General features: G+C 33.8%; 11 protein-coding genes and 1 long non-coding RNA gene across 21 annotated transcripts; 4 read left to right on the top strand and 8 right to left on the bottom strand.

The window, feature by feature from the left end:
• Positions 1 to 96,481: 96,481 nt before the first annotated feature.
• On the bottom strand, positions 96,482 to 97,636 carry LOC115446333 (papain). The gene is made up of 2 exons (XM_030172945.2): positions 97,259 to 97,636; positions 96,482 to 96,714 (listed from the first exon to the last, which is right to left on the bottom strand). The coding sequence occupies exons 1-2, from the start codon at positions 97,557 to 97,559 to the stop codon at positions 96,710 to 96,712; spliced, it is 306 nt and encodes a 101-aa protein (XP_030028805.1). The 5' UTR covers positions 97,560 to 97,636; the 3' UTR covers positions 96,482 to 96,709.
• A 2,454-nt stretch (positions 97,637 to 100,090) lies between these two features.
• LOC115446331 (sodium-independent sulfate anion transporter-like) lies at positions 100,091 to 153,983 on the bottom strand. Of its 2 annotated transcripts, none has more exons than XM_030172943.2 (12): positions 153,960 to 153,983; positions 136,299 to 136,477; positions 130,474 to 130,669; positions 129,790 to 130,010; positions 125,607 to 125,784; positions 124,057 to 124,221; positions 120,275 to 120,436; positions 115,983 to 116,123; positions 113,683 to 113,828; positions 112,538 to 112,846; positions 109,226 to 109,370; positions 100,091 to 101,979 (listed from the first exon to the last, which is right to left on the bottom strand). In XM_030172943.2, exons 2-12 carry the CDS (start codon positions 136,470 to 136,472, stop codon positions 101,927 to 101,929), a joined length of 1,890 nt encoding a protein of 629 aa, XP_030028803.1. In that variant the 5' UTR covers positions 136,473 to 136,477; positions 153,960 to 153,983; the 3' UTR covers positions 100,091 to 101,926. The 2 variants fall into 2 exon arrangements, with proteins under 2 accessions (XP_030028803.1, XP_030028802.1); XM_030172942.2 differs by lacking the exon at positions 153,960 to 153,983 and adding an exon at positions 144,392 to 144,663.
• A 1,873-nt stretch (positions 153,984 to 155,856) lies between these two features.
• LOC119189079 (serine/threonine-protein kinase ATR-like) lies at positions 155,857 to 158,103 on the bottom strand. Its single transcript, XM_037437839.1, has 2 exons — positions 157,826 to 158,103; positions 155,857 to 156,038 (listed from the first exon to the last, which is right to left on the bottom strand). Exons 1-2 carry the CDS (start codon positions 157,967 to 157,969, stop codon positions 155,910 to 155,912), a joined length of 273 nt encoding a protein of 90 aa, XP_037293736.1. The 5' UTR covers positions 157,970 to 158,103; the 3' UTR covers positions 155,857 to 155,909.
• Positions 158,104 to 160,257: 2,154 nt separating this feature from the next.
• LOC119189078 (serine/threonine-protein kinase ATR-like) lies at positions 160,258 to 178,547 on the bottom strand. The gene is given in 29 exon segments (XM_037437838.1): positions 160,258 to 160,411; positions 160,413 to 160,499; positions 161,155 to 161,338; positions 162,435 to 162,499; positions 162,870 to 163,026; positions 163,369 to 163,614; positions 163,772 to 164,009; positions 165,313 to 165,552; positions 165,833 to 165,989; positions 166,347 to 166,510; positions 166,841 to 166,970; positions 167,171 to 167,337; positions 167,494 to 167,604; positions 167,930 to 168,077; positions 168,335 to 168,561; positions 168,868 to 169,023; positions 169,366 to 169,505; positions 169,730 to 169,920; positions 170,126 to 170,229; positions 170,546 to 170,664; positions 170,861 to 171,045; positions 171,312 to 171,401; positions 171,563 to 171,699; positions 172,159 to 172,361; positions 172,472 to 173,939; positions 175,803 to 176,369; positions 176,452 to 177,874; positions 177,975 to 178,100; positions 178,242 to 178,547. Coding segments are annotated over 29 exon segments (7,491 nt in total). The 5' UTR covers positions 178,379 to 178,547; the 3' UTR covers positions 160,258 to 160,287.
• Positions 178,548 to 179,424: 877 nt separating this feature from the next.
• LOC115446323 (hepatocyte growth factor-regulated tyrosine kinase substrate) lies at positions 179,425 to 193,562 on the bottom strand. Of its 4 annotated transcripts, none has more exons than XM_030172932.2 (13): positions 193,378 to 193,562; positions 193,039 to 193,123; positions 191,509 to 191,612; positions 191,206 to 191,366; positions 188,716 to 188,831; positions 188,414 to 188,534; positions 187,733 to 187,840; positions 183,307 to 183,472; positions 182,985 to 183,166; positions 182,498 to 182,628; positions 182,279 to 182,405; positions 181,873 to 182,070; positions 179,425 to 181,703 (listed from the first exon to the last, which is right to left on the bottom strand). In XM_030172932.2, exons 1-13 carry the CDS (start codon positions 193,409 to 193,411, stop codon positions 180,285 to 180,287), a joined length of 2,952 nt encoding a protein of 983 aa, XP_030028792.1. In that variant the 5' UTR covers positions 193,412 to 193,562; the 3' UTR covers positions 179,425 to 180,284. The 4 variants fall into 4 exon arrangements, with proteins under 4 accessions (XP_030028792.1, XP_030028794.1, XP_030028795.1 ...); XM_030172933.1 differs by having other exon boundaries at positions 180,285 to 181,703; positions 183,319 to 183,472; positions 193,378 to 193,411; XM_030172934.2 differs by lacking the exons at positions 191,206 to 191,366; positions 191,509 to 191,612; positions 193,039 to 193,123; positions 193,378 to 193,562 and adding an exon at positions 188,904 to 189,030.
• Positions 184,414 to 185,931, bottom strand: LOC115446326 (targeting protein for Xklp2-like). The gene has a single exon (XM_030172937.2). It carries the CDS (start codon positions 185,831 to 185,833, stop codon positions 184,424 to 184,426), a length of 1,410 nt encoding a protein of 469 aa, XP_030028797.1. The 5' UTR covers positions 185,834 to 185,931; the 3' UTR covers positions 184,414 to 184,423.
• Positions 186,109 to 186,563, top strand: LOC115446328 (U6 snRNA-associated Sm-like protein LSm5). The gene has a single exon (XM_030172939.1). The coding sequence runs from the start codon at positions 186,230 to 186,232 to the stop codon at positions 186,518 to 186,520; it is 291 nt and encodes a 96-aa protein (XP_030028799.1). The 5' UTR covers positions 186,109 to 186,229; the 3' UTR covers positions 186,521 to 186,563.
• A 373-nt stretch (positions 193,563 to 193,935) lies between the features above and the next one.
• On the bottom strand, positions 193,936 to 195,853 carry LOC115446327 (G protein-activated inward rectifier potassium channel 2-like). Its single transcript, XM_030172938.2, has 2 exons — positions 195,627 to 195,853; positions 193,936 to 195,552 (listed from the first exon to the last, which is right to left on the bottom strand). The coding sequence occupies exons 1-2, from the start codon at positions 195,740 to 195,742 to the stop codon at positions 194,526 to 194,528; spliced, it is 1,143 nt and encodes a 380-aa protein (XP_030028798.2). The 5' UTR covers positions 195,743 to 195,853; the 3' UTR covers positions 193,936 to 194,525.
• Positions 195,854 to 196,676: 823 nt separating this feature from the next.
• On the top strand, positions 196,677 to 198,244 carry LOC115446329. Its single transcript, XR_003938906.2, has 2 exons — positions 196,677 to 197,502; positions 198,005 to 198,244. It is a non-coding gene; the product is annotated as an uncharacterized LOC115446329 (long non-coding RNA).
• A 2,144-nt stretch (positions 198,245 to 200,388) lies between these two features.
• On the top strand, positions 200,389 to 225,657 carry LOC115446324 (G protein-activated inward rectifier potassium channel 3-like). The gene is given in 6 exon segments (XM_037437782.1): positions 200,389 to 200,532; positions 208,318 to 208,731; positions 218,593 to 218,784; positions 218,786 to 218,980; positions 219,243 to 220,300; positions 224,740 to 225,657. Coding segments are annotated over 5 exon segments (1,836 nt in total). The 5' UTR covers positions 200,389 to 200,532; positions 208,318 to 208,444; the 3' UTR covers positions 224,844 to 225,657.
• A 4,240-nt stretch (positions 225,658 to 229,897) lies between these two features.
• LOC115446312 (G protein-activated inward rectifier potassium channel 3) lies at positions 229,898 to 273,912 on the bottom strand. 6 transcript variants are annotated; one of them, XM_030172912.2, is made up of 9 exons: positions 273,488 to 273,912; positions 257,965 to 258,499; positions 238,812 to 239,256; positions 237,722 to 237,901; positions 236,242 to 236,431; positions 234,447 to 234,571; positions 232,277 to 232,382; positions 231,547 to 231,925; positions 229,898 to 231,383 (listed from the first exon to the last, which is right to left on the bottom strand). In XM_030172912.2, the coding sequence occupies exons 2-9, from the start codon at positions 258,339 to 258,341 to the stop codon at positions 231,305 to 231,307; spliced, it is 1,881 nt and encodes a 626-aa protein (XP_030028772.1). In that variant the 5' UTR covers positions 258,342 to 258,499; positions 273,488 to 273,912; the 3' UTR covers positions 229,898 to 231,304. The 6 variants fall into 6 exon arrangements, with proteins under 6 accessions (XP_030028772.1, XP_030028773.1, XP_030028774.1 ...); XM_030172913.2 differs by lacking the exon at positions 237,722 to 237,901 and adding an exon at positions 237,322 to 237,501; XM_030172914.1 differs by lacking the exon at positions 237,722 to 237,901.
• Positions 273,913 to 283,806: 9,894 nt separating this feature from the next.
• On the top strand, positions 283,807 to 285,863 carry LOC115446314 (protein yellow-like). The gene has a single exon (XM_030172920.2). The coding sequence runs from the start codon at positions 283,892 to 283,894 to the stop codon at positions 285,236 to 285,238; it is 1,347 nt and encodes a 448-aa protein (XP_030028780.1). The 5' UTR covers positions 283,807 to 283,891; the 3' UTR covers positions 285,239 to 285,863.
• The last annotated feature ends 2,495 nt before the right edge of the window (positions 285,864 to 288,358 follow it).

Raw genomic sequence — 288,358 nt, 5'->3', positions numbered from 1 at the left:
GAGAGTTTTAAAAATTGCATTTGGCTCCATACCTACTTTGTGTAATGCTATCACAGCGATTCGGTTCTCTTTATCACCCCACACCATTTTAATATCGCAAAATATTTTACAATGTATTGGCGCCAAAATGAGAAAACACAATGAACAATCGTATAAAAATGACAGATTCGAAATTCAAATGTAATATTTTTTTATAATTAAGTGTAACAGTATTTATGGCCAGACTAAGTATAGTCAATGTGACATGGCGTTAGTAAATGAAACTACATACTTATCTTAATGCAAAAAACACCTTAAGTTACTTGAACTGTAGATGTAAAATAAAAATGTTTCGAAAAAAATAAACATCAATCGAAAGGAATATTAATTTTACGCAAAATTAATATTCCTTTCGATTGATGATTGATTAATACTTTCATTTAGAAATACACTCAGGCATACACTACATTCTCATTAAACTACAAAATGATAAAAAAAATGGAATAGCAAAACCAGGATTTTGATGAACATATTCATTTATTCTTAGATCTTAAATACCTTTTTTTTGAACCCTCAAAATTGTTCGCGCGTACTAAATTATATTCCATCGTATTTAGGTTACCAAATAATAATTATCTTAAATTATAGGTGAAATAATAAAGTTTAAAATGTCCATTGCATTCCTATTATTTAACTTTCCTCCAAAATCAGACATTTAACAAACCACCGAAAATTGTCGGCGCGTAAAATATAACATCCGTCTTGATGTTAATCAATCATAATTTCCATTTTTCCTCAGGAATTACTGGAATATTCAGCAATCAGTCAATTAGGCATCATATCTTCGACATTTTGGCCGCGCACGTAATTTCCTTAATGATCTCATAAAAAAATGCTTTATGATATCCATGGTGTGCTAGCAAAGCCCTTTTATAATTAATAAACCTTATCGCTCAACCCTGGATGTTCACGTATTCGTAAATTGAAAAGGAGTAAATCCGGAACTCTGTTTATAAACAAAGGACCTTTTGAGAAGTGTGTATCGCGGTCTTGTGGACTCGCACAGCTTTGAATTAGAAATATGAGTGAACATCGTGTGAATTGCGTATCTCTTAAGGGGATAACATATTTTGTTGTTCATTTAATAATTACATAGATTATTGATCACTAAAAGACGTAACAATTTTCTCTTATTGGAGTAACAATGTTTATTTTAATTAACTATTTATTGGATTTTTTACCATCACAAAATATCGTTAAATACACTAGTATTCATAATTTTATGTACAAAATATACTCATCAATCATAACATCAATATCAAATTAATTAAAATGAAATATATACTCATATTTCCAAGCCGAAAATAAATTCATCGCATTTAACATTTTAAAAATAATACTCAACCATGAGCGATTTCAGAAATTTTTCCAACACTAAATATTTTACACGTGAAATTTTAATTAAAACCCAACAAGCTCGGCAATGATTAATGCGGACTTAATAAAAAAGATTAAAGAAACCCTTTGCCGTCTGCGCGATTCATGATTTTGTTTTACACTAAACGAAATGCGTAATTAACTTTACTCGGAGCACACGCACACTCATTATGCAGGCAATTAAAATGAGCTTGGTGCAATTCAAACGAATAAACAGCGTGGAATTTTTCCACTAGAGGTAACACATTCGACAGGCGTGATTCAGACCCAAACTCCGAGCCGAATGGACATGCCGCTCTGTAATCTGTCCTGGCAAACCGTGCGCTGCATAAATTAGCCGTAGTTAAAAGCACCCTTTTAATGGGAAGGCCAAATGAATGGGCAACGTCGGTTGGCGCCGAATTTCGAACGGACTAAGGCGTGTTCACATATGAATTCACAATCGGCGGTGTGGTCAAGCGAAGGCACGCAGACACTAATCTGTGGTGATCGATAAGTCAATGCGTACTTGTTGGCTTTATGCAAGCGTAATGGTGGAACGCTAATTGTACCATCCGAGCCCTCTTTACCATAGAGAAACACATACTAATTACAACCTATATTCAGTGTGTTTCATAATATTTTATTTAAGAACTTTTAACGCTAAAATATTAGTATAATATGTATGCGGCCTAATAGTAGATGGCACAAACGTGTGTGCTGACCACAAGCATTTAAAATTGCGCTTTGCTTCGATGCGCCCTTGTTATCTACGTGAAACGGAATTAATCGATGTCCAGCGGACCAGACCAAGTATTTGTCGCTTTGTAATTACTTGAATTTTATTTTTCCCCCAAAATACTTTTAAATTCATCGGCCTCCAATTTACTGAGTTTAAACAAAATGACTGTTCCCTGTAACAATAAATCTCTTTATTTAAAAATATAGGTGATGGAAAAATAAATTACGAATATCGGATTAGTTCTGACGCTTTGTTTAATCTATTGAGTAATTAATTAATGGTATTAGGTTAGGTGATTATCAATAAGATCAGTTATTTATAATCGAATATCAGAATTCGGAAACTATTTCCATAAAAATATTACTGCGTAGGTGGAGTAGTACCTATTATGCAAGCGGAAGGAAACCACACTGAGGTTTTGGGTTCGAATCTCGGGTCGGGCAAAGTGATATTCGATTTTCTGTTCAGTTTAAGAACGGCGTATGGAAATGTGACCGATATTAGTTTGAATTTAAAACATCCTAGAAGTTGTTTAATTATCGTATCTTATTATGCTATAGTATCGTTTAATTAATATAAGCCCTGTAAATTACCGTCCTTACCTAGTATACAAAACTTAAAGTCTACTACAGGAAAGGTAAAATCTACTGCAAGTTTTAACTGAAATTTCGTAAGAAGCTTAATTTTACGCCGAATGCAGTTCTCGTTTATAAACGATTTTACTGTAATAGGTGATTTTCTCAATTATAATGTGTTAGAATATGAGTTAGCGTATTCTCTGCTACGCTTTATCGGTTTTACAGACTGAAATTCCGTCCGTTTCCTAATATAATAAGGATTAAAGTAGCTTGTTAGTATAGGGGCCGGGCTCACACATTTCTAGTAAATGTTATTTGACAGTGAGCGTATTAAACATCTAATGTAGGTAGTACTCATTTTATTACAATTCATTTAGAAGCATTGATTAGAGTGTGACTTTTGTATTCGGTCAGCTTATACATTTACGTCACGAGTAGCATATACTCATGATATGAAACAGGTTCTAGGTGATATTTTATATTATTAATATTATTTTGAAATTAACCCATGATATAATCGATATAACTAGTAAATATAGAATTAGTTTAATAGCAATAATATATTTAAGAAACATTAATTAAAAACTCCTTTGATTCGTCCTAAGAGCGTGAACGTTAGAAGGTTTTAACTCGACTCTTTAAATTAAATACACCTAAACCCCAGTGCTCATTAGTTTAGATATAGGACTGCGACTTTCCATCGGAATTTTGAAACCTGACCTAGTTTCGGACATGGTTTGATTAGTACTATGTAGCATTACTTCTACTTAATCATCATCTACCTGTACTCATTTCAATCCAATGCGGAGGCGGTACAAGATTCATTTTCATGTTTTTTAAAGGTAATATTTGCCTAAATTTTTACTTCTTAGCAAGCTTGCCGTTAAACTAGGGTTTTAAATTTTTATTTATTTATATATTTTTGGTACACCATAAGTGTTAAAAAACAAACTAACATGTATACATATGATGGAAATAGTTTGAACCTCGGTGGGACAATTGTTTGTTTATTACGAATTATTATATATAATAAAAAAGCGGCGATAGCCTAGTTGGGTGTGGAACGGACTGCCGAGACGAATGTCCGCAGGTTCAAATCCCAAGGGCACACACCTCTGACTTTTCTAAAAATCATGTGTGTATTCTTTGTGAATTTATCGTTCGCTTTAACGGTGAAGGGAAACATCGTGAGGAAACCTACACATCTGAGAAATTCTCTAAAAGAATTTCGAAGGTGTGTGAAGTCTACCAACCCGCACTAGGCCAGCGTGGTGGACTGTGGCCTAATCCCTCTCAGTAGTAGAGGAGGCCCGTGCTCAGCAGTGGGCAAGTATTATAATACAGGGCTGATATTATACGAAATTATAATAAATTATAAGATATATTAAATGAAGCATAATTATAATGTAAATAAGAAATATAAAAGACTCACAACTATTCAATTATGAGTCAATTCTTTGTAAGACATAGACCAGAATGTTACTCTATTGAAAATACAATATTCGCACAACAAACATAGTTTCCGTACTTTTAATTGCTGTTTAACACCAGTTGAAACAGAGTAATCGCCTCGCAAATATCATAGAAACATGTCATAATGAACGGAAAACCACAGTGTGCCGCGAATTGTTCATGAAAGGAATTTAGTTCCATTTATTATATCATTTTGATGTTTGTTCGACGGAATTGTCTTTATTAGCAGGGCTTCGGTGAAAAGACCACGTCAAAAGATTTTGATATGTTATCGACTCATACCTATTTCCATTTAAAGTTCCATCGCGTGTAAAATATTCAATTTACCAGAGTATATCAGTAGTAAATTACATAACGTATTAACGAAGGTAATATAGGTACTTGTGATGTAAGTATATATGTTTGTATGTTCGAAGGGATAACCAGACGTGTAGCTAATGCAGTCATGGTTCGCCGAGCTTTATTTCCGTCCCACTATGTGGAAAGGGGATTACAATAATTGCGACATAATTATCGTATAGAAAAAGTAACGCTTTGAAAATAATACGACAAAAGTTCATACATAATATATAAAATAAATAAAATATGTTCTTTTTTGTGTCCTTTGCCGGTCCTTAAGGGTTAGCCAGTCTAGTAGAATTTACGAGCCACTTTAGGTGATCTGACGTTACTAATGTAAGACTATTCACAGCAAAAGTTCTTTCTGACAGCGCTATGTAATATTTGATCTAAAGCTATAGAAACTAATAATTTAAACAGGTATTACAATTAAACAATATTGCACCTTACAATGCAAACTATATCTCTTGTTTTAGAACATCTAAAATACTCTGCAAAAAATATCACGTCTACCTTTACGGCGACAATAAACCGTTGTAAAAAGTAGACGCTCAATAAAAATTGTTTGGCACTTGAGGCTCTTATCCCCTTTCTACTGCTGATACAGCACATTACCACGGTACGTTAACATTTACGAGAGAGTGATCCCCGCTGTGATATAAGGACAGAATAATAAACCTCAGGTGTACAATGCTAATGCGGGAATCTTCGAGTGACGGAGCACGCGCCGCGATTACTGACGCGCGGTAAAGGCGCGTCCATGGGCTATATTGGACGGTAATGGCATCGCTTGTTATTTTAAACTACATTGTTCTATAAAAATCTTATTAATGCTGTATCTCTAAAGACCATAGACGTTAGGGATTAAAGACTATTAATGTGCAGTAATGGCGATGCTAATTTTAACTTGGAATGTTCTATAAAAATCTAGAAGGAACGCTCTATCATTGTATGATAAAGATGACAGGGTTTATAGATTCGATATTGGAGGCACTATTATTAGCGACGTCACAGTTTCTTCTACAAAATTAACATCGCACAAATTACCGTTTTTCAAAAATATGGTGACTTGTCTACCGAACAATGGATTTTAATAGATAATTTTTTCTGACCTTATACTTCATCACGATGATTAGATATACTATACCTATTACCTACCTAGGTATAGTTTTAAAAGGTACTATGCTTCACAGTGTGTTCGTAATGCCCGAATTATCATACTTTTATTTTAACATTACGTGTTAGAAAAAAAAAACAAAATAAATATATAAAAATTACGCATTTAGTTTATAGTACAATTTCCTTACCTTTGTTGTGTATGTCTATAATAGGCTTGCATATTTGTATTATTATATCTCATTTACTTGTGAGAAGATGTATAAACTGCTGGTGTACCCATAAATAAATCAATTTGTCGGCTTGCTGTGTCTTTTACACCATAAACTAGATTATTTTTAAATGAATCATCAAATAAAAGTAACAGTTGCATTAAAATACTTCACCCTACCTTTGAAACCGAGAAATATCAGAGACTGGCATCTTACGATCTTCATTGCAATATGAAACTCATTTCGAAAATATTAACGATGTATTGCAGGATTTCAAAAAGAAATTTTATACTTCAGCGAACGAAAAACCTTATACATTTTTACGAAAGACCTTACATTCAACCTTCATAACTCGTAGCGTAAATTTAACTATGAAATATTAAAGATTTTAATTACACCGGCCAAACTACTCCGAGCAAGTTTCCAAGGTTCCCAAATTACTCGCAGTAGGCTGTAATTAAACTTAACCTGACTGTATAGTGTTTTTTCTTGCTATTCAGCCTGTGTTTAATATTAAAAGGGAAACCAAACCCTTTATATTCGTTTGCACTCGCTCGGTCGCGAAACCCAGAGCCCTAAACTACTTCGTTTTAATGAGCACAGTAAATGCGATACGTTTCTTCATTTGCATGCCGTGTGAGATCCAAGTGGCATGCTCACGGACCGGCGATAACTCACAAGTCTTTTTGTACTTTTTTATGGTTATCTCCTTGGTTAACTCCTTTATCCGTTTCTTTTGTAGAAATTTACAGACTAGGTAAGATCATATTTTTATTAAAATTGTAATTTCAGTGTGCATCAAGAAATTCTTTTGTGTTATTCGCGTGACGTAATACAATAATATTGTTGTTAATTCGCAAATTAAACGGGTACTTTAGTGCGCTTACCATTTTTTTTTCTTCATAAAATAGAATAAAAGGGTTTTACTTTACTTCACACAATGACAAAAACTTTCTTTCTTCTTTCTTTCTTTTTCTTTTCTTTCTTCAGCCACTCTTGTGGCTGACTGTATCTACTTTCATTTACAAACAAAATAATGCTTGATCGTAATTTATAACAATTGCCTTTTCCATAGACAATTTAATATCAGACACCGTTCCTTTAATAAAAACAACAAACCTCGAAACAAGTGCTGCAAAATACCAGTGAGTTATCAAGCCTATTGTTCCGATTGGCCAATAATGGAAGTAATTTAGTTTCTCCCAGATACCGTTATTAAACGTTAAAGCCCGATGGTTTCGACGACCAAAAGCTTTTATAGAAACCGTTTTAGCAGCCGCTACGCACTTAATTTATACACAGTAAATTTATTATTGCAGATCGGAGCCAACGTAACCGCGGAAAGAGTTATTGCCATAAATAATGCTAAAAGAATCTGTAGTTGAACAAATATTTGTGTTTAATCTGACTATGGGTGTTAAATCAACAATATAAAATTGCAGAAAATATGGGAGCTGAGAATTATTAAACAGCACAGGGTTCAGATATAACGGTCTTATTTGGGAATGTAGGACATGTTCTCAAAATGAATCAAAAACAGTAGCCAGTTCATTTTTTTTTTTCAAAGTATTCTTATAAAAACACAAACTTATTTCTATTGGGTTTAAGCCAAGCGCATAAATATATTAATGGTTTTATTTAATTGTAAAAATCTTTTATGAATATATCATATTTCTTTGATCATGAAAGTTCTTTATAAATTCTCAGTTTATATACCAGTTTGTGGGACTTTTTAAATTCCATTTAGCCAGCCAGCTAGCCTAAAGAGGTTGACGTCACGCGGCGAGTGGTAAAAAATCTATGCGCAAAATCTTTCTGCAGCATATTGTATAAAAAATGTGTTACTAACTTCAGAGGGATAGCGGCAGGTAAAGAAAATACATATGCAGGATAACCGTTTGCAAACATAAAATAAATCTTGTGAGCTCAGTTTTTTCCTGATACACACATAAAGCATCAAGGCGATTAAAGTTTTTCCCGCTTAGTGAGTTCGACGATACTGAAGAGTTCACAAACAAATTTCCACTTTAGATCTAATGATAAAAAAAGTATGAAGAAGTAACTTCTAAGCGACTGAAAGTAAGCTACACTAGTTTCTAAGAAAACTTGCTGCAGCACTTATTAAAACCATTACACTTTCGTTTATAGTTTAAACATGAGAATTTTAAATACGTCTGCGTCACGTTGAAATAGCGCATTGTTAATACTAATTCCGTCAGTCTAGTTAACATACGGTAAAACACGATTCACATGGGCTTAAAGCGTCATGGCTTTGTTTTGTATGTTGACGTTTAATCTCCTCGTAGAATAACGTGGTTAGGAATGCACCAGACCATTTCTCCACGGGAAATAAATACGAGACGTGGAAAGTGTTCACTTTGTATAAATTGCAGTAGACGCTTGCCCGGCTCTTCACTTGTTATAAAGAACTGCGCTTCCTGCGACGCCGCTTCAAAAAATTCTAAATGTATTCAGAGATAATTGTGTGTAATTGCATTTGCTAACTTGCCGGTTCAAACTGCGCAAACAAAACGATCCACTCGTTGGTGTGTAAATACTGCTAAAAATTAAATAAATCTTGTTGGTGCTGATTTGGGTCATTAGTGTCTAGTTCTTTATTCATTGCGTTCGTGGAATTTATTATCACGGCATTTACGGTCACTGGATTTTTATTTTCCTTTGTTTTTATTACAGTGTTAAGCAATAATATAAGTGTTCTGTCCTTCAATTTACGCGAAAGTACTATTAAATAATCTGGAGTCAGAATGGTACTAAGTTACTAGTTTCGTGCCGTCCCTTAATTTGGAGGCTGGTTTTCGTCGCTTTGTCCTCTCAATTTAGAAGACCTGCTACAGACAAAAGAGAATAAATCTTTGTTAAATAATAAGTGTTTGATACTGTCCCACTGATGGGCACGGACCCTTTCTTCTTTGTTTATGTTCCAGGTTGGCATATCGAAAGAATAATTTCTGACACGACTAAATGGTTATAGCTTTATACTATTCACAAATTGACCCTAAAATTACCTATCCTACTTAGCACCTTATCAGCTCCCAATTTCGAACCTATAACATTGAACCTTAATCATGGTACGCTCGGTGTGTTAACCTCCTAAGCTAAGACACCGTAACGAGAACTGCCTCTTTGGCAGTAAAATTTCGCCTCGTTGTCATTTTTGCCTTCTTAAGACTTTTTCTTTTTATCCCTCGGATCTTTAAACACTGTTTTAAGACGCAATATGCGGGTCGGCGTATTGATTACTACCGCTTTAATTTCAGTTCGTATTTTCGATCACGCTTTAGTTGTGAACTTTGTTTTTAATCGAAATATAAAATGATCAAGAGTTTTGGGAACATAAATTTTTATCATTATCAGCTGCATAAGAATCAAGATATAAGTGGCAATAAATACCGTTCAGTAATCTAGTTTTCAAACATATATAGTCTTACTTGTAAAAAAATTTGCAAAGCTATGTTTAGTTACGTCTCGACTAATCTGCTCTTAAATTTTTAATCAGTGCTTAACTTTTTCTTACTCAAAAACTTGGACTACAAAAACAAAAACGATGTATAAATTACCAAGCAACACATAGCGAAATTTACATCAGAGCAAATTATAATTATTGAAATCCATTTTTGATAAAAATCACAGTACCCGCCTTTACAATAATATTTAACCTCAAAACACAACTATTTAAACAATTCTTAACCACTTCTTAAGGCTAAAACAAGTTTATAAGTAAGACTGACAGTGTATCAACGAGAATTTACCAATGAACCTCATAATTAATTGAATTGAAATGGAGAAAAATTTAAGATTTATTGATAGATAGCGGAGCTGCGTTTGGCAAAGATTAGTTACTAATTAATTATTTTAATTCCATAGTTCAACACAGGTTTCTACCGTATGATCTTTGATGCAAAATAGTTTCTCCATAGCTTCAGTCTGGTCACCATTGGCCTAACTAAAGTAATTAGCTTCTAATTACTATGCAGCTAATGGAAAGCTTGTTCCAATTAGTCAGCAGCCTGTTCACTAAAACATAGCACAACATCGTTATAATAACGTTACGTTACACTCAACAATGGCCCTAAAGTAATTTATTTTAGTAGTGATTTTCGTGTGAAAATTTCAAATATTTAAATTATTTTATTGAGAATATGATTGCGTGGATTAAAATTTTCATCATACATTCAAACTAAGTTATTCGTTTCGCGCCGTTCCCTAATTTGGGAGCTGGTTTTCATTGCTTTGTACTTTCAATTTAGCTGGTGCTACAGGCAAGACAGAATCAATATTTGTTAAATAATAATATAAGTGTTTGATACTGTCCCACTGATGGCCACGGACCCTTTCCCCTTTGTTTATGATGCAGGTTGGCATGTCGAAAGAATAATTTCTAATATAAATATATCTAAATATATACTCCGGAATTGAAAAACTTTTGATCTATATTTATGAAGCTGAAGAGTTTTTTTGCTTAAAGACGCTAATCTCAGAAATTACTAAATCGTTTTTGAATTTTTTTAACTGATAGGAAATTACATTACTCTTAAGTTGTATAGGTTACTTTTATTCTGGGCAAATATTTATCCTAGATAAACTTTTTGACGCGGGCGAACTCGCAGTTAAAAGCTAGTCAGAGATAAACCTACAAGATAATAGCAATTAATAGTTAAAGGAATATTATACATTTTATAGGCAATGAAAATTGTAATGATTCATGCTAATAAAAAAATAACAAGAGACAATCCTTAAAAATATTCTAAACAAATTAACGTCGTAATACAACATTATTAATAAGGATTTCGTAGATTAATATAGAAAAACGAATTAAAAGTGAGCGCAAAATTGGATCCAATTCTCGGTGTAAAAAGCGCTTAAAATGTTCCAGTGATTTATCAATATGAAAAAATTGATATGTGCAAAACGTTTTATTAAAGCGTGTTTTACATCGCCGCATATTTCTTTATAATACAAATGTTTTCATTTCACAAAGTACTCGGCGGTAATTTTTCCTTTGATATAGAGGAAGTGTATTTTTCTTTTATTTCTACACTTTTACGACTGCAAACGGTACAAACAATGACTTCTGAGATACAGAATGGTTTAAGAATTATTTTAAATAACGTTTCATCACTTTTTTGCAGTTTATATTCAAACGAAAATTATAAATTACGGTTTTAAATACTGACGGTAACAATTTAATTCTTTTATTTTTGGTAACTATCGACTTTGACTCACATACAAGGAATCAAACATACATATATTGTTGTAGGGTTTACGTTTAATGAATTGAATATGCTAGTTGCTACGTTGATTTAGTTGCAATCTGTACTTCGAAAGTGGTGAGATGCTGGATTGGATTGTGCTAACAAATTTTGTATGTTTGTTAATTTGTAAAGACAGCTGGGAATGAAATTTGTGTCTGATGTTGTTACATCTGAGACTGCCATTGTAACATAGACCACGTTACGACCGCCTTGCTAAGATCTCGGATTCAATCCCCGTATCTGATGAAGTGATATTAGGATTACTCTACTTCTTACTTACTTACCTGCTCAGGATTAACCTGCAGTCTGGTATTTATATCTGATATTTTATTAGCTACCTATGACATGAAACGGAATGCATACGGCGAAAATTGGTAGGTACTAATGGCACCTCTGCCTACCCCTTCGGAAAGCCACTCACTCTCTTTGATCGCTTCATGGGACGAAAATACGATGGTCGAAGCCTAAGTGCGATAGCTGTGTTCTATAAGTTGTAGCCACGTGTCGTTCTCAACCCCTCAGGGTGCCGACGAGAGCGTAAATTTATGTATTACTAACCACGTCATATGAGACGTGTATATTGTATTATTCGCTTAATGATTCCAAATGCGAATCTAGGTCAGTAACAAAATATTCCATATTAGAAATAGGTCTCGTCTGTATTAGGAATTATGATGAAATTCGATTTCGCATCAAACAAACTTTGAAGCAATATCAAAACATTAAATATATCTTGTTCAGGAATTTCTTCGCAAGCGTCTTTTCTGGAATGATTATTCAACAATCATCACGTATTTCTGCGATAAAGGACATGCCCGCTTTTTGTATGAGCGCTGTTTCTTTATTTCGAACAAATTCAACCAACCTCAAAGTTATTGGACAGTAATGTGGCATAAAAGTGGAGTTTGGAATCGTTAAAAGAATAATTTTGAACTCCTCCATTCAAAAGAAAAATAAGAACGAAATGTCGTGGCAGAGTAAATCACAAAAAAAACTACATTGATTCATTATAAGAGGTGGAATTGGTGACTACCTAGAATTATTTTGACATAATTATGCAGCTGTCAGTTATTGTCAATCGCGGATATAAAGGAAAAATTTTGACCATTTTACTTTTTTGGTGGATGCATTCCAATGTAGCAATATTTCGAAACCGTTCATTTAAATGTATTGTTGTAAATAAAACTACAAAAAACTCTCACAATATTTAAAAGTAAATGGTTTATTTCAAATTACCTATATAAATTTTCTTGTTTAAAATTTCTTTCCAATAAAAACCCGTTTTTGAACATGCCCTTTTCGGGAATAGACCATGATAATTTGAGTTAAAATCTTTGTACCACATTCAATGCAATTCGGTTTATGCGTAATTGGATAATATCAAGATTCTCAATATTTTACATTTACAATATTACTAAAATTTTTCTTCATAAACACACATCCCGTTCCTTTTGTTTCACCATATTCTCACACATATCTCTTAAACACAATCATCCCAATACACTTTAATTCCATAACAAGCTCTCCATAATCCGGATCGCAAAAAACTACGTTACATGATATTTAATATTTTCCGAACACTGTTTGCCGATATGGTTCAGCGTACGATTCAATATAGGGGCTGCTTCAGTAGGTAATCCTATAAACCAGGCAGGAAATGCTCGCTTTCAGGAACTTGATAATACTGTTATATTCTTCCGAGGCATCGCTGAGGAGTAACTGGCTCGTAATAGTTATTGCTAAAAGTCCGCTCAAAGGGTTAGTTGTACGCAAAACTTTTATCTTAGGATCGGAATTGATTTATAAACTATTTCAGAAGTTATTTCGCTTCCGTGATGTAGAAGACTAGAAATAGGTTAATAATTATGATAGCTTTATGTTTTTCACCGATCAAACGATTATTTACCATTATATTAAAAATTGAGCCTTATATATTAAAACTAAGTCCCCGCCGCGTTTTTATGTCTAACTGCAATAAACTCAAAAACTAAGAAATGGTTTTAAATTAAATTTAGTATGGAGATAGTTTGTGACTCTGGGAAGTACATACCTTATATCCAGGAAAATATATAGCGGGACTATTATCTCGGGCAAACTTGTTCTCGCGGCAGATGCCGCAATCAAAATCTAGTATCATAATATGAAATGGCTATAAAAACTAACCTGTGTCCTTTCCGGGCTCTCAAACTTTTTTCTCGAATTTATTTAAATCCGTTCGGTCGGTATTATGTTTATCGCATTCAGAATTACGCGGACGCGTCACATCTAAGATTCAAATTTCAGTCACTATACTTCAATATTTATAAATAATAGTATTCAACAAACTTTGATTCATTAAAATTTCCTGTAGCGTAAAGTTCAAGTTGCAATAATCGGATCAACCTCTGCACCGAACAGAAAATATTTAATTAACCGTATCTATTTTTGTGTTGTATGTTTTTATTTTTTGAGTAATGGAATTATCAAATGTAAGGAAAAAAAACTTAAAAATACTTTGAAGACTATTATTTACATACTACATACGTATTAGTCGTGTTTATACCTTTATTATAAGTTCTTTTGCGAAATAGAATTCACACTGCATCTTCTGTTAATCCGGGATATGCTCTATAAATCAGCATGTACCAAATTTAATTCAAATCCGTTTAACGCCCTGGTTGCACCTCTCCATACCCAATCGAGGATAAATGTGTGTATGCAATAAGAGTATCGTGTACACTCGAATATGGTGTATAGACGCGTATTCGTGATCTTGATTATACTCGGCAAGTAACTAAGGTAGGCGTAATAAGAAAGTAAAAAAATAAGATTTGTAACTACATTTTTGTCTATAAATACCATAAAATATTTAAAAGCCACAAAACTTAAAGTGAATGTTTTGATATGAACATACATGAACATTCCAGTATGAATACTTGAAACATGCAGGACGCAAAACAGATGCGGAAGCGTAACATCAAGTACCACTTTATTCCGTCTGCGTCTTTCGTATAGCGTTATTGGATAAAATACCACAATTTAATTTTTACACGGTACGACACGACACTGAGATCGCGGGTTCAAATCCCGATTCGACGAAGTATTGGATTTTTTTTGCTCAGTATAAGCTCGGTGTCTGGAATTTGTGTCCAATCTAACGATAGGCTCACCCCTATTGGAAGCAATGCACTGACGGAAAGTAGTTGCTCTGATTGCACGTCAGCTTACACCTTCGGGAATAAAGGTGTGATGATTAATTAACTTATTCCTAGACCGTCTTCCGATAAACGGCTCCCGACTTTAAGAACGCCTTTAATGGACATGAAATAATACCTATTTTTATCAATTTTTTTTTGACAGAAAATACATTGTTATTATTCAAACCCGGGACTTAAGAGATTGTGCCGCGCACGCAATACAATTTCGCAACCGAGTCATAAAAATAAAGCGGAAAAATCCAATACCTTGTCAACACTAAATTATCCGAGAGAAAATCTGTACCAAACGAACGTGTGTTATTACACCAATCAACGTAATCGAGTGTCGTGGGGAAGCGTCCTGGGTATAATAATTATCATGTGAAAGTCCGTTCCCGCGGGATCCAAGCGCGTCCCGGGATTAGTCGCGGGATTGCTCCGGGCACACGATAGATAGTGGCGCGGTTGTAAATTCATAGCTCCCCGAGGCGGTTCATTCTTTTTGTTGATTTCGACTCCACCCACAACATATACTGGCGAATTTCTATCTTTGTCGTAGAGCGTTTTTATGACATCATATACGATACAATCAATGATATTGTGCACACGGACATATAGGACTAATACACTACCGCGTGCTGTCAATCATATTAAAATATACATTAATGTTATAAACTGAAGAATTTGTGTGTTTGTTTGAACGTGATAATCTAAGGGACCACTAAACCGATTTTGATTTTTTTTCACTAATAGGAAGGAAAATTACTCTTGACTACTTTTTATCCCGGAAAAACTTTTTCAAGCGGATGGAGCCACAGGAAAAGCTAGTTCATTAATAAAAAAGACCCACTTCGGATCTGTAATCACCTATATAAATTGCTGAACAAATTCAAAATTTCCAATTGCCTATACAGTGTTGTGTTCTTACTAACATTGTTTTTTCTTCACAAAAATAAAATGAAAGAGATTTACTTTAGTTCACACTAAGATTTATTTTGCATTGAACGGACGATGTACAGATGTGTTGAATTTTAGAATTATTGAGCTACACACGTTTGAGCCTGACTACTTTCAATAATTTCCATAACCTAAAGTTACGTATTACTATATTAGGTGTAGTGTCAAAGCACTTGGGCTATGAAACATGGCTTCAATTCCGTATATATTTTTATTATTATGTGGTTTAATATTTATTGAGGCTTGCATCCTCAGCTAAAAATAGGGATAAAAATGCATGCAAATTTGGGCTTAATTAACTTTACTACTAATAATATTCCTACCACAATATTTTACATTAGATAAGATCTTTCATAGGCCGATAGCACTTTATTACACTCGCACTGCTCTGTATATTAGATCGTTATAAATTCAACCATCCGCTAGGGATTTTCTTATTGTAACACTACACAGAATATAGAATATTGGCTGATGTTAAGCCTAGGTACTTCCCTGAATGCCTGGGTGGCGTAGTTGTATTGCATGCGCGGTACGACCAATATCTGATGTCCAGTTTAATCTTGGGTTGCGCAAAATGTAATTTTGGTTTTGCTACTCACTATCAGCCCGGAATTTGGATTTTGTCTCCGATATGTCGAGAGCCGCGCCCTCTATCACATCATGGGACGGAACTTGGCGAAAAGTAGGTGACCTGGTTGCATATTGCTTTAGGGATAAGGAGTGATGTGTATTTGTTTTGGGTTAAATCTATAAGAGTGCAATATTAAAATCTACATCCATGTTATTTTTCTAATTTGTTGTTTGTTTTGAAGATACTCTGTGTAATAAACATAGCGTAGGAAGATCCATTAAATTACTATTATTTTCGTTTATAAAATATTTACTTGTTTATGACATATTATACTTGTCACTTAGGTGTCGAAGTTGCGACAAAATAGATTTAAATTTACTGCCTTTTATGAATATCGTAACTCAAGTTAATTTACCTCATTCAAGAAAAGTAAAAATCTAAAATTAAATAATTGATATACATAGATACCTATCTACCGTTTTTATTTCTCTATCGTACTTTCCTCTCAGTTGATAAGTCTTGTTGAAATTTGAAAAAGGAAACTAATAAATATTTCTTCCCCCAAAGATAGTATAGTCTGTGGTACGAAAGTCGCTCTGTACCCGTAGTTCATCGCACTATATTTGTTGAGACGCTTTTCCCACTCGAACACTCGTTTCCTTCAACGGTTATTGGTTCTTCAGCAGCTGCGGCCAACCCACTGCCACTTCAGCTTGCTCGCGATGAGCTACGTCCACTCACTAACAGTTATTCAAAAGTATATCTTGTGATTATACTCATTAGTGACAAATTTGCAGGTGGCATTAATAATAAATAAACTTGCATTTGTTGTAAAAAAAAATATATATATAAATATTTTGAATGAATAATAATTAAAAAAAAAAATTCAACATCAATTCGTGAAAAATGTTTATTAAGCATGGCTAAAAAATAATTGATTAAATGTTAAAACACATAAGTCTATCAAAAACCTACATAATATAATCAAGAGAGATGAAAAAGCCCTTTGTCTAATCATTTTATTACGAACTTCACTCACTCTACTAAACTTTGAAGGCAAAGGTTAATTTGCAGCGCAAAAAGTCCCTTTGATCTCTTTGAGGTCAACTTTCAAGCATTACGATTGCAAATTAAATTAATGATTGTACTTAATTGCGAAGAATTTTTATATAACTCCAACAAACATGACAATGAGGTTTCTATGCGCAGTTTTTTCCTTATTCCATTCCGAGAATTTTCTTCTCGACTCATTAGTTTATGGTGAACGTACAAAGTAGGAAATAAGTTTATTATTTATTATTCTTATTTTATTCGAATAATTAAGTATGATCGTACATTTTTATTCGAATATGGTACATATATTATTAAATGGTTATTCTATCAACTTCTAGTTGAAAGCAATAAAACACTAACACTTACTTTAAGAACAGTCACAATCGCATTCACAAATCGTTCAGTATGCTAAACGGGAAGAATACGATCCATCACATCCAAACACATCGAACTTGGACCGAAAATCTCATTGTAAGTCAAACTCGCATCCGCGCCGAGATCAAAATGAATGGTCAAAAACAACTACCGCGAGCGTTGATGTAAAATGATATACCACGAAGCCAGCTCTATCTCAATTGTGTTCCCGACTGACCAGACAAATTTATTGCCAAAATTTCACTCCACCCGAGCCGACTACTTCATCATAGCCTCTATTTACCATGGAACATTGAATGACTAGTAATTGTTCGTGCAATCGCTACCATAATCACGATGTGATCCGGGATGTTAATCACCGTGAATAATGTCCCAATGAGGACACGCAATCAATAATCCAGATCGATCTTCCTTACTCCAAATAGATAATGGTTTTCGAATCAAATTGTGCGTGCTTTTTGATTTAGATGATCGTTTGTTATCTATTATTGTGTGATGTTTCTGATTTATTAAACCGCAGTGATTCGTCAGTCGGTTGTAATAAATAAGAATTGATTATGTAATTTTTTTGCTTTTGTGTATTACAATCTTATAAATTATCAGTGTATATTTTGATTTATAGATTTTTATATATGAAAAGAACTATATATCTCTCCATTATGCCTTCACGGCTAACTGCTACGGCGCTTTTCAGTCTAAAACAAAAAATCTGGATATAATAGTATACGTACTCCAAATTAGAACACATCGAAAGTAAAATGTTTTTCGAATTTTATCACAGTTTTTTTGTTTATTTTTCCCAATGTTTCGGAGATTGCAGCCTTTTGGTACGGGGCGGACTGAGGTGCTCGTCCACTGAAAAGTTAATGTTTACCTACATTTTACGATTGGGAATACATTTATTGATTTTTTTATATTTCAATATAGTAGTCTGCACACTGATGCTTGGCGGCGAAAATAGAGAATACAGTATTTACTTAAACGGAGTGTCGCTTAAGAAAAACTAAGCACTTAATGTTTCTCTTTTATTCATCTACCAATCACTCATTACCATAAATATTTATTATGTTATTTTACATTCGTAGAATCTATTCAGCGAGGCGTACGGTAGGTCAATATTGAATTAACATTAGTCTAATAGTTTGACACTACACTAATTATAATTAATATTCCAGTAATATTACTTAATCAAACACTTTTAACCTAAAATATATTTCGGAAAGTATGGCACAACATATAGCGCGATATATAATGTAATTAAGGTCTTTACAGACTCCGTGTTTTTACGCGGTTTTGTGCACAAACAATCATTATTGACAGTTCCACCACCACGTTTCATTGCTATTGCAGCGCATCATCGGCGCGTAAAAAAAACTACAATATCTTTAAACGTTATAAATAAGACGATTTCGGCGCTATTTATATCGTTTATTCTATGGGTCATTAAGTCAGCAGCGTGCGGGAAAATCGGCCACAAAACGGACCGCGACGTCGGGCAATTTTGAACGTCGGCAGGAAACGGAAGTATCGGGGGGCCACGGTTTAAAACACCAATTACCGCTTGCACGAGGTCAACTCTCTTTGGAATATTATTTAAGCGCCAGATTACGTCACAATATAAATAGTATTAGCAACTGTCTTGTAACATTTTCTAGCAACTTAATAGAATAAGTAGAGTCAAGAATGTTTAATTTGTGGTCATTCAAAGAGACTTGGTATATATTTCGACGACATAACCGTACATCCGTCAAAGTTTAGGTATCTATATTTAGAAAAATATTTTAATTACGTTCTTATATTTGCCTCTGTCATTTTTATCTCAATTATATAATCAATTTCAGCTTAAAAGCACCAAATAAACAGCTTCTCGCAAACAATACGCACCTCGACGCCCCTACACCGACATTACACAAACGTGTCGACAGGGAAAACGTTCAAAATTTAATTCCCGCTATCTTTGCTCGAAATGGAGCAAAAGTAAGAGCAATATCTTATTCTCAAGTTCAACTAATCAGCTGAATCTTAATCACCTTTTAGATACTTTCAGCACTTCGGGCACAAAGTAAAGAAAAGATAAGTAAAAGCCCCTTTGCTTCCTTATTTAAGTACCTGCTCCAATCGGCGTCTACTGACATCTCCCAAGACATTATTAATTCCTCACTATCGGGCCTTTGATATTACGCCCACTTTGTTTCCAGATAGTTTGTTCTTTTGCGAAGTTGTGTCCAGAATTTGGGACGACCGCAGCCTTTACTATGTTGAAAAAATGTGGGAATGCTTTAGACATGCAGATATTATGTCAATTTTACATGAAAATATGGTTAATCTCATCTCATCTTGCAAGACTAGAGCGATATTCCGTATGACGCATAAATATATACATATATTATCATTGCAAATAAATATAAAACCGTCCATATATTGATCGACGAAGGAATAAAACCTTGATCCCTAAAAATTTAATTGAATGGTGAAATTTAATAATAAAGTATAGAATACATTAATGGACATCCTTTTTATAATCCGCCAACGAAATAAACAAAACATATTCATTACATAAGATAATAAAATTGTAACATCCCGATGTCTGTACATCATGGATATTAAAAAAAAAAAGCAATAGGAGCCAAAACAACAGTTTTTAGAATTTTTGTCTGTCTGCATTTTTGTACACGCATCACGCAAAAAACACTACATGGAATTAATGCAGTTTTTACCGATGTATTGCTAGAGCGCTAACTTAAAAAGTAGGTTCCATTTTATCCCAGGACTATATAAAGCGGGACTTTTATCCCGGATAATCTTTACCACACGTGCGGAATCGCGAGCAAATAAAATTTATAATTTACAATACGAAGAGCGGTAAACTGAATATTATAAATAAAACATACTTCTCTAAAATTATACGTAATTATATTATATGTGTTGAAAGGAGTGTTCGGATTTAGCACCAAGTCGATTTGTTACGTAATAATTATTATGTAGTGGAGATCATTAGTAAATACCTGGCTACGCTAATGACCAAATCAACCAAACAGGAGAGAACATTAATATAAGAGGTAATTAGTGTAACATACGGGTCTCAGAAATATGGAGCTAATAAACATCGTGGAGATTATTATGAGAAAAGGTGGACATGGTCCGGCTTTTCGTAGCATTTTGTGGCAAGATATTAAATATCTTTGGCTTATGTCTACAAAAAAATAATTTTGACAGATTTATTCATTTATAATTTTTGATCGATCAGCCTACGTAAATTACCAGATTGTTAGCGTCAGAAATAAACACCTTTTTAAAATTGTATATATTAATTCGAGGCCAATTTGAATATTTAAAAGTAGCATTCGATTGTAATAAATAGAGGTTGATGTATTTGGCTTGTTATTTTAAACAAAATATTCAACTCACCAAAACAATAGATCTGCAATATTGAACAAGCAATATAATACTATCTATAGATATTACGTTCGCAAATCTCTTGGGTAACAATTTGAAATCTACCTCAACGGGACGTAGCACATTCTCGTCCCTTATAATTGTCTAGGTGTTGTATAATTCACGAGTATTTGGTTTGGGTCTGATGCCGCACTAGTTCTATGTTCCCTGACAAGAGATTTCAAATAATTTCCTTGTGGTGTGTTTACTTTTACATTGTGTTAGTGTTTTCTGAAATATTCTAAAATATGATGTATTTTCATTCTAAAATTATTAGTTACATATTTGTACCGTTTTGTAAGCCTTGATTCTAAAAAAAAACAAATGGTTTTGGGTAAGCTTTGTAACCAGACTTATTGAAGTTTGCATAAAAATATATTTGCATAATATCATAAAATTCATATCATTAGAAAATAATTATAATGTGTACAATTATAATTCTATGCCATACACTATGATTCTTAGCAACAAATTGAAACATAACTAAACGAATGCTCATAAGTTATAACTTTGTAAGTATAAACACACGTATTCACATATTTCCCAATTTTCTATATCAAAATGAATCTTTGAACCAAATAATGAATGCAATGATACGAGGTTTCATATATTGTCGTTTCATATATGTATGCACGCATTTCGTGGGAACGTTTAATACTACAATAGCGAAAGTTAAATTATATTCTGTGAAGAACGTAGTTTGGTTGTATTTATGTATGTGCTTATTTAATCGTATTTAATGCACAAGTGTTTGTTTTTCCTAAATAAAATAAAAAAAAGTTTGTAAAAGAAATTAGATGTTTGTTAGAAGTAAACGCAGAAACAACCGAACAGATTTAGATAAAATTCGGCACACGGAGAGACCATTTCCTGGATTAACACTTGCTCTATATCCTGATAATTTGCCCCCGTGTGAAATAATGAAAATTACAAACAATTTCTTTTTCAATAGATGGCGCTGGTGTCGTAATGTGTTTTAGGACTTTTAGCGGGAAAGGCTTTTCAAGCATGCGAAGCCGCGTACAATACCTAGTAAATATTACCTATTAACCGATAGTGTATTTGCGTATTACATTAATAGTTCAAAAGGTAATTCGTACTCAGTCAAATGTAAAATTAATTACATTTAGCGTACGAAAAGGGTATATATTGACTATTACATGAAAACGCATTACCAAAACGTCTATAATTAAAACAAATAATATTTTTTTTTCCACTTTTTGACTCATAACTGTAATGTAATTGTTTGATACCGGATTATATGCATATACATATTTTGCCAATTTTTGTATTTTTTGGTATATAAAGCCTAAGATCATGAGATTTATTTATGAATATTTTCGCTTTATTATGCGAAATAATATTATTCTTTATTAGTAAAAAAAAAAAAAAAAAAAATTATTTGTTTCCTTTCATGACTTGATGTTACATATTTTTTCCATATTTAATGTATTAGCTCAATTTCATAGCAGAGAAATTAAATTAGGTTGTTTTCTTTATAGAGAACAAATTTGTTGGCCGATATTGGAATGTCCGTTATAGAGACACGATTATAATCCTCACACTGTGCGATGTATGTAAGGTCTGCAAAGTGCGAGTGCATTAGAGGCACTCTGACTCACTATCTCTTGCCATATAGAGTTCAACATACATACCTATTTATACTATAGTTTGTGAAGATTGTATAATTCAATATATATTTTATAATTCAAAGTTCTGCACGGTGTTGCTACTATTTATGGGGTGTCGTACAACTTACCCTCAGGGCGGCATATTCGTCTCATCATTCGTTGAAAAAAAGAAAAAAAAATACCATAAAACTATTTTACTTATTGAGTGTATGAAAAAAATATCTTTAGTCTTTGTGAGACATAAAGTAGAATCAATTTAATATAATTTTATTTTAATTTACATATATGTGAGCTACAAAGTCCATTAACCTTTGTTTTGATCACAATAAGTACAATTTTATTATAATATACATGTTTTGGAACAGCAAACTTTAATACCTTTTTTATAAATCCCTAAATAGTAATAAAGTGTAAACCAGAGACCAATAAACAATGTTCAAAGTACCGAATTTTGTAGCTAATTTACAAAGTGAAGTTATTACCTAAACTTGTTACATTAACCAATTTTTTGAATATAACAAATATTAATGCTGGAAGTCCCCAACAACCTCTAATTTGCATATATAGGCTCATAAGCAGACTAACACTAATGGAATGATATATGTACATGCAGCCTTAGAAGCAAAAGAAGTACTGAACAATTGATGACAAAAAAGAAAGCCCGGAGTTTCTTTCTGCCTTTCTTCTTCGGGTAGTCATCACTTAGGTAGCTAGTGAAAGACTGGTAGGTTAGCTAGGTTAGGGCTCATGTCCTCGCCGGTGAGGATCGCGACGCGTTACTCTTCTATTTCCCCCTACTTGCCAGCCCGAGCTGGTTACTTCGGTTTGTACCTAGTCTTTTGTATAAATTTTATCCCTAATTTAAAATGTCCATAGTTATATAAGTAATTTTATTAAGTTGTTTAGAAATAATAATTATTCTTATTCTTTATTTTGACGTATCATAAGTGCAACTTTGTTCGCCTACGTGATAAATAAAGTATTTTTTTTTTTTTTTTTTTTATCATTTGAAGTTTTATTAGGCCCTAATCACATGTATCGCACAGGGACGGTTCCGAGCAGCTATCTTAGTCCAACAAGATATCTCGGGCCTTCCCGTATGCACCGAAAAAGGCCATCGGTTTTGGTTGGTATGCCGGGGTAAGGTATACAGGGGTTAGGGACTCGGTCCAATGCTCACTCGAATGATGTTATACTCCCGAGTGTCGACATTGGGCCGTAAGACCGGCGAAACCAACATAACCATTCCACTCACCCTCCAAGTGGTGGTAGCGATAAGGCGTCTTTTCCCCGCGAAAAAAAAATCCTGGAATTCAAATCCTAGTTTTTATTTACACGATTAATTCGGGCTTACAGCAATAAAACCTAAGCGAAACCCTTTACGCAACATGCTAAAAATTGCGACGTTCCGATTGGACCGGTATACTACGCTTTCCTTTAAATCTATACAGTAATAAAATTTCCTCGACTGCCTCGGTGGCGTAGTTGTATTGCATGTCCGGTACAATAGCGCTCTGTGGTCCTGGGTTCGAATCCCGGGTCGGGCAAAGTGATATTTGGGTTTTTCTGCTCAGTATCAGCCCGGAGTCTGGAATTTGTGCCCGATATGGCGATAGGCTCGCCCCCTATCACATCATGGGACGGAACACACTTGGCGAAAAGTGGGTGCCCTAGTTGCGCCTCTGCATACCCCTTCGGGGATAAATGCGTGATGTTATGTATGTATGTATGTAATAAAATTTCCCTATTAAAATATGGAGATTTCTCTGCGAAACTCGGAATTGAATAACAAAAGAAATCTCTATGACGTTCAGATTATGACAGACTACGTTTCAATTCCTTTACCCATGTCAATGTCAGTTTCCAACGCCATTTGGCCGTTATTTGAATCCCTTTTTAATAAAAGTGATTAAATCAGAAACAATGATTGCATATGTCTCACAATAACACAACCCTTTTTTGTTTATGAACAATGTGAATTAATTAACTTGATATATTACTAGTTATGAATGTCATTTTGGTTTTATTAAAATAACCTTTTGTGTAATTATTTATTATTGTATAATCAATAGTCAATTATTTAATAATGTAGTTGTAAAATGTTGGTGCGTCAATAAGACCGGTAACATGAGAAAATAAATACCTGACTAATTAATGTATCATGGTATAATTCAATGAGTATTTGAGAATTTGTGAATTATGTGAAATCTCCTAACCCATACTAGGCCAGCATAATGGACTGTAGCTTGAACCATTTCGGTAGTTAAAAGGACTGTTATGCCCAACATGGATTAGTGTATAATTGAGAGGTGATATTAAACTTTATTATCACGTTTAAGTAACTGTAATACACATCTATAAAATCTGATTTTATCGCAATAAAAAACAGCCTAAACCCTGATACAGGTTTAAAGCTATGTTCCAAATTTAAATTAACTAATACTAAATTCACGTAAAACATGGTTTAACTAATCAATATTATCGCGATTAAGAGCTATTCAAGTATTTAACTTCAAACATTTAACACTACACTCGGATGGAAGCATTAATCAGTGGTTAATATCGCAGATTAATGACCGTACTGATGGTATGGTACTTGAATAAAGTATTGGGCAAATTGATGAGAAAGGTCCGAGTATATAGAGATTTCGCCCGGTTAATTGGGTACACTCACTCTATTTATGAATATGTCTTCGCGCAGACGCATCGGCAACTATAAATTACGGAGTAGTGTATGTTTCTCTGTGGACAGACTATGTCTGCGCACATTATAATCTCAATTGTTAACTGTACTGTTATAACATCCTACTCCATTTATTTCGCTGTTAATTAATATTACATTGGTTTTAACAAATTATTCTTTGTAACAATTACGATAATACGACAATATTGAAATCTTACTCTTAAACCGCCACGAATTCCGATATTTTATCAAAGTGACCATTTCCGCTCTCAATCTGCGGATTTCGTAGACATTTTCGATTCAGTTACTACCTTTATTTACACGCAATACAAAATATTCCAAAGAAACGCAGAACGGATCAAACAAAAGCTATTTGAATTTGAAAACCTCCAGGTATCCGGCGCACTCATACATAATATCGGAGCGCGGGCCATTCCTCACCGAGTTATTGTGTTAAAAGCCGAATACATTTTTCATAGAAAATAACACATATTTCACAATGAAATTCTTGTCGATCGAGCAGCCGCTTTGTCTTGCTTCTTTTCCTTTCATTTTTCCCGCTTGATTTGTGTTCTATGAGTGTTCCGTTGCACTCGGTCCGCCCGCCTCGAGGAATATTGGGTATCTGTCATAAGTCATAAGATTTCGCATACCGATTTTATAATGTCCCGCATATAGTTCGCATACGAAATGTGAATATTTTACTGCAACGAATTGTGTTACTGTCTAGAGTAAGATTGCTCGGTAAAATTGTGTTTGGTGTAGTAAGTACGTGTGTAATTCCTTTGTCAGAATTGTTTGTTTGGTGATACTTGGGTACAGGAACACACACGTCCCGTACGAAATGTTAGCACAAAAACACACCAGAGCGCTGTTTCTTTTCGCAATATATATTTCGCTTCTTTTCCGGAAGCGACTGGGAGTGAGGGAGTCAGCTTCAGAAATGTAATAATATCTTTAATATCGTCTCAGACCGGCAAGATGGATGTGTAAACATTCTCAGAGGGCCTAGGAATATTATCGCTCTTCAGGCTTTGAATAATCAGACGAATATCGGAGGGCGAGTAGGCCACCCATGATCTCAATGTATATTATGAGATCTTTTGTCGGATAAAATTAAATTTGTTTCCGCGAAATGATAACCGCATTCAATTAGGGAAAGTACCACCAAATATAATTTGCCAGTTGTAATATTATATCTACTTCCCACGGGCGCAATTTACAACATTGTAAGGAAATGTGACCCGTCACAGCTCAATTTTGTGTCTCATAATGTAATGCGAAGTATGCCAAAGAATATAATAAAGTAAATGGTAAACGGTAGGTGAGAGAGAACAATAAGATGAAGCACTCAGATGCTCGAGGAAAATACAGCGATAGAGTGGTAGGTACACTTAATAAATAAATAAATATTTACGATGTGCAGTGTACTTTAACTAAAATATGAAACGTGAAATGCTTTAAACCTACTTACACAATTTTTATTCATTGCTTTTGCACAATTTCGTTAAAAAGGAAAAATGGTAAACTATTACAATTTGGAATATTACATACATACTTAGTTATATGTGTTACATCCCATGATGTGATAGAGGGCGAGCCTATTACCTTTAAAGCCACAAATTCCAGATTTCAAGCTGATCTTGAACAGAAAACCTAATATCACTGTTCGACCCGGGATTCGAAACCAAGACCTCACTCAGATAGCCGCTGCAATGCAACTACACCATCAAAGCAGTAATTATCTGAAAATCATATTCCAAATAATTGAGCAAGATGATATTGTGTGCATATGTATACAAATAAATACAAACTGAGCAAAGCAAAGTCGAATAATGCGGCGATAGCCTAGTTGGGTGTGGAACGGACTGCCGAGACGAATGTCCGCAGGTTCAAATCCCAAGGGCACACACCTCTGACTTTTCTAAAAAATCACGTGTGTATTCTTTGTGAATTTATCGTTCGCTTTAACGGTGAAGGAAAACATCGTGAGGAAACCTGCCGTCCGAGAAGTTCTCTATAGGAATTTCGAAGGTGTGTGAAGTCTACCAATCCGCACTAGGCCAGCGTGGTGGACTAAGGCCTAATCCCTCTCAGTAGTAGAGGAGGCCCGTGCTCAGCAGTGGGCAAGTATATAATACAGGGCTGATATTATTATTATTATAAAGCAAAGTCAATCTGCGGCGTAATTTGGGAGAGGGGTATGCCCACCGGTGGGCTGCAATGGGCGAATGATGATGGTGATGATGATGATGGTGTCCAAAGTCACTGTTAAGGTGGAACTGTTACATCTACAACAAATACTGTTATTGAAAATAGAAAAAAATATATTACATGTTTCTTCTCAGAATGCTATGTAAATATTTTTATCATTTAACCGATTCAAGTGAAAAATATTTAACTTAACCGCAAAAAAAGTTATCACAAACAAGACAGATGTTCTTCATTTACTTATGTACGGTAGGTATATTTGTGTTTGAATTTAAGATTTTAGGCTGATTTAAAACGATTGCGAGTCTACCGTGTATGTACGATCTATATGGGAGAAGTCTTACTGGTCGAATTTTTCGTACTAGAAACTTATTTTCAGACACTACCATGATAGCATTCAAGTAATCAAATTAAATTTTGTTTACTAATTAAAATAAAATTCAAAAAACAATACGAATTCGCTCACGAAGCCTGGAATTTATAAAGCCGTAGCTTAACGAACCGGAACAGTCCGTTGCAAACGCAAACTGCCGTACTTATTAGCCTTGTATTCCGTTTGGACATAGTAAATACAACTCGCCGTCATGGCCTACACCTGGATGTGAACCTTACCTGCAACTTAGGTTGAGTATAAACTTTATGATTTTTTATTGTTAGCAGCTCTGCAACTGAACATAACCTCCGTTAATTAATATGTGTTTTATTTTTATAAAACTAAAACATACTGACCGTCTCGTTGGCGTAGATGTATTGCGGGCGCGGTACGATTTGTGCTCTGAGGTTTAGGGTGCAAATCCCGGGTCGGGCAGTAACATTAATATTTATAATTTTTTAAATGGAAAAAACTGTGTTGTTAAGGTACGTCTTTTTACTGATTAGGTGCAATATTTATTAAAACATTTTTTTAAAATGTATACTACGTCTTTTCTCTTTACAATGGTAGAGTGTCAGCATCTTAGTTAGTACTGTTTCACACCAAACAAACGTGAAATGTCAACTCACTTTTACTTCGCAATGTGACTGAGAGTTCCTATTCTGCATTCTTTTCCATTATGCCAGCATATCCACGATTTCTTTTTATCGTATTACTGGCCGTGGCAAGCTTATTGGCCTTATACTTAATATTAGTTGCTTATTTAGAAAACAGTAAAACAGTTTCACGACTAAAATAAGTAAGATATTACATAAAGCACATACATACACACACCCTTATCCCATAAGGGTAAGCAGAGACTATTAAGAGTCACGTGCTACACCACAACTCTTTCGTCGCTTCCACATTCATTGTTCTAATAAGTTTCGCCGGTAAAGGATTCTCCTAACCTTCTCTATATATAAATATAAGACAAAAGTCAAATAGAAATAAATCTAAACATTACTACACATCTCCATAATGTCATTAAGTCACAAAATCCAGCTGCGTCGTAAAACTTATTAAAATAATCGAGAATTATCCTCTTATCCAACTAAGGCAACATATGTGCTAAAATATTCACTACACATTGCACCAGTAATTCATTCATTAAACGAGCATACGTTACTCGCTGCTAAACCGGTAAATCCCTAAAACTGAAGTATTAAAGCGAGTGTGCAGGTTTCATTAGTGATACACTTTCAGCACTGGAATCAGAATCGCTTACGCTGAGACAATTGTGTAGCAATTTATCTACGCCGTAAGGTCGATGTAAATTCATTAAATATTTGGAATGTAGTGACTCTAAAATTGTTTTTTATGTGAACGTTTAGAAAGATGTTAGATGGAACATCAATGATCACTGATAAAAGTATAAAATGATTGTCAAAGAAGAAAAACAAATCTAATTTTGAAAATCCTACTTAAATTATATTATAGAGTGTTAACATCAATCATAGAAACAACCAAATATAAACCAAATGAAACAAGGAAATAACTGAACTAAAAATTATACATATCCGTAGACGTTTCCAATACGAAACGGCATAACGTAATCAATCTGATGAATATGTGCTGTACCTATCTTGAGGCACACACTCGTATTAAATTGCTGCAACTGCGCAAAGGAAAAGTCAATATTGAAAGTTCGTTCAAATTGGCATCACGGAGCGAGCTCCTTAGCTACCCGCGACGCGTGGTCAACGAACAAAAATTATACCGGTATATTGATTTATGTCAGGTCCTAAACGAAATTTACCAATGAATGGTGATAAACGTGTTATATTGGAAACTATTTACTTTTTATTAATCATGAATTGTATTACTTCAATTATTTTTTGATCTTGCATAAGTTCTGTTAACAAATTTAGCGTAATTAATATTTGATTGATAGCATAAAGATAATTTCACAGATAATTCATTCTTAAATTTAAAAAAAGTAAATTAAACCCAAAGGTAATGAAACAATATTAAATAATTATAAAAAAAAAACACTTCCAAACGCGATGGTAAGGAAAACAGGAATTTTCGTGGGTGTGTGAAGTCTACCAATCCGCACTAAGCCAACATGGTCGACTAAGGCCTAATCGCTCTCAGTAGTAGAGGAGGCCCGTGCCCAACAGTGGGACAGTATATAGTGGGACAGTACAGGGCTTATATTATTATATTTTACTTATATACTCCCAAAAAAAATTAAATTAACCAGATAGAGTGTCAAACAATCGCAAAGAAAACATAACACGCGTTCGATTTACACCAATTAAATTATTAATAAATCAATATTTATTTAGAAACCCTATAATAAATCTTTATTAATTAATTTCCAAATATCAACTAAACCAAAACAATAGTTTATTATATTATTATGAACTTGCAACAATAAGTCTGTAGGTTTTATTCGCGTACAACTTAATTAACCCTCACGTTCAAAGGTTAAAATCAAACAAAATTCTCTTACATTTTTTACTATTACGAAGAAAACTCTTCACAAGATAATTAATCCAAAAATTAAACTGTAATTTGTTGCAAATATTAGGAATCTAACGATATTGGGCCCTCAATATTCGATGGCAAAATTTGGATAGCCAATAGCCAAGGAATAAACAGTGAGTAGTCTTACCTCCAAAGTAAATCTCACCAGTTATCAACCCGCATTCAGCAAGCGTATTAGACTATGGTTTCCGAACGCCACCTAATAATTCGAAGTTAAGCTCAGATATTTGAAGAAGCGAAATACGATCACTAAAAGCCATATCTATAAAAATTATAAACCAAAGTCCCCTTTTCTGCCTGTCTGTCTGTACTCTGTATGTTATCGATTTTCTCAGAATTTATTGAATGGATTTTTATGATATTTGATATGGAAAAGTTATATAGGCTACTTTCTATCCCGGGATATATATAGCGGAGATGTTATTCCTAAAAACACCGTCACACGGCCCAAGCCGCGAGCATAAGCTAGTATAATATTAATGCATATAAATTCGAAAATGCGTTTAATAATAGAGGATGTCAACCAGAAACAAATCAGTTGCTCTGCACTTAAAATACAAAAAAAAATATTAAAATAATTTTCATAAGACACCAAATTCAAAAGCGATACGGCATAAGGAACTTTGAATACTTACCTGAGTACGAGTACATATAGGCGAGGTAACGAGTCGCGGACTCCTTTGATCTCGCCGCCATCCGCGTCTACTTTGCGTTTCTTTGAGAACTGATTGAGCGCAGTACTCTGTGTGCATACGAAAACGTCTGTGCCCCAACTCTTAAGGATTTACGACATTTTTGTATGAAAGAAACTGTTTGCGTTTCGGCGACTTCGCGGTGAGCGTACGTGTTTAGTGACCCGTATTACCTGTACAATACGTATGTAGGTTTGAATTTTCTCAAATTGCGTATCCATTTGTAGTCATAGCTTTGACTAGCATCGATCGACGTCCAATCCTCGACTTCAACCTAAATGCCCCTGTATTTAAAAGGGGTCTGCACTGCTTTGATAAAGCCGGACTATTAAAGTACAATGAATATTTATTGATTTATTAAATATCGTAATTCGTAAATACTAGAACTAAAAAAAAAAACAAAGCATTTTGAACATTATTTCAAGCCACCGCCACATAATTATGTTAGCCGCAGATTCAAAACTAAACTCATAACAAAACGCTTCGAACATTTCAATCCATGCTACACAACGCACCAAACTCACAAACGTCCCCTTACAATATCCACAATGACCGGTTAATTTCCAGTTATGTAATAAACGAGACACAAAACAGAGCCGGAACGTGGCCTCGATTCCCGTACAACTCCATTCTATACACTAAATTCATATTCGTATGTTGTTGGACGTGTATTACGACGACTATGCGGTTAACTAATATGCGTTTGTTTGGGTTTGTTTATGATTGTGTTAATTCGTCATTATTCGTAAGGGAGTACTGGAATTGACATGGATAGGACTACAGATATCACAGCTACCTTGATTGTGCAATGCGCTATAGTAAATTTGTCAATTCAAATGTATTTTCCGTGAGAAGATGACACTTACAGTTATATAGCTTACCCGGATGCTGCAAACAAAACTGCAGCATGCCTTTACAACTTAATTGGCAGTAATTATAATTATTCCTATTATGTTGACAAATGCTCTTCCAACAAGTAATTCAATGGTGTCGGGAGCAAACGTTCAGAGATCGTTTTGTTTAAAAACATAGTTTAGTGGTTTAGGCTTATTCTAGGCAAATTACATAAATTATTGCGCGGGAGAACAATGTGCCAAAAATATCAACTGAATGAAAAAAAAAAAAACAAATTGAGTATTTTTTTTTTAGTAGAGGCTTATTAGTCGCTCGATACTGTTAGATAACTGTCATGGGGGAAAACCCCTCAAAATCATAACTAAATCCAGAAAAATCCGGTAAAAACATCGAAAAAAATGCTCTCCTTTTAATTGAAAAATATTATTCCCTTTGATATTTTATTTATTAAAGGCAACACTACGCCATATATACGCGTTGTATGCGCCTGTTAGTATTTTATATGAAAAATTAATATAACGAACAGTCGATAAAATTCTAATAAATTCATTAATATTTTCCTTTTCCGCATCGAAAAGACAATCCGAATACGAATAGAATAATCAGTAGGTCAGGATTAAAACTTGGGTCACGGTTATATTGGCTACATTTTGATAGAATTTATTAAGGAGTTTCTATGGGGAGTCACAGGCTAAAAATATTCGATACTTTTTATCTTGGGGAAGAACTATTTATTATCTCGGTGTCGATATACTAGCTTTTATTTTTTACATCTTGAAGAGCTGTATTTACTATTAAATAGTGTTTTATAAGTTACAATTCCAATTTGTTGTAATGGGCCGTATCGTTTTTATGACAATTCTGCCAGTGTCATGTTTGAAAATCAGAAGACAACTTGTAAAACGCTCTTTTTACAGTAAACATTATATTAGCAAAATAATTACAGAATACAATTTTAGACATTCTTTTGACAACGTCCAGCCAGAGAGAATAATAATCGAATAGTCGCCGCGTGACATATCTTCTCTTCTGCCAGCCAGACCGCGGAGCCGAATATTTCCGGAAACGCCCGATGTCATCGGTTAGGATAACGCCACGTAACATCGGCCATCCTGCAAAGTGAATACCGTAAGGTATTCACAAAAATAAATTTGAGAAAGTAGAACTGAATTGGGTACCTATATTTTAAACAAATAGGGCCCAGCAACACAAATCAGAATGCTCATGTCTGCACACAGAATATGATCAGAATGCTCATGACTACAGACAGAATATGATCACAGACAATGAATGACAGAATATGTTCATGGTCACAGACAGAATATGATCAGAATGCTCATGGCTACAGAAAGAATATGATCAGAATGCTCATGACTACAGACAGAATATGATCAGAATGCTCATGGTTACAGACAGAATATGACCAGAATGGTCATGGCTACAGACAGAATATGATCAGAATGGTCATGGCTGCAGATAGAATATTATCAAAAGGCTCACGGCCACAGACAGATCAGATTAAATAAAATAAACAGTTACGCACGTTCGCATTGTCAGCCTGAAGTGTTGCGCCACCGATTTGACTTCACATGACTCCAGTCATTCCTGTCTCCAATGATTTAGTTTCTAAGAAAACACCCTCTCCAGTGAGCCAAGCAGCAGGCATAACGAAGTTTTTGTTATGAATGTCGTGAATCGTACTAATGTGCAGACATCAATTCCATATGCATTCCCAACATATTTACTTCAACAGACGTAGACGTTGCCATGGTAACTAAAAATCTGAGAATCTGGTAATTTTAATTTTGGCATTCAATGATTCATCACAGATTTATTCCGATAGTTCTCTTCACATTCGAATTCAATGTAACTTCAAATTATCATTTATCTTATCCCACTTCTGAATGTAAAACGCTCTTTTTACAGTAAACATTATATTAGCAAAATAATTACAGAATACAATTTTAGACATTCTTTTGACAACGTCCAGCCAGAGAGAATAATAATCGAATAGTCGCCGCGTGACATATCTTCTCTTCTGCCAGCCAGACCGCGGAGCCGAATATTTCCGGAAACGCCCGATGTCATCGGTTAGGATAACGCCACGTAACAAACTATTCATCTTCAATTCATCGTCTTTGGCCGGTGAAAATGAAAACAAAGATAACGTGTACAAATGAAACAAAAATGCTATAAATAAACCTTTAATAGGAATCATTTCTTGATTGAAAATACTTTAGATTAAAAAATATATATATAAATTCAATAAGCTCAAATAAAAAGAGAGAATGAACTAAACTTAACGATAATATAAGGAGTGACGCAGATTAGGACAATAAAAAAATAGATGAGCCACAGTTCCTTCCCCTTTTTTTTTTGGTTTCGCGGAGAAAGTCCCTTATTACTACCGCCCAGCCTTCGTGGGGGGCGACTGAGCGGTTATGCTGGGGTAACCGTGCCTTACGGCCCGGCGTTGAGCCGCCCGGATTTGATGACGACCTTCGGGCGACCGCCGGGCCGAGTCCCTAACCCGAGTACAACTAACCTATGCACGGCCTACCAGCTAAAACTCCGCGGTGGCCCTCTTCGGCGCATTAGGGACGACTGCGGGCTTCCTCTGACGGAAGTGTCTAAGTATTCGTCCGCAGCCGCCCCTGCGCGGTGCCGCCTTGCGGCCCGTCTCCTATGGCGGGGGGGGGGGGGCTCAGAAGCCCCCGCGCACCGAAGGACGCCCTCGGCGTCTACGGCAGCATGAAGCCAACTACACACTGCCGTCCATCCCGGGGGTCAACCGAAAAATGTGCAAGGATGCACAAAAATGCAGTAGGGCGGACAGACAGTTCCTTCCCCTGACTGATTTTATAAGTAAAAACTTTAAACTTGTTACTTATCTATCAAAAGGCTACCAGTTGGTAGTGTATTTTGGATAGAAACTAAATAGAACGACAAGGCTCATGATGAACGCGGGTGGCAGTTGAAGGAGGGCGGAAATAAATGGTGTACAGGGGCCTTATTCTCTATCCCGCACGTTATTTTGACAGTGCGTAACAAGCACGTAACACAACGCGTCATGTTTAGGACTATAGAAATTTGACTTACAGAATACCATTCCACGCACATTTCTCGAAGATAACATGACACGGCCGCGTTACGCGTTTACACTATCATACAGAATAAGGGCCCTGTAGTAAAAATAATGAAATACTATACGTGAAATGAAAAATACGGATAAATTCAGAGAATGTTTTTTTATCATTGAGCACTTGTTTTACACGAGTTGACATAAGACATTTATGTTTTTAATTTTTAAATTATATTCGAACAAGAGGTTCTACAACATATCCTCCCTTAATAAATTAAAAACATAAAATAACAAAATAGTAAAATACAGTTTCTTATAAAACTAATACATAACTATGTATTAACTCATATCCATGCCTTTCATGCATTTGATATGCTTTATTGGACCCAATGGCTTTGTCAACAAATCTGCAGGTAGCTCATCTGTAGGCATATACATTAATTCTACAACCTTGTCATTAACTTTTTCCCTAACAAAATGAAACTTTATATCAATGTGCTTAGTCCTATTGTGATGGACTGGATTCAATGCAAGTTTTTGCGCACTTTGACTATCAGAGAAAATAACAACATTTGGCGATTTACCAGTTACTTCAGTGACAAAACGTTTTATAAAACATGCCTCTTTAGTGGCTGAAGTTAAAGCCATGTATTCGGCTTCTGCCGAAGATAAAGCAATAGTAGGCTGCTTCCGTGATTCCCAAGATATTGGACCACATGCGAACTCGAAATAAAATCCAGTGTATGAACGTCGATCAACTGAACAATTTGCCCAATCTGCATCTGCATAAGTTTGTAGTTTAAAATCTTCCACTTTCCTATAAGTTATACCAACATCTTTAGTGGCACTTAAATAGCGAAGACACCGCTTAGCAGCACGCCAGTGACTCTGATCGTTGTTTGTATTAAATTGGCTCAAATAGCTTACTGTATAAGCTATATCTGGTCTCGTGTTAACAGCCAAAAACATGAGAGATCCAATTAGAGCTTGATATGAATCATTAGACTCACCTGTACCAGGTTCTAATTTCTTTAATGCAAGTGGTGTTGAAATACCTTTGCAATCTTCCATATCATATTTCTTCAACAACTTTTCTATATATGTTCTTTGATATAATTTTATAGAATTTTCTTGCGAACATATATTTATTCCCGTAAAGAAATTAATTATACCTAAATCTTTTGTTGTAAAATATTTTCCAAAATCACATTTGAACTTCTCAAACGTCACATTGTCTTTATAAATAACAACAATGTCATCTACATAAACTGCCAGTATTAAACAGTTTTTATTCGAAATCTTTTGGTAAAAACACAAGGTTCAGAAGGAGTTTGAATAAATCCAATAGCCAACAAAGTTTGTTTTAACTTTGTATTCCAGGCTCTTGGTGCCTGTTTCAGACCATACAAAGATTTTCTTAATAAACAGACTTTATTCTCATCACCTCTACGAACAAAACCTTCAGGTTGTGTCATATATACTTCCTCTTCCAAGTCACCATTTAAGAAGGCTGTGTCGACATCCATATGCCGAACTTTGTACCCTTCCTGCACTGCTAAAGCTAGTAGGGTTCGCAGTGATGAGTTGCGTATAACCGGTGAAAAGGTTTCATGGTAATCTACACCTTCTATTTGTGTGAATCCCTTGGCAACTAATCTAGCCTTGTACTTCACTACGTTACCATCAGCATCTCGTTTTAGCTTATAAACCCATTTACATGGAATGCAGGATTTATGACTTGGTTTATTTACCAAAATCCAAGTTTCCTTTTTTAATAAGGAATTATATTCTTCCTTCATTGAAGAGATCCAATTATCTTTATCGTCTCTAGATATTGCATCATGAAACGTTTTCGGATCATCATTCAGAATATCATCGACAAGAGCACTATATGAAAAATAATCTGGAGGCTTACGTTCTCGTTGAGGATATCTTGACTCAGACCCGCCATAAGGTTCATCATTAGTACCACTTGATGGCAATGAAGATGAATGATCTAAATCACCTGAGTTGTCATCAATATCATCAACAGCATCCACAAAGTCATTTTGCTCTTCCGGCAACAAAGATGGATTTGCATCAGATGATGAAATCTGCGATAACAAATTAATAACATTGGGATTAAAACTAAGGTTTAAATTATTTTCAGGCATCTCTTTCAGTCCTGTAAAATTATTTTCGAAAAATGTAACATCCCTTGACTTAATTAAACTTCGTGGCGTTTCCACGTTACGGAAATAATAACTTCTTGGATCATCTGAATATCCAACAAAGATGTGTTCCGTTGCTTTCATGTCTAACTTAGTTCTATGACATGACGGTACATGAACTAAACATCTACATCCAAAAACCTTTAAATGAGACAGGTCAGGTTTGCTCCCATACCACATTTCGAATGGTATTTTACCTTCAATTGCGCGATGAGGAGACCGGTTTTTTAAATAAACACTAGTTTCTACTGCATCCTGCCAATATGCCTTAGAAAGCGAACCATGTGACAGCAAAGCGCGAGCCTTTTCTATAATACTGCGATTACAACGTTCACTAACACCATTTTGTTGAGGGCTATATGGAACCGTTGTTTGGTGTTGGATTCCTTGAGAATCTAAGTAGACTGCCATCTCTTTATTGACATACTCAGTACCATTATCCGATCTCAGTATTTTAATTTTCGCACCAGTCTGTCTCTCAACAAGTGATTGAAATGTAAGAAACTTTGACATGACTTCTGTCTTAGAATTCATACAATAAACAAATATAAAACGCGTATAATCATCTACAAAAATAATAAAATATTTATTGCCTTTGAATGAAGTAGTTGACATCGGTCCACAAACATCTGTATGAACTAATTCCAGTGCTGATGTAGCTCTCTTATACTTCAGCCTCTTGAAGGGCTTCCTAGCTTGCTTACCTTCAATACAAGGTATACATGGTTCTTTGTCAACTTCTACGTACTTCACGCCGACAGCAAGACCCTTTCTGAGTAGGTCCATACCAATACGGCAGAGATGTCCAAGACGCTTATGCCAAAGCTGAAACTTTGAAAGCTCTGAATTAACAATGTACGCTATATTTTGTGGTAAACGAACAGAACAATCTAAATGAACCAGTCCACCACTATAAGAACCATGAAAAGCAGCATTATTTAAATAAGATACATCATCAGATTTATAAAAATTACAACCATTTTTATCAAAAATTACTAAAAAACCTTTTTCAACAACCTGCTTTACTGATAGCAAATTGCAGTTTAGGCGTGGAACATGCACGACGTCAGCTATTCTGCAGACTCCATTATTCGTATCAATAGATACATCACCAACGCCTATAGCTGCCAATTTCTCTCCATTTGCCACAGTAATTGTACCTCCATCTATAGGACGATAGTTGATAAACCAATCTGCACGGGGAGTCATATGAACTGTTGCACCTGAATCCACAATCCATCTGTTAAAGTCTTTACTTTCTAGTGCAGATAAAGACATTTCATTGATAACTTGCTTCGAATTCGTTACCCGTTCTTCCTCATTATTCACAACAAGACCCGTTTCACATTTTGCTTCCTTTTTATTATAAACAAACTTGGTTTATCCTTTTTAAGAGGACAGTTGGGAGACTTATGCCCTGGTTTTCTGCATTTATAGCATATTATACCCTTCTTATGCAATGAGCGCAGTGCTGGTACATCACGTTCAGTTTCTCTACTCATTTCGCTCAATAGTTTAGTTTTCACCATTTCGCTAGTGACTTCTATATTACTGTGCTCTAGAGCCATTATCAGGGGCTCATATCGTGATGTAAGACCACCTAGAATGATTGCAGCAAGCGAACTATCTTCAATTTTCTTACCGATATCAGCTAGATCCTGCGCGGTCGTTGTTATAGCTATTATATAGGATTCTAAATCTGCAAAATTTGATAAAGTATACCTATATAACTTCCGCTCTAGTGCTAACTTTCGGCCTAAGCTTTTATCTTCAAACGCTGTTTGCAAAGCATCCCACGCCATTTTCGCCGTCGTAGCTGTTCTGACATGCGTGATAGCACCACCGTCAACCGTTAGGCATATTTTTGAAAGAGCCTTTTGGTCATTACGGAAACGTACCTCGGGAGGCGTTTTATCATCGTCAGCATAGCCACTTACAGTACTCCACAACTCTTCATGCATCAACAACATTCTCATTTTAAATTTCCAAATTGCATATCCTTCACGATTTCTTAACATAGTAATTCCATTCAATATTCCTACAGGTCCTGCCATTATTATCTTCTTCTAAATAAGATAACTTCGTGCTGATAACGTTTTGTAGTAAAAATAATGAAATACTATACGTGAAATGAAAAATACGGATAAATTCAGAGAATGTTTTTTTATCATTGAGCACTTGTTTTACACGAGTTGACATAAGACATTTATGTTTTTAATTTTTAAATTATATTCGAACAAGAGGTTCTACAACAAAAACAAATACTAAAAATTGATATGTTTTATACTTTACAAAAAAGGGCAGCTTTATGTTTCTTACCAGATATAAAAAAGTATTCATTACAAGAATGGTATGTCTAGACTTTTAATGTTTTTTCTTTTTGATTAATGCTGTTAGAGCTCGTACTAAAAATAAAACATGTATTGGAATATTCAAATAAAAGTAAGGCTATGACTAAACTGGTGTAAGCAACATTTTGTATATCAATTATGACATTTCGCAAGATAAGTAGGTTCCGATTTTGGCCACGTTTTATATGACCCTTGTTGACCTATAAGTATACCTTGTAGGTATACCTACCAGAAACGTCGTAACTAGAAGCACACTATCTCGCATTACTCATATGTTATTCAACAAATTATTTCTATAAATTTCATTTATAGAATACCAATTACTATTCAGTTTCCAAATAGCTTTAAGTCGATAAAGTCTGATTTTATTTTCTTAAGGTTGAACATATAACGGATGCGAGAGCAGCTCTTTCAATAAACGTATATAGAACTAAGCGAATACGCCAATTTATACAAACCCTTGAACGAAGTCCCAAGCGAGTTGTTAGAAGTGGTTTGAACAACGGTAATATTTTACGTTTGACCATTTATGTGCCGTACAAAAACACTGGAGGAAAAGAAATTTCAAAATATTGCGTATAAAAGAAAACGAATATTTTTTGTCATACACCGCAATGTTGACTAATTATGATCCTGTTTCTTGGTTAACTTGTTTAAACTTTTATACGGAACGAATTTCAGCTAAGTAATAATAGCTGTATTGAACTTTATTTGGTTAATTTCCGTTGTAGAATCTTTTTTAAAACCTCGTTTTATTCCCGTGTCTACATAATAAATAGTACAAGAAACATGCAGTCTAAAGAACAAAGTAAATAAAAGAGTGAATGTGAGCTCCATGATCACTTCAATAAGGCTGATTTCTCATATAGTTTCCTATAAATCAATACAGATTATAAAAAGTAAAGACCTAAGAAATTGTTTTGCTCATTTCCTAATCAATGTCCAGTCTAACATTCGAAAGCCGAAAATTTACTTAACCTAACCCCATAACACCTTGCAAAATGACGGTCTTTATTTTAATTTATTAATAAAATATAATATAAATATTTTTGTGTTAAAGTCACATCTTAACGACTACTTCAGTGACTTAGTTGTATTGATTACACGGTACCTTTGTTGCTCGGTCACCCATGTTGAGTTTTTATTCTCAGTATTAGCTCGGAATCTGGAATTTGTAAAATGGTGACGGCACGCTACCTATTACATCATGGGACGGAATACGATGAAATGTGCTACACTTGTGCCTCTGGTTACACCTTCGGAGATAAATGCGTGTGTGTACCTGAAAATCGTATTCCTAGCAGAGTAAACCTTATGAAATAATTACTGCTTTACTTAAGACGCTTTCGTTAGCCAAACAAATGTCTAAATATGGAGAATTGAAGTAATGAGTTAAATAACATAATTAGTGAAATACACGATATTATAAGGCCATCTTTTGTTTTTTTTTTATTGGAACTACAGTTAACTTGCAGCATCTGCTTGTTGGTTCGTTTGACAAAATTTATTGCAATTATTTATTCCCAAAAGGCAACCCATAGTATTTTTTTTAAAAAGTAGAAATTCTTGAACCCATTTATATTGCGATCTCAATTTCTGATAGGAATTATGAATTTCCTAAAACCAGAAGACAATGTGTTACATAAACCAGGCATATTCAATTGCAGATAACATCAACGTAGTCTATCAAATCTGATAAAACGATAAGTTGACCACTTTGACAATGATAGAAACTCGACTGCCGCAAGATGCCAACGATCTCTATCAACTGTTTGCGAGGACAAAAGACGTAATATATAAAACTATGGCCACGACAGAAATATATGCCATTTGTTGTCGAACACTAGCTTTTATACATATTTTACCACAATTGGATGAACAGTTTTGGAACGTATAAGAGACAGATACATAAAGAAACATTTAATTTTAGTTATAATGTATCGGCGAGTGTAAATAGGAAGAAAGAAAAAGTGTAAAAACTCTTACATGGAATATATAATAAAATATTTATATAAAATAAATACAAGTCTTAAATATGGATTCATGGAAGCATTTTTAAAACCTACAGTTCCATTTTATTTCTTCAGGTTTTAAATCTCCTTTTTTATACAAAAGTTTTGCCTGTGTTAGGATTTATATTTATCTATATTAATGTATCTATATAAATACATGTTCTAAAAATGTTAATAGTATATACAAGACAAAAAATACTATTTCGCTTGTTACACATTTCCTTATCCCATCTCCCTCGGTCAACACGTAGTGTATGACATATTTTTTTATAACAAAGCTCCCCAACATCATGCGAACGTAATACAATTCTATACAGTAGTTCTACGTGATAACGTTACTAAGAAGATAACGTATCAAAAACATCTTGTTTCGTTGCTTCCTGTTTATTTACAACGTTAATACGTTTTCTTGATACCATTAATATTATTTACTGTGTTCCTGCATGTTTCCGTTGTCATGGTTTGAGGTTTAGTTAATTCTAGTTCCTTAATATTGACTTGGTGCACAATATTTTTAACAGATCAGTCTGTACCATTTGTTGGGACAGGAAACCCTTACAAGAATATAAATATTCAAACTCTGTACTACTTAACATGCTCACATAGATTATAACAGTAATCAAAGATCGAAATTTCCCAAAGCGAGTAATTGAATTCAAGACACGCTAAACCACGCGTAAATACCGTCACATGGTATCGGTAGAGCAATTATCACCGATCGATACAGTACCAGTATTATTTGCGTGGAAGCAAGCAAGCCAATCTAATTACCCTGTGATACTCTCACCTGTGTTGCTGTGTCGATTTGCCCAATTTTCCTGTTACCTTGCTTTCATGAACAAAGGATTAAGTGACAGACGAGTAACCACTTGCTCTTTGTCTAAGGATTTATGGATAAGAATATGGGTAATAAATATTGTTACTTATTTGTTTGTAGCAATATCGAATTATATAGTATTGTTTGAGGGGATCATATAAAAGCGAAATTAACGTTAAAAATAAAGAATAATATTATTATGATATTTAAATCGTGATTGCATTTATTGCTTCAATATTATAATTTAAGTTTTGATTCTACTCATATAACAATCAAAATAACATCAGGCTCATCTTTAGAATCATTTTACGAGGTTATAGTAACTCTGTTATGTTTATACATATTTGCTATACGTACATTATACAGCTTATTACCATTCATTAGAAACAAAACTTCAACTAATAAATCCCGGAACGTCACAACATCTTGCATACCAAGAAGTTCCAGCGCTGCAAAAACTTAATGAACTTACTGTTTCGATACGAACTTTATTGGAATATTGTTGAATAGTTATTGCGCGAATGTTTGCAAGTTTCGAATAGAATGTTCGTCCAATTAAAGTATTATTTATTAATAGTTGTATAATGGTTCAAAAGGAAGTCTTGCAATGTTTGTTATGAATAAAATTAGTCACGTTGTGTATAGAAATGTTTTCAGAATAATGTTATAAGTAATATCGAAACGATAGTTTCAATGTACCAAAGAAAAGAGGTTGAACATCGTCAAGATACATGATATATTATGAGAAAGTTCTCACCCGCAGTTCGCCAGCTTGAATCAACAGCTGTACAATACTTTGTCTATAACACTTTTGTTTTATAACCACGACGGGAGTTTAGGATCTCAAAATTGAGGCACAGAATTTAAAAGCGAACAAGTTATTTTTGCAGGAAATAAGATTAGAAATAAATAAAACGAAATATTTGAAACGAAACAATCATACAAAATGTACATTGAATTAAGTTATATACCATTCCAAAATTAGGGAATTGAATTTCTATGTTACTCCATTCAGGGTTATTTTTCAATCATTAGATAAAAGTTTTACGTTGGATAAAATACAACATGAATAAATTAAAAATGACAGTGTATGAATAAAGTAGCTCTATTGTTACACTTTTATATCAAGTTGGGTTATAATTTATGACATGGAGAACTTAACAAGCCTTAGGGACGATTTTTCGTTATTGGACTTGTAACTAGTAGTTTTCGTCAACCTTTTAAAATATATAAGGTAAACGACCGATAAAATTTATCTAAAGCTGGCGCCGCACTAAGGGTAACGTCGACCATTATTTCAATAAATAAGGCGCAAAATATCGCCTTAAATTAAAATCAAAACCCATATATCCATTGCCTAAAGACATGATATATACCGTTCACAAAGTATCGTAAAAATAATAGCTACATCCATTCTTCGTCCAAATTAACGCGACAATTAATCGCACTAGATTTTATTGTGGATCCGATACAACGTCTGTAAAATTAGCTCATAATTTACTTAATTGCAACCTAGTCATATTAGATAATAATTAATCTTTGCAATTAACACTGAAACTGTGATAATTTTTTTTAAATGTTTTTTCGATGTTTTCAAAATATAGAGCTACATTGTAGGTACTTGACACTGGCACAGAAAACTAAAGTAAATTGACAACTTTGTGTTTTCCTGTTTGTGTTTATACATTATTTTATACGTAACAAAAAATAATACGAAAAAGAAATTTTTTTTTAAAATCAGCATCCAAAAGTAGTTAAAAATTAAAGCTGTTATTATAAAATATTTTTGTAAGCAAAAGTGGGGACGTGGTGGGGTTTTCGCGCTATCTCATTGTCACGTATGTACATACGTAGCATTGCAGTCGGTGACGTCACAGTATGCTGTTACTATTATTTGACAGCTACCCTTTCCTCCAAATTTCAAAGCTGTTTATTTATTATTATACGGATATTGAAATGTCTTAAATTCTTTTTCCATTACATTTTAGATAAAACACATTATAGATTAATTTATTAAAAAAAAACAGTAGTCAACAACTCTATTCTTTTATGGCAATTGGCTTACCCTTGATTCTTATAGAACTTTGGATGTTTATGGTAAAAAAAGTTACTAAATATCACATAACAAATTTTCTGCGGCTATGTTTTAAAAAATATTACATAAAATCGAACCTATATAAACAGATGTTAATTAAAATGCTGAAAATATTGCTCATTGTTAATTAAAAAATACAATACTTTGCGATGAATAAAATGCTTTTCACTCATAAATAGTTTGAATTGATTGGATTTTAAAATAAATAGCATTAAAATCGCTTTTGAAATAAAAGTAACATTCGTATCAGGTCGAATATTTAACCGATACTTGGACATTTTTAATTGCTTTGCCATAACACCGTAACAAACTGCAATGATACTCGATAGGCGATTGCAAAATAAAAAAAAACTTTCACATTTTTTACTTTCGTCGTAAATTCGTTTTTAGAGCGAACCTAACTATTTTTAAAAACTAACCGATTTGGCAACGCATGTTCCCCGGCTCTGAAATACTGGCTTGCTGTATATTATCGTGTAACCGCAAACTAGTGACCGTGTTTGATTTTCTGCCAAATAAGGCGGATGTCACATTAACGGAAATATGATTTGAAGAGTAAAAAGTTTAAATTTGTTTAATTAGGTTTAAATATCAATTTTTTTTCTATAAGAGAACAAAACCCATATTTAGGCAATATAGAGAAGCTTACATCTGATCAAATCATGGGATGGAAATAAACGTAGGTAGCCATAAGTAGGCCAAATGCAATTTGCCCACCCATAGCGTGGTTTAGGCGTCAATAGTTGTATGTGTTACGGTAAATGTGATTATTACGTTTATTAGTAATAATTACAAGTAATTTAAAAGTTAACTGACTTTAACCACTGTCGACCTAATATTGATTTAAATTATAAAAATATACTTATTACTTTGTGGAATTATTTATAGCCGATAAAAGTGTCAAATTTCAAACTAATAATTTTAAATTAACTACTATTACCATAACGTATACAATTGCAAAGAACATATCGTTCATTGGCCAATTGGCTACAATGTAGGATTAGGCTGAAATTAAAATCATAATCATTCGCTTTAACAGTGAAACAAAACATCGTTTGAAAACCTACATACCTGGGAATTGTTCAAAATGCACTTGAAGTTATGTGAAGTTTGCTATCTCGCACTTGCCTCTCGGTGACAGAAGCCTGTGCTCGATAGTTTGTAGTATACAAAGCTGGTATTCTTACTATTATCACTGCACGATTGACACAAAATACAGAATATTCGCTACCTGTAGGTACTAGTACCTTAGAAGAAGCAAATAAGGCTAGATCATGTAATTTTCGAGCCCAATGTTAGCACACGCCGCCTGACAGATGCTAGTTGTACAAATCACTGGCCGAACTTTGAATGGCATGTTGGAATCTGTTTCATGTCCCACTTTGCTTTGTGATTGATTTACTGTGCCCGTATGGTATTGTCCCCATATATCTTGTTTGGATTTATAACAAACAATTTATGTATCAAATGGGATGTTTTTTGTCGTGAAGCTGACGTATTAGGATATATTTAGATTTTTCGTTTGGTGTAATTTGTGTTTTTAGTCTTAATTCTATTACTTTGTGTTATCGTGGTGATAGGAAGCTGATTTAAGCTCTGTGTTTATGCAGTTATAGGTGAGTGGAGACTAAATTGTCAAGTAAAAGGCCACAAGTTCGAGTCCCAATTATTAGACACGCGTTTTTATTATTTTAAAGTCAAGTTAGTTTATACTTACTTTAAATTATATTATATAATTTATGGAGACACAAGTAAGTTTACATTTTAAATTATATTTCTTGTTACATAGTTTATGGAGATACAAGAGCGAGACGACGATAAATACAATATACTTACTATATCTGAGATTTAAAAAAATATCTACTTTGTATTCCGATCAGCGCTTTAATAGTGCGAAATACGAAAAATTCAAATAAACAAGCCTATATAAATAATAAATGGTACGCAACACATTAAAATGAAATTATATAAGACATAAAATGGGATTATTTATTGTACTAACATGTTCTAGGTCGATTTCTTTGAATTTAACATCTGTTTTAAATGCTTTTAGTATTCAAGTGCGCAGCCTGACAGAGTTTTACGAATCCTACAAAGATTTACGACTAACGCGTGAAGTTCACAATTCACAATTCGCATATAAATTTATAAAAGTTAATACTCGTATACTGGTTTAATGCTTCGTTTTCGCTCGCAATTTTCCTTACATAAAAAATATATATATGGTATGTAATCTAAGGAAATGGGTACCAAACGCCACATAATTTAAGAAAGTGATGAAATACAAATAAGTATAATAAAGACAAGAATACATTAAACATGTATTAAATATCAAAACGAATTGATTTAATACTCGGGTATTCAACTCAAATTAATTTAAGGTCCTATTTGGATGGATGTTTAAAAAAGGTAATATCAAAATTAGGGACATCTATATTTATGGTAAAAAGCTAAAATTGTTAGTTATTGGAACGCGCTTATGTTTTAAACTGCTGTTCCGATTCTGAAAGTTAATACACTAGTATAAATATACATTGTTCCTAAGGTCATGGGCCAATTTGTGCTGCAACTATCTCTTTCCGTGGGCGCAGCCGCAAGCAACAACTAATTCCATGTCAGTCGGTTCTCATTTTACTTTTACTATCAAAGACTAATGTTGTTAAATTGATACTTGTTTATTCTCTTTATTTTAAAGGTTTGTTTACATTTTTAAAAAAATATATAAAAAAATGAATGACCTTTCGATGGCGAAGCTCAAGACCCAAGCCACCAATTCAAATTGATACTATTATTAGAAAAACATTGTACACAACTTTGCAAAACATCCATTCTTTCTAAAAGTAAATCGATAAGAAAAGGTTGGAAAGATTTCCGAAATTTGTTTTTAATGAGTTATCTGGGGAAACGTCGGCTAAAGTTGCTCTGAATCCTTTGAAAAGACGAAGTTACGCCTACCCGAAAGTTTAGGTCACGGTATGAATTCAGAGTTAATTAACTGTTACCAACCTGGGTGTTATATTAAGAAACATTTGATCACGTGGCCGCGAACGGATTTCAAATATGTTTTAGACTTACGTAGTAATCAAATTGTTGTTCTAATTTAAGCCATATATTATACATCAAAAACTTTTCTAAGGCTATGTGCAGACGCGGCCAACGTGTTAACGAGAAACTACACTCATATAAAACTGCCAGTATTTACTGATATTGCATAGAAAATAGAAATAATTTTGTCAAATTCACGGCCTATGCGGCGCCTAACAATGTAATAATGTTGCGCCAAGTATAATATTATACCTAGAGTATTGTTACCAATAATATATAATATAATTACCAATAATCAACCAAATAAGAACTCAAATTATAATGAATATTCTCTCAGCCGTGACTATGCTGGCTTATTAAGTACCTAAGTAGACTACTGATCTCAAAATTTGATTAATGGAAAAACTACTATGACGAGTTTGTATCGTATGCCGGCATCCAGGCGAGCGCAAGTTTTGTCACCAAAGTTTTAGTATTTAGCGCCAAATTTGTGTGCGAGTTGTGGACTTAAATAACAAACTTCATTACTAGGTGTAAACTATACAAAAGTGTTAAGAAAATAATACAAATAGTTGTATTCTTACAAATAATATATATTTCTATATGTATACTATTTCATAAAGCTGAAGAGTTTGTTTGTTTGAACTCGCTAATCTCAGTAACTACTGGTTCAAATTGAAAAATTCTTATAGTGTTCGATAGCCCATATATCGAGGAATACTATAGATCATATAATATCACGCTATAACCAATAGGAGTGGAGCATTAATGAAAAATGTTGCAAAAGCGAGGAAAATTAATTTCTTTTGAGAGCTTATGTTTAAATTAAAGTTACGCATCAATAATGTACGAAGGAATTGTTTCTCTTCAAAGTTCTGAAAAAATATATTATAAAACAAATTCCCCAGGCGCATCTGTCGGCTTGCCTGAACGTAATAAACAGAAAAACTACCTAACGTATTTGGATGAAATTTGGTATGGAGATAGGTATATATATACCGAGGACATGGGCATACTTTCTATCTCTGGAAAATATATAGCGGTACTTTTGTCCCGGAAAAAAAACCCTTGCCGAGACGCGAGCAATATCTAATATAAATTTCGTTTCTATCTGCAATACTGGGATAATAATAAAATACTCCACTTCTGCTATTGTCAGCTTGAAAGGAAAATGTCAAGTGATGTTTGTGTAGGCGAGAGTTGTGATGTAATAGAATGATGTCTAACATTACTCACATAAACATTAAAATTTAAAGATATTTTTGTTATTTGGTGTTAAAATAAGATCAATATATAACAGCGATAGCTTAGTTGGGAGTGGAACGGACTGATATTCGTCTCGGTTTAATATCCGTAGGTTCAAAACCCAACGACACGTACCTCTGACTTTTCTAAAAAAATTATGTGTGGATTCTTTGTGAATTTATCGTTCTGCTTTAAAGGTGAAGGAAAACAATACCGTTTATTTTATCGACTAAAGAAAACATCGTGAGGAAAACAGCAGACCTGAGAAATTGTCTATAAGAAATTCGAAGGTTTGTGCAATCTGCCAACCCACACTAGGCCAGTGTAGTGGAATAGGTAAGGCCTAAACCCTATCAGTAGTAGAGAAGGCACGACTCCAGCAGTACAGTATACATTACCTGGCTGATATTATTATTATATCATAATATTATAATATTATTTATTTATTTATTTATTGCACTTAATATACAAATGTATACAGGCGGACTTAATGCCATAGGCATTCTCTACCAGTCAACCTTAGGGTGGTGCAGAGATAATCAAGGTAGGTGTATCACGGTAATGTGACATTGAGAAAGAAGGTATGTATAAAATAATGTGATAATTATTGCTGATTTTTTTATCTAGAACCCAAATTAGAAGAACCTACTCGCATAATTGTAATCTCTGCAGCTGCCCATAGTCAATAGCAACACCTCTCATAAATAAGAATTATAAAATTTGTTTGTAAAAAAAATTAAAACTAATGTAGCTTCCTATTTGCGAAAAACTCAAAATCTGTTCAATGTTCCTGAGAACAGCGCGTTCAAAAAGAACAAACTAAAAACTCTTTGTCTTTATAAATTACTATAGATATGTATAATCATTTAAAAATGGATTTCCGCAAAGGGTAAGCATATTGAAATAAAAGTAATAACAAAACGTGGTCACCTACAAAACACGTGAGTAATCAATCAAGTTCTCCGCTTATCGATACCTGATACAAATACATCAATCACATATGTAAAGGATCGATCGACAAAAGTTTCTAAAAAGGTGTCTCTATCCCGCTCCAGCGACGCCCAGGTCTTAAGTGACATGACTTTGATAAATTATTTGCGATGAAATCGCTTCGCGGCAAAATTTGTAGTCTATCTATTATTCAAAACATCGTGATAGCTGCCACTTAAATTTATAATGACTGTTTAAACTGGCATATAATAATCAATGAACCTCTAGCGACTTAGGGAAGTATGTAATTTAAACAGAATTTCTAAAATTATGATCTAAGGCAACTGTTTCACAACTTCTGAGTAAATGCTACTCGTATCATAAATGTATAACCCGAACAAATACAAATCACATCTAATCTATGCTCCCAAATAAATCTTAATAAAATGAGTAGGTACTATCTACATTAGTTGCTTAATACTACAACTGGTAATTAAATCTACTTGAAACTTGTGGAACATGAACTAAATGCAACAGTTCCGTTTAAATACATGAAATAGTTGGTATCTATATTGTATAGGTTTTACTCGCGCCTGCACCTATGGGAAGAGTTTTTCGGGGATAAAATTTCTGCTTTATATTTACCCGGGATTAAAAATAGTCTATAGTACTCAGGAGATATGTAGCTTCCAATTACTAAAAAAATCAAAATCGGTTTAATAGTTCCTGAGATTGACGCGTTCAACAAACAAACTTTTATGCTTCATATATTACTATAGTTTCTGCCATAAATTCTGTAACTAATAAATCTTTATACAGATTATCCGATTATAATAGCTTCATAAACTTTTCATACAAATGAACAATTTTACGCTAAAGTATTAAATAGACTTGCTCGCTTTCAATTAATGAAACGAGGCATTTATGTAATTGAGAGTAATATTTAAGTAATTGGTCAGAAGTTGAGGCTTACAAAGTAACTTTAAGTTATTGAAAATAACGCTATATTGTCATATGATATTTTAAAAGATAATTTCATTAGAATTAAAACTTCGAGGAGGAGGAGGGCCTCGTAAACAATAATGAAACAGTAAAAAATAGTAAAATAACGAAAATATTCTGTTTTCAGTGCAATAAAAAATATAAAACCTTACGTCAACTTGCATCTTTAACATGCCTTTAGCTTTATTTCCAATAACAGGAAGTTCAGTCCGCAATAAAAGTAGCTGAGCATATTCAAAACTTTAAAACTCTTCTACACCTTAACTTTAATCTGAATAATTTTTTTCCTGAATAAAAATCAATAGTTGATATAGAGAGAAAAGCTTAAAGGTGATTTTAAATTTTGGATTTGTACAATGAACAGCTCCTTTCTTAAATGACTGTACATTGATAGAAGTTTGATAGAAAACGGCAATAGTCACCATGTTGTTTGGCATTTTAGGATGCAAATAGCGCCGTTTTATTTTAATCCACGCGTAATTTCACGTGTATTGAAAGGATTACAAAATAATAATGAGATTAATGGTTATACAATATAGTATGTGGTTGATTTATATTTTTATCCACGCAGTATAGAACAATATTACAGTACAGTGTATTGTATTGTAATTGTGCACTGTAGTGCAAAATTCTTGTTTCAATAATAAATTAATTATAATTATAATTTATTTGGTGATTTATTAAAACGTTAGTATTCTATTTTTAACTGTCCGCGTTCTTTTATATTGTATAACCACAAATAACATGTTTTTTTTACGTTCGATAGATTTTTGATGGAATAATATTTTGATAAATATATTAAAAAAGTATTCACCTATCCTAAAAAAAAAAATAAAAAAATAAAAATGCTTTATTCATCACGTAGGCGAATATGGTTGCACTTATGATAAGTCAAGGTACATGAGAACATTTAATTATTACTTAATTAGATTAGCTTATATAAAGACAATCTATATTGAAAATAAAATAAATGAAAAATATACTTAGTAAACAAAGAAGCCAGCTCGGGCTGGCAGGGAAGAAGAAATAAAATGATGTATATATGTATTTTTGAATAAGCAATAAGGGAGAAACGCGTCGCGATCCTCACCGGTGAGAACAATAAAAGCCCTAACCTAGCTAACCTACCAGCCTTTCACTAACTACCTAAGCGACCTATAATCGACTCCTAGTAGTAGCGTACGTAGACTGAGACGGGAAGACCCTTGGTCCGATTTCTCGGTCAGGCACTTTAGAAGGAGCCTATTTAACGTCACACGAGATTAGATTTTCAGATGGATTAAACGTCAAAAAGCTTATTCATAATAATGCAACTCCTCTATACAGCATATGGTAAAAATAATAGTGCACCACCCCAGACAGTAATAGGGAAACATCACGTGAAAATTTAGTTATAGTTCAGTAATTAATAAAATAATCATTTTTACTTATTGTAAACACAGCAACTCAATTATGAATAATAATTTAATCATATAAAATTGATATATATTTTACGAAGTAATGATTGTTGCATAAAATACCGTAATTACTTATTTCCAACGTTCAGTTTCCCGTATTTAAAACTTGTCGGTGCGCTCAGATGTATTGATGCAATATTCAGCCATACCACCTGTATCTCCCAATATAAATTTAATTTCACGCTAGTTTCCACTTCACAAAGCTAGCAAATGAGCTATGTAAGGTAACTAATATTTCGAATAATGTCTATATTAAACACAATTAGATTGTGATAGGCTCCATTAGAACTGATTATTGATAAAAAAAAAACATATAACTGCCTACTTATTAATGCATTTATTTGATATAGTTTGCCTTAATATATTTTTATCCGCGTGATTTTTATCTTCAAAGTTTAAAGGTTTCATTTTCGTTTAGGGACATATATATATTTAGTCATCGTCTGTATGTTATAGGGCTGATAGTTGCTTGTAGTTCTCGTTTATTTAAAGGCAGTGGAGTTATAATTTAGGGCTATAAGATATTGTGTTAGATTCTAATGTCGCGTAATAAACATCAGCATGGTTTTCACTTCGAATACTTAAATAATTTGCCCGAGATAAATTGTGTTCGATATGGTAATAAGCTCGCACTTTATTACATCATGCGACGAATAACTTGATACGTTTGATATAAGGGTCAAAATCAAACATTCAATTAGTGATCAAAATTTCAACCTTCTAGAATCATACAAGTTCATATGAATTGAAGTTGATTCCGGCGGCGGTTCCGCGGTGCATTTCCTTTCACCGCCAATAACCTGGAGGGAATTTCAATGAACCTGTGTCCTCACATACTTGAACCACTTAGCATAAATAGACCATAAATAAGTGCTTTTGTTGTCTATTTCGTATAATAAATAATTTCTTAAAGTAGGGCTCATAATTTTCGTTGAAGCAAAATCATTCAAAAATATTTTATATTACTTAAAAGTTCCCAATTCACACACAATCATTAGTTAAGTAAATAACTTAACATTATTATTTTTGAATAATATCATACCATGAAAAAAACATATAAAACTATTTTACTATTAGATAAATATGAATAAAAGATAAACAATTCTAATCAAAAATAAAAGCAGGACAAGTGCGAGTATAACTCACACACCGAGGGTTCCGTACAAACTAGCTTTTGTTTATTTTAATTTTTTCCTTTACATTTGGTGTATGGCATTACTTCTTTCTTAGATGGGCATCTAAGTATATATAAGTTCAAACTAGACAAACTTAACTTTACCGTTCGATCCTAAGACGCAGTTATAGCACGAACCGCAAATAATAAAATTGTAATAGTAAATATTTTTTTTTGTTCTTAAATTACATATTTACGGTTCCTTTACTTGTGCTATTAGATATTGCTTCTTGCCAAATTTTCTAATTCAAGGTCTACAAGCAAGCTATAAGTGTTGATTCCCGTTTGAAATTGCTAAAAATGCGACATAAACGCTCATATCTTTTGATCGCGTTGACTTATTCAAAACTAAGGCAATAAAATGATCCAATAAGGGTTTCTTTTGAATTACGGAAACCTAAAAATATTGTCATTTTCTAGAAACACATACTAAAATATCCCCATACTTTGTTAAAACTAAGTCGAACCTCTATTTCCGATTTCAATTAACGTTAAAAAGCAATTAAAAACGAGTTGAAACCGAATTGTTCCTAGGGGAAGTTATTAAAACGCTAGTTACCCAAGTCATTTGCAGCATCTTCCCCAACTTTAATTTACTTTAAGGCATCGACTTTAGGTTTTATAAAAGGGTTGTAGGTTGGTCACTGAGCGTCGACCAAGTTAAGTGCCGCTTTGTGCAACTACCGCGTGTAAACCACCCCAGCAAAGACTCGCCTGCATTTCATTTTTTCTTTCATTTTTATTTTCTCTAAAAGCTTTTACACAGGAGCTGCGCTTTAATTAAACCTTTTCGTTTTGGCGGAAACTTAAATAGATGTAGCCGATTGCTCGATACTATGGACGATATGTACACGTGTGTTTACTTTGAACTGGGTAGTGCTAAGTCGTTGGACTTAGATTCAGATCGATAGTGGGTTAAGCGAAAACCACAAAGCCATAAACTTCATAAAACAAAATACATATTATTTCTAACATATTATTTCTAAGGTATTGGAAGTACTTTATTTTAATTTTAAATAGCTTCACTAAAAAATGGAAAAAAGCTAAAATTTATAATAAAATTAAAAAATAATATTATAAAATAACTACTAAAAAACATTGCACGTGTTTGCATTAAAAAACAAAAAAAAAAACAAAACTATGGAGTGTGGGCTATTTTACGGACCGGTTTGTTATCGGTCATACTAGCTTACTACTTTAAATATTTAAAAAAAGGTTATTCTGCGATTGTTCACAGCTCTACAAAAAGGTCTTACGATACAAATGGTCGTGTTGACGTAAATACATTTTGTTAAAAACTCTAGTACTCCTGCTGTACTTTGTATATACGGAGTTCTCATAGTGTTGAGATTCAAACAAGAATGCTTCTTATCGGCTATTCACCCTCAAAACATTAATTTCAAACCTAATTGCAACTTTTGCATGGGCTGCAGTATCCTAATATCCAACCCAATCGTTTTACGAACCGAAAAGGTTATAAAGCAATTAACTTAATATCTACTAATTCCGGTTGCATGTAAAGGTGAGCCCGGAGGTCGATACAGGAAACTGCAAAATGACATCCGCACTCGACTGCAAAACTTCTGTATCTATTAAAATATGCAAATACTATTCCCATTAGAATTAAAATGGTAGAACTATTTAAGCTTTGTCTAGACTAGAGCGTGGACGGCTCGACTGGGCTGGTACCACTGTAGTTACCAACGTAATGTTAGTTGTTTGATTTTCTTTTGTTATTTCTGCATACCCACACTATAGTTTGCCTTCTTCTTATTTTTTTCCTTTAAGGTTTTGGGTTCAAATTCTAGTTCGGGCAGTGATATAAGATTGTTCTATTTACATCAGTATCGGTCCGGAGCCTGAAATTTGAGCTGGACATGGCGATAGATTTTTCCCCTATCACGTCAAGGGACGTAATACACATGGCGAAAAGAGGATGCGTAAGTTCCGCCTCTGCCTACTCCTTCGTGAATAAAAAGGTCTAAAAGTGTGTTGTATGATTTTTTTACAAAAAAAGTACTAACATCACTATACAGGTATGCATACCAACGCTTAGGTAGGCCTAATAATAGCATTATATTAAATTATATCGAAATTTATTCATTTCTTTCTATCTAAACACGGGGTAAGAACCCATAAATGTTTTTATTTCTAATAATATACCTACAATTACTTTACAAAGTATTCGCTTATCAACACTCAATATTTTCTTAAAAATCGTGGTTTAAAAATTATCATAAATTAGGTCTCTACCGTCTAGGATATTTTTATGGATTCGTCCGGCAAGTTATCTCCAGATCGTCTTCAGTCACCAATAGATAAGATGATAATGTTTTCGTGTACCTATCTGGAAGCCTTTACTTTATTCCAGTACAATGCAGTACTTTCTTATACCAACTTCTATCCAATGTTACTAATATTTACGGGCAATGTTATTAAGCAAGCGACATGCACATCCATTCAGATTTAACATAAAAAAGAATACGTCTAACCTTTTGTTCGCTGAGTTATTTAAAATATGATCCTTTGTAATATAATATAATTTTATACCTTGAAAATAATGAACATCTTTACTAGATATCGTGTAATACGTATTTTATTACTTTCAAGCAGATTGTAAGTGAAAGAACTTTTATGTTTAATACAACGGTTTAATTTAAATACCTGTTATAATAAAACGTACCTGAGACGGAGAATTATGAATTAATTTAAATATATGCATTTTAAACAAATGTAATTAATTAAATGCTGTCTACATGTGATTCGCTTTGTGTTCTTATGAGAATTTATATTATTACTGAAGCACTTTGTTTTGCTCAGTATGCCATTTAATTTGTTTTATTTTTAGTTCGAAAGCAACAAATAAATTGTTCTTTATTGTCGTCGTTTTAGATTTTCTTCGAGCTCTCATTCTAATTTTCCTGTTATGTAAATTACCGTTATTGTATTTTATTGCAAATAACTCCAATTTCCACTGGAATCCATTAACTTTATGTGAGAATTTTATCACCTTACTATCAAATATAATTCAGAACTATAATTAACGTCGTAAAATTTAATATTATATAGTAATTTCGTTCCGAAACTCCGGCGAACTGAGTTTATTACACGAGGTGTCATTACAAGTTTCTGAATAGCAATACTTTTTTACATTCTAAAAAAAATGTGGTAAAATTAAACCGTCGCGGCGGTGCGAGCTTTGTTTCGAGAGCTTTCTGTGAGATGGTTAAACGGCGAACCGTTTTAAAAGGAAGCAAATTTTCCCAAACTTGCCTGAATCTTATTGAAGCCAACGAGTCGCTCTCGCCAAAGTTAGCGTTTCGAAATCGAGTTAAGATCCATTAACTATTCGCGGTTTAATTTTCTCTGAGATGAGGTTTTAATTCCACTTTTACTTGAAAGTTCCTTTCTTGGAATTTCTCACAACTGGTGTGTTTATTAAAGATGAAAGGTGTATATTTATGATAGAAAAACGAATGGAAATTTGAGGTTAAACCCGTGTTTACACAGAATGAAGTAAATTACTCACGTCTTGTGTTTCATGTTTCGTGAATCCTTTCAACTCGCTTTATTATAAAATAATATTGAGGTTACTCGCTAAATGTACAAGGAAAATATTAGGACCGACTTTTTATAACTTACCGCCAAATATTAAATATAAATACCTATTGAAGTAAAAATGTGGTACTTTTTTAAAACTCGTTCAGGAATGAAGATAGCAGATTCAATCTACTAAGATTGTGACCTAAGAATGCTGTGATATAGAAAGGATCCTGTTTAAAAAATATTTTTTTTTTTTTTTCCTTAAATGTTATATTAATACTAAGAGAACTATTAAATCATAAACGGTGTATTATATAAGCTGCGAACTCGTACCATATCTCCTCCTGTAAACCCACACCTACACACACTCACGCCTTTTATTTCCGAAGGAGTAGGCAGAGGCGCAACTGGTACACACTCTCTCCGTCATATGTATCCCGTCCCATGATGATAAAGATGACCCACGGTGGGTCATCAGGCACTTTATACACTGCTTCTATTCCCATGAAGCAGCACAAAACTATACTTTCAATATGATTTTTTGATTATATTTTTTCACCCTTTAAAGCCCCACTAAAACCCTTAATCCCTTTTAATAGATTTATAATTAAGTTTTTGTTCTGAATTTTTAAGTTTCGTAACTTCTTTTCATATAAAAAAGAATCCATAAAAAAATAACTAACATTATATGATAAAAGTAAAAAAATATTAAATTATCTACCTATGTTTAATTTCTGTAATTGTATTATTATGCTCCTGTACATACTCAACATTTAAATATACGTAGAAAGAAAATTGGTAGGTACGTAACATCTGATTATATTTTCACTTTGTGATCATATTCGTAATCAAAAAAAAAACAAACGGTAACTAATGTAGAATAATAAATATTTTCAACACAGAAAATTATTTACATTTTATTTCAAAATAATTTCAATTTGTATTTTCTTTTTATATGTATAAAATATATCTACTTATTGCTGCTTTTTGACTGCGCCTGAATCAATGCACGTTCATTAAATAAATGTTGTTTATTTATATTTTAATACAGCTAACGGTTAGCCTCAGGACCGTCTATAAACAGTAGCAAATGCACCTGGACTTGAAATTCCACAAAAAAGGTGCATACGAATTTGTATTCAAGGTAAATAGTTTCACGTGCGCAGATCCTCGAGCATAAGCTGATCGCTAAAAATTAACACGTTTAAAGTACCGACAACAGTTGCCGGTGACAAACATTTTTACGTTTGCGCAACCTCTAACCGCCACTTGTTGTTTTGCATCGTTCGCAAACGTAACCGAATATTAAAAAGAACTCATAAAAACACGGTCGAATTAACGAATTGCAGTTGAAAACATAGCCGATACCGAAAACAAGTCGGAATAAAAGCAAACGTTAAATTTCGATCAAAATGTGTAAAGCACCAACTAACAAGCATGAAGTTGGCGTTCCGAATCATTTTGAAACGATCCACAAAACAGAATGGCATTAAATTTGTTGTGTACATAAATTGGCGTGTGTAATAACAGGGTCAACTGCAAATTTATGCAGATTGACTTCGTTTCATAGCTTTGCTGTGCGTTGCTATATATTTTGCTGCCGACGAGATAACAAAGGATTTATGTTTAAGACTACATTACGTCACGATGTGATGCTGTTTTCGCTGAGTTGGCACGGGCCTGAAGGCATGTTACGAAGAAACTCCTTTAGACATGCTTCAACTTATAAAACAAAACCGCAAAGTAAAGTTCAATATCTGGAAAATCTCCGACAACAAGGTTATTAATCTCTGTAATGATCGGAATTTTGCGAAATCTCGATGATACTCTTATGTATGGCTCAAAATCAATGATCATCAATCTCGATAATTGCTTCCAGTTAAGTAGCAATGGAAACAGACATAACATTTGAGCAGCAGCGACGGCCGAGAGGGCAGCTTCCCGAAAATTAATTTGTATATTCAGCCCATACACAGTGTGCACAAGTGTTCGATCCAAGTTAATTTGATTGTGTAAGGGAATTAATTTAATTGCGATTGTAACAATAATTTTTACGAGTGAGCTCGGGCGTTCGCATAAAATATTTTACAAAAACATTTTCCGTGATCAAACAACACGTCTCACGCATTTCCATCGCGTTATGTTTGTTCAATTTCAACAGTAATAATAACTCTTTTCGCCATGAATAATATGAAATTGTGAAAGAGGGGAAAAAACGGGCTGTGGATAATAAAATATCTGTGTCGCGTTAGCCGTCACGGCGTTCCTTTTCGGGTGAAAATTGTCTTGATGTTGGAACGTTTATTCCTATGTACAAAAGACAATTCTGCGGGTGCCGCGAGGGATTGCTGATATTTTAATCATCTCGCCATTATATACGGCCCTCTACTCCCACGGCTCTGTTAAGAATAATATCTTTTGCAACTCAAAACCTTGATAGACGAGCCTCTAAATTGACGTCACTTCCAAATTCCCAAAACGTGCCTCATTGTTATGAAATTTGGCAGTTTAATAATTATTTAGAGCCAGCGGTCCGTCTTGTTAAAACATCGTTATTTCTGTCAACAATAAATTTATGAGCTCACTATAATTAAGTTACTCCCTTGATATTTGTGTTAATTCTATTTAGTTTTATTATAATAAGCCACTGAAACCTTAAAAAACATATTAACTACAAAATATTTATCCCGGTTGATAGAGCCTAATATAGCCCGAAGAACTTCTTGCGTTTATTTTTTTAAGATATTTAAAACTTGCTTTTAGAATTACGTATTTATATTAACGTATTCAGGACTTTTGCGACGTAATATCTTACTATATTCAGCCCACATAGAAACACTGCAAATTATCAGAGGCAAGAATCTTTCGAGATGGCCATAACTTCATATATCGACGGAATATTTACGTGGCTTTGTAATAACGGTAATAAATCAAAAGCAAACGCCAATCGGTGTTAACAAAGGCAGTATTTCATTGTAAAATAATAGGTCGGATGCACATTCATTAACCGTGTAACTGCAGCGTACGTCCGCTCTCACCGCGTTAGGGCCTGTTCACACGAGTGTCACGTCTTACTAACGAGCCAACTCGGGGTCTTAACATCACGTCCATTGTCACTAGTTTATCATCGCGGCACTTGACTTATTTTTCGAATAAATAAATGGGGTCATAAGGGTTTTCGAACCGCAACATTGGAATGACAAAAAATGTTTTATTTAATAGCCAGCTTACTACACTTTAAGACTTTCCCTCTTAATTGCCACAGATTAAAAACAAACCTCATGCCTTCCTTCATAAAAACCCGAACACGATCCTTTCAGTAATCTAAATATTTAGGAAAGTTATACTTATCCTGTGACCTACTTACTCGTTAGCGTACGTTTAAAAAATCTCCCAAAAATCCACCAAAGATGACACTATACAAACATGGCTAAAGCGGCTTACATGTAATCCTTATGTTTACGTGACGTTAAGTAATACGCTGATGTAGTTAACCTTGTTTAAACACACCCTAACGTGTATTAGGATAATGGAATATTGGTGTTGAGCTCAAAGAATCTCTGGCTCTAAGCCAGGATATGGACAAATCGACGCCTTGTCTTTAATAACGTTTTACATTAAGCCAAGTTTTTGATAATCGGTTGGTACTTACCGTTTTACATTGTCTAAAACTGAATAGACCAACATTGGAACTGCATTGTTATCATCGGATTTGGGAGTATATTGGCAATGTGTATTCTCGTATCTCCTATTACATTCTGGATTGATGAAAATAATATTTTATTACACTGTAAAAAACTTTATTTCCTTCATTTTATTTCTCGAAATATTTATACTCTGCTCTACGTATTTGTGTGGCATTCCGGGATCAACCTGTGTATATTCTGTTCCAAAAGGCCGGTAAATTGTGTCGAATACCGAAGAGGTGATTACCCACCTCTTGTCCGTCGACATTCTATTGGACTGCACTCTACTCACTCAGGCGCAGTGGGGCCATTCTGATATGCACGTATAAAAACTATGTGAACCATTATGGAGTTTTGATTTTATTATCATTTTTTTAAATCAAATGAAAACTTCACAATAATATCTAACTAACAATTTATACGGCAACCTCGATAATTGCATATCGCCTGAATCGTCAAAAGGTAAAGGTGCCCGTTGCGTAAATCGTAAATATCAAAGGAACTATTTTATGTCCATAATATCATTCAACCTTTGGAAATACGTAATTTTAATATAGGAACCACATCAATGCATTTCCAAGAACGTACAGGATATAACTTATAAGGTAATAAGAATCAAGTCTCGAAGGATATGTTTCAAAGAGTAAAAGAACTAAATAAACCAGTCTTAATCAAAGGTAGCTTTCTACGTAGCGTTGCGTATAATGTACAGCGAATACGAGGAACGCTTCGGAAACAGTCAGCATACGACAGTAGTCCAAAAGCACAACCATATTTGTAGCAAATAAAACAAAAATATTTTTCATAAAATCGTCGTATTATAATAATTAATATCCTAGTTCTTTCAAAAATATAATTTTAAATTACTGTATATACCATGCGCTATATACAGTAATTTAAAATTGCTATTATTAAAACGACATTGATGTGTTTATAAAGTCAAAATCATAATGATGGATGTATTAACCTACCATTTTATAGATACATGTCGCTCTACATTATATATTATTACTGCATATTCTTACGAAAAGTCGACTATAAATTTTAATGGAATCGAGAATCAATAAATATAAATCCATTTAAACTTGATCGAATATGAGTTGATATATAACTTAGCTGAATCTTTTATAGTCGCATCAAACTTATTAGAACTTTAAAACATCGAGACATCATTAATACAAAGTCAAGAAACTAATAAAACAAATCGCGTAAGAAGTTTATAATACATTCGAACTCAATTCCAATGTACTTGCAGTTTGAGATTCGTGAGATATCGACATAATTAATGATCAAAGTTCGATAGCAAAAGTTTAAAATGAAAACAAAAGGGTAACAAAGCCTCCAGGTCCGCACTCTTTAGGGATGACATTCAATCGACACAGTAAACAGAACGCTCGGTCCTTTTCAAAACAAAAAGGCCAATGCTGAATATTTTATATCAGTTTTGAGTTACAGCCATCCCAAGGGGCGGCTATTGTCTCACATTTTGGGCCAACGTACGTATTTCCAAGCGTAATTATTTAATTCCAAATCTCCTAAAAGATCCCTTGGAACTACTTTGAAAGGTTTAACGTCGTTTTGGGAACGTGCATGGCCTCCATTAATTAACAACCCACGAAATAAAGCATACAAAACATAACATACTAAATATACAATTGAAAATTGCCCCATAACCAACGCACATTTTGTGTGGCTACGTAACTTCACATATGAAAACATCCCTACATCAAAGCAAGGTGCTATATGGTTACACGCATATCATAGTATACAATGTGTCACACACTTAATATTATGAAAGATTTTTTATGAAGCATGGTGTGAAAAGCTTTCATAGTTAACAATGAGTGGGACCTACGAGATATTTTAGATTATTAACTATCTACAATTCTCTTTAGTTGTTACCGTGTAAAATCCATAATATTTATTCCAAATTCTTAGTTGTTTATTTGTAAATAGCCGACCATATCTCTAGGCATATGAATAGCCGAGCAGTAGCGCGCGGGAGTGGAAAGCACGTTTACTCACAATTAGTATTGAGGTTTATTGTGCAGACTCGAAAAGGTGACCAGTGGCGGATTAGTGCAGTAAGCTATATTGTTTTCAATGGCCAGAGTTTAAAGTTTACAATCAGCAATGAACATGAGGTCGATTAGACATTATGATTTATATATTGTAATTTTGTATATAACAAAAAAACGTCCAATTTGCAGTCCAACTCCCAAATATATAATTAAGGTATGTTTTATGAAGACTTTCAAGTTTAACTTCTCGTTACTTTATCGAGTTTAGAATATTGAAACTAAATTGTAATAACACAAACAAGCCAACAAATACAATGAACAATCATCACAAATAACAAACTTTGAAATTAATTCAAGATCCAATTTTATTCCTGAGTAAACGCAATTTAAATTGTCTGCAATAGTAGGCTTCGTATTAGCAAATTTAATATTGAATTGGTAATTATATTATCTTGTAAATACAGCTCGTTTGTTATCTTTATTAAATAAGTTTTATTTTATCGTTATTCTTTTGATAGTCTTCAGTTACAACGGCACTTTTGAGAGATCATTTAAATATAACATGGCGACTTCTTTCTCTTTTCAGTTCGTACCAACACACTCACATTTCAGCACCTATGTTAGATGTCATATAACTAACTGAGCGAATTAAATTATGGTACCTACTTATAATTATAAAAAGTAGTAGTGCTATCCTATATATATCGTTGGTTATTACTAGGTCCTATGTAATTTTTTACTTTAATGTAAAATTAAAATTTAAAATTTGATCTTGCTTAAATTAGAAAAGACATATTATAATTTTCGTGCTTGAAAATTTCAGTGAAAAAAGCTTAGAATCATGTGATATTATATATAATTCAATTTGTACACCAAATATAACACAGAACCTTGCAATGGTGAGCCAGCGATATTTGCTTTTGGTAAGAATCTGTTCAACGGTAGTATCACTATCTCATAAGAAAACAATTGGAAATGATATTTTGCTACTGCGTTTTTTATTGTGTGTGTGAAGCATCCAACATATTTATATAATTTCTATGCATGTTATACGCCTAAACCCTCTCAGTAAAAGAAGAGGCCTGTCCTCCGCGATGAACGCTACAAGGTTGTTATTAAACAATATGATTGTATCCTATTTATATCATATGTATCTCGAAAAATTATAATTTTGTTAAATAAATGTAGTAAAATTCTCGTAAGCACATACAACATACTATACATAATTTATAATATACAAATTCTCTGTGGATGTCCATTCCACATTTGAATATACATACATACAATGAATTTAAAACATCGTTCTACACGTGTTTTATTTATATTGAAGCTTTTAATTAACTATTCAAGCAATTTAAATAGACATGAATACTTTTATTATCGTTGCAAGGCTTTACGTATTTTTCTTTTTTTTTTTCCATGTTAGTTTTGGTACAGTTTCGATGCCAAAAAAATCTTGCTCAATTACTGTATCCGTATTTACATCCATATCATCGCGCCATAATTTTCACGGACAGGCTGAGGTGCATCACACACAAATTTTGCGAGCTATTTTAGATTCTATAGAATAAAAGCATAGCTTATTGTCATTTACCAAGCACAACTCCAAATTCAGGCTGATTACATCACTGTAATATGTTGAATACCAAGATAAATTTCTACTCATGGTTGGTCCCTTAAACCCCGTCCATATTAATTTTGTCACACACTCTTATCACGGACTAGAACAGTGGAGCTGTATCCACACAGACGTCGGATATCCTGAGATAACCCGTACGCTCGTGTCGGATGCCGCTATCGTATCGTATACAATCAAGTAATGAGAAACCTTGTCTTATTTGTTTGTCTTGCTTAGTACGTTGGATTGGACGATTAGAACAGTATACTCCAAATATAATGTTCCGAAACATAACAACTTTGAAAGTCAGATTTATAAACTGGATTAATCCGGCTCACGCCAGAATGTAACTGAATCGCAAGATTTTTTAAAGTCAGATACTATATTCTTCAGAGAATATACCTTTAATAGCCAATAATCAATAAACTCTACCCTAATTTTGTCATTCGCTTTAGACACCCGCTGTAACGTTTGAAAAAAAGTAGGTTCCTATATTATTAATTCCAATTATAGGTTAACTACACAATATTTCGATATAAGGCTACATTTGCCCGCATATCCCTTCTTATACGAAAATATTTCTCCTTTATAAAAAGGACCTACGATACTAGAATCTTAATTTCGTTAGCAGTTCACGTCAATCTTCGTTATGAACAGTTACTACATAGAAATAACAATAGCCGACGAGTTAAGGCGGCATCCCGACCTCATATTCCCATATTTCCGACGATTGGGCTCCACTAAGCCCCCAAAGAACTACTAGATTTGGATATAAGCCCATTTTATAGCCCTGACAGCTATCCTTATCTTACCTTAGGAATTAAGTGAGAGCAACCTTCTAAACGTAATTGTTATGAATAGATATTTAGAGTTATGCGTGACAATTTAATGTTGAAATGAAATATAAATTAATAATTAGTTTACTTGTTCTTCTGTTCTTAATGACCGTTTGCTTATATTAATGTCCCTATTTGGTGTAAAATGGCTAGATTACTCTTCGAAAAGGTCTACTACCACCTGAAAATGAAAAATAAACATAGAGAGGCCGGGGATGGTGCTGATGATGATCACGTTGACTAACAGTCAATTTTCAAAAATTTCAGCCTACTCGAAACTGTTGTCATCTTGATAGATGCGAGAAACCGTGGCCTGTCTCCGAATCGCGAACGTCGTTCAGAGGAGAAATCTAGTTATCAAGAAATGCTATATGTAAGTTACTATATATCTCTTGATATTATTTGTAACTTAGCGTTATACTCGTTGTTATTTACTTTCAATTAATTGAAATTAAAAGTTTAGTTATTGATGTTTTTATTTGGTGAAAGTTTTTTTTATTCCGCTGTTTTGAGGTAGTACCATATGTGAGTAAAAGTGCTGGTAGATTAACTATGTATTGAGGGTAGTTGACTGTCCAATTAATCTACTTAAAAGTAGTGTAAACAATACTCAAATAGTAAAGTGAGTTTTTTATGCATATTTTATTAAAAACATATTGTTCAGAACAATGGTTTATTTCGAAAATAAAAAGAAATAGTACACCTTTTTACTGATGGTAGGATATTTGTATCCGCCCGGATAGAATAAAAATTGTAAAATTCGAAATTTATTAATTTTATTTTAAGGATATTTTGTAATTGTAAATAATTGTTGTTGTTTTTGTTTTTTTTTTTTAATAATATCTCTTTATTTAATACTCATCATTTGATAAGGTAAATTTATCCGAAAAGTCCACCAAACCTAGGCATGAGGTTGGTCGACTTAATTATTTCGTTTCACAAAATGGCCTCTAAACGCTATATCACTACATAGTATAAAACAAAGTCGCTTTCTCTGTCCCTACCTTTGTATGCTTAAATCTTTAAAACTACGCAACGGATTTTGATGCGGTTTTTTTTAATAGATAGAGTGATTCAAGAGGAAGGTTTATATGTATAATAACATCCATTAAATAGTGGAGAAATATTGCACCCGTGCGAAGCCGGGGCGGGTCGCTAGTCATAAATAAGAGCGAGTTTTTTGGCATTTCTTTCCTAAACTTTTTAGTATTACTATCGAACCTAAAGGTGTTTATGTCATTCTATACTAAAATAATAAAAATATAAGCGTTCAAACCAAAATTGAACAGACAATGCACTTTCGTATTGCGCACACACTTGTGTACTATAGTGCAGGAGGTATGCGTACCTGGCTGATCTCCGTTGAGATTGGCCGCCGTAACCCAAATTTACCAAGAAGGATTCATTCATTTGTATAGAAGATATAAAAATACGTTAGCCAAAAATAAAAATACCTAAACCATTTCTCTATTGAGCTGCGACTTAAAATTATTTATAGTCATCTCGTGTAGATATGAGTCAAATCTATATATAGACACCTGCAGACTCGTAGTTATATGGAACCCTGCCGTTAATTAGAGTACAATACAATCATGTTCACACCAACTAAACACATTGATTCGCTATCAGAACTTGTCGACACACCTACTCAAAGAACAAATGCATTGTTTTGGATCTTCCCTACCCATTTGTATTGTAAGCGAGTTTTCTTCTGATTTTGGTTGTGCTTTGTATTATTTAGCTGTTCTATTATTTTGACTCCGCGGCTTTAATGAAGAGGCGTTCCGTATTTTTTTTCTCACGATATTTCATATTGGGAGTGTGAATTTTAGTATTTTCAGTTCTTGAAAGTAATTTGAAAATATATTACACTCTAATAATCGATTCGTTTGTCGTGTTGGACGAACTCAGTTGCGATGTAATTTGTTATTCTACTAAAATCCAAAGTAATAATATTATTAATACGGTGTTCGTAATAGCTACATGCCTGAGTTAAAGTAAGCCATTCAATACAATAAAAATCGTAAGAGTACCACCTATTAACAAAAAATTGACACGGCTTTCAGTCTCACTTTCAGTTCGAAACGAAGGGAAAAACCATTGTATTTCTCTGATAATTCTTATTAAGCCGACCCTAGCCAAATTGGTTACAGAAATAACACATAATTTTATGTACAAATAAACCATAAACAAGAACACATCAGGAACCTATCACCGAAATTAATAAAGCTAATACAGAGGCACAAACGCTCAATAGCTAAGCTGTGGTTTTAATTCGGGGGTTAATTAAACACGACCTCCTCTGTATATCACCAGCATCGCTCTATAGTTATACGAAGCCTGCTTTAGAACATAGACAATACGTAAGATGAAGCTCAATAGGGTGCTCCGTGAATCAAGTGGAAAATAATAAATAATATAATAATATGTCAAGGATTTTTGATACGGTATGGTAAGCACTAGGTAGATTTTGGTATGTGTTTTGTACATTACTGTAAAATTCATACTTTGTACATTCGTTATATGTATGGCAAAATCCTTGGTGTTAAATAAAATGTTTTTAATTTTTTTCATTTTGAAGTTCATCGACTAACATAATTTTGATCCATAAATATCCATCATTATCTTGACTTAATAAGTAACTCTGTTATTATATATATTACTATTACCTTAATTTTAGTAACGTTTAACTGATTATTTTCGAAAGCCATTATATTTTATTCTCGTATAGATAGTACAATTTTAATGAATTCCGCACACCTCCAATTTTACAAAAATCTTAATTAACTCACGCCGTACGAAATATTGTACGTAATATGTTCACATTTTGAACACGCTGCGAGGAAACAATAGATGCAACGTTTAATATAAGAGCTTAAATGAATGTACAAATAAATAACCGAAATTAAATGAATACACTTGATTATATAGTTATACTAGTTCAAATAAGTGAATGGAAGCATGAGATAATAAGTCTTACTAGTAGCTAGACAAAAAACAAACATGGCCAATTTACCAACAAATATTTTTACTAATGTTATAGCTTAGCATTGTGCTGAAACAAGCGGACCATATATAATAAAGAAGACAATATGGAGCGAAGTTTTGCGACGCTATCCAGAGCACTTCACACGCTACATTAGGCCCACTCTCGGCAAATAAAGAATAGAAAAAAATATTTCCACCAGCAAATACGTACAGTCAACATTATACTTTGTGTCACATAACGAAAAGTTGGATCTAACTTCGCAATACACTTACGAAGCCTAAGTTCCCGCGTGACCTCAGTGTCGGGCTGTGGCCCGCCAAATAATGCAATGTGTGGAGCCTAGCATCGCTACCCTTCGGTGGCGGAAGTTCGTACCTAGCTTTAAAGTTAATTAAGTGTCTCACTCTAGACATTGCCATGTTTTGTAAAATATGCGCCGCCCGGGGCAGGATTGGCAGACTCTGTGTCTAGTAAGTGGTTGCATCTACGCTTCCAAGAACCATGTAATTGCGAAAAAAATCACATTAACGCTTTATGGTATTAAGTTGCCAAGTGCTGGCGTATTATGTTTGGTGATGGTAATTTTTGTAATTTATTTTATTGCGCAAAAGCCAGATGGTATGAAGTAAACAAAACTATTTTATTCTTTTAGCGCGTATTTCGCGTACATTCGTGCACGTAGTATTGGCATTGGATCAAGTGACGTAACTCATTTAGTTATAAGAGATGCGAAAAAATATAAATTGTGACATTTATGGAAAACATCTAAATCTTTTCGTTTTCCACTTTGAAAATATAAAACCTTAACCACGCCTCTGTATTTACTTGAGATTTTTCACATCAATCAACCTTAGTCGCTCAATCTTAGATAAACCCATTTATTAACTCGCTGACTGGCCCGTTAAGGGCTCAAAGCGAACACGAGCAAATAAAACATAAAAGCCAGCGAGTAAATGTGAAAAATCACAGACAAACCACACAAAAATCATTCAAGTTAACGGCGTACAACGATCTGCACTTCGCTCGCTCGTGACCTGTGACTCGTCCATTTTTCCCGCTTGCAACGACTAGGCCTCAGCAAAAACAAGCAAAAATGTGGAAACAGGGGAAGCGGAGTTCGCTCGCTCCACTGATATTGAAAACGATGCCGCCACTAGCTTATTTGTAATTGTTCACTTCGCATCACTGTTGTTGATGTGGGCTGGGTGAGCGATGGGCCGTGTGCGAGAACTCGCCTGTAATTTTTATTGCTTCATAAACCGATTCCACTATTGTTTTTGTTCGTTGTTTTGAAATGAACTCTAATCGCCGATGGACTGCATTCGAATGTGGTTTGGTTTTTACTTGTAAATGTGCGCTAGTAACGTGCAAGGATATTTATTACATAACAATATTAACTTAACTTTTGCCTAAATATGATAAGTATAATAATGATAATTAATGATTTAAGTACATTGTGGGCCATAATATCTACTAATAAAATAGCTTCGACTTTAAAAAAGGAAACACATCCCCAATAATTTAAATAAACATAAATAAAAACAATTCCATTGAAAGTGTTAAAGTGTATCCGCGACATCTTGATTATTTGTTAAACAATCTTGTTTATCTACAACATTTCAACCTGGGTTACCGTATTTAAACCAAAAATAAAGCCCGACCAATTTTTTTAAAATTTAATGTTATCTTCAAAATGGGCTATAACACTTTGCAATAGTAATCTCAAAAAATAAATGTAACAACATCTAATTACCATTATTAAATTGAATGTGTTGATATCAAATTCAAATTAAATAAAAAAGAACATTTAAATTTGACTCTATTTAATTTAAGTGTACTGGTAAAGCAATAGAATTTGTAATTTTATTTCTATTATTAAGATTTGGAATACATTAATACTTAACTTTGTATTATATTATTTTTAAATAACAAATATGTATGTCTAAAGGACCTCCAATCTTAGTGATCTCATGTCTAAGATTATTTCTTCGCTTAAAGGTAAAACGCTTCTTACTGATCATTTAACATTATAGAAATTTCAGCCAGTGATTATAATAATATTTGTTGTGGTTAATGACGTACTTGCTTTTTCATTGCCTTTCTGATGTTAAAGAAAACATTATGCAGTTAGCACATATTCTAATTAATATAAGAATAAAGAATAAAAATAAAAGTTTTAAAAACGTGCATTAATATGTGTCTGAATTATAAATTATAAACCTCCGATGAAAATAACAAAGAACCTTCATAAGGTTACCGTTTTATGTTACTATGAATAGAATTTTAATTTATAACACAACGCATAGTGCATTGACTTTCGATTACAATGAAAAGATGTGGGATTAATTATTTAATTTTAATGCATCACGGCTTAATAATAAACCGAAACTAATAGCAACATAATTTGAAATCATCGCTTGTTAAATATTATAATTAATCATTAATCATGAGAATTGTGTATTATTTTTAGGTAATTTGTACTGCCTCGTTACAAATTTTTAAAGTTAATGAAAATAAGACCGTTGTTACTTTGATTGGTGTCAAAATTTACGTTTTTTGGAATATCACATTTTGAATTTATTTTTAAATTCGACTATATCTATAAGTACTAATATATAAAGCTGAAGAGTTTGTTTGTTTGTTTAAACGCGGTAATCACAGGAACTACAAAAGCGATTTTGTTTTTTTTTCACTAATAGGAACCTATATTGCTCCGGAGTGCTATAGACTACTGTTAAACGTAAAACGGGATTTTTATCCCAGAATATGTTATTCACACGGGCAAAGCAATAGCTAGTACTTTTATTTATAGGTACATGGAAAAAGAAACGTACATTTTCATATCGATTACAATCTCAGTAGAAATAAATAAAAATATATTCACTAACTCAAATTTTTCCGACAACAATCCGCAGCTTTCTAGTCATAACAAAAATGTTTTTGCATAATTTCGCATTTTGCTTCCATTAAGACGAGTTCACGCTCACCGATTCAATAAAGTCCGTATTAAAAAAGTTAAAAGCCGTCCGTTTATATTTAAATTATGTTTGAAACTCCACGTCATTTCTTTGTGTTCTGAACTCGACGAATTAGTTTTATGTTCTTCGTTTTGTTTTATCAGGCTAAAGATAATTAGACGGTGGTTTCCATTGTATAGGTGACTCCTAGGGCAGACGTTTTTCTGATAAACGTGTAATCGACACATTTTATACTGTAATAAATTAACTAAAGATATTAATTTTCAAAATTTTACTAATTAACCAAAGAACTAAAGAGCTGATTGTCTGATCAAAAACATATAATAATAATAATAATATAGCCTTTATTTCCATGCCTTACAATATAAAAGTAAATAAAATAAAATGGTTATGATATTCAAGAAGACGTGGTCCCTTCACGGGTATAGGCCTCCTCCAACTGTCTCCATCCTTTCCTATCTATTGTCCTCTGAGTCCAATCTGTGCCGGCAGTTTTAAGTATCTCGTCAACCCAGCGGTCTTTGAGTTTTCCGGCCCTTCTAGTTCCGCTTGGGCCTGTCCATGTGGTTACGCGTTTTGTCCATCTGTTGTCTGTAGTCCGGGCAATGTGCCCTGCCCATTTCCATTTTAATCTCTTAGCGTGTTGTACTGCGTCTATTATTTTAGTTTTTCTCCTTAATCAAAAACTTAACTAACTTAAACTCTCGAGTCCATGAATAACAAACTCAACGTTTAAAGACAATATGAAAGTTGCAAGTATCAAACTGTGATTCAGAAATCGGTTTGCAGCAATACACTTCCAATACGGGTAATAGCATTTCTCCACTAGAACGTAGTATTATGACCATGTTAATGACTTCTAATCTCCTCCTGATAGGGAGCAGACAGTGGTATAAAAACTCCAGCACTAGATAAGGATTTATGTTGCAATAAACCGGCCGAGCTTGGACCGGCTCCAGCCGTGGAATCTATTTGCGCACATAAAAGGTAGCAAGCGCAGAATCCTCAATTGCACACGAAACTTCACACCCTGCCGACTCTAGATACGATGCAATTTTCACCTGCACTCAAACGAAAAATGTTATATTTCTTAACGTTGGATTTTGTTTAACATGCTACGAAACTGTTCGTTCTATGTTTTTTAGTGTGAAATTTTCTTACACCTGTGTACAGACACGTTAGTGTATGAGCTACTGCACGCGTTCACGTTATATAAAATATAATTATATTAGCCCTGTATTATATACTGTCCCAACTCCCACTGTTGGGCACGGGCCTCCTCTACTACTGAGAGAGATTAGGCCTCAGTCCACCACGCTGGCCTAGTGCAGATTGGTAGACTTCACACACCCTTGAAATCTCTATAGAGAACTTCTCGGATATGCAGGTTTCCTCACGATGTTTTCCTTTACCGTTATAACAAACGATATTTCACAAAGAAACGTGTGTATAATGTGTATAATATTTAGAAAAGTCAAAGATGTGTGCCCTTGGGTTTCGAACCTGCGGACATTCGTCTCGGAAGTCCGTTCACAACCAACTAGATTATCGTCGCTTTCACGTTATATATACACAAGAAAATATGTACCTACGCCTAGATCCCTAAACAACATGTGCCAATTTGTTGCGGTGTGTAACGTCCAGCGATAAGCCAACGGTTTGTAAATGGTTTAGTAAAATTAATTCAATGCAACAATATAGATAATACTAATCCGACAAACGTGTGGATTGATTTCGTAATCAAGATACTAACCCACTATATGTATATTTAATTTCTTTATCTTAAGTCTAAAGACAATGATTCAATATAGTTTATATGTGACAAGTTTCCAAAACCTCCTGAATACATCGCAATCTCGAGTAAGAATGGAAGTGTCTCAAAACATTTGTGTTAAAGTAACTATTTAATCTCATATCAATTTTGTTTGCCTAATAGACTTAATAAAATGTAAATGTAAATTAAACGACAAAATTAAATTTATCCGCTTTTTAAATACAAAACGAGGTGCTGAAAAGGCCGTTAAGCTCTTAATAAAGGTATTTATTTAAAGCGAACGGCCAGCCGCTATCATTTTGCATAAAATATAATTGGCTAGGTTTTGGGAGACATGATAAAAATATTTAAATAATGTAGGGTTCACCATGCTGGATATTTTCACGACCTTTCTTCTATAAACAATGCTGGCATACTGAGTTAAAACACATCATAAATAATAGTGATGGTTGCGTAATCACGTTGTATTGAATCTAATTAATTGAATCCCTGGAGCTGCGTAATTTATTACATGTGATTTATTTATTGTTACATATGTCATACATAATTTATGGTCGATTATATCTTCAGGCATTTATTACGGGGAAAGGCAGAGAGACATCAATTTAGATTAAACGGTAGCGGTATTTATGACGAGATAACGCAATTTGTATATTTATATATCATACTAGGTGTTGCTCGCGACTTCGACTACGTGAAAAGCGTTTTCGCTACAGAAGTCCCTAAACCACTATGTGATGGCAGCGCCGAATTCCCTAAAATACTACGTGAGCATGATCGCTAAAATATTAAACAGCATCATCTTTTTAAAAAATCCCATTAATTCCCATGGCAGAAATACTGGGATAAATAGTTGCATATGTTTTAATGAAGGACATGGTCTATTTATGTGCCTAATTTTATCCAAATGCATTTAGTTTTTTATGCGTACGTACAAACATCAAATCATTTTCACAAACTTACGCAATTGTCCGTAAGATAAGATATGCCAGTAGAATCTAGAGGACTTACTGCATTCACAAAAAAAATCCTAGACCGAATCCGTCCCAAAGAAGTCAGGTAAATGATTATTTATATTTTTAATCGGATACTGATGATTGATGTATGAACTTAGATAAATATTTAACAAAATTTTGAACTAATTGTATCAGATAGGAAATGTAGGTAACATCCGTTATTAATTGTCATTTTACGAAAAAGGTGTATGTCTCATGCGCAGATTAAACCAGTATGTTTAGAATGTAGCAAAAAAAAAACATGACACGACTTTGTGCAGTTTTATTGGCATTGGTTGAGAGACGTTCGCGTGACTGACGAACTGGTCTCTCGATTATTCACAAACATCAAAATTAAGCGACATCGACTTGCAATCGCATTTTTCGGGGACATTCTATGGACGTAGACTGATTTTATGTTCAGCACTGCTGCGACAAACAAACTGCGTTGATTTGGATTTATTTTCTACTAACTGATCCGAAAAACGTTGTTCTTTCCATGGTATTGTCATATTCTTTGCATTGTCCTGTCTTAACTATGAATTAGTCCATTGAAATGTTACATTTTTTAGGCCTTACCTTGCGTTTTTTAGAGGACCTAATTTTATTTTTTTTAAGTGTAGGGGGGGTCAGTGTAAAGCTAAAACCAAGTTTCTGGGGTCGCCACCCTTGTCCCACGGCCGCCATCTTGAAAATAGGGGTTGAAATGGTTTTTACGATGTATCTCTTAAACTATTTATCTGACAAAAAAAAATTATAAACATTTTTTGTCGCAAATTAAATTATCTACAACTTTGGTCCAGTAACATTTTGTCGTAGAACTATAAATAAAAAAGTTATAAGCGAAAATGTTAAGAAATTCAATGTTAAGCAATGTCCATTGCAACGTCATCAGAACGAGTGTTTATAAGATTCATTATACTTTTTTTTATACTCTCATTACGTACAACACAAACCCGCGGTTGTCGGCTTGTACGCGAATTACTTGGATCCTGTATCGCTTTGGCACAGATGAAGCAATTGTTCACAAAATCATTTTTTTTCGAACTGTTTCGGAAGTTGTTGTACATATTGCGTGTTATTGTTATTACGTGGATAATCGAACGGATAATGTTGTTCGTAGTCGCAGCAGCAACTCCAGTAGTTTATCGTCAGTTTCAGAAGCTCCAGAGCCAGACTTTGATTTTGTGAACAATTGTTCATCTGTGCCAAAGCGATTCAGGATCCAAGTAATTCGCGTACAAGCCGACAACCGCGGGTTTGTGTTGTACGTAATAAGAGTACAAAAAAAGTATTATGAACCTTATAAACACACGTTCTGATGACGTTGCAATGGACATTGCTTAACATTGAATTTCTTAACATTTTCGCTTATAACTTTTTTATTGACATGAGCAAAATTTAAAGTCAATTATTTTCATACGCGAATACGAAAATCCATAAAACTAAGAAATTCTTCTTACGACGGCTAATAAATTAATTCTAAATCATAAAATCAACTCATTATCACATATAAAATTAATAATCATAAAGCATGTTATATCAAACCATCGGTTTTATGTTTAAATATATTCATATTTAGAGTCTATTCAACCATTCAATGAGTGAAGGGTCTTATTTCCTAAGGCTTTCATCGCACGGCATTCAATTTTCCAAAGCTTACTGACTGCGGTAGTGATATCGCCGTTTAGATAAGCACCGTAGTATATACGTATATATTACTTACATTAGTAAGCATATCGAAAGGAATAGTCAATGTCATGGCATAGCACCAGTAAATCATAAATGTATTTCTGTCCCAGGATAACGATAGACCACGTATAATCCTGAAACAAATTAAATAGTTACAGTTTTCATTAAAATTACTTTTAATATACTAAAGTTAAATTGTAATTTCCTTTAATAGCTCAGTTAACGAGAGTTTTCGTTGCATTATAAATTGATGTTATTAATACAATTAAATGACTTACAAATTCACATAAAATTCTATCTGAAATATATCTGAGTATAAAACATTATCTGAATCATAGATGCCAATTAACTACGGCTCCATTCAAGTACTACGTATGCTCTAGCTTATAAAAAATTCTATTCAAAATCTTTAAAACATTTCCGTTCGTTGCAATAAAAATTAAATCCTTGGAATAGCCAACGTTCAATATACCAAGTAAAACATTTTCAAAGGTGGATTACCGCAGTAAGTTTCAACAGCAAGCAGTAATTCAGAGTTAGTGTCACATTATCGTTAGCATAATCAGGAAACAGCTGTGGCACCCCACTACCCACCTTTTTGAGGCTACGAAAACACCAGAATGAGAATTTAAAGTGTGCCGTAATGGATTTCTTTTCATTGGCCCCGAGTTTTACATAGAAACGCGGCTTAACAAATAGTAAAAAATCAACGTATTTTTAATAGAACTTGCAATTTTTCTTTGATTTGCTATTTTGCACTTAACATCGAAAATTACGTTTCTTCGTGGTTTTATAGTCGATATTTTACTCAGTAGAAAAATTGTACTTATGAAAAGACATAATTGCTAAGTTGCCTGGACATTCCACCACAATGCGACATAGTAGACTAAAATACTAGCTTATGCTCGCGGCTTCGCTCGCGTGATTAAGATTTCCGGGATTAAAGTAGCCCATGTACTTCCCAGAGACTTAACTATCTCTATACCAAATTTCATCGAAATCTGTTCGGTAGTTTTTGAGTTTATCGCGTTCAGATTGGCAGACAGATGTGGCGGGGGGGGACTTTGTTTTATAATATATTTCTTAGAACTTATTAAGAGGAACAATTCCGTCACACATATATTTTGCGTAACTTTAGTCGTATACCCAGCGTACGCAACGGAAGGTCTTAAAACGAACATTTTTTAATGATTCTTTGCTGCCATTGGTCGTACCGTGATTCTATATAACCTATAGTCTTCCTCGATAAATGGGCTGTCCAACAAATCATTTTTTCAACGCGAACTAGAAGTTCCTGAGATTAGCGCGTTCAAACAAAACTCTTCAGCTTTATATAATATAGTACAAGTACAGATATGATAAAAATATATTTCTGCGAATTAGAACATTGACAGACGGAGATTACTAAAGAAAATACACCTTTCCTTTTTCTGATACGGGCTCAGCAAAACGAACCTACTGCACTTGATGGTAAGTGGAATGGGGCCCAGTAGAATGTCAACTGACAAGATATGGTTACCCCTCACCACAGACTGATCCCAGCACGCGACACACTTACGCAGGCCACTATGGTGAGTTTTAACGCCTTGTGTACGTTGGTCACTATCCGGGCGGCTCTTAAATATATCCTACCACCAGCTACGCATGCTTTCGTTAAGCATTCATTTATATTCTAGTACTTATCAAACAAAATAGAACAGATTGGCGTGATATTTCACCAAAATTTGTAAAACTTTATAATATAGACGCCGCGCTGATACCTAACCTATTAATACATACATAATACATACATAACATCACGCATTTTATCCCCGAAGGGGTATGCAGAGGCGCAACTAGGGCACCCACTTTTCGCCAAGTATGTTCCGTCCCATGATGTGATAGGGGGCGAGCCTATCGCCATATCGGGCACAAATTCCAGACTCCGGGCTGATACTGAGCAGAAAAACCCAAATATCACTTTGCCCGACCAGGGATTCGAACCCAGGACCTCAGAGCGCTATTGTACCGGACGTGCAATACAACTACGCCACCGAGGCAGTTCAGCCTATTAATACAGCAATTGTTAAAATGTTTTAATCACGTTTTAATGTTTTAAACATTTTGACTTTGAGTTCCTTGGTTGACGTAGTTGTATTTGTACACGGTACGAGTACGATGACCACACTGAGGTCCTGGGTTCGAATTCCGAGTCGGGCCAAAACAAGTGTGACGGGTTTTTCCATCTTAAAAATGACTTAGTCGCAGCTCGGAGTCAAGATGTTTGCGGTGTGATACACCCTTGCCTTAGAAAGCACGTAAAGCCGTTGGTGCTGCGCCTAATCTCTCTCCGGTCACTTGTTCACTATATCTCCTGCTTACCTGGCTGATCTCCGTAATGAGATTGGCGGCTGTGGCCGTATTTCGGCTAGGAGGTTACAATGTCTTAAACATGTAATGAATACGTTAAATAAATAATTTAATATTTCATACTTTATACAAAAAGACTTACATTACTTAATCCTTTATGAACACAAAGATACTAAATATAAAAATCATTTCATTTCACAAAGTTTGATGACCAAACTTTCACAAAATTAAACACACGATAAGACCTCGTAAAACGTAATGATTCATACAATACAATATGCAGTAATTTTATTTACCATAATAAGAGATAAGCAAACTTCTGATACCATGGAAAGTTAACACTGCGAAAACAATTGTGGGGCGCATTAGATCTTAAAATCCAGACAGATACGGTATAATGTTGTTTTAAGCAAAAGTTAGACGTAACACGAAGACGAAAGCGAGAATAATGTCCGTTTTAAGGTATAATGGTGTACAGCACTTCGCTCTATGCTGTAATGACTGCCATTTCGTTATAAATGAAAACAAGTGGCTTAACCGAGACACGGCCTAATGATATTATTAAGGTTCCGCGGTGAGCGGGTGGCCGCAAGCCAAACGCGTCAGATAAAACATTTTATAACGTCGTTTAATTAAAATTCTCCCTGATGGCACACATCGGACACGGTTAATTCCATGTTCAAACTCATTTTGCGTTTTGGGATTGAGTTTTATTTTGAATTATTGAATTTGGCAATTTGAATCAAAATTTAAGTATATATTTTGTCTCTAGGTATTATTATGGAAAATAATTTAAATCCATTCAGAGACGAAAAATTTATCGAATTTGAATTGTCTTATAAAGGAAGAACATTCTACCATGAATCTAGCTATGCCTTTAACATGCTTGTAGAAGATATTTTTTTACCGCTTGACGCATTCAGAGCATCATTATTTAAAAAATATTTTTTATCTAAAATCCTTTCTTTTCATGCAGTATTATAATATAGTACCCAATATATTATAGTCACTTTATTACTAATTGTCAACCGCCATAAATTAGAGGCTTATCTAATAACACCATCGAACCAAACACACTGATATAAAGGGCAAGAGTCGATATCATTACACATAAATTTCACTTATCTCTAACATTCGGTACAATTTGCTCGCTCACCACGCTTACAAGGCGACTAAAACAAATAAACCCTTATTTTTTGCCACTGGCTTCCGACGAACGATGGAATAAACGAGGCTTAGGGAATCTACACCACATTTCGGAGAATAGTAACTAACTTGGCAATAAACTGCCACGATTGCGTTTTGACAACAAAGTTTGAGTCATGTTCTTTTGGTAAATAAATATTTTGTCATCAGACTGAATCCTTAAATTATTAAAAATTTGTACCTATGCCTTATTCAAATTTATTCCAAGATTTATAAATGTCTAGCTCCAATTATAAAAATAAACTAGGAACGAAATGGTAAATTTATATAATACGTACAAAATTCCAATTTAAATTGAGTATATAGTACAAACTTGATTTCTAGATCTGAAGTTTAACCTAGTTGCATACACTTCGGGCGATACTCAACGTCGGATGACACCAGTTTGAAATTTCATTAAAATCTTCCAAACAGTCGACGGATTAGTTAGGGAAGCACAGTGCAACTTAAAATAGATTTTATGGACTAATACTTTAGTATTTGTTTCCAATGAAATACAATACACTAACGCAATAAATTTATTTCAAACTTTTTACATTGTTTATTTGTTACTCAGTTACGTTCAAGACAGTTGTACCAATTAAAATGAAACTTTTTCCGCAAGCGTTGGATGAAGGAAAATCTCGATGAAAATTCAACTTAGGTTGTTACTTCTGGGAAACGCAGGCTATAATATTTCGAACTGTGCACTGCGGCATATTAAATACAAACTTAAAACTTTGGGAACTAATTATGAAAACAAAAAAATAACTTCATTAATTAATAACATCTCTTGAGTCAGCAATAACGTGTGTAAAACGTGTTTATATCTCTACATGTCGCTGCTTGAATTCAAATCTACCACAAATGAAAATTATACTTTTTTACAGGAGAGCTAATTAAAGAAAAAAAATCATTTTATCTAATTCTTTGTTATTTTATAAAAAATATAGTATGAATATTATATATACTTAGAAGCGTATTTTTAAGCTGCATTAAATGTTTTAAGTGGTTTTGTGATCTACTGAATGCAAGAGGAGATATAAGCATATAAGTTAGTTTTGAATATAAAAAAAATGTTTGAAATATACTAAATATGGGAGAAAACAACCACAAATCAAAAAATAATTATATTAATTATGCTTCTCTATAAAATGTTTAAGAAATACAATGAAAGTCACCATGCAATATAATAAAATAACTAAAATGCTATCTAAAACTTAAAAGCAATCTAAGTTTTCCTCAAATTAACAAATAAAAAACTTCGAAAGTGTTGTAAAATAATCAATAAATATTTTTTAAGTTCTATTCAAACTATGTAAACATAAAAGAAAATGTATAAAATTGGCCAAGCTAATTATCAAAAGTAACGAAAGATTTTTAAAACTTACCATAAGACAAAAACTTTACAAATAGCAAGAAAATATTTAAAACTTTTAAACAAAATTCTTTGCCATTATGCTGTAACTTTTAAATCAACAATATTATTATTAAAACGTTATCTTATTTGCCATAATAGTATATTAAATGCAATTAGGACATGAGATGACAGAACATGATGCATATGAGACCACAAAATCACAACAATTTGAAAATATAAATACATTAAAACATGTAAGTCTTTTCAATTTGCTTAACCTAGTATGTGAACACTCAATGCTCACTGTGTCTCTCTTAATTTAAATATCGTCCTCGCAGATTTGCAAGGAACGATTCATAGTATTTTCGAATAAAATTTCTATTAATAAAATGAAGCCAAAGGTTTTAAATCAACAAAACTATCACGCGTAAGTTCTTCAACTATATAAGGCGAAGCTTTAATTCTTGCAGTTTTAAATATCGTTACGTATTAATTAGGTACACAAATGGGCGATGATTTTAATGCTCGAATTATATATTTTTGGATAGTAGAATGAACTGCATCTCCTTCGTTTTGTGTGTGATCCTTAATCAAAAAGTTATGCGTAATACTTCATATATGAAATGATTTATTTGAACCCGTAAAATGATATACATTATTTAGATTCCGCCAATATTAACTCTTCCACCAGTTCGGAAAGTAGTTCTCACCAGAGAAGAACGGGTAAGAAACTCTGGTGTTGCTCTTTACAAAATCAGTTTAAGGTATAAACTACAGTACAGTATTTTACTGATTTTTAGAGCAATTCATTTAAAACAAGTAATATATATAATATAAACCAGAGGGTCCAGGTTCAAGAGATAATTATTGTAGTCTGTTTTGAACTGTTCTATTCTGAATCACTTAAAGCTAGCTTAAAGGTGTTTCCTATTTTGAAGAGAAATTTGAACTGGAACTGGTCGAACTCGTAAACTCAGAAGTGTCGCTATCATACTGATTTTGTAGAACAACTAAGTTTGGTTTTCTTTTTAATCGCTTATCATCAAGTACAAGCTGCGACCGTGCTGACTATCAGGAATACAATTACTCTCAAAAGACGCATTGAGGACAAATCTGGTTCTTCCAATATTGGCTAGTTTACGGTTGTTTTTCCTAGTCTTGAACATTTTCGCTTTTACTTCTGCTGTTATATTTTAACATTTTGAGTAATATATATTCTCTTCTACTCATTTTATAAAAAATAAAAACTATAAATTATGAAGTAATGGCGTATATACACCTGCCTCGCTCCTTTTGAATAATCATGTCGAGGTGACGGTTCAAAAAGTCCTAGCGTTTTCAAAAATATTAAATTCATAAAGTAGCATAAACAGAATAGCTAATAAACAGGAAATCAATTGCCTTAGGACGAAATTGATTTATTTAACATTAACACCTACTTAAAAGTAGTAATATAATACCTAAAAACATACCTAACATAATATTTTTATATTCACAATAATTATAATCCTTTGCACAAAAAAAATGCTAAAGTGATGTAATTCAAAACATGACTTTATCACTGAACCTATGTTTAAATATGTATTAATGTAAGAATATAAGCAAAACTAGTGTAAGTCTGAATAAGGCCCTTTTGGTTTGAAGTGATAATAATAGGAAGTAGTTATTATTCAAAATGAACTATTTTAAATAGCGTACTTTATATTAAATAACTTAATGCAAAATGAACACATTGTCTCATAAGGTTATTTGATTTAAAACATTAAAGTTTATTTAGCTATAGTTTTTGTGCAAAACAACCAGTTTTGAAATATGTTTCTTTTGATATAAAAATAGTGTCATACTTACGTGTATTCTTTATTCAAAACTAAAGTATTCCGATATATGATTGTTTTTTGTATAAAATTAATGCGTATCACAGATTAATTTTCGAGATATGGTACTTTTGCATAAAAGAAATGTGCTTTCAGTTCAGTTGTCGACGCGTAAATGGCAATATGGTGGTTTAGATCATATTTTGCGTGTTAAAAACGAAAATTCAAAACAAACGGTTGCGTTGTTTAGTACTTTAAAATGCAAAATTAGTGAGTGTCTTTTTTATATATTAAAATATGAAGGGTTACGGTTGTATTTTTGCAATAAAAACATTTTTGATTTTTTTTTATTTGTGGCACTTTTGAATTCAAGCAGCGATGTGTGAACGTAACAACACTTCTTCTCAGATCTATAACCGTCGTAAATAAACCCACAATAAGCTCTTCAAAAATAAAAATGTTCCAATAATTGTAATATAAAATCGTACATGTCTAATAACGTAATAAAGTGTTAATATATTATTGCAAACGACATTCACAAGTGTTACATTACTTGCGAAACGGCCTAATGTCTTGCTATTCATCTTTAATTCGTACACAAACGTAATCTTATTGTAATCAAAGAGATTGGGGACGGTAATACATTTTGCGGAGCGATCCTTGTACCTAATGGCGCCTGACAATTTCATTCTAGCATTACTCAGCTCTTTTATAAATATATTTAATCCCTTTCACTGATCGCTGATGAATTTCGTATAAATATTAGGGAAATTTAGATAATTCTACTCTTCATTTATTTATTTTTTTTTTTTTTTTGATTAGAATGAATTGATTTTTAAATTATTTCTTATGTTAACGCGAATGACATTGAAATAAAACTATTTTTCGGATTTTATCGTGTTTATTTATATTATGATTTTCTGCTGGCGTCTTGAAGTCTGCAGCCTTCATGGTCACGGGGGGACATTATACAATCTTTGTTTCTTATTGTAACTTTTACTTTTCAGACGACAAACACTTAGTCCCTCCGTAATTTCTAATTAAAAGTCCTTCTATTAAAGAATTTAACCACATCAATATCTCAAAACACAAATATTTTCCAATTAAAATATAACAATGGTTCTATCATTGCGAAGGCCCATGTCAAGTGATTAACTTAAGGGACATGAATAAGTTTGTATCGGCAACGTTCCTCGCGGGACAAGTTTCCCCTTACATAAATTATCGGCGAACAAGAAGCCCGCGAATTTATGAGCCCGCGTTCGCGATACGCAGTGTTTAGACTCGCATAATTCAATAATCCCTCCAGGATTGGCGACAATTGGTGAATATTATTTATATCAACTGATTTATGGGTTAGTTTATAAAAAAATATTTATGTATTTTACCGTAATCCATGGCCGTCTTGATTTTGTGCCTATACGTCTTTGTACCGTTGACGGTAGGTTGGTATCCATTAGTAGGTACAAGCTAGGCTAATACATTTCTGCAGTATTGTAATATTAAAAAAAATATATATAGATAGGCTTATAGTATTTATAAATTTTATATCTGTGGACATGTTCAATAAACTATCTTCGTAATTCAATTTATCCATTACTTTTGTATGTTATCTTGAAAAGTCACTAATAGTCTATTAATGATAGAAACGTATTTCAAATATAAAAGTTTATTCTTTACTAACAAATTTCTAAGTTCACCAATTCAATGCAAGTAACTAAATTGAACCTAAGTAAACTATTAAAACTTACTCTCCAAACTTGAATCAAGATTTATTGGTTCTTTCAGATCCGAAATTTACTTAAATCCAGATTTAAAGGGGTTTTAAGAAAATTGCCTACAATTATTGTATTACAATCTGCTGAATTGCGTTCGCTTTATTTTAGATTATCTTTGTGAGTGGAAAGATGTAATTTACGCATGATAAGCAAATGGCTCGTAATAATTACTCTAATTACTAATGGAGCCATAAATTTAATTACTTAAATTAATTTATCATCCATTTTATAACAGTTTCATATCCATTCCAAAATATACTTTGACATGTCGTAATTCACTATAATTCGAAGGCCTGTGCTATATCAAAATTTTGTCTAACGTAAGTTCCAAAAACCTACAACAATATTATACACTATTTGAGTACGTTTTTTTCTGTCTCTATTTAGTTATATAACTTATATAACATTACCTGACTCTAAATGACGTTGTAGCTAACTCTCATCTAAATGAAAATCAGATAGTATCTTTCCCGATTTTTCGGTACGTTCCAATAATAACGTTGCGACATCTTGCGCCAAATGGTCGAATTTGTTTTTTTTTTCGGTAAGATTAACCGTGGTACAGATAAATCTATTACTTTTAAGTGGTGTTTCGAGTATTGGACTTTTCAATGTAGGTATTTTGAATGGAATACTGAATACATATCTGCGTGTTGTAAGTATAAAGTAGCGTTAAGCATCATTCAATTAAACAAGATTTTTTTAGACATGGCATAGCGATGCATTGTGCCATAGATTCGACGTCAGCATCATCTGTTTAATACTAGATTACAAAATAAAATTATATCCTACAGGGTCATATTACCAGGATAAATAGTAGTCTATGTGTTAATTAAGAATATGGTCTATGCGTATGCCAAATTTAATCCAAATTCGTTAAGCTGTTACTGAGTTTACTTCTAACAAACATTCAAAAATGTTCACAAAGAAATGTTAATATGTTGTTTGATTTTAGTCAAGCCTAAGCAAGTCTTAGCGCTGCCATAAATCGTGTAGCCTGATGTAGATAGGTATACAATATAATCATTCACGTAGCTACGGATTTTCTCTAGAGGGGAAACTAGAGATAGCAAAAAAGGTCCCCGAATTCAAAAGGCCGATATCCAAAACGCGTGCACCACGCAAGGTGCCAGTAAGTGCAAGGCTTTTTAGAGGGTGGGTACCAATCATCTCTGCCCCTCCTAGCCCATGTACATAATATATAGTACAAATTGGTTATAATAAGCAGCAAGAATCGTAATGGTCGACCTAACGTGTTTTTGTTATCAATATCTTATTACCAACGCTAATGTGCGGAAAATATTGAGGTAAAGATAAGCAACGTACATAGCAAACCGCTACATACATAGTATGTATATACATAAGGTGGATTGCTCGATCCCTTGTCCCATCAATATAATTGTATTTCGCGTGACAAATATAGTATTCATAATTATCATCTCTTGATAGCATAAATCTAAATACGCATTATACGATTATTTTTTTTCTTTGGTAGTTTCAAATTAAGCACCTTAAGCAGTCAGTGTTAACTGTTTAATTGACAAACAGCAATTTCGGACACTTGTGGAATTTGGACTCGGGCAACGAGGGTTTCATACAAACTTGTAGGTCATTAATGGATCTAAGCAATAATACTTATTGAGTTTACGAAAGAAAAAATACTTATATAGTCCTTGTATCTAAATCTTATCGTTGAAATTTCATATTCTTATCGTAATGATTAGTTCTTTAGTAGTTAATAAAAATACAATACAAACTGCTCCCTTAGAATGGTACTTCATAAAAATATAATAGCAATATATTTTATTAAAAATGTGCATTCGTTAAGTCTAATATTTCTCCGCCGCCCCTATAGATATGTAAGTTTTGTTAAAAATAGTAATAAATAACAATTTTCCACGTCATAAATCGTGTGTAACAACAAGAAAACTGCAAATTTATGCAGATTCGGCACCGAAGCCGCGTGTCGCCAGCGAGCCACCGTCCCACAGACCGAGGCGTTGCGATAACACCATTGTATTCAATAGTACCACATTACGCATATTAAGCAAAGATTTTTCTGTAATAAAACATATGCGTAAAGTATGGCGACTGTATAAACATCTACCGTGAACAACTTACGTCAATCAACAAGATTAGATTGTAACTATGTAAAAGTAAAGCATAACAAATAAATGAATATTAAAATTCCCTTTTCACAAAATAAGAAATCAGTTTCCACTTAATCCAACGTTTTCAACTAAATATTCTTGAGTAAATTGAAATACCCACCTAAATAAGAATACTCTCAAGCCTTATTTACTTATAGAATCCTGATAGATTAAATTCCTTCGGGGTCTTCCCAAAGCGTTCGCCTTGATCGGAGAAAATTTGACTAATTTTACTAACAAGAGCGGTTGGCTAGCGCGCACCGTCTAATCCTGACATAGCTAAGGATACACTTTAGGAATCTTTATCGCATAAAGCGGGAATAAATGATGCTCTAACGTGATAGAATTCCTTAATTAAATTTGATTAAAATTATGAGCAATTTAATTAATAAATGGTTTAAAATCCAATGAACGATTTTTGTAGATAGAACAATTTTATTTTAAACAAATCTTTTTAGGGACAAAAATATTGTTAAATGAATATATCAAACGAGTAGTTTAATTTATAGTAGTTCTGCAGCTGCTGTATGTAATCCATACTGATTATTTTATTATAACAATATTGTATAGTTACAAAAGATAAGCTGCAAGAAGACTGCCAAGCAATATAGTTAAAAAGTATGCACTTACTTGCATTCACTCCTCGAAAGAAGTTATTAAACCGTCGTTCGCTGTTTCAGCTTGCACTTGCACTATGTAATAATATTTTATATACAATAATAGAGATACTTACTTCTTTATCCTATGTTGTAAGAACTAGGTTCTTAACAATAAACTATAACCTAATCTATAAGACGAATAAGCAATAATATTCTAACTTCATTTTCTAGGTACTTATGAATTTAAAATCTCTGAAATTATTGAAATAAAAATATTTTGCAGATTTTATCGCAGTTCTTGTATTTTAATTTTCTCCCGACGTTTCGAAGAATTTGCAGCCTTCGTGGTCACGTAGTGGACTGAGATGTTGGTCATCCGAAAATTCGAAGTTACAATATCTCCTACATTGAACAATTATATGTTTTTTTTTGACGGTCCGATCTACGCAGAATGAGCTCACAGTGTCTTTAACATTAACTTCTTGGACTTGACTAACATTCACGTAAACATAATCCTATCGTATTGTATGAGCCTATACTTAGTCTGGCCATAAATACTGTTACACTTAATTATAAAAAAATATTACATTTGAATTTCGAATCTGTCATTTTTATACGATTGTTCATTGTGTTTTCTCATTTTGGCGCCAATACATTGTAAAATATTTTGCGATATTAAAATGGTGTGGGGTGATAAAGAGAACCGAATCGCTGTGATAGCATTACACAAAGTAGGTATGGAGCCAAATGCAATTTTTAAAACTCTCCATACACTTGGTATTAGTAAAATGTTTGTGTACCGGGCTATTAATAGGTACAATGAGACCTCCTCTGTTTGTGACAGAAAAGATCTGGCCGTCCACGTAGTGTTCGTACGAAAAAGGTGGTCAAAGCAGTAAGGGAAAGAATTCGAAGAAATCCTGTCCGAAAGCAAAAGATTTTATCTCGGGAAATGAAGATAGCACCTAGAACCATGTCGCGTATTTTAAAAGATGACTTAGGACTTGCAGCCTATAAGAGACGCACTGGCCATTTCTTAACTGATAATTTAAAGAAGAATAGGGTGGTAAAATCGAAACAACTACTGAAGCGGTACGCAAAGGGAGGTCACAGAAAAATTTTGTTTACGGATGAGAAAATTTTTACAATTGAGCAACATTTTAACAAACAAAATGACCGTATTTATGCTCAAAGCTCTAAGGAAGCTTCCCAATTAGTCGACAGAGTGCAACGTGGACATTATCCGACTTCAGTGATGGTTTGGTGGGGTGTTAGCTATGAAGGAGTGACTGAGCCATATTTTTGTGAAAAGGTATCAAAACATCGGCACAAGTGTATCAAGATACCATTCTTGAGAAGGTAGTTAAGCCCCTTAACATCACCATGTTCAATAACCAAGTATGGTCCTTCCAGCAAGACTCGGCGCCGGGTCATAAAGCTCGGTCCACGCAGTCTTGGTTGGAATCGAACGTTTCGGACTTCATCAGAGCTGAAGACTGGCCGTCGTCTAGTCCCGATCTTAATCCGCTGGATTATGATTTGTGGTCAGTTTTAGAGAGTACAGCTTGCTCTAAACGCCATGATAATTTGGAGTCCCTAAAACAATCTATACGATTGGCAGTGAAGAATTTTCCCATGGAAAGAGTGCGTGCTTCTATTGATAACTGGCCTCATCGTTTAAAGGACTGTATTGCAGCCAATGGAGACCACTTCGAATAAGCTTTTTATATTTTTAATTGTTTTATATTTATGTATTAAACTGACACACTGTAAAAGTAATAAATGTTATTTGCAGTTAACAATTTTCTTTTTTCTTTATTACAATATTTATGGCAAGACTAGGTAATGTCCCAATGTTGGACAAATAATAAATTGTTGCCTCAGTGATGTTTTTTCCAATCAGTGTTTACCAGTATGTTTTCGTCAGCTTTGAAGCGTTGTGTGTTAATAAAAAAAAAATATCGTAAGGACTTTTTATCAGAGATATGAAAGCATTTTTTTAAACAAGCATCTAGGAAATTATAAGATTTTGCCAATCCATTTAGGGTCAAACTGATAGATAATAAATGAATCGCGTATGAACGATCATCCGCTGGAACCATTTGCACTTCATGAATATTAAAGCACTATTAGACCATATGGAAAAAAATCCATCGTTCGGAAAACGTAACCATTTATTCCTGGTAGCAGTACTTAAACACCATTTATTCATGTAAAAAGGTCTCAATCCAAACGTTCTGAAGGGGATTTTAATAAAAGCATTTCTAATAAAAGCGGTTTAATGCACGTCCGTTCGCCGTACTTCAAACACTATGGACAGATCATTGGCACAGCTCCAGAAAAGCTTTGCCTTAGGTGTCGGTTCAAGACTATGGACACAGTAAAAATGTATGAAATACTGAATTACCAATTTTTAATGGTATATTATCATAATCGTCCTTTTTATGTCAAATCTTTTTTTGGTGATAGAGGCAATCTTTGTATTATATCTACCAAAATAATTAGGTGGATCAATAAATGGTATCAATCATCATGACCAGGAACATATGATGTGGATCTAAACTTTGCCAGCGAACAATTGAAAAACATGTTAAATACAAATACAATGTACTTAGTCCTTGTTTTGATGAAGTATATGTCGTAGTTATATATAGTACATCAGCTTTAGCTCCCGTCTTCTCTACTAAAGTAAATCACAATTCAATATTATATTTCTTCGTAACATTTTCCGTCTACGGAAAGTTTAAAGAAAACGCTATAATTCGCTGCTTCCCATTCCGTATTCACAAACGCCATTCTGCTGATTCAAATTATTATTGAACCGCATCTCGAACAATGTTTGTACGTTACCGAATATTTGATTTTGAAAAATTCGTATTAGAATTTTGGATGCAAATACAATTTTATAGCGAAAGGAAAAATAACACTGTTGTAAATTTAAACTGTTTATATATTTTTTAATTTCTCCTATTACATCATGGGACGGAGTACGCACGGCGAAAAGTGGATGCACCAGTTGCGCCTCTGACTACCCCTTAGGCGATAAAATGCGTTTATGTGTAAATAATATTTTCATATGCGTCAAACAATGTATCAGATCCCGAAACTAATTGATTCTTGCAAATGGTACACATAGTACGAAATGCCAATCAATTTCCAACTAATCAATGGCCAATACTCTTGAAGTACGAAGGAAACAATACAGCTAGAACTAACAATAGATGCACAATAGCAATACATGTATGATAATGCTGTCGACCAAGGACCATAATATAAACAAAACATAATGCCAGTGTAATTTTTCATTATTCGACCTAAGTTAAATTTATAAATATTTTTCTGCTTTACATTTAGTTGTAATAAATGATTGTTATATTTCTTTCTTGCCCTGACAAATTTGCCTAAATTTTGAATAAATTATAGTTATGATGACTTCATTAAGCTACAGCAGGCAGTTAATACGATGCCTGTAGACCCTAGACAGTAACGGCCTACGGAATAGGAAATGGTAAACGGAACAACTGCCCAGGCCTCGCGCTTGCAAGTGGGACAAAAAAACTATACACTCCTTCGACAATTGGTAATAAGGCCTCGCCAAGATTTGCCGCCTAGAACCTCGCAGTAGTGAAGGCTGCTAAATGCTGAAGAGCATAGGCAACAAAGATAGCATACGGCGTGACTAACAAAGACACAAATATATTGAACATTTTAAATTTCTGCATATTATAAAACATAGTTGCCCGCCGCGGCTGTTTGTATGAACGCGATAAACTCAAAAACGAATGAACAGATTTCGATAAAATTTTGTATGTAGTTTGAGACCCAGGTAAGGACATTGTCCAATTTTTATCTCAGAAAAATATAAAGTTGGTCTTGGATCTCGGAAAAACTCTGTCACGCGGAAGAAGCCGTGAGCAAAAGCTAGTTAATTATGTTAGTAACTTGTACTCTATAAATTCAAGACTCATAATAATTAAACCCTGTGGCGTTGCGTGTTTATAACCTGGGTAATATTAGATGCCCTAAAGACTGCAATGCCTTTATAGAGGTTAACGATTTTATTCCGCAGCATGCTTCCAATGGCCACAAACAAACTAAACACAGACACAAACAGTTCTGTTTATAAAAAAAAATACTGCTCGTTGTATTATGTCTGAACAACTTCTATAAAATATTATATTAACATGAAAGAGAAGAAAAAGAGGTGTATACGATATTTCATTATAAAAACTAGCCAATAATGTTATCTAGCAAAATCCCAAGCAAAGGTATTTATTATCTTTTCCTAGATGTTTCGCTTGCCTGTTGTGAAGCGTTTACGCTTTGAAATAAATACAGCGAACTTTACAATTTATCTACATTTATTTGACGTCAAGTTATTTAAATGAAGGGTATGAAAAATTGTTTAGTTCAGAATTGACATATTACAATAAAAATATCAGCCGTGTTATATACTGTCCAACTCCTGGGCATGGGCCTCCTCTACTACTGAGAGGGATTAGGAGAATGTCCACCACGCTGGCCTAGTGCGGATTGGTAGACATTGACATTGAGATATTGAATTACTAACTAATATAATATGAATCATTTCTTTTCTACATATCTGCATTAAATACTGATCTAATAGCCATGAATCTATTTCTAAACTAAATCTTAGTAAATATAAACTTGTTACAGATTTCTTTTTAGAACATAATGTTTTTCTGCGACTAAATAACACGACAAATAAAATTCTTAGTTTCTCGTTTGAAAACCGGTGCCCACAAAACGAAGTAATAGATATTAAGGAGTAGAAGGGCTGTTTAGGCTTCCAAAAATCTTAGTTACCCTTAGCAATCACCATACGAACACAACAGCCAGTATTTCCCGTTGTTCTGTGAGACAATGGTAATAACCAGTTTAAGCCGATCCATGTGTCTACAGCGACGACTTTAAAAAGCGCGATGTTCTAAAAATATTCTCTATAGTATTCCAAATATCTATAAGGAAATATGGCGTTTATAGTCATACGAGCTACTCGTCTTATCCCTTAATTGTATAATAGAAATATTAAGCAACATAGATCTTTTAATTATCACTAATTATTCGTTGCCATGACAATCTCCCTTTAATCTGAAGCGTAGCCTGCCCGCTTATGCTATTAAAAGATTTTTTAATTTAGTTTAGGGTGGAATAATCTGAATTTTATCCTTTGAGGGATCTCAATTTTATCATTTAAATTGACGTCGCCTAGAGCGAGCGGGACTCTGCCAAAGGCAGTTGGCGTCAGACGCCAACAAGTACTTCCAGAAACTTCGATTAACGAGTTCCGAAGATTTAGTGGCAATGTAATCGCATAAGAATTACGTCTTCTGAAACTTTATCGCGTTTTTTCAAGAAATTTATAGCAAGAAGTAAATGCTCTATGTTCAATCTTTATTTTTGTTTAAGTCCATTCAGTATTTCCACTATTGGCTTGAAACAAGAGCGTGATGGTACGATATTACCAGACTTGATTGTTGAAGGGTAAACAGGTTTATCCTCGTCATATTCGATAAATCGCGCCTGTGGTGTAAGTTCAAAACTTATTTGCTCTACTACAATTCTCAGGATTCCTCAAGTGTTACACAAGACCGTAGCGATATTACTTTGTGTGACAAACTCCAATCTCCGAGGCTTGATCTTTGAAATTAGCTCGCTCTACTAATTATCATAAAGTTTTAACTACGGCCAACTTTTGGCAACACTATCAACGTTTTAGCTAGAATTTCTGGTAATGTTTGAATATTTAGTAAGGTTTTTTGGCTCGAGATGTGCATTACTGTTAATGTAAACATTGCAGCGGGACATAAATTGAATTCATATTTTTAATGAGTACTTATGATTGAATACCTTTATTTATAATCTGTGTTTTGTTCATGTTATTGAGCATAACTTGCACAATAATGTGAAATATCGTTTAATTATCCAGACAAATAAATAAAAGGTCTAGGTTATATAATATTCATGTAACGCAACCTAAATTATAAAATAAACTTTGTTTTATGAACATCTAGAGCTGGACAGCCTCTTTAAATCGGAAGCGTTGCATAATTTAACTTGCTTTCAAATAACTACTTTGTAAATAAATTTTTATTTCAACACAGTTTGTAAATAAGATAGTAACTTAGCCTTCAGAGCAAAGTGAACAGAGTGCTGGAAAATTATTTTTTTACGCTTAATGTAATTTAAAGATTCAAGAGAACTGTCAAAAGAAAAGTGCATAAGTACTTAGTTTATCGCCATGGCGTTTTCATTTTATATAATACTTAATATAAATACATATTCAGGTAATTTGCTTATCGAACATTGTATTTAAGCTACTTTAAGAAACTGTTTATTGCCATAATGATTTCTTATGTTTACGTGAATGTTAGACATTAAAATTAAACTATTTTTCGGATTTTATCGCGGTGTTAATGTTTTAGTTTTCTCCTGATGTTTCGAGGACTTTCGGTACTAGCACTTTTTAATGTTTATTGCCAACTAAAATTGGCAATAAATTACTAATTTTAATATAATGACTACCTATATATAAAAATAAAAGGGCGTAATATTTTCTCACTTAAATACCCCATTTCCACAGTAAAGGCTACACTAGCCCAGCATGAGTAGCAACTATAAACTTTGCGAAACCATTATTTCTTAGTCCCAGAACCGTCCAGCCCCATTTTGAAGTTAATTAAACGGCCTTCATCGGCGACATCCCTATTATTGCTTGAAACGTGTCGTATCGACTGGCCTCAACTTTATAACGTGAGCCAGGGAATATAGACTATTGAATTCAATAGGACCTAAGGCACACCTCTGCCGATGAAATATAAGATAATATTTTATCTGCGACTATTTTGCGCCTGCAGCTGTGCTCGAGTGGGCTTTATATCAGTGAGCATTTCTATGTCCGCCGTGGTGCCAATATCATTTCGTTTATGGTACTTAATGTTTATATTCGACAACTTACGTGTCTATATTTATTGTCACAATTTAATAATATACTTTAATACAATAATTTATGTGTGCTATCGTATTAATAGTAAATATTATATTTTGTTACCATGAACAATTAAATAGGATTGCATGATATTTTTATAATAAATAATGCAAATGTGCAAAATAAATCCATCATCACGCCCCCACAGTCCTCAAAAAAAATTAACAACTTCTATGATAACTGTATAAACGCCAATAATATTCAAAAAGTATACATACGCACTAGATATTCCAAATCAAACGAAAAAAGTGTTCCGTACGCAAAATGCACTCATACTTTTACGTTTTACGTCATTAGCTGTCGTGTGAAGGACATGTCTGAAAACCGGTATGAAAAAAGGCAGCGAGAAATTTACGCGTAATGTATGAAAAATTCGTCCCAATTGGGACAATTTCGGGCTTTTAGATTATGCGTGTTAGTGGCAGTTTTTAAACATCATTGATAAACGCTATAATAATATAAATATTCTCGATGTGTGAGTAATCGCGGAAAGATTTAAGCGCCTGAATACTAAAATAGCAAACGCTTCTAAAGTTTAATTGGAAACATAATATTAGTAAAATTACTAAATATATTTTTAGCCAAAACTATGGAAATACTTTAAGAAAATACCTACTACAAATTGTAACTATGTAGGAGTTTGTATGTAAATATAAGCACAGCCAGAATGATTAAAACTAGCAGCAAGTAATATTTTTAAAAGCATTAAACTTCTTTCAGGCGCAAATGCACCTTTATAAAATTTCGCACAAAAGGCACCATTGTTGTAAATTCGTATACAGTGAAAATATTAAATGAAAAATAATACAGTTTTAATATAATAAAAAGTACCTACTCGATAATAAATAAAAGCAGTTAAAAGATTAAATATTGATAAATATTATCGACGGCGTTTTAAAAGTATCTACCACGTATTATTCCAATTCAAGCAAAACAAACTTAAAATATAAATGCTGATTATAAATTTCGTTAAACTCTTTGTTTATCATCGTGTTGATCTGCTTTTGTTTATCAAATAAATTTTCTAAATAAAAACCTGACTTTAATAAATGCAAACGTTAGAATAACCTTGAACTGTGTTATAAATTATAAAAAGTCTAGCGTGTGCATAGGACACGAATGAGTTTAATAAGTTGCGCATCAAGCCATTTTCCATAACGTCTTTCCAGCTAGACTAGTGGTCGTAAACGCTGCGTCATCTTTCCTGAGCTTTTCAAAATAAGATAAACCTTTGGGAACTCACTGCGATTCGGAGAACAGTTTTACGAGGGTCCAACAAATCCTCGGAATGGTACCGTGGTGCTCAAACTTGCCAATTTCTGTCCCCCAACCCGCGTTTCAATTTGCCCCTTGTACAGTTTGTCGTCTGCTGTAAAACAGCATTTTGTTTTTCAATGATCAACCGTTGTTTTATTTTTATTGTTTTGGGTTTTTTCTCGATTTAGCTTTACTGGTTTGGATAATAAGGTCCTTTTTGTTATAAGAATTTAATTTAAGAACCATTATACATATTTACAAAAACACACTAATATTCAATATTGAGAACAGGAAGTAATGCAAATGTTATTTTATTATCTAAATGATATTGAAAAGAATATTTGAAAAGGTATTCTGTTCGGGTGTGCAATAATTACGTACTCTTTTTACTTTTAAGGGTCAAGCCCGATTTATTTTGTCGAATTATAACCTTATAACGCAGTAAATTGATATATGGAATATACTGCCGCATACAAAACACCCTCCAGTCAGTGCATGCATGTTTTTAATTTATTCCAATAAGTAGACTATAGTTAGACTAAAGTTAGTTAGTTAGGCTAAAGTTCTCGAGTGGAGACCAAGTACCGGCAAGCACAACATTGGACGTCCACGTGCAAGGTGGACGGCCGACTTGATGAAGGTCGCAGAAACACATTGGATGCAGGCCGCTTTCTACAAGTTCGTCTGGAAATCTTTCGGGGAGGCCTATGTTCAACAGTGGACTTTATGTGGCTGATGATGATGATGAAGTAGGCTATATGTAGATACTTACGACAAATTAATACACCACCCACTAGCCACATAATATAAATAACGATATTGGATAATAATGACGTACTTATATAGTTTTATTAGGGTTTCGTACGTAAAAAGGAACCCTCATAGGATCACCTTGTTGTCCATCTGTCTGTCAAAACTCTTTTATACGGGACTTTTTTAAATTAACGGGGAAATTAACGGTTTCTTGCAGCTGTTGCTCTATCAAACTTGTAAGTCATCGCGATCAAAATGTAACCTGAACGTTTATATCTCATATTTTCAGATTCCACAAGGGACTTGTGGACCACAGGACCTTTAGTGATTTTCCAGTTATCCTATAAATTAGGCGCAAGGCACAAATAAAGGCTGAAAACAGTAAATATCTACTTTTCTAGCAAAAAAATAGTGAATTTACTATAATAAATTTATTCTTTGTGGTTGGTGCCAAAGTCGGGTTTATGGAACGAACGGCAAAGTTCAATTTGCCAAGTTTGAATTTCTATACTTAGATACCTTACCTACAAGTTTTTACGGAACTCTTTATGACTGAGTCCAACTCCCACTTGTCCATTTTTGATAATATTGTATGGCAAAGTTAATGAAACAACATCAAATGTAATAAAAAATATTTATTTGGAATAAAATAAAAATAATAGCTTATTCACAAAGACAACACCTTACCTTTTAAATAATATGAATTAATTTCAAAATTAAACACTAAGTAAGTAATGTTTTTATTAAACTTACCTACATGTATGTTTACTAAATGAAACAGTAGGCAGTCAATAAAGAATAATTTTAAAATTCATCACGTATCAAAATATGATATGTTATGATAAACTAATGTTGTTAATTCGTAAAATGTAATTCTTGCAACAAAATATTTGTATTGTTGGAATAATATTTATTTCAAAGAGAATTTTGCGGGACATTTTTCTATAAAAGCATACAAATACGAGGTTTGTTTTTTTTTTATAAATATAACATTAAAACAATGTTGAATAATTATACATTTTACTTGTGAAAAATAGTCTTGGTCCAAATCAATGAACTTACAATCAAATTATATTGTATTCTTGTTATCTATTTGTAAAACAATTTATTATAAAAAAAAATTTAAAGCTAAGCTTATTCATAGGTACATATTTATGTCAAAGCCATTTGACCTTTGATAAGCACAATTAATATGCAGATTTAAACAATAAGTCACCACTGTGAGACACTTTCAATCTGAAAAGAAGAAAATACATTTTTAGTTAGTTATTTGGGAATAAAAATGTAAAATTTTGTAAAACAAGTAATGTATTCACATATACTGTGACTATCATAATTTATGGTGCATGAGTATTCGTATTTTGTTAGGTCAAGTATATTTAATTCCAGATAAATAGATGATAAACTCTGCTGTATTCAACAAAATATTAGTAGGTACTTTAAAAATATAATGACTACCGTGAAAAAAAAATCAATTTATTAATTGCAACATCACCCAAAAACAAATAAACCGTCGACGGATGAGTCTAATCCAATCTTCGTTTTATTTGCCTCTTCTATGAATAAACAAGAATGATTCATCGCTAAACCGCTCCAACTTCACGTCGCTAGTGTCGCTACGCCAATATCGACCTTGTTACCGCGCAAATGATGTCATGCCTTATCGCTACGGAATACTTACAAAACGAGTAATGAAAACAATAGCGTACATAGTACATACGCATTAAATAATAAATACAATATGGAATTTATAATATATTTAGTTGTTTACAAAACTTACGTTTTCTGACTCCCCCTCTCATCATTTTTTTCTCCTCGTCGGTGTAGTCTGCGAATTTATTAATGCCGTACGTCGCACTAGGATTACCTTCGTTCAACTTGTTTATCTCCTTCAAATTTGACACAAACGCTTCGTAATGAACTTGCTTGTCAGCATCATCTTTGTATTCTCTGTTGTGCTCTTTGATGAATTGTTCGAATAATTCTTGAGCATTTTCAGTATCGTAATGCTTGGCGTCAGGACGTGTTGCGGACGCCATTGCGATCACTACGAGTAGCGTTGCAATACTGACTGTATTCATGTTTGGCAGAGGACGCGTGACCAATCTCTTTGTGCGTTTTAAATGTATGCCGTCCACTGGACAACTGGATTGTTTATATATTAAGGTAGATGTTTTATCTGTCTCCTTACAAAGGTAAAGACTTGGTGACCGGTTATTGATTGTGATGTGGTCATTGCATCTCAATGTCGTTGCTTCGTATATCTTTATCGTATACCTTTGTATATATGTTATTATGTTATAATTACTTATCTAAGTAATCATAAATAATAAAGATACAGGGCGAATTTTTAAGATGAGGCAGCAATGATAGCTACCATAACCACTGTAGCTACTTAAAAAGCTTTCTTAGGATACTGTCCATGAATTTTGACATGTTACTTCTTATAATTTTATCTTACTAATATAATAAATGAGAATGTTTTTAAAAATATTTGGATGTTTGTTTGTTTGGATGTGTTTGTGTTTGAGGTAGTTTGTAACGATGTTTTTTTGCTTGTTTAAAGTAAACGCAGAAATCGGAGATCAGATTGGGATGAAATTTGACATACATAATACAAAAAGACCATAACCTAAATTAATATATTATAGACTACTTTTATTTCAGTAATTTGAATTTTACGTCTGATTTTTAAATAGATAGCGCTAAGGTCGTATTTCAGATGGCGGTATTGATTAGTGTAATGATATAGGGACTTTTCTAGCGGGAAAAGCTTTTCACTTAGCACGTCATTTATAATATTAGTAAGATCTACTGCTAGAAGGAAACATCTTATGCGGCGGCTAAGGCCGGCTTGGCGACTTGGCGTGGCGAGGCTCCTCACCGCGCTGAGTCTACGAACTCTAATGAAATTATAAAGATTATTTGGTTATACCACTATTATTTGATTCTACGATCCTATCATACATATTTTTATACAAAATAATATCAAAATTTATCAACTACCAGGCATCCCGCGACGGCTCAATTTTTATTTATGATAAGGAACCAACTAACATTTTTAATTATGAAGAATAATAATTTAAAGGCTTACATAATTTTACTAGGTATACATTATTCATAATTCAATTGCTGTGCGTCAGTCTCACAGGAACTTGAAAATGGCTCGACCGATTTATATTACTTTTTTTGCTTCGTTAGCTCCAATATTAGTGGGGTTTAGGAATAAAAGAAAACTAGTCAAAACACAAAGATACAACTATAAAATTGGTAATTTTTATAAAAATATCCACTTCAGATTACTTTCAATAGGTAGCATTCGCGTCAGACCTATAATTTAACATCTGCACAAATTTATATGTACGAATTTTAACGGTTTTTAATAAAACAGAAGTATAAATTTGTTTATTGTTTATTACGAGAACTAACAACCGTTTTAAATAATCTAAAATAAATTATTAGGTCTTTTAGACATGTTCACATGTCGAAGGAAAGAACATTTCTTTTTGTGTTTCTCCAAAACTCCTCGGGTATTTTGTACGGACACCTTATTTGTTACTGATTCCCTAAAAACAAAAGTTAAAAAATTATAGGAATATTTAACAAAGGAAATTTACTGATGACATTGTGCATAAGTAATAGTCAACCATCACGAATCAAATAATATAAAACAAATTTAAAATATATTGCACACTGCGCCCGGCTATTATTTATAGGAATAAAAATAATTATTATAATTCAATATATTATTTTCTATGAATAAATTATACGTACTCGCCACTCACTCGATAGAGCAAGACAAACTATATAAGCCTCTTCATTCTTATCATGGTATAATGATACTTTACGATTATTTTGTAGTAGAATTATCTACCATTATCATTTTAATTGTTCATAGTGTTACTTGTATATTATACATTTAGAATACATAATTAACGTAAAAACTTACCGGAGTTAACTGCTTTAATTCTTCTTCAGTCATATCAGCCAAGTTGTTAAGATCGTATACAGCATGGGGATTCAAACGATTACTCTCGTTAATAACTGTCAATGACTTTACAAAGGCATCGTAATGTATTAGCATGTCGTACGTATTTTTATACTCTTTCTGGTAATCTCGCATGTATTTAACAAATAATGCCGGTGCCTTATTAACATCGTAATAAGGTTTTTTATTATTATGTTTTTTTGAGTCTACTGCGGTTGCAACAACTGCGATTAGAACAATCAGTATAAAGATCTTCATATTTATAGTTAACCTTTCTGAATGCAATAAACGTTGCTGTTTTGATTATTTATACTACAATTTCCTATACCGTAACAAATTCAATTTTTTCATTTACCGTTGACTTCACGCTTGTGTTAACAGTAAACATTAATTTTATGGCATTAAGTATATAAGCTGATTGTGGTGTAGATTGGCCAAATTAATGTTATATTTGTAGATTTTTCTTAAACTAATATTTCTTTAGACACATGCTTTTTATATCATACTGCTGTATTATTAATGTCTATTTCACTATAAGAGTCTCGATTATCAACTTCTACAATATTATCTATCTTTCTATCATCATTAGTTTTAGGTTTGCTACAAATATGTAAGAAAAAAACCTTTTTAAATTTACAATTGACTTTATTCATACCATTGCATAATTCACATTTTCTTATTATGTACATGGAATTATTTATTTTCTATACAAACAACTGTTCATTTACCTCATGTGACATAAATAGCTATTTTTATAAACCTAATCATGTATAATAATATAATAAATAATACAATCTGATGGCAATTGTATCTTGCAATAAGAAATCTTAATCGAATAATCAAGATCAATTATTATTTTACTAGAATTTCGCCATTTTTTTCTCGCTCGGCATAGTGAGCACTGCACTTGGTGGTAAGTGGGGTGGAATCCAGATAGAGTACAATAAATACTCAAACTGGTTACAATTACTCAATAACACTCATTCGAGTAATTAATACGGTTAACAGCTATAATATTGTATATTTTAATGAGGTTATTACTTTGTGACTATTACCCTGGTGTAAGGGACTTTGAAACTAATTCAAAGATATTTGTAATTATTATGTTGGTAATAAAACAACGTTATTTAATTATCACAATCAAATTAATTTGTAACATATGAAACCTTAATACTATGGAATACGTTCTAATATATACATTAAGGACGGAATCTTTAACAAAAAAATAACCATATTCAAATACCACACAGACACTCATAATTCATACTATATCTTGCTTGAAACTATTTTTTTAATATTTTAATATTACCTTGCATAATTGAAGGGGTTTCCAAAACAGAATCTAATTATAATATATTATATTTTATTAAAAAACGTTTACTAAGTTTATATTCTTTGTTACTATTAACAAAACAAATTACCACATCAATCATAATATTTTGACTTAAAAACCGCTTTGTTTATACAGAATAATATAAACATGTAAACTATAAGGACTTGAGATAAACTCACACATGTCACGTAAAACAAATAACTAAGTCAGTAACGTTTCAATACATTTTGTCTAAAAAATAAAAATTGTAAATCGACGTGTTATTTTATTTATTTAGAAATGCAATGTATCGAAAGGAAATCAAATAAAAATGCATTAAAGCTGGTTGCGATATTGACTAAGTCCCCGTTGATGTGACAAACTTTAGTAAAACAGAGACCTCAGAGAACACTTACTTTGTATGTATTTTGATCGATATATGCAAATATTAGCACGCGGTTAACGCGCGTTGAAGCTATTCTATCTGAAAAGGGGCTTAGTTCAGTTTATATTTTTTTTGGCACAATATATAAAAATTAGCAACTCGCCATAGGCCACCGTGGTAGACTAAGGCCTTACCTTCTTAGTAGTAGTGGAAACCCATGCTCAGCAGTATATAGTACAGGGCTATTACATCTTGGGCTATTTCATTATACAAGTATTACATCTTGTTAATTACAATACTACTATATATAAAATGGAGTGCGATGGCGACGCAGACAGTGTTCGCATTCCTGCTGGTCCCAAAAATTACCGACAGATAATAACATAAATGTCTAGGAACACACGTTATTCTAACATCAATATAATAATAACAAAAACACAATTCAATATAGACGCCTTAACAATCATTAAATACCTAATTAAAATAATTATAATACCAAGTATTGCACATTTAATTCGAACTGATCACACATTATCAGAAATCTACAATACGTGTTCTTCTTACCTGTCCTTCATAATAGATGATTGGGCAAGTGGAATCAACTAATAACGGATTTTTAACAATTAATACGAATATATAGTAAAGATATATACAAAGCAATTACACAAACAGAGGTTTTATTCAGTTTTTTGTGTTTAATTAAGTTCACAATAAAAGACAGGCAAGAGAAAAACTAATTGTACGTTGCAACAATGGAAACTAATTAAAGTGGTGTATCATTAACATTACCCGCTTGTTGGTCTTCTATCACAGCACCTGTAACAATTACGGCAAATTGAAATGGAACGTCAGTACAGGCTCTTTGTTGCAGTCAATGTCAAAGCAACGCTCGCTCTGCACACCAATAATGGTGGATTTCGCAGTTTCAACTCATTAAATTAGATTGATGCCAGATATTGCACCCTTTATTACACGTTAGTTAGTGTTTCACTAATCACTTGTCAATTTCTTATTAATGATTAAAATTTGAGAGCAAAAGAATAATGGGCCTATATACTCATAAATGCCTTATGAGTAAATTGTACTCGTATAAATTTATAAGCCGACCAAATACAAAAGTCACAATGTTAAATATGATCCCAAATAAATAAAATAAACATAATATATTAGCTATTCGATACCTGTTAATTAAAATTTAATCGAAATTGTAAATTAATCGCCAATTAAAAATGTCTCTTAATAAGATCTTTTCATTAATCAAGGTTACTTCGAAACTATGCTCTCTATGCAAAATAATCCGCTAGTGCCAAAAATCACGATAGACAAGTCGTTTAACCTAAGCTGGCACGTTCACAATACTTAAGTCAATTACATTTTATTATACAGCAAGAAATATTTATACTATTTTAATCTAAGAGTTCGTTTTGCCGCTGTTAAAAAATTTTAACTGGCAAATAAAACTGATATTATGCCATAACAATTTAAATAGACGTCCTGTTTGTAACAAAAATGTGAATCTAGTTTTATAACAGAATACATGTTGAGGCGCTTTTAACTCTTAGGAAGATATTCTCTAAACTACTTAACTATAACAAATTACTTAACTTTAACTTCAACAAAACCACTACTTATATTATACGAAAACTGTGAGTCAACCATGGATTATTATCTATTGCAAACACGCCTTAAGAAGATTATAATTTCCTTACATAGTTATACTAACGGAAAGTTAAAACCAGTTACACTTACAGAATATTATTAGTAGTTTTAATCTTACAACATATGAAATGTTTATTGTTGGTAAATTTAATATCTAAAATTATGTTAGGATACGAAAACTTTAAAAAACAATCACAAATTATGTTCTATTAAATAACTGGATACATGAAGTTCAGAACTTTAGGTAAAACGATCGTGACTTTGAAACTACTAAATTGAAAAAATATTGTTCATCGTTATAAGTATAATACAAAAAATCTTATTTTATGTCAAAAGTCGTATATTTTTTATTTAATGTATAATGTGGATGAGTTACAAAGGTGCTTAGTTTCCAACTCTGCCAGTAACAGCGGCTATAACTTGTAGATAACCAACAGAATTATTGTGATTGCACATTAAGCCGCCCGCTGGCGACTCTCCAGTGATAAATAAATTCAATCGTGCCATCAATATGTCACAATTGGCTTCAAAATTAACAGAATCTGTATAGTAGTCGGAAAGATTATTGCCTATTACGTTTGCAAATATGCTTTTTGATATGACAAATAAATAGACGTATTATGTATTTTATGATTGACTAACAGTTATTGTATCAATTGTAATGTTGGTATTGAGTCATAATGACTACTATATAAAATTACATGATAACAAGAAGAGATTATAGGACAGCTGCCTTTGTTTTGCTTACACAAAATGACCACAATATAATAAATTAGTAATATTTTACCGACTTTAAAAAAATGAGGAGGTTCTCAATTCAACTGTATTTTTTTGTTTTTTTTTTGCACAACAACCATGAGCAACCAATATCAAATACACGTACATTTGAAAAGATAGCGAGGGAAACTACATTACATTTGTGATAATGCTACTGTATGATGCTTAATGCATACATAAAGCCGTTAGGCTCGCAGCCTACACTTGGGATTGAAATGGATCACGCTGAACTGTCACTGATCACCATAAGAGACGTTTACTCTCTCATATCTTCCAGATATACTCTTCGCAGATGTTAATGTAGCTCTTTGCGATAAAAGAGAACATAATAAAGTCATTATTATTTACTCAACAACATTTTAATCTAAAAGACTTTCTTTAATTAAAACAAACTAAATTGCTCAGATTAAAATAAATTTAATATCTCTGTTTTATAAAAATAACGTCATCAAGTCACTAGAGTTTTTTATTCAATATTTTACTGTTGTACAAGTTATGTTTTAAAGCGTAACAACCAGTAATAAATATATTTAAAGTATACATAAAATCCAATAAAACATTCATATACAATACAAAGAGCGCGAAGTTACTTTTCAAAATTGAAGGAGGATCATAAAAGTGAACCCCTCACAGAGATGAAACTAGATGAGTTCGAAATAAAACGTGGTGTAGGGCACCTGTAAATATTGTGAAATACTTGAATTAATATGTAAATCCACAAATCCACAAAAATGATATCCACAGCGTGAATATTTGTAACAGGCAATGAAAATTTAAAAGCATCTGGATTCCGGTCACCATGATTGTCCGTAAAATCGAAATCGGAGCAAAAGTAGATAATTAATTTCGAGTCGTCTTAAGTATAAGTTAGTATTATTATTCTATATAGGTAAACTAAAGAGACCATTACCTATGACGTTGCGTCATCATTGACGTCATAAACCAAAATAGGTGAACAAACGAATAAGGAAAATATAATGGTAATAAACAATATTTTCCTAGAATCCAAAGAACTGTATGGCTACCTACGTGATTTATCCACAACTCACTGAAATAATACACACACAACTAAAACACTTACTGTATATTAAAATAATGAAATTAACGGACCCGTGTAATCAATTATTTACAGATGAAAAAGTCTTAATAAGAACCTAACTTGATAAATTACACATTAAAAGGAAAACTATTCTTGATCTTAAATATTTCCAAACGATGTTTACATTAACGACACGTATCCGAACGCAATACCTAATTTATAATAGTGGATAACGTTTATAGACCATATCGAACATTTGCGTTCGCTGCATGCCAACTGAGTAATGTGTTTGAAATGTTTGCATAAGCGATTGGATATCATTGGAATAATTGAAATGTATTATCTAATGCTGATGAAATTTAAATTATTACTGAAATCGAACTCAATACTGCCGCATGGGGCCGAAAACAGGACTGCGTCAAATCTTGAGAGGAATTCAAAATTGATTGATCTTTGATTACATATGACATAATTGTTCAATTAAAAAATGCTGCTAATGTTAAATTAAGGTATATTTCTTACGACAGTATTTTAACAACTCTTTATACTTATTAAAAAAATCGGAAGAATTATAGGCGGGTTATTTGCTGTAATATCTATTTTTCAAATTATTTTAAAATGTTAACACCGAACAACAAAGCAATTTTGCCAAGGGCTAATAAGTAAGAACATTCTAATCTAACGTAGCATAATATGTTAAAACTCAGGGGTCACGTCCCATTATACTAATATGTTATGCTGGGTTGATTGTTGAAATTATACACTGATATATTTGGATTTTTATAAATGATTACTTAATTATTATATTTTATTGATTTATTTAATGTAATTGATTAATACTAAAACCAGTTCATATTTAAGAAGATTTTCAATTGAATTAAGTTGCTATTTTGATAATTATTTTTATTTATGATTTTAATTTATAACACCACTTTAATATTACAATAGGTCAGAACAGCAATAACTAATGGAGCGCTCGCAGCGGAGTATAAAAATGAATAAAATACGGTGAAATATTTTTAAGAACTCACTCAGGGCCATTATTCTGTATGATTTGGCTTACAGAATACCATTCCACACACATTTCTCGAAGATAACATGACACGGCCGCGTTACGCGTTTACACTATCATACAGAATAAGGGCCCAGTAGCCACTTTTAGAGATACACGTATTCAAACAAACTTGTCAGCTCTCAAATATTTGTATCTATAGAATTAAATTTATTTACTACATAGATTGTAACTCTTCTCGAGTCTAAGTACGTGGAAACAAACATTTTAACGTTACATTTAAGCTTTGAAAAGAAATATCGTATAATTACGATGCAGATTTAAATTAAACTCTCAAAAACGATGGCTTCATTACCATTTACTATTAGAAAACCTTTTAAACGGTATAATACGTTTAGACCAAACGATATTAAAATGCTCCTAGCTACTTTCTACATTTACTTTAATGTTACTAGTATACGTCATAAAATACTACGAGCTTAAATTTAAAATGTTTCTTATTAGATATTTCATATTTTAGTAATTCCTAATGTAAATATTTCAGATGAAAATTACAATCTATATATATAAAAATCAATTGCTGTTCGTTAGTCTCGCTAAAACTCGAGAACGGCTGAACCGATTTGGCTAATTTTGGTTTTGAATTATTTGTGGAAGTCCAGGGATGGATTAAACGGTGACGAACATAAATAATAAATAACGGAAAATACTAAAAACGACAATATAAGTTTTCAATACAAAATGTTCCTACCTGTCAAACACTTCATGTCTTTTTCTCTTTTTAGAAATAAAGAACTGTAACATATATATAGATGTATTCAGAAATAAGTCTGTTTCATAGTTGTATTATGAAGTCCGATTTCTTTGGTTTATTTTGTTCAAATACAAAACATTTCAGAAATAAATAGTGTAAAAGTGTCAGTGGGTTCTTAAAAATAGAAAATAAATAAATAAATTTCAAGACTATTATTAAAATCTATCATCAATTTGTCAGTGCGTGAGAACTTTATTTATCGTTATTGTCGCAAAATGCCACGGAGAAGATGACTTAGATAGTCGAAGTTAATCAAATGTACGACGAGCTACTTCACGTGCAAACCGTACTCTCGACTAGCGAGAGACAGATAATGATAACATACGTATTGTATGGCAAAATTGTGTTTCACAATAAATAACAATAATAAATGTATGTAGGTGATACGAAGTTCATCGGGTCATCTAGTCCTAAATAAATTTTAGTTATTCTTGCAGATTTTTAGACTGGTATAATTATACTTATCGTATAAATACTTGTTATTCATTACGGATAAATGTTATGCACAAAAATAAAACGAAATGATACGAAAAATATATCTATTACCTATGCCTTCAATTTTAATGTCAAAATTTGCAAGCACCATCTTATCTCTTTTTTACTGTTAACATTTTTGATTTCTCCATTATTTTTATGACGAATGACATCAATATCTATCCCAGCATTTCATATAAATATATCTGTGTTATTAATTAATCCATTCAATAACAAAACAAAATTGTATAACAAACATAATCGTCTAATTATTTTATTTTATTTTTAATAAATTAAGAAATAAAACACATAACAATCAAAAACTATAACTAATTATAAAATATACAAACAAAACTAGAACGTATTCCTAAAATTTGCGTCCTTATGCTAGTTAATTACTTACCCCCTTATTCATAAACGTTTTTTATCTAAGGACGAAGTAAAGCTGTGATAACAAGCCTGTTTCTCAGTGCCCAATAGCACTGAGAAATAGACATAGGGCTGTTGTGATTGGTTATTATTGTTGTATTTCAATATTAGCCAATCACAACGGCCCCACGTCTACGCACTGAGAAGACTGCCATGCCGTCAGCACTGAGAAAGAGACTTGTTATCACAGCCTTACTCGGTCGTTAGATAAAAAACGTCTATGAATAAGGGGGTAACCCCCGTATTCATAGACGTAAAGTATTAACGAATATATTAATTATTAGCCGACTATGTAACAGTAATGCAATTATGCTTGATGATTATATGTGATGTATATATTAACAATGACAATAACAAACTAGACATGTAATAGGATTCCTTGGTCTGGGTTTTGGAAACGTTTTATAATATGCGGTCCCTGTGACAAGGTTGTAGGTTGAATAAATATTTGTTGCTACGTACTCCTAATTATAACCAACATGTATAAGGATATACAAATTGTTAGAACTGGGTTCGATTTCTAGATTGCCCACTATGTCTTTTGCCTGCGACTCCGCCCGCTTTAAATCTTTCCGAGACGAATATTTTCTCGGAATAAAAGTAGCCTATAGCACTCATGAGTAATGTAGATTCCTTTTTTTAATTGGTTTAGTAATTCTTTAGATTAACGCGTTCATACAAACAAACTAGGCTAGGTGCTTTCTATCCAGGGAAAATATAAAGCGAGACTTTATCTCGAAAAACTCATTCACGCGGACCAAGCCGCGGGCAATAGCTAATATAAAAAATACTATTTAACATTTTGGATTATTATTTGTTGCAGCTGAATTTTTCGGTGTATAAAAACATTGTGCAGTTGGACAAATACTTTTTTTGTCACAGATATAAATGGATTTAAGCGTGTTTTCCGGAGCAATAAAGTAATACTTTTGGATTTATTGCGTGATAAATTAATAATTTATTTTGGAATAATTTGTGGGTTGGTACATTTTGCCATAACTGGGTCTAATTATAGATGTCAAATTCTGGTAACCACATTGATGAAAAGTACGCGCGTATTATTTACTATGCGGTAATGAATTAATGGATGTTGAAACGTTTAATTAATACGTAACTATCATTTATATTAATGCAAGTAAAATTGCGGAAATTAAAATAAATCTGTGTTAATCAGTCCTAGTCCAACGACCTGATCAGAGATTAGTAGATATTGTATCAGCAAGAAGTACACGATAATACTTCTTAGGTTATTTTGCAAACACTCAAATAATCTCTGCCTTTCATTTAACTTAATCTATAACCAATCTTTTAAAACAATTTTTAGTTTACCAATCTATACTATTATTCAATAATTGAGACCGTGAGAAAGCGGCGATAGCTTCCTTGGGAATGGAACGGATTACCGAGACGAAAGTCCCCAGGTTTAAATCCAAGACCACGCGCCTCTGACTTTTCTAATGTTATCTGAGCATTCTTTATGAATTATCGCTTGTTTTACGGTGAAGGAAAACATCGTGAGAAAACCTGCATACCTGAGAAGTTCTTCATAGTAATTTGGAAGGTACGGTAAATCTACCAACCCGCACTAGGCGAGTGTGGACTAAGGACTGAGCCCTCTCAGTAGTAGAGGAGGGCCGTGTAACAGTACAGTATATAATACAGGGCTAGTATTATTATTAGGTTCAGATTGTAAAATCAATTCTTTATTGGTACAAGACGATAAATTAATTAATATTTTATAGTTATAAATTCGCACTAAAGACCAGCAGATGATGAAGTTTTCACTGTAATTAATCATCCAGAAAACCAGAAAAGTCTGTCTAGATTACGTCATTAAAGGATTCTAATGAATACTAACCTGTCAGCAGTATTCTTAGCTGCTCACTGTCGCAGAATATTGGTTCCTGCAGGATATTCACAAGCTGCTCCTTGACTTTAGGCGACGCGTTGCACCACAACACTCTACCACCCTGTGACCATTCCTTCACCAACATTTTTACACTCTGAAAGAATAAATTAATAATACAAAATGTATTTTATTCGTGGTACATATTTACTTAGTCTGGCCATAAATACTGTTACACTTAATTATAAAAAAATATTACATTTGAATTTCGAATCTGTCATTTTTATACGATTGTTCATTGTGTTTTCTCATTTTGGCGCCAATACATTGTAAAATATTTTGCGATATTAAAATGGTGTGGGGTGATAAAGAGAACCGAATCGCTGTGATAGCATTACACAAAGTAGGTATGGAGCCAAATGCAATTTTTAAAACTCTCCATACACTTGGTATTAGTAAAATGTTTGTGTACCGGGCTATTAATAGGTACAATGAGACCTCCTCTGTTTGTGACAGAAAAAGATCTGGCCGTCCACGTAGTGTTCGTACGAAAAAGGTGGTCAAAGCAGTAAGGGAAAGAATTCGAAGAAATCCTGTCCGAAAGCAAAAGATTTTATCTCGGGAAATGAAGATAGCACCTAGAACCATGTCGCGTATTTTAAAAGATGACTTAGGACTTGCAGCCTATAAGAGACGCACTGGCCATTTCTTAACTGATAATTTAAAGAAGAATAGGGTGGTAAAATCGAAACAACTACTGAAGCGGTACGCAAAGGGAGGTCACAGAAAAATTTTGTTTACGGATGAGAAAATTTTTACAATTGAGCAACATTTTAACAAACAAAATGACCGTATTTATGCTCAAAGCTCTAAGGAAGCTTCCCAATTAGTCGACAGAGTGCAACGTGGACATTATCCGACTTCAGTGATGGTTTGGTGGGGTGTTAGCTATGAAGGAGTGACTGAGCCATATTTTTGTGAAAAAGGTATCAAAACATCGGCACAAGTGTATCAAGATACCATTCTTGAGAAGGTAGTTAAGCCCCTTAACATCACCATGTTCAATAACCAAGTATGGTCCTTCCAGCAAGACTCGGCGCCGGGTCATAAAGCTCGGTCCACGCAGTCTTGGTTGGAATCGAACGTTTCGGACTTCATCAGAGCTGAAGACTGGCCGTCGTCTAGTCCCGATCTTAATCCGCTGGATTATGATTTGTGGTCAGTTTTAGAGAGTACAGCTTGCTCTAAACGCCATGATAATTTGGAGTCCCTAAAACAATCTATACGATTGGCAGTGAAGAATTTTCCCATGGAGAGAGTGCGTGCTTCTATTGATAACTGGCCTCATCGTTTAAAGGACTGTATTGCAGCCAATGGAGACCACTTCGAATAAGCTTTTTATATTTTTAATTGTTTTATATTTATGTATTAAACTGACACACTGTAAAAGTAATAAATGTTATTTGCAGTTAACAATTTTCTTTTTTCTTTATTACAATATTTATGGCAAGACTAGGTATATATACGATAGTTCATGCTTGCATGTAACTAATAATAACCGTTAAAAAATTACTGATTAAACCTCAAGAAATGACGATTGTTTTATTACGACTATATTTGTGGGAGGTCAAAGGTCATATTAATAGGAACATGTCTTTTAAGTTTTTTTATTTATTAAAGGTTTCCCTTGATTTTTTAACCTGGCTTAGAACAGATAATAATACCAAATAGATGCCAAATTACGATAGAAAATTAGATCACAGTATATATTATAGAATGTAAATCAAACTACACTCTTTAAATAGGTCCCTCGACTAACCCTACATAGTGTATTTGCTTCCTAACGTAGGCAAATATCTACCTTATGAAGACAACGGAAAGGTGCAAATCCCTTAATGACAAAAGTTATATACATATACTGTCTTAATAATAAAAGTAAAATATATTTATTGAAATAAATAAATGAACACTCAAGTAATTTAACATTATCATCATGCGAAAATCTTTTATCCATAGATACTTCAAAACGATGTGACAAATTTTCGCACTATGTAAATAAATTGTATTAATGAGCTATTTAAGCAATTAATAAACAATAAATGTATTATTAATTAACTAAAAATATACGCCGACTACTTTTGATATATTTACAATGTTTTATAAGAAAATAAACGTTACGAACAAACTTCTTCAAAGTATTAAGGGATGAAAGTATCATTGTAAGAGGCAGGTGTACGTAGTAACAAACTTTTTCGGGTTAGATTTGCCAAGTATTGGATGTTCGTTTTTCGTACGTACTGAGGAGTTTTTGATTACTTTGTTTAAAATCACTTCGGAGGTATGCACATATTTTTAGTAAATAAATCTAAATTTGGGGCAAAATGCAACCTAATATTGGCATTATAGAAAAATTTAAAAATATATAAGTAGAAGCATCAATTCAAATAAAGACTCCGCAGTTGAAGAGATTGAATATTATTCCCATGTCCACTATCAAGATCGTCGAATTACACCAAGATTACTGGAAGGCTTATTAGCAAACATTGACACGCACTTCATCATCCTCGCGTACATTTATGGAAACCGACCTACAGACGCGTAATTGAATGAAAACAATTAGCGATGACCACGAAACCACGATGACGGCGGCAATGTCGAAATTAACAACAAAAATTAATTACAATGTAAATTACAATAACACGCTAGAAGTGCAGATGCGGTAGATATTTAAGCCGCCGTTGCGGTACAAACGTCAACATTGCATACGATTTGACGTTGCGGCTTGCGGCCAACTGAATATTAAATTGGAACTAATACCAGACTATACGTAGCTGTTGACAATGGTTTCGTTTGAATTAAAGCTTTGATGTTACGTGAATGTTTGTTAGTCGTTTAATATGTTGGGTTAGTTATACTTGTGTTAATGTAGAATATTGTAGCAAGGATTTTTTGTGTATATCAAAAGAACATGAACACGATTGAAATTATATTATGTAATGAGCATAATGGCAGACTATATTTTAATTCAAGAAATTCTCGTGTCAGCTGTAATTCATTTACAACATATATACACCACTAATCTAACAACATACTGTAAACGCACATATATTGTAAATTAATTACAAATCACTAAACCAAATGTCATGTATCAAAATATAGCTTACGACTATATAGTTGATGATATTCTTTTTACATACACAAAAAAAAATCCTTTGATAGTTATTCTAAATTAAGCCAAATATGAAGTACTCATAATCTTTCTTAATAAAATCTCACATAATGTACACGTTTAGGAAGTCATACAAGTAGATGAAAAACACTCACCTGCAAAAACGTATAGTCCAGCCTATACAAAGCGTCGCAGTGCATCACCAACACATTGCTGGATCTCACAACATTCACTCCCAGATTGTTACCATTGGCAACATTATCGCCGATTATCACCGCGTTACCATGGTTACCGTTTGGAGTTCCACCTTCTGGTATAATTGTTAACGTTTCCAAAGTAGCTGCTTGAAGCACTTTGTTATTAGGATTTTTTAAATCAGCTACTTTGGATCGAACCCTTTCAGCTCCAGCGAAATTGAAACTTCCCACAAGATTTATAGCGTAATGTGGTGGTAAGATGCCATCCTGCAAATAAATATTGAATATCTTTTTTATTAAATTCGTAATTTAATTTCGTGAAACTAGGAATCTACATTGGAATTTAAAATTGGCTGAAACTAATTAAGGACGCGACGATTTTCTTACATAATCAAACTAGACTCCATGTTCAAGATAAGTGAATTGTTGATTAAAATACGGACTTACATTATAAAATATTTATTTTCTTGTTAAGAATGAGAAAAACTCTATACATAAAAAGCAATTACTTCATAGTCAAATAGTTTTAAGCGACCAAAAAATTTTGATTAGCCTTTAGGCAATGTTTCATTCGTAATACTTATGTTACAAAAATATAATATTATGATACTACAGAAAGATTATGATACTCGTTGAAAGAAATAATTGCTGGTCTCCGATATAATCATGCGACATTCATCCAGTTGCGCGAACTTTATGATAGACTACAGATTAGTTTCATCTTGCTTAATTGGGATGAGATAAACAAATTGTTTGTTTATATGACGGCAACTTACGAGTATTATTCATTGTTATTAACTGTGTATGAATAATAGTATTGTACTATTTTTGCTGGCAAAATAACTTTTACTAAGTCTATGGAATTTTCTGAAAGGAAAATTATTTTCATCAGAAATTATTCATTGCGACCTTTTATACCATCTAAGACAACATTGAACCTGGTCTTCATTGTTTTATGACCGGTAAACCTAGGATAATTTAAATTCATTGCATGTATTTTATTAAACTAAAGATTCTGTAACTATAGCTTCACTATTTTTGTCATACATTTTTCTGCTATCATTAATATTAAAAATTCCTTCACCAATAACACGGATACTCACGTCAACGTATTTAATATCAAGCGGAGGCCTGGAATTGTAGTAGAGTAGCAGCAACATATCAATCCCCACACCGCATATTAACCCCACCTCGATGCTCAGCGCGAGGCAACACGCAAATGTACCGAGTAGGGGAATTAGATCCAACCCTGCGAATACGCCAAATATTAGATATCCTGATTTTGTAGCAAGATTTTCATGTATATATTCAATTTAGAATTAGTGTAATTGAAATTTTAACGATATCAAGCTTTAATTATTTACAAATATAACTTTACTGAAATGTCTGAAACCTCATCAACCCAATGGGTGCCTAATTGATTAATATAAATAAGTAAATCTCCTCTAATGTCAAGAAACGAAACAAACAGATTTCGTCCTTCTCACCGTAATTTACAAGACTAAAAGTTTCAATTCAGGAACCATTCTCCTCCAAAATTAGCACGTTAAAATTTTGATTACGTGCGGATAAATGACTGGTGACAACCCGACAGGATGTTTTGACGGCAGCACCCTAATAAACTGGAGATCACCTCCTTAACCGAAGCAATAACAATAACTTTCAGCATAGTTGTAAAGGTCGAGTCCAAATCCTATAGGAATAATTTGACGAGACGCCCCTACGTAACGGCGGTCGTCCGTGATGAAATAACTCATTACGTGATGAATTACTCATTATAATCTTTAGTGAGATTATAGAGGCAAGGTTAAGTACCAGCCTGAATATGAAATTGGTTTTGATGGAATAACATAGTAGGCAAATATTTGAGCGCCGCCTAAGCACCTTCTTATGTGGGAAATGTTCTGTGTATTGCGAGGTCACGGTGCTTGTGCGGAATTTATACATTTTTTAAATATTCAGCGGAATGGATTTAAATTCTCTAAAATTCAATGTACCCTATGATAATATATTATGTAATTTGTTATTAGTATTAATTTATAAATGTTATAGTGCACAACATTCATACCTATGTTAAAAAGCACTTAAAGAAAGTAGTAAATAAATAGGTAGTATAATGTTTGTATTTCTTACCGACTACCATAGTAGCGAATTAAAAAGTATATGAAGTTCTAAACGACATTACGTTTTAATAGAGTTTTCAGTACTCACGCAATCATGAAATACCCGTACACTGAATAAATAAATCCATTTGCCGCGAATATTTCTGAGGTTCGTAATTTAAAAAGTAATTTAAAAATAAATTAAATAAATTTTCCGGATTATATCGCATTTTTTATCAATTTTTACTCGACTCTTTCGAAGGCTGAAAATCCTTAAAAGCTAAAATTTAAGAATTGATGCGGTAAATTTGGAAGCCGACATCTCCGGAAATCTACCCTTATTTAAAGGTATTAAAAATTGTTCCAGACAAAACAATCTAATAATAAATCGCCTATCATATTGTACTGGTTCATTGCTGGCACGCTGCCTGTAAAGCTAAGTTTACACTAGCAAGAACTTTTAGATGCGTTTACACTAGCGGTACTATTTCAATAATTCTATTCTTCTATCGTTCTTTTATCAGCTTCAAAGCAGTAGTCCGCTCGACATAACTGTTTTAGTAAAAATCGCTTGGGGAAGATAACTTCTGTTTTCTTAGTAATCTAAATCCGGCTTACAGAGGTTTTCAACGAACCAACCTAATCTCAACCTTCAATCCGATTCCGAGAATGGACCAATCAAAATAGCTCATTTGTGAGCATGTAAAAAAACTTTGTTCTGATTGGTCCATTTTTGAGATAGATCGAAAAAAGCGATTGGGATAGTGGTAGGGGCCGTTCAAATATTACGTAATGGAATTTGGAGGGGAAGGGGGGGCCTGTAAAACGTTACGATGCGTTACAAGAGCGGGAGGGGGGTATCGTACAAAGCATTATGTAACATCGGTTTTTTTATTTTAAAACAAGAACAAAGGTATTTTAGCGACTTTCCGGTATTTTGCGTAACATAATTGTGAATATTAGAAAAAAAATGTCACTTTAGAGTTACATAACTTTTTGAGGAGGGGCGTACAGGAAAACGTTACATGGGAGGTGGGGAGGTAAAATATTTTCGAAAATTGTGTTACTTAATACTTGAACGACCCCTTATTGAAAATGGCGGTTAATGTTTGACGTATTTATTTTGTTTATAAGGGATTAAATCGACACAACTTATCCGTTGGAACTATGTATTGAATTTTTTTTTATTTATTTACTTCCAACAAAAACATAGTATGTTACAGATACCACTTACAATTTATATGCTCAGTTATAAAATGCACATATACCAAATTATGTAGTTAGTTTATTAATTAACTCACTGTTGGTGTGCCATAGTTTCTTGAGTATGTCGGTGTCGACCATGTGCAGCACGGCGCACACGATCACGGCGGCGAGCGCGGCGCGCGGGATGAAGTAGAAGTACGGCGTCAGCAGCGCCAGCGTCAGCAGCACTATCACACCTGGTCATGTTCGATAATACGTTACAACCGGTTATAACGACATTGAATACAACACCTAATATGGATTATGCTCCTCCCAACATCAAAAAACATAAGTGTGGCTATGTTTAAAAATTAAAGTCTCATATCGAAACACAAATACAAAGTGTTATAGAAACACAGTTAGTGGTGGGGGACAGACGTATCAAATAGCGTACCCGAAGCCCCCACCACCACCACTGACATAACCCTAATATAAACACGTACAGCGACAAATTTTAATAATTAAAAGTTCCCCGTATCGAATCATTTGTAAAGAAAAAAATGGATTATGGATACTATATCTGATTGCTATTATAAACGATACCCTTTTCGTAAATATATTTGGACTGTGCCATTAGTCGTTATAACCAATGTTATTATAACCTGTATTTTCTCCGAACTTTACATTTATAATATTAATAACAAAATCAGATCCAATTAAAATAAATAAGACCAGATCTAATAACAATTTGATATATGTAAAGGGCAAAATTTTTAATCAGATAAAATTTATTCGTTGGACAATATACATATTCGAAATTAGAGCTGTAGGTAAAAAAATAACTATTTATCCCACTTTTATATTCAGTCAGTATAATTTATGTGATGGATTTTTATACGACGATTGAATTTTGTTTTCCTAAATCTATATATATAAAAATGAATCCCTATTTCCCTTTGTCACGCCATCACGCGTGAACGGCTGGACCGATTTCACAATTTTATTTTTGGTTGTGTTAGTTATTGTCAGGAGAAGGTTCTTATGAAAGAAAAAATTCAAAAAATGGCGCGAAAAATTAGAAAACTTAACGAAAATGTTAATTTTATATAATTGTCAATTGTTTAAAATAACTGTCAGCGATTGACAGAATGCGCGCTGCAAATTTATAGTTAGGACGTGACTACGTCTGTCGGGTCAGCTAGTTAAATATAAAGTACCGAAAACTTTTAGAAATTATTTTGAATATCAAAAAATATATCGCTGCTTTGTTATTGACTTGACTTACCCCTTATATTATAACTTAGATATTACCTGTTTTGGTTATTTAAAATCCAATATTTGAAACAATACAATATTTTTACCGGAGCGAGGCAAACAATTTTCGAATAAGCCTCATCGATACGCACATTTTAAAATGAGCATCTTTTATAAAACAGCCAAACTGTAGTCACGGACGCGCAAGTTTCCTATTTCGTATAAAATTCTGAATATATAGGACAAGTCTGTGAGAAGTATACGAGTATATTTGAAATTGTAAAACCTCCACGGAAACTTAACTGTGGCGGTAAACTACGATGTAAACTTTTAGATTTATGAAGTTGGTACAACATAGCTGCCGCAGCGCACGTGGCAGCAATGATTTATACACTGGATTTACATTTGTCTTGGTACAAATTTTGCCTAGTTCTGTTAAAACTAATCTCGGGATTAAAACGCGCCGATTCCGAACGTCGCTAAAGAGGGCCCATAAATCAGGGCTGCCGTTCGTCTAGATTTAATTCGATCAAGTTTTAAACGGTCTCGAAAACGTCCGAGATATATCAAGCTGTCGAAACTTCAACATTATCATGATTGGACGGTAGATTTAGCTCGAAAACACTTTATGAATATTTTCTTGCAAAACGTGCTTCCAAGTTACAGACCCGCATTGTTAATATTGGATTTCCAAAAAGCTATTGAAATTCAATTGGACCGAGTAAATATTCATTGGAAAGATCTTTGAATAATGCAAATTCCAAACAGTTGAACTTTCCAAGCTGACGGAATGCGACACACGATCTTTATAACGCGCCCTTGAAAATAGGGTTGGCTGTTACTGTTTCCGAATGCAAATATATATTTTGTACTGACTTGTTTCATATGTTGCCGGCTACTCAATTTGTTTACCATAAAAAAAACAATTCATAATATAATTCCGTATTATATATTTAAGAATGTAAGCCTGTGTTAACTGTTGTTGAGCTAACAAGCCAGTTGACCGTAGCACTTGGTGCTGCATAATTTCTTCCACACAAAGAATAAACAGAAGTGAATTCATGCCTATATGAACTATTAGTAAGTTCGACGCAAACTGCTCTAACTAAATAAAATATGAATGGACAGTTTGCCCCATATCGAAGAGCCCGTAGCATCCCTAATTGAAGCCAATCTCACCTGCGTGGCGCAAGTAATCAATTCAGTAGATACGTTCAAGTTTTAATCACATTTTTATAGGGATCGGCTGTTGCCTAACTACTCCGAACTATTGGTAAAAGCTAGCTGGGTATTCATGGCTTGATACTACAGTCGAGTGCGCGCTAATTAGCACGTTATTTCATTAGACTTTAGACTCAGTATCTTTAATACATTCATTTATGATTTATGACATAGCGGATAAATAGAATTTATTAAAATGGTAACAAAATAGGCTATTTTAGCCAAAAGACTAAAGAATGAAAAAGTTGGAATATATTATTAAATGGACTTAGTAGTCTCGTTTTGAGTACTAATTTATTTTTTTCTAAACAAAAGTTCGATAAATAAAATGCGTCAAACATTTTGTTAAGAACTAAAAATACGGTAAAAGTAAGCCGGATAGGGGTAACTTGTATCAAATATTCAAATATTTTATGTTCAACGGGGCCAAAGTTTAAAACTATGTATTTGAATAAATAATCATCGGAAAGGTGTTTCGTATAACTCCTTGTAGAGACCAACAGAATAAGGAAACCGGAAAGTATGTACTTATAAATAATTTATAACTTTTATGTACATAAAATATAACCCCTACTATAGTAACAAATTTTATTGTCATAACTCGTGGTTCTATTCCTATGAGATTACGCAATGAAATTCGTTCGGAAACGTGACCGAATTCCTTTAGTTATTTTCGATAATGACTACAGAAAATAATTGTCTCATTTGTATTGTTTTGTCTCTACTTAGACTATTAGTAAAGATTTTCTCTTGTTCTAAAATGTCAATACGTCGCTCAAAATCAGATCAATTAATAATAAATTGTTCTAACAATGTCGTTCGAACAATACATTTACAAAGTGGTCGTTCACAATCAAACAATAACGGTTAACAAATTGGTACAAAGTAAACAACAAAGAAGTGGTAAGCGGGAACGGTACGGAAACGCGAGCGCTAACTCAATTAAATCAATTAATTGAAATATGAAGATGTTACAAACTTGTTCATTTTCAAGCATTCGGATTGCAAAGTTAAAACTATTTATCTATATTTTATAGCTTGGCAACTAGTAGTGTTTCTCTGTCTTCAAAGTTAGTACACCGATTATAATAAATAGGGCTTTAAAGTTCTAACTTCTGAAAAATGTTCAACGAACTATGTAATATTAAATAAAGCATCAAAAAAATTGCTAACCATAACGAATACTATACCAAGAAATAACTATGTTCCTAAAATACGTATCGTATTATATTTAGGTAATCCTTCGTAATGGTTTTGATGAATCAAAACGTATTCCGAAATAATTAATTTTCAGAGACCGATGGATTAGATCTGTTTAAACAATTAAATCAGGAGTTTAATATTAATATCGTTACTGAATCCAATTAATTCTATTGACTCGTGCGCTAATTCAATATAATTTTACTGCTTTACGTAGAAACTAGGTGCTCTATAATTATTTAATGGGTAATGAGCTTTCATTTTTACTATTAAACTATTGGTGTTCCATCCCCCAAAGGATGACAACGAACACGGGTGGCCAATCGCAAAAAAATCCAAAATCTTTTTTAAAAAGTATGTCACCCACTCTACAGTTGTCGCTTGTCTGATATTAACCTCCTCTTGGGTTATAGCCCCGGCCAAAGTTTTCTAAAAAACCTTGGTGAGCAAGCTTCGAAATCCAGGCCAAGATATCCAGTATAACGTACACTGCTATTAGACTAAGGAAGCTACAAAGCATAAGCGTGTTGAAACAAACTAACAAAACAGTTTCAGAATGTTGACAGAGACGCACACTCGTATTCATTGCACCGTGTGTAACATGACTTAAACTAAAAACTAAGTAAAACGAAACTTGCAACAATGTGTCACTGTAGCGGAACGCTTTTCGAGATAGTAATATCCAATCTTAAGATGGCACGTCAGCTCAATTTCTATGATCTAAAACACCCACCCGTGTAAAAGCCAGCTGCCGGTGTCCTCACTCCCGACGCTTCGCTTACAGCGCTGCGTGTGAACGAGCCGTTCACTGGGAACGAGCGGAAGAAAGCGCTGACTAGGTTGCAAGCGCCCAAAGCGATGATCTCCTGAGTCGCGTCCAACGTTTTCCCTCGAGCTGAAAATGTACGAGATATCAACTTTGTTACATCGAGGCTTGTTTTAATCGCCGCGACCGTTGTCTTCGAGCATATAATGGATTATTACAACTTATCTTCCAATTGTTACGATATTTTAGAACCATTATAAAATGTTGTTTAAAATAATAGTCGGTTTCGTGACATTTTTGGCACAGTAGCGTGTTTCGGTTGCTTGGATTTTGAGATAAATGGCAAATTGTACAATAACTGAATATATTCTGATATATTTCGTAATTTTTACGCTGTTAAATGTAAAATATGGATTTCCAAATCAGACAGCCTGGGATTTGATATATAACATAAAACTTGGCGTCGTAGGATATTATCGACGCATAGGTAAAGACACTGCGGAATCTATCCACATGGTTTATACAATGCAGGAATAATTAAGTTCACAAAGAGTTTCAATGGAGTAAGACTTTTCAGAGAGGAGTTTCAATTTTCTTGGTAGGACCTTACTATTATCTAATGAATAATACCTAGATGTTATGTTATTTTGTACACAGTCCTACTCAACACTACAACATTGTCCATATCCAAAATGCGCGGAGTCCGCAAGTACACACATACAACTCTCAAGGCACACAATAGTGATAGTTGCAGGAATGGCGTGGGAATGCGTCAACTAATATGTAGACTCCAACCACGAACTCTACACAAGCTGCTTCCGTGAACTTATGGGGTAAACTTAACATTTTAGTTGAGGCTTGTATAAAGCTTATTTTGGCTTATCAGTCATTAGTCTAATCATCTAAAATCTCTTTAAGACCTTAAGCAGTAAACTAGCAATGGTATTATTTTCCTTAGTAAGTAATTTAATTTAACTTTAACAAATAACGATGACTAAATACATTACATATACTCAAACTTGTTATGATGTAATTATCAATTTACCAAACGAAACACGACAAGGAACATTACAGAAATTACAAGACACAGCCTCAATAGTAAAGTTTATCCGTCACCACTAAACTCGTGTTTATTTTACGTCGAAAGTACTTAAAAGTTAGCAAGAACTCTTGAAAGCTTTCGCATACATATTCACGTAAGTGACATTAAATTGCGTACTCTGTTTATCGTTTCCAGGTAATATCAGTCGCGATATAACAAGTTAATATTTGGATTTAGATCCTATATCGATATTGTACCAATATAGTTCAAGTTCTAAGACTAAATGTAAATTTTGCATCTCTACAATAAAACTTGCTATTTTTACACATGGAACGTATTTTACACATGAGGTGACCGAATCATCATATTATAGAGTTTGAATGCTCTTTAAGGTATTGTAGAATATGGGTATCAATAATAATCTTAATTATAATGCGTGTAAATCATTTAATGTGAAAAACGCGTAAACTTAATAGTTTGCAATGAATTAAATTTCCAAATAAAATAAATATATGTCGACGGTTGAAAGGCTAATTGACTTAAGCCCCTTTTTTTTTGATAGAAATTTATCTATGTTAAAAAAAAATAAAAAGAGCTGATTTTAAATATGTATGAAACTTAATATCGCAAAAAATATCGCTTAAATCTCTTTTACCCGTCGATATATTTATTTTACTAATAACAAAATATCTTCATGTACTTATTAAGTACTAACATTACGTTTATATTTCTATTATATAAAGTTGTCGAATATTATTGCAACTACACCTTTATGCTCACCTAAGCATGTTACCTAAATCAAAATTTCTAACGTTAACTCGCAAAATTGACAATTATTCAAGTTGTACCTAGTTAGCAACGGTCTCTGAATAAGTCATTCCAACAGAATATTTATGACTAAGTCTTGAGCAAATGTTATATTTAAACTTTGATATCATGCATACATAAAGGACAAAGGGAATTAAGGTAAAAATATAAATGTTCTTTCTTATAAAAAATTTAGTATGTAAACAGTAATTTTTTGTCTTGGCACGGATAAAGGATTGTACGCGAGATGCTTTATTCTTAACAGAGACGTTGTATTATCCCAGTACTATGTCGATTTACTATACATGCTTTTGCAATAATAAAATATCTGGAGGTAGCTCTATCAATATTATGCTATCACAAATTTATCTAATATAATATTATAATAATATCAGCCCTGTATTACATACTGTCACACTGCTGGGCACGGGCCTCCTTTACTACTGAGAGAGATTAGCTAGCCTTTAGTCCACCGCGCTGGCCTAGTGCTGATTTGAAAACTTCACACACCTTCAATATTCCTATAAAGAACTTCTCAGGTATGCAGATTTCCTCACGATGATTCCCTTCACCGTTATAGCCAGCGATAATTCACAAAGAATACACACATAATATTCAGAAAATTCAGAAGTGTGTGCCCTTGCGTTTTGAACCTGCGGACATTCGACTCGGCAGTCCGTTCCACAACCAACTAGCTTATCGCCGCTTTTACAAATTAATCTACGTCATACAAAATATAAAATCAGTTTTAATGGCCACTTAAGATCTAAAGCCATCACGTTAGTTTGAAAACTAACACTACCCATACCGAACGAGTTACTGTACAAAAATCGTAAACTAAAATCGTAAATCGCATATATGGTATCATAAACTTCATTACAACATGGCGAATACCTGCATATAAAACGCGGATATATTTCTTACTGATTTATGTCGTGTTTGTACGAAGAAAATATATTATGGAGTAGTAATATTACACTTAAACAGATAACTTTTAATGTAAATAACAAAGTGAAAAGCATAATAATTATAATTATAAGGCAAGTTTTAAACGTATTTGGACATAATCGAAAATACTTTTATACAACAATAAATATGCAATAGATTGTTTAAAATAATAATAATAGATTCAAATTTACTAACAGCAATCACAAATTTAAACAATATTAAACAAAGTGAATAGTTTCAAAATGAAAAAGCAAAAGTAACTCAAAATATAGCGGAGGAGCCACTTGAAACACAGCAGCTTTGCACGAAATCTCGAAGGATTTTATTTAGGTTTACTGTTTTCGTCTAATGTAGATAGCGTGACACTGCGAGATTCTCGACCCAGACAGCTTACAGCTAATCTTAGCAAGTCCGAATGTATAACAGGGTCATAAAATAGGTGCCATATGAAATCTCCTAGTACTGGCAGATATAATTAAACAGATAGAAATTCAAACAGTACGTTAACTTAGTTACAAGAATATGAAACCACAATTAGTCATCAAACTTATAAACGTTAAAAATACTGATTTAATTTACCTAAGAACATTAAAAACCCCAAAGACGAGTGTATCCGCTATTAAGTTTTTTTAACTAACAATTGATTGGTTTTCTACTTTTAACACTGACAACCTTCTGCAATTTTTTTTTTCAAACAAATATCAATGTCATTGAATGCACATATCTTCTATGTTTTGGTAACCCTCTCTCGATACTAAACGTGTTCTTGCGAGAAGATTATAACAGAGTTATTGTTAAAACGAAGCCATGTATTATTTCTGGAATTTCAATTAACAACTATGTCCATAAAGTACATTTCAAATATCTCGATAGCAACTTACTTAGCGATGCTAATGAGAATTGTTGATAAAGTTAGCTCAAGACAAAAATCAAAACCAAATAAAGCACTCACCAAAAGCCTTAGCGATGGCGACGTTAGATATGATACCGACCAGCGGCACGACGAGCAGACCCGAGCCGAGATGGGAGAACATGTCGCCAGCGGTGTACGTAGTGTTGCCCACCACTGTGTGGAACGTCGGCACTTCGGGTGTTGGTAGGCCGGGTGTTATCTTACCTATGGGTTTGTTTTTATATTTTAATATCTCCTGTCGCGACTTCGACATAACTAGCAAATGTTCCCAGCGATGTATTGCGCAAGAACTTCTTGAGACGTTTACACTAGCGGCAATAACAAAATAATACCCAAGTGGTATTTTACTAGTCAGACGATTTCAGGCGCAGGCGATGGTATCGTCCACGGCCTCATGGTCCGACGGGTTCAATAAATACAAAGGAATCTATAAGTCTTCAAGAAATTGTTAATTGCTACTATTATATTACATAAATTTTTCAAACACAAAGAAAAGAACATCACATTTTTTAACGCCTCTAAAATAGTTGGTGCACGCACATTTTGCTAAGATTATTCATCCCGTGATATGGTATAGGTCATGTGTTTGCTCAAATCGATAAACAATTCAAAATTCGAACTCAGCAACTCATAGTTCACAACCCAAGTACACTAGTAAATCTATGTGACCCACAGCATAGCCTGCGGGATAGTCGTTTCCCGAAATAAAAATAAAACTAAATAATGGTTATGTGACGCAGGAGCAGTGTGGAAAGTGAAAGATATTGTACACAGTAATATGGTTCTAAGGTTAACCCATAAAAAATTACTATGTTAACTTTTTTATATACTTTATTGATAATATTTTCAATTCTAATATCTAGGTCCAGAGAAACTACATTTCTGCTGAATTTCTCATATCGAAACTAAGAATCATAAAAGATTTTCTTAGCTACTTTGTAGTAAATTAAAAATATTGTATATACTATGGTATAAAATGTATGTTATGCATGAAGTAAAAACACATTCATTGAACTGCTAATAGCATAAATAAATAAAGGATCCTCAAAGTTTTCCGATAAACATTCCACAGAATTTGTGGAATTTACAAAAGTCAATTTAACAAAGTGTTAATGTGTTTGGTAATCAATAAATTTTTGGAGGTTTTGCCTTATTGCTCAAATATCAACAATGGAGTGTCAACTGAAATTGTAAGCTCATTACCTAGATCTGATAACACAATGGGTTTTGCTTTAATTATTTGCGGAATTTGGGTTGTCGCAATATTGTTGACGTCAGACAGCCGACTGATCGCAAAAACTAAGCCAATTTATTTCTACAACATAATGGTACCTACGTACTTACAAATTAAGAAACGTATTACACACAGACATAAAAGCGGTATAAGAACCGAAAGATGATAATCTTATTTTTACAAAAATATTAAAAATGCGGTCACTGATTTTATATCTTAAAGATGCAAACGGCTCCCACATTTAGATCTTATCAGACATCGCTCTTTATGACGATGTCTTGCACTTGTTTCTGTTTATTTTTTAATAAGCCAAGAACCTTAAATAAGATAAGGGAATTCTTAAAGATTCACTCACCGGTTAATATAAGAGGATCTCCTTTATCTTCATGAACCATGAAAGCTAACACAGCGGCGAGAACAACAACGACAGCATTTCTAGAAACACCAGCGAACCACAAGAATCTTTGCAGAAATCTAGTGCTTCGGTGATTTTTTTCGTCACGCACCTCTTTGAATCTTATTTCTTTTAACGCCTGAAATATAAAATTTGCATTCAAGATTACAATTGACATTTATAAAGTTTTTGAGACTATTATATATTTTGTAATTTTTATGATTTAAACCTGTCAACTTGATAACTGTTTCAAAATAATATTGAACTAAATAGATAGATTAATTGATCTTTTGCTAGTGTATAAAGACTTACCCCCTTATTCTTAGACGTTATTTATCTAAGGACGGAGCATTGCTGTGCTAACAAGTCTGTTTCTCAGTGCTGAGGGCATGTCAACCTTCGCAGTGCCTAGACATAGGGCCGTTAAGCTGATAACCAAAGAGATAAACAAAGCTGAACAAACAGCAAGCTGTCGGATCAACAAAGCTGAGAAACAGACATGTTATCACAGCAATGCTCCGTCCTTAGATAAATAACGTCTATGAATAAGGGGGTTAGTATATAAAATCAAACGAGCTATTTGTAATAATATAGAGAAACTTTTATTGATATTGAAATCAATCAGGGAGCAGATTAAACACACATTATTATACACCTATGAAACTTGAAATAATGTATAGACATCTACAATTATTGAATTATAAGTACAACATAGTGGTAATTTTATAATTACATTATTGTCAATCGTTTATTGTAAGCCTTTCCCGGGCTTCGACTCTTTTACGAGCTGGTTTCTGAACTTGAGCGACAAATAGCGACGTTTAAAGTGAATTAAGAAAGTTTATACGAGTACTGGAACTGTCCTAAAAGACAAAGACGCTAGAATCGCTTCAGTACGAAGACCTTAAATGCAGATAATTGAAATAAAAGTAATCGTAATGTAAGATTGTAATTTAAAAGACAATTACTTTAAACGAATATTATATAAAAGATTATATTTTATCGTTGTTTGTGGAAGACAATTTGGGGATTTGCATTCGTCAGTTACATTTTGTAATATGTCTCTAAAAACTTTAAAACCCACAAAAAATTTGATAGCGGGCAAGTTTTTAAAGCACATCTACCTTAGTCAAAATTAGTAAGATTTCCTTAAAATTGAATGTTTGGAATTTCGTATGCACAGAAATTTCAACAACGTTACCATTGAAACATCTATCATCAATTGCAAAACGCTCTACGGTTGATCATAAAATATGATTTGGAGATATGAAAAATATGCATTACAATGTTGACAACCATATATGGAACATGATAGATTACGTTTCACGAGATCAGCTCAGGACTACAGTACTAATTCGTAACTCCAACTTGTTGGTACAGGATTATTACAACGTAATCTCTAACAGCTGTGAAAATTAGTTTCAAAGTAAACTTGGGTACATCGGTTGGAGTATGACTTAAGTAAATTAGGGGTTAATCGATGCCGGCGGTAGATTTTAACGAAGGTACTAACAACTAACAGTCAGCTTAGACTGAATAAATCATCGCTAGATGGAAATTTTACTCGTACTGTGTTGGTTTATTAGTAACTATTCAAAGACATTTAGCAACAGAATTAAATGTATTCCCAAGCTTATATTTAGTTATAACGGTAATTTAATTAGTGAACATTAATTAGATGTAAATCTTGACTTAGACGATCATAAGATTCTTGATTTAAGTGGTAATTTTTAGTTCAAAAAGGTTTATTTAGGAATAAACCTTTCATCTTCGCTCTGCTGTATCTCATAAATATTAAAAAAAATATATTATTTTGGACACCTGTAATTAATGTAAGAAATAAAATGGTCGATACTATCAATACTAATGACATCGTATTCCCGAACCCTTGTAACGTGACATAAAAGAAGTTATGTTTCCGATATATTTTTAACAAACCTAACACGTCGGCACCTGCGTACAAGGGACTCATTTACCCACAATTTTATGTGAACCTCGTATCCTTTGCTGACCCAATATTGTTTAACTCATAAATTTTTGATTTATTTATGTATAGTTTCCGGGGACGCGACGTATTAAACCTATATATAAGTAGGACGATAATAACTTCCGCGATTTTATTGTAGAGTACGTGAACTTCAATGTACAACTTAAAAAGGTGTATTCAATTTAAACGAAAATATCTTTGTTAGTGTCATTTATATGCACATAATAGGTATTCTTAGACCGTCCGCAGAAATCCATTTGACGATCAAATTGCGTTATCCAATTCGTCTTCTCGGTTCTTCTATTACACTACATTGTGCGATGTGTGGGCACGACAATCGAACCGTATTTACTTTGTAACGGAGTTTGCGAACTTGCGGGATGTTTGGACGCACCGTACAAGGACAGTGTCGCTTTGACACGAAATTAACAAATATACGGTCTAAGTAACTAGCTAGCTAACTTATCACTCACGGAGTAGATCAACAGTAATGTAATAAACATTAGATTTACGAAACTTATCAATGTCATTTGTATTGCAGGGTGGGTTATGTATTAGATTCGTTGATGTAATAACATAAACATATAAAAATAAATGCTGTTAAAAAATAGCAAGCTGTGGAAGTGCTAAAAAATATGTTAAAAAGTACAAGATCAAATTATATTCCAAAAAACAAAATAAAATTGTACACTGTTTTTTCACAAAAGCTTTTACGTTTTCGTTTTGTAGAACCATTATTTCATTAATCCAGCCTTTCAGGTGAAAAAAAAACCGAGGCGACGCAAATTCCTGATATTAAAATATTAGATGGACAAGAAATGTGGAACAATTATAATCGACATATCTATGATGATTAATTGTTACAAAAAAATTTACAACTTTAAAATATTTCATTATAAATAGCAGCGGTATTTCATTGTGAACTACAAATTTCTTATACATTAATCTTTTATTAAATCTAACATTTAGTAGTCATGATTGTTAATTTGATTAAAGGAGTAGTAACAATGTTTAAATGTACTAAACACCTAGAAATTATAATGTATTACACTGTACATTGAATAAAAACATAGTTACAATTAGAACACTACATTCTTCGTCACCTCAAAGAGAAATTATTTAAATACCGTTGAATGAAACCTTCCCTTTTCTTGCCCCGTTAATTGCTATCAACATGTCACGTCATTAGGGAAACAGCTCGGCGTAAAAAGTTAAAATGAATAGGATGTTTGAAATACAAGTGCTGAGTTTGGATTAAGTTGTGGAATTTAGATTTATCCGATCCTTAAAAGGACTAATGTAATAAGAAAAGTTTGTTTTATAATGGCATCTAGGGAACTCTTTAGAAAGACACTTCTTAATGATGTGATAGAGGATTTAGCAATGGAAATATCAATATCGTAAATAATAGCATTATGAATGAATTCATGTTATCCACTTATTTAAATGCCACAATAAAATTCGCCAATTGTTCAATACTAAAATATCTATTAACGGGAAAAAAATCCCTTGTGTGTGAAACAATATGATGGGCAATTATTTTTATTTCGCAGGCTTTCTGTGACTTTTGTCAGCTTTTGAATACCATATATTTTTGTATGCAGCGGCGGTTCAGTGATTTATGGTACGTTAAAATATACAAGAGAGCTATTTTATTCCCGACTGGGCATTTTTAAATGAAATATGTGTGTGGTTATTAGGTAAAATACATTAAAACTTTTATCTGCTGTTAAATATGTAAAAATGTTTGTCTCCTTAATTCTAGTTAGCATTGTAAAAGTATTTGTTTGAATTTATGCATGAAAATTACCACATTTATGTATCACAATCAATATAAATTTTATAACATACTCTTCTATTATTAGCACATAAGGCGCCATGTAATAATTGTCTGCTTTCCTGATAGCAAGTAAGGCGACATAAAAAATATTAAGGTACAGTCAGGGGCCCTGTACCATCTTCGGGGGCGAATCCACCTTTTTGTCCGTCTTATCCGTCCGATTTCCTCCATAGACGGAGTAACGCCCCCAGACTATTAATCTAAAACCTCAAAAAATTCCTAATTTTTAAACCTAAGTCCATAACATTCATAATTTTCCAACCTAACATAAACAAGACAGGCAAGTGCAAACTGAAAGTCAAATAAATACGCCTTACCTTCATACCCATTAGCACGATGCAACACGCCAGACTGAGCAGAGTGTCCTGCATCCTTGTTTCGCCGATATGCTCGAACAATCCTTTCCACGTGGATAGAAACGTTTCCGCACTGAATCGAAGCCCTAAAAGCCCTTTGATTTGCGACGACGCTATGGTGATCGCGGCGGCTGATGTAAAACCAGAGACTACGGGGAGCGATACAAAATCGACCAGAAAACCTGGAAATTAATCATTATAGTATTATTAATGATCATTTATAATACTAATATAAAGTTTGTAAAATTGTTCGTATGTTTGTTATAGAGAGGAGAAACATATGGACAGATTTAGATAAAATTTTGAACATAGATCATGTCCTGGATTAACATATTATAGACTACCTTTCATCCCTTTTTCCAGAAAGTACACTTCTACCCACAGGAGTACGACTTCAGTGAGTAAGACTTTTATACTGGAAAAGGTTTAACATGTGGGCGAAATAGCGAAAAAAATCAAGTTTTGAATAAACTATGATGTAATAAAGTGTTATGACGTAGAAAATTAATTGCAAATTTACCAAATACTAAGAACAAAATCCTTTAAATCTAAGTGAATATTTAAACATAATCATTTCTTATGAGGCTGTGGATATAGTTTCTATCAATAGATGTAGATGTATTATGGATTAGATAAAATACTAACCAAGTTGTGCAACCCCAGCAAACAACTGGACAATACCAGCGATGATACACAGCAGCACGGCGAAGTCTGGATTAGTACCGTTCGTATAGGTGAATGTTAGGAGTGACAGTAATGCTGTGGGACCGATGTTAATCTGAGGGCATGTCCCCATCACCCCGTACACGAATCCACCGACCAACGACGCATACAACCCGTACTGAAAATAGAAATAGGCATATGTGGCGTTGTTTTGTCTAAATATCACCTCGTAAATATATTTTTATAAGATGATGATGATCGCCGGATGGTAAGCGAAACGGCTGCTATGTTCAAAGATTTTCTAAATCTTTGAATTACAAAGTAAAAATTAAATATGCCTAGACCCGCTTAACTTGCTCTTTACCAAATTGTTATGCGACTTAATTAAACGTTATTTTCAAAAAATGTGGTTATTTTGGAGGAAATATTTCGCATGCATAGTCGATATTCGGGACTTTACATAACAATAAAAAAAACTTGATTGCAATGAAAAATAACGACCACTATGTTGATAGGTAACCACGTGTAGTGGCAAATAAAGTCAAGTGTCCCTGAGCCGCGGAGAGCCTCTTTTGCGGTGTTCAAACGGACAGCCGTGAGCCACTTCGGAAAATGAAGCTATGACTAACAATGTTGTTTAGCATTCGATATTGGACTACATTCTTTCATGTCGGTACGCTTCATTGGATACAAATAATGATACAATAGGTGCCCAATAAGTTTCTAAGTTTTATTATACATGCGAAACTTTGTGAAGATATTTGAATGTTTGGATTTTGTGAAGTAAACATAGAAACCGCTGAACGGATTTCTATGAAATTAGGGACACAGATAAACCATGACCTAGCTTAATATATTAGTGACTACTTTCATCCCGGCATTGTTCTATCACGCTAACGGAGCTGCGAGCAACTAGCATTTCATAGTTTACGCCCTAAGCCTTTTAAGCCCAATACAAGCTTTTGCTAACGGCTTCGTCCGCGTGAAAAGCATTTCCCCCCTGCAACAGTACCTATAACACTGTAGCGATTCATAGCGCCTCCGTACGACAGCGCCATATATAAAAAAAATGGATTAAAAATTCATTTATTACAATAAGTTACCGGGATAAAAGGTACCCTATATTAACATATAGACTACTCATCACAAACAAATTCCATCCAAATCCCTATAGCCGTTTCTATGTTCACTTCTAGTAAACATCCACATATTTATAAATTTAAAAATTTCGCATTAATATCTGTGAGAAGAAAGATATTACATGTATGAACAATATAAAAGTTTATTTTTATTACAATCAAATTCTCAAGTAGACAATTCACCCTGAAAATGTCACGGTCGTTCAATAACTTATATGCAACGAATGCAAATTATAGATCTTTTGCCTTTTTTTAATAAAAAGCCCGATTAACAAAATTTATGAAACAGGAAAAGTCAATGACCGTGTGGCACTAGCACTCTGAACGACGTCATTAGAGTATCATGACCAGTGAATGGATAAGTTTAATGTTACATATCATTTCTTGGTATGGAAGAGTTCGTAATATAATACTAACACACTGCTGGATATGGCCTTCCTCTCCTACTGACAAAGTTTAGTTCTTAATCCACTACCGACCCTGGTGTCAGTTAGCTGACTTAACATAACTTCGAAATTCTTGTAGGGAATGATTAGACATGTTTCCTCATAATGTTTTTCTGCGCGGTTAAAGTAAGTGATACAGATACTTGATATAAAAACCTACTTCGAAAAAAATGTGTGTGTCGTGAGTTTTGAACCTATGGCCTTTTTCTTGGCTATCCATTTCGTTACCAGCTAGGATAATGACACTTATCGTTAATAACATCGATGGCATATAAACATATAAATTATGTAAGTTTTACTCATTAGGATAACATAAATTAGCTAACATTTAGCACTAAATATTCGTTTAACTAAATTATTACTTAAGTGATTACGATGCGTCATTCGTTTTCTAAATTAAAATCTGTCTCGTCATTGTTTGTGAAATAATTAAATACAAGTTAAAAGATAATTAAATGGACGATGAAAAATTGTTACAGCTCGGTACAAGTTGAGTGTTGTTTAACCTTGAATTTATTTCGATGCATAAAAACACAAATCATGTGATCAGAGGCAATTTTTTAAGACTTATAAAAAAATAGAGTGATTATTACAATTTGGCACTTGTTTGGCACAATGGCCATTCTATACTTCGCAGTAATTGCATTTAGGATAAACTAATTTTCCTTAATGTCGGAGTTCGATTTCAAAATGTATTTTATTGTTTATAACATACGAATGAAATAAAGTTAAGTAAACGATAATAGTATCAGAGTTGTATTATAGACGCAACTTTATAAAAATAATATGGTTCATTTAAACACAAATATTACAGTCCAATTATACGTCTACAAGTATGTACTAAAATGGAGAGAACTTTTAAAGTCATCTGTGCAGTGCATACGAATTAAACATGCGTTAAGGACATGGAATGAACCTCAGTGAACCACTCAATGCACTAAAACGGAGCATTACATTTTATTTCGGATAACATTTAAAATGTATGCAGCTTTAATTAGGAGTAACGTCTCTCCTTTATTACCTTATTTATAAAAGTATTTCAATATTCGGGTCTTTTTTTATCTTTTTCATCTTTTCTTTATACAGTTATATTTGCATTATATTAAATTTGCAGATGATAAGTAAATTATCGAATGCTAAGTCCTCATCATCGATAATAAACAGTCACAATAACTGTACTAATCATAAGAGGACTGTCTACATCATCTTTCTACGAGCTGTGGAAAACTGACAGTTTTAAAGTTAGTAAATAGTGGTATCTACTATTCCAGTAGAGCCGTAACATTTATATTTGGCTTTGTAACTTTATAAATATAGCGTTTTTCTTCTACATTATTACACTAGTATTAATATTTTTTATGTACTACACATAATTTATTTATAATTCATATTCCTCACATAGCCGTCTACCTTTAAATTAACTATTTAATTCATCCTTAAGTATCGATCTCATATATATAAAACCATAAATAACTATTGTAAAAATTTAAACCAATATAATTTTTTATACGAAATTGTTTTCATTGTTAATCATTTATACTATATATAGATTTATATTTACGATACTTTATAGACGCTTAAATCGCCTTTAAATACCTGTCATTACAGAAAATTACAATCTTAATAATTATTAAAACAAACATAGTACGTAAACTCAATCATATGCACATGACAATCAATATTAATATTACCAGGACCAAATTTACCCAACATAAGTGAAAATTTTTGTTCCAAGAACGACCTGATAGTGTCCTATTAGTCTACCGCAGTCAAAATACATTATTTTACCGTCACATTCTCACGTAGTGTACGTAAACTCGTTCTGAATTCGCCAGCACGTTTAACTTACAATACTAGAGGGTGCAATACAAACTTGTTCTCTTCTGGTCATAAAGTAGACGGACATTTTATAGATAACTCGAATCATAGCGTAGAAGTTATTTCATGTATACATTCTGTTTCTGAGGAGGAAATTATTTTGATATGAAGTATGTTTCCTAAAGTAATATGTGGGTCTTTAATTTTAAATCACTCCTTAGCATATGAGAAAACAACAAATAATTATGATATTTTGACGCGTTTTAATTCTTAGAAGTTATTAATATATTCTGATATTATAAAATTTGCTTCTCGTTTGGTGAAACCTTCATCGATTTTTACGGTGTTTATATTTTTTACGCTATTTAAACTTCCACAAAATAGGTTAGAATATATACCAAATTCATTAATGTAAAAGACCCGATGCATCTATTCGGTTTGACTTATTCGATCACGTAGACACTAGAGCAGTTGACAATGTAAGGTCAGCTGCCAAGGCGTCCTTATGCGCGACGCCTTACACAATGTAATTATTGGCCATTATCAAGTACAAGGAAATGTTGGATGCAATTCGAATAACAAACTAAGTGAACTTGCAAATACGTACGGAAACAATAGTATAATAATAGTTATGCTAGTGAATAAGCCCCTCTAAGCCGAATTTCGGACTCGGCAGCCAATCTCAACAGAGAACAGCCAGGTACGAAGAGGATATTTTAATGTGCAAGTGTATGCGCAATACACAGATGTACTCCCTTATTACTTTACTCTTGTAGTCAGGTGAGACGGCAATCCGACATGACCGGAGAGAGATCAACGCAGGACCAACTTTACGTATTTTCCGAAGTACGGGGATATCACACCGCCAACTTCCTATCTCCGAACTGCCACTGAGTAATTTTTAAGATGGAAAACCCAGTCACAGTTATTGCTGGCGTGATCCGGGATTTGAACCAAGGACCTCAGCGCCATAGTCGTACTTGTAACGCGGACTCATTACAATTACGCCTCCTAGACAGTCATGCTAGCTAGTTATGCTAGTATTGAACAGCTGTTTAGTATAAATTAAATATATTTCAATGTTGCCCAATAAATTAAACCCCATGAAGTCGTTTTGATGGCGCTACTATACTGTAAGATAATAATATTAAAATATTAATATTATTATCTTACAGTATAGTAAGATAATAATATTAATTACGTATACTATTACGATTAATTTAAACATTTTATAATACTATTATGTTATAAAATGTTTAAATTAATCGTAATAGCTCTCTATGAGCTTTATAAAATAAATAAGTACGTTTCTTAAATTTATCTGTTAATTGTAGAATAATTTAATTGAATTTATTCTAACCCAATTGTTTAAAAATATCTATGAATACTATTTAACATACATTACAGCTTCGCATACATATTTAAATCCCGTATGTGGCACAATTTCAACGTTTTATAGTTAAAATTCTAAATAAAAATGCACATTTTCGACAGCAGGTACTGAAAAATTTACCAAATCCATTTACTTTAGTCTCGTTACAGGACGCTCTATTCACATTGCGAAAGCATTCAAGCCATATCCCAGCAAAGTACTGCACTGCGGTTTGAATGTTTTCGCTTATATTCACTGTTTGGGAAAAATAATACACAAAGATGTTCAGTGAATATCTATTTGATATTATGAAAGCATATTTGCAAAGTATTTAGCTTCTCATTAAAATGTTAGAGTTGGGTTAATATTTTCGTGGCAGAACGAGTCATAAATATTCAGGAAAGAAAATTTATTTTACTAGACGAAACATTTATAGCTATCGTTATTATAATGCCACATGTTTTAACATGAGCTAATTAGTTATGATTACTTGTTATTTACACAATCATTATATGTAGCTAGTTCTGCGACTAATTTCTCTAAATGTTTCAATATTGTTTCAGAATTCCTTTTCTTGATCCCTATGGAAAATTTTGAAGACTTTTTATCTTTTATCTTTAAATATAATCATAGGGTACATAACGTGCATGTTTATGTAAAAAAATATGTATTTTATCCCCGATAAATGTATATAATCCCATGAGATTAATGTCATCAGTCACGCTTAAGTGAAACTTAATTAAAAAATTACACTTGTGTGCCCTAGTCAATAACGATACAACGCGACGAGAATGTCACTTGTCTGATATAATACGGACCATTAAGTACATTGAGCACTGGTATTCTATTTTCATGATATAACCGCATAATCACACACAACATACTGAGACTTATTTGTTTATCTTTTTATTTAACACCAAAATCTTGTCAATTGATTCAACAAACACAATGTGTTTATGCTGTTTCGTAACGTTTACATTGCGTGTCCTGTATTATTTCGATCGTGTACCAAACTAATACCTAATACATTACCTGCGGTTCGAATCCGGCAAGCGACGCGTACGCTATTGACTGCGGTATCAGTGTAAGAGCCACCGTGATCCCGGCAATTAAGTCCCCGATTGCTGTCCTCAGGTCGTATGTCTTCGACCACTGCAGAATTGGGAACACCCTTCCCACTAACCGTAAGGGATCTGGGAGTTTCATTGTGTCTGAAAAGATAATGCGCTTATTATTTATAAAAAGATAAAATGACAAACTATATTTTTTTCTTTTTATATCCTATTCGTAACTCAAACTGGTAAGCTAAGGAAAAATGGTTTCTATTAAAATGTTATGAATCCTATCTATTCATTCATAATAATCAACTTATCCGTTGTATTATAATGCATCGTACCGTACGATCTGTGATTTTGCGAGACTTGCCATAATATAAAACAATGATCGTTTTCTTAAAAATCAGCAATTCCTCAGGTTTTGTGGGTGTTATGGGTGAAAGTGGTTACACATTTATAAATTCAAGACTTAATGACCAGAGTTATAGATACAATTTCAAAGGTTTAACAAGTACAGACGAAATGTGATGACCGCATTGTTATCCAAAATGGTAACGTCGAAATGTTTACCAACTCTCGCCAGCTATCGTGCTCTCGTATAAGTTATAACAAACTTGTTTGAATAATCGAAATTGGACAAGTGCAAATTATTTTAAAATTATTTCAATTATTATTTTTTTAGAACTGTTGTACTAACTGGCACTTTATTTCAAATATCCACCTTTTTATTTTAATTCTGAGTAAATTCGTTTAAAAATAATTGTGACTGTATTGTTAAATGACGAATAACATTAACTTAAATACTATATCAGACGTAAACAAAAAATGTAACTCTGTACCAACAAATTACCGTTATTACTTTGCTCATACATTTATTTACTCAGGTTTCCTTGACCTTAACAAAATTATTTCATAAAATATTTTCTGCAAATAAAATGCACGTAACCTTAACGTTTGCCATAGAATTTCCATAGAGAGATAAACCTTTTCATTATTTTCAATGCAGCGTTACAACATATTTAATAACTCATAAGAAATCTACGTAGGTATTATATTATGTAGATTGCTCTGTTTTATAAGAACGTTATGAAACAAAACGAAATCAATTAGCACTCCAGACTATAGCATCTGTACGCTTCACATGTAGTTTTTGAATCTTAAAGTAGGTATAAAACTTCTTTGTATAAGCAAATAATATTGAAATTAAGATTTACTATGTTAAACAAGCAATTTGCAACGTTTCGTTTTTGTCCAGAATAGACAATAATACTCATTTGTATGCATCGTGTCTTTGCAATGTTTTACATACAAAAAGATCACGTTTAGAACACCTAAAAATCATATTAATTATAATTCACGTCATCACGAAGTATTTAACATATGTTCTGTTTTGGAGTTCTTTTGTAACAGAGACTAACAAAAACACAAATGCAAGCCATTCATATAATATGTTAATATTACTATGTGCATTAGATATGTATGCAATCTGTATACATATCTAGTGTACATAGTATTTAATTATAATTTACATTAATTAAATGTTTTTTAACATCTATATAGCTTCAAAATGATGTACGTATGTAGAAAACAAATATATATTTTTTTGTTATATGTAGGTAATATTATATGATAACTATGTAATACAAATAAATAAAAGTAATCAAACCCTTCATAAGGTAACGGAACCCTTAAAGACTCACCTAATTTTAAAATCTTCCTATAATTATTTCATGCAAAATATCAAGGAAAACCTTTGATTAAACTGCAATATATCACTTCATATTATAAAATGTAATATTAACAGATCGTATAAAAATGTAGTATGTTTTTGCACTACAACACAAAAAATAAAAGAAACATGTATGGTAGAACTTATTAGCTACCAGATTTTCTTCGCTCACATTACTTTACTACATGATTATATATATATTTAAACGTTTTTAAGTTTTAATCACTTTCGATTGAATGACCCACTTGCACCTTTTGTTACACCATACATGATTACAACAAAAAATAATGTGTCATTGTAAAATGTTAATTTTTTTATTCTGACAGAACTAATATTTATTCAAATGTTTTAAAGTGTGTAATTATGTTAAACAATTGTGATTAAACAAAATACTAATCAATAAACACGTTATTTATACACACACTTTACTGTTAATTACTTAGAATATAATAATTTAAATAAGTTTAACTGACATCGTTTTTGAATTAGGAAACTCAGTAACATATTGTTATTGCGAAAGCTGCATTTTATCCAAAAAGGTTGAAAAGGGAAATCTAGTCCTTTCCTGAAAATTAATACAAAAATATAATATTATTTTTCACTAGATTTTAATTCTTTCTATTGTATTACCCAGAAGCATTGTTTTAAAAATGTATTGAAATAGTACCTACTATTTCAATACATTTTTTCTTTCTCGGAAAGATAAAATATGACCAAATACCCATTTCCTTTATTTATCAAAGTATTTTTTCTGAACCTCGTTATATTTTTACTCTTTATAATTCATTTTAGATTATGGTTATGGGGCAAAATATTTATGTATTTCGTTTTTATAAATTTTACTCCCTTGTTGACTGTATTTTTTTTTCACAATAGAAATTTTCTCTGTAAGCAATTATCATGCACCCATGAAACAAAATTTTCTGAGAGCGTAAACAGTAGTTATAATCACGTGGATTTAAACTCCATTCACTAAACTGCACATTTATCTTGTTTAGAGCAAACTTAGGTAATTCATAAAACACGTAGCACGCTGTCCAAATTATTGGAAAACACCTTAGTTTGATTTAATGGGTTGCCATTTAGCAACAACGAGGATTGTGTGCTTAGCATTCAAGTGGTGAGATTAGAAGTTTTAGCCACTGAAAATAACCCATCAAGGATTCAAATCCACTTATAGTGTAGTAGTTGCAATCCTTGGGCCTTATTGAAATCCTTTGTACTAGTTGTATTAATGGGCTCTTTAAAACAACTGATACGAAGGAATAAGCGGTTCATATTTAATTGTTGTGGATAATAACGTAATTACATATAACATACGACATCCGTTCGTCTGCTAAATGGAAGTAGCTCTTTGTATCCGAGTATTATAAAATAATGAATATTATAATACGAACATTATAAATGCGAAAATTTTAAATTTCTAGATGTAAGACGTTTGTTAGAAGTAAACACGGAAACAGCAAAAGGGATTAGTATACAATTTAGCACACCGCACACAGATAGGCCATATATTGGCTTAACATATTAGCTACTGTTTATCCCGTAAAAATATATAGTGTATAGTAGCAAATTCACTGTTCATTCTTGGTAAGTCTTTCAAATGGGTAGTGCCGATAACAACAGCACTCAATAAATTAGAAACTTTAGAAATAATATTAATGTAGTTCTTATTAAATAGTCTCCCACGTTTGCGTTCAGCAACATATTACTTATATATAAAAATGTAGGGGACATTTATCTTTCTTGGAACATGACATTATTCTGAGCTACATAAACAATTAACAATACCGATACCAGTTATTTAAGATAGTACGTTAATGCATATTAAAGTATAACCTTATGCTCGCAGTCAGGTTGACGAAGAATTGTTTCGAATAATAAAGCACGTATGAGTAACAGTAAAGTTAAAAATCACAACATATGCCTTTGATTTGGGATAGTGTAACAGTACTAATATCATATTATCATGATTCACATATAAATGAAAAAGGAAGATAAGTTTGCGTTATAAATAAATACTTAGTTACTACGTAAGGCCAAATCAATTATACCAATTGCAAAAAAATGATTCTCACTTCCTCATTGTTGATAGATTTAATGTCCATACTAAATTATTTTTTCATTTTTGAATTGTAATTTATTAAAAATGCAATATTTTATTCAAATAAAACTACTTTTCGTTTTTTTCGCGTTGAATTTATTTCATTTATCCCGACGTTAGGATACGCCTTCGCAATAATTTCCACTGCTGAAAATGAACATTAAACCCACAACTCACGATTTTCAGCCGTTCACATTTTTTTTTAATATTAAAGACAGAAATTATAACTTAAGAATTGTAATTTTGAAACGAAAAATTAATTACAGTACACTTTTATCCTTCAATGTTTGTTGCAAAAATATTGAATAGAACTTAAAATCGAGAAACTGACAACAATATAACCCTACACTACAATCGCGTAAGTACAATGTACATAACATCTGAGCATCGCCAATATTAACACTGATAAAATGTACTTACCATTAATACGAATTTTTAACATAACCTAGCTGTACTCCAAAATTAAAACCTCGCTACTAAAAGCCAAACTAAAATTGGTCTTGTATAAATGTGTTTTTTACATGTACAATGTAAATATTGATATAAAATGTACTATAAACGACCTAAACATTTTACCTATTTAAAAATTTAGATTTAGATTCAAGTACGTTAAAAACTTTGTGTTAGAATAAATGATAAGATGCAGCGGTTCATAAAGAGAATATACGATTCCGGGCACCTAAGATGGATTAGACATCCGATCGTAATGCTTCAGGGCCTCTGCTAACTATGGTATGGTGTACATATGGGATTTACGCGACTGATTTTTCATTCTTAAATTTTTATACACTATTTTACGACGCATGTTAGATCATGTCTGAAAAGGGCTTCATCGATAATTATCTGTTATACATATTAGTTTGCGGATTTTTTATTGGCGTAGGGCAGCTATACTCTAAGTGTGTTCCGCGGAACCCTAGGGTTCCGTGATACCTCTGTCGGGGTTCCGCAAGAATTTAGAAAAAAAAAATCAAAACACCTCTCTCAATAATAATTAGTAACTGTGACATTGTACTTTTATTATGCTGATTAATAAAAAATACACTTATAAAAACAGTTGTTTTATTGTAGGGTTCCATCAAGTATTTTGCTTCCCAAAAGGGTTCCGTCATTTAAAAAGTTTGAGAACCACTGGCGTAGGGGATTTAGAACTTTTTACAGGTGCTCTACCACAAAATGCAGAACAATACTACTTACGTTTATAATACGGATGCGAAAGTAGATTGATTTCTTATGTTTTCGAGAATGTTTGACGGAAAAAATCGTAAAATAATTTTATTTCAATGTTCCCCGTGACCGTGAAGGCTACATGATGACTTTGAAACGTCGGCAGTAAAATTAAACAATTAATTTAATGCGTTTTTTTTATTATAATGTTTACTTATGTTTACGAATATTAGATATTTAAATAAAACTATTTTGCGGATGCTATCGCGGTATTTATATCATAATTTTCTCCTGACGTTTCGGAGACTGCAACTTTCGTGGTCACGTGGCGGACTAAGGTGTTGGTCATTCGAAAATGTATCAATCATAATAATATATTATGAAAAATAAAATACAAAAATTACACGAAAATACATAATCACAAGCATTGTTTTCCTCTATATACTCTAAGATCTTGTAATAAGCTATAGCAGACAAATTTCGCTTAATAATTGGTTGGAATTTACCCATATTTAAGGACTTGATCTCAGTGGAAATTTTGTTATAAAAGTGTATACAGTACCCCTTAAAAGATTTGCTGATCTGTTGGACTCTAGTTTTGTGATTAATTAGATTATTTATTATATAACCGTCGACGCGGTTTAAAAATCCAATTTAGTTGTATAATTTGATATCCATAATCAATATTAATTAATCCTATGAATAAAATTAAACTAAATTGAAACTTAGTAAGAAAATAATCTTATATCCAGGTTAAGATTAAACAAGTACCTATTGTTGATTTCATTACTTGATAGATTGTTATTATAAGGTTGATGATATTATGATTGTATTCAAAGTTGATTTGTTACGCACTGACACTGTTAATAAAATATCCAGCATAAATTACACTAGTTTACAAGGTTTTCATCTTCCCAAATGAAATTGTTTCTTTTTTAAAGGATGAGATGCCCCGATATAAAAAAATAAAAATCCAACACATTTTTTAAATAAATTTTATCATTTCTTACTTGTGAGAAATAATGATACAAAAATGGACTACTCTGCTTTAAAAATGGACTATTTTGCTTATGTTTTTGTTATCTGTAAAACACTTAAACATTTTAAGCGACTTCAAAAAAGCAGAAGGTTATCAATTCGATGTGTATTTTTTTATTAATGTTTGTTACATATGAACTCGGTAATTTCTGAACCGATTTGGAAAATTATTTTTTCAAACGAAAGAATATACCTCCAGATTGTTTCCATAGATGTTTTTTCAAAATAGCTTCAGTAATTTAGTTTAAAAACTAATGCGGTGGTACCTACCCAGAAGGACCCTAATATATGAGAAACCACCAGTTTGTGACGTCGACGTTTATTTTAATTCAAACCATTGTTTCATATGTAACTTAATTAAATATTACATTTAGTTTTTTGCGTTTGGAAATATGACCGATCTGGTATTTTGGGCAAAGCAATGTATTAACTTTATATTGAAGAATTTTTCGTTGTTTGCAATTGTAAAACAAAAAAATGATTAGTTATTTTGTATGATGACTCTACAATTAGGTGTATATATCTATTAAATAATAATATATTATTACTTAAAATAGGTATTATAAGGTAACACTCAATCACTAGCAATTGTTTTATTTGTCTACTTTAAATGAATAAATAATATATTTAAAGCAGTAACTACTATTCTGACTATGCATTGCTTTTAAAAAATGTGCAATGAGATTGAAATTATCACTGATAACAATGCAATGCAATAGATATTGTAATATTTAAATAATTATCTACTAAAACAATAATCATAATATTCTTTTGTTGAAACAAATTTCATTTCCGTATTTAATAACTATGTTTAAAGTAACTGACAAACAATAACGTGAAAAAAAAAACATTTAAAATTGTCCGTAAATGTAATGTATACCTATTATAAGCCTGTTTGCTCTTTATTAGGCCACTAGCCAAAATCTAGACATGTTTTTGTAGTAATGTGCAAAGTACTTTTAAAGATTTGAAAATAATAATGAATAAGTATAATCGTTATGACATACTGTATAACATGACATAGCATCACGCCTTTTTCATTTTTTAAGGGTAGGCAGAAGTGTCATAAAACCCATATTTCGACAGATTTGTCAGGCCCATGTAGTAGGTTACGAGATGATTATCATTTATCGGGCACAATTTTATTATAGACTATGAGCTGACACTGAAGAGAAACCCCAACATAACTTTAACCGACTCGGAAATAGAATCCGAAACCTCAGCACGGTGGTCGCACAGTAATACAACTACGCCGCCGACGCAGGTATACATGAAGAATATATAAAATTTATATTATGTAAGCATCACTTGAAAACAGAGTACATAATATGTAGATACTGCATTCATTTACTAATGATGTTTTACGTTGACAAATTGCTTATTACATCGGGTGGGTTAAGTATTTAACTTATTCCAAAATTTTACTATTGGTCAAGATAGTCGACTAATGTGCTTGCCGAAAAATAATGTATATTTAAATATTATTAACAATAAGAAATAAAGCAATTCTTTTATTTCTAAAAGCCTTCGATCGCCACTTTAAAATTATTTTTATGTTAAAGACATTTTGGTAGAAACGAAACACACAACACTCGGTACGTTTAAAATAACTGTATGTACTGATGTCGTCTCAGAGTTCACATCCTTTTCATTAAACACAATAGACTACGTCACCGTAGCAACAGATTTCAATGAATTGAATAATTTAAGTCCCTAATATCTAATGTAGGCACGTAAAAATACAGGCCACTACATCTATTATAAACATTGTTACGTATTATAAATAAAACGATGGAATATGATTTGTGTTTAGAAAAGCAGATTGAAATACCTACTTAATATTACAGCATACACCTAACTTTTACAGGCTAAGGTAAGTAATGTAAACAATGAGACCCACAAGCAAGAAGCAATACCAATATTCTAACATTATTTATAATACTATATATATAAAGAACAACGTAGTTAAAATAGATACCAAAATAAATAACTTATAAATAAATATCACAAAAGATCCACTGAATTAACTTACATAAATAAAATTTGCTTTGCGTGAAAAATAAAATTTCCAATTTAATTTAACATCACAATGCGATGCGTCAGTTTACAGTCCAGGGCTATAAATCCGCACTCAACATAAACATTTTAATCGAATGTATCATAAAATCACATTATCGCAAAACATTCCGCCAAATGTTTGCGTCAGAATATTTTCCCGCGTTTCTGTTTCCGCCGCGCATGCGCTCTCAACTTTTTAACTTGCACATTGGGCGACGACTTAACGCAAACTGCCTAGCAGACCACAATAATCGCGCAATCTGTATTTCCCTGTTACGCTTCATGATTTTATTTACAGATGTGACAGATTCCATACTTCATTTAAAAACATAATATTATATTGACTTAACAACTTTGAAATGTAGTAATTATTACGTTGCATTTGGTTCAGGTTGGTATAGCTTAGTCTGGATTGGCAGAATTCACATACCTTCGAAATGATAACCTTACAGTAAGAATTCTTAAGTAAGTACGTAGGTTTCCTCACGATGTTTTCATTTATCGTTAAACTGAACGATAATAATTCATAAACAATACACATATACCTTCGGAAAGTCAGAGGTGTGTGCCTGGGATTTTCATCCTGCGGACCAACATTTTGGCAGTAGGTTCCGTTCCCAAGTAGGCTGTCATGCACAATCCCTTACATGTTAAGTGGCAAAAAATTACATTAATTTAATTATATTCCTACATACTTAATTTATTATGACGATAGAGCATATTCAACATTGTAACAATAATTTTGTTTACATTCTAACAATGTGTAGATATTTAATTCACATCATATTTTTCGCTGCAATATTATATGTTTTTCCGTCAGTTTATTCCATTTGCTTAATAAATTAAACAGTAATCGATCAAGGTACGAGTTTTTCAATCATTTCACGTTTCTTATGTGTTGCAATTCATTTATTTCGCGGTCAAATCACTTTTGTAATCATTGTCGCGTTTTTTTGTTAGACGGAGTTTGTACAAAAAGTTGTTCAAAGTACTTCAATTACTAATAGTCTATTTATAGAGAGAAAACGATAAATGAATTAACGATTCCTATAATTTACCTCATGTAACAATATTAGGTACTTATATATTTCTTTTTAATGTGCAATGCCCAACATAGGTCCGTGACCAATGAATACAAATATTTTATTAAAACCTCACAGTAGTCATTTCGAAAGAATTATTTAATACCAAATAGGTATTCAATGTTTAACATCCAAATAAGATCTATATAAACACATGGAATCTAGATTAGCATTAAACAGGATATGTTTCACTAAATAACGCCCTGGGATTTTGCGAAGGTCAGTGATGCTATATTATGCTTAAATAAATATTTATCGGACCGTAAATCTACGACATAATTCCACGAAATATCTATATTAGAATGTAATAAAAGAAGTACTAATTACTTAAGATATTGAATGTTTTCTTATTACTGATGTGTATATGCATATATATACATATATATTGCTTTGCCGTCGGTTTCGCCCACGCCAGTGCCTATTTTGTGGCGTATTGCAGTGTATTTTATAGAGATGTCAAGATTACACTCAAGAACACTTCTATTTACAGAGATTAAAGGAAATTAGGTACTAAAAACCATTACTTTCAAATAAAAGTTGTGTCAGAATTCATTCAATCGTTAGATTCATTCAGCCGTCGTGAAATAAACAGTGACAAAATTGTTTTTGTTTTAGTGATGTATAAGACAAATTCTTTGTATTTGAGATATCAGATAACTAGCATATCTTTAAATATATAAGCGGTGATAGCCTAGTTGGTTATGAAAGGACTGCCAAGACGAATGTCTGTAGGTTCAACACCCATGGGCACACACCTCTGACTTTTCTAAAATGATGTGTGTATTCTTTGTGAATTATTGCTTGTTTCAACGGTGAAGAAAAACATCGCGAGGAAACCTGCATACCTAAAAAAATCTTTATATGAATTTTGAGGGTGTGTGAAGTCTAACAATCCACACCAGGCCAGCGTGGTGGACTAAGACCTAGTTCCGCTAAGTAGTAGAAGAGGCCCATGTTCATTAGTGGGACAAATATAATACAAGGATATTATTATTATTATTTATTACTTAAGTATATATTTAAATTTTGCATTAGTTATTGCCTCACTCAATACTACTTTTTGGACCGCAGAACAAAATGAAAAGACTCGCCAGAGACATACCAAGCTATATAAATTATAAATTACCCACACATACTTTTGAAGATATCAGAGAAAATTTTATGATTATTGAAATAATAATGGTGTGGATCTGCCAATTAATTTATTTAGATGTGGGCTGTTCCCTTTGAATTTATCTCTGTATCCTTAAATTACGGATTAAGGAATATTAATTAGAAGAAAAAAGGAAAAATTAATTAAGCAATCCATCCACTGTATCACGTATCGTTTGTGAAAAAAATAAATTAAATATTCACTACACGTTTACATTAGTAATTTAAATAACTCAGTATGTAATTATGTAATTACAATATTCCATCAATATTTGTTTATTTTAAACAATACAACACGATGCATTGAATAACGAAATGCAAGAGAAACCAAAATGGTTTTTTAAATGTTCTATATAAATATAGAGATTCGCCATTAAACACTTTCACACAACGGATGGAGCTATCACTTCATTACATCTTTACAATCCACGATACCCTGCTTACAAATGTGAACGTGGTCACAGTACAAAAGCAATTAAAACCCTCAGAATAATAACTAAAGCAGTTCAAACTAATATTGCTATAGCACAAATGCCATAGTGGTAACTCGCTGAAGCGTACTACTAATATTTTTAATAATATTGGACATAGCGATTCTCGTACTGTTCGTTCCTGCGTTATGTTTGAATACAAATAATTCTAGAGTCGAAGGTTTATCATAGGATTAATTAATGGCAAATCATTAATTTAACAAAAGGTGTATAAATATGCATAGAGCCTTATCATCAGATGAACGCATTACAGTAAGTGATCGCCACCATGAACATAATGCAACATAATACTCAGTTATAAGCACCGTCTCTCCCCTCCATTAAGGGATTTTTAGGTGCGATGCCGATACTTAAGAAAACCGAATGAGGATTGAAAAGAGGAAAGGACTTTCTCGGACCTCTGATAATCTCACTTACTCTCAAGCTGCCACTTCCCGTTGGTATTAGGTAAAATCGCAGTGTGATGCGCCAGATGTATATAAGACGACAGAAATACATAAAGCAAATAAAGTATTTAAGGCTATTGAAGGACCTACATTTTTTTTGCGTTAGTAGACAAACGACCATGCGGCCTGCCTAGTAATAAGCATCATAAGCCTCCCATGGACTAAAGGAATGCCAGAGGCACAGCCAAACCGTCGCCTACCAGGACTACGTAAGGTAATCCAGTAGAAGTACATAAGGCGATCAAAACACCTAACCCATGTCTGCTTAAAGAACAGAAGGTGCACACGAACACCAAAACGCGTTATAAAATTAATTCTGTCATCAAACAGAAAATAATTCCGACATTTCTTTTACTTTTAATTATTACTTATAACCAAGTCATGTCACCCAGTTAATTATTTGTAAAAATAGTTTATGTATAGCCATGCAAAATCTGCGATTTTTTTGTATGGATAAGAAACTTCCTAATAGAAAGTTACTTAATCGCTGATTTAACATCATTATTTTTTTAAAAAGTCAATTTATTGTATCCTCGTGTATATGGTGAACAGAAACTAAAGGATACAGTCGCCAAATTGTAGCAATATTATATCAAGTATAATTGGCAGGAAGCACGTCTTTTGTGAGACTCCGTGCGCGTTGTATCATATTATCATGTGGAACGTTAGCTACATGCACTGGTTAGTGGATAACCACTGAAGGCAAGTAAGTAAGTCAAGGAGTAAGAAATTTGATTACTGTTTTATTCATTTTTATAGTAGAAAATAATATTAAACCATTTTATAATTACGCAACAGTTCTTATAATTCACACAAATCTGGTGTGTATTGCCACGACTTCTTAATTACGATAATGAAAATTAAATTTTCCTAGCACATTTTAATTGACGCGTTTAAAGAACACTTATTCTTAGTACTTAAGGTTTGCGCTCAATTATATCTTTGAATTATGTCGTTTTTTAATTAAATGAATATTTAATTATGGCTATATAGAAACTAATCTACAGCATGAAATAGAGATTAGACACGGTGCTCTCACAGATCTCTTTTTTTTATTACTGAATGTGTCTCCTCAACCAACGATACCCTCACCTGAGCTCGCCAAGACTGACCATTAACTGTACCAACAACACTCCCAATTTCGAAGTGTCTAGCTCGTGTAGAGCGCAGCTCTAACCGCGTAGTGAAGTGTATTTGTCATCCTCATAAAATAAAATTTATTTGTATAAAGTACAACACAAACGAATTAAAAATGACATTCGTAGGTATAAAATTGTCTATTTGCCTTACCTTTATAATCAGTCAGGTTATAAATTGTTTGACAATTTTTTTTAAAAGAGATTTGTCCTAAAATTTAATTTAAAGTACTTAAAAGTAAATTGCGCAAAATAAGATTTTAAGAGCTTTCCTAAGATCTGATTTAAATTAAAAGTACGCATTGTATTGTTGGAAATCTTATCTTATTATATACGTAAGTACTAAAATAAAAATTTGTATTGTCTAAATTTCTTTTGTTTTATTTTAGTTTTTGTTTTAGTTAAAACAAAAGTAATCATCATCAAAAAAGCACTTAATTAAGATTACAAAAATGTAACTATTAATCCAATTACAAATTACATCATGTAACCTTTAATAGAACTTTTGCGATTACTTTTCCCAATAATTTCCCATTTATTGAATTACCTCTGAGTGTTTGGTATCTAATAAATTAAAATCTACGAAACGGACATCAATGACGCAATAAGGCGATATGTAGACAGTCTGTGCACATAGCGAGTACCCAAGGGAAAATCCCCAACACGTCTGACAAAAAACGCAACTTGACGTAAAAATTATTATACCATCGCGTGAATCTATTATCCTCGTAATTGTGTGTTTATTTATAGACACGTGCTAACATCATACCTACAATATTAGTTTTTTTTTTTTATTGTAACAAAATTTGATGGATAGTCACAGTTTGTAACGTAAACAAATACGTAGTTCCCCGTGATGATTCGAGCGAGGATCCTCCATGAAAAATATTTCGGGATATAGTTATTAATATATTTGGAAGTAAAATCATACATTTACTCGACCTTTTCGCTCGTGATTCATTTAGATAGTGCTTTCAAGATATAAAATTCGCGCAATTCATTGTGCACTTTTCGAGAATAAAAATAGTACCTATAATGCCGGTTGCATACCAAAAAATAAGCTAAGCTAGTTTAGTTTAGCTCGTATGGCTGAGAAAAATGCATATAAAATATAGTTTAATTTACATTGATTGCGGTCTACACAATTATGAAACATATTTTAGCTATTCACATTAAGTTTAACTAACTTAGGGTTAGTTTTCGGTCTGCAAACAGCCCGATAATATCTTAATCCAAGAATTGCTCTCTATGAGCCAAATTTTACCTTATTTCAACTGTTTATGTTAATTTACAAAATTTCAAATTTGTCTATTATAGGTACTGCAAATTCAGTACGATGCTTTGTTATAAACATTCCGTGCGTCTTTTAATCTGCAACGTAGTTTGCTTTTATTTGCAGTTTTCCTTATTTCCCCCGTGGTGGAGCAAGGGCTGAATGAAAGAGAGGTTAGAGCGCATAGCCGTTCGGAATCCGCAATGAGGTGAACAATGGATCATCCGGATATTGCCTGTCAACCGAGCTACCTACACGAGAACCACTAAACGATACTAGGTCAGCCGCTGGACCGCGGCAAATGTTTCCATTAAAGATTAACGCAAAACAACATATCACCGTCTTTATGTAATATTTTACTTACCTCGTGATTTTTAATACTAATACAAGCCCAATATTGTGTAATAGACATACTACTAGGCGCGAGCCTCTATGCTTCTGTATAAGGTATGTAGGTTTTCTCGGGAACTCACCATCTTCTCTTGTGGTTTTTACCATAAAACAATTAAATAAACGACATTTCTTTTTGTGTTAATTTCAGTTCGAGATAATATCTGAACCGTACCTATCTTAATTGGTACCTATTTAGAGTTAGCAAAAGTTTAGAATCGTATTCATAGTACGAATTAAGATGCCGCAACATTTTGCAACCACTTTATAGTTGGTCCCGGCACTAAACGTACTTTCTTTTAATTGAATTTCAATTTATAGTTTACTACAATCTTTCTTTTAATATTCCAGTGTTATTTCCATATTTTAGATTAAACAAAATTAATTTATAGTGATTTTAAACATAGTACCATTTTTTTATGTTTCTTTGAATGACTAGACGAGCTTGCCGTTTGCCTGATGGTAAGCGATTCGACCGCCCATAAACAGTAGAAACACTATCCAACATCTTGAATTATAAAGTATTGTTTGATGTGCCACTGGCCTCGCCATCCTGAGACATGAGATGTTAAGTCTTATTATGTCCAGTAGTTACACTGGCTACAATGTCCTTCTAACCGGAACATAACAGTGACTACACACTCCTGCTTGACGGCAGTGATAGACATTGCGGTGGTACCTACCCAAGCGGACTCTCACATATGAGAGACCTACCACCAGTATGTAACTGCTGATAAGTTAATCAAAATATATAGTTAATTTTAAATTGCGATAGACATTATTATGTTATTCACGATTTACAATAACATAGGTTATTGTAATAAATCATTAAATATCGTACACGCGTAAATGTACGAAGTGATACGAATCAGTATCGAGACGTTACAGCGACTGACGTTAATAAATGGTCCACGTCGAGGACAATCCTAGGGGAAAGGGTCATCTGAAACGCTTCGAGAATTCACAATGGACGACCTCTAATATTTATTATTTATTAGGCTATAGTTACGTAACGTTGAAGGCGATAACTGGTCCAAATGATTTTCATAAAATATGTTGAAGTTTAAATATTGTGATAACGTATTATTACCTACATATTACATTTATTTATTTATCTATTTACGTTTGCTTTAATTTTTTTTGCCGTTAAAAATGTGCCATAAAGGTGTCTGATTGCAACTTTGAAGTCACGTAATTCTTTTATGCATTTAACGTTTAAAACAACATTCATCAAGATGTCCACATTACGAACGCACTTTTTATCTCTGGAGAACCCTCCAAAGGGCTAGGTTTCATCTTTTATGTCTATGTTGCAGAACGACCATATGGATGGGACATTCCAAATAATAAATAACTATTACTACTAATAATCGACTGTTCATGAGATCGGCACGTCAGAATTTATATCAGAAACCTATTATTATAACTCAAAAACTAAGAAAACTAACGTAACGACCGCCCACCAGACAGTGCATGCTAACCCCCCGATTTAACTAAGACTTTAACGGAACAACCCCTTAACTTTAAGTACCTACATAACAACTCTTCTACTAACATAATATTGCCTTCACAGTGGACAACTCGAGATTACTTCTCGTCAAATAGTGGACGCATTTTATGCAAAACATCACTTTAAAATAATTTAATTTCCTTCCTCTTTTTATGTACAACTATTATTTCTAAGTACCTACCCGACTTTAGTTTCTATGATACTGTCAACAAAGATCATCAATAGAATAGCTTATATCACGTCATGCAGATATTTCAACACAATACGAAGCAGAATAATATTATATTTTTTTAAGAAATAAGAGTCGTTTTACATCAAATCTCCAACTCATTATAACATGCTCACTTTAGCGTTCCTTACATAAGCCTTTCATCTTTAAGATGTAAAATAATGATGTGCGTAACAACGTATTCATCCTTAAACATCATTATGTTAAAAAAAAATCTATTGTGCCTAACAAGCTTTCAGTTTTAAAAATTACATTGACGATACAATATTATTTTAGGCAATTCCTTTAATTTTATTTTGGCATTTTAGCCGGATTAATTTGATAAAATTTTGAAAAACATTCATATTTCATAAAAACGACGGTGCCTATGTGCCACCAAATGCATTATTAGACAACTTATTCGAAATGGAAATTGACCCTTTTTAATAAGTAGGTAAATAAATAAAAGTTTCTTGTGGCGATAAAAATATAAAAGAGACAGCGTAGGTAACTAGAGGCCGCGTGTTCGATTCTCAAATAAAAACGATTAATGTAAGTGTAATGTATATGTTGTGTGCATCGGACATCCATTATTTTGACTCTCGGTATTCTTAAATCGAGTGTACGACTTAATTGTTAATACCTTAAAGATCTTAGTATGGATTCAGAAACGATTTGTCACAATCTCGTGGGTTCTTTTATGTATTTAGGTAGGTACGTAGCTTACCTATATCACAAAAAAAGTAATAATGAAGATATTTGTACATCCTATTATACCTTAGCAAGTGGATACTAAAGTTTATTTACTAGTTGGACTTGATGTCACACCATCACAAAAAAGTGACTGCCAACGTCTGCCTAAGCACCTGTGTGACGTCAATATTTTTGAATCCTTATTTACTAACTTCCTCGGTGGGTTATTAGTTGTATTACTCACAGTAGGGCTGCAGTGATGAGATCTCGGGTTCGATCCCCGGGTCGAGTAAATTGATATTGGGTTTTTCCACTGCGTATCAGCCCGGAGTATAGAATTTGTGCCCCTATCACATCATATGACGGAATATACACGGCAGAAAGTAAGTGCACCAGGTGCGCCTCTGCCTACCCCTTCAGAAATAAAAGCGCGGGTGTGTATGTATACTAACTTTACTATTAGGAGGATAGTTGTTTCCTAATACTTCCGTATAAGTAGATAGTAATTCGCTTTATATAAATAGAATCAAAACAGAATTGGTTAAACTCATTTCCTATTGTTCAATGAAGGCTGATGGTGTGACCGCGAATTATTATTGTAATCATGAAATTACCAGTACATGCAATAAACATTACTGCATAGACAAAAATTAATCAACCGCGAATCGTAACACAATAGAAAACAGACAATAGTAGGGTACGGTGGGTGCCATTTTGCTGTGGCGTACCATTCTATTTTCAATTATATTAGTAAATAAATTATATTCGCTGTAACTATTATTATTATAAACACAAAAGATAAGTGTAAATAACAGATTTGTCTAAAAGTTTATTCCCAAGTTCCATCTGCAACAGCAAAACAATGTGCGTGAACATTTAACGTTGAAGGGTTTACAGTTAATTTTTGGTTTACCTACTGCAAATCCGCACGAACTAATTTTGAGATCAATAGCATTAATTGAATGTATAAACAATCCTCTGAGTACTGACCCATTATTAGTCCAAACAGACCGTTTATGCAACAGCGGGTTGTGGGTCAAATATCAAATTATGGTTTGTCCACGATTCAAACTCTTGGAACATTGCCTAAAATTTTATGCTTGAATGGTTTGAGGCTATTTGGCGGAGTGATAAGACATTGTGACTATAAAAGTCTCTTACCTGGCTGGGATTTTCACAAGAATAATATCCAAACACTTTCGAAGGGATCCGTAGGCTTTACTTCGGCTTTACTTTACTATTGGTCACGCGTTCTGGAGTCCCCACATTAAACAGGTAATGCATTTTAGTTACCAATAAAAAAATAATGGATACGAAATTTTAATTAATTTCCGTTTTTACAAAGCTACGCGCAATATGTTTGACAAGTCAAAATATAAACTAAATTCTGGTTAGGTTTATTTTATTTCAAACTTTGCTTTATTTTCCCAACGACCAAACACCAGATTTTCACTCACTTCAGAAATGGGGATAAATATTTATCCTTAAAGATTTATTATACAAAATAAATCTCATTTCTATAAGAAATATCCCGGTAGTTAAATACTCTTAAATCACAATTTAAAAAGTTAATTGAGGAAAACAGTTTTACACAAAGCGATAGCAATATTTAGTGACAGGGCCAAGGTAAAACTACCGGTAATGCAGATTGTAGTTGCAATAACTAGTTGAATAAAAAGAGAATCGCAATTAAAGTTGTTTCGCACAATCGTTTCCCTTAACTTTTTGCGCAATTCTTAAAAGCAAGCAAGACAAAAACATAACACGTCTCCGTAATCGTATCTAAAATTATCTTTAGTATAAGAATTATAGGTTTGATATTATTTAGGTACAATAAGTTTCTACAATCCAAGTTCATATTCTGGGGAGCAACAGCACACAAGCCCCTAGCCAAGCCTAACCCTCTCTCTAGAGGCGTCAAAGTGTAATCATTCTCGCAGAGTACATTCTACATCTAAATAAATTGTCTACTTATAATCTACGATAAATTCTATCATAGGTTTATTCTTAATAAGTATAAACCTATGATGATAGATTAATCATAAAAGATATCTAAGGTCCTGTCGGATGTACATGTATTGTAAGGAGTCATCGCTGGCATCTCATCCGTAGCCTGTCAGCACAAAATGTCAATAAAACTTGATAACGCAAAGGTTGTTGCAACTTCTTTGTATAAGGAAGGAAACGGAGACCCACATATAGAGCATTTTTAAAATTTGTTACGCATATTAAATGCGGCCAATGCCATGGCAAGGAAGTAACTGCATGCAGCCAGTAATAAATGTATATATTATTATAATAATTATTCGTTCGGATCAAATATTGTCAAACCGTTTTATTATTATATCGATGGTGTAGGTATCGGCGCACGCACTCATACGTATAAACATACAATTTGACAACTAAGAGCCATGTGCATCCGTAAAATTTAAAATCTATAGCTAGTATTGTACTTATGAAAAAAAACGAATCCCTCCTAGCCGAATTTCGGCCATGGCGTATCTTAACAAACATCAGCCAGGTTCGCTGGAGATAGGTATTGTAGTGCACAAGTGTATGCGCAATACACAGGTGCACTCTGTTCCTTCACTCGAATAGTCCGGTGAGACAGCAATCCGACATGACCGGAGACATCAGGCGCATGACCAACAGCTTTACATGCTTTCCGTGGCACGGGTTTCTCACTGTGCTAACTTCCTGATTCCGAGCTGCGACTGAGTCATTTTTAAGATGGAAAATCCCAACCAAAACTATTTTTTGCCTAACCCAGGATGCAAAACCAGGACCTCAGCGAAGTTGTCGCACACATACCTATTAGAACTACGCCACCAAGATAGCTGTACGCATGACACCGTGTCAGTTCACATTTCACGTTCACCCAATTAAATTTTTCCTCAATTCTAAACTACTACAAACACGGACGCATTGGATTCGACGAATTTAGCACAGGCAAGTAGGCACCAAATGCATACTAAATATGGACATCAATTTTCTACCGTATTGCGAGTTGTAATATGTAAAGATTTTTCACATAAAATTTAAAGGAAAAGAAAACGCATGATCTTAACATGTATTTTATTATCACAGCAATAAAAAAGTATAAAAGGTGCTTTACAAAAACGGTCCCCAACCGAAGTACATCTGGCAGAGGTTGTGGATACTCGTCGCTTCCACTATGAGATGCTCTACTTGCCCTTCAGGCGACAGAGAGAGCGATAGTTGCTTGTTCTTTGTTCTTACCTGCGGAAAAATAAAATAGATTCCAAACCTGACTGCATGGCAAGCAATGGCCGTAGCTAAAATGCCTTTCCACAATCGCTAAAGATAACTTTATGTATGGGAATGACTTATCCTAGCGATAGACTTATCGTTGGCATATGTCATTCCTACACATTATTTTTTGTTTTGTATTAGCATTAACAGTAATAGAAAGCATCGTAGCTACATGTCCAGATGTATAAGCTAAGTTAAGGTTGCCACGGATTTATAAAGTTAAATATTGCGGCCGTCAATAAAACAAATGCCCATGGTCCCGACTATTTCGCTGCGGGAAGTCATCGCAACCCTAAACCGGGTAAATCATGCTGTCCAACTGCAGTCGACAATGCCGCTGTATTTGTCTTTTTAAACGAAATTAAATTTAATCATGAAAAATCATGAGACCTCCGCTTAAAAGCATACATACAAACTCAGTCACTTTGCATAAAGGCAATGTAGCCAGAAGTGTCGTTTGTGGTCGGTGAATGGTGACATCAGTCTCCTGCTGCGGTCGGTATAGTACATACATAAAAAATAAAACAAAACATAACAAAGTCTTTAACGTATCTTTGTTTGAATTGTTTTAATTATTGTTATTGTCAAGGTTCACATAACAATTGTTTGACATTTGTCTTCTTGATTTCTAAAGAAAACATTGGAGATTATGTGTATGTAACATATTATAATTTGAAAAGAAATTCCACGATGTGACAAATTATAATTATTCTTTTAACTTTGCTGCATCATTGTTATCGCGTGATTTTCAAAGTCAAAGATATTATAATTAGTAAATTTTGAATATTAAAAAAAAAACAATAAATAATACAATATAATAGTAATCAAGGCTAGAACATTTATATATAATAGCAGTTTCCAATTAAGGAACTGCACGAGAATACAACACAATGGAAATACGTTGCAATTACGATTATTGGAATTTCATGATACGGAAGTACATGGTTTAAATATTATAGGAACGGAAAAGCGCCCACATTCCATAAATAAAATCTAATAAATAAAACCAAACGAAAAAATATTAGTAATTGATTATTTAATACATATGAAAGAATCAATCTGCTACTTATTGCGGTTAATATATTTAAAACTTAAGGTCGAGTGGAGACAGTGTAGGTCTAATAAATGTTTCTGAGCCTATTTTATTTTCTCTTATATCTAGTTTCCAGTGCTTGCTTATTGCTATATTAATGCTTATTATTAAATCCTAGACATTTCTGTGATAATGCACCCGAAATTGCAGTTGGAATGTAGCCCAATTTCCCGAAATATAGAGACGCAGCATGACATCATGTCAAACGAATGGCTCCTCACATTGGTTGAACCGAACACAAGACTCGTTAGCTCAGTAGGTGAGAGCATCGATATAAACTAAAGCTTGAACATCGAAGGGCGGAGGTTCAAATCCTTCACGAGTCAAGGCCTTTTTGAGAAGCGCACACAGCTTTTTTGATTGTTGTATAAAGTTATCAGTGAATTGTCATATTTTTCTTGAGATATCATAGTTTAAGCCTTAATGTACTTCGCGAAAAAAATCTCATTTTTCTATTCTCTATCTAGGTGATTGTAACTTTGAATTTACGGATGAACAACACCTCAGTCCCCCCCGTGACCATGAAGGCTGCAAAGTCTTCGAAACGTCGGGAGAAAATAAAATATTAAAACCGCGATAAAATCCGAAAATTAGTTTAATTGCAAGGAATGGGGTTATTAGAACTCCTCGCCACTGCACGCTATACAACGACGCCACATACCATCCCGTTGAGGCGCTGTCGGATGTGCGCGAGGTGCAGCAGCGCCTGCTCGTTGGTGCGCTCGGGCGGCGGCGCGGCGGCGCGGTCGCGCGCGCGGCCCCACGCCACGAGCGGGTCGTACACGAACGGACCCACCACCGACATCAGCGCCGCCGTCTGCGACCGCGCACGCTATACAACGACGCCACATACCATCCCGTTGAGGCGCTGTCGGATGTGCGCGAGGTGCAGCAGCGCCTGCTCGTTGGTGCGCTCGGGCGGCGGCGCGGCGGCGCGGTCGCGCGGCCGCCACGAGCGGGTCGTACACGAACGGACCCACCACCGACATCAGCGCCGCCGTCTGCGACCGCGCACGCTATACAACGACGCCACATACCATCCCGTTGAGGCGCTGTCGGATGTGCGCGAGGTGCAGCAGCGCCTGCTCGTTGGTGCGCTCGGGCGGCGGCGCGGCGGCGCGGTCGCGCGCGCGGCCCCACGCCACGAGCGGGTCGTACACGAACGGACCCACCACCGACATCAGCGCCGCCGTCTGCGACCGCGCACGCTATACAACGACGCCACATACCATCCCGTTGAGGCGCTGTCGGATGTGCGCGAGGTGCAGCAGCGCCTGCTCGTTGGTGCGCTCGGGCGGCGGCGCGGCGGCGCGGTCGCGCACGCAACCCCACGCCACGAGCGGGTCGTACACGAACGGACCCACCACCGACATCAGCGCCGCCGTCTGCGACCGCGCACGCTATACAACGACGCCACATACCATCCCGTTGAGGCGCTGTCGGATGTGCGCGAGGTGCAGCAGCGCCTGCTCGTTGGTGCGCTCGGGCGGCGGCGCGGCGGCGCGGTCGCGCGCGCGGCCCCACGCCACGAGCGGGTCGTACACGAACGGACCCACCACCGACATCAGCGCCGCCGTCTGCGACCGCGCACGCTATACAACGACGCCACATACCATCCCGTTGAGGCGCTGTCGGATGTGCGCGAGGTGCAGCAGCGCCTGCTCGTTGGTGCGCTCGGGCGGCGGCGCGGCGGCGCGGTCGCGCGCGCGGCCCCACGCCACGAGCGGGTCGTACACGAACGGACCCACCACCGACATCAGCGCCGCCGTCTGCGACCGCGCACGCTATACAACGACGCCACATACCATCCCGTTGAGGCGCTGTCGGATGTGCGCGAGGTGCAGCAGCGCCTGCTCGTTGGTGCGCTCGGGCGGCGGCGCGGCGGCGCGGTCGCGCGCGCCCCACGCCACGAGCGGGTCGTACACGAACGGACCCACCACCGACATCAGCGCCGCCGTCTGCGACCGCGCACGCTATACAACGACGCCACATACCATCCCGTTGAGGCGCTGTCGGATGTGCGCGAGGTGCAGCAGCGCCTGCTCGTTGGTGCGCTCGGGCGGCGGCGCGGCGGCGCGGTCGCGCGCGCGGCCCCCACGCCACGAGCGGGTCGTACACGAACGGACCCACCACCGACATCAGCGCCGCCGTCTGCGACCGCGCACGCTATACAACGACGCCACATACCATCCCGTTGAGGCGCTGTCGGATGTGCGCGAGGTGCAGCAGCGCCTGCTCGTTGGTGCGCTCGGGCGGCGGCGCGGCGGCGCGGTCGCGCGCGCGGCCCCACGCCACGAGCGGGTCGTACACGAACGGACCCACCACCGACATCAGCGCCGCCGTCTGCGACCGCGCACGCTATACAACGACGCCACATACCATCCCGTTGAGGCGCTGTCGGATGTGCGCGAGGTGCAGCAGCGCCTGCTCGTTGGTGCGCTCGGGCGGCGGCGCGGCGGCGCGGTCGCGCGCGCGGCCCCACGCCACGAGCGGGTCGTACACGAACGGACCCACCACCGACATCAGCGCCGCCGTCTGCGACCGCGCACGCTATACAACGACGCCACATACCATCCCGTTGAGGCGCTGTCGGATGTGCGCGAGGTGCAGCAGCGCCTGCTCGGTGGTGCGCTCGGTGTAGCGGCGCGGCGGCGCGGTCGCGCGCGCGGCCCCACGAGCGGGTCGTACACGAACGGACCCACCACCGACATCAGCGCCGCCGTCTGCGACCGCGCACGCTATACAACGACGCCACATACCATCCCGTTGAGGCGCTGTCGGATGTGCGCGAGGTGCAGCAGCGCCTGCTCGTTGGTGCGCTCGGGCGGCGGCGCGGCGGCGCGGTCGCGCGCGCGGCCCCACGCCACGAGCGGGTCGTACACGAACGGACCCACCACCGACATCAGCGCCGCCGTCTGCGACCGCGCACGCTATACAACGACGCCACATACCATCCCGTTGAGGCGCTGTCGGATGTGCGCGAGGTGCAGCAGCGCCTGCTCGTTGGTGCGCTCGGGTGTGCGGCGCGGCGGCGCGGTCGCGCGCGCGGCCCCACGCCACGAGCGGGTCGTACACGAACGGACCCACCACCGACATCAGCGCCGCCGTCTGCGACCGCGCACGCTATACAACGACGCCACATACCATCCCGTTGAGGCGCTGTCGGATGTGCGCGAGGTGCAGCAGCGCCTGCTCGTTGGTGCGCTCGGGCGGCGGCGCGGCGCGCGCGCGCGCGCGGCCCCACGACGAGCGGGTCGTACACGAACGGACCCACCACCGACATCAGCGCCGCCGTCTGCGACCGCAGCACGCGCATCACCGCCTCGCAGCTTTTCCTGACACCATGCGACGCGTAAACATTTTTTTTTTCAAATAACCGCCGATTTCAAAAAACATTCATGATTGCTGTTTTCGAAGATTAAGATTGGGGCCGTTTATTGAAATCGGGAATAAACGTTCTTAATATTTATATATCTCGTGATGTTTTTACTATGCTAGGCGAGACCAGTAAGCCTACTTGATAATGAGACCTACCTGCCTATAAATAATTGCAACATCATTTTTAATTACAAAACATCACAAGGAGCAGCACACTACAATTTTTCAATTTAATAAACAGGTAATATCCGAAATGAAAGTTCCTATTCAATATTGGTAAAAATCCGTTGCTACTAAAAATATAAAAACTCGGCATACAAAAAATTGGAGTCAAATCTTCAATCAATCAATCAACACACAACAACTTTCCACACATTCGATCATCTCTACAATTACGTTAAAAGTTAAGACCTAACATACATTCTTACTGTTTGATAAAATTACAAAGACTAAGGATCGGCGTCACACAGCCAGCCGTTCGTATAGCTAAATGAAAAACATTATAAAACATACATGAAAAAGTGTGCTACGCCAACCCCACTTTGAAGTAGAGCAAAAGGAAAGAAAAAGACTAAAGATGTTACTAGGTCAAACAAAAATACTTTTAATTACCTGTACATCCCCTCGTGTTTGAGCGGCCCCATCGCCGCCTGCATATTATGCGTCAAACGGAACGGGACCCTTTCAGGCCATTCAAACGCCTCCCCTCTATTGAACAAACAATTGAAGTCCACATGCACGGTGTCCCCGTTCGTCGAGTCAAAAGATATGTTCTCACCGTGACGATCTCCTAAACCTATATAGAAATATATTATAGCGTTTATTTGATGATAATATAATACAAGATTATTAACGACTAGCTTTTGCCCGCGGCTCCGTCCGCGTTACAAAGTTTTTCGGGCTAAAGTATTCCGTTATAAAAGTCACGCTATATATTTTCCCGGGAGCCTATGTTCTTCCCAGGGTCTCAAACTGTCTCCATACCAAATTTCATCTTAATACGTTGGATAGTTTTTGAGTTTAACACGTTCAGGCAGTCGGATGCAGCGGGGACTTTGTTTTATAATATATTTTTTAGAACTTTTTAAGAGGAACAATCCCGTCATACATCATTGTTGCATAACTTTAACCGTTTACGCAGCGCACGCAACGGAAGCTCTCAAAACTAATAAATTTTCCCCGTTTTTGCAACATGTTTCATTACTGCTTCGCTCCTATTGGTCATAACTTGATGATATATAGCCTATAGCATTTCAAAAACAAAGTGCTATCCAACACAAAAATATTTTTTCAGTTCGATCTGATAGTTCCTGAGATTAGCCATTACTGCTCCGCTCCTATTGGTCATAGCGTGATGATATATAGCTTATAGCACTCCACGAACAAAGGGCTATCCCACACAAAAATATTTTTTCAGTTTGGACCGGTAGTTCCTGAGATTAGCCATTACTGCTCCGCTCCTATTGGTCATAGCGTGATGATATGTAGCCTGTAGCACTACACGAATAAAGAGCTATCCAACACAAAAGAAATTTTCAGTTCGAACCGGTAGTTCCTGAGATTAGCCATTACTGCTCCGCTCCTATTGGTCATAGCGTGATGATATATAGCCTATAGCACTCCACGAACAAAGGGCTATCCAACGCAAGAAGAATTTTTCAGTTTGGACCGGTAGTTCCTGAGATTAGTCATTACTGCTCCGCTCCTATTGGGTATAGCGTGATGATATATAACCTATAGCACTCCACGAACAAAGGGCTATCCAACGCAAAAAGAATTTTTAAATTTGGACCGGTAGTTCCTGAGATTAGCGCGTTCAAACAAACAAACAAACTCCTCAGCTTTATATAATAGTATAGATAGATATAATTAAAATTAAAAATAAAACTTACCCAAAATATATCCAACCATTGACATAACAGCTGCCGTTCTAATATACGCTGATCTGGCTTGATACCTAAATTAATTCAATGTTAAATTAATAGACAATTAAAAAGTGCGAAGCATAAAAGTTACTGCATGTCATACAGCTTACAATTTGGAAAATATTAAATGATACAATATATTGAAAATGAAATGTTTTTCTAGATGTACTAATTTTTAATTTATTGAAAACACGTTTTTTTCCGTAATAAAAATCTAGTTATATATTTTCCCAACGTAACAATTTCGTAGTGTTACAATTTCTCGCGTTCAGATAGACGCGGCGGAGTATCTTGAGTATTAGGTCTATTAAGAAAAGTCTTCGAAAAATAGTTTACATTCACCAAGTGGTACTAAATTACTCTTCTGTTTTTGATAGTTTTCGCTAGTATAAATCACATTACCATCCATAAGGATCGGAGAACACTCGTCGGAACCACTCCTGCAGCACGGGAGGGTGTCGAGGCAGGAGTTGATCCTCATATATCCGTCTCTTTTTCTCCACAGGATCTTTGCTTGCGCACATTAGCTCTTTCAGCTCTCGATTAGTCGTATGAATGCCTATCAGAGGAAGTTATATTTTAAAAGAATAGTTTTATGAATCCTTAAAGCTCTTTCGGGTCATAGAAATTAGGTACATCATTTACAATTCTTTCTATTCTCTGACATCCACATAATGTTACTTAAATAAATATAATAAGATCGAAACCGGTACAAAAATGTTGATGAAATTAATACGCTGATAGAACCAATCCTGAATCACCATACTTGAAGATATTTTGTCATCTATTTATTTACATTATATCTCAGAAAAATACATAAAGAAATCTCGGAATAAATTTATGTCCTGGCAAAGCAAAACAATACCTAATAATCTACAGAACTAATACAATTATTGTGTACCTTTCTGTTTATAAATGTGCATCAACGTGGGCCTCAGTCCCACGAGGTTGGGCACCCACTCGATGAGGCCGCACTCCTCGTTGAGCGGCAGCACGCTGTAGGTGCGGATGTAGAGTCTGCGCCGGCGCGTCTCGGGCGCGTCTTGGAGGAATCGGTTCACGACGCCGTTGAACTCCATCAGGCGGTAGTCTTTGCGTAGATCGTCGCGCGGTTTCAGCATTATTATATAGATCTTGCCATCAGATCCTTCGAACATAGTTTTTAAATTATGATATGAATATTTTGTACTATAAATTATTCGATATTTAATACCTTTGCAAATTGCCAAAAGAAATGACAATAGATGCATTACGATTTTAAAGTTAATGGCAATTTTTATATAATGTAATCGCATATGATTTACCTGTTAGCGTGACTTTTCTTGGTTTTTGCAGTGATGGTAATATGCTAATATGTTCTTTGATACCGGTGATGTATACCGGCGGTTGTGTAGGAATGTTGAAGTCAAAGCGCTCTTGTCTCGCTGCTTTAGACGGCAGCACGATCTTACAGAACTCTTGGAATGGCATCATGATGTGACTGAAGTCGTCACTTTCTAGAAGACGCGGCAGACTCCTGACTAACGAAGATACTGTGGTGGTCTGAAAATTCGATAATTTTCAATACTAGATCTGCTCGCTGGTCTAGCTACGTGAGCTCCAGGATGAGTGGACATTTATTAACAACCTCTTTCTATTAAAGCTGATAAAAAGCGGACCACATAGCACTTTACCTACTGAACAACATCCAAAACTGTGGACAAGAAAGCTTCGCAGGAAATTATACTGCGCTCATCATGTAAGTCTTATAATTCATAGAAATTAGCTTAATTGTCCTCTAAACAGAAAACCTACAAGTGCTTGTCTTCTCCTATTTGGCGGTAGAGCTACTAAACTATGCTAAGAGCGTCCCTAGCAGACTTATAGCATTTGAAAGACTTACTAAATCACGGACAAACATCTAACTAAGGAAACAAAGGGTGATGGATATTTATCTATTATACAAAATAATAATTTACGCCTGCAAACCGATAAAACTAAATGCCAAGTTTTTTACAATGGTATTCTTAGAATTACACCTCGATCAAGCAATTATGACGTACCCTTTTATGAACGATTTCCTTCATGAGAAGTTAATGAATTGTAAGCGCCTGCCACATTTAGCACCAACCTATTTGACGGTCGAAAATGAGATAGGCAAACGAAGTATTTCGTTGGGTAATTTCATAATTGATTAGCAGAGACATGTGAATCAAAAGTTTCGAAGGTCACCTGCGTTTGACGTCGCACCAATCAACAATATGTAACAGATTCTTTAGAATATTTCCTTTTAAAATTCAATGCGTCTTAAGGATATTTACGTCTGCGTAACAACTACGTTGTTATAGAGCCGTATATTTTTCCTTATATGATAAAAACAAACATCCAGTGTTTAGATTGTCTATAAATATTCTTAAATTTTCCGTAGTATCCTTCCCGTAAATCTGCTCATTCATATAGCGGACGTTTGTCAGCCATGTTTGTTGAACAGTCGATATTGATATCTACACCTTGCTATCGACACCGGGGTTTTTCCCTAATCAGAATAGACCGGCATTGGTGTTAGTGCTACCAGACAAATATGCATCTAATGGGCCGGTTTCACTGAAAATTATGCTAAAACTTTGCGTTTTGTAAATTATGAGATAATTGGAGGCAGAGTTTTATTTTATAAGCGACCGTATACGTAATTACGTATTATAAAAAGAACCATTTTCTAGTTCACCTATTTTTTGCTATAAATAAAAACTATCCAGGTCCAATAATACAGTTTCTTCAAGATTACATAAGTATCATCAAATATTTATAGCCGATCCTTACAATGATTTCCTTCAGCACATAGACATCATGCCGATTTAGGACTCACAGAAGCGTTCCCAGCGATGGGCTTGTTGCACAGCTCGATGAGCTTCTCCGCGAGCGTGGTGAAGTGGTGGATGAGCTTGCAGATGGCGGGCTGCTGCAGGCGCGGGTCGGCGAGCGCCTTGCTGCAGCGCTGGATGCGCTGCGGGTAGCTCGACTTCATCACCGACATCATCATCCACAGCGTGTGCTGCGGGTACGCCAGGATCAGCTTCACGATTATCGCCTTCAGTTGTTGGTATACCTGGACAAAATAATCCTGATGATAATAGATATATTTTTACAAATCAAGTTCTACGACTCCTATCGGCCAAAATAAGGCTAATCGGACAACTATATAGGGACCTGTCTTACAAATTGGCGTTAAGGCGGCCAGAGAGTTTGTATACGACAGCCCTATATCCTTCTTACAGCACTGCCAACAAATACAAATTATAAAGCAATATATTAACTGCACTATGCTTATCGCCTCCCTAATATATTAAATATTTTGTAATAAACCATCTTATGTTTAATAACAATACCTCTTTCACAGGGTGACAAATCCTCGATACAATCTGAGAGAACGCCGTTAAATAGAGATAGAGCGGCAGTCTCTCCGAGTATGTTTGTATGATTTCTGTCATCTTAGCCAACACTGTGTGCACGCTTGTATCAGATGATGTCACTTCTACGTCAAGCCTGCAATTAAGTTTAAAGGTTAACTATTTTTACCTTTCCTTAATAATGCCGACCAGTATGACAAAAATTAAACGGTACTAATGATCACAATTGTGAAGGTAGTGATAGGGTTGATGATGTCGAAGACAAAGATGATGGTAATACTAGAAATTAAAACAACAATGAACATAAGAGATTATGAGGAATATCGATAATAACAATTATTATCGATATTCCTCATAATCTCTTAATTACGGTATTCTCAACTATTATCAGTGAAAACTTTATCAGTGTATGTATGTCTAACTGCCATTAACATTAAAGTTTCACTGTACTGTTTGTTTTCCAAATAAAATAACGTAACGTGTACAGACTGACCATATGGACAGCATCCTGGGCATGCTCTGGTAGAGGTACTTGTGCCCGTACTGCAGCGCCTTGCCGTAGCTGTTGAGCGCGTGCAGGCGGCGCGACCACATGTCGTTGCTGGAGGCGGCCGCGTCGCCGCTGCTCACTTTCTCGTAGTACGCGCCGAGGCACACCTGGGACCAAACATTTTCTTACATATATCACGAGTGACAAAATTAACGAAAATAATGGTTAGTATTTGCAGGAAAGTTCTAATTAATAGTTTTTACTAGAGCATGGCTAATAATAATGTTATTGCAACCAAAACTTACATTTATCATTATTTAAGTACATAGCTGTAGGACAGATCATTTTTCAAACAAATGTTTACTTATTCCACATGGTCCCCTCAATTTTTATTTTTATAAAATTATCATATTAAAATTAAAAACCAATCAACCTAATAAGGCCTGTTTAAAATAGGCTCAATTATATTACATAATACAACCATAAATTTAACTCACCAAACTCTTCTCCCACTGGTTGAAAACTTCAACAGATTCTTTATAGTATCCTATATTAACATCGACATCCACATTTGTTGTCTCATCGTTGTATTTAGCGATCAATAGTTTCGCTTTCGCGCATATTTTTCTGTAATAGAAATACCAACTTAATTATCAGAGGCACGTAAAAATAAAAACATTTATATTGATAATAAAGCAAATCAAATAGTTTTTTTTTTACTTATTCATGTGTATAAAACAAAACAAATTATCTACAACATAAAAAAATGGTTATAGTTTTTTTTTTCACTCTCGGCATTAAAATTTCCATATTAATTATTTTCTTACCTCTGATCATTAGTAAGTCGTTCTACAGTAGGATAAGCGTCGTCTAGCCCTCGACGTAATGTCGTGAACGCTTGCTCATGTTGTCCACGCGCCCAATACATCTTGGCTTTCTCTATGAACAACTCCTCGGGATGATACTCTTCCGCGTTTAGTATGTACATGTAGGCCTGTAAAAAACCTTGCTCGAAGGACCAATTTTGGAAATACGCTGTTCAATGTAAACATATTGCCAACGTAATAATTAAGAACGGAAATAGATTGAATAAATTACTGTGAGGATCTTTTGGTATTCAAATATGTTAGGTAAAATATAAAAAGGATACCTGATGAAAAATACCCGCTTTACGAGCTTGCTTTGCACTTTGTAGCCATAAATCACCAATACATGTCTTCAATCCGTTAGCCGTTATCTCGTGAGTTGGTTTAAGTAATTCCTAAAAATATATATAAATATGGGAACACATAAAGTACAATAAGATCACAACAGCAAAATTACACAAGGAACAGACAATGTAATAAATATTTAATAATCCTGTTAACAACACAATTAAAATACTTCTTATTTGATCTATCTGTGAGCTTATGTCTTCTTACTCTCGAATATTTCCCTGTCTGTTCTATGATTTCATTATATCAATTTTGTAGTATATCTCTAGACCTAATCCTTAATGTCTTCACTCATAATAAGTTCTACCTAAACTCTTAGAAGACTTTTTAAAATATAATTATACTATGTTCTCATTCATAATGTTTCAGAACCTGGGTTTGATGCAATAGTATCCTTCGAAGCCTTAACAAAGGTTCAACGGTCCTCACATCTGACTGCACTACGGAGAGCCGCCGACGCCACTCGTCTAGCAACTGATTTATTATTTCTATCCCTTGTCCATCCTTTAAGCGTTTCAATCTGTAAACAGAATTAAATAACATAAAAAGTGCCTCGAAGGAAACGTGCGTTTTATTTCCGGTTGAGTTACTACTATGTATTTAAACAATTTTGTAGTTGTTTTATCCACCCAAAATAGCGCGTTGTTAAATCCAGTACTTTCACAATTACTTGTTACTTTTACTCAATCAAGCGATCAACAAATGAAATCTTAGTGGGCAATTATCTTAAAGTCCACAATTGCTTAATCGTCCTAAAAATCTAACAATTAGATATACTTATTCAGAGCTTCTTCCGCATGTTCCGCCTCTGCTATAATATGCAATCCTAGTACACTTTGATACCCGCTTCGTAAGGCACTTTCGCCCTTGCTCTCGCCGTCCATTTGCGCCAACAGTCTCGTAGTAGCGTCCTTACATGACGTCACGAACGAGTCGTGATCGTTCTTACGATACGATACTAAAATTCGTCCCATTAGTAAACCCCAGTTTTCTTTGCACGATGGCTGAAACAAGTTATTTCAGGACAATTCACAAGGCATCCTTAGAATATTATAGAAGTAGTTTCTAGTAATTTCATTACCTTCATGTACTAATTTTGATGGCGATTTTATTCCATGCGTTGCCGAAAAGAACAAGTACTTAATTAAAATAAGATAGAAATAAAAAAAAAACATATTAAATAATAAATATTCGTATACCTATTGCAGTCTACTGAATCATGTTTGCAAGTTGTAAGCTGTGAACTATTTATTACAGATATAAGTCAAAACGTAAATATATACGAAATTTTAAAATGTCCTATAATTTACCACAGGTTTTTTGACAAGCTCTTCTAGCTGCTCAAACCGTCCCAAACGCCACAAAGGCTCCGCCGACAACTCCATCATATCTTCATTGTCATGTTCGCTGAGCAAACGGTACGCTGTGAACGGTTGATCGAGGCCGAGGTAACAGTCTATCATGCCCTGGAATTAAAACACAGTTATTCTGGGTAGACAAAATATGATCAGTCGCAATCATTTTGTCGTTATGTCTAGGACCTTATTGATCACAATCATTATACAAGTTTATAAAGTAGTTAGTTATAGTAATAACGATTAAACAAATCCCATCATCCCATTACACATCCCATTCAAAAAATCTTTTGATTGGAAATCATTATTTTGGGGATAGTCTATGCATACAAACTCAATTAAGTTAGCAAAAAAGATTAAAAATAAAATGGAAGAGAAACTCAAAAAATCTTGAATGGAGATAATTATTTTGGGGATTTGTTTTTAGAAAAATACACATAAAAAATGTGTTACCTGTAAACTATGTTTATCCAGCTGCCCCTCCTGCGCGAGTCGTTCGTAGCACAGCGCCGCGTCCTGCAGCCGCCCCGTCACCACCTGCGCCAGGATCAACTCCTTCAGCGACGGCTCCGACCTCTTCATAGACAGAATACCTAAAAAATACATAATAGTACGGTAATTAGGTTTTAATTTATTTCAAAAGAAACTGTTAATGTTTTTCACATTTAAAATTAACTCGATTAAAAATACAAAATATTATTCTAATTCCTAATTCGATAAGATATAAATACAAAAGTAAAATTATAAAAGCAAATCGAAGAAAAGAAATCAATTATTTACGTAATAAAGCTGATAATCATAAAATGTTTTTTCGTACCTGCTACAGAGTCGGGCTCATCTAAAAGAGCATATATTTCAGCTAAGAACGGTAGTTGTTCCTGCATTCCATCCTTGTTTTCTTCCATATACAATTCCAAATATTGCAATGCGCGTTCCAGCTCCCCGCAAGCGAAATTCCCACGGGCTATCGTTAGCTTATCAAACTTGTCTAAGAACGACGCTATATTTCTTTGCAAAAACACATAATTAATTATTAGGAGAGAAGTGCAAACTAAAACAATAATGTTTCTAAAAATGCTGTTGCAAAAAATAGCCATAAATAGTTCGGAGGAAATCATTATTATTAGGTACGAAAATTTTGACTATAATTAGAATATTTTACAAACTTGTAGAATATACAGTAGCATAATAAAAAAAATTACTATTCACTTACTTGTAATTGTTGTTATCTAATGGGCGAGGTTTCGAATGGCACCATTCTAAAATCCATCTATTCAAGAAATCCAAGAGCGTATATACGGTTTTACTACATTTGCTCTAAAAAAAACATATTTTATATGAAATCACTACATTATAAAAAAATAACATAAAAATATTATATTATTAAATATATAAATATTATATTATTCTTTGTGAATTATCGCTTGCTTTAACGGTGAAGGAAAACATCGTGAGGAAACCTGCATACCTAAGAAGTTCTCTATAGGAATTTCGAGGGTGTGTGAAGTCTACCAATCCGCACTAGGCCAGCGTGGTGGACTAAGGCCTAATCCCTCTCAGTAGTAGAGGAGGCCCGTGCTCAGCAGTGGGCAAGTATATAATACAGGGCTGATATTATTATATTATTAAATACCTGATTGCCTTCTTCAGTTTGTACGGAATTGATCGTCGGTGTCATTCTAATGTGACGCAACATTTTGAACTTGGTTCTTTCTATTGACGAGGCTATTTCATTATCCATATTTTGCAATCCTAAAGAAAAATATTTTTTTTAAATTTTGATATGCAATGCAATTTAGCAATAAGCGATATCTTACAACACAGGTAAAGGAAAAAGTCTGAACACTGTTAATATGTACTTTAAATTCAAACAAAAAAATCGTTTGTACGAAAACCTCGGTGCGGTAATCCAACTGGCACTTAATAAAACAAGCATGTGTAGGTATACCTATGACTGCCATCATCTCGTCCTGCACGTACTGCACGTGGGCGCTGCACATGACGGCGTGCAGCAGCACGTAGGGCAGGAACAGGAACAGCGTCCGCGCGTCGCGCCGCATGCTCGGCTGCACCACGCGCAGCAGCGAGCGCACGCTCTCCGCCTCTATCAGCGGGATCAGCTGCCCCGCCCAACTGACAAACACATTTCAACGTTCAATAATTATGCTATTCAATAACATTTTAAGTTACACAGCACAAGTCCTAAAACTGACTGAAATTAAATTCGGTTAGTCAATAGTCGTCATGAGTTGGTAACGCAAAAAGAAATATAAAAACAAAATTCTGCGTCCAATTTTGGTAAAGTAAGCATAGTAAAGTCTTAGAACGACACAACAACATACATATTATGTATGAATTCATTATCACATGTTTATATTATTTTCAAGGAATGATCTTACTTGTGAGCCCATTCCAAAAACGTGGTGGCGTAACTCGATCCGAATAGAGGGTGTGCCTTTTTCGGTTGAGATGGATACGCGAGCGTATACCTGTAATATGAAAAACAAGAAAATAAATACGAGAGGAAAAATGCAATTCCTATGTTGAGGTGTATTACACCTTAACAAACCCCGTCAAACTTTTGTAACTCTTAATAATAAGACATAATTGGCAACAAATGCAAATTACTAAAAAATAACTAGATCTACACCTGGAACTAAGCAGCGGGAACATAATCTGATGCATGTGCTCTGGAAAACTGTCCCATACTTCTTTTTTCCTTCCATTAGGTGATATTTCATAGATCTTCAATATCTCTTGTATAGTCAAAGCATAACAGTCCATATTCTGTAATCAAAATATAATACATCTTATATGAAGGTCAACTTGTTTGGGAATCATAAGACTTTAAATAAATATCAATACCAACAACCATTTTAATAATTACCACACATATTAATTACAACATAGAGCTGTTGAACGAGAATCGGGAAGTCGAAACAAAACGTAACATAGTTGTAAATGATAGAGATGATGTTTTACATTCATAAAGCTAACTGAATATTTTTGGTTGTTAGTGGAGTGGGGTCCAATAGAAAATCGACTGACGAGAGGTGACTATTCAAAAACCGACACAATTATGCCGACCTGATGGAACCGCATATACACAGGCTGATCCCGGAACGCGACGCACTTACGTGGCCCACAGTAGCACCTTATGTACGGTGGTTGATATCCGGGCAAACATAAAATATACTAACAATTAATAGATATAATTTAATAGGTAAAAAAATATTTTTCATTTACCATAGTATCTTTTTCGTATTGAAACGCTCGCGTAAGCTCAATCAGTGCTGTTGTAGCGAAACAGTCTTCGTCTATAGAAAAAGCGAACACGGATTTGTTTGACTGGACGTACTGTCGCGGCAAATGGCCCGCTTCTATTGCGCCTAATTGGCCCAAACAGGCCCCACTTGCGGCGCTTACCAATGGATCATTATCTTTGCAACCTGAAAACAAGTGTAAACATCATCAATTGATTATAATAATTTGTGCATTCTGAGACGCCGAATATTGGACATTGTAAACATATTATGCATTCTATTTATAAATGTCTCACCGAGCAGAAGCGAATCTATAAGCTTCACAACTATGTTATCGATAGTCTTTCCTCCAAATATCCCTTTGTGTATATCAGTTCTGTTGTTTTTCAGTAACTTGTTGAGATGATTAAAGGCATACACTTTAATCGTAGGTATATCATGGTTAAGATGTTGCAAGTACCATTTAATCTTATCCAAAAATCCCTCCGGTTGTGTTCTTTTCACATGATTACTTATGACCAATTTTATTTTTGGCGATATTTTGGTATCTTCCAGAAAAAACAAATCGGAAATGTGAGAACTTAAAAGATTTTCATTGCTGATCACTAAATATTGGAATATCTTGTTAATTTCTTGCGGAGCGTAGTCAAATTGTTGAAGTAATGAGACGGCCAGGCTGGATAGTAAGGGTCCCAGGTGCATGCTATCTATGTGGTGTATGAACGCGCTCCATGCTTCCGCTAGTATCTTGGGGAACTCTTTGGCAAGCGGCAGCGCGGATCTCAGCGTCGCGAGTACTTTGTACCGCAGCGGCGTCAGATATTTCACCCCCATCAACTGTATTATATCAGGCAAGCTTTTCAACGCTTTTCTTTTCACTGATAAAGCAACTTTTGCGTTTACCAATTTGTGATCAAAATATGCTAGAACGCCCAAAAACTTTGGATTCAGAAAATCAGCTATCTGCGCCGTACTCATGTTACTACTGCCGTTAGGTGTGGAGACGTCTGGATCATGACACGCTAGGTACCTACACGCATTCAAAACTTTCTCAGGATTACAGCAATATTGCAGCAAGAATTCTGTTAATATTACTCTAAAATGCCGATTAATCAAATTCGATATGGACATCTTCGTCAGCTTCTCGATAATTGCATAACATTTCGTCGAGACTTCGTTGGTCTCATTCAAATAAACGTGTACGTAAATGTGAGGGAATCTTTCGATCAAGAAATCTGAAACTGAACACTGGACCAGTGATGCTATCTCTTCAATCATTGATGGTACCTCATTTATCGTCACCGCGAAAGGTATTAAGTACGGGAGGAAATGATGCACATCTTTCGAAATAAAATCTCTATATCCTACAAATCCAAACGCTCTTACAACTTTGAGGAGGGATATTGCGAACTCGTTGCCATTGTATAAACTACATTCCACAAAGAGTTTGCAGTAGTCCTTTTTGTATCTGTGGTACACTTGATTCGGAGTGAATCCGTGTCTCTCACAGACATCTCGTAGAAACACCACTGCTTTAGGTCCCAGGCAGCCAAAGGGATGCATAATGAAATAGACCAATAGTTTAGTTGTGGGTAATACTATTTTTTCATTGTCGCACATTCCAAACTGTTTGATCAAGTTTAATGTGTGGGTCTGTTGACTGACATCATTACTTTCCAGACTTGATTTTGTGCACCTCACTAATATTGTGATGCATACATTTACTGCTGTTTCTTTGTTAGAGGCCCAATCAGAGTCTTCTTCCTGTAAAAATCGGACCACTTAAAATTAAAAGGTTACAAGAACTAATAATACATACATACATACATACATAACATCACGCATTTATCCCCGAAGGGGTATGCAGAGGCGCAACTAGGGCACCCACTTTTCGCCAAGTATGTTCCGTCCCATGATGTGATAGGGGGCGAGCCTATCGCCATATCGGGCACAAATTTCAGACTCCGGGCTGATACTGAGCAGAAAAACCCAAAAATCACTTTGCCCGACCCGGGATTTGAACCCAGGACCTCATAGCGCTATTGTACCGGGCATGCAATACAACTACGCCACCGAGGCAGTCAATCTAATAATACAATAGAGTATTTTACAATGTTTGCAAAAAATATATAAATGCATACATAAAGTATTCGTCACCTTGAGCAATCAGAATAATTTAATTGTGAGTCATAAAAATTAGACAAGGTTTTTTATTCAATCTATAATATTTTTTTCTTATTTATTCTAAAAAAGCTCGAAACGGTAGTCGCTACTATCGTGATGTCACTATATAGGTAATATGTCGGTTACAATATTTTATATTAGCGTGTAGAGATTTTTCGAATAGTTATCTTATATTTATTAAGGCGATACCTCAAGGTCAATTTTCATACATTTTGTTTCACCTTTAATCTGGGTAACTAAACAAGTATTGGCAAGTAAAGAATTTAAATTCACGTCTAGTTAGTGATTAGTTCTCGCAGTTGAAAGAAAAACGTAAAAATAATTAATAATCATGGATATTTCGGCCTTTAAAATTTAATATAACGAAATTTTAAAGGCAGAAATGTATGAAAATGGACCTTGAGGTATCGCCTTAATAGACTTAGAAATGATTACTTTTATAAATATTGTGCTATGAAAGACGATTCTGTGAAAGCAGAGAGCACAAATCAGTATCACAAATATTTTTGATATTTCACAAATTACACATAAAAACTGTTTTCTAATATCGAGTGACGTCATGAATCAAAGCAGCATGTGGCTAGCGATTTCACGCGTAAATTTAAAATATAAATGGATTTTTATGGTCCTATCAATGTCATAAAATTAAAATAAAATTTCTAGTAGCTTTTTCATGTTAGTGAAAGTTGGAAATAAGACACAATTTAAAAAATGGTAAAATATACCGTTGCTTATCCACAAATAAGCATAAGTTCCATGTAGTGAACAAATAATGTTTTGATTTGCTGTTCTACTCACAATATGGTGTTAGACAATTTGTTAAAGTGTATGTTTTACATACAATTTGTTAATCGAGGACTATTTACTTATAGCGGCCATATTATTTATATTGTTGAAATATGCTCAATTTATAAAAAAATCCGTGATTTTCTTTTTTCATTAAAATCATTAAAACGAGTTGTCACATGACATTATACCTGTGTGACATCATCGCACATATACAAACATTCGTGACAATGGTGACATTTAACCTGCATCCAAAGATCTACACTTAAAAACAAAACAAATGGTTTGAATTTATATCTGTTACTTTTTCCGCAAAAATGAAGGAGCCAGCATATAAATGTTGTGCGATGACGTCACTAGCAATTGCGGCCAGTATCGCTATGTTTTTGTGTGCGCGAGTGTTACCGATTAGAAATTCTAAATTTTATGACGAAAATAAAATATTTACAATACATTTTAAACAAAAAAATGTATTTGATAAATATTTTTGCCCATAATTCTCTCTCCTGGAGCAGTTTTATATTTTTTGGTTACATCAGTCAAACACCCTATTTAATTTATTTTGGAAAATTGTTTCCATATTGAAAACTATACATATTAGCAAAATATTATGATGCAAAAAAAGAAGCTAGAAAATAAAATAAATAATGTACTTACACTTGCATCCACATAGGGTGTTAGGGCTCTTAAAATATGTTCAATATTCTCTTCTTGAATAATTTCATTAGAAACACCAAATTTAAACACATAGAAATGGAGGCAAAGTCTGTTCAAAACATCCCAATATCCACTATCATTGATATTTGTTAAGTGTTTGTGATTTAAAAACTTCACAAATAGAGTTCTAAGGCCAACAATTATTGATTGTTTATTGGGTGACAGTATCATTTTTTCTGTATACACCTCGTAATTCTTCTTTTGCATTTCAGTGTAAAACTGTTCAGCATTTAATTTCTTCCATTCTAAATTATGGCATTTGGGGCATATTACTGACATAACTATGTCATTACTTTTGAATATTTTCTGCCCAAATTTTAATCTAGCTGGTTGAAGTGATATCATGTAGGAACTCAGGCACATACAACCAATAGCTGGCACAACTTCCATTACTTCTTTTTGTATGTTAGCAAACTTAGATACAAAGGCTTGAATTAAAATACCACCTAAAAGTTTACTTGCAGAATAAGTTTTTGAAGCTACAAGTAAGGGGCATAAATGTATTACCTGTAAAAAATTACATAAATACAAGTTACATCCATTTAAATTGTCTTGATAATACTAAAACTGTAATACAAAGTATACTTACTGTCTCAAAATTGGCTGTTTTGTTACTTATCAAGGAATCTAACAAGTAAGCAATAAATTTGTTATATAAGTTGTCAAATTTTACTTTCAATACAATTTTTGTAGCTAATAAGTATTGTAAAATCAATGATTTAACATTATCATTGTACCCAAGCTCATTTTCCATGAAGTGAGGTTTGTTTTGAAAACACATAAATTGTAACACTTTAGTACACACACTTCTATGCATGTTATCATCAATAACTATGATACAAAACAGCAAATCCAGAACTGACTGAAGACAATTGGTGTCATTAAGTACCAGATCTTTATTGACTTGTATTAATTTGAATAATGAATTCAACATCAAAGTTGTAATCTGTTGATCTATAATAGTTAACGGACTTGAGTTTTCTGTTACATCTAATATCTTTGCTTTTATGTAGACACATTGTAATATATTTAGAGCAGACAAAGCCCTTTTGATATGGTGATTAATCAAAAATAGATTAATATTACTGTCTTCAACACATTTCAGTGATTTTATTACACATAATGTTTGTTGGTAGCACCAGTTATTCTCAAAAGTGTGTTGTTCATTTTGAATACAAGACAGTATGTTTTCACAATAATATTCTGTAACTGCTTCAATCTCACTTGAAGTCATGTTTTCAAGACCCAGTATATCTTCTGTGAATTGCAATGTTTTACTTAACCTTAGACACTGTTTCCTTAATTCTGCAGTATATAATTTGCAACTCCTTGAACTTAAAATAATTGTGCAAATATTAAGTAAAACTTGCTCATGTTCCTTAACAAGTTTATCCTGTATATTTACTATAAAATTAGATAAAAGTTTACAAAATTTCATCAAATAATTTGTATCAACCTCCCTTTTTTCATGAAACACATTCATAGATTGCACCATTGTTTCTAATAACAGCACAAGTTCTTGATATATGCAGGGGAAACTGTTTTTAAACTTGTCAATTCCATATTGATCAAAGTTCACAATTATGATTGAAAAAAAATTTAAAGATACCAATTTGAGATCAGCATCACAGTGTTGAAGAATGTACAATGCTAAATGGAAAAGTTTTTCATGCTCTTTTGCTTTCTGGTGAATTTTCAAAGCATCTATTGCTATTGTTTCTGATAAAAGTTGAAGTGTTAAATCAATCATAACCTTACAGGTCTTTAGATCTTGGATTTTTACGTAAATCGGTTCTAAGTTTAGCTGTACATTTGGTATAACCACATTTTCTGGAGTAAAGTTCTCTAATGTTGCATATTCATGATTATTACTAACACTTTCTTTATAATATTCTACTAGTTTATGCAGTACTGATATATATTCTGAATGGAGTTTGTCATAAAAAGATGCATTATTAACACATAAAATATTAAGTATTTTCAATTGTGCATCTTTACTTGCCTCATGAATTCTGTAATATTAAAAATGCATTAAAAGAAATAAATTTTGATACTACATAACTAGTGACAAATTTACTGTAATAATATTGGTATTTTGTAAAGTGATCTTACCTATCTAGTTTTTCGACTGACCATACATAGAGCAGTCGTCCCAACAACCATGTGTTAAAGGCACTGTAGTATGAATCTGGATATTTTGATGATCCCACTCTAGGGACAAGAACTTCAGAGAAGTCACTGCAAAAGGTTTTAGTGATTCAATCTTTACAAACAATAAATTATTATAAATGTTAAAGTTTGTGAAGAGGTTTTGCAAAGCAGCTTTTTTTGAATACTAAAATTGTTTAAAGCTTAAATGTTTTAATTTAAATATCTTACCCAGATAACTTTAATATAGATGTTAATAATCGCTCAAGACCGTCAACGGCGTGATCCAAGTTATTAAACAGCACCATGGTAGGGGCATTAAACATTTGCCACACAGTAAATGGGCCGTCTTGGTTTTCATTTTCCATTATGATTGAGAGTTAGAGTTTGAAACAAAATCTCTAAAGTCGGCGGTCTTTATATGAAGATTTAATCCTTCAAAACAAAGATTCAATCATTTATTTACAACTTTTTATCAATAAACAGCTATATATTAATTAAACCTAACAGTTGACACTGACATTGACAATATTGAGCTTCCCGCCATTTAAAATTTTCATTCAAATTACCTTTTTTTTATATTCGTCCTTAGAGTACATGCTATAGTCATTCGACCATACTGCCCAGTCTTACGCATTCAAATACTTTTGTACAAAATAAAAGCCTAGCTTATACATCTGGAATTGCAATTGAATTCAGGTCTGAAAAATGCTTTACGCTAGTGCGAGTACAAATAAAAAATATAACATTGATGAGATTGATTTAGTAAAAAGTAAACACCCAACTTGGAAGGAGAAGGGCGAAACATAGAACCTTGGGCTTGGTGTTACAGAGATGATTTATGCATTATTTTATAGAAATAATAGAACCATTTCTAAATTAGAAAAAAAAATCTGTCTCTACTAATAATCGCTATAGAATATAGCATAAAAAAACACTTCTGTGAATATCTTTGTGTTTACCCGATAGCACAAGATGTTCACAGCACCTAATTATTGTCCATTGGATTGCCGTGTTGACTAATGAGCAGCTGGCTTAGATAATAACCAGAATTGAAATTATCGTATGGGATCGATGAGGACCGATATAAAGGTACTTATCGCAAGATGAAACTATATGATTATACCTATATTATGAACGCCCTTCCGTACACAGCCACAAGCATCAATATTGACACCATCTATTATAATTCTCTTTACACTTGGACACCATACTAAAATCAGTTTGAATAGATAACAGTTCAATTAAGTTGAACAGAGTAAATGTTCGGAACGCTAAATCTAGTACGTACGTAGTACATATATATTGATGCAAGGAGGGGAGGCTTTTCAGTTATAGGTAGTTTATACAGATTGGGATCGTTTATTGAAATCGACGATTTTGGCAAGATAATATTATAATAATGAATATGCCATACATTTTCAAACGTTTATTGGTATTATACATCATATAACTTATTGTAAAATATTTTAACAAAAACAATTATCTCAGCAATGAAAAAATAAAACATAAGAATATTTGAATTTCTATTTTATATAATAATGACTAAAATATTCTACGAAAGATAAAATAATTTCTTTACACATTTGCATTTACATAGATTACAATATGTCTACATCAAGATACACTATAGCAAATTAAAAGTAAAATGTGATGATTTGCTCGCAATTTAAATCTCAAACTATTTAACATTTGATAGAGATAATTCTCTTTGAAGATAAGTAATGAACTCTAAATAAACTTTTAAATATGTGACAAGCAGATAGTTATATCATTATGCATAGATATATTTCTTCAATAATGGACTACTCAAGCTTTTTTTTTAATAAATAATACACTAGATACAACTGGACAAATCCTTATTTTGAAACATTTTTGAAGATGGCCGAGTTACTACAAAAATGTCAAAACGCTGAGCGTATGTCGAGGTGTAGGCGACTCAGCACAACTTACACGCACAGATGCTTTATTATACCATTAATTTTATCATTCATAACCATACTATCAAACGCACATGCGCTTAAGCACCTGTATATGCCTGTATGCCATACATAACATAATCTGCATTAAACACTTATTTTCGGCCACGCCTCAGCAAATGAACCCTACGTTTCATGAATTAAAGGAGACTATTTTGGTTCAATATCATCTTTCTAGGTGCGCAATTAATATTATTGCATACAGTCTTTAATACATACTTTTCCATCATTAACATGATATAACAAATATTGAATGTTATTTAGTATTATACACAGATCTTTCAACATTTTTGTTTCAATCAAAACTTATCAATTCTGCTGTATTATTGTTATGCTCTGATTTAACTGGAGTTTGAACTTGCTGAGTTTGATTTATTCCAGTTTGTTGCTGATCTTGGGGCATGTTGTTAAAGTTTTGTGGCTGCATTTTTATTTGTTGTCCTGATATATTCTGTCCTGTGGGCACTCCTGACTGTCCTTGATGACCTGTACCACCCATTTGGATCTGCCCTTGCATCTGAGGCATTTGCTGAGGTTGGTGCATCATATTGCCCTGCATCTGGTGACCTACTTGTTGTCCAGGCATCATTTGTTGTCCCTGGCTAGGATGCATTTGTTGCCCTTGGTTCAGCATAGGTTGGGCTTGCTGTGGGCTATTTTGACCTTGAGGTGGCATTTGCTGACCTGGCATCATCATTTGTTGATTTGGTTGTTGCATGGACTGCCCTATCATTCCCATTGGCTGACCATGGTGTGTCATTATCGGTGCTTGTGGTGATTGTTGAGGCATGTGTTGGCCCTGAGTTTGCGGCATTTGGGGAACTTGGGATGGCGTATTTTGATTTGCTTGGTTAGGATGTGACATAACTTGAGATTGACCAGGCAATGTCTGACCCTGCATCATTTGCTGTCCTGGTAATGTAATGGGTTGGCCTGGAGTGGGCATTTGTGATTGTTGTATATTGTGAGGATGAGAACCAGGTTGTTGATTTTGCATATTCATTGGATAGCCTGGCATAGAAACTGGCTGATTGAGATTTCTCATGTTCTGCATTTGCATTCCAAGCATTGGGTTACTTTGATTAATGAGTGGTTGACCCATGTTCTGTTGGCCTGTAGTCATGGCAGGCATCATAGAATTTTGTTGCTGAGGTTGATTTGGAATGTTTGGTTTTGCCAAATGCGCGTTTTGACCATTCTGCTGTAAAGTAGGTTGTCCTGGCAAACTATTGGTAACATTCTGTGGAATCATTTGATGCATGCCCGGTTGTGCAGGCATACGCATCTGGTGAATTTGCTGCATCATCATTTGCTGCTGCATAGGTAATTGTTGACCAATCGGTGGACGTATATTTGCCTGATTTATTGCAGGTTGACCACCAACTGTTGGCTGACCAATAGCTGCTACAGATGTAGACATAGCAAAAGTGTTCGACATTTGCGGCATTGATTGGGCTACTGTCGCCAAAGGGTTAACACTCATAGGCGCGTTTGCTTGCGATACTTGTGGCTGTCCTGGCATAGGCAGAGTGCCATCTGTGGTTGCCTGAGGCATCATCTGATGGAATTGTGGATTACCATAAATTGGTTGATTGGGATATCCAGGTTGGAACTGAGGCATAGATACACTTGGCATAAAGTAGCCACTATTTGCAGACATCATGTACTGATGTTTCTGTTGTTCCTGTCTCATTTGCATCTCTCGCTCTTGTTCCTGCAAATAAAGTAGTTTTTTTTATTGAAATAAAATCATACACTCAGCCTTTAAACACAGATATGACATAGGATGCTATGCTGTGATACAATTATGATAAGCACTGAAGCAAACAATGGTCGGACAAGGCAATATTCGGCGCCAATATTAAATGCGAAGTTGTAGTAACCTGCACGCGTTGGAGTGCGAGTTGTCGCTGGTATTGCAGGTACTCGTGTTTCTTCTTACGCATAGCCTGCAACTTGGCCGCCATCTGCATCTGTCGCTGCCGCTCAGCGGCCTCGGCGGCGGCGGCGAGGCGTGCCGCATGCTCCGCGCGCAACGTGTCCAGCGCCGCGCGGCTGTCGCGGATCTGAGTTACTTTGTCCTAAAACAAAATTATATCATAACACCTATGTCATTGAAATTATATTTAACTGAGTAAACATATTGCACTACACACTGATCTAGGAAAAATTATACGTTGCTGCCAATAAGCTAAATGAATTATATAGAGGTGAATCATATTCGCTGAAGATGGCTGTATATCAAAGAACCATTAACTACTTTTTAACTTTTTTAGGCCAAAATATTACCTGTAAACTTTCTAAATGCACTCTTTTATCATCTTGCTGTTGAATATATTTCAGAAGGCGCGAATGCATTGCGGTTATGTTCATAAATAGAGTCTGAACGGCGGTATCATTGGCGATAGAGCGTCCTCTGCAATAAAAGAAATAATTTATTCATATCACAATTTTTTATGATTTATGAAAGTGGAAGTATAGAAAACATTTCAAAATGTGCAAACAAACCGTGACGAGTTGCTCTTCATTCTGTTGACAAATATCTCCACTTGGGATTTAAGTGATTCCACAAACTCATCGATCTCCTTGTCCTCGGCGTCATCGTCTTGCGCTTTCCCAGTTGCTAACTTAGTGAAATCCTGTAAATGTAGATATTAATATTATAATTAATTTTACATTTTGCAAAACACTGCATTTTATGGTTAGTGCACTGATAGCTACATCACGGTTTTCCATAATGTGCAATAACCTCTGTATTTATTAAGAAGTAGGTGTAAATCAGGTCAACGGAAATTTTTCACCATTTAAAACAATAGGCGTTATACCTTCTTTGAGCCATTAGTACTTAGCGCCCAATTGCTCCACCTATTTATACCAAAGAATGTTATTTACAACATGGCTTATGATTCCATTCAAGTTGGCTAACTCTATCCTAAAATGCCAAGCTCTCAGTCCTGCAGAATTGGCGCTTGGCAATGTGGTGCATCATACATACCTCAACGGTGTCTTGCGACGAGTGCGAGGTGTGGGAAGCGGGCGCAGGCGCGGTGGGCGCGGCGGCAGTGTCGCGCGACAGCCGTTGCTCCCAGTAATTGCGGTCCAGGTACCGGGACAGCTCCGAATTGGCCTGTGTGCTGTGCTCCGGAGATGCGCTCACCGATGACGGCGTTGGTGACACTACAAATTTTTTTTTGGCGATAATTAAATACATTGTTTAAAAGTATTGAAATATCTCAAAACACACGAAAGCGACTCAACACATAAAGCACGAGTAAGTACAGGTTATTATAGATTTGTTAGTATGTTATTGAACATACATGTCGATTTACCAGTGGGATGGTGTGGCGTGGGGTCCGGTGCGATGTGCGCTCGAGACTTGCGCTCCTTCTCCTTTTGTTCGGCCTCAGACTGGCTGAGAGCAAGTGCCAGCTGCAGCTCTTCCTCTTCTTGTAGCTCTTCCGCAGTTTTACCACCCGGCCGCTTCTGATCATAAAAATATATGTAGTTAATACCAATTTAAGGTTTAGAGGTTCACAAGGTTTAAAGTTTAGAGGTTTACAAGTTCTATTCGACAGCTTGTGTCTATGATGTATTAACGTTTACTGTGAATATCTCTTCTAAAAGACAGTAACTAAAAGTAAGTAATTAATAATATTATTAATGATAAACTACATGCTACTCCAATGTTGCCTAAAATAGTGTGTGTATTTTTACTTCAGCAGCACAATATTTAGTAGTAGGCTTAGATGAAACAGTTGTACATACAGTAAATATGACCATAATAAGTAAAAAATTCTAACCACTATAGCAAAAAAAAAAAAGCGAGAATACATAGCGACTTAACACTGAACTAAATCATTATGACAAGATAATTTTAAACAAATAATTATGGCAAAAATAAGCTTAACAGGTATAAAAAGAAAATAAATCACTTTAAATTTACAATATTTTTATTATACATTCATATAGGCAAGTGTAATAATTTGTATAATCGTCATAATTAAAGATAAACAAATCTTAAATTCTAGTAATTTAATGACAGAAATAATGTTGTAAATTACCCTAAAATGTTAATAGGATACATAATAACAAGAAATAAGAATTACATTGGACATACTAAATTTATAGAAACAAGCACATTTATCAGAATCTTACATAATCATACAAATTTACACCTAAAACATGAGTTAATTGCTAACTTAATCAAATATGAAATCAAAATATTTTTGTCCTCATCAGACTTTTTGTCTCATTACTGAATTTATCAATCAGAGAAGTTCTGGTGAATCTTGCCAATCTATCCTAGACATTAAATACCACAATCTATATTAATTATAGATAAGAATGCATCTAATGAAGTGTCACAATTCACCATTAAGTATACTAGAAGAAATCATAGTTTAATTTACATATTTTATCTATTATGTCTTTTTTTCAGCACTTTTTGAGTCTTCTCACAAATGTAGGTGTCTCAGGTACAGTTAGAGGTGCAGATGACTTTTCAGGAACAAATGGATGCAGAGCAGGGACTGGTTTAGCATGATGAATTAATTTAGCCCTTATCTCCGCTTTGGCCCGTTCTTCAGCCTCTTGTTGTTCCTTTTCCTTCAAAAGTCTAATCCTTTCCATTTCTTCTTCTTTCTCTTTTATTTGCTTTTCAAACTTCTCTCTCTCATGTGCCCTTTTCTCAGTGGTCAGTTCAAATGGTGCAGATTTCACTTGTACCACATGCTGAAGGACAGGCTTGAATGGTTCTTTATAAAGGACTACTGGTGGTTTAGCCTCAAAGTGGAATTGATTCTCTTTATTTTCTGAAGATGTAGTTGATGAACTGCTCTTAACAGTGCCACAGCGCATCTGTTTTTTAACTGCTCCAGGAAGTGGCTGGGCTTTAAACTGCGAGGCCTGCTTGCGTTCCTCTTCTATTTGACGCCTAATCCTTTCTTCCCTGCGTTGTCTTAATTCTTGATCACGCTTCTCAAAAGAGAATGGTTCCGGTTTTAGTGGCCCATTTCGGGGAAGATTCTTTTCAACAGGCTTTTGAGTTGTTTGTTTTTCATTCTTATGCTGTTCAGTAGTAGCAGGCTTTTTATAATGAAAATTAGGACTCATAGGCATAGTCACGTGAATAAGTGGCTTAACAAGCACTTGTGGTTTTTCGAGAATATGTTTTGGGGCGGGTCTAGCTTTGAATTTCTGTGGTGGAGTAGATGTTATTGTTTTCTTATGCACTTCTGTCAAATGGAAAGGTTCAGGAACAGTAAGGGGTTTTTTAGTCACCTCTGGTAAATGTTTTGGGCCTTCAATAACAGACTTAGGTATAGGTTGTGCTTTGAGTTTGAACTTTCTTATCTCCTCTAATTCCCTTTCTTCTTTTTCCTTCTGTGACTCAATGTGAAGGGGCCGCGACCGCGCTTTGCATCGCAGCATAGGGGAAACAGGTACCGTCAAACCAGGTCGACCTCCGGCGCCTTGGCAACGGAATATCTGAGGTTTAGTGGAATGAAAACGCCCAGGAGTATCCCTTTGATAGTGATAAATAGCTTCTGCCATAGAAACAAACTTGGTTTTCGACAGATCTTGTAGGGTTCCAGTTGGACGCCTTTTCTGATAACAATCACTTTCATTAAATTCCAGCTTCACAAGATCTTCGCGAAGGGCGGCTATATCATTCATTGACATCGACTTTCTCATACCATAACCATAATCATTTTCAAAGGAATTATCCAAATGATTGTGATCACCGAAGTCTTCTTCTATAGGAGTCACTGGTTCTTCTTTTACACAAAATTTCCCGTTTGGCGTAAAATCACCGCGAAAGTTCGTCACGTAATTTCTTGCCATGATGTTTAAATCTAATTTTTATCAAACACGAGTAAAAACCACTCAATTGTTATTGTGTTGAAATCGAACGTCGTTATTTTGAAAAGCTTTTATTTCAAACGGTTACTGCCATAGATACATAAAAGATTGATATGGAATGAATGATATGAAAATGTTGCCAGATGAAATAAATATATGCACGTTCCCTACTTACTTACCGGCAAGTTTTCGAACGCAATCTCTATCATAAGTGTCAAACATGAAGTGACACTTGACAGTTAATTTACATGGCGGATATTTGACAACTTGAAACACGATTTATTTATTTCGGGAATTGTGAAATTTTTATTTTTAATATAAAATATAAGACAATAGTATTGGTACTTAAAATACCAAATAATCACTTGAAGCAATAAAATGGCACAAGCATCATTACCAAATCCCAATACATTGTTGCCGCTCGAGTTGGTAGATAAGTGCATAGGTTCAAGAATTCACATCATCATGAAGAACGACAAAGAAATGGTGGGAACCTTACAAGGCTTCGACGACTTCGTCAATATGTTGTTAGATGACGTCACTGAATATGAATCAACGCCAGAAGGAAGGAAAATAACTAAATTGGATCAAATCTTACTAAATGGTAACAACATTGCGATGCTAGTACCGGGAGGCGAAATGCCTGGTGAATCATACGACGGACAATGATAACGATATAGGTTAAATAAATGTACTTGTAAGATTATAAAAATGAATTTCATTTTCTAACCTATTAACAAAATGGTAAAATACAAGCTTACATTGAGAATGCTTTGTTCTTAAAAATAAATAAATCAAGAGCTGTTTTGGCCTCTTATCAATTGATTAAGTAAAACTAGTTTCATTATATATTATATTAAAATACCAACTTTATATCAACCAACACATTTCACTCGCAATCTTGCATTGTATATCCCTAAAGCAAAATACATAACTGCTATAGCTGCTAATCGTCAAGTATATTTTCTGTCCTATCATATGTACACCCTATAATTGTAACCAGTGGTGGCCATAACTGGCACATAGCCCACGGCAGGAACCAAACTGATAAAACTGTTTCATCAGTAGGCGACTTAAAGTATCTATCTCAGTCACATTGGTTGTGAATACCTGCATAGGACAAGGGCTTTGCTCTAGTCAGTAGTTACAAGAGTATCAAGCAAGTGGGTTGGTCCTCTTGTTATCCACACAAACAGAACATTACAAGCAAGTAAAGATACTTTTATGATAATTTGGTTAAACTTAGTTGGTTTCTTAACAATAAGGAGGATAGGAAATCCTTTGCAGAAAGTATGAGTGTATTCAAGTTATATGACTGTGATATTTTATTAATAACATTCCATAAAAACTGAATATTATGTCTTGTTCCTAAACTGCATTATCAGGATAAAAATAACCTTAACTTGTGAACAGCTACCGATATTACTTACTTATCTACATACCTACTTGTTTTATTTGGCAGAGGAGTTATGGAATATCAGTTTTAATAATGGATATTATGATTTGGCTATTTCATGAAAAAAGAACAAAGAGGAACGATTTTGAAATTGTTGAAACATAACAATTTATATAATAAGAGTATGTAATATGTTTCTATGTATCTAGATAACTATAATTCATTATATAAAAAGGTGTTAGTTAAATATAATAACCCAAAAACAAAAACAAGCTATGTAGAGCCTAATTTACAGTCAAAACCATATATTATAACAACTTTGAAAAGACCACACAGACTCCCTTAATCTGGACACTACATCCAAAATTCTAAACCATTTCACTTATTTAATATGTGAAATGCTTTAGAATTTGACAAAACTCATTTAGTCAGACAAAAACATAAGCCTCGTGTGTATAAGCCAAAATTATTAAAACACAACTTACAATAGGCTGCGGAGGTCCATAATCATTGGCAGTATCCACTATTTCAAGTTTAGCTGATGATGTGGGGGGTCGGCTCACTTTGTCATAGCAAGCATCACAAACGCGCACCTGTGGTAAACAAAATATAATATAAACTCATTTTTTATCATTAATTTTGTTTATTAAAATTTGTAAGTACAAATACAACCTAATTCATCTGTGCTTCATCCTAAGGTTGACAGGCAAAGAATATCCATAATTATGATGGAGGAGGTGGTATATGGGTTTCACCTATAAATATTCTATGTATATGAAAGATATTTAAAATAATATAAATAAATCACTTTTTAAATCCACAAAAATTGTGAGTTCATTAAAAAATGTATATTTTTTCAAACTAACAATAACTTAGGGAAAAATACACATTTAAGGAAGGAAAAATTCTATACTTTTGAAGGAGTATATTTTAGTTAATGCACAGATGAAAACGTCATTATATGTTTTTATACAAAACTCTCAATTATTTACCAATAAGTTTTCTCATTTATTGAATATTGTTATAGAATTATTTGTTATTTCTCAATTACTACCACGCTATTCAGTACATCACATTCACAATATAAACTCTTTAATTGATAAAAGTTACTCTTTGTATGGCAATACCTATATAATACATTAATAAGAAAGATATATTTTACTTACTTCTTTTTCAATGCCAAATTTGGGCAAAGTTGATGTCTTTGAGCTGCATTGCTGGCAAAAGACTTGGCCACATGCACGGCAGTGGTGTCTTCTGACTATCAGCGAAAAAGCCACTCGGCACCTTTGTATAATCAGACCATTAATAAAAAGGAAAACTTTGTGCAAACAATCATTTGCGTCATGGCGTGAATAGCAAAAAAGGTTTGTCATGCAAGATCTAAACCAAAGTGACACACAGCTGTGTAAGACATTTATTTAACTTTGTTATAAGAGCCTTGTCATTATATAAAAGCTATACGAACCTATGGCATACTTCGCCATCCGCCCATTCTGGTGCAGTATCAGCAGAAAACATCGCGTCAGATTCTTTTAAAGCTGGGAATTTGTATCCTTCCGCCTTTAAAATGTTCACAGTGTCCTGTACACAATAAAATTAATAAATCTTCCTTATCTTTGTACCTACATTAAATTATTAATTTCACTTATTTACCATTACTTTGATATCTGAATCGTTAATAAGTGATAACCTGCTTCAAACACAAAGAAATACAAGGTGTTGATGTTTGGATTGTTTTGTCTCTGAGTCTGAGGTGATTCATACTATCTACTGATAAGATGTGACGTGTAAATAGCGCGTCAATATGACCATGCCCTGGTAACTTCGAACTAATTATTTTTTTTAGAATAAGCGCCATCTCTCCCCTATACATGGCACTAATTTCTTAATATCTTTTCTCAGTGTGACTAGTTCATTATATGTTAGTTTTAGTACGTATAAATTTTGATAATTCTGGTATTTTTTTAATTTAAGCTAGAACTAAACAAGCAGTTATGCTTTAAAAATAGATTTTATTACTTCCTATAAAAATTATCTACAATACTTATAATTTTAAAATAAATTTGGACGAATAGCAATATTTTTAGTATTTTATAGTAGTTTACTGCTAACAAACAATAGCAACTTCTAGTAAACGTCATAAGATATTTTTCTGTCGGTAAATTTGTATACTCGTGCGCATTTTCTTGTGATTTTTGTTTTTTGTTGTATATTTACGTTGAATTGAGCTTCAGTTCTTCCGTATTTAAGAAATACCTATTGACTGTGTTTGTGTAAGTGTTAGTGACATACATTAGATAGGCTCTCTATAAGAAATTTGAATTATTTATATCAGTGTAGTGTTGTTTGTAAAACATTTTACATAATGTCCCGGAACATCAGACAATGTATTAATAAATGTGTAAAAGAAATAAATTAGTTTAAAATATACTATTGTATTATTTATCTTTGAATTGGGTCAAACCATTACATTTCGACCCATACATAGAACAAAGTTGATCTGCAAAACACTGATTCTGACAATTAATAAAATAAATTCCTAATTTGTTATTTACATAACAGCATATTATATTCCAAAAATTGTTACTAAGAATCAGTGTTTTACAATTACGACTTTTTCTACCGATGGGTCGACATAGAATTAAATATATAATTTTGAAAGTTAGAAACCTATATATGCATATACATGCATAGGTATATTTATTTTATTTCCCTGTATGGCGTCCAGATGTCGCTTAACATTATGAAATTTCAAACTGAGAGTTGCCAGTCTATTTCCAGTATTATATATTAGTCTATGAATATGACGGCAATGGCACTGAGACTTGAACAGCGCGGTAATATTAAAAGTAAAACACATTAAACCAGTGCAGAACAGTCTACTATTGTTAATTATATAATATAAATATTTATAGAATTAATATCGGACATTGACAGCATGTAGGAGTAAACAAAACAATTCACTTTAATTTTCCACACAGCAGCTGATTAAATGAACGCTTACATGTGTGCGCGTAGGCGGTAATAACGACTGCACAAACTGCACTTGTACCGTAACACACCACAGATTTCTCACTGATATTTTCATATGAATTACAGACCATCACACCACAATACTAGCAAGCACACTTAATTAGATTTAATATGTAGCTAGATCAATACGGTGAAGCAGCACTGTAATGTAACCTTGAAGTGAACAAAAAAGTTCAGTGACCTTGTTCTGCTCTGTGTTATGTTTGGTAGAAATCTCGAAATTATTTTTACAAATTTAGCACAAAACTGTATATTGGAATGACACTTACGGTTTTCTCAAAAATGTAAGAGATTGTAAGAAAATATTTAGTTATATAATATACTTGAAAAATAAAAACATTAAAATTGTTCCCTTTTTTAAATTAATAATTCAAAATACCTTATATATAGGTCTTATAAATAGGACTGCCTCGGTGGCGTAGTTGTATTGCACGTCCGGTACAATAGCGCTCTGAGGTCCTGGGTTCGAATCCCGGGTCGGGCAAAGTGATATTTGGGTTTTTCTGCTCAGTATCAGCCCGGAGTCTGGAATTTGTGCCCGATATGGCGATAGGCTCGCCCCCTATCACATCATGGGACGGAACATACTTGGCGAAAAGTGGGTGCCCTAGTTGCGCCTCTGCATGCCCCTTCGGGGATAAAATGCGTGATGTTATGTTATGTTATAAATAGGTAACTTTGGAGTGAAATTATATTTCAGTATCTGCAAACCTTTTTTTTTTTACTCTTCACATTGGCAAAATATGTGACATAAATATAAAAACACAAACTTTTCAAATGGTACACAGAGGTGCAATAAATTAACTCTTTGATGGCTCAGATAGGCATATCCCATAAGCCATGCGGTAGGCCAGAGGGAATAAATCTTCCACCCGAAACACAATCATCAATAACAATCTACACTAAATGTGCTTCCACTTACCTGAACTGCTCTATATTTTGGTGTGTTGCGGAATGCAAATGCCCAAGCTTGGATCAGCTCAAGTATCTTGTTTCTTAGATTTTCGTGTTGCGTGGTCTTAACCAAGTCTCGTAGCATTTCACAGAAACCTTTTGATGTCACTTCATCATGTACTCCAGAACCTTACGGTAAAAAAAACATATCTCTATGTAATCAACATTTTCAGCAGAGACTAAGCTATTAAAAGCTCTGGTTTGTCACTCCCTCATTAAGGATTATACTGCATAATATATGAAGCACTCAATTTTTTTCCATAACACTTACCACAGTTTTTGACGATGCTCTCCAAAGTAAGTAATGCAAACATTGCCTGGTGAGGGTTCTGCGAGTATAGTTTCTTTTTGACACTTGCCACTGCATATTTTGGCCTAGAGGAAACAAAGTGCAATTAAAAAAAGAACTATTAAAATTGGCAACATGATCAGTAGGTAATAAGCTTTATATTGTTAAAAAAACTAATGGACCATTCTTGAGTTTACCTACATTTTTATTTTTAGATTAATTAATTTATAATATGTACTTCAAAGTAACACATAACTTAAGCATATATAACAAGTAGATCATGTATAATATATATTTGGGAATATTGTCAGGTATTTTCCTATTTTTATTCACTTTTATGTGGGTAGAGCCACATGAAAAACTTATACATATCAGTATTTAAAGTTTACAGTAAGGGGTTTTAAAAATTATTGTATTAAAGATATATTATTTTTTACTCATCATTACAATTGATTTTTGAATCTTTTTTTTTCCTGAATAGAAACAGTAATTTTCTAAAATGTTTCCTTGGAATTCTGGAATAGGGTATTCTTAGTTTAAATTGGAGCTATTCTTGAGGATCTTCACAGGAAATTGAGTAAAGATGTTACTACATCATTGATATACAGATAAGGTAGTTTTAGCTTTATAAATAAGTATCCAGAGCTTAAAAAGGAATGTGTTCTCTGCAAAATCTCTAGAATCTCTGGTTTCTTGCCTCCATACTCCATACTCATAAAAAATCATACAAGTATTGCAAGAACCGCTGGTAACCCATTTTAACAAAATTGAAAAAATATTTGAATACAAAAATATTTACAAATCAAAAATCTCTTATTATGTCTTCTTTAAGGTAAGTTACAAAATAACCCGAGTTTGTCAGTGGGTTAAATTCCTTGAGCAAGTAAAAGTGTCAGTATGTTAAGTGGAGGCACGTTTTTTAACTATACATACAGTTTATTTTAGGTGATATTCAGTGGTGTTAAGTAATTTTTGAAAAAACATTCCAGAATAGGGACATAAGTTTCTAAATGATATTAAAAAATATTTTGTTTGTTCTTAATAGTTATTATAGGCTATTTATTATAAAGTTAGGGTATATATAAACCTGTTTTTCTCACGTATAATGAAGCAAAAAAAAAAAAAAAAAAAATTAAATATACATCACCTTATTTTCATAAATTGATATGTGCTCCTATATTTATTTAATTTTATGTTACAAAAGTATAAGATATCACTAGTGTCATTTTAATCCTAGTAGGTTTGTACCTTATCTTATATAAATAATTTGTACTAACACAATTACATATTGTGTCCATTAGACTGTCTGGTGTAAATAATAAATAGCAACTTACAACTGACCTTTCTGGTCAGCAACACTTGGTTATTCATAGCTACAAATGAGTATTAATATGCTTTTTGTAAACCCGTTTTACCTTCAAATATAGGTCTAGACTCAAGAGAAAGTTTTGTAACATGTTTTTATTTTTTCAAAAATAAACAAAGGGTATGTAGGTATTAAAATTTACTTACGAACAATCATTTTGTCTTATCAGATCACAAATTTGTAGGATCGTCGGCCAATCGGGATCTAGACGTAGATTACTTGTGGCTTTATCTAGAACAATTATTTCATCATTATAGGAACGAAACAGTCATTGACATTGTCAAATTGCGTTATTGATTAATATATCTAAAGGACATGTTAATTAACTCATTCTTCTCTAAAGTAATAGTGGGAAACAAGAAAGCAAAATGCTAATTGGAGAAAATCGTATCGCGTAAAAATATTGGAAGTCAATACCAGGATAACATTTTTGCACAACAAAACATTAGAATTCGATGATACTATTTACAATTAACATTACTTACCAAGTAACTTGTCGAAATTGCTACTTTTAAACATTTTACCCTATTAGAATATTTTTTTGTTTTAGAAAATCAACACAAATCAGTTTTATCGAGTTTTATGGACAGAAATATGACAGCACAATTTTGTCAAGTTGCTGTTTTTTTGAATGTTGGCAATATTTATACGTCATTTATCAAGAACACCCATTAGTCTATGGAATTTATTAATTTGGGATGATATTCTCGCTATTTTGCTCTGATTACTGTTAGCGACATCTAGTAAGTGTACTTGGTACTCATTCACTAACTGTCACTATGGTTCTGCGTTGTGTCAACAGATGGCGTAAAATTTTAAACTTTTCGTCGTAATTATATATTTTTAATTCGAATAATACCAAATTACTACAATTTTTATTACATATTTATTTTATAATTTTAAATTTAAAATAAAATTTATTACACTGCATAATTAATAATATAAAAGCTTTAATTTAATCATTTCACTTCGGGCAAAAGGCATGAGCGTAATATTGTTAATTTTTATATAATTTTTGGGTATAAACGTTTAGCAAAAAAGAATAATGAGCAAATTTTTATTATTGATCATAAAACGTAGTAACCTATTATTGACTTTACAGATTAGCCTATTTCATACTCACCTATACTAACAATAATTTTCTATCACGGTTTCTTATCAGTCAAAATTTTTATCATCCAAGTTTTCATTACTCATCACTATAAAATGGCATAGTGTAACTATTTAGAGTGGTTTGTAGGATTATAACTTTTAAAAACGTATTACGTTGCCGCGCGTGATAATTTAATACATTAGTAAATAAGTGTTTAGTATTATTACACTTAGTGATTGTGCCTATGTGATACATAATTTATATAAAAAAGTATTACAAAGTTAATAATGACTGCGTTCATAAACAGTATAATGTATATTAAAAAACAGTTTGAAATAAATAGTAGAATGCTATCGCAGTTTGAAGTGGATTTGCAAAAGTGTAACACCCAGTTAACAGCGCTTAAGATGTTGGTGTCAACATTACAGCTGCAGATGACTGCAATGCAAATAATTTACAGAGATATCATGGAACTGAGGCAGTTAATTATAATAATACACCCACATTTACGAAAATCTAAGTAATACAAAAAATTGTGCTCTAGTAGTATGTTGAAGTAATGGTATTTAATTTCTCTGCCGAACATAGTGGAGTATCAACCCTCTGACAGTCATCGAAATTTAAATAGTCTATTACAAAGCCATGTTTGCCTTGACTATAATTTACAACTGGCACGAATCTGCGTCCCCATAATATTTCTTGAGCTATATAACTCGATTTAGCTTGAACCGGCTGACCTGTAGATTCAATGACGCCTTCAATAACCACCAAGACTTCTAATTTTGAGTTGCAAATATCATGAGCAGACAGTGTATAGAAAGGACTACTCTCATTGATTCTATGGACTACTGATATAGGAAACATAAATGAGATATTCTCGGTCGAGTCAACTGATAAGTGCAATTTGATTTGTTCAGTCAAAACATCACCGGATCTGACGCACCGAATCAAATACGCGTTGACACTGACGTCGATGATCCTTGATTTCCTCGTATTTCCGATTCTGAATGAAAGGCACATTTCGCCATTTCTCTGATTAATGACAGCATTCTTGGAGAAAATTAATGTATGAGCTCGATTTTTCGGTCTCGTTAGTTTCGCGAAAACGACGCCGACGATGAAAGATTGAGTAATAGTGCCAAGTATGCTTTCGAAACACATGGTCAGCCATGCTGTGGGACATTCTAAAGTGATTGTTCTGCTTCCATATCCAACTGTTGTGTGAACTTCAACGCTGAAAAGGAATATGGATGTAAAACCATAGATTTGCCTTATACAAGGTGTCCAAGTACTGTTCAAATGGTCTGGTAGATGTCCATCTTCGAAATCACCATGGTCGTACATGATTATCCACCACACAGCTGAGAAAAAGAGCCAAATAAACATGTACGTCAAGATGCAGTAGACCAGAGTCCATCTCCACCGCGCTTCTATGAATGCAGTCACCACATCGGGAAAAACGTGGTATCGGAATATCTTCGACTTCTCCAAATTAAAGTGACCTGATTTAAATACTACTCTTTCATTCTTTTTTCTTCGGCTTGAACTTCTGTGACACGCGAGACGCCTGTAAATAGTGTTAATTAAACAAAAATCTCTTGTATTAAACACAATTATGTAAAACTTAAAATGTATTCTTACCTGTGGAATTTTAACGATTTGATTGGTGCAATTGGGATCTGGATATTTTCTCCTTCGGCATCAGATAAATTATTTGCATTTAGTGGGAGTAATGTCTTTGTATCGTATATTTGCATTGTTTGAGAAATTTGTTTAACAAATAAGTGTAAACTATTTTCTATGATATCAATGAAATATGACTTAATTACGCATTGTCTTAGTTGTAACTGACAAACGTGTGTTTTCCGCAATGACATGATACATCAAATAGTGTATTTGTAGATGCAAGATAATAGTATTTGCATACTAGCTATTGCACGCGACTTCTTCCGCGAAGGAGTTTTAGACAGATGAGTCGTATGGAAACATTAAAAAAAATAAGTAATTTTAAATTGGAAGCTAATTATATTTTGTATTTTAAATTGTAGCAGGCTTTAATTTAACGACCATATTGCAGTATTAACGAGAATCGACCAAATGCTACAAAAAAAATCTACTTTGAATGCTCGTCTTGCATCTTTTTAATTATCTTCATTACATACAAATAGACGTCGGTATATTTGTTAGAATGTTAAGTACAGATGGATAGATAAGATCATTGTTACGTAAATTTAAGGGAAAGTTTTACTTTCTTAGACAATATTACCGTACTTCACATTTGTATAAACCAAAAGTATTTTCTTAATCAATATAATTATAACCTATCTTAATATTTTGATCGATCAAGTGTTTTTAAAAGTTACTTTATCGTAAAATCAGATTACTATATCTGACCTTGTATAATAACGTTGAGGCGGCAGTACTTGTTTTAGATGTGATTATCTAACTCACTTATCAATAAAAATTTAACTGAAAACCTAAGTTTTGTCAAAAATCGAGCCATACTAAAAATATAATAGAATTCATTTTCAATAGAATTACCTACATTTTCCATGACAGTATTTTTAAAAAGTGATTAAGTTGTACGAGAAACAAAATTAACTATCGATATAGTACTTATAAACATTCACACTCAGCTTAACAATATTCAGAACTTAATAACCCAAAGAAACTCTGACTTGCCCTTTAATAGATATTTATCTGGTTTCATCTAGTTCGTTAATATTATGTAATCAATTAACTAGTGAAGTATTTTCTACTTAGGTGAGAATTCCTTTATTCGAGGTTATAATGGCATATTTGTGGTACACCACTACACATCAGACCATGTCAAGTTGACCCATCTCTGTTGAGTATATTATTCGAGAAACGATGATAAACCGAGTTACAATTTACAAAAAGTAACGATTCACACTTAACCCTGCACAATGCCGATATTTACTATGTAGAGTGCGGACGATAATAATAAAGCTAACATCTTTATCCGTTAAAAAAGCCATGAATGCCCGGCAGCGGACGGGGATGCTTGCTGCCAGAGCTAGCAGGAAAGAGCAGCGGCCCTGACAGACGAAAGAGCATACACACATGCAGGGAGCGTAATTCGATAATCGGCGTGCTCTTGAACGCGCCCGCGCCGGCAGACCATCTGTCATGTTGACTGACTTTGTCAATGAAGAGTGTAATAGCTGTTTATGAGGATACTCGGTGCCGCATTGCGATGTATTGCGTCGTTTGTGCAGGTGCGAGTATGATTGCGGAGATTTATCGTGATGTCCATGTTTGTTGCATGGTTGCATAGTGTGGGTTTTGGCAAGTAATTGAGGAAGATGTTATAATTTTATTAATTTCCAGAACTAATAGCTTTGGTCTGCTATCCCTGACGACTAAACTCGACACTTAACTTGTTTGTGTCAAATAAGTAAGGTTATGCATGACATACACTTGAAAATCTCTTGTCGTTTTTTTTGTTCATGGACAGTGGCGAAAGAAGATGGCTTACTATCAAATAATCTGTTTAGTGAGTTTATGGAATAACGAATTATGATTTATTTGGATCTATTTTGAATATTATGTCTGTAGATCGTATGTAAGGACACAAGATAGGTGGTCTGCTCTAAGCTTTCAGTAAATATGTTGCGTAACATTATGCATTCCTCCGAGCATTGTTCTTACATAAAAGATATCATATTTTATACTAAACAATATAACAATATGCTTATAGCACGCACCTGAAAAATGATTGTTGCAATGTATCATATAAAAGAAATCGAAATAGCTAAGATGAAACTCATGGTCTGATCGTCTTTTGTAAGATTATAAATAAGTATAGTATAGTAAAGTAACAATAAACGCAACTAAATAACAAAAAAGAGATGGTAGAGAGTAGGTAGAGCCACATTATTATATGAATTAAAAATGATTTACGCACTGTTAGAACTTTACTGATGATATAATAATTAGGTACGTTTACTACCCGTTCCAAAGCATATACGTATATTCAACTTTATGTTCCTTTCCAGGCAGCTACAATCACACGTTGGTGCGACAATTTTCCATCAAGTAGCAGGATGTCATGCTTCCCACGTTCCTAGTTCCTCCAGGAAGTTGTTTCTTGACGTACAACGTCTCAAGCTCAGGAATCTTGAAAAACACTGAATTATTTAGCTGACATTAGACATGAGCACATTGGTTAAAAGGATACTGAAATCATTTGAACTTGTATTTATTTATATCGGCGTTACATAAATATATTATAATTATGTCACTCTTTTTAATATGACATTGATCCGGGCAAAAAAATAAACAAGCGGCGAGAGCCTAGTTGGTTGTGGAACGGACTGCCGAGACGAATGTCTGCAGGTTCAAATCCCAAGGGCACACACCTCTGACCTTTCTAAAAAAAATATGTGTCTATTTTTTGTGAATTATCGCTTGCTATAACGGTGAAGGAAATCATCGTGAGCAAACGTGCATGCCAAAGAAATTCTCTGTAAAAATTTTCGAGGGTGTGTGATGTCTACCAATCCGCACTAAGCCCGCGTGGTGGACTAAGGCCTAATCCCTCTCAGTAGTAAAGGGAGGCCCGTGCCCAACAGTGGGACAGTATATAATACAGGGCTGATATTATTATTATATACTATTATTGATCCGGGATCCGAAGAGGCATTGGAAGGAAGCTGAAGAGCATTGAAGTATTCATCTGCAGAAATAAGCATCTTCTTTTGATCTTATGCCTGGGTAAAAATATTCTTGCATCTAGTAACAGTGGTTTTAACAATTTAATCCTCAGCAAAAGGCTAAAAATAACACATTCCCAACGCGCTTTGTATCCTAATGGGCAAACAAAGGGTCAATACCAACTTTGCCTTGGCGATCGTAACCTGTTTTCATTGTTCGTCAATCTGTGCTCGGACAATTACATACTGATAAATGTGTAGGCAAATTATTCAATGTATTTGCTTTGACTGGGTTAAGTCAAATTTTAAATGCTTACATAACATTGCAGTTTTATAGAGATTATTTATACTTGACTGTAAAAAAATTGTTTTATATTAGGTCGAATACAAATGTTAAACATATCCATACAATCCAAGTGCTATTCTTCAAAATCTCGTAATGACCAAGGTGATGAAACACAAGATTAGAAAAAAGAATTATGTAGAGTTACGGCCTAGTAAATACGTTCGGCATGAATTCATGCTGTAAACAATACTAGCCGGCCAATTGGTGTGCTCCATCAGGGTACCACGTCCCTACAAAAATATATTCGTAACTAAAGTGTTTATTGAAAACTTTATATTTAAAGATATCCGACTGGAATATTAAAAAAATTCTCACCCATGGCGAGCTGACGGTTCCTGGTGAAGAGAGTCAGCAGCTCCTACCCATCCCTGTGGATGTTGTTTGCCCATACACTTTTCTAGAATTATTAGGATTAAGGGCTAATTATAGGCAGTTCCTGAATTGTACCCTCCCCACCACGGGTTAAAAATTGGGAAACGCCCTCCCACCTTCAGCCTCGTAAGATGGGTACGCCATGGTCGGTCGCCATCTTGGCCAATTTATTACCTATAGTCATTGACGAATAGTTGTCATATTTTAACCATGATTGACAAACTACGTTAATTTCTCAAAGTCACTTAACCTTTTTTTGTTTCAATCAATTGGAACGTGTCTTTTTAATGAATACTGAGGTACCTATGCGTACTATACTTTTATATCTAAGACTTTATATTTACAAACGGAACATAAAACAGGAGATTCTCCAATTGTAAGTATATTTATACGAAAGCCTTCCCCAAATATACAAATTAATACCGGTGGAGTCACACTGTAGAAATAATATATTATGGGGAGCATCGGTATCAGGTAATATGTTTATTTACGAAATTATTTATTTTTCCTACTCTTAATATATATTATAGCGATTTTATAATAAAAACTATACAAAGTTTAAAACCTTATGATGGGTTCCTTTGACACAAAACGTCTCGCAAAAGCGCGCGGTCATTGAGCGCGTGTTTTAAAAATAACAAAAGTCAACTCTACTCACTAGGCAACACCATTCATATTTATTTTATTTACAATAACGCGCGGTGAACGCGCGTCTGTGTCAGTTTCACGAAGGATTAGCAAACACGTATGTTTAAAGAATAAAATTGATTCATCAAGTATAATTTTTAGGTATGCACGTTTAAAATAGTTATTAAATATTAAATAAGTGCTCTAATTTATAAATAAATCCCGTTATATTTAAATCAAAAAAATTTATACGTAAATAAAGGGACGCATACGATAATGTAAAGAGCCGCAGTGGCCGTCAATTGTTTCCAAACGCGTGGCCAGTTAAATAATCGCGAGTCACAATTGGCATAGGTACCCGGCGGGGCACCGTCGGCGCACGCTCCGTCTAGTACGTTATCCTGGCGAGAGAGGCGCACACGCACCCGGAATGGAGTTATCCCATACTTACCCGAATAAAGACTCAAACTAAAACTGGACTCTGTGCAGTGTTTAGTGAATATGCGATGTGTTCTAAGTGATCGTGGTGAGTGATTTCTTGAGAATGTAAAAGTAAACATTTGTGTTTATACAGGAAACTATATGTATTCACGGGTTTACAAACGGATATAGATAAGATTATTATGTTTTGCAAAATATACCTTAGGTCTTGAGCATTAATACTTAATATATTTATTTGTTTTTCAATCTAATGATATATTATAAATAACAAGTTACTACATTTTGCTGGTTTTTCCCAAAACATTTAGGGCTTGGTTTATCAGTGTATTAAATTTCATCAGAATCTATTTAGCTGTTTTCAAGTCAAAACAAACCATCAGACATACACAACTTTCACTTTTAAAATATTAATAGAATAATTTTACCATACAAGTATAACGCAAGCCAGCTAATATGTATCACTACCAAAATGTAAATAGTTATAATAATTAAAGAATATATTAAAAAACTAAAATAGGATATAATATTATAGGATTCATGTTGGTTTATTATTTGTAAATTTTTAATTCCTGTAAATATTCACTTATTTAATTCATTTGTAAAAGTCTTTTAGCACTCAATGTATTTTACAAACCCGTACATGATGCAAACTATCTTCAAATCAAAATATAAGTCTATCATACAACAAGAATGTAGGTAAGTTGGCCTGACTCATTTAACTTTAAAAGTAATTATTGAATCCTTTTGTACAGAACATGGAAACTTTCTATCCATTTGTTTTGAAATGTCACGAGTACAAGTACCGGTTACATGGTTTCAGACAAGCGGCGAATGCCAACAGCCACTACTCATTTGAATTTCAAATGCAACGTACGATCATGACATATTGTTTATATCTTTAACAATACACTGATAGTGTTGATTTGAGCTTGAACATCTCATAGAATTAACAATGTTTCGACGTCATATTTACATACAGTCCTAATGATATACTTTTACGTATCGATTGCATTCTAAAATATTTGAACTGGAGAAGTTGTGAAGAATACAGGCAATGTATACATTCCAAACGATTATCACCTTAAATGGATTACCGTAAAGGTAGGATACTTACTACAGTTACTATTTGCCTGAAACTGTTAGACTTTGAATAGGCAATAATGAGTCAGATGTATTTTTTGGGCTCGGTTGTTAGATATTAAAAAAGCAGCCCTCTATAGTCTCTGCCATCAGGTAAGAGCAAAATAGGCAGTTGTAGTCTATGAATAGAAGGAAACAAACGCATTGATTTCATGCCAGAAACGTATTTTCCTTCCTTAGCAAAATTCTAATTGGATAACATAGAAAGTTAATGGTTAACTTATCCAACAGTTTGCATGTTTAACATACAAAGCCTGAATTAGCACGTTATCACACACATAATCGCGTTAAAATAAAAGAGAATAATATCAAAGTATATTAAATAATTTATTGAAATCTTTTTTATTCAACAGACTAATACTTGAAATTACTTACGTGAGAAATTTATTATTGGTTAGTAGAGTAACAAAAACGCGTGCCGTTTTACATGCGTTGTATTTTGTAGAATAGAGAATAAAAATTTCCATAGGACACCCAAAAATTTATTTAGATAGTTATTATTATGCTTATTGCTAAAAATTTCTTTTTCATTTATACTTCCCAGGACCGAAACAAAATTACAAGCGCTCTATATAATTATATCGAATTTGCATCAATACATTTCAAAGCAAGCTCATCATCCGATGCGCGGGCACGGTCATCCTATTATACATTACCTATTTATTATCATATTTTATCATCCTGACGCATCCGATGTATAGGTAGATGCAAAAATAATGCAGAACTTAATATTAAAATGTAATAATGAGGTCAAATATAGGTATGTAATTCACAGTTCCAACACAACATTTTAATAATAAAACCCCGTCAACATCCAATTGCTTAATGCCCTCTATTTCTAGTCCAGTTTGATCAAAATATTCAGAGCAAATTTGAATACGCAAACCGAAGATTGCATATTTACTAACGTTGGAAGCATTACCGAATGAACCTCGTAGGTGAGGTGTCAGCCGGCTAGTTACTGCCGTGACATCTAATTTTGTGTTGACTCACTGACGCGCATTAAAGTGGGTAGATGGTCACACAGATAGAAATTCCTATTAATAATAACAATTTGTCTATTTACATTCATGATCCAGTTTAGTGGGATTAGATTTTGGTTAGTTTATTTTAACCTAAATTTTACTGCGGTCGCAGCTCGCCTTGTTTACAAAGCATTTGGGATTCCTTGGTAATTATAGGAGTTAATTTGCATGAACTTGGCATGCATGGGTTCATGGTAGAAGGGCGGTATTAATGAATTATCATCAGGTGAATTTATTTCCATTTTATTGAGCATTAATAATCAAAACAAGTGGCCGATAAATTAAAACAAATGTGGCATTATAAAATTTAGACTGATCTAGGCATTTCATTTTCGTATATACCAAATATCCAATTTTAGTCTGAATGAGGACTAATCAAATCAGTGGACCCCGCGTGCTGTTGTAATCGGTGCGTCGTACTTGTACGAATATAAACGCTTCCTGGCTCAATCGACGAGACCTTTTGTAAATCCAATGTTACCCGTCGGTTCGTCATTCAGTTAGTAACACGCATACCAAAGGAACTGAAGTGCCGAATCAAAGGACGGCAATGTCTTGGTCAAAATGCTTGATTTTTGTTTGTTAAGATCGAGGTAACATTATTGGATTATTATGACGTTTAAAAAAATGGGTGCGTAGTGTCATAATATGATCATATTACACTTACATTAAAATCAATTCCTATAGCACGACGACAAAATCGGTCGCTGTACAAATTATTTCAGGAAAGTCAGCCTCTTAGAGCTAGCATTTTCTCCTGTTTCTTAATTAAAGTACTAATAATACAAATGTCACCCTCTCTTTAATTTAATATAACGCATTTATTGTATAGGAAGTATGTAACGCAATGAATCTTAATAGTCGTCAAATAATTGTGTTCTGTAGAGCAATAGTATTTTATAATTGATTATAACTATGGAAGTTATCCATATTTTCATATAAATTATAAGTTACAAACCATGCATACTGCACATATTACGACTCTGACATCTACTCCATCACGTTACGGAGGTCATGTTTTGCTACAGTCCCGCTCATACCACATATAGAGGCAATAAAGAAGCACCGTGAGTATGAATAAAACACAATAAATTTGTTGGCTTTAGTCATGGTTTTAACCCTATCCCGCTTAATACGTAAGTACTTGTAAGATTAGTACAGCAAAAACCCAGCAGGATAAAAGAAAAAAATGAGCGATAGCTTATAATCTCTATACTGGCGAGACAATGCTTTAAATTGAAATATTATACTAGCCATTTACTAAATTACACAAGCTCCACAACCTATATCATAGAAAGTAACAGAATTTCGAATGGCCAGTATCATGCAACCGAGTTACCCGAGCTTATTGTTTAGTCATAGTAATATAATAGCCGGCGTCAAATACCAAATTCGTGTCATTTCCTATGTCTAGAAAATTACTTCGAAAACACACCGATTCCAAAGACTATGAACGCTCTCCTTAGATCAATCTGCCACATCCGAAATATATTCTCTAGATCTACCTATAAGCATTTTGTGATTAAGCATCAGACAAACGAAAGCAAAACGAAAATCGCATGCAAAATAATATCCTTTAGTCGGTTGGCCCACTTGACGTAAACTTTAATAACATTAATCATGACTGACCTATATAGGTTCCATTACGACTATCACTTATGACGGTTTGTTTAACTTTAAGCTACCTATACATAAACGTTTCTTTTTAGTCAGATACTAATCGCATAACTTCAGTACCACCTTTTAAAATCAAATAACGAGGCAATGACACTCGCCGTTATGTTAAATAGGTAATAAATTACATTTGTGACTTGCGCCTTTACTCAAAAACTTTCAAAATCCGGACCTCACCTAATTTTCGTAACACCTACTAAAGATGGGCGGGGTAACAGTAACACTTCCACTCATAGATAACGTAGTTGTACACACGAAGGTCGCGTACAATTACGCGTGTCCAGCAATTAAAGACTTTACCGTGGCTCCACTCCACGACACTTGATCAATTGCTGTGCGTTTATTATGTTTTCGACCTCATTGCACTCGATCGAGTGCATTATCGCGACGCACTTAGCATAATGTGTCAATGAAAATCGTTAAGGTTAATGGCGCTATGTTCTTGAATGTTATTGATAGTTTTCTGAATCAATATATGTGGGAGAATTAGTTGCTATGTTTAAACACATGTGGGTGTAAGGAAATATTGCCCTACAAAAATTAATTGTTATTACATAGGAAGCTCATTCATCTGTCTTGATTCTAGAAATAATTTCCAATAACTTGGCGTGACGATAGTTGCTAGTTAGCAACTATAATCGTGGTCGTCGAAATAATATTCTTTATTGATCTAGGATACGAGACAGTTACCACCGCGGACAAGTTGCATAACCTATTATGGATCGCCAAGACCTCGCTACAGGAATAACTTTAGGAGACGTTGATACTCAGAAGATAATTTTATACGACTGCTTCGGTGACGTCGTTGTACTGCATGCGCGGTACGGCAGCGCTCTGAAGTCCTGGGTTCGAATTTCGGGTCGGGCGGAAATGGGTTTTTCTGTTCAGTATCAGCTCGAAGGCTGGAATTTGTGCCCGATATTGCGACAGGCTCGCCCCCTATCACATTATGGGACGGAACACACTTGGAGAGAAGTGGGTGGCCCAGATTGTGCCTCTGCATATCCCTTCGGGGAAAAATGCGTGATGTGTGTTCGTTTGTAATTTTATAGAATTCTGGTTTTAAACTATGTTGCATTGTGTGTTATTGGATATAAAATCAAAATTAGATTGAGTACATAAAACAGCGGTTGCCAAATTTATTCTTAATTTACATTAAAATTACATCGACATTTACAAAGACAATATCGGGCAACATGGGGGTTAAATCTACGGATATTGAACTTCTATCAAACTACCTCCGTCCATCCGTCAAACACCTTATATTTAATCAAAATCCATTCTATCACACCATTATTTGTAACGAGTCTATTAGCAAGGGAAGTGGAGACCGTTGAGTATTATTGCGGTGTGCAGTTTTAATCCATACTTATGTGAATTGAGTGCTTGGCTGCATGTGTTCGTCACGCTGTTGCCTTAATGTGATTACTGACAAGTAAAAGGCGATTCAGCCCGGTTAATATGAATTGTTTTTATAATATACATTTTAAAAAGTATGGATGTATTGTGTACATCTTCCCATTACACATACGAGTGTGAGATTTAGGCATGTGAGAATAATTTTTAATTTTCGAAATATCTATAGAATAACCGGGAATGAAATTCGCAATATATTTTACTTATGCTTATTTTGCAAGATCCAAATGATAAACGTGTCTAAAACTAGTAAGTACCTAATTAGGTTAAATATAGATATTTTCGATCTAAATATCCTCTGTGTAGAAAGCAAAATATCTAAGAAAAGGCAACGCGATGAATATAGCTTACAAACAGTTTAAATTTATTATATTAGGTATATGAGTTGCTAATGTAACAAACCGTAAATGGCTGAATCCATGTCATTGTCCGTTAATAATGGGCATTATCATGATTTTCCATTATACGCTCATGCCGATCTTTTTTATTTAATAACAGGAAATTATGACAGCTTAAACAAGAGAAATATGATTTCGTAACTCATTAATCATTTACCATCAACATCTGTTAACCGACATAAAAAATATGTCATTATCAAAAGTATGACGAAATCTTCATTTTGGTGAGTCAACCCCAGCAACAACATTCAAATTACTAGGAAGATTGTTTATTTATTGAACTTATGGTAACATGAAACAATCTGAAATTACCCTCATTAAACGCTCAGTATCAACCAGAGGTTGGATGTGAATTTTAAGTGACGAAGTTTCTTTAGCTTACGAAAGAGAGGAAGGAAGAAATTCGTGCCAACTAGTACAGATTACCAGATTAAGGTTGCAACTTTTGAGTAGACGGTTACAAGTTGGTACGATTAAGCTGGAATGTTCCACCTTTTCATAGAAATATATGTTTAGGATTGTCATTTAATTTCAACGATTTTTAACTCTATAATGATATTATGTATATTATAATAAACATTTTCTCTAAGGTTCAAGCCCAGAGATTAAAAGTGGATAAAACGATTGACAGAGAGACGATCAATGTTGTATTAATAAAACACTATGTGGACTGTTATTAACATTTTCTATAAATTACTAAGGACATGTTATTTATTGCCTATTTATTATTGCAAATATTTAACCGTTTAATTCTTTAGCTATTCGATTAACCTTATAACGATTTCAAATGCGTCTCTATAAACATCTAAGTACTTCACATAATGGCATTCATAGATAAATCTCAGATCTTTATCAGTTATTATACTTTTCATAACATCTGTTTCAATAAAGCATTTGCATAGCACTGAGTTCGCATACGAAATGTGTCAAGTGTATAAAAAAAATATAATATTGAAACTATTATAAAATATGTTTAAAAACAAAAAATAATAGTAGTTGGTAGTTGGTAAATTAAAAACGATTTACGTGGATATTTATCTTATTAAAAATATCTAGGGATATAGTTTTATTTAAAAAATAAATAAGTGAGAATTTTTGTATTGTTAACTGTATATTTTTAAGACTGGATTCAGAAAAAAGGATTTTTTACATAATTTAAACCCTGCTTTACCGGAACGAGTTGCTCATAATTAAATGAAACACAAAACAGACATCGTCATAAGCAACAATTTGGATATTACTCATACAGTTATGCCATTCGTATGATTTTGTACATAGTACATAGATTAATGAACTGATTAGTAAATAGTGGTGTCCATTTAGACTTAGATCAGCAGCCGGCAGTATAATATTGGAAATTGTATATTTTTATAGTGGAACCAAGATATTACAACCCATCTCAAGATTGAAAAAATTAATGATAAAACAAAAAAAATGCATTAAATTGGTTATTGAATCAACAATAGTGATAAGTAAATAAATCGTAAAGTACAATTTCTAATGTAACTGAACACAGCACGTAGTACTAGCGCTCAACGCGTGCTGGCCCACGGTCTCAAAGCAATTTACGGACAATAAAAAGGAACGTCCCTATTAATTCCGCGTCATCTTTACACAATGCGTTGCAAACACGGAATAAAGATTGTTTTACGAGGTTTTCCGCAATAACGGATAGCCAGTGGGAGGATGGAAAGAAAGATAAACACTTCCGACAATCGTCATCGGGGCGTTAACTGGGTAAAGTGAGATCGACCACATCCTAATGAGTGCAAGGACGTGTCAAGACAGGAGTTACGTGGAAAATGAGATAGCATCCTTGTTCGCTAGTATCGACTTGGTTAACTTTCATGATAAAGCTCAAATTTTACGGTCATATGAAAATAATTCAATATTAGGTAATTTCTACATAATAAGTATATCATTTTATTTTATTTATTATAGTATAAAAATATCACAATATAAAAAACTAATGAAAAAATGAAGTAGTTTAGCTATTCGCTAATAGATGGCGCTAATAGTGCGTTAAACGTGTCCCTCTATATAAATTATTTAAAATCGTAGGTGAACATATATTTCTGTAATAATATTCTTGTATTCAAAAATGATAATACATTAGCAATTGCATTTACCACACTTAGTAACTCATTTATAGACCTCTACTAATGGGAGGATAAAGCATTTTGTGTGTAAACTTACGAAAAAATTTTTTTTTTTCAGAAATACCAACCGATTTCAAAAACATCGAGCTCACAACACCTACATAATGACATTAAAACCTACGACCCTTAAAATGATCCCGAACAGTACAAGAACATTTTTGTGACATTCGCTGTGACCGTGAAAGATGAACGAGCCCGATTGTTCGTATGAAATGCACGTCAGAAATGACGACGATAGCGATGGAAAAACTAAACTATCTGCCGGAAAGATATTCTATAGACCAGGTGTTATTGAAGAGGAAACAGATGAAACTAGCGTTTTCGATAGCTCTGTGATAGAAAGCCCAATGCTATACAGTGCAAGTGGGTTCCTAAAGGCTCCGAAGATTCATACCTCGACCAGTCTTCACAGAATACCGACGTACAGCAGCTCCATTGGACAGAGTACTGTGTATCGACAAGACACTTGCAGGTGAGATTGTTATCTATCTTTTTCTGTATATTTTTTCGATTCGGTCATACTTTTTTATGGACACGGTAGTCACTTCACTTATAGTAAGTAGAGTAGGGTCCAAATAGAGTGTCGACTGACAAAAGATCTCGATCCTCTCACCGGTCGACATAATTATGCCGACCTATTTGTAACCGGATGTAAATAGGCTGATCCCGCAACGCGACAGATTTACGTGGGCCACTATGGCGGGTTTAACATTTTGTGTACATTAGTAAATACTTAACTATAATCTAAAGGGAAACTTAAGGAAGCTAGAAAGGGTTAAAGTTTTTTCGACGAAATAGGGCTAGGGCTATAATATAACCTAGGGCTTGCGAAAACTCAAAGACACGAATAGTTTCTATAACATATTCAACGCTATTTAAAATCATTTAATAAATATATATATTTTATAAATAATTATACCAAAATAACTCAAATGTCGCATATCTAACAATACATACGTACCGTAAATCAAATCAGTGCGTAAACAAAAACCAATACATAATTCTCCCGGTGTAAAGTTCTGTGCCTCCGTGAATCACAATCCTTGAGGTGAATATATCTAATCAGCGTTAAATAGATAAATACTTTACTTATCGTTTATAGTTTTGTAGACTGTATTATTCGCATATCGGTCCTTCGCAAACGGAACTTACCACGTCTTTATTTAAAAAAAAATCGCTTTAAATTTTTGTGATGTGTTAACATAAAGTTATTGTCTAAAAATGAATATTTGATGTCAAAAATGAGTTTAAAGATCGTATACAATGATAAGACATTATCAGTGTTGACCAAGTTTGTTCTACATTCGTGCAACAGGTGACAAGAAACGTCTCGTCTCGTGTTTCAATGAAAACAGAGGTCTAATCACATAATTTGATCTCCGATTAAATACATGTGACCTGTTAAGTTTTCCACTGTGTGATAAATATTATACCTCACATTCTTCACATAGGTAAGGTTTTAAAATAATATACTACTAGAAAACAGTTCCTTATAAGTAGAGGTATTTTAATATATTTTTGTAATTGTACACAGGGCATCTAAAACCCATTCTAAATATTAAACAAATCTAAGCCTATTAATTATATTTATTTTAAACATCTGTGTTGTTATAATGATAAACTGTCTTACCTCATCAAATATCCGGTTCCAATAGGCCGGCATAATTGTGTCGACTGCCGAGGGATAACCATCTCTCGTCATTCGGATGCTATTAAACCCCACTCCACTTACCACCAGATGCAGTGGAGTTACTTTGTCCGTAGAAAAAATAATAATGACGTAAGTAACTCAAAAATAGGTTAATATACGGAGAATTTATTTAGAAATGTGTATGTCGACCTATATTTCGTGTTATGTAATATTCTTAAAATAATTACTTTTTACTCTCATACTAAAAGTCTAGAAGCTTCTAAATAAATAATGCGTTAGCGTTCTGAAGTGCTGAATCAACATTTCTCTACCTACCTAATAAACAGAAAATAATTACAGCAATACATACTTCAGTTTTACGAGTAAGTTAAACTGTAAATATATTGTCTATATATTGGAATATTCCCTTAACTCTAGAACATTCTACTAATGAATAACATGAGCGAACGCTCAGCCATTTGTAAGTCTTCACATAAATTAACAAAAACACTGAGAGGTTTGAATCACAATACTCTTTCGGCGTTCTGCGCTTATCATCACAAAAAAAGTATTTCAATCTCATAGTAATTGCGATGTTAACTATCTAGAGGGAAACTAGTATTTACACAAACTACTACCCAGTTTATGAGCTTTCCTTAATTTAAGAAAACGAATGAATTCCTACGTGAATGTATGAAATCGAAATAAAACTAGCATTAAAAAAATGTATAATTGTATAATGTAGGTAGATATTGTGACGTTGACTTTTCGAACAACAAAACACCTCATTCCGCTCTGTAACCATGAAGGCCAAAAGTCTTCATCGAGAGAAAATAAATTATAAAAAACCGCGATAAAATCCGATAAATAATTTTATTTCAATATTTAAGAAAGCTTCTAATAAGCTCTTTTACACAACAAATAGCATTTTACGGTTCATAACGCCGAAAATAAAGTAATCATCTATTCTTATCGCTCATGATCTTTGTAAACACTGTAATGTTTCGGATCATTGGTTTTATGACTTTTATGAATACTCCCCAAATAAAAATGGGCTTGATGAATATATTAGGTACATAGAAGTACGTACTGAAGTCACAAGAATGACAAAATTATGTAAAACAGAACCATCAAATGTCAATGTCATCAAGTAATATAGCAGAATGTCGACTAGTCTTCAGTTTAGGTCTCTCATATTTAAGAGTTGCTGGGGTATCTCAAAAGGAAACCACAAAAAAAATTAAACTCCGTCATGTCGTGGTTTTGTAAAGGATATAATAATACCAGCCTTGTATAATATACTGTCTCACTGCTGGGCATGAACCTCCTCTACTACTGAGAGGGATTAGGCTTTAGTCCACCACGTTGGCCTAGTGCGGATTGCCACCTTGAAAATTCTCATAGAGAACTTGTAGTAGATATTGTAGCGAAGTAAACTTATGGGTGTTTTGACTGATTACGGACAGTATAGTCATTATTGTTTTTACCATTGGTTATAAAGTTTTATAATCGTTGCCACCAACTTTACAAGTTTCTATGGAAGTCTTCTTTTAAATATAAAATTCTGCCAGGGAATGGAATACAGCTTTTTAAAGAAAGCCCGGAGTTTCTTTCTGCCTTTCTTCTTCGGGTAGTCATCACTTAGGTAGCTAGTGAAAGGCTGGTAGGTTAGCTAGGTTAGGCCTCATGTCCTCGCCGGTGAGGATCGCGACGCGTTATCCTTCTATTTCCCCCTACCTGCCAGCCCGAGCTGGTTACATCGGTTTGTACCTTGTCTTTTCTATAAATTTTATCCCTAATTTAAAATGTTCATAGTTATATAAGTAATAATTATTCTTATTCTTTGTCTTGACGTATCATAAGTGCAACTTTGTTCGCCTACGTGATAAATAAAGTATTTTATTTTATATGTAAATATAATTTCTATAAATCCCTACTTAAGCATAATTTTTCTTAGTTCATTTTAAATCTAATTCCCAAAATCCCACTTATATTCTACGTTTCAAAAATATTATATCCTCTAGGATCTAGATGGTCTATAGTATAATATAGTGAATCAGCTCACACTGCAATCAACGCCATAATTCAATCCACGACATCGGACCCGTCGACTCTCAAGAAATATGGTATCCGTCTTCCGGTGCAATTACCCGCTCGTTTTTCTTTCATAACTCCCTGCTCCCTATTCGTAAGCACTAGATGGTGTCGTTCCATTTAACTAAGACGAATATACTTTTTTATCCATATAAGTTATAAGCTACAATATTTTTAGCATTGCAATTTTCTTGACGATTTATTAGTCTACTACTACTAAAGATATTTTTGATTTCATTAGCAGTACGTCCAAATGAGCATGGTGCAGTTTTCGTGAAACCGTGAACCATCACTTTGACGATGATGAGCGTATAATTGAATGCTTGAAGGATATAAATTATGAGAAAACTGAAGAACTTCTGGAATAAAATGTATGAGACTGGTATTATGTAGAAACTATATTGACTGCCCCGGTGGCGTAGTTGTAATTATACACCGTACAAGTACGACTACCATGCTGACGTCCTGGGTTCGAATTCCGGGTCGGACAAAAATAATTGTGACAGGGCTTTTCCATCTTAAAAATTACTCAGTCGCAGCTCGAATTCAGGTAGTTGGCGATATGACACCCCTGTGCCTCGGAGACCACGTAAAACTTGTTGGTCCTGCGCCTAATCTCTCTCCGGTTATGTCGGATTTGCCATCTCACAGAACTATAAGAGTGAAGGAACAGAGAGTGCACCTGTACATTACGCACATACTTGTGCTCTATAATATCTCCTGCGTACATGACTTATATCCGTTAAGATTGGCCGCCGCGCCGTGGCCAAAATTCTGCTGGGAGGGATTCATTCATGTAGATACAAGCACACTCACACTGCGCCATAATAAGATTTCAAATGTTCTTAAATATAATTAACTAACTACTCACCGGTTATTATAGTTTAAAATATTTAGATATAAGGAAGAAACTCTCTCCTGACATACAGGCATAGGAACCTAGTACAGGATATTGGTCCACAATATTACATTGTAATTACTGGTGCTTAACAAAGCTAGTATTATTGTAATGTATTCACGTTGTAGGTATGTCTACCACAGCTTTCTATATTATCACGCGAAATGCTAATTACGGTATATATTATCCATATAATTCATAAACTAAAAATCACAATCATTCTAATCATTATGTTATCACTATTTCTAATTCTAAATTATATATTTTGTATTTCTCTTGTAATACGTTGTAAATCCGCTAAAGCTTTCCTGTCGATTTTAGGTGACTTTATCTTATCTATTGAGATTATTATTTCAATCCGATCGTAAGTAAATCTCACTCTTTAAATCACGGCTCGTTCAAATACACATTATGTCTTATATAGGTCCATGAACAAAATGCAGTACTATATTTAAATACATTTGGCCGAGAATATGATCCTAAATTGTTCGCACATTCGAAAGGAATGTGATCAATAAAAGTCTACCTACAAAATTGACGTACGTAGTACATATAGATGCCCTACAAAGATTCAAAGGCATTGTTTTCAATACGGTGCTTGACCGAGACTACATTTTTTTTTCGTTAAACGGCGTATAATGTCTTTGGGTGTCGTTTGCTGTACAATTTAGTTGGAGATCAAAAATTTGCGCCTGGCCCAACTCCGTTCAAGTACTTAATAATATATGTCATGCTGAATTAAAATTAAGAAATACTTTCCCCCAAACCTAGTCATCAGAATGTAATTATTACGATGACAAAATTAATGACACTCTCATGCATCATCAGTCAATGCCAATCATATTTGAGACATATTTGTCATAATAAAGATGAGCCCCTTCGTTTCAATTGAGCGATAGCAAGTATTGAAATCCATCAATCCAAATTAAAGTATCTTTAAAAGCGATTCATGTATTATTTGAATTTATATATATTTAGCACTTACTTAAAAATATTTTTGATATTGAACTAAAATGTAACAAGCACAATTTTTTTGCTTGAAATTATCTACGACAAAATATACAGGAATTATTAAATCAATTGGTACTAGGTCTTAATACTCTTTAAAAATACCTTATTGTTAATCATGATTGAAATAAAATAATCAGCTAAAGAAATAAAGATATATAGTTGTAAGATGACAGTTCCGATAATTTTAATTGTACCTGTGTTTATGGGTTTTTCCGTGTTTGCTTAGAAATAATAACAATTAATTCTTCTCCATGAATATAATCAATTTACTAAATATTCCATTATAACTATTTTATAATCCTATGTCCTTTCATGTTTAAAGTTTTACGTAGACAGTAAACGTTATAAAGTTAAAGACGATCATCCAAACGAAGCGTGACAAGTCTGTGACCCATACTCAGTGAAAACGTCACAAATCAAGGTCCTCCAATAAGAGTGTAAACATACTACAGCCTCGGGATAATAGTTAATCTGGCAAATCTACCGAAAACCTGTACACACTGATACGCGCCTGATAATCTTGATTAATCACGTCTAGAAAACCTTTCCACTTCTCCGTAAAACTTTCGATAGGTTTAATTTGAGTTATATCTTCTTACTTGATACGTTTTAGTACCGATGTTTATTTTTTGTTTGTATTTAACTATTACGTAGTCTGTCAATATTGTAAAATTCTTTTTTCACCTTTATATGTGGATACAGATATAAGATAATCTTAGTCAATATTTCAACAAGAATTGTTACGACAAGCGTTATAAACATGATTTTCTAAAATCTTTTATTTGTATAACGATTTAAAACGTCGTATGTGGTCCTGGTTTATTGGACTCAGAATTACGATATTTGTTATGTCATTAAAGAGTAACGTCAGGAATATAATAGGCTTATTTTTAATAGTTATAATCGTTTTATTATAGACTTTTAAAGGTGAAGCAAAAATAGTATTTATCCAAATATTATCTATTATATACAGGGTTTTCTCGGTATCATTAGTTTTGGAGATATTATTTTTATTGCATATTTACTTTTTATCCCTAGGTTGTTTTGAATTTATAAAGTGATACTATTGGAATAATAATTCTTGTTTTTTTTAGTCTGAAACTTTGTTAATCTTATCTGAAAAACTTTGAACACTTCCATAATGTAGTAACCGAAGAGAATTTATCTAATATTTGCATCAAGTCTGAAGATATATCGGAATTCTTAAATTATAATTATTGATTATGTTACACTTGGCTTAGTAGATTTTATAAATGATTCTCTAGATCTGTGTAGATCTGGCATCGTTAACGACTAATCATTACGTAAAAAACATAAATAACTCTATCGCCATTAAAAAATAATATCAGTAAACATTAATGAAACCAATCAATTGGTTATTCTTCATTGTTATTTAAATTATCATCCATAGTCAAATTGACCATTTACGCGACTAAATAATTCTGTAATTTCATTACCAAGGGTAAAAGTTGAAGAAAGATGGAGTTTCACACCCGGTGAAGTTTTATTCGGAATACACTTGTAAACGGGCTTATTAACATAAGTTGGTTCTACAAGCAACCTAGGACCACAAAGTTATCATTCTTAGGGACTGTCGTTTAGGTTGAAGTGTTTTTTTTGCCTTTATCATTTAAATAATGATTCATTTTTCCTGCCAGCCCGGGCTGGCTTCTTTGATTATTTTTGTACTCTTTCATTTATTCTATATCCATTATAAAATGTCAGTAGTTATATAAGCGACTTATTTTGGGTAATAATTAAATATTCTCATGTACACTTGATTTATCATAAGCGTAACCATATTCGCCTTCGTGATGAATAAAGCATTTTATTCATTTGATTTGTATGGCCAGGCATTTATACAGAGGGTAATTCTCCAATTGATACTGTTTTTAATGATTCATTTTCCTTACAAATTATAACACAAGGACTGTGAAATGTATGTATGAAAACAGTTTTTATCAAAATCAAATTGTCTGAAGGATTGTTTGAAGTTAACTCTTAGAGATAGTAAACAAACACCTATATTTTATCGTACAACGGCTCGAAAATTCTTACTTTATATATATATTTTAATCAACAATATTATTGGGAGGTTAAATACAGCTATATAAAATATACGACCATAGTTATTTGAATCACATAAATTAATTTAAAAAAAGCCATTCTTTAGTTATCGTATGATAAATATCAACTCAACATAGTAAGAAGAAATATAAATTTCTAATTACTTTGTCTATTATTCTGAATTAATTGAAGAAAGAAACTATGATTGTTACAATTATTTATGAAACGTAAATAATATAAATTCTGTGTTAACAAGTTGTGTTTTGTTTATTTACTTCGGCAAATCTTATCATATTTTATATCATTAAAATCATTGATAAAAAACTATTTGTTCTTCATATAGGCACATTAGTTAGAAATATTTTTGTTGATCGATACACTTTAATGCGCTGTAAGTATTTTTTCCAGTCACAGTTTTTTTTTGTTCACAATACACAAGAATGTAATGTGTGAACTTACGCTTTAGCAATACATTTTTTTAAATAACGACAATACAGCATATCACGTAGTATTATACTTTATATCAAAATGATGGTGTTTAGTACCATTCAAAAGATCAATTCAGATTTAACAATAATTATGTAATTGTAGCCATTAAAATATTAGGCGAATTCCGTTTTATATTGTTATTAGGCAGTGACGCGATTCCTTCCAGATCGTGTATCACATAAATAACATGGAAAATCAATAAATAACACAATAAATGTGCTTATTTTGTAATCACGATGTCACCCTATTTACAGATTTTAATGAGTCGTGCTGAAATATATTTACTGAGGTGTGGTGTGAATTATAGCCATCGGAAAACGACGATCAAGTAAATAACTTGATAAAATCCTAATCGATTCATGTTTACGATGTTTTAACACGTTATATGTTACAAATTAGTTGCCGTATCTTATGTTTTTGTGTTATATGCCCTTTAAAGTAATAAACGATGTTGTCAATAGCTTTTTCTCAGTTTATCATACAATAATTTATTTATTTTATTATTATTATATTTATAAATTATAGTAACAGCATTTAACTTTTATTCTTACATTCATATTGAGCGAAGCTTATGAATGAAAATTTTAAAGTTTCTGTACAGCGGTCGAATAGAACAATAAAAAAAACAATAAAGTTGAACTCTTATTTTAATAAAACTAACAATATTTTAGTCTAATTGTCATATACCCATCGTCACCAAATCATTTCTATTTTAAATTAATATTATTTTATTTCGTAGTCCCTATCTAAGTACCTATTATTGGTCAAAGATGAAGTCTGAAATTACGACAACGAATAGAGAAAGCAAAAGAAAACACGAATATGACCAATTCAGTGAACATATATTTTTCCACACTAAGTTTAGGATCACGCACAATAGCAATCTAAAAATCATCTGCTTAATTTCATACAAACTAACTACGCACATAGTCTGTGACATGTTATCGTCAGCCCGCCACGCCTACAATTATTTAATTTGTCTTATTAGCAATAATATTTACTTTCCAAATCACAACCACAATGAATGATGCTTGATGACAGCTTCAGGGAATTCTGGTCGACCTTCGTTCGGAAACTCATCGAGACTGATCAATTAGGACAGGAATCAAATTAGCGCGCCAATTCACGAACTGTCAAATTAGCTATTTTTAATGGAAATGGTTGGGGTGCGCGTCGCGTTGTATAGGATGTTATTTATATTAGAAAAATATAAACTGAGGCAAGTATTTCAATTGGGGAAAGTAGTGTAGCATGACACCTACGAACCCCCGATTTTGTTGCAGGCTAGAATGTTATAAGACTTGAGTCTGATAAGAGCACAAAGCATAATTTTCTCAAATGTATTTATTAACTAGAAAAGTCATATTTTCATTAAGTAAGTACTGAGATCCAATCCATGAATATAATGACTACACCAAAAGTAAACGACGATTAGATCAATATAGCCACGACGTGAAAACATTATATTTTGTTTTCATAATAAAATATACCAAATATGATTCATGCATGCGTTGCGGCGCTTAAAGCTTCCCGCGACGCGATCTTCTTGATAGACGTTTAGGGGCAAGTTAATTATAACCTCTTTGGGTCGTTGAGCGACATACATCGGGGTTAGAAGCATTTTTATTAATTAAACACAAGAATAAACTTTTTGGATGCATGTATGTTGTTCACCCCGCTTCTTATGAAAGAATAACAGAAATTCTGTGATATTCGTTGAACCTTAAAAACTATGTTACGTGGTGTAAATATTTATATCAGTGACGAGTGTTGTACATATTTTCATCTTTAATGTTCATATTACGAGAATGTGTACCACTGCAAGGTGACGTGCAAATAACAATAAATTAATAGGTAAAGATTTGTTCTTAACGTTAACTGTCTATTCATACACTACGTGGAACAAGTTTGCGGTAAACACTAGTTCCAATTGAATTTAAATATTTTATAAATAATTTTAAATTTATAGCGAATGGGTTTTAGTTACAAGTAATTATATAGTTTTTGTATAACTAAATCTAAAATTTCAAAGTGTCTAAAAAGAAATTTTCTAATTAAAATTTGTGTTTGTATTAGGTTTTAGGGTACACGCTGTAGACGAAGCGACGTCAAAGCAGGCACTAACTAAAATTTGTTTTCCGTAGCGAGCTGATAATTTCCGATATAGAATCTCGCGGTACAATTATACAACATTTAGCGCGTTGTTGTGCCGGCGGGCACGAGAGAGTCAGTCGTGACCGAGGCATTATCGCGCGCGATGCTTCAGGAGGCTTGAGACCGAGGGATGGTGGCACAGACGGTCCGCCGCAAGTGAGTCGCGCGCACGACCACCTCGCATCCACACACCATGCACGCCGACCCCGAGTCGCCCTCCTGCAAGGAGGAGACCCAGCTTCTGCCCGACGAGTGGCTCAAAGTGAAGACCGTGCCCGGCAACGGAAACCTCTCACCTGGAGTATACTACCCCACAGGCAGCAAGAGGTTGGTCGACGCCCGTCCCCACGTGCAGCCGTCACCAACAGAAACCATACCGTACTGTCGCTTTTGTCTGTTCATTGGCTTTTCCGTCCATTAAACGTTTAAAATTTAATTTTAATGATTACAAATTATTTCCTTGAGAAAGCCGTCGTACGCGAGACGACGTATAACTTGTATTAACATCGACGAAGGTCGCCGCCGCACCGTAGCTGCAAGCGTGAACTACGTGTTCACACTTACAGGAATACAATGCATAAATACATAATGAGAATCATTGAAATACGACTACTATAAATATTAACTTGTTTGTTTACAGGAGTCGGTCTCACAGACATGGCGTCACACGAAGGACTAGACGACGAGCCATACTCAAAAATGGGGAGTGCAATATTCTCAAATCGAGGATTTCTCAGCGGCGGTTGAAATTCCTGCAGGATATGTTCACGACTCTCGTGGATGCACAATGGCGTTGGACTCTGTTAGTGTTTACACTCTCCTTTATCCTATCGTGGCTGGGCTTCGCGCTGATCTGGTGGCTCATAGCATTCACACACGGTGATTTAGAGCCCGAACATCTGCCAGGCAATCAGGAGGCTAATAACTGGAAGCCTTGTGTTTTCAACATATTTGATTTTACTTCGTGCTTCCTATTCAGTATTGAGACCCAACATACTATAGGTTATGGTTCTCGCACTACGACGGAAGAATGTCCGGAAGCAATATTCATCATGTGCTTGCAGAGTATCGTTGGAGTTATGATCCAAGCATTTATGGTGGGCATAGTTTTTGCAAAAATGACGAGACCCAAACACAGAACGCAGACGCTACTGTTCTCGAAATATGCAGTGGTGTGTCAAAGAGACGGCGAGCTGTGCCTGATGTTCCGAGTGGGTGATCTGAGGAAATCGCATATAATAGGTGCCAGCGTCAGAGCTCAATTAATCCGATCTAGACGGACGAAGGAAGGAGAGGTACTCTCTCACTATCAAACGGAATTAGAGCTGAACGCTGACGGTTGCGATAGCAATTTATTCTTCATATGGCCTATCACGATGGTCCACCGGATAAATAGGGAAAGTCCGTTCTACGGAGTGTCGGCGGCGGACGTGCTCCAAGAACGGTTCGAGATCGTGGTGATCCTGGAGGGAACGATAGAGTCGACGGGGCAGACGACGCAGGCTCGGTCTAGTTACACCACCAGTGAGATAATGTGGGGACACAGATTCGTGCCACTAGTGATGTATAATCGTGAGCGACAGGGTTACGAAGTGGATTACTCTAAATTCGACGAGACGACGCAGGTGGACACACCGCTGTGCTCCGCTAAGGAGCTGGACGAATTCTACGGCAGTCAGGCAGATCGTAGATCTATCGGTGAGTTATTTTTCAAAAATAAATCTGGCGGTGATTGGTTAATGTGGAGAAGGTGCTAGTTAATTGCTTTATGTGTTATATGTTACGCGTGTAATGCCAAAATTAATTTGCTCAAAATGTTATTAAAATCCAAAGAGAACAATTTTATTCCGTTAAGGCTAATATTGTGTAACTCGTGAAAGTACTTAATTTAATTTTAGGCCTAAAAATAACAATGTAATATAGGCAGCGTTCTAATTAGAATTATTACATGAGCAGTGGTAACATTTATCTAGGGTCAACATACGAACAGCTGCCTTGTTTTCTACACGACACGATAATGTCTAATTTATTACCTAAACGATTGCATTTCAATGTGTTGTGATTTTTTAACCTTTTATTTAAGATGACGCCGTCTATTTGTGTTAAAAATTATGATATTTTGGATAACACGTATATATATTATGGATACTTTAATTATAATTAGTATATAATGTATTAATTTTGTAATGCAATTAACACGCTGAATGCTCCTTACCGCTCTACTTTCGCATTATGCACCGCATTTACGTACTTTTATTTTTTCTTTCTTTTTTTTAACAATTTAATATTTTGGCCAGTTTTTTTAAAGAAGTCAGACATTAATTACTTTATTTCTTTAGGCCGAATTATTATTTTTTAGAACTAGAATTTTTATAATCTATTGCAATGTTTACATTTCAATTTCGACAACAGAAAATGGTCCTTAAAATAAATACAATATACCCTGCCTAGTACTTAAATAACAATAACATATCCAATACATTTACTTCGCGCAGTTATTCATCAGTCGTTAGAGCGTTCTCGTGATCTCATGTCAGGCGTCACTCTTTATGTACACAGCACACTGTACAGTGTAAACTAATTCTCCTTACTACAGCTTACTGTTAGATAAGTATGACATTTGTACTCTTATGACTTCCGTTAATTCATAAATGCCGGTAGAAATTTCTTGGACGAACTTATACAGATATAAATTTATATCTTTTTTACTATCAGTAACAAATAGATGTGTTAAGAAAGGCACTGTTATAAAAATTATAAGATACTAAGTGCTGCTCGCGGCTTTGCCCGCGTGAAAAGCCTTTCACTCTGTAGCGTTCCCCAAAATACTGTAGTAATTCGAAGCGCCACCTCTACGATGCCAGCGTCATCAATTTAAAAATCAAAAAAAAATCTATTATATCCCATGGGTGTAAATTACAGGGATAAAAATATCTATATGTTAATCTAGGACATAGTCTATCCTTGTATCAAATTTCATCCAAATCCGTTAAGGATTTTCTGCGTTTACTTCTAACAAACATACAAATATTTTCATGAACTTTCGCATTATTATATTAGTTAGATGAAATAATTCTTCTGAGGAATTGACGCACATAAAAATTTGTTATTCTAAGAAATTCAACAAAGCTATGTAGAGTTAACTTCACAGAATTTTGTTGTGTAATATACACAAATATTAATGTGTACCTTGGCTATAAGAATTTGAATTTTAGCCATAATTTAAAGACTCAGACCAATGTTTGTCAACATTTATAAAATAAAAATCAATAACCGCTTGTGAGCAGTACTTGAGGACGCCTCTAGAAACTTAGGTGTATATTTTTTGTTGTATTCCTGATTGTTGGAACAAATTTTAAATTATTTCTTTTTTTTGAAAACAATTTCGTTCAGAAATCAGTTTTTTATTTACAATAACGACAGTACGTGTTATGTCACATTTCTATATAAACAGTTGCAGGGCCGCTAGTACGAGGCAATTCTTTTTTTTACAACCGATTCATCTATAAATTAAAAAATCTTTTGTACCCTCTTTCTACATATTGCGCGTACGAAGCCCCACATATGGGCGTCAAAAACAAACAAAGGATGTTCCGTTTCAATTTCAGCGTACAATTAATTTTAGTAAAATGCGCCTACTTTAATAATTGATATACCATTAGTGGCCAAATTTCTTGAAATGTGATAAAGTAAAGGAGCCATCAATCACATCACAGTATACACAAGTACTTATGAATATACTCTCGACTAGTGCTAATTTATGCGCGAAGTGATTTCATGCCACGCAATTATTTAAATAGCCCTCTTGTACGTGTTTTAACAATTATTATGTTCACAAATAAAGCGCTAATAAACTTTTAAGTAGGTGTTTTAACGTGTTAATTTACATTTTTACCTGAAGATGTGAACTCATATCGTGAATAATAAGTTATTTAGGAAATCAAGATGATAGAATTGATTGTAATTAAATTATAAACTAATATGATTTATTGAATATAAACTACTTAAAGGATTTTTTTGCGATAAATTTATTTAATGTTTTACTTCCAAATTTTTAATATACAGCCTTCATAATCTCGTGGCGATCATTCGCGTAAATTTAAAGAATCATTATAAATTATTGAAATCGGAGATACTCTTGATATTAGAAGCTTCTCTGTGGTCTGTAACGTGTTCAATATGGTGCACGCACATTAGTCATAGCTAAATGTAAATTGCTTTTTAGTAAATATGATCAAGAATAACTTATGTAAAATATTTTTATTTACCGTCATTATATACATACAATAATTGTAATGTTATATGTATTTTTGTGCCGCGATACTACACGATCAGTAAAAAATATTACTTTAATGTTTTGGGAACTTTCTATTTTAAATTAATCTTTAAAATCATCGGGCGATTAATTGTGTGGTAGGTGTAAAATAAAGCTATATTTTGAAAATATAATATTTATTTGACGGTATCTCATCATAATTAATTTCTCATAGCGGGTTTAGCGGGATGTTTAAAGTGCATGTCTTCGATCCCATCACTAATTGATTTTTTATTTTTATATACAACATAAATATTTTTATTGACACCAGGAAGCGATTTGGTTAGTGACAATAATGTCCCAAATGTTTCTTATCCGTTGCCAGTTATCAAATCTCGGCAGGATGTACAATTTTGCCAATTTGTTTCCCCCTTTTTGATACAGGATACATTTGCTTTGCCAATGACCTGAGATCATTGACGCTAGCAACCGTTTCAAGTTCATATATCATTCTATCATCATCAATATTTAACTGACTCGAAGAGGCAACGATTATTTTAATGGTTTCGTTCTTTGCAGTGGCATTCGGAGTGATTCAAAACGTTTAGTTTAACTGGTATTTTTGATTTTTATTCATTGTTTGTTGTTTAAAGGCCTAAATTCACCTCAACAATAGTGCTTTGTACATTTTAAATATTAGTACTTGAGCACGTGTTTTGTTAAATCGGATTAAATTTGTTTATCAACTACTCTTTGTAATTATAATAACTGTTAAATTAATTTACGTCACGGTCAATAATTATAACAATAGTTTTAATATGTCGTTATATTATAACAAAATAATAATATTTAAGATGTAGATACATTATTTTTTATATAATTACTATAAGTATGTCGCAAAACGTGGATACCTAATATAAAGAATACAATATTGATGAAAGGGCCCTGATATTTCACCGAATCGTCAAGACGTCTCAAGATGTTTTATCTTGCTGTGTAAAATGGATTAGTGCGTCAATTTTGGTTATCTTATCTAGTAAAACCGTTGTAATTGACCTTAAAAATAACACTGGTAAAAATAGTCGCCTTTCGTTTTTGGCAGGATTTGCTTTATCGTACAATCTGTTATTGTATGATGATGTCGAATGGGCGTATTATTGTATCTATGTCGACATAGTTTTAATGAACGTCGACCTTAAAAAGGTATCTTAGACGTAAATATAAAATTATAAAATAATTTCTTATTATATACTTATCAACGTAGCTATAGGATAATTAAGAAATATTTTTATTTTTTTAGGATTTCTGTTGTTAAATATTGTTATCGAAACAGTGTACTTGAGTTCTTCTTTGCAATCTGCTTGTTATTAACTCATTCCAGAAATATTAATTCCCGCACCTTGCTATACTACTAGGCTTAGCACGTTCGGCCCAGTAACGTATATTAACGTTATTTTTTAAATAAAATCAACACAACGTCTACTGACGTCTACCGTAAATCTGGATTATATGTGTGGAGAAATATTGTATCAGAATGGCGGCTCTCGGCCGAACGTGCTAATAACATAACTTTTTTATTTCTTTTCTTTCTTACCTTGTCATTATTTATTTTTAAATGCACTTAATAATATTATTTTCATTATGTATAAAATAAATTAATATACTAGATGTTATTATGGATAAAATTATATGTCAATACAGCATGATTTAGACTTTTGTCGATTTAAAGTACAAAGGCACTAATTTTAATTATTTTTACGAAAATATTTTTACTTTCATTATAATTAATCACACTACAGTTAACAAACTTTGTACTTTAAATCGCTTAATACATAGCTCCTTTTTGTTTAGCAGTAAGTAATATGTTTGTGATGTCACACAGAGAGTACAGAACATCATCAGCAAATGATTTTGAAGATGCCAGACCGCGCGCCGGCCGCCGTGCAAACTGACCACAAGGATGGAGACTTCACAGTTACCTTATAAACGAAGATTGTTACAAATAAACACTTTGTTGGTTGTAGGATATATTTTGTATCCGCCCAAGGTGTAAACCCGCCATAGTGGCCCACCTATTGGTGGCGAAGGGTCCATATAACACGATTCCGGTCGGCTTCCCTTTCATAATTTATGTAAAATCTAATCGTTATTATAACGATTTCCAGACCGCATTTATGCATATTATTAGTAGCTATAAGTTGTGTTTGGTTACCTTTTGAACAATTTCGTCCTTCGCTACCGCCATCTATGGCGCGTTTTTGAATCAGCCTGTGTATATATCCAGCTCCGAAGAGACCGGCATAATGATGTCGACTGACGAGGGTCAGTCTTCTCTCGTAAATCAATAGTCTATCTCGACGCCATTCCAGTAACTATTACGTTCAGTGGAGTCACTCTACCGCGCTCGTATAAAATTATATACTTGAAATCACGATACGAAAACATGTGAAATGTTTAAAAATATTTTATTATGTAAGATGAAATAGAATATACGTACAAAACTCGTACAAATAAATCCCGGTGCCGCTAGTCAGTATATAAAGTGCAGAATCTCAAAATAGTTTATAATAAAGAGGTTGTGCGATGAAAACATTCCAATGTTATTATAATGAAAATGTATTTAAGTAATATATTTTAGAGATAAGTGAAAATTACTTTGTAATTCTCCGCTTAATGTGTATAAATCTTTTAATTTAAAGTAAACTCTGTAAAAGTTTTATGTGGGTCAATGCGCATATCATTTGATTTCATTTTGTTACTGTGTAAATATTGAATGAATAATTATTTATGTTGTGACGTTGATCTGTGTTTCATTTGTCGCCTTTAGGCCGTCCGCATACTACGCCGTAGTACCTTAGCGCTCTCACAAAATTGTGAGCTACAATAGATCGTAGTGCACTGACGGCCTTTTTCCCCAGTAATCATTTTTCACGAGTGTTTGCTGTTACGTCGACGTGATTGTCCGTGTTGTGTTGTGACGTCATGAATTTGTTGTGTGATAATCGTTAGACAATAGATTAATTGTAAATGGAATGGTAAGTAGATAATGAAAGCATATATTTTTATTTCTGCAAGTCAATTTGCTCAGTCAAATTACTATATGAAAATGGATGTAAATTGAGTATAATGTAGGTATAAAAGTCATTGCCCTGATTTCTAGAAGAAACATTATTTTATCTGAATTTATTTACTAAATAATTTTAACCTACGGTATTTCACAATAGACAATTGAAATAAATTACGTAATTATTTACACTGTATAATGGAGTAACCCCCTATCAAAAAACATAACAAAATTGAATCATAATACAATACCGAAATAAAAATAATCTTATATTGAAAGCTTAATATGAAAATATCAACATACTAATCAACTGTTATCGGAATGAGTAATAAGAATTTAAAAAACCTAATACTAAAATTCATTAACACTCCTTAATCAGGGTTTAATTACAAATAACTGAAGTCCCGAAAACGGGTTGATAACACAGGTGATAAAAAAAAATATTCTTATTTAAAATCTTATACCTAATACCAGTAGTAGCTTTTCCGTGATGATAGTACTTTTTAGATAATTTTAGAGTAGATAATATAATTAATATCAGTGATGGAAAAAAACATGTGAATGCTATGCATTACTGCCCTACTATTAAAATAGGTTTTACTGTAAATAGGTAAATATAGAATTCGCTAAAAAATTATCATTTTAAAGAATTTAAGCCTTTGCTCAGTGGAATTGAAAACATTTCAATAATGCATACGACACACCTATTCTAATAATAAATTAGCTGAATATTTTTTTTACTATGAAAATTTGAAATTTGTAATGACATCAGCGGTCCAACAATCTTTTGTTCTGAAATGGTTTTCAATTATTATAATATAATCTAAGGATGACATCAGAATTACACCTTAAAAGTAATTCCGGCCATAATTCATATCAAATCCAATGACGATGATCGGATAAGTCCAGTTTGATAAGTATGAGGTGTTATATTATTCTTGAGTACATTTTAAGTGCCAAAAACGTCAGCATAGCTTCGATATAGTCGTCAAATCTTCGTAAGAATTAGACGTAAATCTTCGTTACACTTTGACGATAATCAGTTTTTACCTCCCTAGGTTTTCACGTTTCATTTATTTATTAAATTTACCTAAATACAGTTTTCCTTATGAACTAACATAAGTCTTAGGTAATATACTAATAAAATTTTATTGAAATCATAGGAGAAAAATTATACCTCTGTCTCTAAACTAGGTAGCCTGTATCGTAGGCGACCGATCTACATACAAAATATACTTATATTTGACATGTAAGTATTCAAGCTCTATGATATCAATAAAATATGATCCTTACGAATATTCATTTAAGTCTTAAGATAGATTTTATAAAAGTTAATTAAAGATAAAGAAATTCCTCTCTTAATACTAAGTACAACGAATATTCCTAAACAAGAACAACGCAATGCAAAACTTTTAAACACAAATTACTGCACGGAATCGCACTGCACACGTCATCTTGATCAATTTAATTTGAAGAAATTGGTAAAAATAGATAAAAAGATGATCTTAATACACAGACAGAAATACATACGATAACTCATTATCCCTATATTATAACAGAAAGTTATATATCGGGATAATGTTTTATATTCTCACAATTAATTGGCCCAATATTATTATCAAAATAGATAATAGTAAATGAATAATTCCTATAAACCATCGTAACACATTAGATATTTTTTATTACAAACATGATGATCTTGAACATTACGATAAATCATGCAGAGCGGAGATGATTCATGACACATAAAAGGAGGAAATTTGCTCATTATTTACAAGTCATTATTTTTAGATTACCCTTAGCAGTAAGGATCACTGCATTATTTGAATCATTATGAAAAATAATTGGAAGGGTACGGTTTTCAAGAAACTTTCACATAGTTTTAAAAATAATGATTTTGCATAGTATGTATTGCGAAGTCTGATAACTTCTGTGGTGGGTTATGAGTTAAATCAAAAGACAGGTCGATGCCTCGATACTTGTTTATGATCTGTAAATATTTCCTTTGCGCCTAAATCTGGTGTATATTTATTGACTGCGGTATACTGGAATCTAGTCTTTATTGATCCTAAAATCAAAATACAAGATAAGAAAATTTAAAAGGTTACGTCTTGATTACTACTCAACTGATTAGTCATAAATTCCTACATACAGCGTGCTATGTATGTATAGGTAAACGTCTTAAACACTGTTTGAAGTTGCTATTTAGTGTATAAAGAAAGTAGAAAAATATTTAAACTGATACAAAATATATAAACTTTATTCTTATTTTCCAGGGTACATCGGCGTCGGCTCTCCACTTTCAGGCGATGTGATTTATAGGACTTCACTTAATTCTCAAGGAGAACCAAGCTCCCCCATACTGAATATTTCCGACAGGCTAGTAGCTGACGCTATTAGACGGGCGAGTCTCACTAACCGTCCAGCTGCTGTCAAATATCCGCCGGACTACTTCGACGGTCCTCCAGAACAATCTTCTTCTTCCAGCGAAGACGAAAAGCAAAAGAAGAAAAAAGATAGTAAAAGAAATATAGATAAAGTTTGATATCAAAATTCTTGAGACGAATTTATGTCTTAATTAGGTATAATTTAATGATAATAATATTTAGGTAGCGATAAAGTAACTGGGTTACGTTACTAAAAATCTTATGTGTACATATTAAAGCGCCATCTATTGTTGAGTAGGAGAATATAGAAGAAATATTAATGTATTGTTTCATATGTAAAACAATGATATTTATATTAAAATTATTTAATAAAAAATGCCACTTTATTTCTATAATTTAATTACTTATGTCACATAGACAATGAGGATAATGATGGAACCAACTAAATTAAAGTAATCAGCATTTCTTTATTAAAACCAATTAGTGCACTGGCACTAAATTATTTATTTTTTTTTTGGTTTGATTTACTCCTTAAGGAGAAGGCAAAGGCTCTTAGCCATACAGCCTGCACTAAATTATTATTTATTTTATTATCGCCCATGATTTTTTAAAAAGGCCGCAAAAGACTTATTCGAAGTAATCCCAACAACCGAAAAATTCACAATTCCCGAAAACAGCTTTACTATTCGAACAAAATTGAAAGCCAAAATAAAATCGAGTTCATAGTAGTAGATCTCTAAGGACTTTTTCACACAACATCAACATCACGCATTTATCCCCAAAGGGGTATGCAGAGGCGCAACCAGGGCACCCACTTTTCGCCAAGTGTGTTCCATCACATGACCTGATAGGGGCGAGGTTATCGCCATATCGGGCACAAATTCCAGACTCCGCGCTGATACTGAGCAGAAAGACCCAAATATCACTTTCCCCGATCCCGATTCGAACCCAGGACCTCAAAGCGTACCGTGCATGCAATACAACTACGCCACCAAGGCAGATTTTTTCACAATATGAGTAAATGCTACTCATCCACTAAATATATGGCAACTAAACACAAAAGACGCTATTAAAATATATGCTGCAAATAAGACGTAAGCTAGTGATTAATATATACATTCGGTGCGAAGTCAAGTAATCTTAAAAATACAAATGCATTAGAGTGGTTTCCAATAACAATTAGCTTAATTTTATATTACATATAAAAAATCTACGGTGTGGCTTTACTAGTTTTAATTTTTTGCTGCCTTACAAATCCTACTATAGCATGATCAGGAATATAAAAAACGTGGTTAGTTGCGTTTTTAGTTTTAAAGTTAACGTTGTCAGTATAAAGTGTTAGTTCCATATTTCACAAGATGAAATGGTTTTAATTTTCTTAATTTGATAGTAAATTACAACTTTTAACTTATCAGACTCCTATCATAACTATACTTCCATATTCAGCGAAGGAATAAATTAAATGTAAATGACTGCTTACTTTTTAGAAATTTCTATCCTACGCTACTTCATAGTCAGGAATACCCACAGTTGTATAATGTACTTTATAACGTTATATGTTATTTCATAGTAGGGAAATAAAACTCATGTAGTTTTTATGAATTATATTTACTTTTTTCTGGTATAGATTGTCAGTTCAGTTGGTACAATTTGAGGAAGTTGATTTCGGAGGCAGCGCCCGCGCCGCTTCTGACCCTAGGGACCATAGCCACCATAGCTTTCTACAATCATCATCGAAAACAGAATACGTATGAGTAATTCTCATACAAAATGTTAACTTTAACGATTGTCGAAAGGTATTTTCGCTACAGCCCCTATTTGATCTTTGCTAAAGCCCACCATATCTCAAACTTTATCAAAATAAATAAAAACAATAAAGCCGATACAAAATATTTATTTATTAATTGTCATTTCTATACATATTTCTATTCAATAGGACAAAGATTGAGAATGGATGGCAGAGGCAAAGGAATGATAAATGTATACATTACATATTACTATGCGTCGAACAATTGAATAGTTCGTTATATAAAATTTGTCACATGATATAATATTATCAGACTATTTCGCAAGCATTAGTAACACTAACACTTATTTATATTTACTATATAAATATTAAAACTTAGCTCTACACATACATATGTGCTTTTTGTAAAGCCGACAATAATTTAAGTCCGCGCTTACATTAAGTACTTTGAACATACATATCACATAACATTATATATGTATGAATAAATTTGTACATTTTATATTAAAATAAAGCAGGCACTAAGCTTGTACATAACTCCTCAAAACATTTTGATCTAGAATAAAATTAATTTTGGATCAAATCCAATTAAGCGCATTTAGATATCTTACTTAAATTGGTCTCATTAATTTTTGGGCTCAGGAGGATACAAATTTATGGATATTTACTAAATTTCGCCGGTAGTTTGACTGTTGACGAAATTGAAATCGTCTAAACATGCGGAGACGAGAGATATTAAAGCTTCGACGCAAGTCGGTAGTGGAGTCCCCGCCATCTAGACTGACTAACATTAACTAAATAAATACTTGGTCTAAATACAACCCTATCTGGTACATACAAAGATGTTGAGCGTAACAGAGGAGTTCAAATGTGCTTGTTTTATACAACATAACAATAAATTCGTAAAACGGTTATATGTATAAAATCATGGAGAACGGTATTCGTCCCAAAAATTTACTAGTCACAATAAATTGCATCTATCGTGTATGAAGACAATATACACAAGTTCGTGTTTAACATTCGGATTGGTTTGTTCAGTTGTATTAAACAATCACTCTATGGGAAATATATAGAATTTCATACACTACTCTATTTGAACATTCTCTAGATCGCTACAGTTGAACCTGACTTGCGGCTTCACTTGTTTGTGGTCAGTGAGATGGTAGTCGACGGTCAGATGGTGATGACCAATGGTGAGGTGACCGACAGTCAGGCGACTAGCGGTCGGGTTGAGATCGCGGAGTGGCCGTCAGGCGGGCTCCGAGTCGGCTGACGTCACAAGGATGGGGATCACTGGATTCTTCTCTATGTAATTCTCGCTAGGGGACCTGGGAATTCACAAATGAGGGTTTCATTTTTTTGTATTTTTTTTTTTAATTTGTTTCCACAACGGGGCAGACATTATGGAACCTTTATTAAATTAGTCACAATTGTATTAGGAGAGTGATCATTAGTAACAATTCTATCAACATAGTACAACACAAAACTCACTTTTTCATTTTGTTATGTTCTAATTTATGTTCATGGCCGTTACCCGCATGGCCGATGCCATTAGGGGTCAGGCCATGCACCTTCTTCATACTAGCATGACTATGGCTTCTATGCATATTCCCGTTGACCTCGTTCCTGATATCTACGTGGTTCTTGTGTAGATCTTGCCCGTTCTCTACTGCTAGGTGCGTGTGGCTCTGGTTTCTTGACTTTTCATTGATGTGTTGAATGAAGTTGTTCTGCGCCATGAGTCGGTTCTCTCTGGCCCTCGCCTCGGGAATCTTGATCTCGATGTGCTCGTCAAGGGACATGGAGTCCACAGAGCTCAGGTCGAGTGTCTCATTAGAGAATGTTTTCGGAATGGTGCCGAGCATGCGGTCTGGAAGTAAGATATAATTATAAGTATTAGGAATTATCAAAGGTGTACTATTATATTTTTAAGAAATATATGCAAAAAAAATATTATTCTTGTTGGTGCAAAAAACGTAACTAAGGTCAATTGTCATTATGACGTTTTGTGGGATTTGAGTACTTATTACAAGACAGCTTTTAATTATAGTAACGTAAATGATTATAATATATACAAATAATAAATTAAATCTGAACATGATTAGGCATATATATTAAGATATATACAATTTTAACAGTTTTATAATTTAGAATGGTAGGTAGACCTAAAAAAAAGATTATTAGGAAAGCCTATGTATCTGATTACTAACTAACTACTCACCAAGTTTTTGAGAGGTTGATACGGTGGCTCGCAGTTCGTCTAGTTGTTTGGCCGAACACAGCGGAGTGTCCACTTCGTAAGTGTTGTTGAACCTTGTATAGTCCACCTGAAAAATTAAATAGACTTTTATGAATATTGAACTTAAAGGATCAAATTGCATATCAATAAAATGATACCTATGATGAAGAAATGCCAAAGGAAAGTTTTTATATAAAACTAATGAAGATATATTATTGATATCTTAATGTCTTCTAATCAATAGTATGATGGAAAAAGACAGGAAAGTTACTGCAGTTATAATTATCTAAAGGCAAAGTGTTTACAAACAATATTAATTTATTAATGTATTTTTTCTGCGCACAGGAAACATAAATTTTCCACTGTACAATAACTGTAAATAAACAATATTGATAATGTCCTACGTCAAAGGATCGGAGAGTTTAAACTTGATAGTTAGAAGTTAAACGACCGTTTTACAATTAATGTCAGTGTGCATCAAATAATTTTAATTGTTTTTTGTAAACAACAATGTTACTCCAAAGTCAGTGAATAAGCGTGACCACTGGACTGGTAAGTTTTAAATCAAACTTATTGGTCAAAATCAAAATAAATTATAAATTTAGATTATTAACAGTTTTAATAATAGTTAATGGTAGTTCATTGTTCTTTACTGTTGGTAGGTCTTTCATATGTGAAAGTCCGCCTGGGTAGGTATCATCGCAATGTCCATTTCTGCCGTCAAGCGGCAGTGTGTACTCATTGTTGTGTTCCGGTTTGAAGGACATTGTAGCCAGTGTAACTACGGGATATAATAAGAGTTTACATCTCATGTCTCAGGATGGCGGCGCAGTGGAATACCAGACAATACTTTGTAATTCAAGGTGTTGGATGGTGTTTCTGCTATTTATGGGCGGTCGAATTGCTTACCATAAGGTGAACGGCAAGCTCGTCTCGTCATTAAAAGCAATAAAATAAATAAAGTATCCCAGTACCTATGTCTAGTAGACGTAATTATTTCTTCTTTACATTTTACAAACGTCAATATCTAAAATGTATCCGATTTAAATCGAACGCAAAAGACACAACATTGATCATTACCTTACGTACTTTTTATGGATCTGATCTCATAGCAATGTTTAAGCGACAGATAGCTTGTGGTGATAAGTGTATGGGACCGGTTTCAAGTGTATGGAAGTAAACGTCAGTTGAACGTGCGCAAGCATGTCATATGCTTTGTACATTTGCCAATTTATGTTATCCAAATACATATTTGTACCGGCGCCCGTCGTCCGCACTTTTGTCTGATCTTTTTCTCTCTCATTCACCACAAATTATGAGGAATTGTAGTAATTTTTAATTTTTGGCAACACATCAGTAGCGTAATGATGATAGACAACTTCTTGTTGTTAATTTTAATTATTGGAATTGTTTTAAATTGACTCGCTCTGGGCGAAGAGATCTATTTTCAAATAGCTTGATTAAATTGTATGTGTATATTTGATTCGAAAACTCTCATAAGTTGTCCGGCGCTAGAATATGTGCTTGATATTTGCTTTGCCAAATCACATCATGGGACGGAAATAAGCTTTGTGAAACACAATGTGGCGAGTGAACTAATTAGCTACATTTATACCTCGAGTTAAAACTGAGTTTTCAATATATATTCGACATATCCGCAAGGGTTCAATGTCGCATCAATAGTAATGTTTATGTTTATTGCTGTCACATTTGTTGCATATCTGAGACAGTGTTCTGACACCCACGACACGAGACTTGTATTTTAAAAATATCACAACTGGTGTCAGAAATAAGCGTGTTACTGTTAGTATTTAATATTATTATGTATGTTATTTATGGATGAAAAATAATAACAATTATTATGTCCTTCTCATAAAAAAATGTTGTGGTAGGTATACACTATACAACCGATTTATACCTACGTCAGTTTCGATGTTAATTTAAAAATGTACCAAATAAAAACTATTTAACAAAAAATAAAACCGCCTTCAAAAACCACTAAAAACAAAAAATAATTTAACATTACCAATTTTTTACTGGTTACCAATTTTGGAGTCGGTACTTAATAACTATCAAACATTATTTTCGTACATTTGTTCATGTATTTATCTAGCTTAACTAGCAATTTTAATGACTAATGTTAATAACTCACCTCATATTCACCAGTGTCCTTCCTAAAGGACACCATGGTCTCAAAGCGGTGTCCCCAGAGGATCTCTGAAGGCAGGAAACTGCTGCGAGCCTGTGTCGTCATACCGGTCGACTCGATCACACCCTCTGAAAGGGTTACAAAGGAGAATGATAACCCATAATTAATAAACCATCGTAGCGTGAACATAAATAGCGGTGTCAAGGAAACTTTATCTGCAGTGTATTTATAACGTGGTGATATGAGAGCGTTGTCAAAACATTAAAGATACTTAATTATGGTGAGATTATAATCAAGTATAGCTGATATTCCAGTCGTACTATATTCTCTTGTTTTATTTAAACAGACAGTGTGCTGAGTAGGACAAACTGAGATCATAGTGAACATTGTGTCATTTCCATACAATTTTTCTCTAGCCTTATTGCTAGTGTACCTATTGTCAATATAATTGACATGAAAGTATCCGTATTTATTTTAGAATAGGTGCTGATATCAGTAATTCAATGTTAACTGCTACGCAAAATAATTTTATCGGCTTGTAGTAAAATGAGGTCAATCACATTATAACTTTCTTTAAAAATTCTCCGCAGAGGAGTGCGCGATACCTTCTTTTTATTATTCTAATAAAAAATACATATATACCTTCTCTTCATAAAGAAAACTTAGGTAAGCAGGAAATAATTTTTTATACATAATAATAAGATATATATTCAATTTCAATGAGATGAAGTGCAAACATTTCTGTCTTTCCATTTCTGTGAGATCTTTCTTACATAATGATAATTACTTGCACCACTTAACAACAACCATTCTGTATACATATGCATCTATTAACATTATATCTTGGAATTATAGCGATTTCTATATGCAAAGTTCAGGGCAAACTACCAAAAGACTCACACTGATTTGCCAAGACACGAACACGCGGTATTGTATGAAACCAACTGTATGAGACACCAGGCTAATGCATACACGCGTAGGTAAGGTAATTGTTGTGGAATTCGTAAGATTACGAGAAAATAGAGCGTAGACGAAATAGAGCTAGAATTTAGAAACGTTTAAATGAGCTAATCTGGTCAATAAAGCTCAATTTGCTCTGATTGTTGAGTGACGTGTTTGTTTTATTATTTTGTCTGATATATACTGCACGTACAATTGTATATGTCAATTAAATACTATTTGCAGTTATTATATCGTGTAAGTTAAATAATCAAACTTATGCAGATTCGGTTTTTGCGAGCAATTTTGCTGAAGAGTTTATCAGTTTAATATAACACGTGTTACTATAAAACCATACTGTAGATATATTTTGTCCACAGAGTGATTCAGCCAGCAAAATGTGACACAATAAAATAAATATTGTGTAAAATGTATATTAATATGCTGATAAAGATACAGGACATGAATTAATAAAATAAACGTTAACCTATTGGACTTTGACATAAACGCTTGCATGAATTATTCTGATTGTACTATGTATTAATGATTATAGTGTATTTGCAAATCTAATTTAGAAACACGTTATAAAAACAGACTAGGAATTTTCAAGTTGAATGTCGAACAAAGTAATTAAATCAATACTACTAAGATTCGTCTTAACGATAATAGCGAAATATTAAAATTTTACAAATTTTGAATGAATCATAACTATTCATTGAATTTTCTCTTGACCTTTTATCTTCGTTCATACTCTAAAGGCTCAATAATATAGACGCGAGATTTCACTTTCTGATTCTGTACTGGCAAATTGAATGTCCATTTATCTTAAATAATTGATTCATCAAAATGTTGTACCTACCCAACATAACAACGATTTCAAATCTCTCCCGAAGCATGTCGGAAGCCGAAAGGTTGTAAAGTGGTGACTTCTCATTGATCTTGTGCACAATGGTCATGGGCCAAATAAACATCAGCCTGTCTTCCTCACCGTCAGCGCCTACTTTTAACTCTTGTTGGTAGAACGGCAGAACCTCACCCTCTCTCGTAATCTACGGAATTTCGATAAGCTTATTATTTATACAGTTTTATAGCAATATTATTGTATACCAGGCTAAATTTAAGTTAGTAATATTTAAAGGATTAGAAACAATGATTTTAGTTATACATTAAATATTTTTTTTTTAATTTCAATTACATTAAAATCACTTATCAGTTTCTAGTCCTTTTAAAGCTTTAATTGTTAAGGATAATAAGCCAATAATTAATGCTACGTTCAAGAAAATCAGTACGGTATAACATACATTACGGACATGTAAATCTAATTAATGTATCTCAAACTATATGAAAATAAAGCAATGTTTTATTACTCGGTGCGTGCGTTCCACATAACAAAGGAAATATAAAATATTGGCGGTGCAGTTACTTAGAATCCATCCAGTTTCAGCTATTTGAATTGACCATTATGTACGTGAACTGTTTTAATGAAAATAAAGGAAGGAAATGCTATTCCTTGCACGTCAGAGATTAAACTGGTCGACAATCTCTCAAACCTTATGGTAACTTAATTGACCATCAAAGATACTTGTTATTTTCTTAACGTTCAATCAAACTTTATAAATGTTGTTTACAGCATTTCAATCAGCCGTAATGTTTTAAACGACGTCATTTATACTTATGGAGTGTCACGTGGCATCACAATAGTCAATTCATGTAAGAGCGTAACTAGACTTATGAGCAATAAAAATAATTGAAGCTAGTACAAATATAAAAGCGTTTGATAAAAATAATGCAAAGGAATAACAAGCAAAGTTATATTGTCGAGTGTCCATAGATGGGTCACAACAAAATACAAACTAAACGAATGCTCACAAGCATTATTAATTTTTCATTAAACGGATGCACATTCACATTTATTAGAACATATTTTACAATGCAATACCTTTTTACGAATGATCTGAGCACGAACGTGCGCTTCCAATATGTGCGACTTGCGAATGTCTCCCACGCGGAATAGAAGGCAATACTCCCCGTCCCTCAAACAAATCACCGCGTTCCTTGAGAAAAGAAGCGTGGTGTTACGTTTTTTGGCCCTCGCCAACTTCGCGAATATAAGACCCACCTATGGACAAGACAGAAAAAATGTTTTGAAATAACAAATTCCAAAACTGTTGGCGTCGACATCTAAAAATGCTATCTACCGCCTATTTGGGTATTTCTAGATTTCGACACCCGCAAGTTAGAGAGTGGAGTCAGTGCGAACTCGAGTTAGACGGATGTTTATGCGTGCTGACTGAAATCCCCAATCACTAACCAGTCTCCGTTTTGTCGAGATATAATACCTTGCGGCGGATAATCTGTGCTCTTATATGGGCTTCGACAATATGTGATTTCCTCATGTCACCCACACGGAACATCAGGCACAGTTGTCCGTCTCGTAAGCAAATGACGGCGTTCCTCGAGTATAACAGGGTTTGAGCTCGTTTTTTTGGTCTAGAAAGCTTTGCGAAAACAATTCCCACCTAAAAGTTAAGAATTTATCTTGTACTAACTAATATGCTTAGGTTATATCCAGAAAAAAATACTGCAAATGAAATATTAATCTTAAAAAACTTTCATTCATCCTTACACTCAATTATCGTTTCGTTTATTTTCTTCCACCATATAAAATTTACATGTTTAGACGATTCACGTGATTGCGTTTTATTTGCAAAAAAAGAATGATTAAACCATGGAGTGGCATCATTTGCTTCGCAATTATTTTTCGGAGAACATCTGGCTGGACCGTATAGTACGTTACGTTAATACATTTGGCTACCTTCCAAATGTATTTTCATATTAAATTATCATATTAGCTTTGAAGCAGGAAGGTTTTTTGAGAGTTACGTATCAATATAACCCGCTAAACGTGAAATATGTGTATTGTCTTTTAACAATATCATATTGCAGCATTTAAGTCGATACGGGTAGTTACTTTTAAAGAGGCCAAGGGTAATACTCTATAGCGTTTTAATGGCAGAGAAATGATGGACAATAAACAGACCATTAGGCACAGCTACCGTATCTAAATACGTCTCTAACCTTTGAACAAATTTTTTGGGCCTCTTAATTGAACAAGGTATCAAACTGTGTACTTGAAAATATATGTTTAATGTTTGAAAAATATTATTCAAACGCTCTTTCATTTACTAATTTCCATCATGTTTTATGGGCTATAAAAAGTTAATTTGACGCTAAAGAAACATACATCAATTTGTTCAAATTGCATAATTGTATAACCTATTAGTTTCAAATATGAACTGTTTTTATTTGCGGTTATTAATAATCACAGCAAGAAATGTAGCTTCGTCACAAAAGAACCTACGTATAACAGATAAATAACTACACACATAAAAACGACACTGTAACATGCCATATAAAAATAGGTCTTACCATGAAAGCCTGAATAAATACTCCGACAATACTTTGTATGCACATAACAAATATAGCCTCGGGACATTCTTCATTAGTTGTTCTTGATCCATAACCAATTGTGTGTTGGGTCTCCACGGAGAATAGGAAACAGCCGGTGAAGGAGTTGACGTTATTGAGACAGGGGGTGAATGTTGTGTTTTCATTAGGACCGGGAGGGGTGAGGTCTCCGTGAGTGAAGATAATGAGCCACCAGATGAGGGCAAAGAGGAGCCAGGAGAGAATAAAGGAGAGCGCGAACACAAGCAGCGTCCAGCGCCACTGCGCATCCACGAGCGTGGTGAAGATGTCCTGAAGGTATCGGCGCCTGCGCTTGGCCACGTTCCATTGGACGACATTGCAGTCTCCGTGCTTGAAGATGACGCGCTTTCGAACGCGTCGCGCTGCGTAACGGGCTTGACGGTATCTGAAATGAAAATAAATGTTTCTTTATAATATGCAATAGCAACTTGTGGAATGGTAGTAATCTGGATTTTGTTATTTTGAACCAATACATACAATGCTAAGACACAACGTCTAATTACATTGCATATGAATACTACCTAAAGAATTACAGTAACTTAAACAATGATATCAGCGTCTAAATGAATGTAACGAACAAAAAAAAAAATTACATATCAACTTGTATTAATTTACAAACGAATAACATGACATCAATGTTTAATATAAAATCATCAAGCAAACATAAATTATGGCTATACGTTAAATATTAGCGATTTTTGTGTACAAATCGTTTGTTATGTTCAAGTGGAATCCGTCGACTAGGGTTTCATATACATGTGGGTATATCTTTGGATTGCATTCATTAATGTTTCTAGTATAGAAAAAGGAAATTAAGACTTTTATTAAAAATATATATTTGGAATATTATTATTATTTTATTCTTTGTTCAATTCCCCGTAAGCAGCCATTATTGCAGATTCTATGGTAAAAAAAGCTAAAATTTTCCATGAATGTTTAAGGTAAGTTTTCATATATTTTAGATATTATTAATTTCCCAATGAGATTTATTAATAAAGGATTTTTTTCTATAGATTTATGTTAGTAGCAGTGGTAATAAATAAACATAAATCTATTTAAACATTTTAATAATGTATTTGTTTGTAATGTTTACTAAGAAATAAGCTTTATACCTGATATTAGCACTCCGGGAAGCAAACAACATTTGCGTCAACACACATAAATTGCATTTACTTAGAATCAAATCCTGTTTCCAATTATCCATCTCACTTCATCGACTAAACAAACGACTACAAAATGTAAAAAAACACTAAACAATTATTATACCATCAACTCCAAAGTTATTTTTTACTGTTCAACTCCATTAAATATGAAGTAAACATCTTTTTATTGTCTAACTTTATTAAAAGATGAAGCGTTTTTTCAAATGTGCTACATTACCGCTATAGACGAGTGCGAGTTTGTTAAACACAACTCTTAATAAAATTCTGGAACACCATTCTGATAATATAGGCTTTTTAACAGATTACCTATCAGTCTATACACTTACTGCAGACTATCACTTACCAACCTGAGTGACCACTCAGCGATATCACGCAAAAGCTTTTTGTATTGAAACGAATTTTATCTCGTTGTACGTTTTTACATGTGGCAGACTGGCGTGAATGATATAGCAGTATATCATTCGGTTTTTTAACTCGGACGTCACGAATTAAATCGCACCACGTCTTAATTCGGAAACATATTGGAACGTCACAATTTATTTTACAACACTGAATCTCATTATAAAATATGCCGTAGACACTTATTAATAACACATTTAAAAATTTCCTGTATCTATATAAAAATGTGGATAGCCGTCACGCGTAGAAAAAAATCTTCAGTATAGGCGGTAGAATCATAATTTATAATACTCGAGATGTATTTATATACATATTTTGTTATGTCTACGTGGTGAATAGATATATTATGTAGGTAGACACTGTCTATTTTAAATCCTTCTTCGATGAAGATAATAAAAATGCAAATTTCAATATGCCGTACAATTAATTCTTTCATGGATTACATCATCCGTCGTGTAGAGAAATAGTGTATTATCTATAGTTTAAATAGAGGTCATAGCAAGTCCCATCCCTATTAATTATTCATGGAAATCTGTAGCGGTCCTTATCTGTAGGTCCTTAAGGATGAGTTTCTATTATATCCGATCGCGAAAATCTGCCGTACTGGTCCAATTTTAAAAATTATTTCTAAGAGGAGAGCACGTTTAATTTTTAATTTAAGAAACTAATTTATAACTCGAAAACGGCCGCTAGTGTAGGCGGAGCCGGGAGACCATCATAGTATTAATAATAGAGAGAAAGCGATACCCGCGCTGCGAATATAAAAATACATTCAGGTACTTAGTTAAGGTAACGACAAGCTATTTTAACAATGCAAGTTCAAGGAGTCTTATAAAGTGACTCATTAAAAGAAACCGTTTACAGCCTTGTTCCTTAATTATGTCTTTACAACAAAACAGTAAAATAGTAATGAGGTAAAACTTAAGGAAAACTATGTTTACAAAATAATTTCGTCTCAAAAATCACGTTTGTGTAATATTTTATCTTATTTCTAGGTAATTAGTGATTTAAAAAATGCAAGTACGGATGGAGCATCCAAAGTAATGTCAAATATAGAAAAAAATATGTTTTGGTATGCAAATAACCACAATAGTTAATAGCATCGAAGAACTCGTATTTTTATATAATAAGGTAAAACATTATATTCACAGGACAGCAAACTAGTTTTAAAATATTAGAATAGTTCACTCAAAACATTTATTTCTGTATAAATAATAAACTCATGTATGCAGATGCTATTAAATGATATCAATCACAGTTAAGGATCATCACGATTAATATATTATCACGTTTTATAGCAGCTGATCGTAAATAGATAGTACAAAGGTTAATCATCATAACTGCGTTTCCATAGTTGTTTATATGTTTTCTATGAGCTATGTGTCTAGACGAACATATTCGTAAAAATATTTTTTTCATTTATATTTGCATAGTAAGTAGGCTTAAGAGTCCATGATACTATACAGAAACCCAAAAATTAATTGGTCTGGGATCAAAAAGAAACAGGAATTTAAGTGAGTCATTTTCTTTACTCGAGTTAATGTTTAATTTAAAACGTAGATTGGATATTGCTCAATTAGTTATACATTTTGAAAACAAGTTAACAGAAATAAGTAATATAATATGCAGTAACTTAGCGAGGCAACTCCGATAAACGCTGGAAGTTACTGATACGTAAATATGTATGGTTCATCCGGTTCATCCTGATCCTACTAGAGAGGTCGAGAAAGATTAGTAACCTCTCGAATAGACGGCAAATAAAACAGCAAAACTAAATACTCGTAATATCAAGACGAAAGTGGAAACTTTATACGCAATTTATTTAACTAGACGGTAAAGTATGCAGCAAACTGGCGCCTGCACCAAGACGAGGTATTTGTTAAGACTTAATAATCAAGTCGCAATATAAATCGTACGAGTAAATGGCGTTAAGGAACGTACACGACACAATTGAAGCTTGAAATCAATTAATGATAATATCAATTCACGCACGAACATAATTATATAAGTTGACGATATACCAAGAAATATCCCTGAGAAGGAAATACCGTACAACACGTAAAACGCGTGGCAGCTTCAATTAACCAGCCACAGGATAATTTAATAAAACATTTATATACATCACCATGGTAATTTTGTGGGAAGGTAGTTTCACGAAGAAATTTAAATATTGCAGATGCTGGTCATGGTGTGAAATTTGAAACTCTACAATTTAAAGGTGTATTTGTATACTTAACATATCTCGAGTTTTTAATGAAATACAGAATATATTGCGATGCCGTTTAATGTTATGATTTGTTTATTCCACAAGTTGATACCAAAGGTTTCCAATGAAATAAATAAAATGTGCATTAAAAGTTTCATTGTTTGGTTCAATTGTTTCAACCTTGCAAACTTAATTTCCAAATTGAATAAATAAATTGTTGCAAGACCAAAGCCGTACATTAACTTCAAGAACTGACGAAGCACAATTTGGCAAGAGTAAGGTTCGTTTAACCTTATCCTTACCTGTCTACTTAATTCCGTTTCTTGAAAACGCGTATGAAATGATTTTCGACAATGGTCCATTTGTATTGTAATTTTGGATGGCCAACGCGTGAAAATATTTAACGGTTCAAACGCAGGGCCGCCTACTTGTGTGTACTGAATGACATCATTGCAGAGGCCGGCTGGATAAACCACTTCAGATAAGAAATAAAACGGCATTCTGGATTAAAATCCATTAGCTCTGAACTACATGGTACGGAAAGACCCTAATTTTATAATTTGGCCATATGAATGGACATTTGTCGTAACAAAATTAGGTTTCCCGTAACGTATCAAAATCGTTTTAGAAATGTAGGTTTGTTTGCTTGTAGTGTAGATTTCTTGCCACGAAGTTAATTCCTTTTGATAACAATCGTTTACCTGAAGCTAAAATTAAAATGCTTTTCAGCAGATATATGTTTGCCTACATATTTTAATACGGGCTCGCCAGAATGATCCGATTGCACCTGATAGTATGCGAAGTCAAGATGACATAGGGTGTCGACTGACAAGAGTTATTATCCCTCGCCAGCCGACTCAATTGTGCCGGCCCGTACATATCATATACTTGCGTACTAGTTTTCTGGATCAACAATGGGCATATAAAGTAAATTTATGTTCACTAAAGATATTACAAAATATAAAATATGACTGCAAAGTCGAAATTCATGGTCAATGTGTTTTTTTTTTAATATTCTGTATTGTGACATCTGTTAACTAATGCCAGAGTTAAAAATTCCGAGAAATCCTCGAATAGAAACGAATTAGCGATTTCGCTGTTGCCAAATATTTGGAGATGTTAGTCCGAGGTGAGGCCCCACGCATCCTACCTGGTTATCCCAATGACGTAATTTAATTCAATACGCAAATATTGTGAACTTGGGTACTCTAAAGTCGAGCACAAACAATAATATTTATTTTACAAATGTTATTGCATCTTATTTTTACAAGTCTAAATATTGAGTGGATGTTATCTGCGTCTCGGCCACATATAAAATCTATTTAAGTCGAAATGAACGCTACTGCTATAGTGTGTGGAGCTATTATTTCATGACTCACTTTTGTAATTCTTCTCTCCATGCTGATTCTGATGAATTTAGAGGTTTTCCAGTCATCAACATAGATACTTGACTTATACATCTTTTCAATCCCGACATTTTAGACAGTATATAATTCACTTTTGGTTTAGGTATTGTTTCTCGTTTATATCTATTTATTCAACTAAAATTACTTCAGAACTTGTCTTTGGTTAACTTCTTTGGAGTATCAGATCAGGAACCAGCGTATTCAGCGCTTCTGCTTAAAAATCTTACAATATAAAGTTATCACACAGTAAAATACTTTAGTTTCCTTCCGAATGCAATTTCACAACTATTACAAGATCGTCACAATTGGATCTTTTAACAAAACATTTATAAGGGATTCACTAAACACTTCCTTAATATCAAAGAGCAACACTACAAACTTCCGCAACATCATTTTTTACAGCTCCTTCCAATATTAACACTAGGGATAGTAATATAATAGTAAAAAATGTAATGACGACGCAAAGAAAATTGCGTGTCTTCCAATGCACAATGAACTTTCCACTCGGACCGAATGCAAAGGAAATTCGTCCAATACTGAAACGGACGGATGTTTAATGAAACAGATGCGAAGATGTTCACAAACAAACACTATAGCGGCAGTGTCCCGTGCCAACGTTGCCAGTGGCGCCGCGGCGCGTCGCGACGTCGCCTAATCTATTTTTTGAATAAAAAATCTCCTCTGTGCTGTCTATTTGCCATGCGATTATCGCACATGTGGATTTACTTGTATGTGCTTGTAAAAGTTTATGAGCAAACCAAGGATAAATATTTAGACTGTAGCCCCAGTGAATTAGGAATACTTAAAATTAAGACAGTATTATTTATATTCGACATTTATTGCACCATTTCGTTTCGCTGCATTTTAATTATCTGGCGTTGAATTTTTCTACATAATTTATTGACGACACGGCGATGACGCAATCCATGGTAAAAGGTAAATAGCCATGAGTAATCTTTTGGAGGTAAATAAAAAACGTTATCCTTATTGGTTTTTGGGTGTTGAAATATTTTTATCAAACTCAAAGCAATAGCAAATACATTAGCTGCTAAGCAATTGCTAACTGGTTTATATATTAATGCAAAATTTTACGACTGCTAGTACCGTTGGGCATGACCGATAAAGGCGTGAACATGCTGAGCCTTACGAGGAGAACCTTGGGTAAGTGCGGCCATAGAGCCCCGACGTAACAATGTATTACTATTCCGAAGGCTTCTAGAATTAAATTATTTATTACCTCTTCGCTAGGGATGCGTTTAGATACTAAATTATAATTTATAGACGTGAATATATTCTGGTGGCTTGTCACGTGAGTAGAAACGTGTTTATGTGGTCGGTTAGAAACAATAATGATTCAAAGAAATATATTCTAAAAGAAACACGAGAATATCTGCGGTTAGTACTTAAAATACCTTCTTTAATGTTGGTTCTTTTTTATTTATAATTCCATCTGTATTAGAAATTAACGTTTTTTATTATGATTGGAAAAAAACGAATGATTAAACCTTTATGCCAATAATAAGTATGGAAAGTTGTTTTTTATATTGACCTAATAAGAAATTTTAAGTAACTTTTTATGACTTCTTCAAAGCAACCTGAATCTACTTATTAATTCATATTTGCAAATTTTTTTATCTTTGCCAAACAATAAAAAGTTTTATTTGCGACTAAAATGTAAGGGACGGCGGGAATAGACAGGTAGTTGGCTATATTTATGTTAAATAATTTTATTGTAATACAATTAATAAATGAATAAAGTAAACGTAAATCACAATGCAACCGAGCTTAATAATATGCAAATTGTTTATAAGATAACAATCAATAGGTGTCAGGTGTGTTTTCCTTTTAAATCGTTCTTCCTTATTCTGCAATTAAATGTAATACATAGTGCATGCACTGAAAGTCTAAATCTAGAAAACATTTCTGATCAACCACCCGTGTTAGAAAGTGGCTTTACGTAATTCAGTGTATATTTCTTTTCAAACCTTCACTTGTACATTGTCAAAATAAATTAGCTGTTGAAAGTCTGGTATTGAGTAAGTGTCGAGAAATTTAACTAAGAAAAAATAATATACTATATAAACATTATGTAGATTTTACTTTTTGTCACTTTATTTTAAACTTCCTCTTGCACTTTAGTATAAATCACACTCATCATTGTATATTCATTGTAAAAAGGATTTTTGTACTCGAATTTTTAGGCTTTTTATCACATGGTAATTATGATCAAAACACCCGCAACACATTTTCCTCAAAATATATAAATTCCGAAGTCTACTCAAAACATTTACTTTAAAATGGGCGCCGAGATGTCTAATCCTCATTTCAGAAACGTCTATAAACAGTTTACATGATAGTATAGTATAACTAATAGTGTTCGTTTTATTGGTGGACTTCGCGCCATCTGCATGTAAATTCGACCTTGTGCAGGTGATGAAAGAGTTCGTTACCCGAATCGGTCACCCTCTGCCGTTTGCGTTGAAGAAAAACAGGTGTCACTAGTTTATTGTCTCCGACACCCATACTGCTAATGATGATAATTACAAATGTCACGCGAAAATGCTGTTTAATGTGCGTTAAAAGCGTTAGATGAATTTCATCTAGTCTCGTAAGATTAAGGTTGGAATTAAAAGAATGCACGCTACAAATTGATTTCTAAAAAAACTACGGGATGTAGGTATTTAACGATTAAAAAATAGGCAATCCAAAGAATTCGCTCCGCATTTTTCTATTATAGCTTCCTCATAACATTGCGTAATGTGCCCATTATTATTATACCACATGCCGATCATTAAACAAACTTCCCTTCACATCGTCATTGGAAGGTGCGCATAACTCAAAGCAATAGACGCGTTACTCGTAGACTGGACATAGCATGTCATTTTCCCAGTTTATTACGGTTTTATCATAGTTATACTGGTGGTAGGTCTCTCATATCTGAGGGTTCGCCTGGGTAGGTACCACCGCAATGTCTATTTCTGCTAAGCAGCAGTGTGTAGTCACTGTTGTGTTTCGGTTTAAAGGACATTGTAGCCAATGTAACTACTGGATATAATGAGACTTAACATCTCATGTCTCAGAATGGCGAGCGCAGTGGAATACCAAACAATATTTGGTAATTCAAGGTGTTGGATGGTGTTTCTACTATTTATGGGCGGGCGTATCACTTACCATCAGGCGATCGGCAAGACCTTCTCGTCATTTAAATCAATAAAAAAAAAGTTATTCATTGTCAAAATTAATATCGAAACAAATATCGCGAAGTCAGTTGGGTAATATTCAAAACGCCTTGCCATGTGTCGCCACACACGGCCAAAGCAGCGTATATGTGAATATTTTCAAGTCGATATAGCATTTTTAACCTATTTAAGAGTCATGCTTCATTGGCGCTAATGGCTTTTGAAACGAGAACTAATCGCGACAGAATTGAATATATCGAGGCTGTTGTGTACCGAGTATGAATAATGAAGGTAACATTGGAATTGACGAGAATATACCTCCGGGAAGTTGTCTTTGAAATAAATTTAAAACTAAGGTCAAAAAAATTATACGTTTTCAGTTCAGAAACGGCACTAATCATTACTCGTTCAATACCTACATATTCTAGTCAATTAGCAATTAACAGCACAAAGGAAATTCTTCATTTAAAAAAATATATTTTCTCATCCTTCAACACAATGTGCACTTCAGACTCGTAGACAATGGAACTCAAAAGATTTTATATAAATAAATTAATTCAGTGTTTTTTTTTTACATTCATATATCTACAATTTTTGTCATGAATATTAGTTTGATATTATTAAAAAAATGGCCTGACTTTATAATCAGCAGCCTTGTCATCTTCATTTTGTACGTTGGTTTACTAATGCCAAACAGTTGAAGGAAACTTCCAAATGATTTGTAAATATGTATCTCTAATGCCAGAGATCAAAGTGCCATGTATCTATTGGAAAAACCTAATGTCTAATTTTTATATCTCATGTTAATGTTATGTCCTTTATTGATGTGTCTATCTCTCTTCCTCTTATAACAATCAGTATAGTTTTTTATTCACTGCTACCTAGAAATCAATAGCAGTAATACAACTTCAAAAAACTTGTATAAATAATGGCATTTATTGTCTTTCTTAGCAACCCACGCCCAAATGTTGTAATTTGGGATTAATATAATTTCTTGGAAAATGATTGGCATTTGGTTTGCGGTTCAATAAGAGGTTAGAAAATTTAAGCAAATCTTATACTAAATGACAATATTAGCTAATAATAATGAAAATCTAGAAAATGAATACGTTGCTTTTTACATAAAATTATATTCATTTTGGTCGTATAGGATTTCAATTTACAGTTATATGGTTAAAGTTGTTTTAAAAAACCATGCTATTTGGTTTCTCATTCCCCTGTAGGCAAAAATAAACTTTCAGAGACTGTCTGCCATTATATTGTAGATATCGGCTAATAATATGAGTATGATTTCCGTTTTTTTTATTTTTGACAAAGACCTGACATTAGATCACTTGAACTTCGTTCTCAATGAAATAAAACGGTTACTGTTGCCAAGTCGTCGTGTCTGGTGACACGTCAGTCGGAAATAGCAGTTCATGATCTCACTATCGTTTTTCAACCAAGCGAAAATGGCTAGAGAATTTAATAGTCTTGCTACTCACAGCTAGATGGCATTATTATGGAATCTCACTAATTAAAACTTATTAAAACCACTTAATTGAATTGAACAGGTATAAAAAATTTATTAACTACTTGCATGTGAAAATGAAAAATTGACAATTAAACTGTAGATTTTATTGAAGCGTGGGGACAAAAGATAAAACAGACCCAGAACAGCATACAGCACACAATTTATAAGTCATTTTGATACATTTTCGAAAGGATCCCCGTTTAGCTTACGTGGGCGAAGCCATGGTCAAAGCTATTATAATTTGACCAATGACCAGCTCACACACGTTTATAGGAATACCGTTGGGAGGTATAATGCGATTTTATATGACGCTTTTCTGAATGACGCAAATGATAAAGTAAAAAATGTTCCAAGATTTTCTTTCCAAGAAAAGCCGTACTTCCTCGTGTAGATATTAAGATCTGCTTTAAATCAAATTACAATGTATCCTATTAATATTACAAGTATGAAAGTTTGTGAATATATCACATTATGTTTATTAGGAGTGGAATAATATGTACCAAATCAAATGTGGTTGGCTTGTCCAACTTTTGAACGAAAGGTGTTTTTAGAAACTTTGTGTCATTTTTATTCTTACAGGAATATAGATAGAAAGGGTACAGAAGCGAACAGTGCAGAACATCATCATCTTTAGTGTATATTTTAGTCCACTGGTGGATATAACCCTCGTCCATTTTATTCTTACAGGAATATAGATAAAAAGGGTGCAGAAGCGAACAGTGCAGAACTCATCATCATCATCTTCAGTGTATATTTTGATCCACTGGTGACCATAAGCCTCGTCCAATACGGGCCATTTCACCCAGTCTTCGGATAAAAGTGGACGACTCCAACTCACACTTAGCCGATTATATATAACATGTCTCACATAAATATAACATTTGATACGGGTTCATTTTCAAAAATCTACATTACGTGTAATAGGAACTTGAACTTTTTCCCACACCCAGGTTGACAGATTAACGAGAAAAGTTTTGTTCGCCACCCGACCGATAATGACCGCACGTTTATTTTTAACATACTGAAATGTTCTTGGTACTGCTTCCAAAAAGTTCAAGACGGCCTTCGCAGAACAGACGTTTGCGGATTTTGGCGCCAGAATTAATTTGATTTTCCTATATCGAAAGAAATTCTCATGCAGGATGCTGATTCGCTTGTACTTGGCATTGTTCCTTGTGGTGCCACGGTCAGCCCTTTTGTTTTCCACCTTGACATTAGAATACAAAAATGCCAGCATTGGCCCGCATGTTTTCCTTGCGTGCCAATTTGCAGTTTAATACATTATGGTTTGATTGCATTTTCTTTTATGATCAATAACTGTAGAATACCTAAGCATATTCATCTTTTTACTGGCTGTAGTTTTTGCTTCATTATAACATGACCGAATAAACAGGCGTAGGTACAGAACAAAAAATACAGAACGTTAACGTTTGGAAGATCGTTAGGTCAACGTCTCTTCCGAACTGGTTCCGAAACACGATTCACGTTAGATCTCAAAAAAATATCAAAGTATCGAAAATTGGATAAAAACAACCTTAGGTAGATGTATGATTTAAAATCATTGTGTTTTGATAAATTGGTTTGAATGGAAAATTTTAGGATCGCAAGCGTCTCGAAATATGTTATATACCAATTACGTAGCGGGAAAAAGTATTTGACCGCATCGTTTTTAATTAACTTCTTAACTAGCGTCCTATGTTTGATATAGACTGTCACAAGAGGGCGCCAGTGGCGTCTACGGCTCGTGATTTTTTGCCAACCGCCTACGTGAACGGTCGTTCCATTTGGCTGACAGACTTAACACTATTGCTTAAACGTACTCTTCACTGTAGATCTCTGTACCTCAGAACACTTTTAACGTATTCGAGAATGCTATTGTCTAATAAATTATTATTAGATACTCAACGTCAGTAACTACAGTAGAGATTTTTTCACAGTTAAACAACGCTGAATTTTGAGTTCAGGACGATTTAGATCTCCTTTAATCGAACAGGGATTTTTCAATATTTTTGATCCTTTAATTATTCCATAAATGATGTATTGTTTATATAGAACTGTCTACATTTGTTTCAATACGAGTAAATATTTAATCAGAATTAATGTCAATATTTTAATCAATCAAAAGTAAAATCCGAACAAAATACATCTGCACGCCGCGTCAATTAAACGATTACACGTGATTTACATAGAACAGAGTGAAATAAATTCAATGAACAACGTCTGTGACTCAAACGTTACATAACTATTACTAGTATCTACTATACAATGTTACCTAATATATTTATATTAGACTCACGCCAAGTTTCATTTTACATTATAAGTTTGTGCGTTCATGAAAAATTAAAGTATGTCTCGTTTGAAAATTGGGTACTATTCGCATAGAGATATGTACATATGTCTGAACTCCATACCAATATGTAGGTATATTCATAATATATTATGTGATAATGTCATATTAGCGGGATTTTTGTTGCACTGCTGCGAAAGCGAGTAATAATATAATATCGAATTATTTTTATTAAAGTTATCAGTATGCTCGCATCACGATGTCAGTTACCTAACATGTTTCAGAAAAATTATAATCATCCTCCAATATTCTCTCAGGGGCAGAACCGGTTCCTTGTATATATCCTAGGTTCTAGGATATAATTACCACCGCATGGACGTCATTTTCACCACCGTTTCCATTAACAAAGATGACGTCATGACCAGCGACTACACGTCAAACTGCAGGCCTCCCCTTTCCATAAGTGGGCAGACCCACCGTGATTCATCTGGGTGGGTGGAAAAATTAACACTACAATTTATATTTATTGAATAGCTGCTTATGCTCGCGGCTCCGCCCGCAGTAAATAGTATTTCCGGGACCAAAAGTAGCCTATACCGTTCCATGGTCTCGAAATATCTTCATACCACAATTCACCGAAATCGGTTCAGTGGTTCAGTCGGGAAAGAGTAACTTTACTAACCGTGAAAGCGTATATTTACTTTCGCATTTACAATATAAATATGAGTGTCATCGGTATAACCCTATATTTAAACCACAGAATCTCGTAATAAAAGGAATATCATATCGGTCATGATTCTAAAGCAATATAACATAAGGATTTTATAATGATGTTGGCCAAAGACTATCATATTGTTTTTTTTTATTTGACAGCGCAAGCACGTTAGTACAAGTATTGATGCTATAGTTTATTAAATGTTCTATGATTTTTTGAATCAATTTTATATGCGAAAATTATTCTTTGTCTATTGTCCCACGCCTTCAGTTATAAATTCCTTTCTTAGTGACAATAGGCCATTACGTAGAAAATGATCAATTCAATCAGTCATTTTCGAGAACGACTTAGATATTCTATAGGCATTAAAGCTACGTGATGTGGGCATGGACCACGCTCCAGATGCGAAGCGTATTTTAGAATGCATAGACTGTAAAAGCTAATCAATATGGTTGATCAAATAGGTTTAAATCATCCATGAAGCTATAAATCGTATTGACTTGCGGAATGTGTTAATAACAATAAATAATTCAGTCAGCCGTTCCATTTACAGTATTTTTAAGATTTGCAATATAAAATTAAGGACTAATAAACACCTTGATTTTCTAGGCGACCTGGTTAAAACACTAAAAACTGGTGTACTCTAAGCATAAATATTTTATACACCTAATGGTTTATGTACGGTTTCCTTAACGGGCTGAAATGTTATTCTTTAAAATTTTAGTTACAAATTCACACCTCCATTTACATTTAACAAGTACTAAGTGGCCTGCAGACGACAATCGTGTTAAAACGACATAGTTTCTATGCTTATGACTAATCCTTCCCCCGCAAGTGTGCCCATTTTCAAATAGGGGTAAGTCGGTCACTGGTAGGTGGTACCTGGTCGCTTTCTACAAACACTAAACTGAATTTCGAACATCAGGTTTCTCTTTGCAAAAAAATCAAACGTTTTATATTGTGACGGTTGGTAGATTTTGGCTAATTGGTTGGTAATGTTTATAACGACTTACTATTAATTAATTTTAATGAGGGTTTGTGACGGAGATTTTAATCTACTCTGTATGAACATTTAATTGATTTATTTTTTTATGTTATTCATTAAAACTGTAGTTAAATAGAAAACATTATATTTGGGATAGAATCAATAAACGGGCGAAGCAATATAAAACTAAATTTACGCGACCATTTCTTATATAAATTTTCGTAGTTTGTACCGCAAACAAGTTATTTCTATACAATATGTCGACAAGGTATCCCAATATTTCCTCACGCACCTTCAATACCATTTACAACCGTATGGCACACGTCCGGCGATAATAGTTGCTGGCGATGAAAGATTTTTCCCAACAAAGAATATTTTGCCCCCGTAAAGAAGATTTATGCACGTATACATAAACAGATAATGTTTAGAGATCTTATAAATTGAACGCACAAAGAAGCACTATAAGTACTCACGAACAATAATTAAGATTCCGAAAAAACATGATTCTTAAGCATGTGTTAAGTAGGTAAAGCTTACCAGTTAACCATGACCATCATAGGCAATAGAAACCACAGCAAATACGTACCGATATCAAATATGCCTACAAGATAATATATTCAAACATATTCCTCGTAAAAATATCTTGATTTCTAATAAATGTCATCTCGGGATACTATGGGTTTTCTTTATGAATCAGTTCATGATTATGAGCCAAAAATAATGATATAAAGTTTTTTGCGTGCAATAGAACTATATGAGTCAGCATCACTCATCTGTACATGTTTTATGGCGCCTGCAACGTATTACTATGATTAATTCTATGAAATCACCTTAATATATTATTTTATTAATATCTATTAACTACAAACAAAGCCTTTTGGGTTCATTTTTAGTTTTGATTAACCAAGGAATGAGGTTTAAAAATTGTGTTGCGTTCAAAAAAAAATAAATTTTAAGTGGTCACGTAAATTTTTATTGAGAAGTCAATGTTTTTTAATAGAATAAAGTAAATTATTGGAAACATCACAATGTCCTATTAGTTGCCGCGCAAACGCAGTTGATTTGTTGCCAAGAATCATTGTACTAATATCAAACTGAAAGTCGATGCAACAAGTTCAGCAACAGGCAATTTTGTTTTATTGTAATGTTTCGCAACTTGTTGACAGCATACCAAAGCTACGCAAAGCCTTAGAAACCTGTTATTTGTTTGTATGCAACTTTATTATTAGATCTACATTGAACAAACTTATCGAACATATTAAAATGTTTTATGCATTTGTCACTAATCGTTTCTTCTTTAATTACTTAAATATTTTTTATGTATATGTATTTAATATTTTGCTAGCAGGTTATGAAATAAATAAAACATACTAAAGGTTGTCCAGTGGCTGAAATTCGACAGCCGAATTAATATATTTGTAACCCATATTATACATAGTTTATATTTTTGTACGCTCTCTCACCATATAAATTTTAAATGTGTCAAATTTCATACTCTTCCGTCGTCGTAATTTTCGTAAAATATGGTATAAAAAGACAAAGTACAAAGTTTTGCATTACGTAAAATATAGATAATATATGTATAAGTTAAATATTATGAAGTCTTACTAAACAATGTTAATGAATCAAACAAATAAAAATTGACGTTTTACTATCCTTGAAGTCAAGAACACACTTAGTTATTTTGTATTTTCCCAAACATAGGTAACTAAGGTACTGATTATAAGGCAAGATAATCTAACGAGTATTTGAAATTACTTGGAAACCGTTAAACAATTTTATTTTTCACTGTAACAAAACAAGTCTGCAATGTTTTGTTTCATACAAATTACAATGTTAGTAAGACCTTTTTACACTTATTTGTGCAGGTGAACAACTGAGCGTCATCGTTTCGTAATGGTGCGTCATTTTGCTTTTAGTCAAGACCTTTTAATGTTTTGCGAAAACGTAAACACTAAACAAAACGTTACGATTGTGACTTGCGATGCTAATTTTACGCATACAATCGTGAAAAAGAGCTAAAAACGGTTTTAAAACGTTATGTCACGTTTGATGTAGACACAAATCTATGGACGGACATGACTAAATAAAATGAAAAATCTCGTTGCAGACGATAAAACACGCAAATGTTTATAATTAAACAAACATTTATAGGTTATAAAAGACACGTGGAAACCATCCACGTGTTGATATAATATTTTTATTAAATGTTTTCGGTGTCACGAATGATAAGACTCAAGTGCATTGCTCCTTCTGGCACAAATGTACGAATATATTCTTAGTATTCATTCAATTCATAATTAAGTATTTGTAGCAGGGAAGTGCTGTATTTCAATCTGGTTTAATGTCCTGACCTAAAATTATTGGTATTGACAAAAGCTGGCATAATTTAACGTGGCTTCCGTCACGATCCAGTCTTACAGAATGAAAATAAACATGTCATGAAACGAAACGTATTGAACATTGTAAAAGCTGTAGAAATGGAAATCGCGGTCAGGCGTGCGTTTAAACCGGGAGATAAGGCACAACACAGTACTAGGAAACCGATACAATTCTTGTTTGTGATGTATTCGCCAAGTAAGTCGCGAACTCAATTTGAATTCCAGTATTTCATTATTTTTTATTAATTCGGACTAGTTTATTGTAACGGTTATTGAAAACGGTTTCCTAGTTTCTAACATGCAAGACTGTTTCAATTATTCTCCTTGCATCAGAACTCTAAATTATTCAGTACACATACGCTATTAATTTTCCTTCCTATGGAGAAATGATTCCAAGAAAATTATAAGAAAGGATTTGCGATGTAAATTATTTACCTCATTCAGTCTTAATTTAAACAATCACCTTGAAATTTATTTCGATCACTGATTATTCCATTTTTGATAATCCTTGAGGATTTCATGAATATTTACTTAGGAAACAATTAACTTTATGAAATTAAACAAAAGTAGAACGCATTAGTTGGAATTTAACAAAACCATCAGATAATGCCAATTGCCAATAACGTGGCACAACGGGGGACTGTTCGTTTATCGATTGCAAACATCGACGTGTGCGCATCACACAATGAAAAATTCACGCATACAAAAATAAATTCAATGTACTGATAGAGCATCACGTTCGGTGTAAAGGAAGTGAATGGCCTCGCGACGTTCTTGGTACAATCGTGCACTGAATCCGTATATTGCTGTAAAATGTAAGTGGACAATTTATAGGATACGTTTTTTAGAGCAACCTCAAAAAACTCTGATGATGCAAACGGCGGTAAATCTCTAATCGTAATTGGTACGATGACTCTTTAACGTTTACTAATTAAACTCCTGTTTATGTTTTGTTTGTTTGAAGATTCATGGCAAACTCAGAAGAGTGCCAATGAATCTTCAAACATATCTAGTAGAATAGTATTTCTTGATTATTTCAATGTTATTTATTTTCGTCATATACTAAGGCGTCATGCAGACACTATTAGCAACTAATGTTGAAGTCGTAAGTTGCTGAAGCAAGAACTTAATGTAGTGTTTCTCGGTAACAAGTTGACAGTTTTTGGGCGGCGCCTAAAGATCAATATGTAAAAAAATCGAAGCTATTTTATGTTTGATGTTATAATCATTTATTTTTATTTTGTTTCCGATTATTAAACTTTTGGTGAATAGATAATTCTTTAATTAGCCAAATGAAGATGAAGCCATAAAATTTACAAGGTTTTAATTTGACCTGATCTTCAATATAAACAACAACGTTATGACGTTCAATGTCATTTCTTACTTTGTTTAATAGCACCTAATGGCATAAATTATCTTAACTTTATTTTATGGCAAATTAACTTACTTTACGAAGGTACTGTTGATATATATTGTCAACTGTACCTATATAAAGTTCATAAAATAAATGAATGGACGTTATTATATAACAAGATAGGCTTTGATGTCTTAATGTAGTCATAAAAAAAGTTTATTACGATTCAAATACTGTTTACAGGAAACTATTAAAAACATTGGATGAAATAATTCGCCGAAAGCTGATTTTTTATTTTTATTCTTGCATATTACTTTTACGTAGAAATGTAGTTAAATATATTACTTAGTGAAAATGTACTTATACAAGTCATTAAATAATAGTTGCCCACTACCAAGGAGTACACGTTCAGTGTTCACGCTTCACTACTCGCCATTCGTTTTCCGTCCTCCGTATGGATGATGTCATTCACGAAGGTATATATATCAGCTCTTCAGACATCAAAATATATATTCTTCCATAAAAAATATACTCTAATTTCTTTGTTTTTGTACAATACCGGAACGAAAATTTATTAACACAATTTTACTTTGTCTAAATTAAATTTTAATTTCCATCGCAAATCAAACGAAATGAAGTTATAGTTATTGTGTCATAGCACAAAGAAGCTTATATATAAATTGCATTTTCAAGAAAAATATGCTAATAAATGACGAAATGAATGGAGGACTGTCGATGGGTTCGTTTGGTCCTGAGGACACAAACCGGATCGTCACTGGCCTATTCATTGTTCAAGTATTGTTTCGGCTAATGTCTAGCCCGGCGCCGAGTTTCCTGTAAATCATTGCTATTCGTATAAGGACGTCCGCTTCCTCTGTGCACAATTTTGCATATGATGAGAAAGTACATCTTTTGTTACGGATCCAGTCGTTTGCCAACGGAAGACTCTATTTGGCTTTGATTTACGCATATCTATTACTGACTAATTGTTAAGGATTAAAGGGATTAATGATGCTTTAACGACATGCAACTATTCTCTATAAAATATACAATAAGAAGAACAAGGTTAAGAGTCTATACCAAGTTTATGTCAATACTTGAATTGTAAAAGCAATAAAACGCGAAACCTCGTGCAATTGATAGCCCGAAGGTTGGAAATAAACGAGACAGCTATTGATTATATAACATGGTAATTACACCGCAGCCGATGGAGAACTAATAAACATCGACGAAGCCATCGAGACGCCACTCGGTCTTGACCTATGGATTTTCTAATGAAAATTCCTACATCGAATCGTCTGGTACGCGTGACCTAATACATTATAAATTAAAACGATTCTACTTTGTCGCCTAACAATTATGCACGAGGTCATTACGAGTTCATCTAGGTCTCCTACTTATAGTTACTTGTTCCTGTTTGTTAATTAAGTTCCAATGTCATGCGATATCCATTATTATACTAAACACCTATAAATTCAGATATTTAAAATTGACTAGCAACTCACCTAAGGAGAAGGTTGAGGGAACTATCATTCCTGGTCGTTGGCACATCCTTAACACTAGAAGGTTCGCTCCGAACGCCTCGAAGGGAGAGTCGCAGTTGCCGTGGAATGGAACTGAGGAGGCCGTTGCTGCTGTTTCGACGCTGGTTGAGGCTCTTGGAGCGCGTCAACTTGTTAGCTTCCAAGTCCACGACTCGCGGATGCGGAGACACTTCCTCCCCGCTTCTCGAGATCGTAGTACTCGACGCGTTAGTCTTTATTATAGTGGGCACAGCAGTTTTAACTTCATCCAACAGTTTTTCCCAAGGCGACGCGAGATCCTCCTCCGATATCGTCTCGAAACTCCTCGGACCGACCGACGACGAGGTCTTGTCTGACATCTTGGTTCACGAAAGGCAAAAGGGTAAGCAACGGAACGTAGCACTACAGACACCTACAGGGCACTTCGTCACTTTGGATTTTTAGTTTCTTGACAACACTTCACTCTTATCATAATATCCATTTGTAAATCATAATGTTTGGGGTAAAAATGTTGACACTGAAACAAAAGAAAATGTATGTCATGACTTATTGTCTGCCGATTTACTTAAAAATCTTAACGGTTAATATATTGTATGTATTAATGTTTCTTACACAAAAAGTTAGGCATATAGAAGCGTGCTTTATATGATTGTTTTGTTGTATAAGCTGGTACCGACAGTTAGTGGCCACTTATGACTTCACAGTTTTCTAAAAAATAACCAACTTTCTAATCTCCATTTGCCATGACTTACAATTGTTTGAAGAGAAAGGCATACACTAATGAGACGATGAAGTATTACTGGCAAAAGCCAGTCTTAATTACTAGGCACACAGATTATTAGGCTGTCTAAATGCCAATTAGACGATACCAAATAAACCCCTCATTTATATTTCAAATTTCTCTTTTTGCCTGCCGTCTCAACTCGGATTATTATCGACATAATATCTTTTTACGCTTTTAAATTATAAGATTAGGCAATGCATAAGGAGGTTGTGAAAGTTGGTGGTACATATTTAATGAGCAGCTTAAACCGTGACTATCACAAAGATTCGCAAACACAGCAAATTAGTGTTACAATTGTTTTATAGTTATGAACATTGTATCTGTAGACCGTTAGTTATTTCCAAGCTAAGTATGTTGTAAATGTTCGTAATATTTGCAGTTCTGTGAAAGGAAAGCGTCCGTTTGAGTGCTATTTTATTGTAGCTCTACCAAGAAATTACTTAGTAATTAAAATATGCGTAATAGCAACATTGATTACCGGAAATAATTAACGTAGCAGACGATTAAAAGTGTATAATACATTGTACCTAATTATTTTACATATAGAACGTCATACAATTTCAAGCGAAACTTTTACGCTCCTTAAATATGAAAATTTTGTAAAAGAAAATACAAATCGGTGTAGAAACACTTGTAAAACTTGTTAGTTGTTCTAGACAATAAATCAATAATATTTATTATCTAAAATTTTATACTGTTTTAATGGTCCTCAAAACTAAATTACTCGCCTCTATCATGAAAACTATTTTATTTTCAAAAAACATTCTCAGAAAATTTACAAAGAATTAATAAGATGTATTTGCAGCATATTATAATGTGACTAAATTATTTCTTTTGAGAAGGAACAAATGCGCCAGCGCTACTCACAACGAATTGATTTAAAACGCTTTATGAGTTCATCTTATTACATACGTCATTTCAAAACACTTATAATTTCGTAACGCTATAAGTAAGTAGTAAATATACATAGATGCGTTTCGTGTGTATTCGTAATATGAACAATACGTTTCTTGCATTTACACGCCCTAAACCTAAGCATTACGTAATGAAAATTAAATGATAAATCAGTACTTATTTGATTGTATACTGAACAAACTAAATATACTAGCAATTATAGAAGCTATTTCTGACATGCTAACAAAATTATTTTAGCAACACAAATGGTGACCGGAAAACATTTTTAGAGAAATACAATACTACTGGGCCACGAGACATTCTACCTAACCCGACGGGACTTGAATCTTGTAGTATTTAAAACGGATCGTCTGCCAAATGTCCCGCGTACAAATGTAGGTCAATGCTCCAGTGAGCTACTGACACCTGACGGGCTTGAATCATATACTCTGCAATATTTGTGTATGATGAGATAACCTCAAAATTATATCTGACCTGGTGAGGGTGCTGCTGAATACGATAGTATACAGCAATGCACTGACCTAGTGTTTTATGTTTTCGTTCCACAGTATATTCACGAGGAATGTGTAGTGAATCACAGTATTCATATCATACTGTGCGCAAAACTACGAAAAGTATTTTAAGAAGATAGTAATTGCATTTTTATTTTAAGCCATCTTGTAACAAGAAATAGAGTTTTATTTTGAACAACGATGTTTTCGTATCAGAGCTGTGTAGTACAAAGATCATTGTGGCCAAATCTCTTATTAAAAGTCCTATTGTTCAATTGGATTTAATGTTAGAAGGAATGACAAACCTACTATATAAAGTAAGCACAACTCAAATTGTGTTAAACAACTAAATTGTAATATTTATGATAATGTCCTAAAGAACGTCAAACAATAGAACCTGTTTATTCCTTTTGAGTCTAGTTTTATTAATAATTCAATTATATTAAATTAAATCGCATTTACTTACAGTAAGAGTAGTAAAAAATCCTACCTTTTAAAAGGCTTCGGACATTTTCTAGTTAATCAATTCTTTATAAGTAATAATAACTTTTCTTAACTAACTCTACCTCGTTTCAAATCATTCTCCTCCAATACAATAAAACAAAATAGCTTAATTCATTTTACCTATCCGATAGCTTTATTGCGTTTATATAATTTTATGAGAATAGTCACCACATAACTACTTATACCGCTAACGAAGCATGAACAGATCCCTACTGTTCAACATTTTTTTTATACGAATCTGCTAAAGGCTGAAATAAATAATCAAAACGTATATACATATAAAACTATGTAAATCATTATGTATGCGGTGGAACTCCATCTGTCATAGTTATAAACAGACGTCTTCAGTTTCTTGTTTCCTACATCTAGATTAAAAATATACTCTTATTAATAAATGTTAGTTATTATGTCACATTTGCAAGAATATGTAGTCAGTGAACGTATTTTGTAGAAATTCCGAGGCCGAGCCATTCTAACGGAGTGCTTTATTAGCTAATTGTTTTAATGATATTCGTTAAGTAGCAGTAATTTTCCATTCGTCGATAGATAAATAATCGCCAACTAAATAAACGTATTTGCAGTTTGCACATTATATACGACTATGACTTTTAATAGCTGCTTTTTGTAAGTACCGCAGGTGGAAATTACTACGCTTGGCTCTTTCAAGGTTCGTGAAATGAAACTTGTAAGTTTCCATTCAATTTTAGTTTAATTAAACAACTTTAATTACACTTGAATAACGCATAGACATTAAAATATATATATATATATATATATATATATATATATATATATATATATATATATATATATATATATATTTATGTATACTTGTATGTATTTATATGTATAATATTTGTATGCAATCTTTTTCTTTTAATAATTAATCATATACTTCGTACACCTTATGCTGTCCCATATTATGCTGTTTTCTCTTATATCCATCTCATGATTGTCTGTAAAAGATTGCCTCGTCCAATAAGACCGCCATTTGTACTTTTTTTTCTCTTTTCTTGGTCCATGATTTTTGTCTCTGGTGTACTATTAATTGCAATAAAATAAAATTAATATAATACATTGTGTTAAGACAATTCCCGCAATAATGAAGTTAAATATTTAAAATTCATGTTAAATATTTAAAATTCATGTACTTTCTGATACGATGTTCTATTATGGAGCGTGATGTGGGACGACCTCCAGCTAACTGGAACATCGGCATGCATAATACGAGTATTTCTGAATGAACTGAAAATCGGCCTCTTAGCTGCGTTCCAGAAAACAATATTACTCAACTAAATTTCATACTGTTCTTATTTCGGAAAACAGTAAAAGATAAAATTTAGAACGTGAAATTGGAAATATCGAGCAATGTGGAGCAGATTTATTAGATTGTTTCTAGGCTTTGGTACGAAAGAAAAGTTTACTAAATAAATAATACCTAATTAGTAAGGCCAAACCAAACAGATGATATCATTATTACGTTGATAATACAATTCATAAACTAGGACATTAGATGAGGACATTTCCTCATTATTGCGCGCTAAAATAATCACCTAAAACTATACACAGGTGGTTGATAAAAACACTATATGATGTAAAATGGGTAAGCCCAAAAGTCACTCAAATTCCATTTTTATAACATTAGATTTTCCCAAATTAATATAAAGATTAAGATTTTTTGTAACGCAAAAGAAAGATGGTGACGGCATAACGCGTTGATTGTCCTTTGTTTACCGTCGAATCAGTGAGACATGACGTTGTAATTACCACCTACCATCATTACGACATTAACATAGCTATCGCTCGTTCATATCCAGATTGCTTGTGCAAAACTATGCGCATGAACAATAAAAACGTGCTTAAATACATCACTCACATTATTATAAAGCCGTTTTTACATTTTCAGTTAAAGATCACAATTTAAGCTATTATGAGCGTAATATGTTCTTTTGAGTAGGTATATGGATTGTATAAGATTATTATTTTTAATTGTTTTAATATTTTTTTATTATTTTTAATAAACTGTGTGCTCGTCCGATATCGTATTAGGCTCTTGGTTGCACCTCTGCCTACCCCATTGTAAATAAGGCGTAATATTTATCTATGCTTTTTCTGTATGTTGGTTAATATTTTCCAAAGTATGGCCGAGGAGAACGTCTTCGCCGTTTTTGTAGATATAGGCGATATTGCAAGTCCTCGAAAGTTAATAGACACCTATAGGCGACCTCGAAAGAAGTTCTCAAAGTTAATAGGGTGCTTACACGATTTTTGAAGATAAATCATCATAACGATCCCGGCTCGTACCTTTGCATTATCTTAAAACGATTTACTTGTCATATAATGTTTTAGTAGATCACGTGTTATTTTGTAAGTTTTCCTAACATTGTTAAAAATAATCGGTTGCTAACAATGATCGTAGAGTAACAGCTTAATATCCTAATGGAGACTGACCGTATGCAGTGACCTTTGTTACAAGTAACTGCATATATTGAATAACTGCAGGTGGGTGAAGAAATCTTTCATATAAAAATAGTAAATATTAGCATGCTGCGCTTAATTCAGTCTGCTCGCTGACTCCTATAGAATTTTAAATCTAAGATGTCTTCCTGGTTGAGTGTACCAGTATATTTATAAGTGACATTTATGGCGCATCCATCGCACTTAAATATAGATAGTTCATGTTTCCACTGAATTTAGTTTGTAAATAACGTAAGTGGATTATTTTATCCAAAATATTTATAGATACATACATACATAACATCACGCATTTATCCCCGAAGGGGTATGCAGAGGCGCAACTAGGGCACTATTTATAGATTCTCTGACTAATATGTTCTATACTAGAGTTTGGTACATAATAATAAGACATTGTTAATAACGATCCGGTTTTTTTCAATTTAGGGACCCTGCTCTCATTTAAACCGAGAAAGAATTTCATTTTATTTCAACTACGTCATATTATAGGATTCTGCCTACTCCAAATATGTAACGGATAACGGTTGTCAAAACGTGATTTCGCATTCGGTGGCTGACCCAAAATAACGTTTTTTTTTCTTTAACATTCTGTAGTTATGTCGACACGCATCGCCAATTTTAATATGATATTCAAATCGATCTCTAAATGGTCCGTAAAAATGTTTCCCATCCGCGTGAAAGTTAAGATAATTGCATTGCAAACTTACATTGAATATTTATGGGTCATAAAATAGTTTTTATTGCTATTAGAAACAATTCTGTGTCACTTACTAGGAAACGTGGTATGATTGTAAAATAAATTTGCAGACGTGGCTTGTGACGAATGTCAACTTTTTTATTATTTCGATTAGCAAAACGTCTTTACAATGTCATGGATATAAAACAAAACACGTGCACACGAATTTAGACCATAAACACGGAACTCAATGAACCGAGTTGTATACGTAGATGTTAGGGCATAACATACAATGTTTATTGGCGCCCGCGCCGAAATAAGGTTATTTCCGTAGGTTAGTGAAATGATTTCGCTAAAATATAAACAGATCAATGGCCTGGCTGAACCTCTTCTTTGATGATTTTTTATTGTTTCATCGGTGAACTCTTTAAGATAATTCAATTGAATTTTTGCTGTTTCTTAGTATAAAAGTCCTTTTAGCATTCATTTTCAGGTAAATGTGTCATAAATATTTGGCAACCGAAGTGGATCTTTTCGTTAGAATTCTATATCAGCAAGTTTATAGGAAACGGGTGGTGACAATTCTTCCTGCTTTGGGTTGTTAGGTAGAAAAAAATATAAAAAGCAATAAATATTTTACGCAAAAACAGTTTTTTTTCCAAGGAAGAATGTAATATATTTTATGCGTCAAAGTTATATGTTTTTGGCATAAGCGCTGGTCACATATTGTATATGAGCATTTCTATATTACTTTAGATATTTTTTACTTTATTGCTTCATTGGTGGCATTATCGACTGGCAAGCCCCGGGTTGATTCCCAAGATTCCTAAACTTTATATGGGTTTTTATGTGTTTTTGGGAATTGATTCATTCGGTACATGAGTAATAAATGTTTAGTGCAGTCTCTTTATTTTTACGATATAAGGACAGAAAAAATCCCTCGACAAGAATAAAAATATACATAAATGCAATTTACTATATTCACTACGTCATCAATAAAAAATATTGCACGATGACATCATGATTTTTGTTTTAAGAGTTGACGAAACTAATTAACTTTGCGCGTACAATACGTACAGCCAATTTGCATTGTAATGAGTTGCTCGTTTTATTTATTTTGCTTCTCTATAAAAACTTAGTACAGGTGGACCTTGAGTGATTCATACGTTTTAAGAACTTTAAACCTTTAAATAAAGTCATCAAAAAACACTAAAAAAATATCGCTTGCTTCGCATAACTACTTATAAAATATAGGATTTACAAGGTATACGGATGAATTATCCGTAGTGGCATAATATACAAAAAATTAAAAGTATTCCAAAGTTACAATTCGATAATAGGTGCCTATATTTTCGTCATATTTTTACAATCTTTACATGACTTGTCATATTTTAATGAGTTAGATTACCACGTTGCCAACCCCCAACACAACACCACTCCAACTGTATTTTTTTTAGTTTATAGAACCTGTCTATTTTAAATTAATACCACATATATAGAAAAAACATTAAACACCATATTTCTATTAAATGTTATCTTTATTTGTTTTGACGTTATCATAAATTTCATAAAAAAAAACCCTAAAATTTATGTTTCCGTGGATGTCCTCCTAAAGCAAACATCTTTTTGGGTTGTAGCCAACACTATTAGACAGATAATGTAATAAGAAGAATTTTCTTATTGTAAAATTTTCAAAAACGCCTAACACGGTTTTTTTTCCTCGCCAAGTACAAAACAAATGCTCAAGGCCATTTGCTTGTGTTGGCACCTTAAACGTCTACATTACTTAAAAGAAAGAAACTGATAGAGTATTTGGTAGAGTTTGCGTACCTTCAACTTAAAATAGAGTACTAGATGTAATTATTATGTTGTTATTATTATATTACTATATCATTCATTATACTATATTACTTAGTAATAGGTGATCTTATGACAAAAACATGAAATGCAATGCGTTCTTGTTATTAATCATCATCTCTTTAAACACAAATGTAAGTAGGCAACAAACTACATTTGGAATACAATATTACAATAAAACAAATACATGTGAACTTTGAAACTGGAAAATCTACTCCATGGCGCTGAATTTGCATTAGTACCTTGTTACTAAGACATCATTCGATATTTCGCTTAGAAGGCGTAATATTATTTCACGCAATTATGGAATCATTTACATAATTTGATCGTGTCATGCGTTGAGATAAGCATTGCTTATATGTTTGTTGCTAATAGCAATTATTATTTATAGCAACATATTATAAACATTGGAATATCTATTCCTCTATGTCCATAATTCAGGAATGATGAAATCGCTTAGCTAAATTTGAAAGCCATTTAGAAATATCAATGAACAATAAAACAATCAGGAATTTTGCCATCATCTCCTAAAACTATTAAACTTCGGTAGTGGCTACCACGTGTTGTTTATGAACTGTATCAATAAACACTATGAGATTCCTATGCTATGTTGATACTGAGTATTGCAGTGACTGAGTCAATATAATCGACTGGGAGCTGATGATTAAGGTCCCTGGTCAGTGATGTTAAATTACATACCTGCATAAAAACAGTATTACAATTTGTTACTTACTAAAATCTTAACTTCAGCTTCCAAGAGTTGCATTTAAAAGGAACAAATTCTTAAAGACTAGCAAGTCAGAGCAGTTCAGTTGCTGCAGAGAAATAATAGCATAATGAGGACGTTGGTCTTTAATTGTACTGACCGGTCCCGAAACCTGCCTCTCAAGGAGTCATTATGGTTTGTTTAAAGATATAATATAATCCTGTTAAAAAAGTAATATAACTTTGGACTTGAATAGAGATGAGACAGAGTCTGTTATGTCTATTGTTTATTTATCTAAGAAGTTACATAATTGAGGTAGATTTTTTAATTAGTGTACTACATACATTATATGTATAATTGTATGGTTATGCGATACCTGTATGTACGAATTTTATATGTAGTTTGGTATATATGAATCAGTTTGTTTATAAGTATAGTTTACAATTTAAAGAAGTTTGGAAAACAAGATAATATTTCGGGACTGTACTAGATTTATTATACTTTTGAAATTCATTTCTAATCTAACATACAACTTGTTCGGTTAATATCTACCTAAAAATTTAACGAAACATCAATGTTTTGTGAGGTAGCAATATGTTTATCTTTAAGTAGACCCACGGAGAGGAGAGGTTAGACAGTAAATAATCAAATCGTGGAACCATTTCCTACATTAATAATTTCTTTTACCAACTATACATAACTATACAACGGCGTATAGAAAAAGAACAATATTCTATGTTTGTACCTGCTACGTTTATAAACGGGGTTTACAACAATCACTTCCTGCAAAAGTAGTAATTAGTAACCGAGTTGTACCATCAATTGTACCATAGGTTGTAGAACAAATGAAATTAATTAATGGGCCGCCACATTGTCAATGTGACTCCAAAAACAATGTAACAAAAAGCCATCGTATCTTCTGTTTAAATTGGTTGTATATTGTAGATTGTTTGGATGTGATTATTGCTATGAACGGTAATATACCCTATTAAAACGTTTACAGAGAACAATTTATAAAAATCTTTAGCCACAACTGTGCAGGGGCCGGGTAGAGACGGATAGTACGCAGACTTAAACACAAAAATGCAGCAAGAAAATATATATATCATTATGTATCAACAAATTAACTTTAAAATTAATAATATGTATTCATATATAAAGTAGTAATTAACTTACTATCACATCACTAACTTAGCTTTATGCTAAAAAAGCAAAAATTCTATATCCGACTTTACAGTAGGTATAATATATTTAGTTGGTAAAAGCATTAATGATTTTGAACAGCGCCTTTAAGTACCTACAACTATGACGCATTGTGCAATAATTATTCAGGTTTCTACTAATGCACATTTCCATTAAAAAAATAGTGGCCTGTTATGAATCAGATAGTTATTTTTATCTTATTTCTTATTATAATCACCGACTAGTAGCTAAATGATAATGGAGCTGGTAAATTCCGATTTTCTGACAAGATACGTTAAATAATTTTGAAGGTATATCTAATGGTACCTTCTAGTAACATAGTAAGATTTTAACTATAGACTTTTTGCATGACGGTCTAAATACGCTATACATATAAGAAGTGGTTTATACTTAATACTACTTCTTTTTAATATTAAATTCCAGAGCTTAGATTAAATATCATCCTTGACATTAATTGAATGCCTATGAATAAATTTAGTTGAGTTCCTTATAATTATTTTATCATTATACAAAGCACGTGACATAGCTCTATTACCATAAATATATGTCTGGCTTAACATTTCTGTTGAATCTGTCTAGTGTTTGCATTATATTATATTGACTGCTGAGACTCAGTTCGATTCCCAGCTCTAAAATGAAATTGGCAAAATAATTCTAACCAAATTGTTCTAATGGAATATTTAAAAACAAAACTGTATAAGAGTAAATTTTGTCACTTCCATATACAGTTTATTCATACTAATGACGTAATGGGGTTTGAAACAATAGAGACGTAATGATAACAACCGACCTTGTCCATAAACGTGTTGAACATATCAACCGATTTATCGCAATTTAAATAACTTGTTGAATATGTTAGGAGACAATTTAGATAACTTGTTGAATATGAAGGATATCGAGACCTAACAATATTGTAAAAAGAAAGCTAACACTACATGCCGACCAAATCTATTATTGAAAACAAATTAAACGATTTATCTTTACAGATATAATGTGGTGTCTTTTTAAATCATTAAGATGCATTTGGAACACCTATTAATATACCAATGTCACCTCTAGATAAATTAAGTGCATCTATGCAAATTTATCTCATAATTTCCAGTGAAATACTAACTAAACTTAAATCAGTCGGCTTATCCTGCAATTCCGCTGAGTTGAGTGAAATCTGTATAATTATACTCGATAAACAAATACCTAAATTAAATAAACAGGGACGGGGTCAAGGGGATATTGTTTATAAAAACTGTTTGCAAAGCAAAATACACCTAATTACATTGTAGATAGAGTCCAAATGTTAATTAGTAAGTGAAGCGAATATTGACTCCATGCTATGATTGCAACACTGCCAACTGTAAAATTATTTGAAAATTCAAAATAATCATAGATGTTGCGGTTAAAAGTAGTTGAACTGCGTTGAATTCGTAATTTGTTGAATGCAGACGATGTTTTGGCACGTGCTCAAATTGACGATTACTTGCTATTTACCGAAAATTATAGTTTGTGCAATTGATTATTTACAACGAATTGTGCATATAAAATTCACAGCTCACATCTCCTGTGTTTAGTGGGTGCCGCACATTGCATAAATATAGATACACATGATTAAAAAGCATAAATGAATAATTTAGTAATTGTAATCTGAACAGAAACCGTATTGTTTTAATTGAGATTAGTAGAAACATCGTTTTATCAATTGTTGAAAAAACATCAAAATTGCGTCAGGCGAGGATTATAAATACCAGTCTTAAGATTATTTTCACACTAAACTGTATTAATACTAATGCACAGCTAGATACGCGGGTCACTCAGTAAAATCTCTGACCGACTTTCATCGAACAACATATTAAGCTGTTTTATCAGCATTCAGGGTATCAAGTTTATTTATTTAATTAAAATCTGTAAAACACGTCCAACGCATGATGACCTCTGACACTATTCGTCATGGATTTACAATATTATAAATAAGTTTTGTAATAAAGAGTTATGTAAATGTTCCAGCGTTTCATTCATCGAAGGTGCGTTTTAAGATATCATATACATCTATAGAGTGGTTTCCTATCGCATTGGTTCAAAAAGCAAAGTCTACTTGACTTGCATAATGAGTGCATATTACTCAAAGTGCTTCACCACATACGTATCAGAATAATGGCTGCTAATTGCCATTGATAAAGGATAATAGTTTTGGTCACGACCTTCGTGTGTAATTAAAATTTGATATTATATCCATTATTTCGCGCTAGGTCTCTACTGAATAAGAAGAAAAATGCTGGAGCAAGATTTTTGATTTTGATCTCTCTCCATCTCTCAATACGAAAACATTAAACATGTTTAATAATACTTCAAATATGTTACATATCTCGTATTTTATCTATAAATACTTCTTGATTTATTACTTAGTATATTATTATGAAATTAGAAGTTTATGAGTTCATTTACGAATAGCTCTTATACAAATAGAACTAATTTGACTAAAATATACTCTGGAATTTAGTATTAGCACGCTTAAATAATGCAAATATTGTGTTAAACAATAATTCCTGCGATTCAGTTATAGTTTGGCAGCGGGTCATATTTTCATAGTTCATGGATTGTGGGCGTCGGCTTTGCAACATTTCGTTCACTGAATCAATTGTTCGCAATTGCTAACATTCCTATAATGCCTGCTATGTTGGAAATTACTGTCATTATATCCGGACACATGGGTGATTAATTAGTTATTACCACAAACATGTTAGCTGAATGAAAGATCATTGAAAACGAATTGAGTTTTGAAGAAATTGGACCAAACATTAATTATTTCCATTATTTCAGTATTTTACAGACGTATTTTATATTACAACATACATTATATTGCACTATAAACCTCGTATCGTGGTTTACAAACCTAAAAATCATTCACATATTGCACGGAGTCTATGGAATGGGCACAGGAACATTCGTTTTTAATGGCGTTACTATTAATAGTTATCCAGTTCGTACAATGCCGCATTATTTGTGTATTTTATATAAGTAATGACAAATTAATCTCTGACTATTTAAGTTTATCTCATTTCCAGTAAGACAGCTATTAAAATCAACTTACATCACACAGCTTCAATTACCACAGCGGCCACAATAAGACCGTTACACTCAAGCGCATTGATTTAACATTTTGATAAGTTAAAACAAGTTGAGTACATTTTCCGACTACCGTCACTCATAATTATTAAGACAATACAAACGCTCTACCGCTCGTACCTACTTTGCGTTCACATTGAGGTGGTCACCGTCGCGGCAATTTTGCAACCATATCTAATTGCAATACAATGGCAAATATTAAAAGAACAACTTGTCAATCAATGTTCGCTTCTGTCGGACATTCATCATGCTATTTTATTTTTAAACGCTCTAGTGAACGTAATTTTGGTCTCGTGGTGCTGCGTGTGAGGAAAATTTGTTGATGTTGGCTGTGACTATAGTTTTTTAGCTAATTCGATTTGTCTGGCGTCATATTCCATTATTATTACATAAAAAAGTACATTATAGCGAAGACAAGACGATTAAGTTAATACAATTATGGGTTTTCACTATATCATTGAACTTTAAAATTCGCTAGTCATGTACTTGAATACGAAAAACGCATTTTTATACTCATCGTAGCTATACAAATTCGGCAACAAATTAACTAATTCTAAACACTGAATTACGTCAAACAAATTTGCCTTACTGTACGGAATTACTGATTTGTTTTGGATTTGTTAGTACTTGCACTGTAAACGTAAGCAAATCAATTTCATATATTATCTGCCGCGTTCTCTGTTATATCACGTATAGACAATTTTGTATTGAACATAAATATGCCAAGCTTGTACTTGATAATGTGTGCTAAAACTGACAGTAAATAAACAATTTCTCGGGCAGAGACTGAGTTCAAATAAACCTGGTCTCTTGATAGGGCAATGATTCCTACTAGACAGGCAACGTAAATAACAAAAGAGATGTACTCTTGAAAAACATGTGTTAGGAAGTATGGTAAAACAATCTTTATTAATTATTTAGTAAGAAGGACTATTGCGTCATGAAATATGTATGAAGTTACACTGATATTAATCTGTTTAATAGCTAATAATTAAGACTAGGCTACGCGACCTTAAGCGAATCACGGGACTTAAATGCGGTAAAACGAAAAAAAAAAATTCTTTTTTATACGAAATACATGTAAATGAACAAAGTTCATTATAATTTTGTAGGTAATTTTTGTACACAAAGCACTTTAACAAACGTAGAAGCTTGTTCTGAATACGTAGCAGACAATCCAAATAGATTTTTTCATTGTTATAGCAAACATAATAAATGAATGCTACTCATGTCGAATTAATTTCAAACATACTTCAGTATAAATGAATATCTATCTAATAGATAATACATTAAGGATGCGTATTGATTGTACATGTAATTGACTCTTTTCAGTAACTCTGACGTAGTTACAATAATTTTTATAACAAACACTCCTTTTCAAGACAACTTAATTAGAGGAAGTAGGAATTTTTTGTTTCTAATTGCATTAGATAAAACCACTGCAAAGAATGTTTACTAGTTCTTCGTAACTATAATATTATTAAAGCGATTTTTTATTAATTCTCATATTAACATGTAAGCTGAGAAGCGGTTATAAACGGTTCTGATTGTTTAAATAAACGTACTGAAGGTAAAACAACTAACAACTAATCAATATCCTCATCTCGGACCTGTATAAGATTGTAATTGAAGTTGCCAATGCGAACGCTTCAGAACCAATAACCATAAAGCGCGTGATTCAAACTCCTTTATTGTTTCCTGATTAAAGGATACTCAATGTAAGGAAGAGCAATTGCATTATCATTTGATAAGGCCACTATAGTAGATTCGCGATCTGACTACCAATTAATTGGCAAATACAATTTATACAAGCAAATAAAATCTTTATTAGTATGACAATAATGTGTAGAATTGTATAAAGTTTAACGTACAGAATGAAATCGGTCATGAACCAGACGAATGAAACGGTTAAGTTGCCGAATTCTATCGATAACCACTATGCGATGAATCATATTAAAAACCGGTACCTTAAGTTTTTGTATGTGATCCAAACTTCTCGGAAAATGCCATTGTATTGAGAAGGTTGATTTATTTATACCACAGGTTCGAACGAAATCAAGCGGGTGTAAAGGTGATTTTTTTAATTATATTTTTAAATGACATCATTTATTTACTTTTAAATAACTCGGAATGTATAACGACCATGATGATTCGGTTGGGAATACCAAAAAATGTTAATTTAATACCGAGATTTTTTTTTTATTGGAATCCAGGAAAACTAATTCTGTTGCCATGTTATCGTGATGTAAACTATTTCAAGGACTTTACCTACATCGTTATTAGTTGCACGAATGACGAACCTATTTAATTTAAATAGTTTTTCACTGCTTGAGCTCTTAGTTTGTGCTAATTTGTTGTAATAAATTGGTATTAATATGAATCAATTTACCTTTATCAATGACGACTTTGCACAACTGTAGTTGTGTACGTATATGTAAACAAAATTTATCAAAAACGTGTATATTCATCGATGAAGTTTACATTGCAATATGGTAGTAAGGTTAACACATATAGCATACGTGTTATGGCAATACATGTCATATATATGTATGTATAACATCTAGAAAAGATGGCATATTGGTACGCATAATATTCCTTATATTATTTTCATTTTAAATAATTATTTTACTTTTAATCAAACTAGATGACATATTATGGAATGATTTACGTTTATATCAGCTAGACAAAAAGTTTCACTCAATTACAGTAGTTATAACAGAATATGAAAAAGCATTACAAGTAGCGTCAAAACCCAAAATACAAAAAAAAAGACTCACCTTCATATATGGACCTATCATAAAGAATTTTTAGTTAACGTTTCGCGAAATAATATTTCACGAAACAGTTTAAAACACAAAGGTCTAGTAAATTAAAGTTTCACAGCAAATATTATCACAGAATTTTTGAACGCGAATGTGGCACTTTATGCATGCGGTTCGCGGCGTTAGTTCAATTTCACAATAATAATTTAGCACATGTTCCGCTTAATTTCAGAACGAAACGAACATTTGAATGTTAAAAAGTTAAATTTATTTCTTTTTAGGCATATTTTAATTTTTAAAGACTAGTAATGGCTGGAAAGGAACTTAATGTTTTGAATTTAGAACGAACGTTTTCAAATTTGCGGCGGGAAATATATATGGCGCGCGCGACGCGAATGTCTACCGTGCGTTGTCCGTGCGGAGACTGGCTGAACGCTGCTAAATCCTACACTTGTATATTCGCGCCGTTAAAAAATAAATACGACGAGGTGTGATGATGGAAGGCCGGGGGACGTTTCGCAGGAACTGTTATCTAACTGACGTATCTAATACACGCTATGGGTTAATCAAATGGCGCCATGGACTAGTCACTAGCTGATTCCTTTCACAATTAATTCTTGTAATACCCACTTGGAATTTACTGTGACACATAGAGTTATATTTATTTTAATGCTGAATATGAATTGAAAGCAGTTTAAAAGGAACGTTTTAATTAGTAACAATTTTTTTCTATATTGTTTCTTTAAAGTTTAAATATTACTTTAACTTGACGATTCATATGAGACATAAGTAACTACAGCAGTTATGATTTCAAAAGCTAGGACCTTGGGCGTTGTTGATCAGTATTTCTATTCTTTTTTAATTCTGGAACGCCAGTGACTTCATTGCAATTGATAGTAAGCTCAATGCAATCGAGATAGAGCATCAAATGACAACAGACGGTTACCACATGCCATTTGACACCATTATGCCGGCCTACTTAGGTGCTTCATCATGCTACGTCAGAAGGACCCAAGATTATAAGAAAGATGTAACGCGCGTGCCGGCAAACTATTAAGCTTACTGGTACGAAAAAGTAGAGTTGGCGAACGTTTTGGTTCGGGCCGTGATGGTTTTGACATCAAGCTGTAGCTTTGCACGACAGAACGCGTAGTATATATGGGAATATTAGTTCTGCTAGTTGCTACTCATAGTAAATACTTGTAATATTTTTATGATTAACTTTAGCTAGATTTGAATTATATTCATAAATGATATCTTACTTTGTATCATATAACCTAGCTTTAGGATTTCGCGGATGTAATAATTATTCATTTAAAATTTCCGAAATCATTATGTAATGACGAGGCCAAACACTGACCGGGAAAATATAACAATGAAGATAAAGTTATTTTTTTACTTGTAACGTCAATAAAAACAAAATAATATTTTCTCATTGTTTTTTTATAATAAAGGTATCCACCTAAAAACATCTTTAAAACATCTAACAAGGAAAAACGATCACAGTTAAGTACTAGTGATTATTGAATAATGATGATAGGTGTAAAAAATAAAAAGGAAATATATTTATTAATGACACATCATTATTACACATGATAATACGTTGCCATTGAACTGGCGAAGTGGGTATATCTACATCAGACAGTTCTACAAAAAAAACATTAAATTTAAAATAAATTAAATTAATAAATATAATAAAAGTGTCTATATTTCGTGAGGTGACAAAATGGTGATCTTTACTTTTCTTTTGTTCATATTCAACTTACTCACACTCTACTACGGCCAAATAGTCTATTTATTACTAAACAGGAAATAATTCCCTTTTAACGTCGACTTTTGTTCGTATATTAAGCGCTATTTATCATGTACACTTGTTGCTGTCTTAATTAAATGACAAAGAAATGCAATTTTTGTGTCTAAGAGAAATGCGCAATAAATTATACTTCCATAAGATTTGATATTTTGCTAATTGCGTATTTATAGTGAGTCAGATTGTCGTAGGTCGATTAACCCATACTTACTGATATCTTTTAAATGTTGTCAAGAAAAACTTTGCTGTTTATGGTGTGTGTTCTATGCGATTGAGATTAATTTTGGGGCAGTAACTCTCAAAAAGTGCAAAGTTTAACAATACCAAGGGCGTAATGTCCCACGTTTCACCATTCCTTTTTTTTATTTTTTTATACGGCCAGAAGTGACCTCCACTTATTGGAGTGAGATCCAGACGAAGTGTCGACTGACAAGAGATAAAATTATTCATACAATTAAACCACCTATTAGAAACTATTTTTCGGATTTTACAAAAAATATATAATTGTAACATGTAGATAGATATTATAACTCAGACTTTTCGGACGAGCAACACCTCAGGCTCCACGGGTTGGTTGGCCTTCATGGGCACGGGCCCATGATAGCTGCAAAGTCTTCTAAACGTGCGAAGAAAATCATAATATAAAAAACCGCGATAAAATCCAAAAAATAGTTTTATTTCAATACCTATTACAAACCGAATATACACAGGCTGATTATAGAATATACACTCTTAGGCCCTATGGCGGGCTTTACATCTTCCATTCTCCTTCCTCCATACGGTGGCTATCCGAACGGATACAAATATCCTGTCACCAACAAATTCAATCGACATGTATGTAGAAACACTGAGTAGTTATAATAGAAATAAAAGAAAAATCTATGGAAAATCTCACTAAACACGACCCAGATTCTTCGAAGGAATGTTGCGTAATTAGAATAATATCCGTCATATTATTACCTAATATTATTTGATGACATTTTTCGCCATTCGTGAAATTCGTGGAGAGCCAAGTGACAACGTACGGCATTAATGCCTCTCAGATACATACAAAATAATAAAAACTAACCCGCCTTATTCATAGACCGTATTTATCTAAGGACGGAGCATTGCTGTGATATCAAGATAAAAAGATAATGAAATTAAATAGTATAATAAATACCCAATAATACGTTTATGTACTATAACGTACTGTTCATATTAACCCAAATAATGCACCGCTCTAGCAAGCTATGAAGCTTTATTTTCTACTAGCTTCCGCTCGCAGCTTCGCCCGCGTGGATTTCGGACTTCAAAAATGGAGCCGGTCGCGAACGTTCGAGAATGTTCGTTTTACGAAGCTACTCGCTAGGTGATTCGTTAGCCTCTAGGTGCCAAGCAAGCCGCCTGCGTGTGCGTTCGCGACCGTATATATATACAAAAATAATCCTTATAGCATGATTCAGTATTCACGCATGATGGCTTATTATTAGCGTATTTCATGTATAACTTTGGTGTTTCTATACCGATTTCTATGATTCTTTTTATGGAATATTTAATAATGTTAACTTTTTTTAATTAGGGATGACTGAGAGTGTTATAAACGTAAGAGTAGACAAATATAATGAGAAAGTTTCGAACTGCTAAGCTATTGGGAGTTACACGTGTTATTGTGAGTCAACCATAAAAGATAGACATATGCTGTCGTGGGATATTTTTTACATAATTTTAAGGAGAACATTTCCGTCATACATGATTTCTGTGTAGCTTTAACCATTAAGGTTGCACACGCGACGGAAGCTTAAAAAATGGAGTAACTTCTCCCGTTTTCCCAACATTTCCCTTCACTGCTCTGCTCCTATTAATTATAGCGTGATGAAAAGTATACTATAACCAGCACAGGAGTATGACAAATAATTGTACCAAGTTTCGTTAAAATCCGTCGAGTAGTTTTTGTTTCTATAACGGTTATACAGACAGACAGACAGACAGACAGACAAAAATTTTACTAATTGCATTTTTGGCATCAGTATCGATCCCTAATCACCCCCTGATAGTTATTTTGGAAATATATTTCATATACAGAATTGACCTCTCTACAGATTTATTATAAGTATAGAAGATAGATAGAAGATAGATTATAATTATAATGTCTAGATGTTTTATACTTTTAAATATTTTTTAAATTTTACAAAAGAACAAATAGCTCACCTAACGGTAACTACTTCAACCGCTTTTGAAGTAACGAAACCACCAAAAATTTTGAATAACAAAGCTTTTTGTGACACGTAACTGCAATTATCATCTTTAAACTTTAAATATTAAGTCTCATATTGCCTAGTATTCACAAGATAATAGACATAATATTACTAACTCTACATACAGCTTAGCCTACATTTATGTCGTATATGTATATTTAGAACCTTCTCCGTACAAACTTTGAACTTCCTTTTACCCATTGAGGGGTGGATTTCGAAATAACTTGCGTAAAAGCAACCTGAATTTAGTGCGAAATTTCAGTTTTCTGTGGGATTGTAGCTTGTACTAGGCGTTAATGAGTCATTGAGTGAATCAGTCAATTAGTGAGTCAATTCTTTTCTTTTTAGATATGAAAGAAAATGTATTTTACTCATTTTCTTGTGTAATCTTAAATAAGTACAATAGGTACACCATACTAATATTATTTATGGATAGAATATTTGCTTTTATTAGGACTGAAACCAAAGTTACGTTATGATTTCTTAAAATTCCTTTTATTTGTTCATAAAAATTGCATAACATTGTTTTATAATATTTCGATGTTAATGCCATCTCGCGTTACTGTCGTAATTTAATACTTTGTATAGAATACTACCGACGTATACGATACTAACGCCATCTAGTATCCACTGGAAAATTCTTATATTTTTAACTGCTTGTCTAGATGGCGTATAAGTATTTTTCTTCTGTAGCTACTTGGTATAGTCTCTCATTTGGAGTGTCGTAGATGGAAATGGATTAGTTTACAAGCGGTAATATGATTTAGTCGCATTAAATCATTATAATACCATCAACTTGGACGTGTGCAGAGAAAGATTGAAAGGCAAAAAAAAATGTTTTACATCTACCGATTCTGTAGTTGTGTATATTTTTAATACTTAAGTATATTATTAAAAATATTTGATGAATCATGTACCACAATAAGATTATTTTTACGTTAACGTACATGCTGTATTAGAAAATAACCCCTTTATCATGTGATGTAACTGCGTTGATTATACGAAAACGTAGATTTCAAGAATAGTTTATAAATTATATTTTATGATGTTGGGTATAATACCTGAATTAAACCATATAAATACAATAAATATCTTAACTACGCGGTAATTAATAATTTGTTTACTAAGCGCAATGCAGGGACCTATTTATTATATTAGTTTATAAGATTTATTTTCTATGCTAGGCATCCCCGTAGCCCAACTACAAAGGGACATTGTCTTTACGTACCTACTGCCTACCTTTACATAGAGTCTACGTAGGAAATGTTACAGAATACATCACATCATCCTTACTGTTTTTGACCGCCTTTCTCTATCGTTCTTGCATTACAATTTACGGGACTATTTTTTTTTTATACAGCAAAGTGAACTAAATGCACCTAATGATACCAAAGCGCAGTGGTTTCCACATAAAATGTTGACCGACGAGAGAATAGGAGACGTGCACGAACTATAGATGGCAGCACAAAACTGACACGAGAGCCACAATGTGGATAACAAAATGTACTTTCCAGAATTACAACTTGTTTAAATATTTTTAATATGATAAAAATTATCGACTACTATCGAAGCCCATTATAATTGATTGGCAGCGTAGCCAGAATATGTTTTTTTGTCCAAATACTTAAATTCAAAACTATTTGTAACGGATCAAGTACTTGTCTTTTTTAATGGAAAAAAATCTTTATGATGAGTTTTTAAATCGTAAGGAAGCTATTCCGACAATTTTTTTGTTCGCCAAAACTTAATAAAGGTCGCCTCAAGGCTGCTGCATAGCGCATACTTTACAATTAATTAAACGAATCAACCGCGTACATACGCGGAAGATCCTTAACGACACGACATATTAATTTAGAGACGTTTTAGTTCCCATTACCAATACGTATATCACATTATAATGACATGTATAAGTATAATATGTGTAATGTACAATTCTTTTTGCATCTAATATAGACTAAAACACATGGCAACCTAAATACCATGGTATAATATCATGGTAGAGCGAAACTCCGATCCAAATTTCCGCCACGGTTCTTCGATGGCAGACACAGGTAATATATTAAAATGTTATTAAGTTATTTCTTACTTTTCGTTAAATTTTATAATTACCTTCGTAATTCTTAGTTGTACTGCATGCGCGGTTTGACAGCGCTCTAAGGTCCTGGGTTCGAATCCCGGGTCGGGCAAGATGATACGAGTATTTGGGTTTTTCTGCTCAATATCAGCCCGGAGTTTGGTATTTGTGTCCCATATGACGATAGGCTCGCCCCATATCACATCATGGGACGGAACTCACTTGGCGAAAATGGGTGCCCCTTCGGAGATAACTGCGTAATTATGTGTGTGTGTATGACTTTAACGTTTAACCTTTCCTGCCCATATTTCCCGAAGGCACCGTACTCTTTAAAGTATATTAAGTAAGTTTTGCAAAAATCTGTTACTGTAACTTATATAATATGTGAAATGTTGGTATTATATTACTTAAACAAAAAGGAATAATGGTCTAAATCTCTTCCTAATGTAATGAAATTAGCTTATCAAAGATCAATAGTTTTCACTCTACTGTATTCCAATCTTGTATTCAGAATTCCACAAGCGCACCATTAAGCAATCGACAACTGAATTGTAGCTCATCGGAAATTGTCCAATCTTGTCGATTGTCACTATATTTAGAAATCAGTTTGTTATTGAAATGCGGGTATCCGAGGTCAATAACAGAATTTATCACATTTTTATTTGCAGACTTTATGTTTTGTGTGATAGGAATTATAAAGAGACAGTAGATTTTTTTATATGTTACTATAACTTATTAATAACTGGGCTTTATCAAAATCTAATAATTACTTTCAAAGATACTGTTATGGTTCTATCAAAAAAATATTAACATTGCTCACACTAAAATGCTCTTTCGAAAGTTAAGACAACCAATTGTTTCTCGCAATAGTCGTACGCAATTATTGCTAGCAAGAATTTTTGTTAATTTCTGTCAAGACTCGCATATCAACGCCGGTGAAAATTGCCTTGGCGTTGAGCATGCTTAGATAGTCATACTTTTTTTAATTGCATACAATACTGCTAGCAATAATTAATCCGTCTAAATTAGGCTTTATGCATAGGCATTCAGGATTTTCATAGAGTTAATAATCGCTCAGCCAGAGACCCGCTTACTTTCTTGATAAATTTTTACTGCAACAATAACACATACTAAGTGATGTTTGCTCTGCATTTAAATACCTAGCGTGTACGTTATAATAAAAAAAACAAAATAGGTACATAATATATTTATTTCTAGATTATTAAAATATTACTAAAATAAATTATTTCAAATAATCCTTTTCGTTACTTTACTCACAACTTAAACTTAAACGTAATATAATTTCATATTAAAATTCATAATCATCGGAAATGATAAGTGATGAATCATACAACTATTCTCTGAACGAACCCTAATACTCAGCACTGCGGTTATATTGCTACACCCTTATTATGATTACTTATTTATTTATATAACAATTGTGAGTTTATTTAAGAAAACAAGGGCTGGCCTAATGAAATAGCCCTCAATATACACTATTAGCTAAAGTGCCTTGGCCCCATAATACTAATCCATCAAAACATTATAAATAATACTGAATTAACGCACACCGTACTTGTTATGAATATGACATAAAAGAAACCATTGTTTCAATAGCACTCAACGAATTTCAATATGAGATGAATATTTCAAAAAGAGCAGAGCTTTTAAACCATTTATTTAAACGTGATATAATTTATGTTGTTTCCTACCGAAGTAGTGGTTAGTGATTCTTCTTTTCTAAAGAGTTGATATCTATTTAGCAATTAAGATGACGTGTGACGGAGTGCAACTCAGATTTTGTAACGAAGGATTCTTATCCTCATTATCGACTTAATAATGATGATGATATAAGCTGCGCACTGCGAAGTCCCTAGTTCAATTCCCGGATAGGGACAAAACTTCGTTTTAATAACTCTTACTTAATTTGCATGAGTTTAGAATCCAAGATTATGGTCCGGCAAGAGGCCACAAAATAATGCCATATTGCAACTTAAAACCGAATTTGGGTCATATATTTTCACCGCATGCCATGTGCGCCGTTGGTTGGTCATACCTGCAACAGAGTATAAATAGGCTGTTATTAGTCCGTCAGTTTGACCTGAATAACGATTCTCATATTGCAGCCACTCATAATTTCGTGAAACCATTGTGCCTGAATAAGGTACTCAGTACTATTGCTACGGTAATATATCATCTATTGTATAACAATCAGGCAAATTTTCTGAAAATATATCGCGAAATATATAGGGAATTAAAAATACAAAATTATATCCAAAAAAGGCATAGAATGCCAAATTCTGTAATTAAAACTCATTTTTAAAACAGAATCACGTGGATAATAGATGAACTCCGTAATTCTTTTTTTATTCTAATAATCACTTATAATATGAGTAATTATTATATTATAATCTTCACCCGAAAAAAAAAGCTTCATCTGGTAGTCACGTAATGTAATCACCAAGAACTGTCAAACAGTAGCGTGATTTTTAATGGGTCACTATAATGACCGTCCAATAGGTAAGTAGATGAACTCAGCTTGATCCCAACTTGTGTGTGATAATGCAGATCAATGGCGTCTGTTACATATATGGATTTATCGTTTATTTTGGTCTTGTTGTAAAGTATTGAACTTTTATCAAAGAGATGCCATTTTTAGGATTCCTTGACTCAAAAGGAACCCTTACACGATCACTTTGTTCAGACAAGACCCATATTTCAGGCATGTGCAGAGTTATCAAGTTTAAATTTATGTCAAAAGGGGTCTATGGTCTCTTTCATCAGTAAAAAAATCGAATTTTTAAGTCAACGCGATCATATGATGTCCGGTTTTGTCGGATATTTTACGTTTTCACAGGGGAATCAACTCCTATGGTACTTTTCATTGACATCGAATCATGAAGTTTAGTAAGAAGCAACGTCTTACAATACATGTAAAGAAAGAATCTGAAAACCGTAAATATGTACTTCAATAACAAAAGAAGCAGATTTCTCATTACAAATTTATTATTTACGATTGGTCCAATAACCGTATCTAGGGATGAAACTGAAAAGTTAAGTTTGTGCAATTAGAACTTATTATATTAGCTTAGGTACCTACATGATTGTACGGAACCTTCAGTGCGCAAGTTTTTCTACTCAAAGTATTACCTTGGAATTCGAATATCTCTAGGTAGGTAAATGCCTTGTAAACATGCATTTGAGTTAATAATTACGCTTTGTAAATACCAATAATATAAGTACTGTTTTAGTGTGGTTTGAGGCACGTTGTCAGTATCACTGCATATTATGAGGCAGAATCTCTAATGTCTTCATGTGGTGACCACTACTGCAGTGCTTTGTCATTCGATGTTATGGGAAATGTTGATTTATTTAAGGCTGTTTTGTCGTTTAATATTGGGTCCATGGCATGTTTAGTTAAATTATATTTCGTATATCATAAATACAAAAGTTATGAAAGGATTTCGATGTTTAGATATTTGTTGGGCTTAGAATTAAACAAATAAATACATTTTACATGCAGTTGGATAAAATTTAATATACAAGTACTGGATTAATATGCGCTACGTACACTGAAACTTTTCTGAATTTAGTGGGCAGAGACCCGTGTCTACAATACTATGATTTACCACCCATGTCTACAATATCTAAGAAAATCCCTAGTTTTATAAAATAAATAGTAGACAATTTTAGTTTTATTTTTTGATAACAACAACGTTTTCAATAGAGGCATGAAAATTTAAATTTAATAAAATCTCAAATAAAAAACCTTCAAGTTCCTTAGCATTTAGGTCGAGTAATGTAAACAGAAGACATAACATGTATAATTTATGTATCCGTAAATTCAACAGCAGACCGGTTTTGAAGAAAGTGAACAACGGTTGCAAAATTATCACATTTTTACCCGAACTCAGACGATATAATAAACGAGTTAGTTTCTACATCAATTGTCTGGAACCCTTTACATCCCTTGTCGGTCTATCGGACCCTCTGTCTGGGTTGGGGCGAGTTTTATAACCTTGACTCGCCCTTCCTATATATCAAACACAGACATACTTAGTTGCAAAAGCTCACGCTTTCCTGCAAACATTAACACATACATTGTTTATAGAAAATGTAAATGATATCATTAAGTGTAGGGGGTGTATTGTTGTATTTACGTGTTTGAGTGACGTGTTGGATCACGCGCGGGCCGCAGCTCGCTCGGCGGCGGCACTCGCAGCGGCTGAGGTGCTCCGGCGTCAGTGTGATCGCTCGCGCCGTCCGCGCCACACGCCAGAGCCTCTCCGCCGCGCACGATGCTCGCCCTGGTGCTTCTCGCCGTCGTTGCCGCCGCGGCCGCACAAAACGACACTACGCCGCCGCGGCCACCGGCGCCGCGCCACGAACAATTCCGCGTCATATACGAATGGAACGCAATAGATTTCGAATGGGCCTCCCCGGAAGACCGCGAGGCCTACCTCAATACGAGCCGATACATACCCCAAAACGTCTTAATATCTGGAATAAACTTCTACGGCGAAAACTTATTTTTGACGATGCCGAGGATGCTGGACGGAGTGCCGGCGACCCTCGCCACGATACCGGTGCACCAGAGCAATACCGCGCCCAAGCTTCAACCGTTCCCCAGCTGGAGCGACAACGCTGTCGGCAACTGCTCAGCTTTGCAGTTCGTACAGAATGTAGAAATTGATAAGAACGGAATAATGTGGATCCTAGACAATGGCCGCGTTGGCACTCTCACGCAGAACCCTGACCCGAAGTGTCCGCCGTCTATCGTTCTCATAGACCTCAAGTCCGGCACTAATGTGATGGAACGCATACCGTTCCCAGCTAACACCCTTAATTCGAACACCACTTACCTGAACGATCTCGTCGTAGATAACAGAGATGGCGACTACGCTTACATCACGGACAACAGTGCCGTGGATCCCGGTATAATCGTATTCCGTCGTAGTGACAAGAAATCGTGGAAACTACGTGATATGAAGTCGATGACGTCCGTCCCGGATGCGACAGTTTTCCGCGTTAACGGCACCACGGTCAATCTTCCTGTGAACATCGACGGCATTGCTCTTGGACCACAATATTTGACCGAAGATGAGCAAGTTGACAGGAAAGTTTATTATTGTCCCCTCTCCAGTTACCATTTGTATGCAATAAACGCCTCGGTTTTACGTAACGAATCTTTAGCTCAACAAGGAGAGGGAGCTTTGAGACCATACGTCGTCGATCTCGGTACAAAAGCGTCGCAGACCGATGGAATGAAAATGGACTCAAACGGCACGCTCTACTTCGGTCTGATAGGCAACTCGATAATCGCCGAATGGAATTCATCCGTGGACTTCCACGTCGGGCAGCGAACTATTGCGCGGGATCCCAACTACATTCAATGGGTGGATCGGTTCACTTTTGACGATCAAGGCAACACATACGTTGTCATAAATAGACTGTACAACTTCGTTAAAAATCAAGTATCGGTAAACGAAGTTAACTACAGAATCCTCAAGTCACACACAGGTTCGAAGAGCTACGTGTTCGGCGAGGATGTGACGCCGCCGTCGACGCCGCAGCAAGGCGCCGCGGCCGCTCCCACCGTCGGCATGTCGCTGGTGCTGCTCGCGCTCGCTCACCTGCTCGCTTAGTCTCGAGACTACTCGGTCGTGGTCCTCCCTCAGCCCTGACCCTGAAACCAGTGTTCGTTTAGCGACGCTCGGACTGATGCGTAACATTACCAAAAATTATAAGTTACCTTGACCTGATGGTCGCTCCAGTGATAAAGCGCGTGTAGATAGGAGTTTGTATATTATATTGACATAGAACATAGTTAGACATAGAATTACTTAAAGCGATTATGGGCCGACCTTTCCGTGTGGTAGTCACGATGCGTCGAAGACGACTCAAGTCGGGTGTGTACCCAACGAAAGGTCGGGGTCGTGTTGCCAAATGCCGCGAGTTAGCTCAACAGTAAACATTCCATGTATACCCATAAGACGAAGGTGCATCTCCGCACGATATTTATTTATATAACTTTGTAACTTTAAATATTAACGATAAATTGTAATGTAATAAACGTACCCTTTCCTTGACGTCACTTCGTTTGAAAACGTACAGAGACGTGAGTGGTTTATTCAAAATATTTCATTTGTGTTAACTACACATTAGATGCTAAGCTGTATAATATACATACATATTGTAACTATAATATCGTATGTTTGTTGTGTGGACGGAATTGAGTGTGTGTCTTGAATAAACGTGTTTATCATATTATACTGTTTGTAATTTTAATTTACACTAAGAGCTCGTTCGTGCCTGAAACATTAAGCTTGATGGCTCTAATGGACACTATGTTTTAACAATAGTGTTGATAAGCGGCTGTCCGCGGAAAATAAGTGGAAAACACGTGTAAACCCAGTATATCTGTATAACTAACACAAAGCCACTCATTCGCATTTACACATACAAATCATAACTCATTGCAATATAATGTTGTCTTGATGACTTCATAAAACAATACACATTCATACAACACATAAAATTTTACGTTATCACAAAATTATACAAATTGATAAACAAAATATTTTTTTATATCTAATTGACCGCAGTAAGAAACGCAGGGATTTACTTAAAGCAATAGATCCCTGCATTTTGAATATTAATTAACGTTTGCACATACGTTAACGCATAAAAGTAGATACGTTGAGCACGCACGTATACGGAATTATAATTAAAGTTGTATTCCTTGTAAAAGACCGTAACCTTTATCCACTTAAGTACCTAAAGCATATTTTAATATAGTTCTTTACAATACAAGTGCTGAATGTTACTACAGATAATTTAAAGCTACATATCTCGGGTACCCATAAATAAAGATTTGGACCTGTGATAAACTATTTACGTTTTTAGCCTCAGAGATTCTTTTTATTTAATTCGTGCCCTTGCTAATGAGTCATTGTGTAAATTTGAAGCCGCTTCATAAATGGTACATCAACAATTTGCATATTTCTGATACCGCAAAAAGATAACCGTAAATATGTGCAAATACCGATCTTATGCGTAGGAGCTATAAGTGTCATTTTTAAAAATCTTTAGATGTTAAAATCCGCGTAAAATTATGTATAATTAGGGGTATTGGCTTATCACGTTTGTCCGAAGTTAATTAGTAAGTAGTACGAGTTTCCTCAATTAATCATTAGATAAAAGTATTATTATTGGAACATTAATTCATTTTATATTAACCTTAATACGGCATTAACAACTAATCAATCATTGCTAATTGAACGTCAAAAATATTTATAACTGAAAATCTGAAATGTGGCGACTACTAATTAAGTTCGTTTAAGATTTTACTATACATAGCTATGTTCTTTTTACAGTTTACACTATACGGGAATTTCAAAGCTGTATAATATAACTAATGTTTACATTCACATAAATGTATTAAATAAAAATATTACACTCAAAGAGTCTGACTACAGAGTTATAGTTCTGCAAATATGATAAATAAAACACTTAAAAAGTTATTTTGATTATGCAGTTATTCTACTTCAAAGTAACATTTTCAACATAAAACCAACCAAGTGCGAGTTGAACTACCTCGGTAGCGTGGTTGTACTGCATGCTCGGTACGACATGACAGCGCTCTGAGGTCCTGCGGGTAAAGTGATATTTGGGTTTTTCTGCTCAGTATCAGCCCGGAGTCTGGAATTTGTGCCCGATATGGCGGTAGGCTCGCCCTCTATCAGGTAATGGGACGGAATACACTTGGCGAAAAGTGAGTGCCCTGATTGCGCCTCTGCATACCCCTTCGGGGATAAATGCGTGATGTGTTAGTGCGAGTTGGATGCCCGCACTAAGGGTTCAAAGCAGTTTTTTCGTTTTTCTCATTTGTCAAGAATTAGGTTTTAAATTAGAACATCTTTTTGAATACACTTTCTGCGAGATTCAAATTTTAGTTCGAAAGATTGCGCTGTTAGGTGCCATACAATTAGTCAGAATAACGAGATAGTTGTTACTCGTAGAACTGGCGATCTGTAGAGACCCTTTAAGTAGGAACCCTAGTGACAAACTATCTATGTATTGTTAATATTTAGAACGCTACGATAATCTTCTTAAATCGATTAACACTTATTACTTACAAATCTTGCAAATAATTACGTATCTCCAAAGTTTGCCACGAAGTATATAATGAATCATATATCGTGTTTTTGCACTTGCCACAAGCAAAGGCCATTGCAGTTAGATCACCTGTTACCTTTCTCACTAAATTATCAACATATCACACTCCATATAAAGATGGTAAAGCGGAGCGCGCACTTTTATTTGTTGTTTTCCGATGTAAACCGACAAGTCACTCACTCCATCACTAAGGTCCTATTATAGGGCACAGACTCAACAAACGAGCAAATATTTCACTTAACACTACTACTTTAAAGTTGAAAGTGGTACAGCTAGACTGTAAAAAAAATATTTGTTGACTGTAAATAAATATTTGTTTACAGTATGAGTGGAGCGGTTAGCCTGGGATAGATTCACTATCTCAAGGAAAATCAACATGAATGCATATGGTTTCGTATAGTAAGTGGGATTTTCTTTGGCCCAAACACCCTACTTCTTCTCTAATCTCTAATCCCCACTCATTCCGTTAGAGTCCGGCATAACACGATTTTTATGGTGTTTAAAAAGGTACAAATAAAAAAAAATTAAAAGTTTTGATCAGGGTGATTTATTTCTATAATTATGTATGACCGATGCCACGCGCCAGA

The sequence above is a fragment of the Manduca sexta genome, chromosome 12, assembly GCF_014839805.1.
Source record: "Manduca sexta isolate Smith_Timp_Sample1 chromosome 12, JHU_Msex_v1.0, whole genome shotgun sequence".
In the NCBI taxonomy this organism is placed as follows: Eukaryota; Metazoa; Arthropoda; class Insecta; order Lepidoptera; family Sphingidae; genus Manduca; species Manduca sexta.
The sequence above is the reverse complement of the archived record's forward strand: the minus strand, read 5'-3'. Positions and strand labels throughout refer to the sequence as shown.

Bases quoted from the DNA above. Each gene is read 5' to 3' on its own strand.
- LOC115446333 (XM_030172945.2), bottom strand. From the start codon at position 97,559: ATGAATACAGTCAGTATTGCAACGCTACTCGTAGTGATCGCAATGGCG.
- LOC115446331 (XM_030172943.2), bottom strand. From the start codon at position 136,472: ATGAAACTCCCAGATCCCTTACGGTTAGTGGGAAGGGTGTTCCCAATT. The intron at 124,222-125,606 runs GTGAGTGAATCT...ACAAACCCATAG, and splicing joins AGATCCTCTTATATTAACCG to GTAAGATAACACCCGGCCTA. The intron at 109,371-112,537 runs GTGAGTGTTTTT...TTATTCTTTCAG, and splicing joins TGGACTATACGTTTTTGCAG to AGTGTAAAAATGTTGGTGAA.
- LOC119189079 (XM_037437839.1), bottom strand. From the start codon at position 157,969: ATGTCGGTGGTGGGTCCGTTCGTGTACGACCCGCTCGTGGCGTGGGGC. The intron at 156,039-157,825 runs GTATGTGGCGTC...ATTTTTCCGCAG, and splicing joins GACAGCGCCTCAACGGGATG to GTAAGAACAAAGAACAAGCA.
- LOC115446326 (XM_030172937.2), bottom strand. From the start codon at position 185,833: ATGGCAAGAAATTACGTGACGAACTTTCGCGGTGATTTTACGCCAAAC.
- LOC115446328 (XM_030172939.1), top strand. From the start codon at position 186,230: ATGGCACAAGCATCATTACCAAATCCCAATACATTGTTGCCGCTCGAG.
- LOC115446323 (XM_030172932.2), bottom strand. From the start codon at position 193,411: ATGTTTAAAAGTAGCAATTTCGACAAGTTACTTG. The intron at 182,406-182,497 runs GTTTGTTTGCAC...CTTTTATTGCAG, and splicing joins ATGAAGAGCAACTCGTCACG to AGGACGCTCTATCGCCAATG. The intron at 181,704-181,872 runs GTTACTACAACT...CTTTATTTGCAG, and splicing joins TCGCACTCCAACGCGTGCAG to GAACAAGAGCGAGAGATGCA.
- LOC115446327 (XM_030172938.2), bottom strand. From the start codon at position 195,742: ATGCAAATATACGATACAAAGACATTACTCCCACTAAATGCAAATAAT. The intron at 195,553-195,626 runs GTAAGAATACAT...CACTATTTACAG, and splicing joins AAATCGTTAAAATTCCACAG to GCGTCTCGCGTGTCACAGAA.
- LOC115446312 (XM_030172912.2), bottom strand. From the start codon at position 258,341: ATGTCAGACAAGACCTCGTCGTCGGTCGGTCCGAGGAGTTTCGAGACG. The intron at 239,257-257,964 runs GTGAGTTGCTAG...TTTTCATTTCAG, and splicing joins TCCCTCAACCTTCTCCTTAG to ATACCGTCAAGCCCGTTACG. The intron at 232,383-234,446 runs GTGAGTTATTAA...TTAATTTTTCAG, and splicing joins AGGACACTGGTGAATATGAG to GTGGACTATACAAGGTTCAA.
- LOC115446314 (XM_030172920.2), top strand. From the start codon at position 283,892: ATGCTCGCCCTGGTGCTTCTCGCCGTCGTTGCCGCCGCGGCCGCACAA.